Raw genomic sequence first — 288,358 nt, forward strand, 5'->3', positions numbered from 1 at the left:
AAGGAATTTAGTATGGTTTTTGTCAGCAATAATAGATGCAACAAAGTAACAAGAATTTATTAAGCATACAAGTCAAATCTTGGGCTCCTAACCAGCTACTTTTGTGACACTGAAAGAAAAAATAATACAAAACCGTTTCATTAGAACTCCCCTTCCAGGTCTCCCTGGACTACTCCTTCTCTCTCTGAACAGACTTACATGAGAGCACGTGGCTAACACAAATCTACTCCTAACACAAGCAATCACTTTTTAAAAAAAACATTATCCACCTATAAACCCAGGAAAGCTGTAAATTATGCCAGAATGTATTCTGCACCACAGCCTGATTGGAAAAAGAGTGTCATCCATGGTTATGACGCTCTTGACGTAGCACTCAAATGTGATTTACACGTTCCTCCAAACCTGACAGACATAATTTCATACCTCGTACATGCAGTCACCGTGTTGTTACCATAGCTATATTCTACGTGCTAGCTACTACGCAACATACCTGTTTTGTCTGTGTTCTCTAAAGTGATACAAAAACTGTAAAAACCTGAACTGATTCCACCCTTTCTGTATTTCTCTTACACGCTCTTTTACTTATTACATCACAATGATGCATTTTCATGCTTTTTCTTCCAATTTTTTTAACTTGCCATATATATTGCAAGTATTTGAGTTTCAATCTTTCAAATCCTAAGCCCAGGTTTACAAAGAAACAGCCTTTCACTCCACTGACCTTGTTCCGCATCTGTAAGTACATGTGCAATATTATTCATCGGTTCTAAATCAAGATATTCTCCTAAACATCACTTGGCTAATCCCTTATCTAGATATGCATCCTGAGCATACAAATGATGCAGAATCTGAATTTATAAATAATTGATGTAACAACACATTTGGGTTGTTGATCATCTTCAGCGTGAGAATAGCACTTCATGCCTAATGTCCAGCATTTTGCAGGACTATGACCTGATGAGTAACATAAATGATATGACTTGTATCAGCAATTAACTGTTGCCACCAAAAAAAGAAACAGGCATGCAGTTAACGAGCCCAAAGTAGATATGTGAGCTGAAGGAAGATGTGCAGAAACATCTTGAAAGAATGAGGCTCCGTACTTCATATAGTTATAAAGTGTCCCTTGTCAGAGGTAATGCTGTTTTAGTCCCAAGTCAAACTCTTACTCTTAGAAAAATGTTAGTCTGAAAAATACACTTAATTGTGCACATCAGACTGGGAAGTGACCATAGACTGCATTATTGCCCTTTTTAATTTCAACAGGTTATGTGATAGCGTTGTTTTAAACATTGTTTTGTAGGAGAGAATATTTTCATACTACATGTGGGTGAATTAATGAAATGTTCTCTGACAACTAGATAACGTGGGAGAAGATTAATTGAGTGCATTTTTCCTTTGCACCATACCAGTCCCTCGGAAACAGTAATATTATATTAATTCTGTGAGTACATTTAAACTCTATCATCATCACTTTATTTCAAACATGACATTTTCCCTTCAGATAATGAATAAAGACAAGGTATCTTGGTTACTTGTACTCCACTGAGCATCCCTCATGCTCTCCACCTCCTGATTCCCTTTTTAAGACTACTATCTTCATCAATTGAAATGAAATAGAATATTTGACTTTGGGAAAGGAAGTAATGAGGACAGATTCTTTTTCCTCTTATCTTTAACATCAATATTTTTAAGTGTTCTATCCATTTTGGAAAACTAGGGCTCCTACAGCAAAGTATTGGTACCTGAGAAGTATCACACAAACTGAGAGGAAGAGGCTGTATGCTGCTGAAATGTAGTTTATTAACTCACCAGCTTTCATAACACTGCATGATGTTGAGGGACTGCTGAACTAATCAATTACTGCATGTAACGGTCTCAGAGGAACAGCTGCACAAATAGATTGAACATTAGAGATCACAGGTGCTGGGATTTTAAGTCAATCATCTGTGCAAGCATAAACACTTAAGGCCAGCGTCTCACATAACACCCTCTCAGACAGCGTGGAAACAGGCTTATCACAGTCATTTTAGCCATTTCTTATACTAACAGCCTGTACTTTCTGAAAGTCTTATCTGCAGAGCCAGAGTGTAATGCTAACAAATCTCTCTAAAAATCAATTAGGTTAGATCCCAATACTGGAAGAATTATTTGGGTAAAAAAGCAACAGCTGTAAGAACAGGAAGTATTCTCATATTGAATGCCTTCTCATTGATTTCTATTTTTTTTTAAACTGTGAAAATGCCCTGTATAAGAAGGACTGTATTTCTATCATGAAACTAAAAAACAACATGACAGGTGAATACTCAATGGCAGTATATTTCTGCTATGTGTCATAGAAATGCAAATGACCTCTTTTACATTTATAGTCAGCAAACGTCTCATGTTAAATGATGAAACTAATTAAGAAATTATTTCTTTTTACTTAAATCAGAAAAGCAGGAAAAATCCAGCTCTCAGAAAAAGGAAGCTTTGAAAAGCCATTAGAAGCTATTGCACCTCGCTCGTCAGACTATCAGTTCAGAGGAATAAGTCAGCTAGGATAGCAAACCCTGAGTCTTTTATACTATATTCTGCAAGATAAATCGTACTATTTTGCAGTTAATTGCAAAGCAATTGGTACCCACCCAGTGTCAGATCTTCCATCACCCCACCGACTGCCACAGCACAGAGGAGATGGGAAACGTTGCCAAAAGGGATGGCAAAACCTTGCGTGTTTGCCTGACCTCACTGCAGACATCCAGACAAAGTGAAGGAACACAGTGTAAGGCCCTAAACAACTCATTCTAAAATCTATCTGAATTTGTGTGGTTTTTAACTGTGCCTATAGAAGTATTCAGTGAAATCTTGAGTGCCACAGCTTTTGGACACACCCTGGTATATCCCCTGTGAACTTAACAAGTAAATTGAATATTACAGATGTTCCAGAATTTTATGAACTCTTCACAAAGGCCTGAACCTCGTTTACATGGAATTTACAAAACACAGTTAAGATATTCAGGATATATCATATTATTTCATGAGACTACCGGTAATAGGGACTGACCTGGAGCCAAGTTCTGACACCACTGAAGTCAAAGACTGAAATCCTAATCACCTCAGTACAGGCATTATTTTAGACAGCTGTACACACAGGAGGCTTCTAGAAAAGCTGTGGCACATCCCAAGAAGAGGGAACAAAAACGTGATCATTCATAGTTCTGTGTGAAGGTCAGAGTGCAACCAACGTCCCTGGAGACACAAGGGGTATCTGTGAACATAGAGGGAAAAGTGCTGCAAGCCAGTCTTCAGGGTTTTCCTGACTGAACCTCATATAAGACTAAGCTTAGATTTAGGTTCCTTATGACTAATTAGTTAATAGATACCATCAATGAAGGAAATGGGACAAAGGTTGTAAAAGACAAATAAGCCACAAAAGTGCTGTGCTGAGAAAATGCAGAGTTTGAGGAAGAAAGCCAAGTATTGCTCTCTCATGCAGCTTCTTTTGGTTAAAGCTTTTCTAACTTGTCAGCATCATAATCCTGAATTTAAACTTAATTTTTACTAGGAATGACGATGATCCCCCCCCCCAATGTTTGTAGGTTGCTAGAGGGGAAAACAAAACAATTTCCTCTCCTTAGTCCTGAGGCTATACTCAAGCGTTCTTTTTTGCTGTGCTGGAGCAAGTGCTTGGGCAGCTACGCTGCAAGACAGATTCATGTGGAAAAAATGATTCCCCAAGTGTAATTTTTTTTTTTTTAATAATCAATCTCATGCCAGCACAAGGTAGGATGTACAACTGGACTGGAAAGCCTAACAGGAGATAGGAATGAAGTGGCAATTGCTTAACCAACACTGCAGTAAAAGTTATTTGTAATACTCACATGACTCATTAAAATAGGATGAGGTAAAGACTGAGCCAGATTATGTAAGTGGAATGCAATTATTAAAGGCAGCTTTACCTGGTCCATCTAATAGCATTCAGCTCACCACATGTAATCTAGAGCAACCTGAGGGCTGCCCTATATTTTATTGTTAATACTCTCAGATACCTTTTCAAATACCCATGAAAAGGAGCTCTGGGAAGCTCTTTTTCCCAAAATTCCTTCCCACCCCAAAACAGAGAAGATGTGGCACTGGAGAAGGGGTTTTTCATATCCTGTAAGAATCACTCTTGGGCAAAGGTGATTAGGATAGGACAGTAAAACCAGATCTCCAGATATTTTCTAAGTTTACTGCAAGAACAAAACTGCCAAACCACATGGGAGGATCAGGGCTTGTATGCTTCCAGAAACACTGTATGAAGTAAAACCACAGTAAATGATTCTCTGACAGTAAATTGTTGAAAATATTGAGTCATCATACCAGATGAGGAGCTGTATTTTTCCTTTAGTGCTGCTTGAGTTCGCAGTCTCACTGGATTGCTGTGGCAGGTCCATTTGTATTGCAAAATGAAAATTCTTCCAGTATCTGCAGGATTAGAAGCAACAAGATAAAAAAAAAAGTAAATGGCTGGGAGGAATCACTATGTACATAAAAGCAGAGAATGCTAGGAAATCCGGCAGATGTGGTTTGACTGATTTCTTTATACAACTTGCCTGTTTACTTAGTTTATGAAACCAGAAGAATCCCATCTAAAGTCTGAAAATATCTAGATTAAGATTTTTCTTACTAATAATCAGTAAATCTTAATTTCTCTTTGCTATGATCAGTGTAAGATTATACCAAGCCGACCAACCAACTTCATGCTCATATTCATGATCAAGTCATCAGCTGAGATAGGGTAGCTCTCCAAAGATTAATCTCACTTAACCTTAGACAATTATATCTGAGCTAATCATGTAGATGCCTTTTAGATTCAGTGAAGCAGGATTCACCTGCTCTGTTTTGAACTGCTATCCCAAGATAAGACAAAGTGCACTCCAGAAACACCTGTTTCTTTCCATTGACTTTAGCATGAACTTAGACAACTAGCTCAGGCGTAGACCTCTCTAATATACAGACCTAAATTTAGAGCAGTGAATCCCTCCCAGTGTGCACTCCTATCCCATGGCACAGTGGGAGTAATTTGATGAAATGAAAGAGAGTTAAATGACATTGCTTGGCATTTTACATATCAACCATATACATGAACAATTGTCACAGTTCAGCTGACCCACATTGACAACTTAACTTGCTGAGTTGTGGTAACTTGATTGTGAGAGTGAGCTGTTAATCATACAGTATCTTCCAGCTCCTTGGTTATGCAGGAGGACTAAGAGAAACAAAACCCTTTAGGGTTTTGTTTTTTAGCATCCTGACATTGTCGTGGATTTGGCAGGAGGAAATGTGGTACACTTGTCATAAAATAATCAACATTTCCCAGCACTATATTATCTCCTTCCCCCCCAAGTCACATCTGAGCAGCTCCAGCTATCCAAACTCTCAGCACTTCTTAATTTCTCTCTCATGGGTATGTGAGGAATCAAGAAGATCAGGTAGCAGACTGATGTTGATTATGGCTGAGCAGCCGAGGTTTGGATTCCCAGCCCTGAACAGGGTATCATATTTCCAGTCTGTTTTCATCTCTCTGCTTCTCTGTGGATTTTTTTCATATGGGATTTTGCAGCTGTCTTATTGTAACAGCTTTTAAAGTATTCCGTTCTTCATGTGGCACTCAAAGGGAATGACATTCCAACTGAACTTTTTTCCTCTCAGAAGGCGCACCAGCCACTGTGAGTTCCAAAATGCCAAAGTATTTTCTTTATATCAATTTGTTCTGTGATATACAATAAGAAATATTTCCCAGAGTCTTGCTTTACCTGGCACTCTAACAGCTGGTCTTACTCAGTGTTGTCTAAGACCACCCTTCAAAGTAGAGTGTTGAACTCAGAATAAAACTAACATGCAAAAAGCATGTGCTGCCCACTCTTAAAATCCATTCCAAAGCAGGTTTTTGTTCTTATGAATCCTCAACTCTCAATAATTTTTAATGCTTCCATAACTATCTTTCTACTGAATTCAATCCAAAACCTACGTAACTGAATAGATAAGGCTGTAGTATCTTGTTATATACACACACTGTCTATACATTTTTTTTTTATATGTCAGTCCTCTATGTGCCCAAAGTGATTTTTAATATGTCCTCAACTAAAAGTGCATAAATGGCCAGACTGGTTCTGAATACCAGTTGATGTAAATGAACAAGGCTTTTCATAGCGTTTTCTTTAATAACTTCTGCTGGACCAGAACTTCAGATGGCAGAGACTGAAGCAGGACTTGTATAAAATTATAAAATTGCACTTCAGTCATAGGAGCTGTGTGAATGTAAACCTGAAGGTTGCACAGCATTTTTTAAGTGCATCTAAAGAACCCTCAGGATTTCTTCACACTGAGGAAGGGGATCATAATTTACAAGGAATTATAAACCCAGCCAAAGTGGGCTTGCTTGTTTGGGATATTCACAGCAAGCCACTATTCCTAAAAATGCTTAACACTCCTGTAGCTTACCTGCTTTCAGGACATGCAGTTGGAGATGATGCATTTGCAAGTAGTTAAATGGGCAAAGCTATACTAGAGCTGTACCCCTGATGCAGATCTGGAATCACTGATACAGGTTTACTCATGCCAGCATGAAAGCAGCCTAGCCAGCAGGAGGTTCTTTTTACAGTGAATAAAGCCCTTAATAAGAGATCTTTGCAGGAGTTTATTTTGTCTATTCAGCCTGGTAGGAAGGGCCTAGGGCACTGAGGAGAAGGAGGGATAAGAGCAACCAAGGTGTTAACGTAGATGGGATAATAAGTCAACACACCTCAGCTGTGGCACTATGCTCTTTAGCAGCTCCAAGGCAGGCTAATTCCCTTCTGCTGCAGGGGAACTGCAGTTACACTAAGCAGTGATGTGAGGGAGACCATCATTCACAAAGCTTTATGTCTCCTCAGTAAAGCCACCCAAGAGGAGGACTAAGTGTGATGGGTGTCAAGAAAATCTTGATTTAGTGAAAACTCAAATTCATTTAACCTTGCCTCACATGGTAAGGAAAAAAAAAAATCCCTCTCTGTTTGTTGCATACAGCATCTGTTTAAAGAGCTCCAGGGTAAATTTCCCAGTGTAGCCATTAAGCAAAGTGCTCACTTGTGAGCATTGGATGGAAAGTTCAGCAACTTTCATCTGAAGCCTTCTTCCCTTGGGCATGTCCCACATCCCTTCTGAAAAGCAAGCAAAACGAGTTTCTTCTACCAACTCTTCGTGCATGTTCATCACTTTGTGCAGTTCTGCTGTCCTCCCACCACCCCTCCTGATGTCTCTTGGGCAAAGCTGTCCGTCACAGCAAAAACACAAAAGGGATGTGACAAAACCACAATTTCCCAGGTTTCTGAAGGTGGTCTTCTGCTGCAGGTCATACAAGAACGAACAAAGGGATGTAACTGCCAAATCCTTGGCTGCTGTAAATGTACAAGATTATAGATACATTTACTTCACCATTTTCACATAGATGCCACAAGCTGAATCTTCAGCTGATTCAGATTGAAGCAGAGGATTTTAAGGACTGAAAGTCAAAGATCAAAAAACCCCAAACATTTTGAGATATGTGAACAACTGAACAAGTTTATCTTGAAGCACATTTCTAATTTATAATATTTGTGGCTGTAAAACACTGAAAGGAATGTATTCTAAACTGGATTCAAGAGGTCTATAAGCTCATCCTTTTCTTGCTAAAACACCCAGAAACAGATTTTCAAATGTCATGTGTCAGAAAAAGCACAGTTAACAGGGCAAAGACATAACTCCTTTTGAAAATACAGCCACCAAATTCCAAAATCCTCCAGCCCAAGCTCAAAACTGTGTGTGCCACTTTAGCTTAATACTGAGAGGTCCAGTTCCACAACAGCTTTAGGAATATAGGAATTTCTGAAAATGCTGGTTCTGCTCCTCCAGGGGCTTCACAGAGATGAGCTTTTTTTTGTCTCAAAGTTAACTGTCAAGTTCAATTACAGGGAAGGAATTTCAGTGCTAATGATACTCCTATTCCATGACTCTTGGTTAAGATGTTAGCGAATTGTAATATGAGGCTACCAGGATATATAATAAAAATTATATTTTCTAAACCAATTTTAAAATATTGTGTTTCAAAGTTTGTCATAATTATGCATCACATGATTTGCAGTAGAAGGCAATTAATGATTCCTGAATTACAAACATTGCACTTCAGTTTACCTGAAGTTGGGTGATTAAATATCTGTGTTATACTTGAGTAACACCAAGTAGGGCTCATATTTATATCTGAGTAACAAGCAGAGATATGAAAATATATAGCCTTTGTACATATGTAATATCTTGATAGATTCCGTACTGGTGCTCCTATTTATGATGTTCTTCGTCCACATGTGAACAAAGTTGTGGTGAGTCCTTAGGAGAAATTCCTTGTGTCTTGGCCTTGATGCAGTTGCAGAAGAGGGGTGACAAGAAAAAAGTGCATTTGAGTGTGATTAAAGTCATCATCATTGGTGACACTTAGTGGAAAACGGGAGATTTTTGCAAGGATAGTGGAAGCATTTAAATTGGAATATTAGGTAAATACTGAGAACGAAACATAGCAGCCTGGCATAGATAATGATCAGTTTTAATAGTTCCCAAGAGACCATCTTGGACAAAATTGCTTTCTAGATTGAAGCCCCACTACCTTCATGTCTGGGGGCAAAGAAGGGCACCTGAGGCTGAGGACCTCATTATTCAGCAGGGCTTCATTTGAGATGAGAGAGATCAATACACAATACAATTACATTAAAAATAAACCAAACTAAATATCCAGAAACAATTATAAGCAGTGACATCCTGAATAAGCGTCTTGCAGAAAAGCTAATAAGTAAAACCATGACAAATAAAGCAACTTAACAGCTACATGTCTTCAACATCAAGGCACCTGGGGAACACCCCAGATTTGGAGGTTGCAAATAAGGGCAGTGGTAGATGTGGCTGGTGTAACCTTGTTTGACTCCCCATCCACATGACAAATAGCTTTAACTCCACAGAGCTGTACTAAAGCACTTTGGTACTTTCAAGGTTTATGTTAAGACAGATTGCCTTTTAAAAAAAACCAGTAGTTTTACAAATTTTCAGCTCAGTAAAAGGCTTATGTAGAGTTCCAATCAGTTTCTATAATTTACAAAACATGCCACAATAAACAGGCTTTCTATCCAGATTGTGCTGCAACTATGGAACAGCAATTCTTCATGCACCTTTTCTGTTCAATAGCTCATCATTTAATGACCTTGCAATAATGATGGAAAAGCTTCTAAAAATTCAGCATGTGATTAGAAGATTTTTTCTTGCAGAAGTTTTTCAAATACAATACTTTCAACATATTTGCACAAGTTACACAGGTAAAGAAGCTAACATACATTTCTACAACATGAACGTTTACCATCTATTGACTGACCTCTAGTGGAAATAAAGTGAATTTTGGAATTTTTTTTAATTGATATTGTATATTAAGAGGACTATGGGATTTTGCGGTGCTAAACATTTATTTAACTTGCATTATATGCTTGACTGCATAAAAATACAAAAAAGACCAGAGTATATATGACTTTTCTTCTCAAATTATGTCCAAATACGTTATTGGAATGGCAGGATGGAACCAGACCCAAGAATAACAACAGTGATTATTCACAATTACTATTATGCTGCATGTTCAAAAGCCAGCTCATAAGTTCTGTTCAAGCTAAGTAAATCTAAAATGGCAGCATGTGAAATATACCAATAACACAGACCTGGGCTAAAGATGCTCGGTAACGGCACAGACCCAGCTACTTACTCTGTGTTGGTCAAAAAATACTTGGTCATTATAAATAACCACAAACTCTGGCTCAACAACCTCATACATTTTCACCTTTATGCATCAGTTTCATCTACCCACAGATGCCACCTTCCCACTGGCTCCATTTTGACTCCATTCTTGGACAGGTGTTTGTTCCTCACAAGATCAGTGTTGAAGCATCCCCAAAACATAGCCTTACGTGTTTTCTTCACATTTTATTTTCTTCACTGTGTGTTCCCTAATTTGACCTCTCCTGTAAGAGTCACTGGTTGGTACTTAAAGAAATAAGGGGTGAATGTACACATGTACGTGAGACACAAATTTCATTCCCTTTTTTGTAGGATCTGGAAGTAATTGAAAACTTGCTCACTAGAGAGAATGCTGAGCATATTTCTTTGCTACTTCTTGGTCTCACCTATGCCTGCTTGCCTGATTACTAACGAAATTCCACCTCATCACTCCTGACTCTGTTGGATTCCAGATACATCCTTGCAATTAAGCCTTCAGTTCTGTAGCATATGGCTGTTGATAGTTTTGAACACGGAGAACACAGTAGCATCTGGAGGGCTTTGATTAAAAAATATATTGAATATAAAATAAGACAGACGGTTTCTTGTAAAGATGCCGCTTTCAGTCAAAACTCTGTTACTAGAGAAAATATTAATGTGTAATTTCTAAGGCTGCTACATCTGAAAATGTTGGGCTTGCTATCTATTCAGCTCAGACAGGCCTTTCTTGTTTCATTATTTGCCACCTTTTTGATGCCTGGAGAAGTAATCTTGCGCTGCTGTACGATGGGATTAGAGGAAAGCCAGGGAGTCTGCGTGCTGGAAACAGTTAGGACTAATAGGACAAGTCTGTAACATGTAAACATTCGACTTAGAGGAACTGTTTTGGCTTCATATTCATGGAGTCCTCCAGTATTATTAGCTAATGTCCTAGAATACCTAACACCTTCCAGTTCAGCTGTATTTCTTTCTCTGAGCTTACCTTTCTAGCTTGTACCCTCGACTATTTCCCATCTATACTCTCCCCATACCCCCATTAGACATCCCCCCACCCTAAACTGAGTCAGTGTCTCTTCTCCTCCTGCCACTTTTGCTTACCAGGGAAACCCTCTCTGATTCCCATTCATCCAAGTCAGCTTTGCCATCCTGACATCATTACTTGCATCCTCACTTCCACTAATATATTTACGCAGTTATACATTTCCTTGCTTAATGCAAAAGACACGACAAGTTCACCATGGGAAGGAACACTGAGCAAAAATAATGATTGATATTTTATTAGGCTTTACAAATACATTCATTAAGGGTATAAAATTAAGATAGCTCCTACTCTGAAGTTGGATGAAACACACTATAATTTTTGCTTAAGTTACCTCACGTATTTTTCTTCATTATTTTTTATTATATTTCTTTTGTAAGTGGAGTCTATAAAGTTCTTTTTGTTGATTCTTAAAGGAAACTTGTAGCTGATGGATTTTTGCACTGACAGTAACAGAGAAATATATAGCAGCTCATTCACTGAGGGTCTTGTAAATATCTTGTGCCACAGACATTGACAAATGCTGCTGTTTGGTATAAGAAGAATAAACTGTCTTTGGTTTGTTGGGTTTACTAAAGAGATTTTACTCTGTTCTTGGAACTGTGATCCCATTTCTGATAGTTCTTCCACTTCTTTATATTGGCCATCCTTCTCAATCACAATAGGGTGAAATGTAAAGAGTAGAACATCCCAATTTTAAGTAAAGATTTTAATGATGCAGTTAGAGGAAGGAAAGTACTGCTTTAACCCTGATTGGAGTTTTATACTATGTTTTATACAACACAATATCATACCATTTGTTGTTCACAGATTATATAACATTATGGGAAGGAATATTCATTTAATCAGACTTTTCTTGACTTTCTTAGATCTGATTCAGACTTTTCCTAAAATTAGACTTTTAACAACTTCCAATCTCAATTCTTTCTGCCCTTGTTGTAGTTATTGTTGCACACTCTGCCTACTGTCCCGATCTCTTAATAGTTTTTCCATTCTTTATAGTGGAATAAAGGTCAGATTTCAAGCTGCCGAGTACCTTGGATTCCTGATGACTTAAGTGAATGCTGAACATTCACCTTTCAGGTCTGGAAAAAAGGAGATTTTAATATTATTTCATCACCATCTATAGGATCAGTTTAGGGCTTAATAGTATAAAAGTGCTGAATATCTCACAGAGGAGGCTACAGACCTTCAGCTGAAGCTATTACATCAACACTTAGGAAAAATGCACCACCTCACAAAAGTCACCCTAATGAGTGCTGTGGAAAAAAAAAAAAAGCACTGGACACCAAGACGCAAGCTAATTCAGAGCTGTCGTCTCCACCTGGATGACCTTTTCCTTTGTCATTCAGCAATGATGTCATGCACAGTTTGGGAGACATGCAAAAACCCTCTGAGAACAGAGATGGGATGATCTCCAGCAAGAGAGCAGTTACCCCCTTTACTGCCAAGGTCTTGGATTTGGCCCTGACAGTCAGGGTGCCTCCTTTAGTCTTGAAATCATTATGATAGCAACAAAAACACTACCAAAACACAAGAAAAGAACGTCCTGGTACTGTTCCTGACAATTAAATGCTGGGAGGGATGGATGCAAATGACACTTACAGATAAAAACAAGGTTTTGTTTGGAAATGTTCATTTTCAAAGGAGCCGATCGCATCAGAAAGAGAGAAAATATAAATAAATGGCCTCAGGTGCATTTGCTTGAATCAGATTGGTCAGATCAGAAGTTCTTTCCCTGCAAATGCAAAAGCTGCAGTGCGGTCGTTCTGCCATGCTTAGAAGAATACCTATAAATACCTATTTAGGCAACTACACCTTTGGAGTTTTTCATGTAACGGTGTGAGTTCATCAAACTTGCAGCTCTAACAGCAGAATGGCAGTTTGGGATATGGAGTCATGTAGAGATTTTAAGTTTCCAAAAAGTAATAGAAGCCCTGAAAACCTTCCGGGAAAAGTGATTTCTCACAGTATGTGTAGAAATTAAATGACAAACCTAGGCAAGAACAATACACAGAATGGAAAATTTATACACGGTGATTTATTACAGCCTTTTTAGAGACATTTGCTTTTTTTTCCTGTAACTTCTCTAAAATATTTAACAATAAAATTAAAACATTTCTATAATTTAGAGCAATTCTCTCCTGCTTTGATTTGCTTCCAGATAATTCTTCATAGCTTTCTAAAAATACTTTGCAAGAATTTACACAACTATGATTTCCCTAGTAGAATGTGCATCATATGATCAGAAAGACTATGCCAAAATCATAGTCATTTAAGGACTTGGCAGCTAATCGTTCTATTTTTTTCCTCTTTTCTTAGACTATCAAAGGCCGGCTGTCTTTAGGAAGATCTGACCCTGTTAACACTTCATACCCTCACGTCTACTTTGTTTCTTGTAAAAAATGCTTATATTTTATTCATCTGCAATATGAGCTACTGTTGCACACAAAAATTAACAACTTCAGCATGCAGTTTAATACTGGTGTCAGCCTTGCCTTTCTCCAGCCTTTGACCTACTTCATACTCTAACCTCCCCAGCCTATATATGAAATCAGTGTATAGTTACTCTTGGGAAATTTCTTTTCCTCTTGGACCAGAATATTCTCATGGTTTTTCACTGGGTCATTAGTGTCTTAATCTGGGCTCACTCAAGATTTAAAACTTAGGTTTTCTTCAGACTCATGTATAACTTTTTTCACACCTCCATGGTATTGCTAAAGAATGTATGGACACTTTTGCTTTACTTCAGTGTTTGGGATTGAACATGGAAATAAGGAGAGGCAGCCCAATGCATGCTCCAGGAGGCCGTGCTGTTATACTGGTTTGGGTATAATGAATACAACATCAGATGCATAATCTCTCCCGTATGAACCCAGTTTCCTGCAGTTTGAAGTACGATCATGGAAACTACATACAGTGAAAACAAAAGAAAACAAAAATTCTTCCACTGAAATTAGGAGTTCTGATGTTAATGAAACAGGAGATCTGTGAGATTTTATTTTCTGTTAAAACCTTTTCTTGGCCTTTTTTTTTTTTTTTTTAAATTCGTAATCTGAACTTTATGTAGAAATCTTAATCATTCTTCACAGAAAACCTGGTCCCCAATCCTATTTGGCTGAAGACCCAAAGGATCACTTGCTGCAAGATTAGCTGTCTAGAGACCATCCTTTCTTCTACTTATATATCAGCCTTGAAAGCTGTTTAGCAGATTGTAGGCAATTTTAAGACTGAGATTAACTACTTTAAAAAAAAAAAATGTGTAACAGTCATTTTAGAACCATTTGGGTTTGATAATGGGAACTCTGTTATTTTTTACAGCCAGACAGTATCAGACCATGTTGGAGCTAAGTATAAAGAAGCTTTTGCAAGAAAACACGGATTTTTTTAACCTTTCAAATATAGTTTGCAAAATCGCTTTGCTAAAGAAACATTTACCTGAGGAATGTTTTAACTGGTCATATCATAAATATTGTGAGCAAATACAGTGTGTTGCTGTGTGTGTTTGCTCTGCTTTTGCTATTTGTATTTAGAACCAATCGACCCAAATTTAACTAGGGAGTGCACTGGGCACAACTTCAGATCTAACAAAGAAGTGAAATTCCATGAAAATGAGAATTTGCAAATATCAACACCAATAAAAGGTGTGCCTCTCCTCCTTCCCCCCCACACATGCACCCTTTGCACATGATTAAATTACAGACCTCATTGCCTCAGAATTTATTAGTAAGGTCAAAGAGAACTGAACCTTAAACTTATATGAAAAATATCAGGCATTAATGAGACTACACACAGAGGCTGTCTGGTGTGATGGGGTCCATTACAACCACTAAGGATTACTGGCTAGCTTGCCCTGCTTCAATTTTCTGCTGTTTGTGTCGCACCTTCCTCACATGCTGAAAGCTGGCTCCAATGGCATGCAGGTTGTTAAACCAGCCAAACCACTGGCCTGAGCCAGTCTGGCCAACTCTCTGACAGGCTTCTCCCCTGCAAACCTACGCCTTGCCTCCAACAGCTCAACAATTTTATTACATTAGCAGCGGATATTTCATTACCTTAGGTGTTCTCAGGAGACACGAAGATACAAAAGAGGGCCCTGTCTGTCTCTCATGCATATAGCCTGTTGGATGGGATATAGCCCTGTTCACCTGAGCCAGCTGTTGAAATTGTGGTCAACTCCTGAACTGCTTATTGCACAACTTTTGAACATAACCTGCTTTTTCATGCTACTGTCCTCTCTGTCCAGAGCCATCACCTCTCAGCCTCTGTTTGGTAAGCGGTGCCTTATCCTCCCTCTCATGTCTTCCACAAGCTCACAGTGAACATGGGAGCTGCCAGAGATGGTGCAGACAAGCTGGCTAGGTCTTTTCTGCTGGTCACCATCTGCTGAGCTGGGTGTTATTAAAGGTCCAGTACAACAGTACAACTCTAGATTTACACATATGTTCATCCATTCACATGCATAAAAACTACATATTTTTTTTCCAACAGCCACTTGAACAGAAGACGAGGATTCAAATCCTTATTTTTAAAAACCTGTTTTCTGAAGGTTTTCAAAAAATTCTGAAGAGAAGTATGGTGGAGTAGAACATATATAAAAACAGTTTTATGTTAGGTACCTCATTGGACTTTTACCTTTTAGAGAGAATATTTTTGCACTTTATGGCCAGACAAAAGAGAAATTTTTGGCACCTGGTTCTTCCCATGTCACATATGTATGTCTGGAATTGTTTCACTGTGCATTAGGGTTTCATTACATTTTAAGGGCTGCGATTATACATTTGGGTCTATCACAGGCTGAGCTACGCTGGAATCCCATGATTTCAGACAGTCTCTTCCTCAAGAAGAATCACTCACTCTCAGAGAGTGGAAAAACGTTATCATCTGGCTCGTGCTCACTTTGTTCATCCTCTGCATGCGTCCCAGCTGTTGATATAATTACAGGTTGTGTGATGGTAAGGTCTACAAAAGAAAAGAAAGAATAGAATTGTCTGTCTTTTCTCTTAAAATACTAACATAAGAAAGAGCATCAGTCAACTGCTGCACTATCTATCGCACATCTCAGGAAACACACCTAAAAGACAGTAATTAACAAAGCAACTGGGGAGCTAAAGAGCAGCTCTAAGCTGATTCATCAGCTGCAAGGTCTGAATATCTCCAAATCCATCCTGAATCAATACCAGACTTTTATTCTGTGTGACAATTAAGATCTATATTTTCAAACAGAACAGATTTCCAGTTCCTGTTAAAAACAAGTAGTGAAAAACGTGGACCTCTGTGGTCCTTTTATCCCAAGTGTTACCCTGCGTCTGTTACATGCTAGGAGTTTTCACCAGTGCAGATAATTTGTGGGTAAGGCCGGGAAAAAAATGTACACAGTCCTTTTGAATTAAGTCTATTTATATTAGCCTATAACATGAAGGGAAATTCTTAGACTAATCTATAAGCTCCTAGCAATCTGCTATTACATCAAGTATGATTAATTTGGTTATCTCTTCTTTATTAATTTATCCAACTACATTAATCAATTTCTTATTAATAGAAAGGGTAACCAGGATTCTTTTTTTCAGGAAAAAGGTCATCTAGACCAAAAACATAATTATGTTTACTAAGATACTCTTTTGTTCAACAAAATATTTGGCTAGTTTAATCAAAATGCAAATTATACCACTAATGAGAAAAAAAGACAGTACTTAATAGCTAAATGTTCCAGGATTGCACAGGCCCTGCTGCTAGCAATTTATTTTGGAGGATCTCGCTCTTAAAGTTCAGTCTCATAAATCATGGGTTACATTGCTATGTGCTTTTCACAAGGGCATCTCACGTCTGGGAGCAAGTCTTCCCAAAACTTCAGTGCTTGGCTTGCTGAATGCACAGCTCCCAAACTTTTCCTGAGCATTGACTAAACACTATTTCCCTTGGAATTTCTCTTTCTGGTGACAGCTATAGCATAAAAATACAATAGAAGTATTAAATATGAGAAGTCTCCATACCCAGAAGCTGCCAGCTTCTTTCCTGCAAGGGGATGAGGTTGATGTCTACCAGCCACAGAGCGTAGGTTGCGATTTGTCACCCACACTTTCCTGGATGACGTTGGCACTGGAACACCACCTTATAGCTCCACCTCATCTTCTCTCTACTCATGTTATTCTTTGCATGAGGCCTTGATTTTGTCTTCCAGTTTGTGTTTGATCTGCCCCGTGTAACCAGACTACGGCCTTGACAGCAGCTCAATTCTGTGTGTGCCACAGTGCGTTTCATCATGTGTTATGCATGTTCCTGTCCACCAGCACACCACAGTGGCAGCATCTGGGCTTTGCTTGGGTTCCTGCAGTTATCTCACAGCCTCTCCTGCAGAAATCAGTTCTACATGATTAATTTCAACATATTTGTCCTCTTTCTGTATACTTCTTACCAAAATAAATAAAAAGATCAGGGGGAAAATACATGTTTCCATGAAAATTAGACACCCTTCTCCGTTTTCTCTCCAAGCCCTTCAGGCTTTCAAATGCTTGAGCGGTGAGGTTATGCTTGACAGCAGAGCACTGCCTTTCTGGCTTCTGGGCTCTTTCATTTTAAAACTGAACTTTGGCATCTTAAAGCAGTACAGAAAAAATATTCACAATATATATGCATAGTTCAGAAGAGTGGGAACATGTTAGAAGACAACTTGCCTGCCAAATCTACAATAATAATTAGGCTAACTGCTAAGCCAGGCATCAAAGAGTAAAATTTCATTCCTCAAGACCCGTGTTCCTCTGCTTCAAGAGTCCTGTGGCACTTGAAGAGAGAGAGGATATGGTTTGCTTCTAGGCATGCACAAGTTACCTACAACATGACAAGCCGGAACAACAAAACTTCCAGACTGGTCTTCAGCTCTACTAGGAACGATGAACTTGTTATTGCTCTGGCTCATCTGTGAAGCCTGATCTGATGGACGTGCTCAAAGTACATCTGCTGGGTTGGGCCCTGCAAGGAAGAGGAGCAAAGTAGTCTGCTTTTAAGGGACGGCTTCACTGTCAACATCTCCTACATCTCTTTGCCTCTCCATTTACGTCTCTTCATCCTTGCCCTCTCCTTTTTCTCCCTCTTGATTTATCACCTCAGATATTAGCTCCAGCATACCTGTGCTGAGCCACACCTGTAATCCGTTTACTACATTCATTAGTCTCTTCTTTGGAAACAGTTCAACAGACTATTTAAGTATGCCTTTGGACAGAGAATGATCTCGAGCATGACTAAATGTTGAGGAAATTTTCCTTCAGTGGAGAACCTGTCTCCCTCCCACTGCGCCAGCACCTATTTAGGTATTTTGTTGAGCATACATGGGAAAAGGAACTGAACTCCAGCCCTTCCCCTCCACAGGCCCTCCAGTTACCAGTCTGTATTTGCTCCCCCTAAGCTGCTAGGAAGTCAGTGCACGCAAGGGGAACCATGCAAGGGGAGCTTAGTGAGCATTATCCCAAAAATACAAACACCCTAGTAGTTATTTCACCCTGACAGGAACTGGAGATATGAATCCACTCAGGCAAAAGTTCAGCAACCATCTTCCACGGTATGCAGCTGAGCAAAGCTTTACAATTAATTCAGCCTCCATTGAATTTCATTATGACGCTTTGAAATCAATAAAACTGGCCTGAGTTCTGAGAGAGAGGGAGACAGAAGCACTGTTTTATGCAAAGAAATTTTAGCTCATGTAAAGACTCTAGGTGTTATAGGAATATTTGCTTTATATTATTTATTGCTTTTGTATATTATTTATATAAATCATGTTTACTAGGGTAGTTACTGCAAGTAAAAATAAATTTCATTGTATTGGGTACTCTAAAAACAGCATAGTCAACATTTTTGTTCCTGGTGAGTCTATTTACATTTCAGTAATGTAATTTTAAACTACCTGAATTTCAGATTCCTTCATCGTTTGGTCTTCCAAGATTATTTGTAGCAAAAACTAGATTTTACTTGAAAAGAAGCACAACTGATTACAAAGTTTTTTCACTTGTTTGCGGCAGCACTAAAAGACTGAGGTTCACTTGGCTACTTTCTTTTGCCCCAGTGATATTTTGTAGTCATATAGAATACATCACCCCTAACAGGATGTAGACATCGCCGTCACACTTGTGTTCTACCCCACTGGGCCTGTAGGCACGAGTGGTTTAAAACTGATCACTTGGAAAAGATATCAGAAGATCCAAACTCTGAAACAATCTGATCAAATCTGTTTCAAATAACTGTGTCTGAAAGAAATGAGAAATTATTGTCTTTGGTGTTTCAAGTTCTTCTGACTTTCTTCTTAGTAAATGTTACTTAATTGTACTAAAGGGTGTAGAGAACAATTAATTTACATAGATATCAATTATTTTATGCTCCTGACAGCTGGTTTGTTCAATAATGAGATCTAGTGGGTCTCATATCAGTTCCAAGGGATTCATATGAACTCTCCTACTTACATCAATTAAACTTCGCCAAATCATACACAAAACCTAACTGTTTCATCACCGAAGAATCTTTGATCACACGGATTCCCCTCTGGTGTTTTTTTTAAATTTCTTTTAGTAGTTAATGCTTTAAATAAACCAACTAATTTATATTTCAGAGAACAAAGATGCTAGAAAAGAACCTGTTGATTCAATGTTAGAGGGTAATCGTGTAGCTTAAGTGTTTTTCCAATACTGAATGCAATAGAACATCAGTCCACAGCTGAGGTTCTGAGCTGCTGCAATGGTATCTCACACACACAGAGGAATTATTTTTTTCATTATATAATTATAACATTCCTGAAATTATTCATATCATTTGGGATATAGGCTGACATTCCCCATGGCCCTTCATGTAAAGACTGCATAGCGAGAGCTACAAAAAAAAGCATCCACAAGGAGCAGCACAGGGGGAGGGTATCTACAGTCATCATGTATTTGGGGGCATATATTCTCACTGACGAAATATCAAATGTTACCATAACTAGAAAAAAAATAGCAGCAGTGTTTACGCCTAAAACAGCAGTGCGGAGGACAATATCACTTACAAGAGACAAGAATGAACTAATACGGCCATCAAAACCAATGTCTGGACATAAACTTCTACACTGGTTTGTAGGAAAGGACATTTGGACGAAACCCAGTGGTAGTCTGCAAATATTTGAGCATACCTAGGGAATTAAGTTTTGACCTGTATTTAGATGTCCGTTTAAAATATATTTACAAATTTGTTTTTCAATTTGGGTGTAGTATAACATTCACCTTGGCAATTTAGCAGAACTGCTGGGTTTTTTTAAGGATGAAGACAGTTCTTCACACTCAGTACAGAATACATTCTCCTATCAGACATACCATTTTCTCCTCCTGATTTGCTCTTTTGTTGTAGCAAAAGACCCATCTCTATCTTAGCTATCATTTATAGCATTGTAAGGGACAGAAATTGGCCTCTTTTATAAGTATCCCATTACTAAAGCTTCTGGATTCAGATGTAAGAAGGTTTGTTTCTCTGGCAGGTTTAGCTAATTTCAGTTGAAAGCAATGGAAACTGAAAATCAGGTCCCAAAGAGGGAGTGACAGACTGGAGTTGTAGGAAATGCTGACTGTATATGAATCTGGAAATGACATTGGCATATTTGCCAAGTCTCCTTACTGAAATATCACCTTTGTTAATGATTATTTATGACAACTTTGTAGTATTGCTGAAACTCCTTTGCAACATAAGTCCAGGAAGGCTAATTTAGGCAGACATAGCAATTTGTGACATACGTACAATTCTAGAATATTATATATTCTGAATTTATTTTATTCTGCCATACATAAAACTTGAGTCATTTAAATTAACAAACAGAAGATTTTTCATTGATTTATATGATGAACGGGTGATTTCTTATGCTAAGAAGTTGTGCTTTTTTCTTTTTCTTACTTTTTTTTTTTTCCTAAGAAACAAAACTTTCTATTCTGCTTTGAAGTCTTTCTACAATATAAAGAGGATTTTTGAGAAATTTCACTCAGGGATTGTAAGGATCTAAGAAGGACTTCTGTCTGTTCTAGAAAGAGGAGCTACATGTATCAGTCCTTCACCCCTTTGTGGCTTGGTGTAGGACAGATCAATATTTATCTGGTCGTCTGGACTCAACTTTTTATCCCTTATTCCCAATGTTTTACTCACTGTGCCATCTTCATTATTGCTCCATCTTGATGACCCGAGAGGGAATTAAGCAGGGCTTAATCTCCACCAGGGATGAGAAGCAAAAGGAAGAAATCTGTCCCAGATGAAGTTAACGGCAAAATTCCTGCTACCTCCCAGTGACAGCCAAGACTTCCCTAGCAATATTTTGCCAAGCTCACCCTGAGTTGTCAAGTACATCTGTTTTGAGTTGGTCTAAACCAACATACAGGTTGGTCTAAACTCTCATAGTCCTGAGGAAAACAAAGAGCTATCATCTTGAGGCATAACGTTTGATCATAAATCATTACAGGCCTCAGTTCTCCTCTGATATAGTCAAATTCATTTCAGATATAAAGCCACAAGAGTGCTGCTTGATCCAAAATATTAGCTCTGCTGGGAAGCCCAGTGGAAAGGTTGGACTGCTTTGCACATGAGCTGATTGAACTGATATTGCATTTTGCCACTTAGACGAGCATAAGGGTCCAAGAGACAGGCATGTTGGCAAATCAAAGCAAACCTTCAGAAAGTGCACCAGGATTTCCAGCAAAATGGATTCCTGATTTTTTTTCCACCATAACAGGACAGTAATTGGTAGAGCTGAGTAAAGACTGAAGCATGAATTTTTAAAATGAATGATTTTCCTGTTTTTTTTAGAGTCTGGTAACAGCCGAAGTGCTATTATATCTCAAAATTGTGGACATATATAGAATTGTTGGCATGAAACAAACTTTGTCTGTCTTTGAAAAATTGCAGGTGATATTAGTGGTCTTTCCTGATTTCAGGTCACAGGAAGGGTAGGGCTATCTTTTATTTTAAATAAACACTGTTACCTAAAATGTGCCACCAGTTTCTCAAGTATTCCATACTTACTGCAGAAACAAGTCAGATTATTTTTTGGCAGTAATGTTCATTGAGCTTTATCTCCCTATAATCCAGCATGCAAATGGATTTCAACAGCTTTGATTTGTGCAAATCTGATTGTTTTATGTAACGTTTGGCAAACCTAATTTAAAACCACAGGTTGCTTGTAAGCCCTGTGTTGTTCGGATGGCACTGAGTAACCCAATGAGAACTGAACCCAAGTCTTGTCTTTTATTTAACACTGTATTCTGGGGCCTAAAAGAATATTATTGTAAAACTTGGAAAAAAAAAAAAAAGATCTGTAATTTAAAAACATTATTGCTGCAATGCTGCTACCATCTCTTGTAGAAGTTGCATCTATGAGTTGAACTTGTGCTTTTTCTGTGTGGCACCCTGGCCAAACTATATGACAGATTCTTGCTTATCCTGTTTAAACATTGCATTCTTGCTGCATTTAAGCCTTTTTAACTGGCTTGGGGATACTGATCTATTTATGTAGATTACTATCTATATAGCTACTCCTTTTTCCCTTCAACTTTTGCAATTTGGTAGCCTATTGAAGGCAGTTTTCTGTCAATAGCCAGTTCTGAATGGCTGTTCCTCCCAAGACTTAACAACTTATTTTCATATTGCTTTCACACTTTCTGATTCATTAAAATACAAACTCAGTCCCCAAAATAGAAATTTAAGCTTTCCAGAGAAAACGTGTGAAGAGCCTTAAAATCTGAATGTACTAAAAATACTATTCATAAGGCCACTGGCAAGACTCAGCTTCAGTTCCCAAATGCTTTCCTTAACCCAGAACTTTTGATTTGAGAAAGTTCTGTTCGCACAAAACAAAATCTCTACAGAACAGTGTATTTCACGACCAAAACTAGGCCATGCCACATTTCTGGAAACTACAGGATAAAATACGCACCTTTATTTATTCAGTGTTAGTTCTTTGAAGTTTATAGGAAAATGGGAAACAGCAATAGATACGGCCCATTCCTGCAACCTGCTGGGAGGTTTTAGACCTGACCTGAGCAGCGCATGATCACAGTGTCCATGCCTCAGGCTCACTCACAGCATCCTGAAAAGATTCCTCCACAGAAGTTGTGTTGCACAGACACACACTCCTCCCCACAGTAGCACAGCTGCAATCTGCTCCAACACACACTGAACAAGCAGTGGCCCAACTAAGGTGAAGCCTATGGCTTGTGTCCTTGCTCTTGCTTACTTTCCTAATAACAACAACAACAATAATAAAAATCTTGAACATTCCAAAACCATAAGTAAGTCATCAGTTATGAAGAATGTAATTTCTTGGGAAAAAAAATTTTTTAAACTTTCTTTTAACCAGCCTTGCAGAACTCAGCGTAAAGAAGAAAGCAGTTATTCCCTACATAGGCCCACTCTCAGGACCCATTTAGAGCAATCAAATTCCTTTTGTATGTGTGTGTGTGTGTGTATTGACAAACAGCAAGAGCTGACTTTTCAGTATGGACTTCAGAACAACAGTTTTGTCTGTTGTATTCTAAAGATGCACAAAAACTGCTAGCCATATTTTAGAATCTGTATTACTAATGTCAATAACAAATTGTTAAGAGCAATCTCTAGTACCTGATCCTGTCTCAACATGAAAGACAGTTTTGCAATTCAGTGAGAAAGAAAAAACTAGACCATCACGTAATAAACTCTTCTTATAACCCCTGCTTTTCTCCTGTGCATCCATAACATTTTCCTTCAGATACTTTACTGTAGCAGCTATTAGTCCATTTTACCATGTAAACCGTGCCTTCCACCCTGCATTAAGGCTCCTTTCCAAGCAGCTGATGCATAGTTGTCTTCCAGGGCTGGTACTGCCTCAGAGCTGTTGCTGACTTACTTTGACCTCTGGAGATGCTTCTCCGTGGTCTGAGCTGAACCACCACTCCTCAGGAGCTGGCATAACCAAATCTGACATAATAAGGCTGTGGGAGAGGGAGAAAGGTTTCATGTAGTAGCAAGGAATGTTGGTAATTAGATTTTGAGCCAGACCGAATGAGTGACAACCAGCGTGCTGCACCTCACGGTCACTGAGCACAAACCGCAGCGCAGTTTCCTAAAGCACCTCTGCTGATGGAGGTACCAGCTCCCAGATGCCTGCATGAATTGTAAGGAGCATCGTGGTGCATGACAAGCACTTCCACGCCACTTTTGCTATGGTACATTCATCACGGGATAGGAACTTCAACAAGCTCAACAGAGGGTCAAAGGCAAGTCACTATTATGCTGACCACAGAAGATTCACAGTTAGTTTATACCTGTGTCAACCACCAGAGACAGGGCCAGCAGGATCTGATCCTACTGGAGTGTTAGCACTTTGGCAGGTTTGTATTGGTGTCAGTGGGAGCATGCAGCATTCAGGTGCTGACTGTTTTAATAATGATGTCTCCGAGTCCTTTGAAAGTTTGCTTAGGGGAAAAATAAAAAGAAAAGAAAAGGAAGGTGACAATGTGATGTTTTGTTAGCCACCCACACAGAGGCTAAAGCTATATTTCAGCATGGAGAGAGAGAAAATAATGTGCTTTAACGAAAACCTTGCTATTTTATTCAGCCTACCATAAATAGATAATCTACAGGAGTTGTTTGTAATCTCACTCTGTTTTTAAATAAATCCAAGAACCCAAACTTCAATAGCATACCTCTTGATTTACATACCCTCAGAGGTATCCGATAACCTGCACTTCTGACCCAGCGGTCTCTTCAGGCAATGCTTGCTGGGCTCTCAGCCCTGCCCTGCCCTGTCCTCCTGGCTTAATTCACACCTATCTTCCAACATCAACCTGCCACCCCAGCAGTGGCAAAACAACTGCACTCTTTGTGCCTCTGTCTTTCGAATATTCACCTCTGTGTTCTTCTTTGAAGCCATGGTATTGCTTTTATGCTGCTTCTTCCTTGGCCCTCATCTGTTAGATCAATGCATTCATTAAGGAAAGCTTATTTTTACTGCTCAGATGATGAACAGACATCATAAAATTGTTATATTTGACAATTCTTATAACAGGTTTAATATGGTGGCTACGTTTCTGCCACAGAAAAGACCCAGAAGACTTTTCCTGATGTGCAGCTTTTCCAACAAGAGGAGGAATGTAATTAAAGTGTATTTTCTAGAAGTCTCTGCTTTGTTCAGAGATGAAGCCAGACTTCATTCCTTGCATTCCCTTAGTTTTATGGTAATTGTGAATAAAGTGGAGTAGGCTGCAAATATCTTTACAATTGTTTTTATTACTTGGATAGATAATTATCTGATTGTGCCAACAAATGCATGCTTAGCCTTCAACCACAGAAAGAATTGATATATATTTCTAGCCATAATTGTGTGCAGGTGAAAGAGCAAGAACAAAATTTTGATACCCAAACTGAGTTCCCTTTGAAAATCATGCACTTAACTCTTCTCGTCCTTAAGAAAAAAAAAAAAAGATTCAGGATGCTTTACAATGAAGTTTTAAGATGAAAACTTTTAGGATGAAATAAATATCTTTTCATTTTCTGCATGATTCAAGAAATTTCTGTTTGTGGCTGAGAACTCTGCAGTTAGTGAGGAGGGAAAAATTACCCCTTTCTAGTGAACAATGCTCAGGACTGCACCTTAGCCCCTTGAAAACAGCATAGCTTGCCATTGCCACAGTGTGAGAAATATTGCTGCTCTTCACCTTAGAAATGTCAGTCAAGTTCCTAGGAAGTGTGTAAAGAGTAAAGGACCCTGGAATGGCTGTTCTGCCTAAGCTTCTTCTGCAGCACTGATCTTCTGAGGTCTTGCCTGGGCTTTCTGTAGGTGGGATAATTTTTCTCTATGTCACGGTAATTGTTGAGGTATGTTGGAATAAGAATTCATCATACAGTTAAGTCCAGATGTCCTCATCTTAGTTTTCCACACTTTCCAATACTCATGTCTCAGCACTGCAGGGGAAGGGAAAAAAAGGTCAAAAAACTCACAGCCTCTGATGTATTAAACACCAGCGTACAGTTAAAGGACCTCGCCAGGTGCTTGTGGTTTACAAACTTAGAAATATCCCACATTGGCACCACAACAGGACAATTCTCAATACTTAAAAATAACATCGTGGCATCACAGCAGGACGATTCTCAATACTATTCATCACTGCCCCAGTGTATCACAGAATTATATCTCCCTATGTATCCCTGCTTTATCTGTGAAAAATTGCTCCTCTAGTTATAAGAGGCTTAGGCCTACAATTCTGTCATTTAAAAATATGTGACCCAGTTGTCTCTATCACTGCAGCAAAATGCACTGTATATCTTGAAATGAAAGTGGGCAGAGTTGTAGACTTTTTTTTTCTGTTTGAATAATCATCATATCCACATGCTCATCTATGCTTTGAATCATTAATAAAAGGCATCTTTGTAGAAAGTTTCTTATGAAATTTCTGTAGTACCTTATTTCTAAAGGGAGAAAACATCATCTCTGCACTGTCTTGACATATTCTGATTCTGGTAAGACAAGTGCAGCAACAGAAAATAAAACTTAGCTTAAAATAGTTCATTGACCGACTCAAACCTTATGAGATAAATGCTTCCATGTAATGCTATATGGATTTTCCTTCAAGTGGATATGATATTTGGGTGCACTAGATGCCCTATGAATAACCAAAACCATACTAAAATCTTATTTCTTGACTTGTTGCCCTCAAAAAAGATATTTGTAATGCAAAAATTTCATTAAACTCATAATACAGTCTCCTAGGCGGACAGAAGGACACAAAAAATTCCAGCCCATGATTTGTTTGTGACAGTCAAAGAGCATGGCTGGATAATGAATTATTCTGTGTGAATCAGCAAAGAAAGAGCTGGGGCTCACTGCAAGGCAGGGCTGCATAATTAACACCTCTCACCTCTGACAGTCACCACCTGGAGACCTGACACCCCCAAACTCATTTGCACACAATCCTCTCCCATGGCTCCTTGTAACAGACATAAAGCACACATTGCCCCACCACCTCCGGTAAAGTGCAGATTTTCTGTGTCATTTAGATATTCCTTCCTCCCCAAGGTCTGTGTTTCATATGTTTTGAAAAGAAGAGTTCCTGCTGCAGACAGGGCAGATTTATGACTAAAATTGGGCTGCTTTGCTCCCAAGCATGGAAAAAACCCACCTTTCAAAGCCCTGATCTACAGAGCAGCAAAGCCAGGTTCTAGAGAGGAGGAGAGAAATAAGCTTTATACATGGCAGCACCTTCTCCAGTTTATGAGTGTCTTACAGGATCTGTTTCCGTCTTTATATTTAACAGGGAAATTATCATATACCTGCTGTAATACTAGTAAACAGAAAGAAAATGTACGTGGGGCATATTTTAAGAATACCTCATTCAACCTAGTGGCTGAGGGGTCTTTTGGTTTCATTTTGTGAACTCAAGGCAAGAAATGGAGAGAGACAAAAAGACATAGACCGTAGTTCACTAAAGGTGGAAATCACATCATTAACTCTGGAGATATTTATAACCTGGCATATGATCAGTAGAGGGATAATTGGTGCCATTTGACTCCTGTGCTGGACAGTCTGGAAAAGTTAATCGTGGTTACCAGGTGTTACACACAGTGTCGTTTAAGTGGGTGTATATGCAAATGTATGTTAGTAACCATTATTTTAAAGCTCTTCAAACCACTAAAATGTAGGATACTGCTACAAAATATGTTTCATGCAAAGCAAAAATACCATAAGTATATTGTTCAAAGCGTATTGTGGGGTTTTTTTTAAGTTAATATAGCTTAATTAAGCAGTGGTTATGAAAGTAAATCATGAGCATTCCTGAAATACAATATCTTTGTTTAAATCCATTAGAGCACATAACCAAGGTAAAATCTGAGCATCACAGAGTAATTAACAAATTCTGGTGTTGCAACGAACGTCCAAACCGCACAATCATCCAAACAGAAGGTTTCTTGCCCATCCCTGTCTGCAGTCAGTTTAAACAGGATAAGATTACATTGGAAAACCACCAGAGATTGCGCAATCCAGGCTGTCCCACTTACGAAGAGTTTCACAATGTGCTATGGCTGCAAACTGGCATATGTACATCCTTCACATTGCTCCAGTCACACCGGTGAAATTATGGCAAGGATGAAATTAGGCTAATACATCTAATGCAAGAGAAAGTCCAAAGCATTGGAAGAAACGAAGAATGTCCATTTCAGGGACAGTATTGTTTTACTTATTAAATTATCTCTGTTAAAGCAACACTATTGGCATAACAAAAAGTTAAAGTTCAGGAGACTTGCAAGGACTTCTCCTAATTCCTAATCGTTGCTCTCAGCAATAATATATCAATTTTATCCTGCATGGGGAATCATTACCCTTTGACTCTGAATTTGCAGAACAGAACTTAAGAGCTGCAGTCTGTTTCCCACACGATAGAAGACTAAATATTTCCATGAAAATTGCCTAGTCTGAGTGATATGTTTTTGTCACTGCATTATAAAACTTTTAAAATATTGGGAACTTTTAATGTTCCACTGTGCTGAAAGCATCCCTTCTGGATTTACTGAGGCGTCCCAGAACCTTTCATAGTCTTCCAATCACACAATGCAGAATAGTCAGTCTTCCTGTGCACATCTAAAAATATTATTCACAGCTGTGTTTGGACACACATTTTAGGACTGCTGTAGACAGGGTTGAATGTAGCTGCCTGTGGCTGCTATGTGGGTGGGAGGCTGTGCAGTAACACTGCCACTTTCATCAGGAGACATGGGCAACCGTTGTGATAGATCTGACTCTCCCTCATCCCAGCACTTCTGTGTTCAGCCATAGAGACATTTATCACAAGAGGAAATTCTCCCCCTCTCTGTGTTCTTTCATTGTTTTTCCCCTAGCCTATATAAGATACATGAAAGGTGCTCTAGTTAACGCATCTTTAGTTCTCAAAATCCCAGCAATACCAAGTATGTCCCCATCTGACAGCCTCAGAAACACACCCCAGCTCCTGTGCTCAGGCTGTATGGTGCAGCACAATCTGCAACAGCTGCTTCCCCATGTCCCTGTAACCCTTGGCTGTTGGACCATCTTCAGAAATATTTGTGAAAGATAAAAATAATTGAATATAACTGTATAATGGCTAATAGCAGACTAATCTACTAATAGATTTCTGTACTTGCTCATTTTTGAAGATTGCATATGATCAATACCAAAACATTGGAGGATGTTCTATACACGCACTGGGAGATCCCTATGACAAAAACTGTGTAGCATTTTGTACCTCTTTATAAAGCAATTAATTCATAACCTCTGCTAGAATCCACGAGAACCATTGGACTCTGAGGTCAGACAGAGTAGCTAAGCGTGACCATATACTAGGCTAGCCATTTATGCATTTCATTACCTTGGGATATATGTCTTTTTACTACTAGAAATACTACAAGAAATAAACTGCATAACGAACCAGATCCACATGCACATACAGACTGCAAGCAGCAGAGCTATAGGACCCATCACACCAAACCAAGGTCAAATTTGTTCAGATTTCAGGCAGGTAGCTGAGAACAGGAACAAATCTCTGGATGAATATGCATACCAAAGATGCTACATGGCATCCTCTTAGAAACCCTGGCCTTGATCAGACATCCATGAGAGTTTAAAGTCCCTTCTTGGGTGCACTTTTTAAAAATCATTAGTGATTTACATACAGATATCAGCATTATCAGTGGAGAGATGATCATAGAATCATAGAATAGTTTGGGTTGGAAGGGACCTTTAAAGATTCTCTAGTCCAACCCCCCTGCAATAAGCAGCAACATCTTCAACTAGATCAGGCTGCTCAGAGCACTGTCCAACTTGACCTTGAATGTTTCCAGGAATGGGGCATCTACCACCTCTCTGGGCAACCTGTTCCAGTGTTTCACTGCCCTCATTGTAAAAAATTTCTTCCTTTCTGAAGGGTCTGAATCTACCCTCTTTTAGTAAGTCTGTCCTCATTTTCTTACAAGACCCCTTTAAGTACTGAAAGGCTGCACTGAGGTCTCCCTGCAGCCTTCTCTCTCCAGGCTGAACAACCCCAACTCTCTCAGCCTGTCCTCACAGGAGAGGTGTTCCATCCATCCCTCTGATCATTTTTGTGGTCTCCTCTGGACTCGCTTCAACAGGTCCATGTCTCTCCTGTGCTTCAGGTGGGGTCTCACCAGAGCAGAGTAGAAGGGCAGAATCACCATCCTCAACCTGCTGGCCACACTTCTTTTGATGCAGCCCAGGATACAGTTGGCTTTCTGGGCTGCGAGTGCACATTGTTGGCTCCTGTCCAGCTTTTCATACACCAGTACCTGCAAGTCCTTCTCTGCAGGGCTGCTCTCAATCCCTTCATCCCCCAGCCTGTATTGGTACTGGGGGCTGGCCCAACCCAGGTGCAACGCCTTGCACCTGGCCTTGTTGAACCTCACGTGGTTCCCATGAGGCAACTTCTCAAACTCGTCCATATCCTTCTGGATGGCATCCCTTCCTTCAGGTGTGTCAATCCCACCACTCAGCTTGGCATCATCTGCAAACTTGCTGAGGGTGCGCTCGATCCCACTGTCCATGTCACTGATGAAGATATTAAACAGTCCTGGTCCCAATATGGACCCCTGAGGGACACCACTCATCACTGATCTCCATCTGGATATTGAGCTGTTGACCACTATCCTCTGGATGTGACCATCCAACCAATTCCTTATCCACCAAATAGACCATCCATCAAATCCGTATCTCCAATTTAGATAGAAGGATGTTGTCGGAGACCATGTCAAAGGCCTTACAGAAGTCCAGATAGATGACATCTGTAGCATTTCCCTTGTCCTCTCCATCATAGAAGGCCACGAGGTTGGTCAGGCAGGACTTGCCCATGGTGAAGCCATGCTGGCTGCGTAGAATCACCTCCCTGTCCTCCATGTGCCTTAGCACAGCTTCTAGGAGGATCTGTTCCATGATATTCCCAGGCACGGAGGTGAGGTTGACAGGTCAGTAGTTCCCATGGTCTTCCTTTCTACCTTTTTTAAAAATGGGTGCAAAGTTTCCCTTTTTCCAATCATGAGGGACTTCTTCACCTGGCTGCCATAACTTTTCAAATATCATGCAGAGTCTTTTGGCAACTACATCAGCTACATGATCTTCGGTATCAGTAAAACAATGCACTATGCCAATAATGGCAGGACAGAGATGTGTCTAGTTTATATAAGTTCTTATTAAGACATAGAACCTCAAGGTACGAGTCATGGCACCTTATCAATTCCTATCCAGTCCTACCCAGGTTCACACATAAATGAATTACCTTGCTGATTATTTAGCATTTGGTCACAACAGGCATACATCCATGATAGTTATAACCAGTTGCTGGCAATGATCGGCAGAGGTTTTTTGGACATCTTTCGCTAGCACACTAAAAGCATTCTTCCTCAAGAGAGATCTTAGGCCATAGGAGCAAACATCATGGCTAAACAGGAAATAGCAGCTGTAACATCCAAAGATCCAACTATTGTATCACTTGTAACAATGGCTAAAAACAGAAAAAGCAGGTTATTAGAAAACAAAATATGGAGGCTATTTGACATAAGTTATGGCTGGCCAGGCAGCTAGATTGCTACCTCATCAAATTTCCTGCCTGTTTTGCTTCTTGGAAGGGAGTGAGAAAAAGCATTCTGAGGTCCTGGGAAAGATCTGGGTACTCTCCTGGCAGCTCTGCTGATGCATTTAAATCTTGATCTACAGAGAGGGCAAAAGAGCACCTGAAAATGAAAAGGTTAACCATACATTCACTGTATTAGTACTTTTTCTCTTCTTCTTTGTTAAATACCTCTGGAAAGCCACACAAGGGGATGTACGCCACAAAGATGTTTCCAGCTGCAGTGTGGTTGCTCCTGGATCCTCCTGCTACCCTCTGTCTCCCACAGCCTGTTTGCTCTTCAATACCTAGTGAATTGATTCACATGAGTGGTAAACCTCCCTTTTCCATTATGAGAAGCTGTGAAACATGAAGGGACCTGGAACTTGCCTGACAAAAACAAATCAATTAATAATTGTGCTTGCACTGGAAAGGAAGCAATTAATCAATTCCAGCATGCACATTCATTTACAATAGTTGATTATAAAAGCAAAGTGATCTGCTAGCCTTTGCTTTCTGACTTTCTGTTGGGATGTGCCTTCAGACTTACCTCTGTGTGTTTTAAAACAGTGCCGGCTCTGGTAATGAAAATAGCAAGTAAACAACAATTGAAAATAATGTCACAGGAACATTCTTTATGAAGGAAGCACATGGGTGAAGTTATCGTCTCTCCAGCCCTCGGCACGAGTCCATTGTGCCGGCATTCCTCCGCTCCCATCGCTTTCAGCCTCCCTTGAACTCAGCACATCTTGAGAAGCAGGACCTGAGAAAAAGCAGAGGCTCGGCTCCCTGTCGGAGAGCTGGGGGTCCCCAGCTGCCCACTGACAGCAGGAGGCAGGAGGGAGAGGACCCTGGCGTGCGTGAGACAATCAGCGTGAAGGGGATTGAAAGCCCAGGGCAGATGTACTTTTCCACAGCAAGGAATAACTTTGTAAAGAACGTATTTGTTGGTTCTGCATAAATGCAAACTAGTGACAATATTCAAACCCGGTTTATGAAATTTATGTCATTTTTGTGAGCCACTTCCATGAACCATCATTATCAAGCAAGCCCAAAAGGTTCAGTGTATTCAGTGACTGTCCAACTGACTTTAAATATCTACGATGTTCTGTGCCTTTCCTTGTTTTAATAAATTTATTAATTTCTTTCTGCAGCCTTTTAGACTTTAATTGCAGATTAAATTATTTCCAGACATTGTCTCATAATCCTAATTGTGCAGTAACATCACAATTAAGTTTATCTGTGACGGTCTTCCTTCTGACAGAAGGAAACTGTGTGGAGCTCAGACCTCACAGAATTCAACCTCAGCCCAGAAGCTCCTTGCCAGATCCACATCTGAGACGATGAAAGACGATATCTTCCAAAGCATCCAGCTAAGGCTGTGGTAGAACAGCAAGAAACAGTACAATATGAAGGCATTTTTGATTTAAAGACTAGGCACAATTCTAACAGCTCTTTACACTGATTTTATGCTCTTATAACCTCTCTCTTTCAATGGGTAAATGTCTTCAAAATACAGAACACATACTTGTAAAAGCAATGATTTTTAAAAGGGTAACATGACAGAGCCTAATCTTTCCTGTTTAATCAGCAGACAAAGCAAATGGGATATAACATGACTGTCTGCATCCTCTGTGGCTTGAGCTCAAAAAGAAAGCTGATATGGAACAATTTGGTTGGGGGGAGGCGGTGGTTGAACCAGGAAAAAATACTTTTTACACACAAAGCACAGTTCTGTTATCAGGATGATTAAAGCCATTTACTGTAAAATAACAGCCTTCCAGATCCTCTCAATATCCTGAACTCATTCTGCTGCTCTGTGGTAATTAGATGGGTTCAAATGTTGTAAAATATAAGCCTGTTTCTGGAAGAATGTTCTGCTAATCAAGATGTCTCAGAGTGTTTGGTACAAGTTTTCATCTCTATTCCTTCTAACATCTGTCACATAGGGGAGGCAACGGAGCTTTGCAAAAACTGAACTAATACTTCTGCAACTCTAATTTGCTAGAGCTTAAACCAAAGAATTGAAGAACAGAAAATTCTATAAGAAACAAGTAAAGCTGGAGTGGCTGCCAGGAACACAAGGAAAATGAGAGTTCTGTATGAATTCTGATTTCTGGGAGCCGAGCCATGCCTGCATGTGTGTGTCTGGGTTCAGATCCTCCGGCACAGGTTGAGAAGCGAGCACAGATCTCCTGCACCTCGAGGAGAGTTCTGACCCAGCTTCTTGTATAAAAAAGGAGAGATAGCAGAACTACCAGTAGCACCAGCTTTAGAACTCTCCATTTCTTTTGCTTTCCTTACAAGTCAGAGCTTGCAAAGGAAATTTTCTGGTTGCTAACCGGTTACATGGTTTTTATTTTAGTTTATCAATTGTCTTTTACCAGATTTTCCTATTCCTTTGATGCAACAACTCCATTTTATTAACTCTGTCATTCATTGCATTTCTCCGAATCTCTTTGCAAACGCAATTTGCTGCTTTCTGCAATGCGGTAAGGAGACAAGACCCCCCTCCATAGCCCCTGCTACCCAGCTCTTACCAGTTAGCTGCACTCTCACCACGGAGCACACGGCATGACGGCTCTTTCCTGCCGGGCCATGCCATCCCCCCCAGTTGTGTTTCAGAGTCACCTTCCCAGGTCATTGACTCCTGCTGAGGAGTTTTGGTCAGCAGCTCAGAATTACATTACAATCTTGGAACGCAGGAAAGTTGGTTTTCCTCCTTGGGTTTTGGCAATGATTTTTTATAACTCACATTCTGAAACCATTTTTAAACAAATACACATATACCAAATACTAAAACGCAAACTGAGGATTAGGGCACTGATATCAGAATCCAGAGGAAACTAACAGCCCTTGCTGTCTTTGCCCAGCCTCCCCTGGACCTCCCCCAACCCTGTCCAATGCCGAGGAACCCCATTTCAGCTCAGCTCAGGCTATCATTCCCTGCCCTCGTGACACCACAGCAGTAGTAGTCTCCAGCCCCAACTCTGGCCCATCCTCCTGGATGGACCTAGACCATATGCTGTGGGTAGCCTGACTTCAGGATGGACTCCTTAGACGTACCCTATAGCTGTGTCTCCAGCCCCGTCTCCTTTTGGTCCTGGCTGGGTTCCCTGGGTGGACACCAGCGCTGGTTCAGCACCTCACAGCATCAGGGACTGTCAAGGGACCCTGTTAGAGTGGCACCCAACTCTGCTCTGGCACCCAGACACCATGGCACTGCACCCCACTGGTGAGGGTCACCCTCCTCTCAGGCTGTCCTGACAGCACACAAGCTGCAAAGTGAGAAAAGGTAAAAAACCTGGAGGTGACTTGACATATACAGACGCATCACGGAACTAGTTCAACAGTGGAGAAGACTTAGGAAATGTAATGTGCCTTTTGAAGAGGGCAAGACTTCTTTAGCAGGGTTTTCAAGCAGAAACTTTGCCAGAGGAATTTTAATGGCATTTTAATACAGATGTGTGAATTTATGAATGTTACTCATTAAAAAACTGAGCCAAATTCTGCAAAGTACCAGTTTTGGTTCATCTATTGTAATTAACACGAACATGAAATCCTAGTTTGCTACAATTTCAGGAAGTTACCAGCCACGTTTTCAAGGCTGAAGGCTTGATATGCCTGTCACTCTGTGCCTCCCTTGTTCTTAAGTTATCCTGAAAAGCGGGTTAATTTGCCCTGTGTACAAAACGCCAAACTACACACAGAGCAGAGGTATTTTATTTGATTCATTTCTGTGCGGAGATTGGTGCTAGGTGGTAACCCACAAAGCTAGCACACCGCACCGAGAAACTGCAAGGCATTCATAGAGTTAAATGTGTTAATCACAGCTAATATACACACGCCTCAGCTAATAATTGGTTAATTTCTTTCTCCCTTCAATGTAACAGTACAGCTCACTCTTAATTTACCACGCATGCTCATAGATTAAGGGACTTTCTAGAGGGGGGGCGGTTCCTGGCCTATGGGCCTGATTTTTAGTATTATAACAAGGATAGTTCCCCTACCGGGCACTTTGTTTTAGTTGTTATCTACATGCCAGTTAGTTGTTCTCCTTGATTACACACTTTATCACCCCGTTCTCAGCATCTTCTAGGGTGAGATATTTGCTTTCATCAGTCTCTCAGCTCTCCTCAAGGATATAGTTATAAACAAAATACTTCCCTATCTCTCAGTTTCCATTTCTGGCCCTCAACTTCTGTTTTGCCAGGCTTGCGTGGTTCATTGTTATGTCTTTTGTGGACAGTTCCAAAAATTCCATTTTCTTAGGGGTATAACTTATACCTTTCCTTAAGTATTAGTTATCATTTGCATCAAAGATACAGTACAGGGGTAGATGGACCTTGGCAAGATACATCTGTTCTAGTCTTTGAGTAACTGAAGGAAAGTGAATTTCTGAAACAGATTCATTATTCATTCAGAGGCACATAGTTTTGAATGTAATGTCTGTTCAAGTGGAAAGCTGACTTTTTTTTTTCCCTTCGCTTTTTTTCAGAAGATTACTTACCTTGTCGTTTTCACTAGGACAGATATTTTGAACATTTCGGCATGGATTCTTGTGATGTTTGAATTGACACTATTGAATAACTTAGGTAAGGCTATTTAGTAATATATTAAAAACAGTAATCTTAATAATCAGGTGTCTGAGATGGAATGAAATGAGCCAGAAAAAAACATCATAGAGAGGTTGTACCAACTACATTTTTCAAAAGAAAAATAAAAGGCAGGAAGAGGAATAGAGAGCTACAGTACCATATCATGGTGTCAAAAATACAAATATTGGCAACAATTTCCCAGTACATACCACTGTGGTGGGCAAATGTAATTCGTGGAACTATTTTGGGAATGGTTCCTATTGATTTAGACAGGGAGGCTTTGCCAGACTGGTGGCAAAAGCAAGAATAATTTACACTCATATTTGCTTATTAACAGAAGTTCAGCTGATACACAATTTGGACTGAAGTTTCAGCACATACATGTATATGGATGGTATATTCAGAGAGGAAGTTCAAGCACAAGAAACAGTAGGAGGGCTAGAGACATAGTGAGACAGCTTACATCAATGCTTTTTAAATTTTTGCTGCCAAGAACCACACTTTCCAATTTTACTACTGCTCATATGGATAATTTCCTCTTTGAAAACCAAAATCAATTCAAAAGGAAGAGTAGCAGCTAATTTCAGGTACCATACAATAGATCTGCACCACGAACATCAATATATCAACGCCATTTGTAAGTGACAGCTGGAACACAGATGACCCTGTCAGATGCTTATACAGGAAGAGTCTGTCAGTGAAACAAAACTATCTGTATTTAAATGAAATTATTTCTTCTACGTCAACGATGTTTGCAAGAGATGAGCAGTGATCAGATCACTTTCTGTCTGCATAGGAATAGTGAAATTTTTCCACTTTTTTGTAGATGCTCTGGTGACACCAAATGTTTAATGGAAATGACATGATGTTACTTTGACTTTTTGTCAGACTGCTTTGGAACATTCAGAGGTCTTTTTATTTGATAAAAAGTTACCTATTTTGGTTTTGCTCTTTTATCTGGTACATCGTAGTGCTGGAAGAAGGGGCCTAACAACATTTCATTTGTTCTATCACATAACTCAGGTCGCTATTCTTACATTACTTTAATTCACCCATCTGTACAAAATGTTTGATTAAAATAGACATGGGTGGGTGTGTGGCACTTAAAACAGCAATTTAAAATGGGATTAAGGAAAATGATGTCCTTATGATTAATTGCAGTACTTTTTTATTTGATGTGAGGTACATGCTAATGACTGCTTTTAACATATTCATGTTCCTACATCTTTATTTATCTGTCCACAAGGCATTTTACTGAGTTACTGCTGTGAGTGGGGCTTTATATACACATGCTTTACAAAAACAGAGGAATAAGATTACAATAGGTTTCTTGAAGTGACAGATTCTGGCAGTGGCAGTCCAGCAAAAGCAAATTGAGTACATCAGCATTTAATTGTTCTGCGCTTTATATAACTGATATTAGCGCAAGACCTCTGTTCTGCAGGCAGTGGGAGTTTAAATCATCACAGGAGGGGGTTCAGTCTGTACTGTACAGGAACTATGTCTTCCAACACCTCTTTCCATCCTCTGATTGATGCACAAACTGGCTTAAGAGAGAAAGATTTTTCTGTGACAGGATAGCAAAGGGACTGTAAACTGCTTGCTGGCACAAAATGGCACAAGTTTTGGTCGCTCCCGTCAAGGCAAGGGCTGTTTGCAGGTCTGGTACAAGCTAGCAGGGATGCCAGGAGCGACTGTCACCAAAAGCAAAGAAAGTCTACCCTCCATCACTCACACACACACAAACAAGCCAAAACGTAATAAACAGTATCTATATTTCACCCTTAAGAATAACAAAAGTTACATGAATAGCATGTAGACAAATGAAGTCAACCCAAGTGGTTATTTTTCAGCCTATGGTACGCAGTCTGTTTGGAATCTTTGAAATACTTCTAAAGAGGCTATGGTAGATAACTAAGGAAAACAAGTTCCTTGTCCATAAGCCTACATCATTTGCATGGAGTCCACACATCCACATGAACACTTTTGGAAAAAGGTTTGAAAAACATTGATTTCAATAACACCACCAGTCAGGGTTTCTTTTCTTTGTAAAAAGAGAGATCTATCAGACAAGTAAGATACAAGAAATAAATGCCTATCAAAATCATAGCTTGTTGATTTTTACACAATTTATCTTCTTAAGTATGGGAAACTTAAAGCCAGTTTCTTAAAGCCATGAACATCTGGTCCCAACAAACTAGTCACAGAAACTGTACACAGAAGCATAAAATAGATTATATGCTGAAAAAGAGTTTTAGAGTCACTCTTTTTTTGCAAGGAAGATGCTTTTCTTTCTTTCCAAATGTGATAAAATACAACTGCAGTTCCTTCCTGAGACTCAGTTTTGACTTCTTTCTAATGAAATTTCACGGGAGATGCCGCCCCATGCAAAGTAAAACACATGCCACACAGGCCTCAGTGCTGGTTGGCAGCAAAATTTTGCCCACAAGATAGGAAAAGACAGTACCCATTCCCTTCTGAGGCACATGAGATGGCGCTGCAATGCCCTTCTCAGCTGCCACTCATCTTAAAGGAGATTAGACTTAAGCCACACACTTAAATGTCAAAGAACGAGCAGGACTACATCTCGGTGATGCTGACAGTTTGGTGCCTAACTGAGACACCAGCCCTGCTGAGATTCAGAGGCGTAGCTGTCTTGCAGTCACAGATGTATACTTTACTCATAACCCTGCAAAGAAGTGCAAAGGATGAGGGAAATGTACTGTGGTCATTATAGCCATGCAAGTGGAACTCAATGGGCAAGTGAGTGAAGGAGGAGATGTTTGCAGAACAGTTGCCTCTAAATTTCCTCCCTTTGTATATTTATTGTTTTTCTCATACAATTTGATTTTAGATTTATTTCATCTTCAGGATGCTATCCTGACAACCTTCCTGAAGCTGAAAAAAGCTTCCAAAAGAACTTCATTACACCCCCTGAGAGGTGTCCTGGGCTGCCCCACGTTGTGCAAATACTTTGTTGTGCACAGCGTACCAAGGCTTTAAGCTGTACCTCACCGGCACACAGCCAGACGTATGCTGGTTTGCTCCAGGGAAATAGGCAAGTCAGTAGAAAATTCAGACTGGCCTCATTATCTCAGAATATGCTCAGGCCTTCTCTTTTCTTTGCTCTAGCTTCTGCAGGCTTGGTAACAGGTAACGGGACACAGTGGATAGTTTCTGGATGGGAGGGAGACACTTCCCTGCACTAACAGCAGAGATGACAGTTAAGAGGTATTCCAGAGAGAAAAGCTGTGACTCCTGGATGGTAATGACTGCATTGAGAAAATGCTTGAGGAAGGATTTCAGGCTGATCAACATCACTTGAGTGGATTTTCCTGAACAGAAGGAGGGAAACAAGTAGTTTGAGGTGAGGGGAGGATGTGAGACATAATTGGTTTGGCAGGGTTTTAGATAGATAAGCAGAGGATTAACTAGTGTAGAGAGGGAAGGAGCAGGGAGAACTGCTGAAGAGATAGAAAATGTCAGCAAGTATTTGAGTAGGAAAAAGAAATGGTGGACAAGACTACAAATTGTAAAAGAAAGAAAAAGGGGGACTGTGAAATATGGGAGACATGATAAAAGCAGCAGCCTTCTCACTCCTTTCCTCTGCCCAGATATTTGTGTATTTGTGTTCTGCATCAGGAACAGGAGAATCTCATCTCATTCAACACCCACCAAAATCCTATTTGGCTTGTACACCTCACTACTACTTTTTTTTTTTTATCTCTTTTTTTTTTACTTTGTGTTCTGTTGAATCTCTGGTGATAGAGAGACACATCTCACTGCAGTATGTCCAATAAAGCTAAATCAAAAGAGCAGCTATCTTCTTTTTAGAGATTAATATTCTCTGGTGAGTAAGTCCAAATCCTGTTTGAGCTCAGTGCAGTTCAATATCATATGGCAGTAATGTAAAGTTTCTGTCATCATCTGCCCTTGTGAGCAACCTCAATGTCTTTCAGGGTCTCCTTTATTCTGCATCCACTGCTAGACAGAAATCATACTTTTTGCAAATTGTCTTACAAGCACCTCATGGATCAGTAGCACAAGGACTTGCATCCACAATTTTAAAAACAATATAAGTGCTTGACCATAATCAAACCTATGGTGCATACCTCCTCTTGTTCACTGATTTTTTATTTCGTGAGTCGGAAATGAATTTTCCACTCCTTAGTTTGCAAGAAGACTGCTTTGGTAGCAATTTGCTGATCCAATTCTCAGCTCTGGTGACCTCCACGTTGCAGTCATTTGCTAAATTCCTCCCTTTGCCAGCATTTTAAGCCATAGCCCTCTGCTCATCATTAAATCATTCTAAAAAATTTTATCAGCTAAAATTAATCTTTGGGAGGCAGAAGAAATAGCTGCACGACTCCATATGTTATCAGTCTTAATTTTATTCCCTCCCAGTCTCATAATCCTCCTTCCATTTGTTCCAGCAGTTCACTTATCAGCTCCCTGAGGGTACCTCAGACCAGCCACTTCTTATCTCTTCACCAGAAATGTGACATTGTTCAGGTTTGTACTTTAAGTAATGCTATCAGTCACTGTGTTTTCCTCTCCCTTTCTTTGTTAAGGCACAGTACTAACTCAGCCCACTCTTTTGCACTTGATATTCACTGAAATAAACAGTTAACAAATACAAGCTGTTTTCTGTGTTTTCTTAAAAAATAACCATAACAAGTATCTCTTGCTAGAGCGTGATAAATTTGAAACTATTTGTCTATGCAAGATAGTTAATTTAAGTATTTGTTTATGGTGAAAATGGCATTTTACCAGTACACTTGAGAGTAAAGGCTGACAGCTGGAGTGATGGCAGAGTAACCTCTTGTCCTATGGGATTTATTGGCAGGACTGCTGAAGAAAGTCAAGTTAGAAAACACTCCCACGCTAAATATCTACCCCAAGATGCTAAATCAGAACACTTACTCCTGAACATAATGCTTTCTGCCAGGATTAGACAAGAGGATTTCAGTATGCAGGGTCAGGTTTGTAAGGCATCATCAGTAAAGGACTACAGCACCATGACTTCAAGGACAAGACAGCAAACTAGGGAAAAATAAGGAATACCAGGATTATTCACCATAAAAAATGATGAGACAAGCATTTATATGATACATATGTTTTGATAAAACATTTATTCTGCAGCTTGCAAGGAAAAAGAAAGGCTATTTACTAAGAACAGCTGTGAATGGCGAGTAAGTTGCAAAGAGCTGACCAAAGCCATGCCTCAGAGAAGACATGAGTAGAGATATGGTCATCCAAGAGAAGAGTAGATCAAGAATCACCAGCGTATGATGGCTGACAGAAAAAAATGGTGAGGAATAGGAAGGCAGTTAGGAAATACACGGTCTTTATGGAGGCAGGAGAAGAGGAACTGAAAAGTACTGGCACAGTGAAGCTGCAGGGTTGGAAATTGGTTTTAGCAGCAGACCACCAGTTAGTCTCCAGTTATTAATGCAGTGCAACCAAATTGAACAGAACAGTGGGTGGTTTGTTTATTTGTTTTCCCCCATGAAATTTCTCTCAGAAAATCCTCAATAAAAAAACATTTAAAATCTTTCCAAACCTTCGCAAATGTCTTTCTTTGCAAGTCTTATGTGATTTGCTGACTAGTAGCCAATAAAATTAATTTCTAATTGCTACCAGTTTAATACTCAGCTATTTCATCTGCCGTTCCCTAGAAAATTAGTTTGTCCAATCAATGTACTTTAGCTATTTAAACTTGCCCTTTAAGCATATAACTCAATCCTTAATGGATTAAACCCTTTCTACCTGCGAGCCAATCAATGTTTGCAGAGCACGTGAAGAAAGATAACTACATTCTTTCAGAGATCCAGGTGAAACAAGTCATATGCCTCTGGAAGATAAGTCCTTGTTTAAGTGCAGTGCTCCTAGAGCAAAGAACAGAAAAGACCCAAAAATAAAGACCTAGTAAATATGTTTGCACAAGAGCATGTCACAGCATTTACTGAGAATAACACATATTATCCTGTCTTTTGATTCTTAGCTTTTTGTGTCAGGGACAGTACCTCCTCTCTGTGGTAGCAGCAATCAGCGCAGGCAAGGTACCTGCCATCAACATTGGCTTTGAGAGCACTAACATAAGAAAGTATTTACTCTTATTGAGAAGCCTGGAAAATACAGCCACAAAATAGTAACATCCAATTACTGGGAGAGCAGGGGAGAAATTGCCTGCCTGTAATACCTTACACCACACTTCAGAAATGATCGAATTTTTGATCCATTCTTGAATAACAGTCAAAAAAAACCAGTTGTCACCTCATATAAAGGCATCAGTTTGCCCTGGTAATCATCCTCTGGGCTGGTGAGCCCAGACCCCCATGGATGCTGGGTGCACCCTGCCTTTATCTCACTAGCCCAAAGCACAGGTGAAGGCAGCGGTGCACCCAATGATGAAATGAAGGCCAATGGCAAACTGGGTGAGGTACTAAAATTTAGAACTCCATGAGGTGCCTAAATTAGTCTAGGAACTCTTCCAGTTTTGAATCAGACCAGAAATTAGGATATAAAATATATGGCCTGTGTTTTCCAGCACATACCTGTGGGAGGCTAAAGGCAGCGTTTGACCCTGGATTTAGTATCTGAATGTCCTTCTCTGCAGTTCCCTGAATGACACCAGAGATCTGTGTTCTCCTGACAGCACCACGCACCTCCTCAGAGCATGCACTTTTTCTAACAGCTTGTGTTTTATGATCTGGGATGATTTCATTCCTACTGGGGAAAGGGAGAGCAGGTCTTTTCTGGCTGAGTGTATCCCTGTGTGCATCTCTCACAAGCTACTATTAGCTATTTCAGCTCATATAAGGCACCTCCTGATAAATTTGTGGCTTAGTTAATTTAGTAATTCTTAGTGCATGCCAGGAAATCTCTCCCACCAAATGAATTCTGTATTTCAGTCTAACATTTGCAGCACATTATATAGGCTATTTAAAAAAAAAACTTTAGGTCTGTTTTGTGAATTTATGGAATATTTTTTATTTTAATACCAATAGTAATAATCATTAAATGCAATTTTAATGTAAAGTTAAATTTTTAATGTAAAATAATTATTAAGTGTAAATATTTGAAATTATTATTTTTTAACTCTAAGAGAGTTTAGAATGATTCAAATACCCACAGCTCACCAATACAGTACAAGCAATCACCTAAGTTTTTATTTTAAATTTGGTCACTGGGATTATATCTGGCTGGACTAAGCCCTGGCTATAATTCTCACATGATCAAGTAAGGCATACATGTCACTGCAGTTTAGTGAGCTGCCTACACTTAAACCTGATTGAAGTTTAAGTAGATCAGGAAGATGGTCAGCCTGTGACATATTCTAAAATGCCAAATATGAAAAGGAGGAGGAGAAGCCCTCAGATTTTAATACTTTATTTTTAAATTGCTTGGCTAGTCAGTCCAAACCAAACAAGAAATATGTTCTAATTAATCAAAAAATGCTTTCAGATCTATTACCTGGTAACTCAGACAAAATTACATACTTATGTTTCTTCAGGATGGTTTAATGCTTTTAATCCTTGATTATATAACCGTGCTTTAATCCAAGATAAATTGCAAGAGAGCAAGAAACCCAAGGACCTCAAGAGTTTTGCTTTTCAGATCCAATTTGGCCTAAAGACACCCTATGCTCTTAGCCTAGGTCAGCAGAAGTCTTCAGGTCTCAGTAGAAGCCATGCCTGATTTGGTACTGTTTCAGGCTCAGTCCAGAAAAGATGTGGGTTTTTAACTTTTATGCTCTGAACACTTACAAAGTTTGATCAGTCTTTGGTGTGCATGTCCCTAGTGGTGTGCACACTTAAGAGTTCAACGTCATTTTGTTCTTTAGTGGGACGGTTTTTAATTCCTTATCTGTGTCCCTGGTGTCTACTCACTGCCTCTTCAGAGCCAAACAGCCTTTTTACTCTATTCACAAGCAATCAACAAAGCAGCTTTTGTCAGTAAATTATTATTTTTCCATACTGCAAATACGAAATATCCTGCTTGTACTTACTTTAACTCCTACAGCTGGCACAAAAGATACTGAACAACTACATAAGAAAACAAATCCATACTTCTAAAGAAAGACAGAGATTATAACTGGGGAATATTCTAGTTACTCAGTGCTTTTTTTTGAAAATTAGATACAGGTAATTGCTGTCATGTTACGAATATAAAGACAATGATAGAGATAATTTTTATTTCCTTGATCATTGTTATGCCAGAGGTGAACAATGACTTAGTCAAATTCACAAAAATAAAAAATTGCTGAGGGTATATTTCTATGTAGAATTGAGATTTAGGCTCAAGAAAAAAATGAAAGGTTAAAAGCCAAAGACTGTACATAGCAGACACCAGAAACGTTAGTTTTGGTCAGGGAGCTGGTAGTGTCCCAGATATGAGACACTCAAACTGGGCCTGAAAGAGAACCTCAGAAATAAAAGATTCCTTCCAATTCATTTGGCCTCAGCTGAGACTGGAGAAAAATGACAAGTGTCACATACAGCAGTGGTTTTTGTAGTTGTTCCTTTTCAGAATAAAATGGGGGCCAACACCCCACTGCTTTGTAATGAGACCTCCAATCAATCATCATTATGATGACAAATGTAAAGCACTATTCACCTGAGATGAACGTAAATTAGAGACTGCACTATAATAAATCCTGGCTAAAATATTAAACTCAATGAAATTACATTCATTAATTCAAGAAATAAATTACCCCATGACATGTGAAAAGCTCTCTACTGTTATGTGAGAGCAACTGAAATCTTTGGGGATGGTTAAGGGAGAACAATAGAATTTTTTCATGGAAAGAAACATGGAAAGTCTGCCAAGTGTTTTAGAGAATGTTCTCTTAGGATGCACTTGAAAATATGAATAAATACTTTTATATTCACACTTGACTGAATTATTTTAAATAAAAATAGATCCATTTTTGTGAAGTTCTATCTCCTCCTAAATCAGGGGGAGGTATTTGAGCATATTGACTCCCAGGGGATATTAATGGTGTTCCTAGTAAAGGCCACAATCCATTGCAAAGAGCACCTTTAGCATGGGTTCTCCAACACAACCTCTTCCCCTTTGAGTCCTCCTGCTTCCTGCTAGTTTTGACCCTGCAACCACTCAAGAAATATCACACTAGAGAGAAACTGGTAAGGAATTTCCCTCTCCAGTTTACTTACTCTCCAGTTCCCTACCTGCTGCCCTGGATATGTGTCAGCTGGGTATATAAGGAGATGATTTCAGCTGTAAGTTTTCTAAGGCTGAGTCCTTGCTTGGAGAAAAATGTCCACCCACTAGCCAGCTGCTGAGGCTACATACGGGGGGTGTCCAGCTTTGATTTTTGCTCCTGAAATATGTGCATTAAAACCTCCAGTTAAGGTCACAGCATCCAATTTAGCAATTCCTAACTGCTGCGTGCCCAACATTTACTGCATGGAGAGGAGCCTCTAAGCACCATTGCACTGTCCCTCTCAAAGCTCCACAACAAAACCTTCCTTTCCCTGTGATCCTGCACATCTCCAGAGCCCAGGAAGATCTGTCCACTAACAATACAGCTCCCAGGTGCCTCAGCACAGAGCTCTGTCCTGCGTGGCTCATGGAACAGGTCATTTACCAGAAACTGAGAGCTGTGGGTTCCTGTGGACTTTCATTTCCTATTTCATAATACCTCTAGTTATCCACACTGGAATGCGTGATGAATACATCCATACGAGCTTAGTGGAAAAAACATACTGGGCATTATCCATTTTATACTTTTCAAAGGCTCAGAAAGTTGGCCAAATCAAACCCAATTTCCACTGAAACTCTCCAAAGTCTTTCCCAATGAAAGCTATAATCCCTGCCAAATGTCAGTTCTCAACTTGTAGTTGCAGAGCTATTCAAATATTAATTTTTAAATGTTTTCATAAAGGGCAAAAAAAATTAATTTTTTTTCTTTTTGCATTTACAAGCATCTCATCAACATTTCTTGAATGATGAGAAAGGGCTGCCTTTCCCAAGCAACATTTTAGCCTCACAAGGGAAAGATTCTGCCTGAATGAGAAGAGGTAATTTTGAAAGCTGTCTAGGCTACCTGCATCATGTGATCAGTCCCTGTTTTTGCAAGATTGCTGCTGTGAGTTCATCATCTACAACATTAATGTTGATGCCTTGCCAGAATGAGGACACACTGCCATATCATACCCTGACTGGAGCATCTCCCTGGGTGGGGGAAGCAGCAGCACTGACACCCCAAGTGCTCACCCCACACCTGCCCTCACACCCACTCAGCTCAGAAGGTCTTATAAATTAAAGCAATAAACTGCCAAATCACATATAAAATTTAGCACTAAATCATTCAGGAAAGAGAGACCAGGAAGCACATCATGACTTATGCTCATTTATGTATTTGCATTTGCAGATTCCTTAAAGCCTACCAAGAGTTTGCTGCATATAAAAGTATACTAAACTGCACACAAAAAGTATGCACAAACCACAATATAAGTCATAATTTTCACTGGTATGTTGACAAAAACCTTTATTAAGGCAGCAAAATGGATCTTTCACTGCATCTTTTCATTAAAAGAAAATGATAAGTATTTTGTATGTTTATGTTCCGAATTATGAGTTTTCAGAAAGTTCAGGCTTTAGATTAAAAGAAAAAAAATAGAGATGACTCAGGCTTGCTTAGTAAATCTTTCTGACGATTTCAGAATAAATTTTCTTTAGTATTCTGGTTCCTCTCTAGCCTTCACCGACTGTTTGAGGGATCTTATATCATTAGCCCGTGGGAGAACAAGATCAACAGCTGATATTCTGAGGGAGGAAAGGCAAAATGATCAGGATTCATTTTGTAGCTTTTTTAAAAATGGCTTGTTATTATTTGCTATTTTTAGAGGATTCATTAGAATGTACAACAAAGGAACTTCCATTAACTTGTGCTCGATGGTTTAGTGGTTTTATGCACAAAATCAAATCCAATCCAATAGGAGGAGGGAAAGAGCTGTCCTAGCAAAGAACCTGGGGTCACCACTTCCTTGGTGACAAAGCTCCTGACTGACCTGCTGCACGGCTGGGAGCGGCTGTTTCTCCAGGGTGCTGATATCTCCAGGAGCCAAAGGCTCATGACAACTCTCGCCTCACCAGCCCACTCCTAAGGCTGCAGTGCCATGATTTGGAGGGCAGATAGTGAGTCATAGAAAGCAATCTGGAGAGGAGGAAAACACTGTGTAAGAAAGTTTAGCCAATTGTAATCCCAACCCCCTCAGTTTTTCCTGACTTTTTTCACACTATGAGTAGGCAATATTTTAGTGTTCACACTCCATTATCATCTTGCGACTGAGTTTGAAATGCCCTTGATAAAAGCTCTTGTATCTGTATTTTACATGGTTTCCACACTGACATGACATTTCCAACTCTGTCAATCCTAAAAGCCAGAGAAAATTACATCCTATCTCAATTAAAACTATAGCCAGAAAAGTCCAAAACAGCTAGCTATTTAGCTAGCTATGGGATCATGGACAACCTTAAAAAATACAATTTGTGTAGCTTGGGTTGGAGATGATTGGAGCTGGCATCAGACTTATTTAATGGGAGATTCTCTCTAAACATGCCACCACATTGTCATCACAGTTAGCCCATGGCCTCTAGAGGAGCTGGCAAATTTGGATTGATCATGGATGGACAATTCTCCTTACCTGAGCCTCCTACCCCCTGTAATACATATTTCCAGTGTATTAAAAATACTTCTAGTCTAGGAATTGCTGTACTAACTAGTGCTCAGTGCAGAGTCAATACTGTCAAGCATAATTATAAACAGTTTATCTGCATTGTCCTCTCCCAAAACCTCAGAGGATTCAACTGACTGTCATCCTCTCTATTGCAAGTTAGTGCTCTTCTCTACCATTTTCCCCACAGACCAAATCCAAGGGCTCACACTGTTCACAGAAAGGAGACGCTGGTTCTAGGACTGAATCACCATCTTGTAATAAAGATTCCTGTTTTGAAAAAAAATGCTTCTGCTGTTTACTGAAGCATCTGACAAAATTCAGTCCTGCATCAAGATTATTTTTGGCTACTGCAGAAAGTGTCTAAATAAATCCAGAATCAATTTTAATGCTAATTCATCTAAATTAATTGGATAGACATGCATATTAATTGTATTTTAATTTTTTTTTTCAGATATTTTTGGTGAATGGTGAAAGCAGCAGGGAAAACATCTGTTCCAGGTGAATGACATACATAAAAGCCATCAACAGGAATATGATACAAAGGCTGTCTGAGTCAATAACATTTCTCTACAAGTGGCGTCTAATGCATCTTGATAGCCTAAGCCCAGACACCATAAGAAAACCTTTGTTTCTGAATAGTTATGCTAATAAAGGTTAAATATACATAATTGGATATGGAAGCTAAACTGAGTGCACAGAAAACAAAATGGATCAAAGATAAGAAATTCTAATGAGGTACTTAACAAAATAAAGGCCAAGTTCTACTTTCAGCTCTGCTGGTGCACTTGTTTCAGTGTTATCACTCTGGATTTACAGCAGCATAGCTAAGATTTGAATCTGGTCTGATCTACGTATTGGTCGAGAATTAACTGATATCCCAGCAAAGCGTGTCTGTTGTACCTGTTATCTTTTACAAATCCTACCTTTTTTTCTCTAATTATTTCAGAATTGTCAAGAACTTCATGTAAATCATGAGAGAATTAAAAACAGAGTGAATGAGTATTTTCCAGAAGCAAATATAGTAAGTAAAAGGAAAAAGGGTGTAAGCGTATTATTTGAAAAGCAGCTATTTTTGAAAAATGCACCAGCTAGTGAGGATGACCAGATATTTAAATGACTTATTAAATTAAAAATTTTGTTATCTAAGCAAAGGTTCATTCAACCTACTCAAAAGCGATATGTGCTCACCATCATGCTTTAAAAAATTAAGGATGCCCAAACGTTTTACATACTCTTGCACACTTCAAGTAGAAGTGATAATTTAGAAGGGCTGCTTTATACTTGCAAGGCTTTCCTAGGAGTGCAATCTTGTTAAAAGGAGAGCGCGTCCACAGTGAACAGGTAAAGACTTATCAGCAAGCAAAGCACCTTCTTTAGACAGGCACCCTTTTATACCAATTTTATTTGCTTCACTTTTTATTCCAGCTTCCACTGCTTCTATTAGGTCAGATATTAAGCCAGCACAATAGATAGAGGAATATATGTGGAGTTAATTACAGGTGCTGGAGAACAGCCAAGAAGATATACTACTATTAAACCTTTACTCACATTCCGGAGGTCGTATGAACAACAGTAATGGGATTTCCAGCTTCAAGACTGCATGGAAATGAAAGTAGGGAGCCTCCCATGGGAATATAAGAATGTAAGCTAAAAATGGAAAGTCAGACAATAGGGAAGGAAGCTTTAGGACTTATTAATTCAAGGAACTGTGCCGTAATGAAGTGAACACACACCTTTTTTACTGATATGCAAAGAGTAGATTTTAAGATCCAGCCAGCGAGTATGCAGTGTTAAACTATAGGGGAAAATATGCTGCCAGCAGGTGAGCCCTCTCTCTCCAGTCTTCTGGTTTGAGAGAAACGCTTGTGTAGTAAGCAGCAAATATCAGGCGGATTTGTTCTGATCTTCCTTTCTAACTTCCTTCATGTGCAGCCAAGATCCAGAAGATCCTGGTTTGGATTCCCTGGAACGGAATTCCTCTTGGTTAAACCCCCCATTTCTGTACAGTCAAGCTGCTGACAGCAGGGGTGCTTGGCCATGCTTCCAAAAGCCTCCAGCGGGACAGACTGACAGATGCACAGACACGGGGAGGGTTAAGATTCCCAGATACGGTTCTGCACAAAGGGGAAAGAGGATAAATTGTGTGGCCTGGAGTGCCTCTGTGTTCATTTGGGTCAGGAGCACAATTTTGAAGCAAATCACCTGGTTGATCCCACTCCCTGCCTTCTGGTTTGTGTCCCAAGAATATCTCAGAGAGCACAATTAATTCCTTATGCGTTAAATTCAACAGGACGGTGTGCTCCAGGAGTGCACATACTGTGCTAACGGGCAGCAAGTCCACAGGATCAGACTAGAACTATTGAAAAGTGAATTCCCCCAAGCCATGTGCTGCAGCCATCAGGCTCCCCAGCACTAACTGTTTTACCTTACAGATCATCTCCTACTGCAGGGCATTTTTTTGGTTAATGTTAGCATAACCTTAGAGGAATAATTAGCTCTTCCAAACCAATTTGAGAAGGAATCAGGTGAGACCTGAAAAGATTTATTCTGCATTGTGTTGTCTATTCACAGACATTGTATATTCCTAATTCACCTTCTTTTGACTGTTTTTTCCACCCGCAACATCTCACCTACAACTATACCTCTCTCAAACATATCTCTTCTATACCTCTCAATATTTGTCATTGTCACAGTGAGTCCCATAACTGCTTTTAGAAGAGGTGGGTCTGTCAGTCTCAGTAGGTGTACAAACTCAATCTCAGGAAACATTTTCTACCATGTGACCCCATAAACATGCTGTTAAAGGCATGGGTGTGCTTCAGAATTCACTAACAAGGCTTCTAAGGATGAGATCACCTATCTACAGATTCACATGTCGTCGTCTTATACTTAGAAACTGTTTTGCCAACAAGTAGCCAGTGTATATCCAAACCAGATTACTCAAAGGCTTGCCAGCAGTCTTTGAAAACTCTCAGATTTGTTGAGATGACAACAATTCAAGTTCCTCACTGCAACTAATTGTGTATAAAAAAAGAGAAGGCACATCCACCATACAGACCAACATCTGATTCCATAATTATGCATGGAGGTGTTAGAAAAATATTTAAAAGTGCCACAAAACTATGAGTTGCTATCAAAGTTCCCATTTGAAGAGTAAGCTCGGATCCACATCACCTAATTTGAGCAGACTCACTCTGCAGAACGTTCTCTGATCCTTCAAAGCAAAAGAGGATATCATGAAGTGACGCACTCACTCACACGCCAGGTAGAATATGTCTTCCTCTGCTCAGCAAAATTCGGATTGTCGGGACGACAGGTTACACATTCCTTTTTCCAGGTGCTTTTGCTTATCACTGTTTTACAGTAAATTGTTACTCCTGCTCAGGGCATAACTGACACTCTGCTCATTTTGCTCATGCTTTAGCTTCTATACAATAATAATAATAGTGATGATGGAAAGATAAGGAAATCCTTTATTTCACTGTTTTCTCTTCTTGGGGTTCTATCAATAGGCTCTGGATGTTGGTGTTCTCTTTGTTGATGTTTTCCCTCAAGCCTCTTTCAGGAATCAGCACCTTTTGGAACGATCCTCGCTTTCATCTCTTGGTTACGGTTTCACGTGTTTTTTAGAATAAGTTTCTAGTCCTGGTGGCTGTAAAGGAAAGCTTTAGAATGTAATCCAAGAGTGACATCTCATTTTATGAGCCAGAAAACAAACAAACAAAAAAACCCCAAAATTTTAATATGTTGTAATTTAATTGGGGAGGGGAGGCAGGGAGTGAATTTTTGTGGTTGACAACTCTTTCATCGAACCCACATGCTGACACAGCTCCAATACAGTATTCGCAATCATTTTATGCAAAGTGAGACCTGTACATTGTACATGCAAACCACAGAGCTCTAATTGCACAAAACTCAAAAGCTGACCATGTATCTTTTCAACAACCCCCAAAACTTGACTGGAGGCATATGGAAACCTCATCCCTTTTCAGATACCACATACTGCAGAGCAGCAACGGATTTCTCATTTTCTCAACTGCTGCATAAATTCTGGATGAGCTAAATTCTCCTCTGCGAGAACTAACAGCAGCTGGCAAGTGTAGTGGCTTCTTAGGAGGTTCACAGCTCCACGTACAAAGTCTCAAAGTGACATAAGAGCACGGATGTGCTTTGGTTCAAATAATTAAGTATGCAGAATCTTTTAATGTGCATTACAGCTCAGTAACACCACTGACTTCAAGAAAGTTGCTGCTGCTTTCACGTATAAGATCTGAACCTAGCCTGTAACCTTAAAACCTCTGAATCTTTCTTCTGTCATTCAGCCAGAGGTACTTTAAATCTGTCTTGCTGACATCCCGTAGCCGCAACGTACATCCATGCCATATCGTGCTTTCCAATCAGACTCACGTATGTGTGGGATGCAACTATATCCTTAATGCAGGCCTCCAAGAGAAATGCACAGACTATTAAAAGCATTCCTTCCAATTTTAAACAGGATTCTGCCAAAATACTTAAATATAGCTGGTCAGCAGACTGCACAGTGGTTACTGTGATGAAGTGAGACACCAGCTTAAGCTCTGTCTGCACCACAAATTTAACCAAGCTGGTAGCTGGTTAGCGGTACAGTCTGTTGATCTGGGCTCATCTCTTAGTGTAATACATCCTAAGTCATATTTGCTCCCATCAACAGAGTATCCAAATGTGTCTGTGGCTCTAGGAAGGCATGTGAGTGGGTGTGTGCTATTCACAGATGTGATGCTATAGACCTTCAGGAATGCAACAGAAGAAATTGCTGAGGGTTGTTTATCCTCTAATTTAAGACACCTTCAGGAATGCAATAGAAGAAATTGCTGAGGGCTGTTTATCCTCTAATTTAAGGCCAGGCTTTTAAAGGTGAAAAAAATCAAAGACTGGCTCCCAGCGCTGCTTTGCAAATTGAGACCAGGTGAGTTTGTCTTCAAACACTTGGATAATTTACTCTCTGATTCATGTCCCTGGATACTATCCTCTCCTTTTTCTCGCAATGCTGACATACACACATTAACAAAAAAAAAAAATATCACTAAAACAGCACAAGAGCCAAATGATAATTAAAACTTCCCATCACATTGCACTGACATTATCAAGCTGTGGGTGGATTCACTGACACAGTAGTGGAAGTACGAAATCAGCGTTGGTTCCATTCTTTAGAGATGCAGTGCTGTTGGCGCCCATACAGAAACGCCTACAAGTCTTGAGAGAATATGATAGTTGACCTAAAATGTTTGTATACACTAGGTTATTCAAACAGTTTTCAAGATATTTCTGAGAGTGAGCCTTCTTTCAGTTTGATCTCTGGCTCCGTGCTTAAGAAACATCTTGCACTTAACTGAGAATTTGCTGGGAATCTAGATCATATCCCAGCACTGAATGCTTGGCCAAAGAGATCTAGGGTCTCTGCCAGCAGAAATATACACTGAAAGACAGCCTGCCTCAGTGCGTTTTACCAGTACTCCACCACATATTGGACTGATTTGAAACCACCAATTGCAGTTGTATTCCACCACAAAGAACAGTTAAATCAGGCGCATTTCACCGTGAACCACCTCAGAAGGATTTGAATTTATATGGAAATTTTGGTAATGCAATCTTTACAGGGAGGGAAGCAATAGCTCACAGACAGATTAAAGAAAAAAAATAGCCTTTACACAAGTGTGTGCAGATAGCCACTTACTCTCACTTGCCTTTATCTTTCTTTGGATGCGTGGCTCTAGATAGAAACACAGAAGTTTCGGGCTTTCTTTCCCATTAGGAAAGCAGGGATATATAAAATACGTGCCTTTTTTCCATTAGAAAAAGAACAACCAAAGATCTGCTACAGAAAAGAAATTTAAGTTAATTATTTGCAAGTATTTGAAGGGGAGAAAATAATGTGTGTCTTACAGCACAAAACAAGTCCTGGGCTAAAATTCAGGGGAAAAGAAAACAGCCCAGCAAACTGACTATTGGAAGAAAACTGCTTAACAAATGATACACCCAGGAAAATGGCACCAGTCACTTGGGACGGTAAGAACTGGTCCACACCAAGCGCAAGAAAAGGTACTTCAGGAGGGAACCTTTAATGTTAGGGACAGGACCCAAATCACAAATGTCGCAGACTAGCACTAAAAGGTCAATGTTCATCAGCAAAAACCATACAGACACACCCCCACTTTATACGAAATACATTTGCTCTGTTTTGGCAAAGGCTGGCATTTAGAGGTGCCTGAAGCCCAGTCCTCCCTCCTGAGCAAATGCCCCAAGCACTGGGCTGGGCCAGGCTCCCTCCCCTTTCCCTCCACCCTCCTGCCCACCAGCACTGCTTCAGGCAGCAGGTGGAAGCCCTGCAGCTCCTCTAGCTAGGTGCTCCGGGTGCCCGGGAGCTCTCTCCCAACAAACAGTAAAAATGGAAATGCACCTCCACATGCCAAGGAAGAAACTGAGCCGAGGGTCCCCATGCTATCTGGCTAGGATACCTAACACCTAAATTAGTTCATAAAAAATGGTGCCCTTCTCCTCTGCCAGCCCCATTTTCAAGGACAAACAGTGGGTTCTGTTCAGCTTTATCAGAAAACACCTTCAGCTGCCTCTGCACTGGGAGGTCCCCAGTCTCTGGCTGCCAAGGAGGGGACTTTCAGCAGTCTAAGATCTCCTTTTAAGCCCTGTTGAACACAAGAAACTTCCCCACATGCGTCAGCTTAACCAACAACTCTCTCCTCTATTCAGCAGCAGAATCAGCAGCAGAAATGCTTTGTTTGCCCATCTCACATTCTAACTCTGATCATGTATTGGCTGCAGAGGCTCAGGTCCTAAACTTTCTGAGTTAGGGGATGAGTTAGGTGAAAGCAGCCAACACTTTAACTGAATCCAGCCTTCAGTGTTCATGGTCACATATGAAGCCTGTATCATCAGACTTCAAATGTCAAAGCAGTAATTCCAGGGCTGGGTTTCTGTCCTGAGCAATAGGTCACCCTTCCTCTGAAGCGGCCTAGAAATAACTTTGACGTAAGATAATGGTCAACAGTCATTTTCCAAATCACATATTTTTCTTAATAGCATTAATGAGCTGAATTTTTCTAACACTATCTATTTCTTTCTGATGAGCAGCACATATACAAATTCTGTCCCATCCATGAATAAAAAGTGTTTGAATGTACACAGAGAGCATACATGGCATTCGTGCTACTCTTCTCAGGGCTGACTGCTGATGCTGGCTGATGGTTTATAACATGCAACTCAACTGCATGAGGAGGGATGGGTTAGGAACTACCAAGAACAGTAATACCTTCCAGTGCTTTGATCACCTCCAGGGGAGGCAGGAGAGCACCATTTCTAGATGTTGGGGCCCAGGGTTTTTTTTTAACTTGGATCAGGAGAGAATGTCTAAAGCAAATCTGATTGTCATCACCTGAGTGTGCTGAGTTCACATCCTCAAGCAGTCTCACAGGTTGTAAACCATGTTCCTTTCATGTGAAACCTCCTTAGAAGAGGAGCCTCAAGAGGGCACCTAGCATCCTCCAGCTGGTAGGGGCCACTCAGTGGGGCCAGGCTAGAGCTAGCCCAAAGTATATGCACCTAAAATCTGTAAAGCATGGATCCTATGAGTTCAGCTCCAAGTGTTTAGTTCCACAGGTTTGCTCCTGGTGGGGCACATTACTTTTTAACATAGATACAACTTCTATCAATTGAAGTTAGGGCACCAGATTCCATCCCCGAAATATCTGGTTGCAGAGGATTTTCACTCAGTCATATTCCAGGAAATTACCTTATTGCCCATAATTAGGCCCACGAGACAGAACTTCAGAGCTCATTCTCAGGTTTGCAGTGCATGAGGCACTCCTCTTCCATCTGTCATGCTACTGATGTCGTTAGAGGAGAACTTAAGCAGCATTCCCAGACAACACCTGGACTTAGAGCTTGGATGGATCACAATGCCTCACTCCAGTCTTTAGAGATTATTACTTATCACTAGAAAATGAGTTTCAGCACTCAAGCCCTACATCCATTGGTTTTATTTTGTCCTCTGATGATTCGCTGTGCAAACATGCCCACAACCTCCCCTCGGTCTGATAGTTGGTATCGCCCAGGCAGTATTTCTCCCCAAAACCCACCTCTCTGTAAACTCTTCACACACACCATACATTCAGTCCATTAAAATAAAAAACCAAACAAACATGGCAATACCAAGTCATGAAAACTATAAATAGCACAGCTTTCCCCATTCCTACCCTCCATAACGCAAAATGTAGTAAGAAAAACTGGGGCAGAACGGTCAGTCTTTTAGTAGATGTCCTGCAATCTGCATCCCATTCTCTACTGACATGGCCTTGAATTATTTCAGATTGTAACACTTCCCCAAAGGGCACCACGTTATACCATACTGACTTGTGAGCAGTAAGTACAACGAACAGCAGTATTAGAATAAGTACACAGATCTGATTTCCTCCTTGCTCTTTCATCCAGTGGACATTAGAGGCTCAGAAAGCTTTATGTTCTAGTTTAAATTCCCTTTGTATCACAACTTGGGTGCCTATCCTGGTAACTTACTGACGATTCTAATCTCTTCTTGTTGTTCCCATTGCTAAAATGTTTACCAAACTTTAAAACTAAGGCAGACTAATTTAGATTATAGTGGAGTGCCACCTAGTGCTAAGCAGGTTTGAATTCAAAAGGCGTGCTCTTATCTGTAAGAAGTTATTGACCAAAAATTTATTCTTCAGTTGTACTGGTGGTATAACACACCCTCTCTGAGAGGGTGCAAGGAAAGCATATGAAATAACAGAGGGGAAGATTATAAAAGAGCCTGAACTAATTACGTTCTTTGTAAAGCTGACATGGCTCTGCCATTCACAAAGCCCCACACTTATAGGTGAGTACATCATACTGTTACATGTGCTCTAGATTTTAGCACATAACAAGGTGTGTGCAAATGGAAGAAGAAAATGTGACAAAAATATGTTCAAACTACTCTAGAGATGCCCAAGAATGGAGGAGGGGAAAAGAAAAAAAAACCATGTGTATTTCAAACTCTGCTTTATAGGATTTAATTTTTTTCCCACCAAGAGAAAATCTAAATTCCCTGTTGAAGTGAACACATCACACAGGGCCAGGAACATCTTCTGTATTTCAGATGAAAGGCACCTACTGACCCCAGAAAACTTGAGCTGAAATCTTTATATGCCCCACAGCTTCCTGAAGAGATATGAGGTGAAAACTCTGCTTGTGGGCTCTGAAAATGGCTTTAGATATGAACAGAGATGAGAAACACAAGTTTTCACTCCCTAAATGCTTTAACTGATGTTCCAAGGGAGATTTAGGCTGAGAGAGGGTGGGGGCAGAAAGAAGTTCCCTGATAGCTCAAACAGAGATTAAGCGTTACCCAGTGTTAAGGTAGGGAAAGCATTTCCCTGGCTAGGATGATGTTCCCATGCTGTAGATGTTGCTCTGAGACCACAAAGGAAAAATTGAGAAGTGTCAATTTTTTAAAAAAAACCGAATTCTTAAACCTTCAACACACCCAACAACAGGTGTTTTGTAGAACAAGATTTCCCAGAAAATGATACCCAGACTGCAGAAACCTCAGTCCCTTTTCTTGGTGAGCACTACCCGTGGTTATGAACAACTGGCTCACACAGACTGTCGGGGTGGAGCACAGACATTCCCAGGAAAACACAGTCTGAGGTAAAGTCTATTTGCTGCTCAGTGGTGTCTTCTTCCTTGGGTGTGTTTGAGAGAAAGCTGAGATTAATTGACATTATGAAAATCACAGCCTATCTTTAGACTAGTAGAAAAGGGCAGAGCGGATCAAAAATAATTCAATGGATTATTCTGAACTATTCTGATTCTTGCCTCAGCAAAGCCATGAAACACCACATTCACTGCTGGTATTTGGAGCCTTTTATAATCTACAAGTATGGACAGCAGCACAAAAGTTATCAAATCCTTCTGTTCCCAGAACAAACAAAATTTCATAGCTGCTTAGTAAATGTTTCCAAATACGGCAAACAGACCCTTGCAGTGGGAGAAATTAGCATGATTCATTAGTTGCTTTTTCTTTTTTGGTTAAAACCAGTCAAGTTTAAGAGGGATGAAACACAAAGGTGCAGCAACTTGAACCCTTTGTCTGCCGTACAACTACTGTAGCAACTGCTACCAAAAGCAACCTGAACTACTGGGACAGGTGGCTCCAGCTAGCAAGTGTTGCATACTTGCACACAGTTTCATCCAGCACTCTGTGTGACACAGCTCATACCCTACAGGTAAATGAAATTGCCTGTTTTTCAAGGCTTAAAAAGCAGAACTCCCCTCACTGAAAACCTAAAATAATTAAGAGAAAACTGAACTTGACCTGTGGATGATTCCAATTATTAAAAAAAATAAAAAGGAAGGATGGCCTCCCACCCCCTTCTCAGCATTATCCCAGCATTATCCCAGCATCCCTCAGAAAGCCTATATGTTTCATTAACCTCAGCATCCCACCATCTCCGACATGCTGCAAGAAATGAAACCTCCACAGCTGGCTCAGCTCTCTGGTCCTGCAAACCTTGCTTGAGACAGAGAGAGATTAACTCCATCCTGGTTAGAGTAATTCTCAAAAAGGTCCCATTCCTCTTACAGGATGCCCAGATGGAGGCAAAGGGAAGTGCTGCTGTCCCTCACGTTTCCCATTTTGCCGAGAACGGTTTCTCATGCCGCCTGGAATGAACCTACTTCAGCCCAAGTACAACAGGGGCAACATGCCCTTTCATCATGTAAGTACCTGGCCCACATGCCAGTTTGCCATGGAGAAATTTGTACATCTTTTCAAGTAAATATCATCATCACCACAACACCTATTTTTACATGTTTTAAAACATTATTAAATAATATTTATCTTTATATAAATATTACAGATAGATACACATATTTCTGGCAGGGCAGCACACCTCAGTTTTACAGAAGTGAAATGCCCTCATTCTACATGCAGGGAAACGGAGACACAAGGGTGAAGCCCTTTGGTGAAAGCCTCCCCATTGAGTTGGGAGCAGGACTCTGATGTCTCCAGCCTCCATCCGAAGTGTCTCCACTCAGCCGCAGCCCTCCCCACTGGCGCTCCTGAGGCGCCATTTGCACAAGGTCAGATGCCTTATTTAAGCCGAGACTCCAGTTTAACACAAGGTCAGCCGCCTACCCAGGACTCTGGTTTAAAAGATCGCTCTCCATTGGGAAGCTGTTGTCCCAGCCAAGGACGTTTAAACCCAATCCAGCAATCAACAAGGAGTCCCGTCTTACAACACTGTGCAGACAAAACAAAAGGGCTGAGCCCGAACGGCCTGCGTGATACCCGCCGGTGGAATCCTCCTTCTTGGGTTATTGCATTTGAACTGCTCAGAGCAAAATACAATGCTCAGCTGTAAAATATTTTCTTTTTGGCAGCTCACAATCTTATTCCAAAGGCACATGTGAAATACATTCCTGGGTAATCTTGGAGTGAAGTGGGCCAGATGGTAGCAGTCAGATGTGACCCAATTCTCCTTTAGCTCTCATATTTTCAAAGATGTGTGCTTAAAAACTTCATGCCTCTCTCCCACAGCATATACATATTTCAGACTGGGTTTTGAGGCAGTCACAGGCGTGTAGAGAACTGTCACCTTTCAGTACCCTGTGTCCTGGGGATAAGTAGCTGTGTACATCTGTAACGGAACAAGTCATCCCATGGCAATTCTCATTCTGTTTCCCCAGACCAAGGGGATATCAGGCAGCCTCCTGGTTTAAGGAGGGCGAGGGAGTGGAAATACTTTCTTCAGACTTTACTGAAGGGAAACAGATAAAAGAGGGATGGGGCTGGAAACAGATTCCAGTTGTTATATCAGCTGGAGGGAAGGGAATGGCTTTCAAAATGGCTGTAAGGTATTTTAGCTTAAGGTTTAGGCTTGTTTTTCCCAGAAAGACTTTAAATGCTTGATTCTTTTTCAATTAAGCATGCATGCAGGCCTTCCCCTCCTTCTAGAGGGTTTATTTTTTGTTCTTTTCATGTATCTGGCACAAGCATCTGAGTCATATCCCTAGTGTTTTGACATTCACTGCAGTATTGTGGAGCTCAGGGTAAGCCCATATAGCTAATGCCGCAAAAGCCATCACCACAGGAGGGCCACCTCCGAGAGCAGGGGAACGAAAAGCCCCACCAGCCCAGAGGGTAACTGGAGCTGACTAGGGTCAAAGCACGGGTAGGACAGTCCCTGACCCCACTTTGTGCAGGACTCTTCACCCAGCATCAGCTCCAGCCTCTTCACCCAGCATCAGCTCCAGCTTCATCCAGAGCTGGTACAAACCATCACAGCTTCATGGAGGCACATGGACACACGGGTGTATCACTTGATTTAGAAAGTCCACTTCCTCCTTCAGTGAAAAAGCTGAAAGCAAGCAACTTGGCCATTAGAGGCATAATATACAAAGAAATTTTCAAACTAATACAAACATTTGGTTCCATATTATGGATTATCAGATCGAGCAGCTGAGTCTAATTTACAGGGCAGAGTTCAGCCTCCCGCATGGCGGCTGGGTGCAGCTGCTCACTGTGGAGTGCCTTGGACCCACACTGCACACACAGTAGAGACTGCAGCAGCAAGAAGTTCCATGCGAGGGTCTGACACCTGCATTTCACCAGTGTAATGGTTTTTCATTTTCTGCAAAGAAGAGATCAATACCTTTGATTTAATACATTGCTGAAGGCATTTTGTGGAATTCCACTTGTCCTTCACAATTTCTTGGTGAAGCTGTTTGCAACACAGAGATTGAGCTGGAGAGAAGCATTTGCTCACAAGCCAATGTGGCAACAAAACACTGTCAGTGCTAGGAAATCCTTCCCAGAAAATAAGCACGTTAAATCCGAGCCTTATAGGCCAGTTACACCAAAATGCAACTTGTTAATTAAAAACAAAACAAAAACCACCAACAAAAATTGATCTCTAAATGCTTTTGAGACACAAACTCCTATTGCCAGAGGCACACAGTCTACTCCGGTGAAAAAGAAACACACACCTTTTTGGCCACTGCCCAGACTAGAGTTCCTGATGATTGATACCATTCACCATGGGGTCAAAGTTTTGGTAGAGAGATTAAATAATTAGCTTCTACCTGCAGCAAAGAGAAATACCAGATGTTCTGCAAGTGAATGAGAAAATAAAAATAAGCAACATGAAACATATACGCAGAACAGGATATATTTTTGGGAAACACTTCCGAAGTTAAAAAGCAACTGTGCAGCACTGTTTAGTTTCAGTCTTAGCATAAGGCTACACCGAGCCAACTTAGATAATTGCAGCTACAACAAAGGTACTGTAAATTAATAAAATCATTCCAACAAAAAAGGGGGAAAATCTAAAAAAATTTATCTGAAATTTCTTTGTCGACATTTCTGCAAAGCTGTAGGGTTTCTCAAGATACCCACTAGCTTACACTAGCTCCAACATGAGAAATAAAAGTGTCTCATTGCATATCTTCCTCTCTTCATTGGGTATAGGAGTTTTAGAGTTCTAAGTTGGGAGGTATGAGCATCTTTCCATCCAGGCAGATTTTTTCACCTGCTGGCAATAAAGGCAGCAACACAGCTAGATATCAATTTAGCTTTAGTTTATACTGAGGCGGTAGTCAGAGGTGATTCTAGTGGCACTAGGAAAAAAAGAGCACTGGGAAAAATTGGTTAAAAATAAGCATCAGGTAAAATCCTTTAGGAAAGTCTGCTTCGTAACAAATTTTGACAAAGCATTGCACAACATACTTCCTGTTGCCTTTTCTCCACTAGAATATAAAAGACCCTCTCAAAAGGCCAAATTATTGTAGTTTAGAGAATGAGAATGGACACCTTTAAGAGTTGGCCGGGCAGGCTGCTGGGCCTCTTGTCTAGACTGTGCTCTTCCTAGAAAGGTTGGACTAGATGATCCCTGAGGTCCCTTCCAACCTGTGATTCTGTGAAATCCACCACCTAGCCTGCAATGCACTGTAGTGGTGAGCACACGCCTTTGCTAAGAAAAGCAGGATGACCCATCCATGCAAATCCCCTTTTGCAGCTTTCTCCCTCCTTCCAGTTTTCAAATTAGTCAAGAAAAGTATCTTTATTTCCTAGAATACGTTCACTACAGAACTAATTCTGCTACCTATACCAGTGCTCGGAGACCATTTGTCTGTTATGATTAAGAAAATTCCATGGTAGGATCCCCTTCTTTTGTTGTATCAGTCATATAAGACCACATCTTTCCTTCCTTAACCAACTTGCAGAGTCACCTTTCCACTTCAAAGCTTAAATTTGTACCTGTAAAATTTTTCATGTGAATATTTGTTAATGCTAGCTTAAAATTTGCCTGGTGTAAAATTTCCTTCCCATAAAGAAGCTTGTTGGGATACCCTGCAACAAAATGCAAGGTGGATGCAACACTCTCAGCAGTGTGACTATTCCAAGTGAATATTCATTAGACCTTGTTCAGGTATGTAACTTCAGTCAAGACAGGTTTTTTTTATTTTCAATTTTTAAAACCATGGCAGCAGGACCAAGTAAATTTTAGAGGCACCAAATAATTTAGAGCAAACAAAATATTCAGTGTCTTCATGATAAGAAAGGAAGGATTTTTTTTTTTTTCCAAACGAAAGTCAACAAAAAGTCGTAAGTTTCTATGCAGCATGACAAGTCAGGAGGCAAGAATTGCCATTATCCTCATATATGGTCATTGGTTAGTGCATGAGAGTCAACGAAAAACAAGTATCAGTGTTACTCAGCTGAAGCAAGTTGTCATGTCTACATACCTGTACAAAAAATGGTATGCCTTTACTGCACGTGGTTTTTATTTGCCATTACTATGTAGAACTGGCTTTTCCTCACTCCTATATTCAGTAACCATGCCACCTCACTACTGTAATGTTTTGTCAAACCATCAGCAGTAGCTTGATCAATTTTGGATCACAGGAGAAAACAATAGGGCATTTTATTGCTGTTTAAATGCAGCTCTGCCCTGAAAATGACTCTGAACTGGAACTTCTTGAGAACTACCAGGAATAAACCTGATGGAGGGCCTTTGAACAGCTGAAGGAACCAGGGAAAACAAACACATCAGGTTAAGGATTACAAGAGAGTTGCATTTTGGGCTGATCAAAACTTGCCCATTCCTTTGCACACATGATATTCATTCCCCTTGTTTCATTAAATACATATTTTCCAGAGGCACAGCATGACAGATGTGCAGCAGGAACATGTGCACAGAGCATAGTACCCCCAGGCCAAGCTCTCTACTCATACAACTTCATGCAGATGTACCTAGCCTAAACCTCGGGAGCCGATTCCCATGATTTACAGCAAGACAAGTCTCCAGAAACATTTTCAATTCAGCAAAAAAGCTGGACCGTCAAGTAAGCCGCTTATGGCAGCTCTCCCCATCTGCAGCCCTCCCCCTATGCACCAAAATCCTTTCTGCTCTTTGCTGTAGGGTTAGGACTCATTCCTACAGGGTGATTCTGGGGAGATAATGCATGCAGTGGGGAGATATTGTAGTTGGCAATAATTCAGGACCCAAAAGTGGGATACAGCCTAGTAGATGAGAATGCTGCATATAAAAACCTGTTCCCCTCCTCTCTGAGAAATTAATAGATTGTGATAGCCTGCGTGCTGCCGCTAAACTGGAAACACTCAGGGATAAAGCAATCTGAGGAAGCGAAACTGCTCCAGGAATACCACATGGGTTGGTAACGGTGATGTGCCAAAGCGCCGTGCTCGCCAAAACAGGGCAGCCTTGACGGTGCTCTGAAGCCGCTGCAGGCAGGAGAGCCCTGCACAGCTGCCTCCCGCCGACCCCTGAAGTATATGCATCTACGTGCATACACAGCCAACCCTATTCAGTCTGTAACTGCAATGTCAGCCCAGGGTGGCTGTGTCTTGGCAGTTGCGGTCTTAGCCAAAACTTTCAGAAGACAGGAGGCCTATGGGAGTTGCAGCCGTTCCCTTCTTTGATGTCTAGGGAGACAGTCATTCGTAAGAGAGAAAAAACATTTTGAACCGTTATGTAGGACTGAAAAAATAATTCTATTAGAGGAAGAGGCCTACTCAGGGAAGGATGTTTCAGAGGCACAACTCTAGGAAGGCCTCTGATAGAGTAATCTGGAAGATAATTATTTGTGGCGTTGTTGGTTTGGGTTTTTTTGTGGTGTTTGGTTTTTTTTTTCCCTAGAGAATTATTGAGTCTAATTCAAAATACTCCAATATAAGCAGAACTTAATGTGTACATACACACACAAAATATAACATAAGCAAATCCGCATGGTCCTGGCAAAAGGTGGAACAGACATCTGTCCTGAAAAATCCCTCCTAGGTATGCTTTTTTTTTAAAGTTTAAAATGCTTCACATCTGTTTCCCTCCCAGCTGGCAGAAAATCCACAGGATTGCATATGTCCTGATTTGTGAATCAATCTAAAAAAAAATGCATTGCAACTCTTGACACATAGAAACACAGCTTCTCAGGCTCAATCGACATTTAGTTTTCCATTTGCCAAACCTGGGGGGAAATGGGATCCTTTCAAGCGCCCTGTGTGTACTACAGCCATTTCACATTAAACATGCACGACAAATCTCTGTTTAGCATTAACAGTGCTGGGTACCTGTGTATGGACAAGACATTGACTGCTCTCTCCAGTGTTAATTCTGCATGGTCCAACCCTTTAAAGAAAAATTCTAACCAATGTAATGCTGAAAAGAAGGTTTTCCACTTAAATTCTGCCTATGGTAGAATCTGCAGTGTCACTAGAAAAGAGAGTGCCCTCCGCAGCAGGAGGACAGCTCATACCCACCCCTGGACCAGAAGAAATGTAGTGAGAGTGAGTTTGGCATACAGTTACCTCCTCTGCACACACAAGACTCCATAGCTCTGCTTGCTCCCTCTTCTTTTGCTGTCAAATTGAAAACCTTTTTTTCTGTCTGCCTTGCTAAAGCAAAAGCTTTAGCTGTTGGGGTTTTTTTTGTTTTATTTTTTGTTTTGTTTTGTTTTCTTGAGCTACGAGGCGAGGCTCCAGGCCCCTCTGATGTAGCAGTAACACCAAGTTTGTTCCAAGTTCCTTTTACCTAAGACATAAATAGTTAAGTTCCCAATTCTACTGCCAGTGTTTGCACAACACCAGACGCTCATTTATAGAATACAAAATACTAGGGATTTTGGTACTTACATAGTAGATAGCTTTTGAAGATGTTTTCGCTTGTCTGATGCAAACAACTTATGATTTTCATTCTCTGTGATTCTCCTCTGTGCAGTTACAGATGCATAGGAAGGTGTGAATGGACTTAACTGAGACTAAAAGGAAAAATTCTTGCCAGTACAGGGACTGATCTCCTGTTTGAGAGCTGTGGGAGGGGAAAAAAGGGGATGGACAGACAGAGAGACACTAACTGGAATGACAAGACTGTGTATTTAAAGGAAGCTGAAATAAATTCTGAAGCAGCGTTAAAAGCAAATGTCACCTCTTGCTTTTAGCCTGGGAGGGCAGGGATGTACACAGGACGAAGAGCGGGCTGCATGACAGGAAGGATTCAGAGCAAGGTCAACTTGCGAAACAAATGACGAATGACAGAAACATCGAATTGCTGAAACATCCCACAATAGGGAATACAGTATCTCAAGAGCTATCTGGAGTATATATTTGGCTCACCATACAAAAGCACATCCTAGAAAAAGCAAGTTAAAGGCACTTCATTAAAAAAAATAAAGCTGGGACAATGTAACTGCTTATAATTCAGACAGTCTTTAAGAATTTATAGGAAGTGTATTTTACAGCCGTCCCAAAGAACCAACAAAGCGTGGTGGTTATCGCAGAGCAAAGAAACGTGACATACACAGAGGTAGGCAACAGAGGCTGCTGCCAAGGCAGGGGACCTTCCTGACTACACAGGACATCACTTGTCTGGTGAGGGCTGGGAAGTGCCTGGAGATCCCCTCTGAAGGGGATACTGGGCTGCAATAACTCACCACCTTAAATCACAGGGACACATGTATCCCTGGAGGATGTAGACTCTTTCCAGATTTTGGTTTGTTAGTGGAACTTTTTGGAAGAAAATGAGTTTTCTAAAATTGCTTATTAAAAATGAAACCCAGCCAAAATCTTCATTAACGTGCTTCTCAAAACCACCCTACAACCACCCAGTATTTCTAACACAAGTGAAAGCTCTTGTAGGGTTTAGCATACAGGCAGAACCTAACAGAAAGTGATTTCATGGGGAGAGAGTTGGGGGGTTGGGTGGGGAAAAGAGCAAATTTTTTTAAATTATCCAGTGGTGATGTCCCCTTCTTTCCTTAAGATCATTTTAGCCATTTTGACACAGTGCCTGAAGTACAGTATCAGGAGGTTTTTCTTTTATTTTTTTTCTCCTTTTTCAATGGCAGCAAGAATCCATCCCCTGGAGTCTCTCAACTCCTCCCCCCCAGGGCTCCTGTAACATGCCCAGCCATGCCAGGAAACAGCCAAGCTTCCCAATTTGAAGTTTTTCTCTCTTTTTATAAAGAGGAATCAGAAGCCTATGCTTAGTTGAAGGTAACTGAGCAAGTTTAAGGTAATAAGGTTAGTAGATCTCTGAGGGGGCTTTTCATTTATCTGAAAACGTCTTGCATTTGTGAAATATCACTTAGGAAACTTTAACCTTTAGGGCACGTCAGGAGCTTCTGCTTAGCCCATCCCATCTGCGGGGACAGCCAGACCCGCACGCAGTAGGGTACCAGGATCCCAGCCTAGGAAACACAGCTCTGGTACAACCGCCGTCCCACCACTGTGCCTCCTCTCCCAGCCTTCTCACCTTGCCATCCTGCTGGGAACACCTTTTTTTCCCCTGTGCTCCTAAACCTTCTTAATTCACTGTGGCATGAAGTCATCCACATTTCTCTTTCAAACAACAACAACAAAAATGGCCTTGAGCAGCCATATCTGTTTGATGTTTGTATATGTGTATGCACGCACAGACGCCTCCACATACATTAAATGCATTAAAATGCGTACACTGCCCAGTCTTCTAAATTGTATAATCCTACCGTAAGCAGTTTTTCATTCTCAGTTGATTAAAGTATTAGTACATAAAACATCTGTCAGAACAAAGATTAAGCAATGGGCTCGGACTTGCTCAGAAGGAGAGCAAACAACCAGCACAAATATCGCGCAAATAAAATCCATCTCATGTAATATTAATCCTTTCATTGCCAGGAACCAACATTTTATTGGCATGACGCAGCGGAAAGGAGAATTAGTTCGTTTGGCTCTGGCCAAGCTCAAATTTCACGAGGACCTTCTACTTACTTTTATCCTGATTCAACTGAAATCCTGCACTGAATGGAAGGAAATACATGGGGGTGTAACACATCTTATGGGGCGAAGCACAAAGTAGAAAATACAACATACTGTTCAGTGTAGACTGCAATCAATATAACCATCAAAGTTTAATTTTTCCCTTATTTTCAGAGACAAAGCCAGAATCTATGCATTCCGGGGATGATTAAAAAAGTAAGAGGTTGGAACTTGACAGGCATCATATGCAAAAACCAGTACTTATTATTTATAATGAGAATTACAGTAAAATCAAACCAAAGAAATGCTTCGTTCATCATTACCCATCCCCACCTCCAGCCCCATCCCCACCTATCCGGGAACTTCTATGGAGGGGGAAAAAAAAAACAACTAAATTTTTTTGTCCTATCCTGAAAAGTGCTCTTTATGTGTAAAACCCAATTAATATCACTTTGCATGACATGCACCCAATATGGACACATAGTCCAAGAATCTATACGCTGGGTATTTCCTAACGTTCACGTGTTTTACTATGCAACCTAAACAAACATTTTAATGAAGAACTTTAAATTCAAGTTTTCATCACGTAAAATGGGATGTTGGTACAGTTTTATGGCTTCAGTGGATCTTCCACCCTGAACTTCAGCTCCACATGACAAATACCATCCCTGCAACTACTTAAGCTGGCAGCAGATGCTGCTGTCCCAAATAAGGGGGGGGTGGGGGGCATCTGGAGACCTATCCTGCCTCCACCATGAAGGAGGCTCACAGAAGACCAGCTTACAAGCTCTTCAGGAAGGCTCCTGCTTAGAGCATCCCAGGAGAAGAGGCAGTAGCAAAAGCCCTGTGCTGAACTTGGAGAGAAAGGGAGCAGAGCCTAGAAAAGCACACCACTGCACAGCTGCGCCCAGTGAAAAGCGTACATCGTGCTGTGGGCGTGCTGGAAACAGCACAGCATGACCAACCAGGACATCTGCTTGTCGCTCGAGTTGTAGCAGCATCATTCTCCTGACAATTTGGTGGAAGAGTCATTGAGGTTTCCAGTCGAATTCAGGGGGTGGCAGTGATGGTTTTTTTTGTTTGTTTTTCTTTTAAGCAAGGACAAACATAAGGTATTTGTCTGTTTTGCAGGTTTCTTTCTTCTCCACCCCACCCTCCCCTTTTGTGAAGGACAAAAACCAGCTGCAAGAAACGGAAATGATTCAAAGCCTTTTAAAAGCTGAGATTCTTTCACAAGGAATATATTAAGCATATTGTGACCTTCTGCATCTGCAATTGGACAGACACTACACCAGGAATGCGGAAGCATCATGGTATTTAAGACATTATATCCAAAATAGGCTTGTACTTTTGACACGACTTCCAGAAGAAAGCTTCTGGCAGAACCCTGGACGGTAGAGACCGCACTTTGCATCAGGACAAATACCTATTTGCAATCCCCTGCTGCCCAGCAATTAGCTACACTAGGATAATGCCAGTAGGCTACTGGTCAAAGATGGAAAAGGGGAATGTCATAAAACTTTCAAAAAGTAAACAAGATAAATATTTACGAGTGCAGCATTATGCATGACGCTGAATTCAATTACTTTTAGTCTGGGAGGTTATCAAAAAAAGCATGTTAAAAAAGACTCTTCCTAGATCATAGACCCAGACACTGCAACTGCAATACCAGCATCCACTTTATATACAGAAGGAGCCAGAACAGATATGAAGAAAGACACTGCAATACGTTATTTTGATGATTTTATTTTTTTTTTAATCTTCAAAATTTTCTGCCTTGAGACAGGAATGCATGATAGATAGAAATGGCTCAAACATCTTCACATGAAACACTCTTAATCATAATTCATTCACAATTATTTTTCTAAAACATCTACAGTTACATAATCCCACCCATTTCCATCCATTATCACAGATTCAATTATTTGTTAAACAGTAGTTGCCAGCAATTGAAAGCTGTAAGGCTTTTTGCATATTAGTAGAGTCTTCTGAACTACAAACACAAGAATATCACAACTATAACTCTCACTTTACATGGCAACCCCAGGTGGCAGATGTTCCAAAATGAAATGTGTTGCTTATGTGGAGTTCATAAAAATGACAGAGAGAGCTCTGTGCCTCGTTAGCTCCAAAATCCTTTCTCCTTTACTAAGATTATTTTCTAAACCTACAGCATATTCCTCATTTTGAACCAAGTACTCTGGTGAGTTGACCTTTATCTTCCATTGCTGCTATTTGGCAAATTTGCAAGTCAGGCATACTAGAGGCTCTCCAGTAAAACTCTATGTACAGAGCACAGTTTAAACAGATGGGTTGCTTGGAATCCATATCTCCCTCCACCTGAAGGGAACTACTTTGAGGTTTTCTGGAACTGTTGTAAACAAGAGGATATTTTTTTTAATATATATATGTGTGTGTGTATATATATTTATATATTCTATATATAAATGTTCTAAATGTCCTTTGGGAGTCCATTTGTTTTTATCTTTCCAAATGATGACTAAATACCTGATCTGTAGCATTTCTCCTGAGAAGACACTAGTAAGGGAATGACAGTTTTGATGCACTTTGGAATGGCACAATCACGTAAACGCTTGCACAATTAAGACTTATGAACTCATCCAAAGTTTCTAAACATGTTATTCTAACTAAGAACTAAAATACCAGCACAATGCAGCAAGTTAAAAAAGAAAATTCTATGTAATCAACATATAAACAAGTACATAGGAAATGGATATTTGTCAGTAAATCTGTATCTTTTTAAAGTAGGAAACGTATGCACTTAAGAAAAAAAATGTAGCTATCTGACAAACTTTGTAACAAAGTACTTTCCAAATGCATAACAAATGCCAAGATATCCCGTAACTGGCCAGGTATAGCCACATGAGAGCTGCATGGCTTAGAGCAACCCGGGGAAGGGTGGGGTGAAAAAGAAAAATCACAAAAATAATAGATTAGCAAATCTAGGAAAAGAAAAAAAAAATCACATCATCATCATCATCTAAATTACTGTATGCTTATATCACAACTGCTAAAGGAGCTGGAGCGGGGGGAACCATAAAGATTGCAGTTTAATAATTCTTAGAATTACCGCTAAAAATTCAGAAAAGAAAAATCAACTTAACATACTAATCCTAAGCACCAATTTAATAATTTAAGTTAACTGTATTTATATTTCTCCTACTAGGGATGAAGCAAGTTCTGCTTGAAGGCTTAAAGTTTAACTCTGGAGCCCATCCGACTTCTGTGTTCTTGCCACGCTTCCTCTGCTGTTTGCATCAAAAGTCACCGTGAAGACTCTCTTAAGGTTCAAACTCTAGGCAAGCAATTCTTTGAAGAGACAATTACATCCTACAGTTGAAATCAGCTTTCAGGTCATGAAAAGTGAAACACGCCAGTATTTGGTTAGTCTGTTATTAACTAGTCTGTGAAAACGGAATAGCCGACACCATTCCTCGACAGGATTTGCCTTAGAACTAGCAGCACCCAGGGCAGACCCACTGCAAGCACATCCAGACTCCGCTAGGAATTAGTAGTGTTAGAAAATTGCATATGTGTTAGATCAAGAAGGCATCGCCATACATGTGGCATCATTACATTGTTTTTCCTCTACCTTTCTCCTTAAGAACAAAGGAAAACAGCCCTACAAAGGTCTTTTTGGTTGGTTTTTTTTGTTTGTTTGTCTTCACACCTGGAAAAAGCAGCACAGTACTCCCCAGCTGGAACAGCTCAGCACTTCCCATCAGCTTAGTTCTTTCAGAAAGCACTTTCACATAGTTAAGGTGGTCTACTTCAGCTAATCCTCAGAGCTAACCTTTTTTCCAGTATATATGTCATGCCACATCCTGACAGCAATTTCAGAGCTGAAATGGATCTATGGTAATGTCCACTACTAACTGTGACCAGATCTTGACACAGACCATCAAGCCAGGCCCTTGGGATGGTTCCACACATTGAACTGAAGCTCAGACTAAAAATCTCACTGAAACTCAAAAGACGGAGTGGTCATGAATCTCAGCCACTTCTCCCTATTTGAACCCTCACCCTGTAATGAAAGCACGCACACCAAGGGAAAATAACAACTGCCTGAGCTGGGAGCGTTAAGACACTGGTGAGTTATCTTGCTGCTCTTCAGTGACCGTGGATTCGCTGTGCTCCTCACTTGTCTCATTGGAGGGCTCCTCGTAGCCCGGCTCGGCAGGATCCAGGCTGCTCCCCTCGCTTTGCTCCTCGCTTTGCTCTTCGCTAGCCTCTGCAGACTGCTCCAAGTTGCTCTCCAAAGAAGCTGGAGAGCTGCCAGTTACACTTTCATTTTGGTTCATTTCGTTAAAAGGCTGTGGGAGAGGTGCAGAAGACTGTACAGCATTTTCACTGGCAGGGATGGGCACTTTGGTTGCACCAATGTCTACGACAATGTCATTTTGTGGAAGAGTTACCTTCTCCACAAGCTTCCATTGAATAATACTCATGTCTTTCCCTCCAGTTGAAATCAAGTGACCATCGCTGTGGGTGAAGCTGACGTTTGTCACATGACTACTGTGAGCGCTGTATTTGTGACTCGGAGCCTAGCGAAAACAAGCAGAAAGATAAACCACATGCTTGACTAAAAGAGCACATGATAACAAAATCTAAAACTACTACTACTTTTGCTTGGCCTTTCAAAAGAGCTCTTTATTCACCTAAGAGTAAAGAATTGTATTAGGTTTCCTCCCACGATTCACCCTTTCTTCTTAAAGCTCGTGACTTGGGACAGATTTAGATCTTTATGCAAAAAGTAATGGACTTAACATCAAGGCCAGCCAACAGAAAGCATCAAGCCTCTGCTCCAGAACTTAAGGATAACTATTGCCACTTCACTTTAGGTATATTATTTTATGTATTATTTTATATTTTCTATTTTATATATAAACTTAATGGGGAAAACCATGCTTTTGTCTCTAGCACTGTTCTCAGACATAAATGAGCTATTTGGGTGCTAGGTTCCAAAATGATCATGCTAGAAGCAGGTGTCCAGCAAGGAAGCTTCATGCAACACAAATAACCACATAGACTAGACTGCTCTAGACTTACCTTTGGCTTGGAACAGGGATACTGAAAGAGATGGACCTTACAAAAATCATCAGCAACTGCTATCACTTTTCGGTTACGGGATCTGACAAGGGCATTTATGTCTGTCCCATCTGATCCTTCCGGCCAGACTCCTAGGAGAGATTACAGCAGATACTTAGTGATGGTAGTTTTTGAAACAAATTAAAAGACAATCCATTAAAAAAAAAAGGTTATGAAGCTGTGAGAAAAGGCAAGCTTAACAAAAGGTAAATAAGATGTTTAACTGGAAAATGGAATATGCATTGCATTAAATATCATTAATATTTTGCTAGTGTAATGCTTCTCTCCCTCCCCCTCCCCCCCCCAACCATCAGCCTTGGCCAGGATAACTTCTCAGACTTGGTATGTTTCCTGTTCAAAACCTCCGTTTTGTTTAAAGCTTATCTGAAGTTTGCTGCTAAAACTGGCAACTCTTAATTTAACACTTTCATTCACACACAAACATTTTAAGAGCAAGACTGATGCTAAAACATGGAACAAGCCCAGGCACCGTACATTATGCAGAGATTTCTTTTGGTTTTATTTTATACCTGGAGCAATTCTGAGTATTTGCATGATTCAAAGGAGACAACTGATTGATGATACTTTGCACAGAAACCCAGCCTGTGCGAGTTTCATAGATGTAAGTGCTGTCAAGTGCTTAAGTACAATTCAATATGCGTTTAAGTGAAAAGAAGGACACAGATATGTCTAGACAAAAGAATAACAACATACCCTGAATGAAAAGCACTGAACAAACTGGGGAGGGGGCCGGTCTAAGTTTTAACAAAATATAAAGACCCTAGAGATTCCCATAACTAAATTGATGATTCACATCTGCAAGAAAAACTGAATAAAAGGTAAGCAAAGGGTTATAAGATACTAATTTATGCTGAAGGTACCATATTTTTACAGCTCAGACTTGGGTTTCTCATTAGTTCAGGAGTTAGGAGGAACTTCCCCCCCTCAATTTTAAGGCCCCACTCCAAAAAACTGTGTGTCTGATTGACTGAGAGGGATTTCCATTATCAGATATGAAAATATCTTCTTCCTCCCTTACAATCACTAACTTAAAAAACACATGCTGTCTACTATTTTATACAGCACAACATGCCGACTTAGAATTGCCTTATCTTTGTCAAACTCCCACACTATCTCGTCTTGTTTTTAAGCAAAATGGCAAATAGCATTTAACTTTAAAGTTGGGTTTTTTCATTCTTCAGTGGGTGGAGTAAGAACTTTATTTTCTTCGAAGAATAACAAAGGCAGCTTGTTACAATGCCAATAAGCTACATTGTAGGTAATTTACTAAATAAAGACATGAAATGCTAAGGAAAGTATTTAGAAACATTTTAGTGCTCTCCCATCAATGAAATCATTCTGAAAGAGATATACTATGTAAGAATTTTCAAGTAGCTCAAAATGAACGAATTTTAACTGTTTCCTGCATTCCAGATATAAAAAACTGTCATCAGGTGGGACTTGTAAATGAACTTCAAATCAGTTTCCTGAAGTTTCAGCTACCACCCTAGGCGGACTGTGCCAAACAGCTATGCTATTTCCTCTTCTTTTTAACTTAAGATTAAAAAGACTAATATTCAAGATTGTGTCTCCTATTAAACATCTTTTGTGTTCACAAATTCCTTTAGCAGCTCTAGAAGTAAGACATCCCTTTGTCACAAGACAGCAGGATTTGCTTTCAATGCGTCAAGCAAACCTGGAAAAAACCAAGGTGTTAGTATGACCAAGTTATTCGTAACTGTAAAAAATAACAAAAATACGAAATAATAGGACTTGGTTATTAGGTATGACAGCAGCACTTCAATTTTAGTAAGTTCTACTAGCCAGCGATAAGCCTCTCAGGAATCTGCTCAGACTGAAGTGTGGGAAATGTGCAGTAAACGAGAGAGTGAGTTCAAGTGCTCGGGGTGCAGACTGACGACACTGCTGAGCCAGTACAGTGATATCAACTGCCAACAAGGAGCGATGCTGTTCTCATCCGAACCGTACATTTCCATCCTCTTTATTTTGCTGACAACAGTGCAATGCCTGAGCCTATGGACACACTATCCACAGAGGTAAATTAGTAAAACACAATCCCCAAAAGCCAAAATCCCATAACTTAACCCTCTTTCCTGAACATCAAAGTGAGCAGCCCCCAGCCCATTTGGATCCCTGAGCCAGCTAACCCTCGGGTCAAAGCCAGACTTCTCCGTTGGGCAGCAAGTATCTGCTAGTTTGGCTTAGCTGCACTGTCTGATTTAATGGGAAAATACTTGCCTTTGTCTGAGACCAAGCCATAATTTTAAGATTCTGCAAAGGGTGTCAGACTGCCAGACAATATAAAATTAAAGCATGATGAATCTTGGCTAGGAAGTTTAAATATATTCTGTTCTGCCCCAGAATAACATCACATAATCTGCTTTATCTACTTCACTCCCCAGTCCTCTGGCACACTGAAAATTTTGAGAGCAGTTGAGACTAATTAAACTTGATCCAGAGGGGTTGAAGTTTGTATTAATCCAAAAGGGAATGCAGACAGGATCAGCAAACTTATCCACTTTTTAAAAACAAAAAGTCAAAAGGCTTCTCAAAACAGTGGTTATGGGAGCTGCTCATATCCAGCCTGGCCCCAGTCACCAGTAGCTTTTATCTAACAGCTGTTAAAGAGACAAAGCCAATGGTCTAGATGTGAAACCAAACTCTTTCTGCACTCCCACACCTCATCTCCTTAGGTCAGGAGTAAAGGACTTTTCTGGGAAAGTGCTGAATTCAGAGAGCTGCTCCCCTTATTCTGTCTCCTCAACCACCAAACGTAGTGGTAAAAGTTCAGTAGCACAGAGCCACTGACTGCTACCTCCAGGTTTCTGGTAGATTTAAGTACTGCGAACTGGCTTCAGCTCCAAGGCTATTCCAGAAGGAATATTCACTCCTTACAGAGTGTTTTCATTGCTCCTGAAGAAAGATGTCATATTAGCATCAGAGTTTTGCTTTTCACTTTCGCTAGCGTTTCCTGAATCTTCTGATACTCTATTTTTAAAAAGGCACTTGTGTTACACTACAATTTTAGTTGCAGTAGCAAAGACAGTGAGGAAACGACTGCTGTGAACCAATTCCTTGCCAGCCTAGGCTTACATGCACAGAACATCAAGGAGGAAACAACCATCCACTCTCTACTTCACCCAGACAGACTGAATAAAAACAAACATGTACACAACCCAGTTCACAGTTCTCAGGTCAATGGGAGCCAATCTTTTCATCAAACTAACAATAAGCAACACTATTCAGCTCCAGAAACAGCATGCTCTCCTTTATTTCTGCTACCAACCTCAAGCTGCAAACAACTCAAAAATATTTATGCAGTTTATCAACCTGTCAGCTTCCTTCTCTGACCCCTTTACTTTCCCTGCTCTGCCTCAGATATTTGGTACCCAGAAAGGAAATCAAGCCTGGTTATAAAGCACCAAATGCCCTCCACCCAACCAATATGCCACATGAGAGTGCCAGTGTTAGCCCACAAATCAACCGCAATTCTTTAAGACTACTTGCTCATTAAGCGCTTGACAGTCCTAAAATATGCACGAGAGATGCCAGAAGCTGTAGAAAGCACTCAGACTTAACTAATTTTCTTCCACCCTGCATATAGAGCCTGATATTTGAAGTTGAACTCATAGTAGCTGTGAAGAAAAGATTTGTAGACCTAACCCTCAACTCACCTCTAAAGCATTTGCTGATTTACCTGCTTTTGATGTTTCTAACAACATGAAGAAGAGGGGCAAGTATCTGATCTCAGTGGTGGAAGCAAAACATTCAGCATCCTGCTCATACAACTTGGTTATAAAATACTACCAGGCTGAACCATACTTTTCAACCCCTCACAGAGGGGCTCTTCATTTAACGCCAACAGAGCTGCCTTCAGCAGCTTAAATTGTCTGACCACAGTCTCAAACTGCACTATTAAAATTGGATCTGTCAGCTTTGTTAATTTTTTTGCACATTTAAAAAATAATCTACTAGGTAAATAATCTATTTAATCTTTATAGGATTTTTACTCTTTAGAAGCAGTGTATATTATTCACTATGAACTACAGGTATCAAAGTGCTGTCACGATTTTATGTCATGAACTATACCTACACTCACATAGTCTCGTTCCTATCCCAAAACAAGGTAAGCAAAGGAGAGTGCACATGTGCGATACGAGAACTTTAAACTATCAGCTTTTTGCTTCAGTGCCTCCAAAATTGGTACCCTAAAATGACAGCAGAAAAATCAAATCCCAAACTTCAAGACTAAATAGAAATCAATTACATATTGTCTATAGAGCATTCGGCGCTTTGTGTCACAGACAAGTATTGTGGTCAGTCTCTTTGGTCTGTCATCTCAGCACCATCTTCAATAATCGTTAACAGTGTATTTCTAATGACAAACTGAAGCAAAAGAAAACACAAAAACACAGTGTGAATAGCTCAAAAGCAAGTTAAATGGTGCTTACCAAACACCTGGAAGCCTAGCACACAAGTGTATGTCGTCCAATCTATATCCTTACAGTCAGAACGATTCCTGATCAGCTTACAGCCACTTGGAATGTCCCCTGTCAAAAACCAAAGTGAATGATGAGTAATGCCATATAATTTTATATTTACATATGTGCTCTTGGAAGGTGCTAATACAGTAAATAAATGCATCTTGAAACTGATCTGGAATCACATTGTAGAAGCAAAGACAGACCAGTACCTCTATCAAATTCCAGATATCTGAAGCTTCACTTAGTATTTAAGAGTCACATTTACGTCTCATTTCCCTCTTCAGATCAGCACACCTTGAAAACATTTCCCTGCAGCTTAGGTCCCCTGCTACCTACTCTACAGAGTGCTTTAATAAAGTCCGTAATCCATTAATTTCTCCATCCTACCAGATTTATTGATGTCCTAAAATTCAATCAATCATTCAGGAAGATCTGCTTTTAGAACAGTGAGAAACTACTGCCAGAGGAGCCTTAGACTGCTTTTCAACTTCTAAAGGGAAAGAATGGCCATCTTTCAATACACCAGCCCAGTACTAACGGGTCACAGCTCTTTGCTTCCCTATACAGGCAATTATAAACACCAACATGCCCTTTTGGTAGATTGAGATATTGCACTATCTGGATCCGAAACCTAAGTCATGACAGGCAGAAAGAACATGTTAAGGTGACAGATACTTAAACTGATGTCTCTTCTTGCCTGTACAGGAAGAGAACTACAATCCTCCTGAATCTTGTTAAAGCCACAGGAAGACAAGAATACAAAAACCAATTTAAAAACAGACCGATGTGCCCTACCCAGGTTGACCTTTTCATGTAACCACTATATATTAAATTCATATTTTCACATATCAAAAAAAACCAAACCACCAAACACAAAAGCATTAATACCACTAACTCATTAAAGTAGTATTATTGTTTTGCTTAGTTTTCAACACCACCAGCCAAGATAAAGCTTAAAAAAAGAAACCCCAGAACAGAACAGTGGCACAGACCCGCTGATTTTATTCCCCCAAAATAACTGATACAGTTGATGCTAATTAGACAACTGTATATACTATTTTCAATCTACAGAACTTTGGGCCAACTTCAAAACATAGTGCCACTTGTTCTGTAAATTCTACGCTGTTAAACTGATTTATGACCTTGTAAAGAAGTAAGCTATATTTGGCATTGCCATTAGGTAATACACAGCTCTGAATAACATCAAGGTATCAGGTTACACAAGTTCAAATGGGTTCCTTTGTCAGTAAGGGTTTTCTACAGTCCTGATCTAACACAATCTTCTAAATATTCTGAGAGCTAAAAGATACTTCTGTTTCCAGTGTATTTAATTTCATACTTACAGTATAGTATTTCATAGTCTCCTGAGTTTGACATTATATACTTGTTGTCCGGGGACCAGTCAAGGTGTGTAATATAGCTGGAATGTCCCTGGAGAAGAATGCAGTAACACCAATGTGAAACATGTATTTTAATTCAAACAGAAGCCGAAGTTGCACCCACAGATGGGACAGCTAACAGCAAAAAAGCACCTCCTCCACATCTGCCACAATTCACTTGTGCTCCTTTAAAGGCTCTTTACCCCGCAGTGCCATGCTCGCTAACAGCTAAACAAACACAGGCTGGGCATCGTGCCTCTCCCACCGCATGGTGGATTCGTCACTTGTAAACGATGTCATCCCTGTTGGACCCCAGAATGATTTACTCCTAGAAGGTATGTTGCTAAAATACGGATGAACTCACACTTGTACTTGAATTAAGAAAGTATACACTGCTACTCATTAAGAAAGGCAAGTAACTTACACGTGATCATTTTTAGATCCCATCGGAAAAGTGACAGATAGGACTCTATTTTATTTCTCTGTCCATTCAAAATAATTTCCATTAAATGCACGCACATTCAAATAACCTTCGCACATCCTAAAAACTTACGATCCCTTGGTTAACAACCACCATGTAAAACTAAAAGATTAAGGACTACTGTTACAAGAACACCCTTTTTGAAGGTTTCTCCTGTGCTTCTTACACTGCCTGCATGTTAGGGCCAGCTTTGAAAGGAGTCTTCCCTACAGGCACAGGGTCTTCTACGTAAGAATCAAAACACTTCGGCCTAGTTGCTGAGTTATCACCACCAAGAGCACACTGAGGGCTAAACACCCATCTTTGTTTTTGAAGGAGAAGGTAGATGCAGCTCTCAGAATATTTTTCCTGTGCATGAACTTTTTTGTTGGTAATAATAACAATAATAAAATAATAAATATTAATAATAACAATAATAATAATAAAAGATATGGCAGGCTTCAGAGAAGCTGCAAATTTGTGTCAGGTAGGAATAAATTATTTCTTTGTAGAGGAAAGTGTAGGAAATTAATAGAAGTGACATACACTGAACTCTTCTCTTCTTCCACCCTTCCATTTCTTACTGCTCCTCTTCCCCTTGCAAGACCGTCCATTTTCTCCCCTTCCAAATCATTCTGCCAGGCAACAAAACGCCACTTTCTTGACTTGATGCCAATTCGCCTCCCTCTCTTGGTGTGCATTATGAAGATGGCATCTCTCGGCCCCCACTGAAAGGTCTCTTGGCCCAGCCTGCGCCTGTGTGCCACAGCCATGCTGGAGCACTGACCTGGCTGCCATGCCACCCACCACGCCAACTTCCTCTATAGAGAACTCAGAGATGCTCATTGCTTTGAGAATTACATGTAGAATTACACCCGTGTCTCTCTCACTCTCCCCAGGTTCTCTGTGAAAGACTGCAAAAACATTTAGGAGAAAAGCTAGCCTTTAAGATTTATTTACTTATGAACTAGTCTCTGCCTCATGCAGAAGAACTCTGTATTGACATAACTACTTTCTAGTCATAAGTGGGATATATGATACCGACATGCAAACTTGGTATTTTGAAAAAAAAAATAAAAATGCATAATTGGCTAGGATTTTTTCTCCCCCTCTCCCCCCCCCCCCCCCTTATTTTCCAAGTCTTCAAATTTGCAAGCAAACTCCAACATGGAAAAGAATTGGTCAGTCGTTTACTAAATCCTGCCAGACATTTGGCAGCTGTTAAAATTCCTGGGGGCGGCGGGGGAGGGAACAAAGCATTTGGCCAGGGGGCTCCATGCTGCAAAATCCCTTCAGGCAAGCGATCACCCGAACAATGAACTGGAACACAATGTTGACTTAATATTTTCAATAGGATGATCCCATTTTCTACTAAAATCTTTCTTTGGTAGCTGCCCACTCATAAAGCAACATTTTACTCTTTCCTTCTCTGTACCTTTATATACAATGAACGATCGCTGACTAGTAAAACTATCTGACTAAATGGCAACCCTCTCCTTCATGGCAATGTTTATCTGTTTCAGACTGAAGTGGTGCAAGGGCCAAAATGCCCACAGCCTATAGGACAGGTACACTGATTATTTCCGTTTAAGCCCAGTGTATCAAATACTTCAGCATGGATTTTACCCCACAGCTGTGTTGGTAAATGCACAGCACTTGCTCCTCCTTTGCTAACAGATATCTCTGATGTAAGACAGACAGAGACAGCGCCAGCTACCTTGGAGCTGCTGACACGCTGGAGGTTCATAACCCAGCCCATACCTTCACATTGCTGCCTGCGTAGTGGGAGCCCTCAAAAAACAGCTGCACAAGTCAAAACGGTTGTTTTAGCTCATCTGAAATCGATCACAACCAACACCATCCCCCACTGTGGAAACAGACCTACAGGTCAGAGACTTGCCTCTCCAGCAGCAGCAGAAAGCCTGGTCGTGACTGAAAGGGGATTTAAATGTAACAGTGGGCATACAGCCCTTATGCACAAGCTGATGCTGGTTCAGTAGATAAAATCCTTCTGAAAGCATTCAAACAATGTATTCAAGCTGGAAGAAACAACCAGAAGCTGACTACCAGGAGGACTGAGTCATAATACTCTGAGGTCACCCGCAGGGCTACTGAATGACAGAACAGCACCACAAGGATGAGATGTCAGCGCCCAAGCACCGGCCAGGAGAGCGCTCTGGACCATGAGCATGCCTGTGCGTCTCACTGTTTAGCATCAGGCTGGTACCCACCCGCCAGCGTGCTGGCAGGCAGCAGAGGGGAGGTGCAGGGCACATGAAACCCGATCGGCTGCCTTCTGCACAAGCCGACGGGTCAGGGAAGCTCAGCCCCGACAGAAACCGGGTTGCTAATTTTGGCTTCTAACACGCAGTCACTCCGACTGAAAAAAATGGTTAACAGAAATCTGCTTTGAAGCCTTAACACTTCTGCCCGAGTATAACAGTGTAAAAATTGGGATGGGAGAAATGAGCAAACCTCTTTCCTGCCAAGGCAGAGGGACAGACAGACGTACAGATGCTGGTTTAAACAACAATATGCTTTCTCCTGATATATAATACATATGACATACAGAAATAAATTATCTCATATACCTTCACTGAGTTCACAGAGACCTTGAAGTACATAGCAAGCTAAATATTATGTACGTTAAGATTAGCCATCTCTGAGTGATTTTATCTTGCATGGTTAAAAAATAAGTGATGGGCTGAAATGCTGTACTGAGGCACAGCCATCTGCTGCTGTCCCCATCAGCCCCCTGGGCCCCTGGTCTGACCTCCCGGTAGGCTCAGTCCTTTCACCACTGCCTGAGCTCCCCAGGAAGGCTGCCGATCTGGTTTCTTGTCTCACAACAATCATGCTACCGGCTAACCCCATCACCACCCTGCTTGGGGGCTGCAGGATGCCCTGGCTCACTCTACACCACATCAAGGAGTCTCCAACACACCCAACAGCCTTCCCTCCCAGCCACATCCCACGCCAGTGCCAAGCCCTCCCTGCCAGCCTGCACACCACAGGGATGGAGCAAACCCACCACTGCTGACCACCCTGGCAGCCCTGCGTCCCCAGCAGCAGCTGGACCCAGGCTGCTCTGGTCCCACATGCTCTAGCAACACAGGCTGTCCTCACAGCCAAATGACACCTCTCAAAGACAACATATATGGCACTAAAGGGCTGGCTAATGCCTGTTCGTTTCCCCTCTGACAATTTCCACTGCAAATCTTGCATCAAAGGCTGGGAGGGGGGTGGGGTGGTGTGAATCTTAGAAAGGAAAAAAAAAAAAACACACCCCCCACTCCCATTTAGCCTTATGGTCCCCTTACCTCCCATTTTTAAATTAAAGCAGCTCGAGAAGTTATTTTTAAAACTGAAGAAATGCAACTGGTGACAAACATGAGAAGTGTTTTGAGTAGGGGATGCATTCTCTAGGAAAAAAACCAACCCCACCAACAAACAAACAAACAAAAACCTGCTTCACATGTCAAATGTGAACCTATTCTTATACCATCATTTGCAAATCCCATTAAGGTTCTGATGTTCTTTATGTAAATATTCCCACTAACCTAAAGAGACAGCTGAACCTCATGCCAGGATGTTAGCTAACTAAACACTTAAGGGTGTCCCAGTGTTAAAAGACGTACTTTTTTTTCTTACATAAGTGTAAGGACTAATATAAACTTCACTACTTGTGCTACACTTACATCTATTTACCCTGTGCCAGAAATTTGTTAACCTATCACCCAATTCCAAATTTTGTAGTAACAACTACAACTGAAAATAGTCTATATTTGCAACCTCCAAAAGTACATATTCTAACAAAATTCCACCACCTAATGTTATGTTGATCCAAGGAATACTTTACCAACAGGTGGAAAATACCCCCAAAATGAGTGTAATATTTTCCCTGAGTTTCAGCATATAGATACAAGACATTTCTCCATCTTACTGCTAATTTCCCATTTCAAGAAATCAATAGTCTGAGAAATCAGTCATACTTGATGCAAAAGTGTTCACCTAACACTAATGGTTGCAGTACCCATCGGACTGAATTTTTAAAATTAATTGAATGCTGACCCCCCCCCCCCCCAAACCTATAACCAAAACTAAAAATGGAAAAGCACCAAGCCGGAAAGAGATCCACTGCTTAACATCTCAGCGTATGGATAACATCAAAATGCAAGAACTGCTGGTTATATTTGCTCCACAACTTACAGTGCATTTTCCATATCTGCTATACTTTCTTCCATTTTCTGTTACTACGTAGAGGTAAATAAAGTTGTCATGGGATCCAACGGCAAGTAAGGTGCCATCTACAACACAAAATATTTTATATATATTAACAGAGTGTTTGTTTTCCAAATTTCAGTGATTTCAGATTTATCAGTAAGACAACAGTCTCAATTATACTACTGCTCGCGAACTGTACTTAAGGAAACATAACTGTTTACATGATGTTGTTTTTCAGTCAGAATCTGTTTACTTTGTGGGTATGTTTTTTGGGCAAGTTCTTTCACTTCTGCTTTTTTTAAGTAAGTGTCCAATGGACAGGGTATAAATCCTCAGACTGCACTGGATTTCTGGAAATTGTCAACAACAGGCAGGCTTGAGTTTTCTGCATCACAAAAAATGCAGAACAGTATTTACTCTAAACTTAGCTTAGCTTTGGAAGGGGAGATTGCATATAAATCAGCACTAAATGTCTAGAGAAGTGGTGGAACGTTCAAACATTACAAGCCATTTTCTAATGTGTGTTGTCTCCATTTAAAAAAAAAAAAGTAAGTGGACAAGAGTTGCCTTGAATCATGATCAAATGCCTCTAGTGTCGATGAACACCAGTGCTTTAAAATAAACTGCTGTGCTTGGCAGATGTGGCGGCAGCAGCAGAGGAACATTTTGCCCACTGACATGGCACATTATCCAAAAGCAAACAAGAAACAGATTTATGAGAGTGTTGTCCTATCCAGTTTTAACAGAGAGGAGTTCAGCTTCTGATGATCTGTCATGTCACATCTGAAGAGAAGACTCGATACTGGCTTGGCCTCCACGTAAGCTCATAGCAAATACTTGACAAACACCTTTGAGTTTCAGACAGCCCTGAACTTAGTTTTATGGTTTTGTATTAATAAACTTGAAAATTAACTAAGAAGTATATTAAAATATCACTGAAATACTGAGCTTTTTACAGACTTTTCTGTTAACCTGTCAACTATTTAGTTGAGAACTTTTGATTTTTCTGGGAGCAAAGCTACCATTTATTATAACAGCACAGTTCAATGTGAAGGAAAGGCTGGGAAAGGTGACTGCAATGTTTGCAGTTACAAAACTCCCAAGATTTATCATACACAAACAAATCTGTAACCAAGTATTCAGTTATATATTAAGCATCTTTGATTTTTTTTCAAAGCTCTGCCTTTTCAGGTGACTGGGGAGTACTTTAATACCGTTTAACAGAACAAACATCTCATTCACTAGCAATTATTCCGAATGTACAAGACTGCCTACCTACTGAATAGCGCATCACTGAGAGCTGTTCATTGCCGTCAGTGTGTATTGAAACCAGATCCCTCGTTTCCGCATCCAAAACAAACCACCTAGAGAGAGAATTCCAATGAGTATCACTTCCACTAAAACAAAACAAAACAAGCAAGCAAAAGAGCAATAACTGCTGCCTGCCTTCATCTTCTTATGCTAGCCCCTCAAGGGCAGCACAGCTAACGTCTGTTTTTAATGGAATGCTTTTCTGGTTCATAAAGTGATAAAAGTTTAGTGAAGAATATATAAAAGATTCTAATTACAGCCCAATCTTTCCCCCTCCCTTGAACACTGTAGTAATCACCAAAATGTCTACTGGATGGATAAACATGCCGCCAGATAGCTAATATAACTGCACCTTATCATCTTGAAGCCTTAAGGCTACAGCTGAATTTTAATCTAGCACTTCTTCCCCATTTTGAAGAACAGCTTTGATATAAAAACTGATCTTTCAATTTGTATGAAGCAAAGTTAAAAAAAATAGAAGTAGGAGGAGGGAGTGGAAAACATTTCCATACTCATTTTAAACACAAAGTATATTCTAATTTGGTATTTTCCCCTCAGTCTTTTCCATTTCTACGAATAATTTTATCACGGTAAGAAGGAATAACCATTTACTGAAATTTGATGGGTCATAACCTAGCTTTTTTTTTTTTTTATTTCCTGCTTGGATGATTTATAACTAAGGTAATTAATCACATTTTTTCTACTTAACAATACTTTTTAACCTGCAGTATTAGTTATGAGGCATCTGTAAAAATCTCAGAGAAGCTTCCAAAAACTCAGTGGCCCCATACACTGAAATGGCCACTGACAGTAAGGCAGGCAAGATCAGCAGAACCGAGGCATTTTGCAACAGTTCTGATGCCTGTCTCACTCCTAAATACATGAACACTAGCAAAACAAAAGACAATGAAAATTTAATAAAAATATATATACACATACATGTTTATCATGAAAACATAAGATCTCAACATGGCTAAACACATGAAAGCTGTACTTAGAATTTAATTTCTCTGCTCCGAACCTCTGATCTCGCAACCTTGCATGTACGCTACAGCCAGGTTTCCATCCCTAATGGCAATCAGCGAGTTCACGCGCTGTGGAAATGAGTACAGCAATTCCACCCACCATCTCACACAGGCACCTAACAGTGAACTCAGTGGAACAAACACACCACAACAGCTAGGAGCCTCTCTTTCAAAACAAACTTATATGAACTAGAATAAACTCCAGGAACAACAGCCAGCGTACATCACTGCTTTCTATGGATGGAGATGAGACTCCAGTTCACAGTGATCCACTGTCCGGCAGCTAGGTATCTGGGAAGTGGCCTGGGCCAATGGCTTAAAACCAGCTTGTGGTTAGAGAATCACATGAAAGATATTAAACGACATACACATAAAGAAACCCCTCAGCCCCACATGCCACGAACTGCTGAATAATCTGTGTGCAAGACAGATGGAACCAGTGGAAATCAGCTAACATGTTTGGCACTGGACAGCAGTAGAAAGCATGCTCAGAGTTTCTCTGCTCAAAGTGGACTTCTGATTTCTTCCAATCTACAAACTGAAGCTCTGAAGGTTTTCTGCATTCATTAGGAGTTACAAGCTGAGCCCTCTGTGTTCCAAAATACATAACCAGGGTAGGGCAGGGAGGCTGCTGCTGCAGAGACATGCCTCTTAATGCAGGCCTTGAGACCAGCTCTTTAGGTTGGTCCTTTGAGGCTGTTACCTGAACCATGTAATCCTCCAGTTAATATTATGCAAAATGAAAAATACCCAAAGCCTAAAATGCAACCAGAAAAACATGCAAACCCCTCTATTTTACTGAAAGCACAGTGGTGGTATTGTGTGGTATCAAAAACAATGCAAAACTTCTGCTTCTCTTAAAGAGTGCATAGTGAACTTCATTTGGCATTAGGAGACAGCACTTTGTGACACTAATCCTCCAAAAATTTTTCTGAGCAAGAGATATTAGCAGCAATCTTAGCTGACGAAGGAAACAGTCAGTTCACTGTGACAAGTTTGATGTGAATTTAAGAAAGGAAGCATTGGTCATATTTAGTTCAGCTGTTTCTTGATGCTTCCACAAGCCGTAATCAGACATGCTCTCTTCAGTCTTCCAAACTCTCCCAATGCTGCGGCGAACATTTCTACTGCCAGCAAGAAAGCCTGTCTCCATGAAACATGTCTCCAGTCTAGCGGCTACAGCAGTTCATCGGCCCTTCTTGCAAACAGCTGGGGTCCACCTTGAGACTAACTTTGGGAGAGGATCTTCCTTCCAACACAAAGGTATGCAACAAGCAAATGGCAGCTGACCCTGAAAATCCTACTGGGCTGTGAAACGCAAAGCTTGGCTGCCAGGTGAACTTCTGATCTGTAGATCGCATGAAATAAATGGAATCCCAGCTGGAAGGTAGTAGCTCTTTTGGTTTTTCTGTTTTTTATTAATTTTCTCCCAATTGTTACCGAAGATAACACGCTTAACTTGTTTGTACGTAAACAAGATGGAACTTTTGCCATTTTCATTCATTTCTTGTCTTCCCATTCCTTTGCTTTAAAAAAAAACCAAACTAATAACCTGTCTAAAAATGTGTATGTTTTTGGAAACAAAACCCCTCAACTACTCCCTTTTGGAAAACAAATTCTGACCCATGACAGACATTTATTACTGATAATTCACATCTGTGAATGCAGAATTCTTCTGATGAAATCACTGGGGAAACAGTATTCCAAAGTAGTAATATATTTTTGCACTTACACTTGCAATTCCCACGTTTAGTTAATACTGACTGTTGAACCTGCAAGGCATTAATCAGACTGAACAAACCAACCAATCTTACAAGATTGCTTCCCTGGGATATTTAGGCTTCTTCATCTTAATACCACAACAGATGCTGAACTGGCATAAATCTCAATAGCTCTGTTGACTGATCTACCTCCTCGTGGCTCTGGCTTACGCTGGTCTTGTCCTCCAGACTTCAGTTTTCTTAATAATGTTAGTATTTTTGTAAGAACCTTACTAATCATCTTTTCTGCAGTGCACAACACTCAAGATATTCTACATGATCAGTCACAGAGAGATGTACTTCTCTGCAGATAATACCACTGTCAGCATGGCAAAAAGATCTGCATAGTGCCTTTTTTTTTTGTGTAGTGCCACTTTTCTGGTAGGATTTCTGATTGTCAGCCCTTCAGGTTTTTCAGTTGTGCACTTCCAGAATCCATAAAAAGTATTAGCTCTCTCCAAACCAGGCTTAATCCCAAACAATTGATGATCAGGCACACAGAAGATATTTAAAGAAATGGTTAACAAAACCTGCAACAGACAATCTACAGACAGACCAAGAAGGGAAATGATACGGAAATACTCATCATGGCAAGTGGTATGTGAAAAGCACACCAAAACCATGACACGTTGGCCTGATAAAAACTCACCACTGTGAAACAACGGACAAAATGGGAAGACAAGTAGAAAAATCAGTTTTCTTCAGATGTCACAATTTTAACCATCAAACCCAACTTTCTCAGTGCTCCATTCCCTACCCCTGTCTTACTGACCTCTGTGCTGGAAGCAGAGCAGCACTAGAACGACAATAGACAGACACATGCAAGGTTTATTGAACTTTAAACAAATTAGACTCGTTTAATACTGGATTTATGCATTTTGGGCTATGAATCAAGTAAGTTATTAAATAACTTGTTAAGGACCTGAGACTATTTTCTCTCACGCATTAATCAAGATACATCATGCAGCCCTCATTCCTTGGGAAATAACTCCCTTGACTGGATTATCTGGTGCAGAAAGCACAGCGTGATGCCGCTGGTCAGGCAGTAAATTTAGAACTGTTCTGTTTCTCTTAATTCACAACTTCACTTGTTTCTCATACATTTGTACACTTACCAGGCCTCATTTCAATTCAGTTTCATTGTATGTATCAAACCTATCGCTGAATCATGCAATTTCAGAATGCAATGAAATACAAATGGTGAAAATATAACTGCTCAGTGCCAAGAACAGGGTTAAAAACCAACCAAACAAAAAAAACTCCCCCAAGGCCGTCATCATAAATTTATCCAACATAATATGAACCAATTGCATCAAATAATTAAAAAATATGAATTTAAACTGGTAAGTGCTGAAGTGAAAAAGTAATGTTAAAACACTGGGAGAAAAAAGTCAGAAGTAAACACAAGACCGAATGCTTCAGCCGCTTCACATGCCTTCATTGTGCTTTGATGTGATTTCAAAAACATGTAATAGCTCTCAAGAAATGTAGCCTGACCTTCTTTTCAGTGTTTCAAGTACTATTACACCAGTATCTTCTGCTCTGTTTAATGAAGGTAGAAATACTTGTTCAATTTAATGCTATAATTAGAAAGAGATGGAAAAAATGGAAACATACAATGTGGAAACCAAATATAAAGGAGCTTAGCAATATTTTCTTAGGAAGGTAAACTAGGTTTTCTAGCCTGATGTTATACCTAATGAATTTAGTATAGGCTGCATCTTCATCTTGGAGAAGGAAACTGCTTAAAAAGTATTTAACATTTTGTTTTTCCAGGGAAGTTGAAGGGTGTTGCACATGCTCAGCAGTTTCTAAAATCCAAATTTTAAATGGTTTTTAGGAATGAGGTGAGGTATGAAGAAATTTCTAGGGGGTGAATTAAACGCAAAAAAAATTTCCGATTTTCTTACATGCACCATGCATTATTTCATCAAGTTGTCAACCGTGAGGTATAACAGAAAAACAGAATAAAAATGCTAATAGATTTAATATCTGCTCCTCTCACCTTTCTAATGCTATGAATATCCTGTTTTTTCTTTTAATTGGTACTTGCTAAAAATCCATTGCATGAGACTCCTTTCTTGGGAGATGATACCAAGCCAGAGTTTGACTATGAATTAAAACAAATTTTATCCACCACTGAAAGAAGCCCAAGTTAAAAGATACAGCTTGTGTTTTGATAGCTTTCAAATACGCAACGATTTCAGGAAGAATACGAACAGCTCGACAGTACTTCATTGCAGCAATGTGCCATGTTGAACTTTGTCTTACACAAAAATCAAAATCCCAGCCTGTACACTTGCAACCTTTTAAATTGACATGGAGAGGCAAGTGTTTGATTTGTGTAAGAGAAAGATCTGTACTGTACCTGTCTTATAAACTAATGTAACATACACACACAGTATTAAAATATACGATACTTGATAAAGCCAACAAGGAGTGCTCAGGGAAACCCCTGCAAAAAAAACCAGTTAAATAAAAAACAAACCAAGATCTGGGCTTTCATGAAAGAGTAGTTAAAAAAACCAAAACAGCCTAAGAACAGTCAAGTAATCCTTCTGTCTTCATCTAGCCCATTTAAGGAAGATCTGCCCGCTTCCCCCAAGCTTTTTAGGCTACTTAACCTCAAGCAAAAAGAATAAAAAGCAAATTAATTCTGATATATAAGACAAGCAGTATCAAATTGTCTACTTTAAACTTTCAGTCATCACGACTCAGTTGAAAGGTGTTTACCTGCCCGAGTGCGTTCCTATTGCGACCACCGCTCCACTGGGATGGAAGTCAGCACAGTGCCCTGGTTCCTGAACGGAGAGGCACAGACATGTCATTCACCCACCCACTTCCTTACAGTCAAACACCTCTCCTTATGCCAAAGCTACCCTAAAAGTCTGAAGTGAACTGACACAGGGAAGACCAATCAGTTAACAGCATGCTTATAATCCTCAGGTAGATTTTCTTTTAATGTATTGGTAACATGCACTAACATGATCTTCTCGAAAGCAAAAAGCCCAAATTTCTGTGTAAAAAGATACTTTTGCTTTGGTATTAGGACAGAACTAGCCAAAATATGAAATGAACAACAACAGTAAGGAAGGACATCTAAAGGCAAACCTGGCGCAGCTATAAAATATCCTCTTCAGACTGAATGGGAAAAAAACTGTAACAAGAACAAAGGACTAAGTTTTATTCAACTTGCATTGTCAGAATGGCATCAGACAATGGTAACCAGATTGCAGTCTATACAATGCCTGATGAGCCTGGTTAAGTTTATCAGAGCTTCTACAAAATTTTTGCTTCTCTTGCAATCGGATGGAACAAGGATGTTGCAGAAAACTAATGCCTTTTCTTATTTCCAGCTTTATATTTAACATTAAAGGGTTGACGTACATCTAGCAGCCTGGTCCATTCCAGTGTGTGGTCCACAGAGTTCCACATACAAACTTGCCTATCTTGGGCACATGTTAAAAATAAGTCCTTGAAAGGATGGGATGCCAGTCCCCAGAGCTCATCTGTATGTCCCTGGAAAGAAAACACATATGATTTAAGAATTAATAAAATAAAGACTCTCTTAAAATAACACACCAGCGGGGAAAGCCTTCACTTTTTTAGGTTATAGAAAAAAAAAAAAGTTGTGCTTACCTGTACCTCTACTAGGAAACCATCATTAAACGTTGCCCGCAAAACAAAGTTTCGTGAAGTACCCACTAGAAATTGATCTGCTTTTCCTTCCGCTACTGCTCTGATTGTTCCATACTGGTCAGGAACCTAGGAAAAGAAACATCTGTAAAACCACATCATGCATCTTGATACGTGCTTATTTTTGAAGGCCACAAATAGTGCACAACAGCAGTGCCAGAACTACAGTTCTCCCAGTAAAAAGGAATAATCTAAGCACGTATACACTAGATCAGGACTTGACCCCAAACCTACCTCATTTATTTGTTCAGTACAGGCATGCGAGACTATCTCACTCCAAAACAATCACAACTATGCCTTTTTAATAAATCTCCGTAGAAAAAAATTACAAATTAAATTACATGGATTTTTAAGTGTCAAAATACACTAAACAAATGCACTCCACAACCTTACAACTCATCTTACAAGAATAGGAATAATGCATAGCTACTGTTTACTTTTCAAAACGTATTGTGAAAAACAAGAAAAATCTTGCAGCACACAGTAAATGCTTCCCAAGTAGCCCTAAGTTAATGTTCATATGCCTTATGTTAGCAATGACCCTGAATTTTAGTGAGTTTATTGCATGCTTGAATTCTAATACACTTTTATTTTACAGTGTGCAGTTGTTTGGTTTTCTACACTATTTCTCTTTAGAAAATAACTTTAATATTATCTACACAAGATAGAAAATCAATGTAATTACAGCAAGTTGCCTGTCAGGTTTCTGGTAATATTTCTCAACATAAAAAATCAGCTTTAACATAACATCATTAACAAAACAAAAAGAAAGACACTGATATGAACAGAGCATGTTACTTAAGCCTAGGAGCTGTTTATGATAGTCAGTGCTTGCTTACTCTCAGCCACTTTCTAAAGGTCAGTATTAGATTCAAAGGAATAACAAACTCTACATGGAACTAAGCCTACACGTTAAGGGAAGAATGCTGCTATAAATGAACACTAGGTAGGTGGAACAAACCATTATTAGAAAAAGTGTTTAAGAAGAACACATTATTTCAAGAGGCCATCTTATTGTCAGAAAAAAAAAAATATTGAAAATCCATAATGTACAACTTTTTTCCCATTCATCCCCCATTTACCTAGCATTGCTATACAGCCAAATCACAAAGACACACATTCAGTAAACGCCTGTTTTAGGATAAAGTTAAAAGAAGTTCCTTAACATAGCTTATTAATCATTAATTTCTACAGAATGCCCATATGTATCCTACCAATTGTTCACCGTATGCCAAAAATTCTGTTAAAACACTGAAATCCCGGTAACGCTGTCTTTCTCCAGACAGGCAAAGTTAACAAAAACACAGGTGATACTAAAGAATATCCTCAAAAAAGGGATGAATAAAAGAAATTAAGAAAGGGCTTGGAGGAAAGAAAAACCTTAACTTCAACTTAAACAAAGGAGAACTGAAACCTCATGTAGGCTCATTTATAGGCTGAACATTTAAACGCTTTTTATTATAAAACATTGTCATCCACTTAAAAAGACAGCAACCGAAAGATACTCCTTCATCCTAACTACCGATGCTCCGAAGGGTGGGGATGGCTCCATCTTGGTAATCAATACATTGCTTAAGGCAATTTCCTTGTCATTCTTGCTTTCTTACCTCAATTTCCCTTTCAGGATTCAAATCATGATCCCACAGGATGATCTTTCGGTCCTTCCCACCTCCAGTTAGCAGCATCCCATTCCTCATTTGACAGAGCGTGAACACACTGCCATCATGAGCTTTAATTTGTCTGGTTATCTGATATACTCCTAAACGCACAAAAAGAAAATAATAAAGAACACTATCCCTTTCTTCACATGGGGTTTACAAGAAGCTGTGCCTCTTGGCAGAAGAATAAAGTAATAGTGTATAATAAATAATTAAATTTGGATTGTCAGGCTATTAGTATTGCATTAGTATTGCAAACACAAGGTGGTAGTGTTTTCTTACAGGATAAAAAGATAAAACAAAGGACCTGCCTTTCTGAACAGAAACTTTTTTGAGGTTGATTGTTCTACAACTTGTGAAGGCAATAACAACTATTTGCAAAATGCTTTCATTTCTCTGCTTTCCAAGGGAACACAGTTTTTCCAGATGCAAGAGAAACTGTCCTTCAGAGTCAATAAATATTTAGCATGTCATTATTAGAGAAGAATTAGAGCTATTTTATTAAAAGAAACCCAAAGACTTGTTGTCCTTATTACGGGAATAAAAAGCAAATTTTATTTTAAGCAAATAAATAGCAAAGTTTCCAGGATGCATGAACCTAATATCTAATGCTGGATGTTGCCTGACTTAAAAATAGTATAACCAGCATTTGGCATCTCTCAATATAGCAGTCTATCCAAAGGAAAGCACTAGGAATAGTGAGAGAGAGATGAGAAAATTTAAACAACAAAGGTAGCAAAGGAAGCCTTTTGCATCCTAATTTGATATTCAAGTCAAAAGCACTGCTGTAAGAAAGTATATTTTTTAAAAAGCAAGATTCTGGTGCTTTGATTGAAAACTGATTGAAACTTTAAAACACCCCCCACCACCCCACCACCCCCATATTCTCGAATAGCAATCACAGAAAGAGCCTAAACCACCACCCAAATAAATACCAGCTCAACTTTGCTGACTCTGCCTCTGGCTCAAGTCAGTTCAAGTCAACATGCTCTCACACTGTGAAAAAAGAGCTTTGAGATCACATCTTGTGACCAACCTAATGTGATAAACCAACAAAAAGATCCCGTATTTAATTAAGCCAATATAAATAAATGTTCTACTCGATATCTTTTAAGAGTATCCTGGGAAAGGTTATTTTTGCACAAGAACTTCAAAATTAAACATAGATAATTTGTTAAATTACTTTTCCATTGCAGTTAGCTTGAAAGACAAGAAAAGATTTACCTACAAAACCAGACTTACCATTAAAAGTCTAGTTTTTACATGAATGTTTTCCTGGCATACCAATTTAAACTGGAGTGTTTGAAATAGCTGCCAAATAAAATAAATTATCCTTGAATTTATAAGTTACCTTAGGGCTCAACTGTGCCAGGTCTGCATATGTTGGGTAACAAATAATTTTCCTTTCTTTTTTCACAAAAGCTTTGCCCTAAAGAGCAGGTTTTACCCAAATCTCAAATACGATGAGTTTATAAGTATATTTTACAGCCAAGACTTGAGTATCTGCTGTACCAGATACTGTTATTTGTGTAACTGGTACAAATATGCATTATATTTTTCTGTCACATACAAGTCCTATTAATGTCAGTTTCAACACTTGATTATATTCCTCTGAGACTGAGTGTGGTACAACATAACCCTTAAAAGGCAAAGGTAGCCTGCAGAATCCTCAAAGTGATCCCACAGCCTTTTTCAAATCTTCAGGATGAAAGGAAAGCTGATTAACTGCACATTTGTTTTAAATGCAAAATATTTAATATTTTAAAATATTTAAAGTAGTTTTCATTCGTTTCTGGCACAGCCCAAGTAATTACTGAGAAACTCTACATTGCTCTGAAGTCAGTGAATTCATGAGACTTGAAGGAGTTTAGTACCACCCGTTAATAACAGGAAATGTACACCTTCAGTCAGGTCTGTTTCCCTAATCCTTTTCTAATGCAATCCTTTGTGTTTGCCTTCTACAAACTATCTGTGATTAACTGTGAACGTATCCTACCTTTAGGTCCTTTTCCTGGAGTAGATTCTACAGTAGTTTTGCCCCATATAAGTATTATCCCACCTGAGTCTCCAGTTAGCACATCTCCATTTCCCAAAAAAGCCAAACACTGAACAAATTTGGGTTTTTCATATTTCTGAAACAAAACAAGCAAAAGAAAGGGATAATTGCTTGCACTCTTCACATAATTAGCATAACATATCCACACCCAAACATCCTGCATACATGTAAGCAGTATTTAATGTTTTATGTTTGCTTACTTTTCTGCTCAAACAGTACATGGTAACAACAGAGCAAATTTATAGAAAGCATGAGCAGATCATTCCACTGATTTAAAACTGACCTGATATCAAGACATTCTTACCCCAAATATCCCTTGCTTCCTTGATAAGGAATTGCCACTCCAGGTCCAGAAAAATATATGAGATTTGCCACATGTAATTATCGTATTTGCATCAGTTGGATGGAATTCTACAGAAAGGACAACTTCATTCGTAGTCTGAAATAATAACACAAGTAACAATTATTCAGATGGGAAATAACTACTAGAAACACATGTAAAATCCCAAGTTTCAAAACAGAGGTATGAGGAACTAGACAGCTCATTATATGCTTGAAAGAATCCGTAAGTGTTCTGTGCTAAATCAACTGTCTGAATGACTGCATGTATCATTTTGTATATATTGATTTTTTTTTACATTAATAAGAGATCTTTATAAATGATGTATAAAAGACACTTTTTTGGGCTGAAAACCTGCTTAGTTTCTACACAGAGTAGTTTGCTATTCTGGATAACAAAGCTGTGACAGAGGCAATTGAGACAATAGTAACATAGTAAGACTATATTCATCGCTGTCCTTCTGAAATTCTGTAAGAATTCCTTTAGGTTCTTCCTTCCTCTCCTTTCCTCCTCACAAAGAAGAAAAAAAGAAACCTGTATAACTCAAAACTCTGAAACAGAGTCCCACCTGTGTATTTTCACTGGCTCCATATACTGTTACTGAATTACTAACACCTCCATGAGTATTTCATCCTCTACCAATAGATTTTACAAACATAACAAACCGACTGGTCATTTATTTAACTTCTAATGCATATTCAAACCAAACTGCCTTTGAAGACAATCTCCTGGAGCCAATGACTCTGCAAAACACTTAAGTAAATGCATCAATGCATTTACTTCTATAGGATTTAAGCCCATACTTCAAAGGAGTACATGTAAAAGTGCTGCTGAATCAGCAGCTGTGGGAGTACCCTTTCCTACCTCACCATTTTTAGCTCACTTTAGTTGGGAAAAGAACCTTAAGTTTCATTTTTTGTTGATGGCCATATATGTTGAATTATGCTTCTCACACACAGTTTCCTCCACATGAGCGATCTGCTATATTCACAAATCTTATGGCAGCTAAGGATATTAGGGAAAATTTCTTCACTATAAGAGTGGTCAGGGATTGGAACAGGCTGCCCAGAGAGGTGGTGGAGTCACCATCCTGAAGGTATTTAAAAGACACGTAGATGCAGCACTTCAGGGCATGGTTTAGGAAGCATAGTAGTGCTGGGTTGACGGTTGGACTTAATGATCCTAGAGGTCTTTTCCAACCTTAATGATTCTATTGAACCTATTCTATTCTAATGAACCTATTATTCTATGACTGAAAAATATCAATGGAGTTCAGCTGAGAAAAGGCTTCTGTTTTGCACCCTAGCCAAAGCAAAGAAACTGCTCACACCACCTATTGTGGAAGGTACTTAAGATACTGCAAAATCAAGTCCTAAATGTGAATAAGTACTGAAGGGCAAGCTGTCCCTGTCAAATTGGTTTTAGCCAATTCTGAAACACCAGGGGAATCCCTGGAAAATGCTGACACAGAATTACATTAAAACTTACAGAATAGAATATAATTAGTATTGGCCAACATAATTTAAAGAAATTATGTCAAACCAACCTGATATCGTTATCTGGAATTGCAACTTTGCAATCATAGAGACATATATGCTTGTAGGGTATTCCACTTGCTGACTCATGATTGAAAAAAAATTAAAAAATACTCAGTTCTACATCCATGTAATATCTCCTTGCTTTATATTGTATAATACAAAGCAAGATGTCTCAAAATATGGACTTCAATAGCTAGTCATTATTGGATTAGATGTTTCCAGTGGAGTCAACTTTACACAAACATTGAGTGCAACACCTATGAATGCTTCTCATTGATCAGAAATTTAGAAGGTTACAAAAGAAAGAGGAAAGCAAACAAGATTGCAATGTACAAAAGTACTAATGGACTTCAATTGAGAAGAGACATACTGACAATCAATGCCTGCAACTCAAGTCAGATGAAAATGAAAATAAGGAATGTCTAAAAAATAGTTTCTTTTTTGTGTGTGTGTGTCTTTTTTTTAAAATAAACTACAGACTGAATCATCACTTCAGTTTCATAAAGTTCCCAGGATTTATTTTCTTTTAAAATTAGGAAAATTATTAGAGAACTGCTTTATTTGGATTGGCTCATAAGGATGAGCAAAATGTAATTATAAGCGCTCCAATATTCAAAACCCTTCCAATATACAAGTTAAGAATACATTTATTTTGTGCCCTAACGCAAGCCAGCAGTATTACATAGTTGCAGTTTCCAGGTAAGATCAAATGTGTCTCAAGCTTTTATTTATGGGTATAAAAAACACTTGTATTTCAGAATATTAATTTGTGCAATCATTACCTTTATTTCTGCTATTTTTGATTTCCTCTGCCAATCCCACACAGTGAGCATATGCTCATTAGAGTCATCAATTACACACAAATGAGCACCAGAATCCTAAAGGAAAAAGAAAACAAGCAGTGCTGACAAATTACTATCATACCCATTTAGAAACAGTGAAGGGCAGCAGTAATTTCAAAAACCACAAAGATACCAATATAAATTAAGCAAGTCCTTTTAAAGTAATTATAAGCTCAACATACCCGGCATTTTCCTTTTCAAGACAGTGCATAATCTCAGAAAAAATGACAACGCTTCAAATAATAGTCTGAGAAAGCTTTAAAAGTATCTTACCAAGTCTCTCCCTTTTAGTTTGTTTTTGTTGTTATTGTCTTTATTTTTGCTTTTCAGTTTGCAATACCAACCTAGTAGCAAAGAGGTTTCTCCCTCTGCAAATTTTTTCTGCAAATATTTTGTTTTTCCTTAGGTCTCAGAGTCAGACTCATAGCTCCACTTGTGGTATGTCGCCATCACATACACACAAATGTACATTATTAAATTTTGTAAGCACATCTCATTTTTCCTTCATGGAACATTAAGTACCAGCAGTTTCATCATGCAGTTGGTGAAACTACAGCAAAGGTAACAACTTCTGAATAAAGTGATGCTTACAGAGTGGAAAGATTGGCATCTACGGTATTAAATAACTGAAATGGCTTATTTTGAACAATTTTACAACAAAATGGTAAATATGGCTATATGGAATTAAAAGAGCAGACAGAAAATCTTAGAACAAAAACATACTTATTCACAGCAACAAATACTTGCAGAAACACGTTGTTTCAAGGACATGTGTAGAAGGATTTGGAGGAGGCCTTATTTATTTTAAAGTTGATTCTTGCAGTTCAACTGCATTCTCTAACAAATTATGAAAATAGAGGTGGCTGAAATTTTTATTCCCAAACACTATTATGAGCAATAATATGCAAACATACGTTGATTATTAAGTGGAAAGACACCCTGAAGACAGCACTGGCGATATACACTGGTCTTGCATGAGTTAATGGAATTATGTGGTATACGCAGTTCTAGATACTGCACGTTCACTGTTTCTGTCCAGTGAGGAATCATGAGACTGCAGTAAGGTATCAAAATCATTTTCTGCCACAAAACAGACAAATAAAAACTAAAATCTAGTCTTCAGAATAGTGGGTTTTTTGTTTGTTTTGTTTTTAAAATGATGGAACATATATTGACCTTGAAAAAAATGTATCTGAGTTTAAAAGTTTTATTGATTTGTTAGGGTGACAGGAATGACAGCATTCCTCTCACATTATACTATTTTATTTATGCTACCCCAATTTGTAAACAAAACAAAAATCTTTTATTTACTGAAAGACAAAACCTAGACATAACTACTTTAGCACCATTTCAACACGTAAACATTCTTTTCAACAGGTTGCCCAGTAAGACTCTTGAGTCTCCATCCTTGGAGATACTCAGAACCCAGCTGGACCACAGGCCAGAGCAGCCTGCTCTGGCTGAGCCAGCTGTGAGCAGGAGAGTGGATGAGGTGATCTCCAGCCATCCCCTCCCACCTCAGCTGTCCTGTGTTTCTCTTCCTCTATTACCAAAATACAGCAGACATTCTTTTTCTACTCTCCCTTTTTTTTTTTAAACACACATTAATTCTTCTTGCTGGAATGCAAGAATCACAGCTTGGGTTTTCAGGAGGTCTGGTATGTCTTAGTGTTTTGGCAAAAATACAAAGGTAGCTTGAAAATTAAAATACACACATATTTTACAAAAAATAAACTCACTGCCGATTTTTAAATGAGAACTTTATCAATGCCACGTAGTACATCTCCATCTGCTACTGATTTTTCTGATAAATTCTGTGGGGCCCAAAACAAGACTTCTATTTTTTTTTTCTATATAAAAGTAGAGACACAAATTGAACAAATTATTCCTCAGGGAAAAAACAGCACAAGATAATGTGGTGTTTTTTTATTTTTTTTAATTTCCTGTTGCTGGATAAAAACTTACTCCAGCTGTGCAAGCAGAGAAGTTACCCTTTCTATCAGAAGTCACTAAGATTTGTCTTCACAAACCTCACTAACAAACAGGTTTTTTAAAATCCAAACAAAAACCCAAGCCCCTCACAAACAAAACCAAACCACCAAACTCCACAGACTTCCATTTCTAGTTAAGGCTTTTCTTGCCCTCTGTTTATTCACTGTGCTAGTTTGTTACTACAATTTTACATGTGCAATTTCCTGTTTTTCCAGCTAGCTCACTGTCACCTGGTTTTATAAAGTATATATAAACTCTACTGACACACTTTTAGTACCAGAATGGATGAGCTAGATGACCATATACAAATATCCCCAGAGACTTCCTTCCCGTTTATAAAGGGTTGGATAAATTATTTAACACACCAAATAACTGCACCCATCTTACCGCTTTTGAAAAATCCAAACACCCCACTCCACGTTCAAAAGTCCCAAGGCCGATAACCTGCAGCGTCACCAGGCTCACCGAGTCCCATACTCTAACATGGGGCTGCAGAGGCTGCATGAAAAAGCAATGGGACAAACAGCGTCATCAACAGTGAAAGCAGCATATGCAGGTGTCAAGTTTTGTTAAGTGGATGCTACCTGAATTACGAACTCCAGATTGAAATGCAGGATGACCTGTGCTAACAATGCCACTGGACAGTATCTTGAAGCTCAAAAGGTGAGAGTCAAGACAATCTTGCTCCCTATGTCTGGGCTACAAACATGGCAGCGGTGCTGTCGAGGCAAGAAATTAAGTATGGTGGCATTTCGTAGTTGTGAAAATACATCTTTGCCCAATTGAACAAATAATGGAAGAGTCATCTTGCATTTCAGACCCCAATCTTACGCAACAACTGGAAATAATAATCAAACCTTGTTTTTTATATATAATAAATAATAATAATAAATAATAAACCTATTTTAATATATATAGAGTAGGAAGTAAGTAAATAAATACAAAATACCCCAACACCCTGGTGCACGGAGTCCCCTAACCATCACCAACCACTCAGTGAAAATCTCTGTGGTTATATTTCTAACAAGTACTATCCCAAACTAGCGTAGCTTCAGAAGTGTGAAACAATCACAAATAAAGTGGAAATTAAGTTGGCTTAAAGACAGCATTCACCATAGAAAGTGACAATAAATCAACCCACTGATGGAAAACCACGCCAACCAGGCCTAACGAGATTCAAAAAACGTTCAGTGGAAATCATAACAATATCTATACAAAAAACCCCACATCAATTTCTTTGAAAATCTAAGAAATTAAGTTGAACATCTGAATAAGGGTTATATTTAACGTGCTTCTACACCACATAGTATCTGTCTCCCCCCCCCTCCCCCCCCCTTCTTTTTTTTCATTCTGTCTGTAACTTCATTAAGACAATCCAATTGGTCAAATTCTGACAAGAGTTCACCAACAGCCAGGTACAAGAGCATTTAAACGCGCTTGCTCTCAAACGAGGAAGTTAGTAGGAAAGTGTGACACACCTTCCATGAGTTCTTAAAGTTGGTTTCCTCTTCTATGAAGCCTTAACAGTACAGACCCACAGAACTGGGGACACATTCTCCTCTGGGAGAAAACTTATTGAAAGAAATGTGACAGAAATTATGTGGCCTTATAAATCAATTACAAGCTTCATATTTGCTTGCAGAATTAAAAGAGTTTCCTATGCCACAGATAAAGGACTTTCTGAGTTTCTGCTCTTTTTGATATATGGCTGAGTGCTTAGTTGCTACTGTCTTTTGCTAGAGATATATATAGGCTGTTCCCTTATAAAATAAACTGCAAACAGAAGGCAATGATGAGATTTTAAAAAAACACCACTTTTTCCTGATTTTCAAAACAAGATACTACTGCTCAACAGCTCTATTACTTACCCTTCCATCTTTATCCACTCCAGCTAACTGTCCTGTTGCAATTCTAATTTTGTCTGGATGAACTGCAAGACTAAGACAGACAGAAATATGACTTGCTTTTGCTGTCAGAGGTCTCCAAAACTGAGAGGTTTTTTGTAAATTTTTTTTTTCCTTCTCAACAGAAGCCCATGAAGACAGTTATGATCCTAAATCCCACCTTTAATGAGACAGCTTGAATGCTTTTCATCAGACTATTTCATTACACACTGTACTAATGGGATGATCAGGCTCTTGCAGTGGGTGCTGGCACAAAACAGAGAGTGCCAAAAGAGCCAACTGTACATATGCTCTGACAAATCGAGGGTTTGCACTGTACCGGGAGTCCACCGTAACAAACTATACATTGTCTCATGGTGAACTTCCTAAATGCAATTATATGCCATATTTATAAATACTATAGGCATAAAATATGCTGGACCTACAGATAACATGAACCTCGGGAAAAAAACAGCTGAAAAGTTGACTGCAGGCTTTTTGCACCCAGGAGTCAGGGACTACTGCCACTTGAAATGAGTTACTAATGTAATTGTATTAATAAAATTCCCCAGTATGGTGCACTACCAGTATAAGTAAAAATCTGCTTTTGCTTATCACAGTTGGCTTTGGAGCTGATGTGAAAAACCAGAGCAATTTCAGAGTACACATCCTCTCAGTCCTAGTGATTTTTTGACCAATCTTCTTATTTGCTTTCTCTGTGAAGTTACAAAGGTGAAGAAAGCTGTTGAAACAGGAAAGAGGGAGCAGGGGGGAGCCTGAAGAGGTCAGTGTGATGGACACCAAAACAATTTACAATTCAGTCTAGTTTTTTTGAGTGAAAGTGAAGAACACAAGACTGACAGCATTCCTCCCACAGGAAGCAATTACAGTTACCAAAGCACAGCCAGGAGAAAAGAGGTTTAGATGGTGACCCTTCTCCATTCAGGTACAGCAGGGAGCTTATGTTCACTGTCACATTATGTGCACTACTCTTCAGACTAACATTCTCAGTGTCAGTAACTGCCTTTGCACCCACAAGGACGATGGCTTCATTTTCTCTGCTTCTCTGTTTTGTTTTGCAAACACCTTTCTGATTTCTCAGACAGTCTTAATACTTGGATGGGGCAGCTATTAAAAAATAAGAAAATTATTGCTCAGTTTTCCATTTGGTTTCTAATTCTCCTTTAAGACTATGCCTTTGCCGTACTGCCTGTAAATCACTGATTTAAAATTAGGCTTACAATAGTTTTTAATTTCTGGTACATCTATTCAGAATAATTTACACAAAGATCCTTTCTCTAATCCAGCACTCAGATTGTCTACATATCCTGTTGTTTTACATTTAAGCCAGAAACCCTAAGCTACCATGGACTGCTCCAGCAGTTCATTTGTGCAGCGTTTACTACAGTGGAATCTACTGGGACTGATGAAACAGAAAATAACTACAATTATGATGACATTAATGTGCTCATACATACAAGTAGGAAAGAACAAAAACATACATTTCTGCATTATTACACAAATACTTACATGCAAATGTTATATACTAACCATTTAACGCAATCTGTATGACCCAGGTAATGTCGCTGAGTTCTCTCCTCATAGTTAAATAGTACCACCACTGATGCTATGAAATATACGATTTCTCCGGTAGGAAGGAGGTAAACATTGGCTCGACAGTCTCTTCCACGATACCCATATCTATACATATATTTTTTTTTAAGTCAAGGTTTTCATAATCACTGATACCAGAAAAAAAAAAAAAAAACAAACAACAAACTTTTTTTTTCTTGAAGGATTCCTGAGAAGGTCTCATGTCAGCAAATGCTCCTTACATTTTATCTCTGGAACTATAGCACGATTTCAGTAACACAGTTTAAAACAAAACAAACCCCATACAATTGGACTTCACAAACCCAAATCCATTTAAAAGGGATGCTCGTTGATGTTAAAAATAAAATATAAGGCACACTGACATAAAACAAATACAGTGTTGTCATTTTATAAAAACCTCCCCATGAAGTTTCATTAGGTAACAGCAGGACTGACCGTACTGGCGTAACATTTTTTACAGCAACAGAACTGTGCATCTGCACCCTGAGCACCAGATTATTACTTCCATTTGGCCTTTTAAAACAAGCGTGTGAAAATTCCCAATGCCCTTCAGAAAAAGGAAAGCTTCTGCACAGCAGCTGCCAAGCTCAGGAAATATTTCTTTAGACTGTTTTGGAGTATTTTTAAAACAAACAAAATTCAAAAGGAACTGACACAGTGAAAAATATTCTATCTGAATTTACCCAAATATATAAAAGGGAAGATTTTTGACTCCTAATGACATTCAGAAGTTTTACACACTGTGAGCCAGCCTTGGTTAGCACTGATCAAACGTTATTACAACTTGCTATTTCTTTAAAACAGGTGCAATTTTCTTCACCTAGACTATTAATGTGGCCGTCTGCCAGTATTTCAGTTCCCAGGGTCGCTATGTACAAATAACATCAAAATTCAGACTAAAAATAAAAATATAAATTTCTTGTTATGTCCTGCATTTCGGAGATCTCTCCACTTCAGTGCCAACACAAGGAAACAGCAAGGAAAATATGGGAAATACATTAAGCAACTTTAGCTGAAGGATTCCAGCCTTGGGCCCTGGTTAATCAGGTAAATAAAAGGAAGTCAAAGAGCCACAAGGATAAAGCCAGATGGATGACGCTGGCCTTTTCTCACAAATGAAAGCAGGTGCAGTAATCCAAGTTTGGGAGTATTTAAACTGACACCTCCTAAGCTGACAGCCTGGCTTCTTCTGTTCTTGGGAAAGGGCTACCTTTCTACCAAAAATAGCACCACACCCCACACCCAAAAATCCCCCACCACACCACCATTCCTCTTTTGCAGTCCCATCAAACCACAGGACTGCTATTCCACAGGAACACTTGTGAAATTAAACACATGCTGTAACTAAATAATGGTTCAACAAGGGACACTGCATTCAGTTGTCAATTAAGTCTCTCACAAGTACGGAAAACAAAACAGATTTATATCTTGCTGTCTTCTGTTTATTACAGAACACCACAATGGCTCCTCTGAAGCAGATGATATTCACTGGCTTGTCTAGCAAATGATACAAGAGAAAGGCTGACACAACATGATGCTGAGGGCACTAAGAAAAGGGTGCCTCTGTTTCTCCTCCATCACTATTTACTTTCCCACTAAATTCTCCTCTTTCTTCTTCTTTTGAACAGTGATGGAACAAAAAGAAACTCCAGAATGGCCTTTTATAAAAGAAACAAACCAAACCAACCAGACCACTGAACTTTCAAAAACTATGGGCTACAAACCAATGAAAATATTTTTTCTATCCTGAAGCATGAAGAACACTTTTCTAAATACCTTCTCAGAGCAGGAAGGCAGATCTTGTTAATCTGCTGTATACAACAGGGAGTGTATTGACAAGGATTTATTAAGACTGACATCTTTGCACATTCATCCTAGAAAAGTATTAATGATTTACACAAACACGCCTTTCCACAGCAGAAGTCTACTATGCAAAGCTAAGGCTAAATATTTTGGCACCTACCACTGAGCTCTGGCATTCATGAGGCTGCAAAAAAAAAAAAAAAAAAGGTTCTCATTCCATTCTTTTCCTTTACCCCTCCTACATAACAAAGGTACCAAAGAGTGGCTGCATTTTCTAGGATTGTGTTTTTACCAGTATGTAAAGGAACAACCTGTTTTGAGGGAGAAACTTTTTGCTTTCTTCATTCTCTATCCCAGACTATCTTGAAAGAAAACGAGAGGCGCTGTGACTCTATGGCAGTTCTTTCCTTCTCCACACATTTGGAACAAAGCAGCAGATGTGTTAATATAATAATTGACTGTCTCTACAGAAAAAGGGGTGCCACAACTTTGATGCTTTATTTCCACTATATTTCAATGTTAATCTTTCAATGAGACTGATGTTTCAACGAGGGGAATTCAGAGATAGTTGTCCTTGTATTGTGAATGTTTCTCACAAATTACAAGGACTGATTTGTCACAACATTTGATATGCTTAACAGCTTTTTGTTTGGGTTTTGTTTTTTTTTTTAATTGGCTAAGAATAGCCACGGCCCTCATGAAAAGTGATCCACTGTACACCAGAGTTCAGCAGTATATTTACTGCTGACTTTGATTATTCTTAGAAAGAAGGGCACCAGTGCTAAAAATAATCTTATAAAATGGAGTCAGAAATACCCTCCAGAAACTGAGCTACTATACATTGGGAGAAAGAGCCTACAAAGTCATTGCCTGTCAACAGCAGCACTGTGACCTCTGTAGCTGCTAAAGAAGTCCATTTTTCTATTACTAGGAATGCCAGATATGCTTTAACCAGTTCTGCAATGCACCAGGGAAGACTGTACTACAAAGCAGGGATACCCCAACAAAATTATTACATTTAAATAAAATCACTCAGGAACCAGACACAGTCAAGAGCTCAGATTTCCCCACGAGCTACTTTATCTTGCCAAGCAGCTTAGGTTTTTCTTCAATTGACAGCAATCTGCGGGGCAGACAAAAGCCAAGCGTGTTCTGTGCAGCCTACAGTACTGCATACCAGTAGCTGAATATACCTGCAGGACACAGTTAATCTAAAAAGGACACCCCTCTCCCAAACCAACCAACCAACAAAAAAAAAAACCCAAACAAAAAACCCACCCCAAACCCCCTTCTGTTCTTGCCTTGACATTGCTCAGGGTTGATCAGCATCTTCCAAAACAGTAATATCCAAGGAAAGCCCAATTATAAACCATCACCCAGAAGGCAGGAGAACTAAAGGTGTTCAAAACAAAACTTACAGATTGAACAATTCAACACTCAATTGACCTTTTAGCTGCAAAACACTGACATTACCAAAATATTCTGTGTATCACTGTCCCCATTCCTTTTTAAAAAGGTGTACAGGCTTCAGTTTGCCATCGTATTTGGAAGTTATGGCTGGCTTGCAGATTTCTTCCCCTTGCTAAACCTGTGCATGAAGTACAAGATTTTCTGCTGCTACATCTTCCTGCCTCCAAAACTGAAGAGCAATTTTGTGCAACTTCAAAGAGACCAATAATAAGCCTCATAAATTTTAATGCCTTTTCCTCATTGTTTTCTTCACCATCGTATCCAAAAGATACTCTACACTCATAAACATGCTGGTCTGATTTAGGATGACATTTCCTTAAACAGATTCCAAGAACATATGGACAGTCTGTTTAGGCTAGATTTATTTTACTTTAATTAGCCCTCAGCAGGAAACTGGTTTAACCTGAACTTAAGGTCCTTGGACATTAAATAAGTGTGTCCACACTGGGATTTGCACCTACTTAACTGAGGGTGTGATTTCATGATCAGTTTTCATCAATCCAAACTGCTCACTGATGCTGGAAAAGTAGATCTGGTCTTCCTCCAGAATGCCAGTTCTAGCTCTTGGATGTTTGTAGGGCAAAGCAAATTAATGAGTTGATCCTGCTGAAAGTTAACTCCACAAAAAAAGATTACATTTCAGCCAGATCAGTGACTGACCCAATTCACTCCACAGTCATATGAGTGCCAGCATCAGTGCTGAAGAGCTGTGAGAGTAGGAAAGCTGGACACCACAGCTTTGCAAAGCATGAATAAGAGCTCTGACTTCCTTCTAGTCAGACTTCTAATCCAAAACTTTCCTCCTTTATGGTCTAAGCTTCCACAGTCTCACTGAAAAGTTCAGCAGCCACAGCTGCTCTTCATAACCACGTACCCAACATTTTCTGTTTCAAACATCTATGAGTTAATAAAGGCAGGATAAAATAATAGAGATACCTTCTTTCCTACAGCGAGTAACAAGGGGTGGCTTAAAATATATGTATGCCTTAGTCACTAACAGATATGCTGAGAGAGGTATGGGCAGTCTCTGTCTGTACATATCCTGACATATGACAGTGTGTCATCAACATTCCTAAAAATCTTCCTGCTTTCAGCAACATCAGAAGGATCAAATTTGAGATTATTACATCAACTCAAGTGCTGCCTAGACATGTCATTTTACTTAAGTACTAAGAAACTTACTTATACAATCACAGCTTACTGGAAGAGTCTACAGAGATGGGGGGGTGACAGAAAGACCCAACGTGTGCAAAAGCATTTCTCTTACACTGCATTCAACGTTTGATCTAATAAGCCCAGAGAATTGTCTTCAGCCACACAACTCCTCCATTCTTCAGATGAGAAATTTATTTAGTGTGTTTAATGAAACTAGTCTCCAAGAAATTAATCCCCGCAATTCTGAGCTGAAACACAGAAGCAGTGCAAAGGATGGCTGCTTCTGCAATCTTCACTCTGGAGGTAAGAATGACGAGAAATTAAAGATCTTCCATAGCTATAAAACCTCCCAAAGTCTGAAAACTAACGATGTTCCTGAATGCAAAGCCTCCATCAATATAGTGGGGGGGGGGATTGAGGGACATTTCTGAAACTCTAACTCTCCAAAGACGCTTTCTTTCACACTAAGAATGAACTGCAATTAGTTTCAACAGCGAAACAAAGTACAGCTTTTCTTTGTCTACATATTTTGCAGATTAAAGTCGTACTCTACAGTAGCTACAAACCATTTCAACTGTTATATTAAATTTAAATTTTTCCCCCACTTTTAAGTATTTTTTATCCTGAACAGAGAAGACACAAGACCAGATTCTAAAAAGGGGGAAAAAAAGGCAAGACAAGACAAAAAGGGAACAGCAAGTAGTTACTAATATCAAGGATACACCCACTCCAGTTTTAACTTTTCAGGAGGCAGCTCTGTCCTAATATCATCATAGTTTTCTACGTCAGAAGGAATGAACATTGTGATTGGTCGACCTCGCATGAACATCTTGATATATTCTCCCTCTGTTGAAACAAAAAAAGTGTATTAATCGTGCAGCAAGTTTACACAAGAAATAAGCACAAAAGGAACCAGTAATAAGCACAGAGATGCAAGTAACACTTGTGATAAAACAATTCTTTTTGAAATGCAAGCTTGGTAAAGGCCCAGATTTTATTTTTTATTAAAATGGAACGCTAAACCACACACGCACACGTGTGCACACACACAGAGTAAGCATTACTTGAATTTGTGATAGAACAGACTAAGCATGTAACATTTTAGACATGCAAATTAAATTACAAAGGCAAATTTCAAATTCAAATTAAAATCTGAAATTGAATAAATCAGTAGTCATAAATTCACAGGATAACGTATTTCAGGTTGAAGGGGACCTCAGGAAGTCTTCAAGTCCAACCTCTGGCTCAAAGCAGGCTCAGCCATGAGGTTGGACTACGTTGCTCAGGGTTTTGCCTAGTCCAGTCTTGAAAACCTCCAAGGACGGAGATGGCACAACCTCTCTTGGCATCTGGCTGTCTGCCAGCACCCCTAGGGCCTTTTCCCCAGAGCCATTTCCTGCAGCCCCTCTGTCCCCAGCTTGTATTCCTGCCAGGGGCTCTTCTTTCCCCCAGGTGCAGGACTTGGCATTTGTCCTTGCCTAATTTTGTGAGGTTCTGGCAGGCCCGTGCCTCCAACCTGCCCAGGTACCCCTGGATTGGCAGCTCTACCCTCCAGCATATGAACTGGATGCCCTGGTCTGCTGTCAGCTGCAAACTTGAGGGTGTCCTCTGTTGCCTGCTCCAAGCCATTGCTAAAGATGTTAAATAGGACAGGTCCAGGACAGACCCCTGCAGAGTCCACTTGTTACCTACTGGCCACCAGGTAGAGTATGACCCAATAACCACGACACTCTGAGGCCATCCATCCAGCTGGTTCTTTTACCCACCCAGCTGCCCACGTAATCCAAACCATAATGGCCAACCTAAGACACAACGATACTGCAGGAAAAAGCGTCAAAAGCTTTTCTGAGGAATATAATCTGAAATTATATATCATCACAAACTAATACGCTAACATGAATTATTAATTCATTGAAATAATTTTAAGTGCATGCTATTCATATTGCATCATATCCTGAAAAATGGAAAGAAACAACAGCTCCTAATGACTCCAGCTGTAACACTGTCTATAGGTGTGAAAAAATACATGCATTTCTCTGTTAGGGCATCTGAACACTTCACAAGTCTTTAGGAGTTCCTTTTCAAGGAACATGAGATTATTTTCCACCAGAGAAAACTAATTACAGGGTAGCTAGGCATCTTGGTCAAACGCACTAGCTAGTTATTGGAAGGCAAGTCATCTGGATTTAAGAAATACATGACTCCAACTAGTATATGAGGTGACCTACAGGAGTCTTCCCTCCACACTATGACAATAAGCATTTTCTAACTTCAGAAGAACAGAAAAGCCCTTTAAGACTTTTAAAAGCCTTTATCCCCAGCCGCACAGTAAAACCAGCACGGTAGTACTGTTTAATTATGGTTAAATCAGGCCTCAAATCCACAAGAATTAATGCCAGCCTCCAACACTGCTGACACAGGAGTTTCTTTTTGAAAAGCACTGATTTTTGAAAAGCCAAGTATTCCACTAATTTTGCATCAATGAAGTGGTAACTTTTTATCACTCTTCAACTTCTTTAGTAATGAATATCCATTGTTAATGTAACTAATATCACAAAACCAAAGTAACATAATTCTGCTGTGAATCTTGAACTGCAATATTTTTTATGAGTAGGGATTTCAAAATCACAGCAGACAGAGAGAATTCAAGAGTTTGAAACCAAAGTGTAAATATTTGGGTAGGACTGTAGTAGAATAGCAGCTGTGAATTAGCGATACAATATTAAGAAATCTCTAATCACATTTCATGCAACGAATACTGAGCTCTAAAATGAAGATCTTTAACCAATTACTTTTGTATTTCTGTCAAAAGACAAACATGAGACAGAATTCCCGTAAATGCCCAGGGAATGCTTGTAAGTATTTCCCCAATGAAGCATAAGATTATTACTCAGATTGCATCAATGTGCAATCTATGTTTTGCATTCCCTAAAACATCCCGAATTGAAATGATGAGAAACTCAGGCTTACTCCCACAGAATTATAGCTTAACAGCTCAAGTCAAACTTGGATATCTAAAAAGGCAAGAGAAAGCAGATAATTTCAGTGACAGCAGAAGCCACGTTAACTCCAAAATAGTCTCTTGGTTACAGAAACATTTTAGAAGATGCAAACAATGAGAAAAAAAAGTTGTGAGCGAGACCAACCTTAAGCCGGGGTCTCTAGCCTTCTCTGAATTTGAAATACCTCTACTATACAGACTGTAGAAACATATTCTGTCTTACTGCAGCCAAAAGAGAATGAGAGAGGAAAACCCCGTAACTATTTTCAAATAAAGATAAAAAGCAGTCTTGCACAAAGTCTGGAAATGAACTCTTCACACAGGATCTTTCTTCTATAGCTAGACAAGACAGAAGACTGACAATCACCAGCCTAATGAAAAGATGTGGTGCATAGTCTAGGTTATTTAAAAGAAGTATTTCTGATCACAGAGGATTTTATCAGAGTTGTGTGAAATTCTGTGGAATACCACCCCTGCTCTGAAAACACTGGCAAGGACTAGCTTTGAATACAGCAGTGATGATCCTAGCACACACCAATGACTTGGACAGCATTGACACATACAGGAAAAATCTATGATGACCAAATCATATAATATATTCAGTAATTCCTAGCCAGAGAAAGAACTACCCATGAGCTTGAGTGGTTTTAACATTACTTGTCACAGCATTGCTCAAACTTAACTAGGGCAATGAATCCATGTACCTGAACATAAGCTAGTTAGAAGTATTCTACTTACATGCATAACACTCACTTTGAAGGTTTCACAACATATATGGCTAAATTTGTCAAAAACTTTTGTTTTTCCTCTTAACACACTGTAGTTTGATTTCTTGATGCTTAACAGTTCTAATAATTTTAATTGTTTCATGAAACAGATCACAGTTTACCAAATTTACCATGTTCCCAGATTTAAAAGATATGGTTAGCGTGATTCCTTTTCCACTTTTGGGGTGCTCAAGTCAACCTTCTGGGACCAAGAATTCATTTTACTTGAATTCTGTTGTTACTTTTGACCGTGATAGTAGGTTCACTCTGCGCTGGAGGCAAGAGAAGGGAATTTTCCTACAACAGTCCTAACAGAAGTGAAAGCTAATAAAAAAAACCCCGCAGGCTCAAAAAATAATTCCTGAACAGCAACTGTAACAATTCAGCAATCTTAAATTAACACATGCATAAAGGTTTTTTCTTATTTAGGATATTAATACAATGAAAGTTGAGCCATTTAAGTCCCACATCAAAGGAACAAATACCAAGATGAAAAATAGCTGTCCCACTTCTAAGAACAAATACAGCTCCTTTCAATGAGAATCCCCTGAGTCCATCCACTGACAACAGCAGAAAACTTGCCTCAGAACAAATATCAAATAACAAAGAAAATCACTTCCCAGGAGCTAAATTAGAAGCAATAGTTATTTTACCAAATGTGCATTACTTAACTGTATTGCTGAGAAAAGCTAGAGATCAGTGTTGTCACTAGTTTGATACAAACATTTAATTACTCCGAACTAGTAACATGTCTTATTTTTCCACCAAAATATTTTTATAGTATGTATTTTACAGAGAGAAAATAACACTGTCCAAAACCAAGAATAGCATATTAATAATGACCTTGCTATTAAAATCTGGTGCTCACACTCTTATAAATTAAAGCACAGCATAGCTTAAGGGTATTTAGAAAAGACCATTCGTTTGGGCAAGTCCAATTCTTGATTTAACACTGAGCTTGGCAATTCTGGTTCCACAAGATCAGTTCAAAATGGCACCACAAATTAAGGATTGCATTTCTTATTGCTGCTTAGAACAGTGGAGACAGGCTGCAGCTGAAATTCATATGGATGGAGGCAGTTGGCACCTGTCTGCCTTTGCAGATGAAAGAGATGAAGGGTCCAAGAGGAATTCAGTCAAGTCTTTGGCCAGAAGAGGCTCTCCTGGAGCTCAGGGAAAAGATTATCTGCAGAGCATTCACATACAAATTAGCTCTCTCAACTTCCCCATTAAAGAAAGACTATTTTTTGCTTTTATTAGCTAGCTGCATGTTATTCAAGATTACCTTTGAAGATAAATATATAACACACTCGTTAGAGAGACATAGGCTAGGTATAATTTGATTAAGCCTCTCCCTACTGAAGAGGAAGGGTTTTTTTTAAAAAAAAAAAAAAAAAAAAAAGAGAGAGAGACAACCCACTGAAAGATTTCTGTCTGTAAATTTCCCTTCGTCAGAATAACCTGTAGGGCAGATATAATATTAATGTAAAAATCTTTTGAAATACTAGAGAGGATGGCAGCATATCAGCAAAACCATTCTCAAACAGCAACTAATTGCCCAAGGCCAAATTCTTCTATTTGCAAGTTAACCAAACGAGTGATTTAACTCTTTCATACCATACTGGCTCAAGTGGATGCTCAAGAGCATTAGACTATCTGCATTCTCAATATTTCCAGGCAGTATGTCAATATTCTCAATATTTCCAGCAGTATGTCAAGACTTTTTTTTTTTTCCCTTACTTGATCTTTTGGAAGAGAAGAGCCTTGGTCATCTCGTAACAGATATGTAATTAAGGGAGTATAAGGGAGATAAAGTCAGAAGTTTTTAAGGGGGGGGAGGGGCGAGAAGGAACCAACAAACAAAAATTCCTCAACAATTCCAGTATCCACCAGCCTCAAAACAGTAGGTATGAAAGTAAAAATTCTCTATCCCATATAAAAAGATGTTCAGACCCTACTACCCACTGTGCAGAAGGATTTGGAGGGAAGGGAGAGACAGGAGGGCATTCCTCAGAGGAGCTTGGCACATGCTAACTTAATCTACAACTGCATACATCCTACAAATGCTTTCAAACATGGATCAAACCAACCTAAAAGTACAGTTGAAGCTCTGTAGATAGCATGCCCAGGTGCTGTGGATTATCCACAGCACACAAAAATGAATAGCTCAGGCCCAGGGTTGCTTCGAAAGGCAGCATCAAGTGGATGCAGCGCTCAGGCTTCAGGGGCCAGCTCTTTGCCGGGAACAGCTGTAGCTGCTTTTGTCCAGCTTTGAGCTCAAATTCACAGCCCTCGCCAAACCCTGCTTGGCTCCACAATGATTCACCTCTGGAGCCTCAACAATCTCTTTCACAAGTGCCAGGGGACACAGGACCAGCACTCCCAATTTTTGCTCTCAGGATTGGCGCAGGCTTATTAGCCTCACATGGGAGCCCTCTGGGTGTGCTGGACCCAAGCAAACTCCACGCAGGTCTCATCTCTCTGTGGGATCCCCAGAGGTCCGGGGAAATTATCAACTCTGCCCCAAAGATGCAAGAACACTTGATCTGAATACACCGTGGCCCCAGTCAGCTGAAGGGACACAAAACATCACTCAGGAAGAGTGACACAAAGACAAAGCCCAGTGACTTGGCAAGGGCCCACCTAAAGGTGGATCTGAGCACCAATCAGCCACCAGGCTCAGCTCATGACAGGGGTTTGCAGGAGGAACATCACAACTGAGCCCAGCCAAGCCCAGACTAGACCAGCCTGACAGATGCACAGCATGGCCCCCAGTGCCCTCTCTCTGCATGCATCACTCAGGTTTTTACTCTGATCAGGGTACTGCAGTGCTCACTTTGGACAGCAGAGACTTGGCTGTCACTGCAATATACACAAACATGCTCTGCTGAGTTTAGAATACCATCCAAAAACCTCCTTCTAATAGTTGGGAAACTCTCAATTTCCAGGCGAGCATGGCCAGACTGTTTACTTTTTGTGCATGTGACAGCATGGCTGTTAACTTCAGCACAGGTCTGCCCATCTGTTGTCTGAAAGTGCATGGGGTGAGCATGAAAAGAGCAATCACACCCTTCCACCTTCATTTTGCAAAAATAAAAACATCCAGCTATTTAACTCTCTCTTTGCATGATACGGTTTCAGTCTGTCTCCACACCACCACAAAATTTACCTTTTGTGATCGTGGGTGGCTGTAACTGCATACAGTGTTACAGAGGAGAACCTACCAAGGTTTTCATGCATTAACGTTTTCCGTAAGGCTGAGTATCTCCATTAGAATTATTTCTGACACACCCTGGGATTACATCTGTGTTTTCATAAGTGAGTGGTTCAATCTTGTTATGATTAAGTAGCATGTTAGAGCCCTTTTCCTCACCATTTAATTGTGGCAGACAACCTGTTCACAGCTAAAACATTGCTAGCAACTCCTGTATGTGTGATCTTTCACTTTGAATTATTTAATTTTGTCTAATACTACTCCAGGCCTCAGGAATATCTAGGTCTTACAGTATTAAAATCTCAGCTTCCACTGTATCAGTTTGGTCTCTCAGCTTCATGTCATCAGTGACATTCCATCAGTGCTTCTACTTTCCTGTGTTAAGTTCATTAGTGTAAAAACTAAGCCAAATAGGTCCCAACAGGCTGGAGGCAGATATTAGCAACCAGAGTACCTACTGCAGGTTCTTTGAAAGTTTATAGCCTGCTAGAGAACAGAGGAATAAATATGTCGGTGAAACAAGGTGTTGCTACTGAGAGGGAACCCTGGAAGCCTGCCTGACCTGCAAGGAAACAAGTGCATCTTCATTGACAGTCACTATAAGCCAGCATCCTTACCTTACATGAAAGGGAACTGTTGGTAAAGCATGCAACACCAAGAATCCAGGACTAAAACTAAGGACAAAATTGTAGACAAACAGTAGACAGTGGCTGAAAACTTTCTGCAAAGCCTCCTTGTATCAAAAGGAGATTCCCACTAAGACAAACAAACTTTTAATCAGGCCTTATACAAGGAAAAAAAAAAAAAGGGGGGGGGGGGGGGGGAATGCAGCACAAAAGTAACAGTAAAATTCACCTTCAAACAATGCCTATTTGCTCACTCTTAAAAGAAAGTTTAAACCCCAGCAATTCAGGGAAAACAACCTGGAAGGTAAGGCCAATGGGAAGCACTGCAGGTGATACCAGACAGCAAATATATGACAATACAAACCACCTGAAATTAGTGCTTCCATGAAGTCAGCGTATAAAACCTCATGCAATGACACTTAAGCAACCTATTACTTTCTGTGAATCATATTCTTAGGGGAATATGGAAGGTTTTCAGGGGAAAATTATAGGAACTGAAAGGAGGAAAAAACCAAGATCAAAGAAGTCTTTGTAGATTAACTCAGAAGTATATACAGAGAAGAGCAAATCCGGAGACATGAAAGCTACTGTTTAGATCCTTCAGAAATTTGAAGACAGTGACATAACAAAACCAAAATCCTCCTAGTTTCCAAAAAACATGTCTCAAAATGAAATCATCAAGGAATACACAGTAGTTTTCTAGAAGCCTGAGATGCCCTCATCCTCAATTACTGATTTCTTCAACAGAGCTGGACAAAATGTTAGAAAAACGTATTTTATATCACACTATTCCTCATTATTTAGACAAACCCTGAGGTAGCCCTGCTAGTCTGTGCTGTAATTAACTGCTCTTCAGCTAGCAAGTGTATGCATAATGGGAAGTCTAATGAGCATACAGCAGATTTTAGATGTAGAATATACACACACTCACACAGACTAGATAATAGTGAATAAATAACAAAATTACTTGGTTTTCTACACGGTAATAAGTTCAGTTCTTAAGGAATCATTGCAACAATCTTATCTTGCAAATTATTAGGGACTATTTTTCACTAGCTCCCACCCCACCTAGTTTGAAAGAGCAACATGGACTGATGCATCAAAAACCTCAGCCCAGTTCTACTTGTGTTTAGCATCTGAATCTTACTCTTAAAGTGAATTACAAGCAAACGAAAAACCCCAAAATGCTCCAACTAGCTTGGCCGAGAGAACTCTCTAATAATATACAATAAACTACCACATCCAGAGTACATTTATTAATCTGTCTTCACCTTCTAGTTGCTTGACCAGTGAAGTTATGCTTTTTAATACTACAAATAGCTTCTTTCCCACAAGCTTTCTGCTTTCAGGCCTGTGTCCAAGAATTCTGTAGGACCACTAACCTGAGGGACAAAGGCTTAGACGCCTGTTTCTAATTTAAACCAGTGCTAACAGCACCAAGATGAATACAACCAAATTCAGCCATCATGCCCAGACCATTATATTTTAAGTTACAGTGGAACTAAAATGTGGCTGCAGGTCTGCCATCTCTCACCCTGAGCTATGTGTCAATGCTCGCTGAACCTGACAAGCAGACATGCACTGTCGCTACTGAGCGCTGGCGCAACCCAAACCAAACAGTCAAAAACAGCAGATGAAATGAGAGATTCCCTTTGGTTTGGAATGATTTTACAGCTTTGCCTTGTGACTTCTTATCAGATCTTTGGTTATTAGCTTTATATAACTTGATAAGTAAATCATAGTTAAAACCTTGTTTTTGCATGTATCAGGTGACATTAATAATGTAGGTATTAACTACAGTTACCGTTACTCTAGCTTTTTATTAAAAAAAAGGACTCGAAAAGGAGTATTGGACACACAAGCTCAGTAAGACTGTATCTAAATGCTTCCTGCTTAAATAATAAAATCCTGACTTCACCAAGAATCTATGATTAAAAACTCCCAAATACTAAATTGTTTTTCTGTGGTTTTGTGCACTGTGCCTGAATGACAGCAAGCAACCCAATAATAATGAGAAATACTGCATCTCCATTTGTCCTCACGTACGTGAGCACCTTCAATAAGCATCTGACAGAAAATCTATGTCTGATGAAAAAACTGATCTGAAGTAGTTATTGAATTTTGCACTCTCAGTAGATGGGACACACTGTCAGCAGGGTAAATTTTTCCACTGTGTGCTTCACGATTGCCCCGTTCTGTGAAGCTAGAACTATAGCAGAGTCTTCTGTCAGTTAAACTAACAGAAGAAAAAGTACTGGAAACTAATAAAGCACAGTCTAAAAAGAAACAAACTTAGGAATGCAGTGAATGTTTTTCATTAATTCTTTCACATATGGTTTTTATTGCCATCCAAAAATGTCTGAGTGTCTCCTTATTACTTTATAATAAGTGAACAAGTGATTCATATATGGAGCTGCTATCACTGAAAAGCAAATTCAAACATGGAATCTCAGTGAAAAAAAATTACTTTTTATCTTAAAATAATCCAAGTCTTTAAATTCTGGGTATAAAAATATGAATGCTTTATGATTAATACTTAGCAATGTCTCTGCTGAAGTGAAAAGCAAGACGGCTTTTACAGGCAATTATAAACACCTGCTGGTAAAGAATTTAAAAGAATAACTTTAGCTAGTGTCCTTTTAAGGCTGTAGAGTAAGCACCTGTTCATTTCACCCATAGCTTTATTGGATTTTCACAGAATTTTAATACCTCCTTAGTGCTGGATTTTATTGTAAAAAGGTTGTCCTGGTTTACAAGGATAAACAACAACAAAAAAAAAAATGTTCAAAAATAAGCTGGAAAACCTAAACCCAAAAATCTCTTTCACATATGCATGGAAGCATGTATAATACTTCCCTCACTGGATTGGCATCACCAAAGTGTTCCTGTCTCTATTAGCTCTGCTTCAGCATATACCCACAGGCGTAAAGCTCAAGACTAACCTTAATGTGGAGTAATGCAACTCAACCCAAGTGGGAGAAATACAGGCACTGAGGGAACAAAACTGAGTACTGAGATAGAAGGTACATTACAGACACTGGTAACACTCACGGCCCTCAGCATAGTGCTAAACAGAGGAAACTCAAGTGACTGCCTGCAAGGCAGCTGCAGGCTGCGGCTCCCCATGCTGCTGCTGCTGGCAGGAGGAGAGAATTGCCTAGGTCTTGCTGACATTTACACACAACACCTGCAACAGGCTCTCTGGGGGGCTCCATACCAAAGTAAATTCAGACATTGAACCTAATGCCTTTCACTACTGAAGCTCATCTAGCAAGTATTCTCACTCGCTCCTCAAGTCTTTCGCTTTTATAGCTAATACACAGTATCAACAGAAATCACAATGAACGTGCACAGGGGGTCACACACAGATAATATTGCAGTAACTTCTGCTGCTAGAAAAATAAGATTCCAAGAACTGAATGTGCAAAAACGTATTTCTCTACATTTTGTGCTACTGTTCTATACCAACATTTCAAAGCAGTTTCTTTAATAGCTGAATCAAAGAAAGCAAAGTGATTCAGGATGTTCAAAGCTACACAGAATTGTCATCTTCCATCCTATTTTCCCACGCAAACACCTTCTGCTATGATAATTTGCAATTTCACTGTTTTTCCAAACTCATTTTAAGTGTGTATAAAGACACTGAAGTATTTTTACGTCGTTTTGTTTCAAAGCTTGACAGTTTGCACACCAGCAGTCTTCCCAAGAGTCTCCTTCACACAATTTATAGGAAGCCCACTGACACAATCGTTAGCGCGGGACGTGCGTGCCGGGGGCATACGCAGCATTTCACATACAGCCTAGGGAAATGAGCAGCTCAAGGGAGCTGCTGTAACTTAATTAACACCATGCTAAAGACTGCTCACCTCTGAAGGCAAAGGCTGGCAAACCACAAGGGAGTGTTAAAGCAGCTATAACTTTTCATGCCTTTGGGTTGCTGAACAGGAAGATCCTGCACAAACAGCATGAACAAAGGCTCATGCTTCACCCCACCCAGTCCAAGACAACTCTGTCCAGCTGCACGGGATTTACCTTCAGAAGCCACATTATCTGTCTGCAAATCTTCAACTTCCTGACCAGCTGGGTCAAGGTGCCAACTGGAAATCGGTTTATTTATGTGGCAGCGATCAAGTACAAAGCAGGCTAAAGTCACCTACCCTGAACAGGACATTGCACTACAGAGAATTCACTGAGTATTGTTAAGCTTGTACTGGAAAGAATGTGGGGACCCTCTGCAACTACAGCAACTGACAGGTGGTTACTTCTGTGGCAGTAAACACAACACAAAACCTAACACAGCATTACACACAGACACACGCGCTAAAAGCTGTCAAAAACAGCACTCATTGGTCCATAACAACAACAACGAAAAAAGCTCTGGAGGTTGAATTCTGCTAATTGCAGACTTCATCCATGTTACAGGCAGAATGACGTTTTGCCACTATATGTGTTTTAAATGTTAGTAAATATATTTTCTATGACAAGACTTTCTATCCATCTTCCATATACGTGGGGCCACTGTCATCTGCATCATACATCTCATTCCAGTTGGGCTTTGAACACACTATGGCATGACACACGTGGAAGGTACCCATTCATCAGTCAGCGAACACTCACATCATCTGCAGAGTAAGACAACAGATAGCAGGGTGCACATCGAGGCCATGTAAATTATAGCTACCAGGATGAGAGAACTGAGGTACAGCCCATTCTTGACAGAACATGTAGAATTGTAGAAGCACATTGTAAGGAAAGAATTAGTATTGAAGGCATTTTAGCTGTATGCAACTTGGTTTTGTGAAAAGTTGTGTTTGGTAGAAAGGGTATTTTTAATACAGCAGTTTTAATCCATTCTTGCAAAGCTAAATTGCAGCTGGTCTGGACGCTACTGATTAGTTTTCTTTTTACAGTAACCATTGCTGCACACGTGTACTGTTCCATAGCCGGTGTTTAGCAACCTGACGTAAGGAAACATTTCTTTGTTCCTGATGCTTATGCACCCTCTTTCACCCTTCTCGTCTTTGAAGGATGCTTTCGGTAACCATCAGTTTAGAATGTTTTTAGAACTGTAATTTTTTCTATGAATTAGAAGATGATAAAGCAATTAGATTCAAGTTGATTTTGCTTTCATTACAACAATTCATATATTAACTTCCAAGAAATTTGAGTGTTGTTCTATTTTTGAAAGAAAATCCAGAGGAGACCAAAAGTAATCACGCTGTGTATAATGTAATCTTGCTTACAGCACAGAATCTGGAGACTACAGGTTTGTTAATTAGCAGTAAAAAAGCATGAGACGGAACCTCTGTACATAGATAAATGTGTACAGCGTGCACTTGGGTTACATGCTTTAGTTTTGAAACTGCATGCCTCAGTACAGTTTGCAGGACATCAAAGCAGAGTAGTTTTGTGACACAAGAAGTGGATTTCTTTTGTTGTCACATCCTACCACATTCAGATGGACGGCTCCTTTTCCTGTCTGGACAAGCCAGCAGCAGCAGGTAGCCACAGAACACAAAATTCATTGGTGCAAATACATATGCTTTAGAAGAGACTAATTTTTCATTTTAGGAGACCATATTAAAACCTTCAGTCTCTGTTCTTGTCTAATCAGTGTGTATATGTTGTAATATTGGCAAGACAGAAAGCTGAGATAAAACAAATCTTTTAGTTGGCAGTTCTTAATCTTCTGATATCTTAGGCAACAATGCAAGACTTCTGGAACCTTATTTGAACGCACATTCCTCTCTGAGGAAATGATGCCTGTAGTAATTTATTTTATACTACCCCCAAATAATTCCCAAATAGACTGCAATGTGCATATGCATATATATTTCTACAATAAGACAGTTGAAATATTTATTTAAATGCTCAAAATTTTTAAGAGATCATGCACTGATGCTCTTTGATGGTGAAAAGCCAAATAAAAGATTTGTGAAAGCACTAAATTAGAAAGCGACCAAAGGGCATAGCTTAATTCTTACCTTGGCTGTTTTTTTCACGAGTTGACATTTTTGCTGGTTATGGGACAGAAATAAAATATCTTAAAACTATTTCTAAAGTCTCACTCACACCTGCTTGGATGAAGACTGGCACATAGGTCAAAAGTTTAGATTTTTGTTTTCATAAACTCTATTTGCACACAGAGAAAATAATTTTAAAAGGTTTTTCCATTTCACAAAAGTAAAACGAATCCTCCCACCACCCACCAAAAGTTTCTGGCATTCCTACAGATCCAATCTGATGAAATATTTCTCCATAATTTTGAAGATCTTGATAAAGGTCTTGAGTAACATTTAGCCAGATGAATTCCTAGAGTAATTTTTAACACTATTTTAGCTCTATACTCCTGTTTCATAAGCATATGTCCCAATGTATTTATTTACAGGAAATACTATTCAGTCAAAAGCAAATCTTTTCAACTTCATCCAGTATTTAAAAATAAATGTTTTTATTTACCTTGGCTGATGATGACATCTTTGTGCCTGGGGAAAAATTCAAAATACTATAATTAGTAATATGTGAAACGCTTAATCAAGCCAATACCATCTAGTTGTTACACATTATTGCATTTGGGAAGCTCATCAGATTCTGTGTACAGTGCTGAATAACTATCTTGGTCATCGTAGTGCCTTTTTACCCCTATATTATTTTAAGCAATTCACTGTATCTTTCAAGTATCTTAAAGTCTTTGGCCCTATAGCAAGGGTTCCTAAGGATTACTGTGATAACAACAACATACAAAAGCTTTTAAAACTAAATTATGGAGGGCATATTCCTTGTGCATGGAAAATTCCATTTTAAGAGAACAAACTTGTAATAACCAAATGCTTTAAGCTGCCAAATACCCTCAGCCCTGCATGCAAAGCATTTAACACCTGTCAAAATAAGCTGTCAGCACACAACAACACAAATTTGTCTAGGAATTAACCCTGTTGGACGCATGGATTAAATGTAAGCAAGTTGCAGTTTCATTTAAACCAGATCCATGCAGCATTACTGGATATGCAACACAAAGACTTCAAGAGAGTGCAGTTGAGACAATCTTTCCTCGCCAGAACCAGGAATGAACTGCTCACAAAAATCTTCATCATGTTTTGTGAAGAGGGAAGAAATAATGATTTCCAGCATCAGAGCTACTTCTTACTGGAATAACACTCCTTGACAGGAGAATGTATTGCATAAAAAAACCTCTTGAATTCATTTGAAATTCAGCAGGAAGGTATGAGTGGCATCCAGTATTTTTAGCTGGATGGAGGTCAAATTTTTGTAACAGTGACAAAGGGTCAGGCATACGCAAAAGAAAAGTAATCTCTGGCTATTGGTAGAATCACCCTTCACCACACTGCCAGATGAAAAATTAAAACTGGATTCCCAGTCTTGCCTGAAAAACACTGAATGATGGGCTGCCATGGGAACCCTCTTACTACTTATGGCTTTATCAGACTGATTTACAGCTCAGTGCTGGCTTAAAGACTAAGCTTACTAAACAAAGTTCACATCCTGGGCTGGTAGCGCAAAGCATATGTAAAACATTTCTGTCCTGGGGCCCACATTAGGGGCTGAATTCTATTCCCTTGCACAAGACTCTGATAACTTCAGGCAGATTAAGCCAATGTTTCTTAATTGGGAATGATAAATGCAATATAACAATATCCCTTTGCACAATACCAACCAGCTCTTTTAGAAATTATTTCTAGATTCATCCATTAGAAAAGGATGTAAGAAATTAGTATTAATGTGTGCTCTTGAATGCAAATAGTGCCTTTATTAAAAATCTGAGCATAAGAACAAGGTACACAAACAATACAACACCCAGTCTCCAATCAGATGATGGTCTACAACTGATAATGTTTGAAGCTTTGTTTTTTTTGCCAAACACTAAGATACAACAACTTCAAGTTATCAACAGACAACTTTCTCTAACAATAATTGATCCTAATCTTTCCTTGCCCCCTCTTTTCTTAGATACCTGTTGTTTTTTTTTCTACATTAAAGACTGCAGAAGGGCAACATTTAATGTCTTTTGGAAAACAAGCAGAATCACTAGAAAATTAAATAAGATGCTCTATTTTGACCATACCTGAACCAATATACAAAATGTCAATAAAAGTAAATTTTTTTATTAATAGCAAATTTGAAGTGTATACCACATTGTGAAAGATACTTTAGTAGCATAACAAAAACCAAGAGAAGAAACTTGATAAGTAGAAATCAAGACTGAGGGTTTTTTCATTCCAAAATATTATCTAGCAGTACCCTGCTGTAATCTAAATTGCCAAAGGGCTTTAAAATTACAGCAGTGAAAACCAATTATGAAAGCAATACTTGCAAAATACGTAACCTGTAATCCCTCACACACAGCACTTCACTGCTCTGCACAACTCTTCAGGCTACACGTAGAGATTTTAGTAAATGTGCCGATATCCACACCCAAGATTAATTTAAGATGTTTTTATTCTTCCCATTCCTAGGAAAGAAGGAATGCACTTGCACTGCTCTTGACTCTTAAGTATATATTTGACAGTCTTATATACAAGCTAAGGACAGCACTGCACATACAATCATAAAAAGACTGGAAATTATTCTGAAAGGTCTGAAGAGTGTTACTGGTCATAGTGGGAAGGGTTTTCAGGTAATTCTGCCTTGGACCAGTTAATGGCTATTTGAATGAAGATTAATGAGCAGATGCATGAAATGTGCAGATGATGACATCAAGCTGGGAGAAGCTGCCAGCACGCTGGGGAGATCTTGGCAAATAGGAGAGGGGGTCAGTCAGAAAGCCAACACAACAATTTCAACAAATTGAGCGAGGAAAATTTCAAAGTCAAAAAAAAAAGAAACTAAGTGTGTGAATATGAAGTGGGAAGCCCAACTGGCAAAGAGTATTGAGGACAAGAAGTGGGTCACAATAGGGACCAACAATGTCGAGTTACAGCAAAAAGCAAAGTTTTGTCCCTGTGCTGACAGAAGTAAGAGAACTACTTTGTGCTATTCATTGCCAGCGGGGCCTCCACTGGAGACCACAAATTGAGAAAACCTGCTGCTGAAGAGAAGCGTGAGAAGAATAGTGGGCTACAGCGTATCACCTAACGAAGCTGAAAAGAACATCCTTGTCTATTAGCACACATACTATGTCAAATCCAGTAACGTAACTTCAAGGAAACACACTTGCATTTTCAAATCAGTTTTAATTAGGGAAAAAACTGGTTGGAAGCTTCACAACAGTGTCATTAAGCCATAAATCTTAACTCATAGTGCATAATTCTGCTAACCCAAATGGGCAACATCGAAATATATTTACACTCAAATCCTGCATTCACATTCTATAATAATTTAAGACACCACAGGCACCTGGAGTGCCACATTGGCAGGTTATGCAAGTAATTACTCCTGGTAAAAACAAAGATGCAAATGGTCTCAGTATATACGTAAATAAGTTCACTGAAATGATGCAATTTCATAATATTTTGACTCTAAAGTTCACTTGCTATTATGTACCAAACATACATACTTGTCAGCATTCTTTGCCACTTTTGATATTAATTTAGATGTTGATGCTACTCTCAGCAGCTTGTTACGATTGTCATCTGAACTCTCCCAAGCACTGTGAGACTTCTCAGCAGTCAAGGATTTCTTTATGCTAGAAGAAACAAAAATATATTTTAAAATGACAAGATAATAAGATAACAATAGCTGGAACTGGTATGCAACGGACAGATCAAGCAGCAGGAGACAAAAGCAGAGCTAGGTCTTCCTTCAAGCTGAAGCATGAAACAGGAAAAAAGATTAGTCAAAAAGTTCTAACTGGATGAATGAAAACAATTGAGCAAGACAGTTGCCAAATGTTTTGTCCATTCCTTTCCATTTCCAAATGTTCTTACAAAAAGACTTGAACAAAATACCTCTATACTTCATTACTATATTGCTAACCAATTACATAAGTGGAAAAAATGAGGCTACAGTATATTAGCTTTAAAGAATAAATTGTATTTAAAAAATCACTTATGAAGGTAACAAAGAAAAGCAGAAATTTTTCCCGATTAACTGTTCACCAGCTTTCACACACTGAGGCAGAACAGGTCTATCAGATTAGTTTCATATGCCTGTTTTGTAGATAACACATTCTAAACCACATTAATGGCTTTAATCTCTTTGAAACAAATGTGTGCAAACTTCTTGCATGAATAAGGCAAGTTATGTTTTGCCCAACACTACAGATTATTAAATCCACGAATTCTGATAAAATTTTTCAGCAATCATATTGTAGCCAATTTACACTAACCGGAACCTGCAAGTTTTGCAGTCACTACTTCATTAGTTTCACACAGATCTTAATAATGGAAAGTATGTTCAAAAGTGATCTAGCTCAAATTATTCTTCAACCAGATGATTTAGAGTCTGGATATGTCCTGCTAACAGTATTATATTTCATCCCGTCAGAAATGCTTTTTGCAGGAGTAAGTCCTGAACTCAGCCTTAGAAATGGCAAACTCCTTCCACAGCACCCCAAGAGGCTGAAAGGTCCTGTGACAAACAAGTTAATAAAATCAAGTTAAACCATTAGGAGACTAAAAAAAGGCATTTATTGTTTTCCCCACACTGCAAAAGATTAGTAAGCGAGACTTCAGACAAACATTTTTACAGTGAGATACCAGGCAGGAGAACAACAGCCGCAAGTTCAGCTTGAGACAACTTAGGAGTTTGTGCAAGACATGTAGACAGAACCTTTATGGAGGGTTAACATGCATCAGTCAAGTGAAAGTTTAAATATTTATTACAGCTGTGAATTCGAGCAATGCAAGACAACATAATCTTGTGAACTACAATAAAGTTCAGAAGTATAAATTTCATTTAAGAGCTTGTTTCAGTCTCCTAAATGCCAAACCGGAAAAGAAAATTTCATACCTTGCAAAAAAAAAAAAAAGGTGAAAATGAACCAAAGAAAAAAGAAAAAGAAGCCACACCAAGTCATCTGCATAGTTTTGAAAATCAGAAATAATCACCCAAATCTTAAATTCCATTTCCTTGACTTTAAAAAGCTATTAAAAAAAAAAGAAGTGCCATTTTTTTCTGTGCCTAATTCCCACTAAAATGAGTGGGAACTTAGAAGAAATCCTAAAAAACTTCTATGTGCACTCAAGTCAAGCAGTTCTATCATTTGGGTGTAAAAACAGAACTTCACTCACATAAAGAATCAGAACAGAAGTGAAGTGAACCATCCTGCAACCTAGCAGGAATTAAAAAGAGAAGTGCCGCAAAAAAAAATCCAAACTACAGTCACTTTATAGAATAATTTGAGAAGAAAAACTCCCGAAGAGTTGCAATGATACTAGTATTTAAAATATGCTGTTACAAGATGTAGTAAAAGACTATGTGCAAAACACACTCCACAATTCAGCTATGCCAGACAAAACCTATGAAGTGTATTTTAAGAAGGATCAAGTCAGAGTCATAGTTAAATATTTTAGAATAATGACTGATGAGAGGTAATCTACCTTATTAGGATTTCAATCACAGAGAACAAAAAACTTTGTAATTTAAAAAATTTACTAAAAAAAAATATTCATTTTTACATATATGCTCTGTTGCAATACATGTTGAATACATCTTCTCTAGCACAAAAAATATCAAACATTAACTTAATCATGAGATTGGAACTATTTCACATGACTTGTTGTCAAAAATGAACTCAGTATCATTATAATAATTTTCTAGTTCTGTACTGTGGTACTGTGAAAACCTTTTAGCTGGAGCAGAACTCTTGCTTTCTTGAGTTTGCCTGTGTGTTTGGAGAGTCTGTGAGGAGGGCTGGGGAGAAGGTGATGCTTGAGTTTGTGGACTTTGATCATTAGAATGAGATTCATCTTTTTTTTCTTTCTGTCCTGGAGGTTTTTCCTTCTTTTTTTCTGTACCGCTGTAAAATAAAGTATAACATGGGGGGGGAAAAGAAAAAAAGAACAAGCAAATAAATTAAAAAGGTGGGAGAAAATGTCCTCTGCAAAAAGACGGGAGCAGCATATAACAGCTTACTATATATAGTCACCGAAAGAACGCTTTAATTATTTACTCACTCTCTTCAGGTTAGTGTTTTGCTAAAATAAGATTTATTCACCAGCTCCAAAAATGAAAAAGGTGAGAGGCAAGGCAGATTATTTACTTACTTTTACTGGGCGTTGTACTAAGTTTACTATGATTTTAAAATTAATACAACTTTGATTTGAGTATGTCCTTCATTTGTGGGTGCTTCTACAGCATTCAAAGCTGACACAAGTTAATGCACCACAAGTCTGCCGTCCCTCAGAAAAAAAATCATCCTCTTGTACAGCTCACTGACTACCTTTCCGTGCTGCCAGCCAAGGCTCAGTGCAAGCAAAAGGCAGGAGTGTGACTTCCACTACCTCCAATTAGCTTAAGCCCGCCATGAAACTATACCTTTCTCTCCTACTTCCGGAGGTGCATGGTACCGCTTATCTTTGCGCTGTCACCGAAAGAGTGAAATGCTGTTGCTGGTCCCTTGGCTCTCCCTGGCTGCACCAGAGTTCAAAGGAAATCATCCCTGAAAACCAATTGCTGGTTTGATCCATAGTTGACTAACATCAGACTGTCTTCCCACTTTAATGCCTTCAGTAAATGAAAGCTAAGAATAAATCTTTATTTTCTTAGTGCTATATTTGTTAGGTTAACATTTGAAACAGCTTTAAATATATGTCATTAACAACCTTACGTTAAGAACCTAACCAAAGGTCTGCTATGGAAACATAAAAATTAATTAAAAGTTTTTTCATAAAGTATAGCATGCTTTACAATATACTGAATCACACAAACAATAGCAGGACCTGAAAGAGATGGTTATTCTGTAGTACACGGCCTTTTTTTTTTTTTTTTTTAAGATTTAAAAAAAAAAATCTTCTAAGATCAATTTCTCAGTGAACAAACAAAGCAAGATACAAACACCACTGAAAAGGAAAAAAAAATATTTTCTCTTAGATTCAAAGTAACCTGCAAAGTAAAAAAGAAACAGTATCTTTCTGAAGGGGAGAATCCAGATTTCTATTTGCTTACACCAATCCCCCCCCTTGTATAGTAATAAATATTTGTGTTTCCATTTACCTTTCCCCATAAAACAATGAAAAACAGTAAGACAACATTAAAAATAAATTAATAAAAATGGACCCCCGATTTTAATATAACATTCCTAGGAGCCTCTTTTTGTTTCATTTGTTATTTCAATTAACATATATCATCTACCACTGAGATAAATCCCTCGACGCTTAATCTGAGTTCAACTTTTCTAAATGCTTCCAAAGAAGAATTGAAGAACAGGTCAAAACATGAAAAATAATATAAAATCCAAAATACATTTATAAGGATCACTCAGGATTTCTTCTGTAAACCATATTAACTAGTTAAAAATGTCAATATAATCCATCAAAGTTACATTTTATTTTCAGAAAAACAGATGAAAACAAAACAGAAAGAGCTTTCACATTTCTTGAGGGCATATATGTGATCACAGAGAACAGAGCTTGAAGAACTGTGGGGTTTTGGTTAATAATTTGTAGCCAGAAGTCCTTAATTAACTGGAAGCATTAAAATTATTATTTTTTTAATCAGAAGACTTAGCTTGCATTGCTGGATGCAAAAGCCCACTACACAATCTTAATCTTTTTGCAGTCTGTGGCAAGAAATGCAGCATAGCAAAATAAATTCTAGGAATGTCATCACTAAAGAAAACAAGAGTCTATTCCTACTCCGACAGGTACACTCATAGACCTTTGCATTCATTCTCCCATAAATGCAAGATTTCTCACAACAAAGTCCGTCTACTAGGACAGACCTCTTCTTAACACAAAAAAAATTATCACCTTTCAGGAAGACATGCTTCCAATTTTCACTTTCCGTCTACTTGCAGATTTCAAAGTACAGTCTAATAATAATAAAAGAGATGAAGGACACGGGAGGAGGCAGAATACACAAACATAATGACTTCCATAACTCCAGCTCACAAGTTGACAAGGAATGGTCCTGCTTGGTTAGGACAATAACTCACCTGGCACCATGCTCTGTCTCTGATGGTGGCATAAAAGAGCTCATCAGTGAGGTCATTACTTGCGGTCCCTTTCCCATACTTTTTGTAATATCCTGTTTACAATGACACACCAGCAATCCTGAAATTCACCTCTGTGTTCCTCCAGCATGCTCAGATGAATGCTACTCACTGACAGCAGCATATTACCTATCAATTAGGTCTCATATTTTCTGTGTTCTTACCCAAACTCATTTAGCTCATCTGATCCATCTCTGAGAAACCACAGGTTCAAGTGTGGGAATCTCTTCAATGACTTCACCAAGCTTGTCAGCTGTGGACTATCCGTTTCACACCTCTGCCATTAGGTTCATGCCTTAACTTCTCTGTTGGACCACGAGAGTCACTGGACCACTCTGGTTTCCCTGAATTGCAGGGCAAGGTATACCTTGGGTTCCAAACCACCAGGTTGCAAGTGGCCTTCTTTTTCTGACTGCCATTTTAATGCAAAAGTAAATTATGTAGACATGTGGCAGTCTTGGTATCGAATATCTTTGTGCTGAATTTATCTGATTTGCTCTTTCCTGCTAAAATCTTCAGCTTAATTTTATTATGACTGCTATTACAGAGTACCTCTCCCACTAATACCTCTTGAACTAGGTCTTGTGCAACAACTGAAACCAAACCAAGAACAGCACCATTTTTTGTGGGTTTCTAAAGACTAGTTGTTCTGGGAAGCAGTCATTTAACGCGACCAAAAACCTTTTCCAAATCCCAGTTCAATGAGGCATTTTTTCAGTCTACATGTGAGTAGTTGAGATCTATTACTACTCATCATAATTTTGCAGATTCTCTAATTTCACTTAACACAATGTTTCATCCTTTGGACCACAATGTGGAGGGTGGTCATTCCGAAACATGAAGACTATTCTTACCAGCAGCCATTTTCAGAAGAATGTTAGTCCTAAGGAAAATGATCAAGCAGGTCTTTGCGACAGTCATCTGCAGTACAAAATACAAACCTGTTTCCAACTCTAGTCATAGTACAAGGGATGCAGCATTTGCTTTGTTCTAAAGTGTTTTGACACCTCTATCACAAGTCAGCTCCAGACTACAGGGCTGAAGTTTTCCCAACATGTACATGACTTCATCTCTGTCAATGGGACATCATCTGCCTGTTGTTTGTGGTACATCCCTGGGCTTTGGTTTTAGCGACAGCTGATATTTTAGCGTGCTTTTGTTGAAATGAGACATATTGCTGCTGGACAGCCACAGAACCATCAGATCATCTCCATGAACTCAGTGTTCAAGGTGGCAGACAAGGATTAAACAGTCCACGAAATGAAACAGAAGAAATTCTCAGAGACAGGAGGTCTACTACGGAGGCCAGAGCCCCAGAAACGTACAATCTTAAGACCGCACAAAATACAGACACTAAACTTCAACAACAGTAATAGTTTGGACACAAGCAGACCTTCTGTTATTTGTGACTAGATGTATGGCTACATATATTTAGAACATGAAAAGCTATAGGCAGGTTATGGGGGCTGTTTGGTAACTGAAGTGTAATTCTACATCAACAGATGACCTTGTCCACCTGCTGCACCGGTTCAGCCTCCAGCCTGAAGAAAAGCCTGGACAAGGTGGGGTGAAGCATCCCATGCCCAGCTGATACTCTCCTTTGGACTCCCTCCTTTTCAAACATGACAAGGATGTTAGAAATAGACACGTTTGCCCTAACTAAGGAAATGGGACTACTATCGACGTGCCCTTATGTCTCCTACTAAGAACACTATTTGGTACTGAACAGTTTTGCTGTTAAAAAACCACAAAGCCTGAGATTTGACATTTTCTTTCACCTTTCTTGAGTTAGTAATTTTACAAAAGGGCAAGTCTATTTTTTTCCAAATCCCAAACAAATTTCAAGGAAGAATGTAAAAGGAGAGTGAAAAGAACTGCTGAAGACTAAAGAGGGGACTTAAACCTTCCTAAAACAAGCCTTCACACATCTTCAGATGCACTGTAAGTGCCAAAACCTCCCCTGGACAGTTATTTGGGTGCCTGAGGAGAGCTGCATATTAATGCTTTCCTCTTTTGGCCTACCCAGGTCTCCTTTTAAAAACCTTAACTCAGATGAAGGGGATGCCAGCCACTCCACTCTGCTCTTCTTCTGTAGTCAAGTGTTGAGCAGCCAATGAATCAAGAAGGTGATTCAGTGCAAATGCAAGCTGAACACCACGGGAACTGGACTGGCTCTCATCAAAGTGCCAGGAGCCACAGGGGTAAGATTAATGGAAAAGTGCTAACTAAGAAATACCTTCCTGCAGGAATGTCTTTTGTCCCAGTGCCTGTCACTAGCAGATAGAGACATACAGTGATTGCTTTCTGATTTATTGTTGAAAGTAAACATAAGGATTCAATAAAAAGATACACAATGCTACACAATGGAGAAGAGCGAAGAGCAGGGCATTACCCTTGCTTTCCAAATTCCAAAGGCACTAAAACTTTTTCTGGTTTCTTCTCACATAGTTTGTATTTGCATATAGCATTTTTATTCCCTGAAGTATATAATTCCCTGTCTTCTTGTATAGCACAGTATTTACATCCACACTAGAAGATAAACCAGCCGCTGGAGTTACCAGAGTACTCTACAGAGGCCAAGAATGGATTCACATCGTTTACCACAGTTATACATTAGAGTATTCTTGTCCTGTGGCTGTATCTGGCAGCCTGTTCTTCCCAACAAACAGGGATAGGTGTAAAACCTATTGATTAAAGAAGCCATGTAACCACTATCTAAAAGACTCACAGAAGGAAGTAGTTTTACAAACACTTTGTTTACTGTATGCAGCTGAAACCATTACATGGAGGAAAAAAAGCTACTGTTTGGCACTTAGCTCATTTAACTTACAAATACTCAAGAACTGTTATTTCTACACATTTGAGATCTGACACAGATATTCTTCATAAAGAATAAGCAGCCATATTTTGGGTTAAGATCTTCTACACAAAAATGTAAACTTTTATCCTACACAATTCAGTATTGTTCCATAGCTATTTTGCTATTGCCTAGTATTTACACTCCAGACAATGGAGTCAGTTTTGTCCTTTAATTTCCTTGAAAAAGAAAATAAAGATGCAGATGAATACCAGAAGAAAAAAAATTTCCATTTCTATTGGAAATACATTTGCCTTTTCTGTCCCTTAGTGAGAATGCATCTTGGACACTATAGAAATACTCCCCGTTTAGAAATTCTTCTTAGAACCCTGCTGTAAGCAGCCCAACAACATGGTACATCTCCAAAGTTTATTTGTGCCTTACTAGACTTCAGGAAGCTCTGCTGAGGGTCATGCAGAGGCAAAAATCAGTGTCTTGCTCAGTTTGTGTTGGGGTTTTTGTGTTGTTTTTTTTTTTAATATAATTTCAATTTTAATAACAAGTTGGTACCTTTTTGCAGCAGATGAAAGTGTTTCTTTTCTGGCAACAGAAACAGAGGAACTGTGGCTTGTTTTCCTGCTTCCTGTACTCCCATTAGTTATACATGACATCGAGATAGCTTCTCGGAGGCTTGGCTGACCTAGAAAAACAATATTGAAGAACACAAGATTTTACAGCTGTATCCAGAGATCCACCAAAAAGACCAGAAGCTCTCAGATGTGGACCTGGTATCACACAGCAGCAGCCCCAGCATTCATGACAAACATCGAGCTTATATCCAGCAACATACATTCATGAAAGCCTTAGCCTAGGCAGCTGGAGATGGGAGACCTGGGGCACTAAAGGAAGAATATGCTCTGATAGGGGTCAGCTTTTCTACTGCCATGCTGCCAGCAAATACTTTAATTCAGCAACACACCACGTCTCTTTCCAGTTGTGATCCACAGGGAGAAATAGATTATGGCTAGCCTTGGGAACCTGGTAGCTCCAACAGCTGTAGGACAGCAGATCTGATTATTTCAACTCTGTTGTTCAAAACCATCACAGCTCAGATAATACCATAAGGTTTTTTTGCTTTCAATTTGCTTTTTTTCCTAATGTTCAAAGAAGTTGCAGACAGAAGTCCTCTCTATACTGAAAGAATTATTCAGTTATTCAAGGGTTGTGTTTCTAAAGATTCAAAAAATCAAGATTTTCAGCTACCCTTCCATCTTAAAAAGCTACTGACCTTTGAGCATACGCCCTATGGTATAGTTATTAAATTTCTGGTAATTTATTCTGTAGAACATCTGCCCCATCCAGTGAACATTACAGGCTCCCTCCAGGGATGAATCATGACTGCATATGTGAAGAAGACTGTTGTCTGTCAGATGCCCACTTCACTCATTGCAGAAGTTTGAAACTATGCAGTGAATGTGGGAGGGGATTGCAAGGATGACAGGGGGAGTGAAGGCTCTTCTATTTAAAGAGCTGAACACTAGCTTGGCGATCAGCTCCCAGACCTGCCGCTGCCACAGACCGTCAGTGAAACACACAGCATTTTACTCAAATCTGACATTTCACCCTCTCCCACTCATTGCGTCTCTCTCCTTTTCTGAGTGCCTGTCTGATTTCTAAGGTTTTACTCAGAAAAGAGTTCTACTCCCTCCTCCCCCCAAGTGCTAAACTTGTGCTTTTCCCCTCTGAAGCATTACATGCCCTGAAAAAATCCCTGGGCTAACCTCACATTAAGCATTTAAGTATCAGCAGTCACTTTTGACCCCATCTCTGTGCCACATTCCCATTTCACAAACAGCAAGTTGTTACTGCATCTCATGGGGTCGTGATGTCCAGCCACTCTGACTTGAGCAACAAGCATGAAGGACACAATTGACAGGAAAATAACATGTCTGTGTTCATGGCAGGCTTGGAATAGTGTGAGATAGATAAGGCATGAGGCAATACATTAAAGATAAAAGTGAGGAGTAAAAACGCACTCGGGGAGAATCGACTACTCTCTGCACTGGGGCTAACTCACAGAGATGCACCATTTGAACAGCATTTGGTCCGTTTGTCACATCACAGCTCTATCAGGCAGGCTGAGAGGCAAATTAATTCTTATTTTAAACAAGAACTTTACATATGAGAGATACCCATCAAGGGAATATTAGATTTCAGAACTATTTGGATGGAGGCAGAAATGGGCTGACCTGCGCTAACCATATACTGCTTCAAACACACCAAACAGCATGTGACCACATCTGAAATTCAGATCAGGAAAGCCAAAAGGAGCATGCAGAATAGCCCAGGCAGAAACGAGAATAAAGTAGATCTGAAGAAAGTAAAGACACACAGAAACACTGCAAAGATCATTATTGTTCTTCCTAAATTCTGCATAAATCAACTTAGAGTGATTCCTTCCAACCAGTACTTCTTAGAGGCTTTTATGTGCAACATTCACATTTGGAATACAGATTTTATTTTTAAAGTTAATACACTGTACAAAACCTCTAAAGCTCAAGAGATTTTTACCCCCCTGTGTTACTTAGATGCAAGAACAAAAGTGCATGAGCTTAAAAAGCACTTTTAGTATTACAAGCCTATAAATTAGCTTCTTTTATTTTCAGTGACAAAGTAAACCATCTTCTTTGTGGGGATGCATAATATCAAGGCCTATGATTCACTCTTGAACTGCATACGACCTTAACATCTCCATCTGCTCATCGTAATAGATCAACGGCTCTCCAACCAGCACTAGCATGGCTTTCCATAAATGTGGATCAGGAGACGTAATAGCAGTAATTCTCAGTACAGTGGGGAAAGCATTCAGTGGAAAGCATAAAGAACAGTGGTGCTACAGACAGGGTACAGGAACTTAAGACTGGGGGGGGGGGGAATTGCTCTGTTTTCTCAAGCAAGGAGCACATTACTATTTTGTTCACTGATGGTATCTAGAAGAATTCCCCCTGCTAAAAGTACAAAAAGCTTTAGTTCCTGCTTACGTCCAAGGACAAAACTGACGACAAATAAAACTGTTCATCGTGTATACTCATGACAGGAATATGCTCTGCTCCATGCAACGACGAATGCAAGAATAATAAAAAAAAGGACCCATATGGCCAATTTTCAGTTATTTCTCAGTAAAGTGGATGATGATGGTAGATCTGCAGAGTACTTACTAATTTCAACAAGTAGCATCCAAAATTAAGTTTGAGATTAAGATTGTTCAAAGTAAAAACAACCTTTGTGAAATGACTAACAATTACACATAACCCAGACCTCTTGAATCGTTCATTTCTTGAAAAAATGACCGAAATATCTGGACACGGAATGAAACATCAAGATCTAGGAAAAACTGCACTGACAGATTTTTTTCAAGTGTCAAAAATATATCAGGCTTTCTTACACTCCAGAACAAAACCTTGGTCAGGCACAGTTGAGTGCGCTACACTCAATGTGCAATAAAATGTAAACAACAACAACAACAAAAAAAACCACCCCAAACAAAAACCCCCAAACCCAACACCCTTAAAAATAAGCCCCTTCCAGGCTCTCTAATATATTCCATTTTAACTAGATATTCAAAAGTGGCCTTTAGAATACTTATTTTTAAAGGGAAAAAAATTAAAAATTCAATTAATCTGCAATTATACATTACAAAAAAAAAAAGCATTACAATTTTAAGCTATGTGAAGGAAGGACAAGTGTAAGCCCTGTGCACATCCCAGGCAGTGGAGCAGTGAAGCCTGCCTGCCCACGGGGTCAGACACACACAACCAGGATCCTCCCAGCCAGGTCAGAAGCCGTGGGAAGCCAACACACTGGTCCCAAACCATGCAGCTCTCTTCGTGACTTTTAATCAGAGTATTTTTACAGTCAAGAGATGTCAAAAAATGATCAGCACTATAACCGTCTTCATTGCAGAGACAGTCCTTCATAGCAGTCAAGCAACTTTGCTTCAGAGACCTGGGAAATAAAGCAGCACAGGAGAACACAAATTCCAGATCAATAGACTACATCAATTGAGCTCTCTCAGCACTCAGATTGCACAACTCTGCCAATATTGTGTCATACGTCACCTGCTAGCATAAACAGTCTGAAATTTCTCAGACTGAACAGCACTCAGCTTTATCTGTTAGTTTGGAACAAAAGCCAGACATAAACTGAACATAAAATGAAAGTCAGTATATGGTGACCAGGATTAACGCCAAATATGCAGGATCAAAGTGGTAAAAAGTGTCTTTTATGGTTAATGGATTCATCTCTGTTCTGATAATTTTCATAGAATAGTATCTGCTGAGTTCAAAAGAAGTATTTCATTAACATCTGTCAAGTATACAAGTGTGTGAATGAAAGATAAGTAGGATTAGAAAAAACAGACCGCAATAAACCAAGAATCTATTTCCAACTCTTTATCAGCCTTGATTAGCTAACTGGGGAAAAACTGAAGCCAAGCAGTAAGAGACAGTGGTAAGTTTTGAAAACGCATGTCCTGTAATAACATGATAGCTTTTATTTCCACACATACATATAAGGTACTGGAGCTGAGGAACAGTTAATAATTCACTACTTTTTCCCAAACCCAAGTGTTACAGGTGTTTTTTTAATTAAAATATACTTTATGTTGTTATCAATTGTGTTAACTGGAATAATTATTTGCTTAATATCTTTGTATTTGCTGATATCCTGAAAGGTAAACTGCCTTTTTTCCAAAGAAAAACCAGACCCTTCTTTTTCTTCTTCAGGTAATTTAAATTTAAAGTAAGTAGCTACAGCTACATTAAAATAACTTACCTGGACACTTCATTCAAGTGGATTTAAAAGAAAAAGCTCAAGAAATTACTTGTTACAAAAAAAAAAAAAAAGGATTTACTTCTACTGTTTTTCTTTCAGCTTGCCTCCCACCCCTTTTTTTTCCTCTACAATAAGGCACACAATATTCAAGTCCTTCAGCGAGCTTAGAATACTTCATTCTCAGCAAAACTTGACAAAGATTTCTATATTTCAAATATATTACATGCCATGGGGTTTTGTACAAATAAAACTGATGGCTTGAAGGGCAGGAAACCAAATTTAGTACTCTTACTAAAGAACCGTACAGTGTATCTTCAACCACACTATTAGTCACCAGAGAATCCACACAGGTGAGCCACAGAAAAACAGACTGAAATAGTTCTAAGCGTGGCAAAACAGAAGATTTTATCTGCACTTCCTTCCTAAAATAAAGACATCAAAAATAAACTAGAAGTTATGACAAATCCCAAACTTACTTCAAGATGTTATAATAAATTGTACCAAATTGTTTCAAAGACTGTCAAGTCCCTCAGCTCATGGAAGAAGCTGGCAAAAAAATAGCTTGGGAGCACTAAAACTCTTCAAAAAAACAGTGCTGTATTCTGAAGGGTAGGGGAAAATTTTCCTCAGCATTTTGTTTTACTCAACTACTTCACTTACTATGTAAGAGTCAAATTCTGATTGAGACTTCTTAAGTAGAAAACAGATGTGCTCTTCTACCACATGAACAAGTGTTACAGGTCAGGGCAAGATACTAGTTCTCAAATAATGATCAACATTAATCAGGAAAAAATAATTCAGTTCACTACCTATGGGTTATACTTCATCTTGTTTAATAATCCCATTTTAAGACAAAATTATGTTTTGACAAACTGTTATTCTTGCAACAATTATATGTAGCTAAAAAAAATCAGATGTTTTCTATGGTTTTTTTAACTGAAGCCCAATTTCACAAATCTGAACTGACAATTGGCAATTAAACATACGTTATTTGTCATTTCGTATTAAAAGGAAAGAACTATCTGACAGAGGCATGTCAATATGCAACAGTTTGAGAATGTATAGCTAATGCATACACCTCTTGAGATGCAAGTGAATCCCTCCCAACAGGTAGGTAAATTAACTACAATTAAATAAATTTAGAATAATTGAATATTTATTTAGAGATTCCCTATAAGATTTTTATAGCTAGTGACTTAACCTGTCAACACACACATTTCTAACTATAACTGATCTTCCCATAGACATAAAAGTAGCTTTTCAGGTGTTATGCTCTTAAGAGTCTAGGGGACCCATGCCCCTGCTCTGACACTTGGATTTTTGGGCAGGCATTTTAAAACATACTACTCAGGGAAACTGAAGACTTCTTTGGCATGGGACAGGCAATTACTTACCCAAACCACACAGACCTTTTCCTCCTCCCTCCCTACCATCTTATTATTTTGCTGTACTTTCCCAGAGGCACCATCTACTTCCTCAACCAATTGCCAAATGAGTTATACCCAAGCAGAGGAAAAAAAAAATTTAACTATGGTAGCGTGAAACAATTTGATATACTCTGGCAAACGGTGATGAAAGAGCTACCCAAGCAGGTTTTACTTTAAAAAGTTAGTGGCACCATTTAACTCTTCCAACATTGCAATTCTTAGTTTGAGAAGCATCATGGAGAACAGCAGAGTACCACTCAGCAGAATTTGCCCACACAGTTCTAAAAAAGCACACAAATGCACAAAACATGTCCAAAACTGTAAGAAGCATATGGAAAAAGAATAAGGACACTTACCACCACAACTGAAAAACACTCCTCTACAATGCTCCGAGTATCTTCTCCAATGAACAAGATTATTACGTTACAGAACTTAAAAAATTTTCAACTTTCTTCTTCAGTTCTTTTTCCTTAAACTTAGTTTAGCCAGTTAGTGACCCCTAGTTCATTAATGCCCTCTGGATCCAAATTATTTAAATAAAGGCAAATATATGAAGAACAGCAAGAATAGTAAGTATAACAGAAGAAAAAGAAAACATTAAAGAAGATGGAGGAGAAGATAGGAAAAAAAATGGGGAAGAAACGCAGAAAAAATAATTTTAAGGCAGAAAGAACAGATGGCACTAAGACCAATACCTGGAAAATCCATTAAGACCTCAAGAGCATCATCATGTGTTATGTGAGCATACAGCCTGCAGACTTCAATTGGACTATTCCCATGAGTAAAATGACACACATACAAGCTTGCCAGGTTAGTTTTAATATCGTAGACAGAAGCCTATATCCTACCTCTACCACAAGCATCTTTCTACCTACACTTCCACTTCCTGTTCCTTTAACATTTACTGAACAGACAACATAAACATGTAGCCAGTTGTTAGTACAATTCTGCACATTAAAATGTGTTAAGAATAAAACCACAAATGCAAGTCTATCTTTTGCTTTCATTAATGAAGCTTGCTGAACACCTGAAGTGAATTTTTGTTGATATAAACCCAAATTACTTAACATTATTGAAATGAAACCATTACTGAGATAAGGTAAAAATTACATCTGAAGTGCTTTGCAATTACATGGAATTTGATGCAGGACAGTACTTAGGATTTTTGCTATTGAAGATACACACTATTTCACATGCGAGAAGGGAGCAGGAAAGCAAGGAAAACTGCCCAGGTTCCTATTATAAAAATCCACTGCACAAAGGGAAGGAAAAAACCCTCCAATAAACTGCATTTCCAGTAGATAGCGGCTTTTGCAGGTCCCCAAGATCACTGCTTTAAGCAAAATAAATGCCCCCTAGTCTGCCAGCCCGCATTGTCACGGAAGACCCTCCCTGCAAACTGCCATCCACTGTTTCAATTTCACTTTGTAAATTGAATTTGCATATGAGTTATTTGATATCAATTCTTGTCCAAGCAATAGGAAATGTTCCTCCAAAGGTTTAACCTGTGACAAGCCTCTTCATTACTTCCGAATCCAGAAAAAGGACATGAACTCTGATTCTATATAGGCAGATATCAGATGTACTTTCTGGTAGATGGCCACTTCTTCAGGCAAGAGCTCATACCCCAGTGATATGATTAGTCTGAGATATTTTACTGGTGCCATTGTGTACCACAAACTTGTCTGCACACCCAGAGCCTGCGGGATGAATTCTCCTGTTACACACATTTTGACACCCTGGAAGATTTTAATAGGTTTACCAGGCACCCGCTGTGAGCCAATCTATCTTGCTGGCAGCCGCAAGTACCAGACTGCTTTATGCCTTCCTTTCCTTCAGTGTCCAGGTAATCTTCGTTTTTGGAACTTTTTGTGAATGTTAACAGCATCAATCATGCATCAGGGACATGTGGCAGCAAGAGCGCAGAGCTGCCAAAAGCAGAGAACTCAAAGAAATTCTTCCTACCAAACCATCTATTAAAAAAGGAGAGAAAGGAAGAAAGATAGAAAGAAAGGAAAACAAAAGCCCATAACGCTACAATCCCCCCCAAACCCTGTAGCTGCTGGGGACCTGTTCCCTAATCAAGCCCTTTCACATTTCTAATCCTCAACACTATCTTTGCACCTCATAATTTCACCTTTGTGTAGTTTTTCTTAGCTGTGTGCAGAGATAAAGAAGTACCATCATAGCCTTTTTATTTTGAGAAGATTTTCTCTATTTAGAATGACTTTGCATTGAGAAATACTAAAGAGGAAAACAAGCCACATGTGAGCACTCCCAGCCTGCTTTTCACTGTGCAATAACAGACAAGTGTTAATTCTGTTGCAATCCCTACTAGAGGTATTTCCCTCATACAGTATCTCCACTTCATGCTTTACTAGGAGGCACTAAGGTGGCTAAAAAAAAATCTCAGAGATCTCAGAGTTTATCTCGGTTCACAAATCACCTACCCCTGTATGAAGAGCAGCTTGCTTTGGAGGCAGAGCTAGACAGACAAAATCATAGGTAGTGACCTCCTGACCCCCTAGCCCATGGGTTAAAAATAAAAATCTACCATGTCCATGTGATTTTTTTTTCACTGAAGACTGGACTAAGTTCAAAATAAGAATGCAGCAGAAGCGTAGGAAAAAAATGAAGCAAAGACTACATGGATAATGCAAAAAATTTTAGCTTCAGCCATGGTTGATTCAATCTGTCAACCTAAAATAAAGGGATAAGAAAAGGAAGAACAGAATTAGCTCACAGATATGCAATACAGATAAACTAACACAAAGGGTGAAGAGATCTCTTTTTGCACTAAATTGGGCCATCAACTTCTGAATGAGAAAAATCAGTGAAAAAGCAATCGGGATTTGTCCCTTTCAGCATGATTCACAGCCTGTTCACAACACTTATTTTCAGCCTGTGAAAAATCTATTTTCAAAGACACAGCCGAGGTGGCAACAAGAAAAAAAAAAGAGAGGTTTTAGAAAACTCAGCAACAAGCAAAGCAGGAAAGACGCCTTCAAACTAGGTTAGATATTGCCTCTTACTCAGATTAAAGCTCTTTTGCTTGATGGAAAGATTCAAGTTAGCTCTTTTTGGTACTACGATTCTTGTAAATTCAGTTTATTTTAAAAGTATTTATCTTGCTGTGTTGCCATACTTCAGATTAAACATATCTCTCAATGTATTCAGAAGTACATACGCATCTATTCTCTTCACTCATTATTTATGTCAGCATGGATTTAAGGGCTGCTGTACAGACAAATACTTCTGTGAATCAAAGCCTCAGCATTTTTTTTTAAAGTAAAACCTACCTGTAATATTTACCATGAAACTGCAATTGTTGTAATGCAGAAGTCCAGATTCTTGACAGGATCATGAACACCAAAAATAGTTTTGGAGGAATACAATTACCTTTGCAGCAACCATGACTTGACTAGTAAGAGTCTGTTATGTACCCGTAAGATACTTCAAAGAAAAATTAGCAATGACTTCCTTGAGTATTATTTTTGTATGACAATCCAGATTCCTCTGCCAATCCTACTGTTCACAAAAATAATACATTTCTCTCTTAAAACATTTCAAGAATTCTCTATCTATTGAATTAATTTAAAATACAGAAATCAAAAGCAGAACCTAAGGTATTGCAAAAAGCTAGGTATGAAATTGTTTTGAAATATTTATTAAAATACTGAGGTTTAAGTTTAAATAACTATTAATCTCAAACTCGTGCTTCAAGTCTAATTTTAGACTTGTACAAATTCCAGTGACTGTTTGTGACCCTTTTATTTTGTGACACCTTTTTACCATCTATATGCAGCTGGTTTAATGATAAACAGTGAAGTTAATGTATTGCCTGGTGGTATTAGGCAACTGAACACAATGGGGACATATCCACCACAAATAAAATACAGTGCCAATTAGTCATAACTCACTTAAAATTCAATGTATTAGCTCATATATTTATATCTCTGTCCCTACCCCCCTCTTTCTTCACAGTTACATGCTGTTGTCATTAACTGGTAGAGATTTAATAGCACAAAGCTGAAGATACTTAGATAATCCACCTTCCACCCTCCCCCAAGTAGTAATTAATTTATTTTTCACTGAACAAATTCACCTGACGAACTCGGTATGGCCCCAGGACCCCCAGACTCCCAGTAAGGAGATGGTCCCAAGGCATTTTGCCAAACATAACAAGTGTGCCCTGCTTGTGCGTGGAGTTTGCTGGGTATTAGACAGCTCCAAGCCAAAGGTCTCCAGCCATGCATGTGCACAGCCCAGCTCATTTGCATTTATATGGGAAGAATAAGGTCCTGTGTTGCACACATTTTGGCCACAGTTTTCCACTTGGACATTTTCTTTTGTCATAATGGACAGCAGAGAGCAAAGATCGATTTAGTCTAAATACTTGCAAGAGCTCTACTTACACAGAATTAGAAAAGGAAGTCTCAATCTTGATGAGACCAGAGATGCATATCGAGTAGATAAAAGCTGCATTTATAAGCAGGGATGACAAAAGCCTACCATTTAGCAAGCAAGAGAGAATGGCAGGATTCAGAGCCCAAGCCAATTAAGCATCATCACTTCCTTCCATCTGGCAGAGAGACTGCAAAAACACTTAATTAAGGAGTATGATCTCTCTGCCACATTTAAAATAATTCAAACTTTCAGCATTTTCAGCTTTTGCATTTTCAGCCTGTATAATGCAACCATTCAAACAAACATAGGCTATGTTCAGTGTTATACTGGTATCAGTGTAATGGGTGTACTTCAAGGCTGAAATACAGGGATTGAGCCCAGAAAACTCTGCGCTGCATGGTTTGGTGGGGATACACACATTTATGGTGAATTAGAACTGTGAATTATCTGAAATATGACCTAAACTTCTATTTAATCGGAGGCTTAACATAAACCATAAACATACGTAGCCATAGTTCTCTCTGAATACACAATGTTAAGTTGTAGTAAAATTCAAGTAACTTGATTCAGATAGCTCTCCAGAATAGAAAATGTTCACAGAAAAAAAGGTATGTAAAAATTAGTGCAAACAGCATCTAGTATCTTTATTTTTAAACAATCCTGTATATTTAAAAGTTACTAGCCACTAGGCAAAAGACAGATTGCCGAGTGGCTTCTTACAAGAAACGTACTGATGAATTATCGCTGTAGATGAACAAAAATTAACTATATTCAGAAAACTTCTTTATTTGGTGGCAAAGTATTTTGGGTTTTTTTTGTTTAGTTTTGTTTCGCTTTTTAATTTAGGAGCAGGGGGAAATGTAGCCTCTAAAACACCCCTTCAGTTGAACAACTTCTAGGTCAAGTCAAAGCTGAGACTCAGAGCTGCTTGTAAGGCCCAGAACCCCCAGTGGCAGGTTAGAGACTGCAGTTGTAAAGCATTTCACCATTTAAATTAAAACAAGAACTGTTTGACAAGTAGTAAGGTAAATTTTCAGGGGTGTTAAGTACACAAAAATGTTAGCAAAGAGCAAAATTAAAAAACATTTCAGATATCTGTTAGCCATACACTATAAAGCCACTCTTAAAAAACTAACCCCTCCAGCTCAAAATATACCTGCCTTTCCAAATGAGACAGAAAAGGGGAAAAAAAAAAGGAGTGATCAATGGAGAACATTCTAAATTACAACATTCTGACTCTACAAAGAATTTACCAAATATGGGCTTACCTTTACTCGGTGCTGATTTTCTCACAGAAGCTACATGGTCTTCAGAGATAGCAAGACGCCTTAGCACATCAGCCAAGGCTGCTTTTAGCACAGTGATTTCATCTTCTTGTTGCTGTACTCTCAGCTCCAGGGCTGAAAGACGGTCCTGGACATCAGATGTGCTCGCAGCTGAAATGCTGTCATCTGTACAGCAGGAAAACAGAGTAGAAAGAGGCATTTAACTGTTTTGTTCTAACTGAAAAGCCATAGAAAGAAGCATATACAGCATGAGTATGACTGTCGCGCCATTCTGAAATACTGAAGGTGTTCAGACATGTTCAGGCAAAGAAGGAATGGATATTATGTTACAAATTAATGCTTCAAGACAGAAACATTACTAATCATTAGCTAAGACAGAAGGCTTAAGGAGTGTGGCCCTATTACAATCAGAAGAGGAAATGTGTTTTCTGTTAGAATGGTGTAGAAGGAAAAACATGCTTACCGGTAGAAAGAAAACTGAAATTAAGCTTATTTGAGTAGCCAACTGAATTAACTAAAAAGGTATAAAATTGTGGTCAAATTTTGCAATATCTTTTGGAACTGTTGAAGAATTTTAAATGTGATCCTGAGTTTTAAAGCAAGATAAAGTTAAAAAAAAAATCCAGCTGAACGTACAAGTATTGCTAGCCATGACCTAATTGCATCAAGTGGCAATCTCAATTTAAATGGTCGAGATCAGAGCTCTTAACTCCAATTCCTTCTAACTTTTTTCACATCACCACCCTGCATGTGCCAAAAAAATATATGACATTATAACATTTGGCCTGAAGCGAACAGAAAATAAATATGCTACAAGAAGGTTCCAAAAATCTGTTTGGCCACACAGAGATAGATTAGCATTGAAGGCATAATCCAGCCAAATCTATTCTTCAGTGGTAAAAAGGAAATTACAGCTTCTGCATACTCTTTGCCTTTGACAGTTCTTTGCATTATTTCTGCCAAGCCAAAATAACACATAACAGATTTTTGTATTTGGCTGTTCCAACAAATCACAGGCCAACCACTAAAAAAGACCCATAAAATAATATGTTGCGCAGTCACAAGGTACTGAATTCCTTATCCATCCTGATTTAGGCTTCCTAAAAACTCAGGAAGGAACTTCTAATACAGGTTTACAAAATTTACCTGTATTATACAAACACACATTATGAGTCCATATTCTATGAAGTATATAGAAATAGCAAATTTACACATAAGGGTAAATAGCTGGATATTATTACTGTGATCATATACAATCTAAACTTCAGTTCACTAATCTTATGAAGACATACCAAGGGGGGGGGGGGGGGGGGGGGAAGTTAATGTAAGCCATAGTCCTAATGCTCTATTTTTCACTTAAAAAAAAAAAAAAGCCTTAATCTTTGAAATACTTGCATAAGGGCACTTTAAAAATAAATCTAAGCAAAAGATGCACCTGACCAAACCCCTCCAATGAGTTAAATATTAAAGGAATTAAGGAATTTAATGCCAAGTTTCATTAATTTAAAACACAATAAATCACTACTGAAGGAACAATAATCACAATAGCACATACACAACGCTAAGAAAATTCCCACAAGGTATTAGTAAAACAAACTAATATTAGTAGTGAAATGTATTCACAATTATTATTAAACTGAAAGGAAGTGTTAAAATTACATTGATAAAACAACTCATACAAGCACACAGTTTTGCATAGTGGTTTAATTCACAATTTGGTTAAACCAAAAGCAGAAGTGTATCACTTCATGGTTAATCTGTATCCATTTAGGCTAATACATAAAAGAACTGCAGGGGAATTAATAAGGCAGTTAATGAGACTGAGATCTGCAGACAACAGATCAGAACAACTCTGAACAAAATGCCTTCAATATCACCAGCCATAATTCTACCTCCTATAAGCAGAAATGTTATTTTAATTACTCTAAAGCCCAGCACACCTGATGCTCTCTCAACAGTACTTTACAAATCCAGACCAGTGACAGCTACCCCAGGTTGGGAAGGACTGTGGAAGATTCTTTTATTAAAACCCCTGTTTTCAGGAACATAAACCTCCATCTGTTTTAAATAGCTAGCAGAAGTTCCTACAAGCACTTGCACCTGTGCAGCACATAAAAAAGAACTAAGGTAAATTTGCATAAATTAATTCAGGAAGAAAAAGTTCTTACATCAGGGAAGTAAATGGACTGAAAGAGGTACCATATAATTCACACTTTTGCTACCCTTACAATATTACCCTTTAAATATATGCAGTGGACCAGTCAAAACAAACACTGAGGAAAACAGTGACAATTATTTTCAAAATATTATGATCTTTATATCTCATCTTACACTGGTGTAGCAGTCCAAACACAGAAGAAAATAAAAAGGAAAGCTTAATTTTTTCCTTTTTTATCTGCCAAAGCCTTCAGTTAACGAACTATTAAAAGGTCATGTAATAGACAAATTACAGATAAATTCCCAGGCCACATAAATATTCAGATTACTATAAAATATTTGTAAAAGCATTAAGTAGCTATGTCAAATACTCATGTTAGAAGCTAGACATTATTGTGTTCCCTATGTGGAGTCCAAATAATAGTAATTACCAAAGCAGGAAAGGCTGCACTGTTGGTCAGTAATGAGCACAGACGCAAGCACAGAGTGCTGGCTGCCTGACATGGGCATATTTTTTCCCCACCAACTACTAACTTGGACGAGACTGCTTCTGCTGAACCCAGCACCCCAGAAAAGGGACACATTAGATGGCTCCTGCAGGTCCCAAAGCCACAGTTATGTCACTAACTTCAAAAGGGAACAGGAGAGCAAATCTTTCTGCCCTGTAAGGGTGAGCTGCAATGCTTTTACCTCCTCAACATGTCCAATGAGATGATAGAGGAGCTGGCTAACGTTCACCCCTGTGACCTGTGCTATGGAGGCTTAACCCCTAGACACGGCACAGAGAGGCAGAAGGACCCTCAAACTCAACCTCATAGCAACAGCTTGTCAGAGGTCACAGCTGTATAAATGGGGCATGAGTAGGAAACCAAGAAGGTTAAGCCATTTAGCCAACTCAAAAATAGGCAAAGCAATAGGCTACGTGCATACAACGGGAGAAAAGAGGTTTCAGACCACCAGTGGCTGCTTTGCATTGCTGAGAGGGCACATGAGACACAGTGACTGAAAGAAGTTGTTTATCAAGAAGACTGCTAGGAAGTCAAGAATATGTTGGTTGATCAAAGAACACAGTAGCACACTAGGAAGGCGTTGTATTTTTCTTTATCGCTCTACAGAAGCAGCATCTGTTTCAAGTGATGACAATCATATATTACCCTGGCAACTATTAGAGAATTAAAATGAATGATTCCCAACCCAAATACCTCACCATGACAGCAAATATTCAACTGAACTCCAACATGCCCTACTTGGCAGTGCCTTGAAAAGTAAGTCAACTAGGGATTAGCTTAAAAGAGGATGCCTTGAAAGTAAACTCAACTGCAATCCTGAGATCATCTCCACAAATCTGCACAATGCAAAACTCTACCTTTTTTTTTTTTCATAGCAGTTTTCAAAATCTCTCCCAGTTTTCTTCTTCCATTAAAATACATTCTTATAATCTAAATAACTCCTTCAAAAGAAGTTTAAACAAAAAGCTTCCTTCAAGGGCATGCCCTTCCCCCTTCAGAGGGGAAAGAGCTCTTATGCAAGTCCAAACTTATGAAAGAGAAGTTGCTTACGAAAGAGAAGTCTATCTCCTCCCTTCCTCTTCTCCCACTCCTAAACACCTGGCCTTTCCCTCATGCTGTCTCAGACATCTATCCAGGCCTTCCACGAGCCACTCTTAATTTACTAAACCAGAGGGAGATTTATTTATTTATTTAAATGAGGGGAAACAGCTTTGGAAACATAACAAGAAATTTGTAAGTGCAACTGACTATTGATTCATTCACTAAATTAATTTTAAAAGGCCTTTTTAGTTATCTGATTATTTTTATTATAACTAAATAGCATCATTCCTGATGTGTTGGTCATGTTTCCCAAGCTGTCCATCACCTATGGCTTCAAGAGAGTCAGAGGAAACAAGATCCATTGTGAAAAAAGCACCATCTGCAGTGCTCGCTGGTAGCAGTGAGGCATCCACACAGGCGCAGATCTAAGATCCTTCAATCTTAAAAACTGGTTTAAGATAAGAGTATCAGTACTCAAATTACAGCAAAAACATGCTAGGTCTAAACATACAGTACCGTAACTTTCAAAAGAATGTGTCTTGTTGTTTTGTTATAGTTGACTAGTTTGGTATTTAATTTTAGCCATTAAACATTAATTCTTCCCCTCCTTTTGGAGTAAGCAGGGATGTATGGGATGTTTGTATTCAGTACTCATGAGACACCCGAATGACCCTAAAAATCAGGGTTTCTTTTTCATAGCCAACAAACAGCATTAAACAGATGCATTACACTGCATGGGACTCCTCAGAGTCACATGCGTCAAACCACTCCCAGCAGACTGAACAAAGCAGCAGCTCAAAATGACCTAAAGTCTAAAGACTTTAGCCAGGAACTTGGAAAGGGGTTTCCAGTACATACTGATGGTACTTAACAAACCTCCCGACCCACGTATCACTCCTCTCCTCACATGTCACCAACCAGGCATGTAAGGATAACAGCATTTGAGAAGTATCACCCTTCATCACTGACTGCCTAGGAGGAATTTGAACCGGCTGCATTAAAAAGCAAAACAAACAAACAAAAGTATCTTACAATTGAACCACCTATTCTGGGGTCCCTCAACAATTCCAGAGCATCCATTCTCACTTCTCTGAGTTCCTTGCAGCCCCGACTAAACATAAGCAAGGGCTTCATTTTAGACATAAGCAACATTTCAGAAAAACAAATTCTACAAACGCCAGCACATGGAAATTTAAACCAAAGGGTGGAAAATCCTACATTTTATCCAATAAAGCCACACAAACCACAGATATTTTTAAGCCCCTTCCTGCCAAGGTACCAACAGAGTTTTCTGTTTTCCCCAGAGTGGTACAAGCCTTTTATTACAAAAATGCAACAGAGAACTTGTACTGGTATAAATATCTGGCTGACAATTTCAGGAGGTAATTGGCCCACACAAACCCTTTTTCACTAAGACTGTGATCTGTCCATGTGTGCAGGAAGGTACATATTGGCACAACTTACAATTTTGATTCTGACGAGCAGTGAATAATTTGACGCACATTTCCAGAGAGATAACTGACAAATTTGTTTTTTCTACCACGTTAAGTGAAAGGAAATTCTCTGCAGTTTTCTGCAGACTAGCTTATAAAAGATCAGGAATTCTCTTCCATATCTCTAATACATATTTCTCTTACAAAAAAAGAAAAAAAAAGGAAAAAAAAAGTAGAATTAGACTCTACACCTTTGCCCACAGTTATCTCCTCCACCTCCCGGAGTCAGCACACACACAAATCATCTCAGTTTTGTAAAGGATGCGAGTCATGGAAGGAACATGGGAATGGGAATTTAAACACACAAATGTGGAAAATTAAAAAAGCTCCCCCTTTCTTCCCCCTGGAAAATAATACTGTATTAACTTCTGATGTGTCCCTAGAAGCTAGGCATGGAAGTGGAATGGGAAGTTGTCCCCAGATTTTCCCTTCATTCAAACACAAGACTCGGGCCTTTAACACTCTGGATTACTCCACATATTTTTTACTTCCTTTCCTATTTTTCATTCTCTTTCCCTAATTTCCAAATTTTTCCATTCTGAATTAAAAGCAATGTACTGCTTGATCTCATGTTAGTTACTGGAGACAAAGGTAAAATCTCTTTCTGTACTTTCTTGTAGAACAATAATGCAGATGCTTTGAGATGGGTACAGATCGAGTTATTGAGTGCAGACAGTGGTCCCCAGTTCACAGCTCTCAAATATGTGGCACTGTTAGTACTTCCAACACAAGCTAAGCCTCATATTTTTCTCTGCTACAGACATTTCTTCAGGTTTTCAGGAAGAACGCATGTTGTCACACACCACTCATTTGCTCAGGGTTGATGCTGCACAAGGACCATCACGGTGTGAAAACTGTCTTCCTTGTGCAGCTCATTAGCTTGTTTAATGTTTCATAGCCCAATCTTATTTTAGTCCCCTACATGCTTGCTTGCACAGATCCTACTGCAGAATCACACCATAAAATGACAGTGCAGTGTCTAGTGCCTTGAACATCAAAAGTGATCATCCCAATGGCTGATCTTCATTTTTAATCATAAACCATGTAAAACGATTGCTTATTATTCACTATAGCAGTGCAATCCACCATGTTAAATGATAGATACAGCGCTTGGCCATAACAAAATCCAACAAATCAACAACAAAAAACCCAACCCTTACTCAAGTCTGAAAAATCTAGACTTGCCTAAAAACCTCAATCAAAACCCTGAAAGGAATATATTTATGCCGTTAAGAATTTATGCATGACCTGAATAAATGTAAACTGGCCCATCTGGAACAGATCTGTATGTATCTGTATAGATAATCATACACCCCAAAACTCAATTAAAAAAAAAAGGGGGGGGGAATAAACTATAAATTTAAATCATTAAAGCATTGCATTATATTTTAAATGAAGAACAAAGACACATAACTACACTGGACAAAGTTTCCTTAGGACTTTTCAACTAAGCACAGCATATATATACACAACACAACTGCAGTGTGCAGTGTGTGATCCATGAGAAGATTTTACCCTAGCACATGAATATTCTGCAGTGCAATAGTCGCTACTGATCTTTGCTCTTGGTAGACTGCTTTATGGTTTATCTGAAGCAAGTTAATGTCTGTGAGCCTACTACTGCACCATTACATTATAGAGAACATCACCCATGTTTTCAGGCAACCTCATTTTAATGGGCTGGTCTGACACATAAGATGATCTATCACTTCATCCTTAATAATTAGTAGTTCTACTTGTGTATGCTAAAACAGGTTTGTGCACATGGGTTTTCACATCATTTTTTTTTTTTACATGAAAAAAGGGAAAGATTAAAAGATGATACAAAAACATCCTGAAAAAATAACTTTGTAATAACTACAAATCACAGCTGTTATGACAAAAATATTTTTGTAACAATCCCCTGCATCTGCTGCTGTAAACACTCATGTTATTTTTAATACAGATAATCTATACATATATCAGTACGAGACTCACCGAGCATGACTCCACCCATGCCGTATTTGACCAACATGAGTGTTCAGCTTGCCTGAGTTTCCATACTTGTATTGTTTGTTTGGCACACAAGTTTTAAGAAAAGGATCAGATTTTATACTTGCTGATACTAGTTTTGATGGGTAGACCAAGAAAAACAAAACAAAGCCAACGCTTACACACGTCTCATATTTGACATTGGCATCCATATAATTACTTGAAGAGGCAGATAATTACACTGGCTTTCTCATATATCCTTCCCCAACTACACACTTCATATCAGGCTCCACCTCCATTAAGATGTATCTCAAGAGTAAGACCATTCAAGGGATTTTCACCACCCACTACTTAAAAAGCCTTGTGGCTTTTAAGTATCTTTCTTCCCCTAGCATTGGTTAGCTCTTGATACTCCCAATATTGTTCTGACACTTGGGGCTCTTCAATACTTGGCCTTCAAGCGGGACATAACCTCGCTTTCCAAAATGGTGTTTCTGCTGAACAGATGAGCGAGCTCTACACACCAGAGGCAGAATTCTTGGTGGCTACCAGCATCTGCTTGGGATGCCCCGCATAACTCAGGGTGACTGGAATTGCCACTGAGGAAGAGCTTCTTAATATCTGATGCCACCCTGTTTTCACATGACAGCAAGAAAAAGCAAGGGGCAGAGACCATCTTTTCCTGTTATCTAACACATATGCTCAGGAGTTCACACAGCAACTAAAAAGACTGCTGCAATGAACTGCTGTACCCTAAGTTACAGGTGCATTAAAAATAACACTGTAGCACACATGTATGAGTATTCCTTTGTCGAAAATATTTCATGTTGTGCTAGAAATGTTAGCATTATTAACATTTATGATCATTTCCATGATAAAACGCTAATTTAAAACTTACAAATTAATAACTTTGGCAAGCGTGAAACTACGTAGGCTAAAAATTTCAGCACTTGGCATTCCTTTCCCCTATCCTCCTCTATGCCCAAACTGACCGAGTTACAGTTTCCTGAAAAACCAACTTTTCTCATGCTGAAGAGGAACCAAATATCTGAGGTCTTCCTCTTCACCAAGGGCTCTGGCACCACTTACCACCCCGCACCATGAGCGGACGGCACCCGAGCCATCCCATGGAGAAACTCAACCATCTCCAGCTTTGCAGGACAGAGGTAAAGCCAGAAACATCCTGGGGCTCCACGGTGGCCAGAACAGGACACCAAGAGCAGGAAAGCATCCCCCCCGCACTCCCATGGCCACATGGAGGAAGAACCTGCATGTTCTGCCTAACCTGAAACACAGGACATCGGCAGGGAAAAGTGCTGAGCTCTCACAAGTACCTGGCACACATCGCAATCAGGTTTTTGACGTGCATAGGACTGTCCTACCTATGCACTTCAACAATCAAGTCTTCAAATTGGGCAATTAGTTAAATAGACAATTGGGTAATTAGCAGATGCTTTTGACCTTAATCTCTTTTTAATTTCACTCTATCTGTTAAATGTAAGCATCATCCTACACCACATAAAGGTTAATTAACGCTTGTGGGCTACTGAGGCACTACCATAAATGTTGTAAGCAAAGTCAATGTTGAAATTAATGCATTTCTTTTAAAAGGAAGAATAAAAGCCTTGACATAAAAATAACATAAGGAGCCATGCAAAGAAAATGAAGGCAACTCAAAACACTGAACAACTGCTTTTTAGGCAGAATCACCTTTTCCAAGGACTGACTTGGGGGAAGACCATGATCAAGTAATTAAAAGCTACATCTTAATACCTATATCCTTCAGAAGATTAAATATAGGCTTGAAGAACTACATTTAAGTCCCAATTCTGGATTTTATGTTCAGTCTTTGACTTCCCACTCAACACTTTTTTTAAAACCATATTTCATTACTGCATAAATCTACAAAAGACAACAGCATTAATTCTCACTGATCTGCTCAATGCAATAAATGATAATAACCACATTCAGGCTCGGACAAAAGTACCAGGACCCAAAACATCACAAAGTCCAGCAAACATCACAGAAAGTTTACTGAGAAACAAGGGATCATCTGAAACACTCTGGTTTTCCCAGAGTATTTTGCAAACTCATTTACAAAGACAGGTACCCAACCAGTTATCTGGTGGACAAGAAAGTTAGTGTGAAGGCTCATAAATGGAAAAAGGGTGGGTAGAGGGTGGAGAGGGAGGCAGCAGGGGCAAGAACAAGGAAAAAAAGAAAGAGCACTCACACTAATCTCAGATTCTCCACCTCCTTCTGCACCCCTCTGTCCCCCCCATAGCCACTTATTTTTTAACGGCTCTTGTCACAGTGATGGTGCTAATTTCTGCTCAGAGAAGTGTCTATATATTTAGGGTATCTTTTTTCAGAATTTAAGCCCCAATTCATACAGGTTACCTTTGATTGCCCAAACTATATTTCCAAAATATATTTCAAGTATTTTTTTCCCAGTAACGTGCAAATAAAATCCAAGTTCGCAAAACATTCAATCTTTAGGTTGCAACGACACAGAGAAAGTCCGACGCTCCCCATCATTGCAGTGTATCTCCTCTGTTGCAAAATATTTGAATTCAGTAGTACCAACATACTTTTAATATGAAACTTATGGAAACCTTCCAACATCTTAAATACTTATTGCTTATTCAGGCAACAAACTTATCTGAGTTTTTGCTTATGGTATGCTTTTAACAAGTACATTTTTGCCTGGGAGGAAAGCTGTTTCTATTCTTCAAGCTTGCTATATTCTCATCAATTCTAGGGTATAATTTCAGCAGCAAAACAGCACTGAAATCATTAAGTGAGATAACATCAGGCAAAGCAACGTACCCTCTTCTTTTATGGATGCAGTTTGTTTTGTACCATGCAGTGTTTATTTGCAAGATTTTACTAATCTCAAATCCTGAAACACAAATTAATAATTTTCATCTTTTGTTATCTAGCAATCAAGTTAGACATTATCTCTGTACATAAAAGTGTTGGAACATTTCTGAAATTTGTTGTACTGGCTGCTTATTGTGCTGCTCTTTTTCCTTCCCCCAGGACTCATAAATAACGTTCTAATTTGTAACATCAAGAATACCACTGTACAAACTAAAGTTCTTTGATCTCATTCTGTGCTATTCCAAGTCACTCTATCATAAATGCCACTTTGCAAAACCCCATCACGCCAGGAAAAATAGAGTCCTGGCCTATTTTATTAATTTCCTTTCACAAAGAAATATGGTTTTGTCCATAATGTCTGCTTATGAATCTGGGTTGTACAGGTTGTGCCGCTGCCAGCAGTTGCTTGTGTTTCACAGGCAATAGGATGTTATCTTGTAGATGTAGTATTACATTTATGCAACAAAAATAGTCTCCTATTGAAATGATGGACACGCACATATAAAAACATCAGTATTAATGTATTGCCACATTGAAGAGATTCACTTCTTGATACTGATATCAAACACAGCATAGCATGTGCCGTTTTCACTCATCTTCACCTTCCTTCATGCTTAAGGGCAAGCTGCTCAAGCCTGTCCTTTGCAGGATCACTTCAGGCCCAAAATTCATTCTTAAGGTGCAGGCACCCCTGTTCATCAGCACGCCCTCAAATTCACAGCGAACCTCTCGTGGGTGCTCCTGGCAGGGCAGGATGCCATGTTCTTCCCAAGGGAGAGAGCCCTGAGCCCCCTCCCAGAGAGGCTGGTGGCTCTCCACAGGCCACCGACCCACTGCAATTTGGCCTCGTGGTGCTGGCACCCCCTAAGCACTCAGAGCTCCCTCTCCCAAACCATTCCTCTCCCCCATGGGGGAAGCCTTCCCTTTCCACTCTGCTGAGAAGAGCGAGATCTGGCAGGGTTTTGTGCTCAGCAGAAATGCACTTACACCAGAGGAAGGGAGAGCCACCAGGGCTGGTGTACACTGTAGGGTATTTGACAGCCTCTTATCTCTCCAGGTCACAGGACACAGTGATTTCAGATAAAGGTAAAATCTGTTTGGAAAGAGACTTAGCAACTCACCACCTTATCTTAGTTTTCTGGCTTTTCAGGTGTAAGAATTCCTTCCACTTATTCACAGCCACTGCTTTACTATGACTCAACACCAGAGCCCGTTCAGTAAAATGCCAAGTTTCTCTCCAACAAGCTAAAGTTGCCTTGAGAAGTTATTGTCCTTCTTTGCATTTTCTACGTAAAAGCTAAGGATGATAATATGCTCCCTCCCTTGTTAAAAATAAACTCTATTAAGAGACAAGCTTTCTGGAGGAAGCATTAATTCCAGCATTAAGTTTTCTCCCCTGACCACCCACCACGGCTGAGGTGCTGCTACAGCAGGGCCACAGCGACCGGTTGTGCTTGCATGCCCATCACGCTCCATCCCAGCAGGCAGTGTCATCTGCAGAAGGCACCCCTTGCCCCAGCTCTCCGTTGAAAACATTACACCCGCTGTTGCTCACAGACTTAAAGATAACAGCTCCTCTGTATCTTTTAGGCAAGAATAGATACACAGTTTGCCTTCGGTACTTTAAAAAGTTCATTGTTTCTTGGGAGTGCGAGACTAAGTCTCTCTAATCACAAACTAGATCCAACACAATGCAGCAGCAGTCAGAATCACACTTTTGTTTACTTCCACCAAGATACTTCCCCAACTTCTGCAACTGCTTGCAGCCTTAGTACTAAAGGAACACTGCTACAACAGCTAATGCTTACTCCAACAGTGGGTTTGGGTTTTGTTTTTTTTTTTGCTCAGAAAAGAACTAAAACGTCTCTGTACAGACTAGTCACAGCACAGACGCTGCTAAGATGTCTGCTTAGCTTCAAGAATAAAGCACAAGCTGCATGACTCCCACACAGCCAACCTGTAAGGTAGTACCTGTGACTACTCATCACACATTAGTCACAATCTCCATTACAGTTACTACAGAGGAGCAGGTATTGCAAAGTAAATGGAATATTTGCACATTGCTTGTCACAGAAAATACTTCAGACCAGACAGCAAGCAGAAATATCTATACTGGTGTAAGTCAACAGCCACCCTCAAAAAGGGGAACCAAGCATAAATACTAATAAAAAACTGACTAGTTCTTTAGTTAAGCTCCTTTTGGTTTATTACGTTAGCAATTAAACAGTTCCAGCAAAGCTTTGAAGTTAACACCTATAAACAAGGTGTGCGTGGAAAGCATTGCTCACGCCTTTCCTGCTGCTGTGGCTGCCACTGCCTGACAGGAGGCTGACTGCCCAGCCATTGATCCTGCCATTCTGCAATATGCTGTAACTGAACAGCTGTAGAAATATTTAATATTGACATTTATTATTTTATAAAGAAAGACACTCTTTTGAACAATTCAGACCGCAGATCTACTATGATGTGTTGCCACATTTTCCTTAGTAAGGACACTACCAACAGTAAGTTTCTACAAATGCTCTACAAACAAATGAGGTAACTGTGAAATTAAACTAAATTAATGAAGAGGAAGAACTCTTGAACAGCATGACAGACTTCTATATGTGTGACTAAACATATACTTTTAAAATTGAAGGTTAGCTGCTCCCACAGAAATGAACACATAAAAATCAAGCCAGCTTCAATGATCATTTCAGTTGCTAATCCTGTCACTATTATGCCTAAAATGGAAAATTCCACTGGAAAGGGAGGAATTAGGTCTCATCTTTATTTAGGCTAAGCCATCAAGCAGGCTTCTGAATCAATTTACCTGCAAGCAAACACAAACACATGGAAATAGCTTCTCAGGAAAAATCAATCACTGAACAGAACACTTTGGATGACATAGGCAGGCCAAGAATTTCTAAAATTCACCTTGAACATATTTTATGTAGAAGTCCTAGACGAAATTGAAGTGTCATAATTGCTGCTGATAAATCATACAAAACCATCATGAATGTGTGCATGGAATTTGCCTGCATGGGAAAAGCATCGCCTTTCACACTTTTCATGGGGATACCTTTTCCTTCCTTCTCAAGGATCATTTAGGGCAACACATATAATTTTTCTGTGGAATGTTTGCCCAATTTTGTAAACATAAAAGGGACCATATTTCTATCAAAGTCACTTAAATACATCACATTTTGTATCATAAACAAACAGATTACTTATAATCTTTCAGATTTCTTTTCCCACTATTTGCTATAAAGTAACAGTTTGAAGTAAAGAAAACGTCTGTACAAATAGCAAGAGATATAGGACTGATCATGGATCTGCCTGGTACTGAAAATGATCAAGTACTACAAATACTTGATAGGGAAACAAGAATTAAATCTGGTTGCAACTAAGTAACAGCAGCATCATGAACCAGGAATAAGCTGCATTTTAGCCCATTTTCTTCCTTCTCCCCCAAAATCAAGGGATGAATTAAGAACTGACACCATCCAAAGTCTCCTCAGAAATGGGAATCTTCATGTGCTAAAGTCCACAAGTTAAAAAAAAAAAAAAGCAGGAATATTTTGCTGCAGACCTACACTAGCACTGGTGCCAGCGCACAGCCTCTCCCTTGCCGCTCAACCTGCCAGCACCATCAGCCATCGCTCCCTCGCAGACCTACCTCTAAGCTCTTCTCTTCAGTACACAGGGTATCACTTCCAGCTTTCTGTAACACATCAGGAACAGCAATGCTAGGTAAAGCCTGCTTGCAACCCACAGAAAGAAAGTCTATAGTTTCATACTAATACACGCCAGACTAATGAAGTGAAAAATATACTGGAAGAAGCTATATATTGTACGTCTCCAGTGTTTGCAATTCAGTTCTCTTCCCTTTTTAAAATCCTGGATATTTCTATAACTTTGATATCTGTGGGGAGAACAATCTAAAGCCAAAAAATAATAGTTATCCTGAAATCAGCTATAATCTTAAACCACAGAATTATCCAGTTTATTCCCTTAGTGCTTCTGCTTTAAGACTGATTAATTCCACATATATTTATTAAGCATTAGCTATATTAATTCACCTATTTATATGTATAAAAGAACCATCCAGAAGTATGTTATCTCTGCATAATACTTGCCAGACAAAGTAACAGGATCCTTCATGCATGAAAAGCACTCCCCCCACCACTGCCACAACAGAACACATCAATAAGAACAAAAAATGTTTTATATATTTTCAGCATCTTCTAACCTTTTCTATAATCAAATTTTACAAACGTTATTGTGTTTTTAGCATTAGCAGGAAAGAATTAAAACCCGAAGGACCAACTCAGTCAGCTTCTCATGGAAGGGAACACTCCTTTCGATACACTTCATAGGTATCAGAAATCTGACTGCAGGTATTCTCATGGTTTTAAATGCTTCTGAAGAGCACTAAAAGCAAACATTGGCAAAACGCAACAAATTCATGCATCTTTAGAGCACACGAAGAACAAATATGTGTCGTGAGAGAAGAGCAAAGGCAGAAGACATGGAACCCAAATTCTCTCTGTTTTATGATACATCAGAGCATCTTCTCACCGTGCAATAAACAACTGTGACTAATGACTGTCACATCTGTTCATTCCTTCTCCTTCCCTGCTCACAGGGTGGGTTCTGCATGTCCAGCAATTTTTCTGTGTTTGTTTCCAAGTTCTGCTCTCAGAGCAGCTCTACCTCACTGCAGAACAAGCAGGTTGAAGCAGCACTTCAGTTTTGCACGCTGAAAAATGGGAGGTTTCCAATGCTGCTGCCTTCCCAATTCATTTACTTACCTGTGTGAAGAAGGGGTGTGATGTAGGATTCCTAAAGATACTTTCTTAAGTTTCTTAATCTGGGCATTACTCAAAATCTGAGAGCAAAGACTCAGTGCTGAGAAAGCATGAGCAGTCTGAACCTTTTTATCTGATCTTTAATTACAAGTTTGCTGTGTCAACTGCAACTTTGATATTTTACCAATTTTGGTACTTTGGCAACTTCAAGTGTGGCTTGCAATTACTTCACCTTGCAAGTACTTTCTGTGACTGCTAAGCAACTGCTAACCGTTACCCTGCACACATCATTATCATCTTCTCAACTCCCTTTTGATGAGTAATACATATTCCTAGAACCGTTAGAAATGAGATAGACACCCAAACAGGCAAAGCAGAAGAAACATTACCAAACAAATGTAACCACGTTTTTGAAGGTTAACTATCAAGTTAAAGAAATTAGGCTTTTCCACTGAGTCAGGGCAAGCATTAACCTTCTAAACAGCATGAGATGAAAACCCTTATGGACCTTTATGATATTTATAATTTTACATCGTATCTACCTGGCACTGCTGTTACAGTGCAATACTGCATGTATTTAGTCACATGGCTAATAATGCAAATATTTACCAAAGTATGTACCAGATATAGGTGGGGTTCTTTTTGTTTCTGGGTAAAGAAATGTATTGAATTTTTTTTTAACGAGCTGTGCACATACAAGCATTTACAGCACATCACCATGTATGACCTGGCCGAGGGGTCCCCACGGCTCTGCAAAATGCCACCACACCAGCCCGTCCCTGTGCACAGCCAGGTCGCACCAGGCACATCCTTTCCTCGGTCACCTGGAAAGGGGATAGTATCTGAAGAGGAAGTGGCACTTTGACAATAAATGTAATGTAATGAAGTCTGGGAACAGCTAGACCATCCAGCTTACAGCTCACTTGATTTAAGCATAGACTCCGCTAACTCATGAAACAAGTAAATACTGCCTAGTCCAACTGTGCCTATAATTACTCAATATAATCACTCAATAAAAGCTTCATTTAACTCTGCCAAGTTAGTAGAAGGTGGTAAGTAAAACTATATTAACCTGTTAAGGAAGTATAACTAAAAAACCATACATTATTCTGCAAAATCTTCTAGACTTATGGCTGCGTAATAGGCAGCAAAGGTACTTTCATGACCTATAATGAGATGGGATTTCACCTCTAGACATAAGCCAGAGATCCTAGCTGAAGATGTCGAGCTGATGTGGAAAATTATGCCAGTCAAGAGTGGCGGCTGTCATAATTTCCTTCTATAATGTACGGTATAATAAGCCAAGAAGCATACAAAAGGAGAATAATATCCCATCTGCCCTTGCATTCAGAAAGGCCCATTTCCAGGCATTTAAGCCTTTCAATTACAACCGTGAACGTCCACGTCTACAAAAACACAACCCATTGCATTAATTTCTTAGTGATTACTGCTCCTGGCAGGGGCCAGCTTGCCCTTCTGTCGGGGGATCAATAGGAAACAAATAATTTTCCCAAAATACAGCCTAAAGCATTTGGACTACTGTAATCTGGGGAAGAAGGAGCCCCAGCTCTTGTAGAATAGCTGGGTGGAATATAATAATTTCTAGAAAATAAAACACACTGCCTCCTTCACCCAGGAAACTCACTGTGGTTCTTTAAGCATGCTACTGTCAAACAGGTTTTTTTCTGGAAAACAGGAAAGCAAGGTCAGAGAAATTACTAATACATTTCTAGCCCAGAACTCTGGTAATACTATTCTTAGATACCTTTTAATTCTTTAAACCTCCTCATTAGTATAATTTCCTATACCAAAAATGCTTAAATGAGCCCTGGGCCGTTCAGCAAGCCTGACCCTCATCCCCCAGTGCAAATGGCTGCTCATTGAATGCTGGATTCAGACCTGCAGCAGCGCTTGTGGTGTGTCAAAAGCCTTTCCTGGTCTTGCCAGTTGGAATTCCCATACTAGCCAAGCCAGGGTAGGTTTATAAGGCAGGCTGGTGGGAATTCGCCCCGCCTTTGTAAAAATGTATCAGCTGAAGGGAGGAGCGTTTCCCGAGTCTGATACTTTTGGGAGATGGAAATGGTAATGTGGATTGATTACTTAACAATTACTCAGAACAAATAATTTAAAGTGGTTTTAAAACTAGCTGTGACAGCACTGATTCTCACATAGTCAAATCCTGTGTCAAATACACTGAAACCTATGGCAAGTTAAATTTTTAATCAAACACTTGATATTATAACATTTTAGGTGAATCAATGAAGAGGATATAGACTTTTTCAGCCTTTTTTAAATTTTATTTTTTAGGAAGTATTAAAATAGTGATATGGAGTTTTACGTTTATCATTATTATTGGCAGTGCCTAGAGTAAGGCTAGCTCAAAAGTTTTCAACACAATTACAGCGAAAGTTGTCTCATTTAAAAAGGCTTCACTGCTCCAGCACAAATGTTGTAGTTGTGGCAGTCAAGGCTATAGAAGAAAACACTACTTAGGGAGATGTAATCCCCTGAAATAGGCTGATACTAGGTTTATTTAACTGGTCCCATACAGTACCCTACCATTTCAGGTAAAGTATTAAGCTTCAAGTAGGACTTTTATGTCAAATTTGTCTATTTTTACCTACGTAACAAGGACTAGAAAGAAAAAAAGCCCTTGTAACATCTAAATAGTTAAAGCAAAGATCCACATGTTAGGTACTAATTCAAAGTAAGTACTACTCCTCCAGAAGCACCCGAGCAGGGAAGCAAGGCAGCAGGAGCAGCACCATGCCCAGCCACCATCACCCCCTGCCAGCGACGTGGAGGGCAAAGCCTCTGCCAGCCAAGGTGACCTCCAAGGTACAGTGACACCCCCCTGGGTGAGCTGCACCAAGCCCAGGGAGGACTTGGTCTCACCCACACAGAAACCCTGCAGAGCCACCAGAACACCACCACCTTTACCATCAATACTTCCAGCAAGTAGCAAATCCCCCACCGTGAAAAAACATCTAAGCAAACTCTCTACTAGTCTTAACATTAACGATGAATGCATCCAAATTAATTTAGGAGTCTGAAATCAATAACGTTTACAACTTTGGGGACATCAATGCAGGTTTCTTCCTTTTATAAATACTGTTTACAATACCATGTGTATTAGAGGCAAATATTTAACCAAGAAGCTTGCAAAACTAAAGGTTTGTTTGCAGGTAAATATTTCGCTTGGTCCAACTAAAAATTTCTATCTTGATCTGTGCCACCTAAGTGAACTTCTAGCCCAGATCTAATTTGATGGCTAAGATCTTCCTGAAGGAACATGTTATGACATAAGCCCTTGCCTTAGCTTCAGTTATAAAAGGCTAAAGCAGAAAAAAAGAAGTTTTCCCTACTGACATCAAACAAGCTTTTTTAAAGATCTGATTAAGCTGCCCATCAGCACGGATATCCCATATGTTAAAAGGGAGCACCAGTTCTTCACTGCTCAATTAGGAATTTATTTTTAGCTTTGGCAAGAAATTAGTAATCGGACATACGTACGATGACACCTGTGCACAAAACAAAACACAATTAAAGATAAGGTAGAGAAGTTTCTATAGAAAAGCATATCACCATAGGATACTTATTAAAATAAAATAGTTATCCTCCGAAACCTCACCTGAAATGCCCTCCTGTTTGTACAAAACCTTAATCTCCTTCAAATAAAGCAAGAATGAGCATGTATGGTAAAAAAAAAAAATAAATTCTTTCTGCAGGTTAATCTCAGGATTTTTCTACTTGTTACCACTGCAAAGTTGCTAAAAGCCCTCAAGGCAAGGAGCTCTCAAGGAGGAGGTTAGAAATTTCATATGAACAAAGCACTTGTTGATTCTCCATCATACCAGTTTCTTATCGCTGTAAGTTTACTTGCCAGCCAACACACATTCCTCAGAAAACTTTATATAAAGGTACATTAGGTTTAATGATGTAAGTAGGAATCAAGTTTTAAATCAGCAGAATATTACACTGTTAAAAGTATCCAAAGCCACATTTTCTGTTAATTACAAATGTTGTCTGTAATTCTTATTCAGCAAAATCCTGTCTTGTATCAAGATTTTAGTCAAAATTATTTTCTAAGATGCAGAAAAAAATTGAAGCAAACACATGCATTGAGAAAAGAATATATTTCTTGCACTTTATTCTGCTGGATTTCTAGAGAAATCTCAAAGGTAAGTCCATCATGCCACACTCACTTCTGAAATTCAAGATATCCCTCAAGCTCAAGTCTGAGACACTTCTATATTTTTTACAGACAATCACATAAACGCTTGCTAAAAGCCATTAAAGTCAATAGAAATATCTTAACATAAACCTCTACTCATCAGTAACAAAGTTGCAAGTTATAGCCATTAAAAAATGCTGACCTTTTGAATTTGCTTCTGACGATAAACAGTTAAACGTTAGCCCTTTCTACCGTAAAAATCCTTGCAAGCCTGCAAAAGACTGTATGAAGCACTTGTAATTTTAAAATTTCCAATTCACCCTCGCTTTTCCCCCTGAGCACTGCAACATCTTGAATTCTAAAACGAATGCTTTGAATTCTGAAGCAGATAAAGGACAGTGCATTACTTAAAGTGAGCAATGTACACCATAGCAAGGTCATTCCTTTCTCCCACTAAATACACATTAAATACCTTAAGGTTTGTTTGTTTGTTTCAAACAAACTTTCATGTTGACCGCCATATTTTAGGCCAGAAGTGTAAGTTTTTCTGTGCAAGATGCTGCATTCGTATCAAAGCTGCCCGGCATGAATTAGCAAACAAAGAAGAGCTGCTCAGGGACGTTTCTTTCATTCGCAGTAACTCACTTCCCCGCCATATAGAAAAGCAATGTATTTCACCTCTGATCTGATTTGTTGCGGGGGGAGGTTGTTTGTTTGGTTGGTCTTTTTTTAAGACCTAACTCGTATACTTTTGGTTGATACTGCTAGTATGCTGCGATTTACACTCACAGAGAGACTGGTTTGACAGCAGCTGTTTAAAGAACGGAAATATGTGGTGAAATATTCCATTTTTACGATGACACTAGTGAAAATAAAGGGGGGACGGGACACGTAGTTCTGAGAGGCGAATACACGCCTCGCACCCCCAAAAAGCAGAGCAGGCGCACGAAGCCGCGGCAGCTGCAGCAGTGAGGCACCTACTCTGAATGAGCCTTTGCTGCCTCCTGCCTGAGAGGCCCGCAGGCTGCCCGCGCTCCCCGGCGGGGGCTCCCTCTTAACTTTTCCTTCGGAAAGCATAAACCCGAGGGGTGGAGATGAAAGAGGGGACGCACAGAAGCAGCTCTTTCCCCGAGGGCCGCGAAGGGTCTCCTGCACAAAACTCCTCCCCCGCTCCCAGCTGCGAGGCCGGGCCGGACCGGCCGGCGGGACCCAGGCTGCCGCAGGGGCGCCCACGCCGGGAGCCTTCTGTCCAGCAAGGATGAACTTTGTCATTATCCTCCTGCCGTTTTCTCTGCTATCCACATACATCAACATTTTATTGAAGGTTTTCTTTGTTTGTTTAATTTTCTCAAGGTTAGGATGCTGCCCGGCAGCGAGCCACCTCAGCCTCTGAGTAAGCGCACCTTGCCGGCTGCTAACGAGGGCGCGGAGTTAATGTAATCACACAGATGAATGTTTACCCCGGTATTTACTTCTAAGATTTCCCGTTTTCCCCTGCAGAGAAAGGAACTGGTGAAGGCGGGAGAGCGGGCGGCCACACTGCGAGCGCCCTGACAGGTCGCCGCGCCGCGGCTCCCCGCCCGGGGCAGGCGGCAGTACTTTACCCGTGCAGAAGCTGACGAGCGCCGAGGGGTCGCAGGCGGCGGCCAGGCAGGGCAAGCTGTCTTCCATTCCTCTCACCGCGGCGGCCAGCGACGCCCCGGCGGCCCCGCCGCCCTCCCGGCGCGGCTCAGGGGGAGCCCCCGCGCCCCGGCCCTGCCGGCATGCCGCGGGGCCCTGAGGAGAGCCTCCCGGGCCGGCTGGCCCGCCACGAAGCCCCGCCGGCGGCGGCCCGTCCCCGCCGCCTCTCCCCGCGGGCCCGGCGAGAGCGAGAGGCTCCGCGGGGTGGGAGAGGGACAAAACTCGGCGGCTGCCGCAGGGAGTGGCCAGCCCTGAGACGTCAGCCCGCCGCTCGCTGGGCGCCGGCGGCGCTGCGAAGCGGCCGCCCCCGAGCACCGCGGCGTGGGTGCCCTTTCTGGGGGAAAGCGGGGCTCCCCGACCTGCTCCCACGCAGGAAACCGGCGGCCGCTCACGGGCGGACGAGGTCCTGCAGCCCTCCCGCCTGAAGTGACGGTAGCGGGGCTGCGGCGCGGGCAAGGCGCCATCCCCCTCCGCGATCCCGCCGCGGGTGCCGCGAAGCACCGACGGCCCGTCTTAAAATGGTGACATGGACTGTGAAAAGCAGACGGCAACCGATCTGCCCTCGGTCTGAGCATACGGCAGAACCACAAATGACGACTGAAAAGGATTTTAAAACTCGGTCAGTTCAAACAAACCATTATGGTTCCAAAGCGTGTCTGTCTGTCAGTCAAAGCACAATGCAACGTGAAGGGTTCGGGGTGGGGTGGGGTGGGGTGGGGGAGGAAGAAGAGAGGAAGAGAAGAAGAGAGGGTGAAGAGAGGAAGGGGGTGGCTGTTTGTTAATATTATATTTGAATATTTTTCACATGACATCTTTCGAGATGAAAAAGCAATGACATCACTGGCAATATACTCGTATCCATTACATTAAAATGAAGCAAAATATCGTGGTTTAAAAGCAGTAGCTTTGCAAAGCTAGTGTCATATTCAGCAGAAGTGAACTCGTATTACAAACGCATTACAACCTCTTTAGCGTGATCGTGATTTTGTTCGTCTTGCAAGATGAAGCACAGCCAGATGAGAGCTAATGAATGCAACATGTGTTCATTCTTTTGGTAGCTGTGCCTGAAGCCAATTGGCAGAATGACTACAGCAAGATAAATACCAAAACAAAACTATTTGTGAATATGTAACTGCATATATTTTGCCTCATCTCTCCATCATACTTCAAATAGTTTATTGTTTTCAAGCTTTGCAAGCATATTAAATAACTTTGGATTCAAGTTTTGATTTCCAGACAACGGGGGGGGGGGGGGAAGAAAATACACGGGGGAAGTCCGTGTCTCCATTCAAAAAACTAGGAGGGGCAGCGCTTTCCACCCTTGCAAAGGAATGGTTGATAAGAAGGTTCATAACAACAGATATAGTTAAGAGAGCACACAAAGGGGTTTGTATGTTTTCACCAGAATTATCTCTACTTAATTGCAGCTGTACCTTCCTTTTCCAGCAGCTCCTGACACACACTGGAAGAATCAACCTCTGAGGTGATTTAAAAAAAGAGAAAGGCAGTCAGCTGAACACAGCTCTGCAGTATGAAGCCAGCCAGACAACTACTGTGATTAATAAAAGGACGGGACTAAGAAACTGAAGAGTGAAAGATGAGAGAGGGTAAAAGGCAAGGGCACACAACTAAGGAAAGGACCCTAACTAAAGCCAAGGGCCTTGTCACACAGCCACGGCACCAGGACTGACCAAGAACTCATGTTTCCTACCACTATGTTGCATCATGTCATTACATTAAACAATCTTCACCGCAAGATGAAAGACTGAGTCTTACCTTGGATGGGTTGAACACACTGAGTTATTTGAGGCACACAGACATACATTTTGGTATCCCTTAAAACCTAACATCCTTCCTAATACAACTATGAAGCTTTGAAAGAAATCGTGGGCAGAAATCCTCCATGAGGCCAAACAGATGTTGTACATGCTGGTAAAGACGGGCACAGAGAGCAGAAAAAGGCTTCATCGCCATTTTAAGTGGCCATTAGTGCTCCGACTGATGACAGATTACATACAACTGGCAGAAAACATCCAATGCAGTTCAAACTAATAAAATTTTTTAGAATGTCTCATTTTTAGAGTAAGTAAAACACTTTGTATAAAAAAGGACCTCCTACTGTACTAAAAGGATATGATATACTGATTATTTCCAGGTATCTATGACCCTGATTTTTAGTTCTAAGAAGAATGGATTTCCTCAGCAGAGGGAAAAAAAAAAGTTGCATTGGGGCAGTGTCTTAAACAGAGCTTAATGCCTGCCTGCAAGAGCATGTAGGGTGAGGCAAAAGGAACCAAAGCAAATGTTAGAGCACCTTCAGAAGGAGCCTCTGAACACTAACATTTGAAATAAGATTCCAGATGGCCCACTGTATACGGCTCACCCTGAAAATGGCAGAAGCGGTTTCCATCCACCCATCACCTCTTCCCTGCTGCGCTGAGAGCTGGGATCAAAATTCCTTGACTTGCCTTTAAATCTCTTATGAAAGCCTTAACTCCTCATTAGGATTTTTGAGTCTTCTAACTCTGGCCTATACCTGTCCTTCGAAGCAACCTATCTTCAACAGTGATATACCTCTAACCTTTTCAGGCTTGGACAACTTCTCAGGCTCCTCTTCCCTGCTGTTATTTAACCTGAATGGTGGGCAATGAGGAGAGACTCCTCTTAAGTATTTTAGGTAAGCACAAACAATGAAAAACTTACTTAAAGTATGGCACAGACCAAAACAAAACACGTGTGACACAGGCAAGTAGCCTTCGCCCAGAAAAAAAAAACCTCTCAGAAATGGTGCAAAGTACAATGTCACACCACGGGGAAAAAAAAATCCAACTCTCTTCAATCTAACATAATAAAGCAAGTTAAAGATCAGGAATAGAGCCACGCACATTATACAAGCACAGAATATTTTGTTTGTCCCCAATATACAGATATTTAGGAACATTACACGTGTGGTAAGAACAGTAGATGTCTCAAAGACTGCAGCAGCAGTAGTCAGTATGAACCTATGAAAGGAGTAATTTTAGACACTTAGGTTTTCATGCACCAAAAAGCACTCCAACCCACATTTTTAAAGGGCAGGAGCGAACGGTTTCTCCAGCTTTTGAAGAGAGCCGCAGGAAGACGTGAACTCTTTGGAGTCATCACTTCCACATGAAGAGGAGGAACCGGCATGTCCTCTGCCCTGTACCCCAATCACTGCCTTTCAGTGACCCAGATGCAGCCAAGGAAACTGGGGGTTTCCCCCTCCAAAGCCACTGCACCCCCAGCTGCACAAACTGCACAAACTGCAGAACAGACACCTTGTCCCCAGGATGCCTTTAGTAATTAAAAACCAAAGAGGAAGATTATCTATTGAGTTTCCTTGGCAAGCGATTCTGCTACCAAGAAAATACCTGCAGTTACATGGAATTTGGAAAAAGTCTAAGCCTGTTTTCACAGAACAAGAGTCTCTTCATCTCCTTCAAATTTAGGAGGTTGCAGATCCAAGAGCTGCTGCATGAGGCAATCGCCTTATCTTCCCTTCAAGCATTACTGGAAACTCGCCCTACTGACCTTTCCTTCAGAAAACCTGTAGCCATAACTGTACCTAAATATAAAGCAATAACTGTACGGAGACTAGTTTAATGACTCTCTTGCTGTTGTACTGCAAGAGTGAAGGACTAATTAATTCTGTTTCTTCATATGTATAAAACTAATCATGTTTCCACTGGCAAACAATCCTTCAATTACTTTGCTTTCTTCTTTCTGACAAGAAACTGCAGCAATATTTCAGTTGGCAATTAACCTCATGGCCAAACAGTATCACCTTTCAGCAGCTGCATGCATCTCTGTTCAGTATTACCTTTACCCCATGGAAACGAGAGAATAACAATGACTTCTTCAGTCACTACCCAGTTTCTAAAGACTTGAAACCTTTTATTCCTTTTTCCTTGGGGGGTGGTGGTGGGGAATTCCCTTCTGAAATCAACAGACTGTTTTTAAAACCAGATTTTATCTGCAATCACCTAACTAGCACAACAGATCAAAACCATTTCATCAGATGAGACAAAAACAATTAAGCATAGTTTTAAAATACACCCTTTGGTTAAGGATGCTCATTGCATCAGGCCCGTTTCCAGCAGGAGGTGTACAGAGGTTAGTAGGCTATGAAGGACAAGGGCAGCCTCGCAGGGTCCAGCGCTCCCATTAAGACCTGTGGGATGCAGCAGCCCCTGCTCGCTCCTCCTCTTCACTCCACGTGCTGGCCCTGTAATAAAACCTACTGACGTCCCATTCTCTGAAGCTTTAATACCAAGAGTGACAGAGGACAGGACCTTTGGCTATGATTAAGATCAGAGCTGGCATATGGCAGCGCTGCTGCTAAAATAACCATCCCTGCCCTTCTCCTGCATCCTTCCCATCCTCGCCCTGCTCCTGCACAACCACTCGCAGGGCTGTGCAGGGAAGCACCCTGGGGAGACTGAACAAGCTGAAAACTCATGCATCAACACCAAAACAGGAAAAGTCACCAGGCCAGTTGTATGGTGTACGGAACAGTAAACCACGCAGCAGCAGGGAGGTGGCAGCACCTGCTCGAAAGAGGCAGGAACCATGCCCGCCCATCAAGAGCACCTCTGCCTGTGATTACTTCAAGTGATTGTGAAACAGCTACACTTGTAAATCACCTTTCATTGCCAGAAAACTGAGTGAAACAAGAACTGACACAGAGGAGTGAAGTCCCCGAGTGAGCAGTGCCAGGGCAGCACCTGGCAGAAAGCACACAGCTGTGCCAGGGGCCCTTCCCTTATCACCCCTCCCAGACTCTAAATGGAGCTCCTTCGTCCTACAGGTGCTTTTCTCAAACAGAGCTAGCATGCAGAAAACATGAGAAACAATAGGTGTACATCAGATCTTAAAAGCTGTCCTGAGGCTGTCCTCCAGAACTAAGCTATACCCATGTCTGTGCAGTCAACCATCCCCGGAAAGGGATCTGAATGGGGAAATTTTTTTTTTGCCCAAAACCACATTGTCTAATTCAAAAAAGAAAACCCGTAACAACACAAACCCCTCCAAATGCACATACATATTTTAAGAATAACCACCTGAATGCCTTTTTGCCAGGTGGGTTTTCTGCAGCATCAGCTGCTTACTCTAGTTTGCAGCAGCAGCTGCACCAGCGTGACTGAGGTGGCAGCAGGCTGATGGGGAGAGTAGGAAGCGTAGCAATGTTTAAGGCTGGTATTTCACAGAGCATAACATCAAACCACAGCTGTAGCATGCCTTCCGCTGCCTGCCTGGAGCACTTGCACAGTAAACTGCTTGCAGCTGATTTCCTGCCTACCCATTAAATGTAATATGGAAACAGCCAGCGAACAAGATGAGAATGTATTAAATCTGAAACACAGCCACAAAAAGGTTCATCCTGCAAATTTTATTTTGAGCATATGTCCCAGACCACAGTCCAGACCATGTATACTACATGGTGGCCCACGAAAATGCGCAACCCTGCCCGAGAAAAAGAAGAGTCTGAACAGCAGCATCCTTGTTAGGTGCAGTCTGTATTTTTGTGGAGATAATCACAGTTTCATCTCTGGTCAAGAACCTATGCAGCTTCAAACACAGCAGTTTTGCATAAGTGATATTTTTAAAACTGCAAGTAAATCACACAAGGTTGTTAAATATGAAGCATTTCTATTTTCTGAAAGCGATCCGCAAAAGTTTGATTCTTAATAACGGCAACTAACTGGTAGTCTTAACTCATACCAAAGCTATAGTTATGGACTAGCTACAGCTAAGTAACTGCTGTCTAATCATTTAGCTCATGCCAACAGAAAGGAAAATGTTGCTTTTGCCACAAAGAAATGGGGAAACAGTGGGAGAGAGACCAACTGCAAACGTGTTTTCTAACAAAGCACTTTCAAAATAAAGTATCTACTTCTAGAAATATTACTGTGCTTAAAGAGTTGCGTATTCTTTCAAAAAAAAAAAAGATCAAATGTCATTCTTGCATATTGAAACATCTCCAAATGTTGGATGTTTCCACCAACATATTTCTGCGGTGTTGACTATTTTTACTACTTTTAAGAGTAGCAAAAAATAAATTAAGTGTAGAAAACCCTTAAGAATTTGAAAGAAGTCCACTGTTTATAACAGAGACCAGGGAGTTTCTAATTTACCATCCACTTTAAGACACTGCAGAAGTAGAAAGCCTCTACAAAAACACAACCAGGATGAAGGGACAACCCTTCACACAAAACTAGTTCTTACTGAGGATGTCCAGCATGGGACTTGTGGACGCAGCAAGGGCTTGCACAGCAGGTGACCCGCTCAGCAGCACATTGGGACGACACAATCCCTGCTGTGCACAGAAAGCTACTCTGTGTGCAGCAGATCCGGATGGGAAACACATCCCAGAGGGTGGCTCAGACATAACCATGCGTCTTGGTATGGCACATAAACGGTGGGGGGTGTGGGGTGTGTGTGTGGGAACCACAGACGCTAGTCTGTCTTAATCTAGATGGCTAAGAACACCTTTTAGTTTCCAGATTTAGACCAGGCTAAGAAGGCTTCCAGACTTCTGCATACACCAGAAGAACCCAGATCTTCCACCTGAGGGGTGGGGTGATCATCTCTACTTGTGACTACACAGCATAAACACAGTATCTCCAATTTAAATATTTATCTAGTACATGCAAATGCGATGTAGGTGTCAGACCTTAAACTATTACAACACTTCAGAGTCTGACCTTATCAAAAGATCATTTACAGCCACCCAGTTTTGACATATTATATAACAGCTGTACAGTCCATAAATTAATTACCGTTCTGATAGCACAGACTACTAAACAAACTAGTTTATAGGGAATCTGTAGAGACAGTTTTATATCCACGTCATTCCTTTAAATTTAGTTGACAGCAAATTTTGTACTCTCAGTAAAATGGGTCACAGTAATAAACATCATGGTTTGTTTACAAATATAGGATTGAATTGTTGTGAAATCCTCAGGCAGGCCTTATGACCTATGCTGTTGGAAGAACACAGAAGTTTGGTTTTTTTAAAAAGAGAAATATGGAAAATCCTATTTTCTTCTCTTGTTTTTCAGTAGTGTTCTCAGTATTATATTTCAGCTTCACTTTAAAACTTTGTGAATATAAAATGGGATGAACAAGCCACACTATTTCCATGAGTTGTTTCATAAAAAATTGTCATTAGAAGGAACCAGTTTGGTTCACACTAGAGGTCAAAAGAGACCTTTCAACTAAGTCAGCAAATGAAACCTGCCAGACCAGAAATCACACTTACTTGAAAGTGAATAACATTATTGACACTAAATTAGGTATTGATTTCCAATTTATTCTTCCTGAAGGAACTGTAAAAACTGACACAACTGATACTTTTGCCAGCCTCTCTGGAGAAAAAACAGAGGACAGTAAGAGACAACAAGCAACCCACCATTTTAATTGGTAACTCTTTCACAGGTCAAGACCAAGGTTAACTTCTGACTACAGAAAAGTGTGTTGATATTGCAAGAAAAACCATTCTATAGGTCAGGAAAAATAATTTCTTCCTCTGGATCATCAATCCTATTATGACAGCTAAAGGTCAAAGCAAAGAAGAAAAAGGCTAATTAGAAAGAGAGAGGGGAAGCTCTGGGGTGCAGGGGTAGAGGTCTAACTGAATTGACAGCTTAAACAGCTGTGGTGTAGACAAGCACACACCATGCTATGGGGAAAAACACCACACAATAAAAACTGAGAAGGTCCTTGATGGCTTTAAGAAATGCAGTTGTATCTTCTAAGAATCCACTTTACCAAAGCTTCAGAGACCTACTAAGGTCAGAAGCAGCAGCAATTTGATGGCATCATGTTACTTAAGAGGCATTTTCATACACTGCAAAACCACCGGCCCTAGGAAATGGGGATGGTTAGGGCAGTATATGATCATGCTCGCGATGTCCTTACTTCACCATGAGAAGCTACTGCACTCCAGATCTACCTAGTCATCTTCAAGTAATAAGAGCTGGAAAACAAGAGGACAATCCAAAACACACTTAAGTAGCAACTTTAACAGTAATTTAATCAAGCCTCAAATGAAGAGTTTACCAGTCTGTTCTTTGAGAAGGATGAAAGTCCATGATCTAAGTGAATAAAATACCAGAGATGATGGGACTACAATTAAAAGCAACTTCACTAACAGAAGAGACAACAGTACTGACTGCTCTAAAATGCAAGGGCTTAGGATAAGAAATAATCTACGTATATTTGCATATGAACTAAAAGAATAAAAACTATCCACACACACACCCCTTTTTTTTTTTTTAAATACAGACTATGACAGCATCTGTATTTTTCTTAATACAAGAGGGTATCACCAATCCATGAAGTCAATAGGCTTCATGTAACTAGCTGCTTATGTGCACATTTGCACAATCAAGACTGATACAAACACAATTCCACGACAGGATTTTTAGACAGAAACTTGACACGTACCTTTACACATAGCCTTTTTTTTTTAATCTAAGTTTTGGGGATTTTTTTTTCTCTGTGTGTTTCTCTTTTAACAAAGTTCTAACCTACAGACAACCTGAACATACAACTTTGATTTGAATTACATATTCCCTATGAAGTGGACTGTAAACACTTTTCCTCGTATTAGCTGGTATAATGTTTAAAGGACTCCACAAAGACAAATGGAGGATCACAGAATTGCAACTGCACATGGCTACACAGCTTTTAAATTATGGACATAATAAAGCACCATTATATTTACAGTCATTATATTAACATCATTATATTTACAGTCCTCCTTTCAGTACTTAAAGGAAAGATGGAGACAATCTTTTTAGCAAGGCCTGTTGTGACAGGATAAGGGGTAATAGTTTTAAACTAAAGGAGGGTAGATTTAGACTGGATAAGTTAGAAAGTTTTTACACTGAGGATGGTGAAGCGCTGGAACGGGTTGCCCAGAGATGTAGTTGAGGCCCCATCCCTAGAAACATTCACAGTCAGGCTGGACAGGGCTCTGGGCACCCTGATGTAGTTGCAGATGTCGCTGCTCGCTGCAGGGGGCTTGGACTAGATGACCTCTGACTGTTCCCTTCCAAACCATGTTTGTATGACAGTCTATGTTTTTCTTTTGTATTCCAAATTTTTAAAGTAAGTGAGACTCGATCTCAAGACAGTCTGGAGATATAAAGGATGTCCAAACCTTAGTAAAGTGCTCTCAATTAGTTACTAAAAATAAGATTTATTTTTTTTAAATCATGTATACCATAGGCCACATCTCACCACTGAAATACTCAGTCCAGATACAAGCCCCAAGCCTCCCACATTCTTCCTTTTTCTATCCCTAAGCCAAAAGAATTGCATTGTTTTTAAAGTTTTTGTCTTAACAAAGCTTCAGAAGACAGACTGTAACAGTGATTTATTTATCAACAAGTTTGTAATCAACACAGGAGCTTCAGGACACTGAGCAACTGACAAAATTATGTTTTCAGTGTAAGTTTTATTTAGTAGAAATGTTTTGCCTGCTACCTCCACAAACAGGAAGATTCATCTATTTTCTTTAAACAAGTGCAAGAAACTAACACAACAGAGCCTGCAGCAACATCTACTTGAAAGTAATAAACCTGTAATGCTGGACATCTTATTATATTTCTCCATTGGCTGTATTTACAACATGAATATGCTTTTGCTATTTCCAACATAAATTAAAATCCTTCTACAGGAAGGCATACACTACCAAATTATATTGCAGGACACCAGAATTAAAGGAATGGCATTAGGTAGCAATGAGAAGACAGGCTAAAATACCAAGGAAAAGAAAATTCCAGGCCCTTTTTCTGCAGTTTTCACTACATGTTGTACGTTTCTTTAGGCATGATTTGATGATGCATTCAGTTTGCGAGGTAAGAGATTTGAAGCAACCTTAGAGGCATCATCCAATCAAAAATACAGGTTCTCACTCTTCTGACAAATCGCTCAATATTCTGCCACCCCACACGAAAAAAAATATGTAAAATTATACTACAGCAACCAGGAATTAATGAAGTATTGCAAGTCACCTATGCAGTTTTCCTACACTTGAATAGTTAGGATATTTACATTTTAACATAAATACATTTGTATCTCAAAACTAATCCTTGAAATAACTGCTTTGCATTTTTGTCCTGTCACTACCTCCTTGTTAAAAAGTGTCTGTCACCCTGCAAGGTGGCTCACAAGGAGGCAGCCCCTCCCAGGCCCTTTAAAACAAGGTCAGGAGAGAGCAGTTGTGGATTGCAAATGACTAATACTTCATACCTTTCAAGATTTTCTTAGCAAAGGATTTAGACCTCAGTCTTTTTCTTTGCTAGTCTCTTGACAGAATTCAAATCACTCCTTTTGTTTCACCAAAGGAGAAGTATTTAATTTAATGATTAACTCATTTGATGGGTAATCAGGCAACCAATTTTATCTGCTTCACTGCTACCAAGTGGTCAGCATTACCTTCCATTAAGGCAAATTACAGGTTTTAAAGCATACCTGCAATCAGAGGAAATCAGTTTATTCTTGTAGCATCCTCAAAAGCTATGGAGGATATGTGCATTGGAGGGAGGTGGGGAGAAGAGGATTAAATTAAACAACAATTTGGAGGAAGCATCTTGTTTTCTGTCTCCACTGATGAAATCAGGTCTATGGCATTAAAACCTACATGAAAGAACATGACTTATTTGCACTGCCTCCTTCCTTTTCTCATTTAAAAATCAATTGCTATCCTTAGGCACAACAGACATTGGAAGGAACAAACTAGCAAAATAGTACACTGCATTTGCAATCCGATCCTCATTGCCCACCCCACAAGCCGTACAAAATGATCCAGGGGTAGACTGCATCCGACACCACTGAGCATGGACATCATGTGTCAATGTCAACATGTGATGAGCGTTTGGTCTACAGAAAACTTGGACACTTATTTTCTTTACAAATAAAAGCTTCCTGAATCTGTAGTAGCAGTAATTTTTAAAAGTCAGTTAGCAAAGTCCTCCACTCTACAAGAACATATTACTGATTTTCAAACCCAAAGCCACACCTTGGGCTGTCTGTATCACACACACATATACATGGTGTGGAGCACCTTGATGCAGGTGGGGAGAGTGCGGTGGCTTTCCAGCACAGGTCTACTCTCCTACAGACAAGGACGGAGCCAGGTACCGGCTGCAGGAATAGATTCGACCATCCCTGAAAACACGCCAGGAAATGCTTGCAGATAACTTGCTTTCAAGGTACCACTCTTCAGTAAAAGGATCAGGGTGGAAATAACCCTTACTTGGCACAAACCTCAAGTCAGGAGTTTGGTTCAGATCATTAGCAAATCAGCAGTTTAAACTAGATTCACTGTTGGAATATTTGATTTGGTAATAAATTTTTAGATCCTGCTGCACAATTTTGCAGGAAGGAGTTTGCCTGGCAGCTGCAGCACTGGGCAGAAGGAGGGCACAGCTCTGAACAGAGACCACCTCCTAAGTGGACAGGCTAAAAATCAGTGATAAACTCCGGCTGACTGAAAAGGGAACCAGGACTCACCTCAAGACTGTTATACCTTTTACTCTGCAACAATTTAACGTAACATGGCAATTCCAACAAGTTATTAAAACAAGGCATCCTCATAGATCCAAAAGTCTTTTGAAAAACAACATTTTAATAGTACTATACCTAAATAGGCTTTGGACAACCTGGACTATAGTTAACATTATACAATACTGCCATTCCTTCTTTTATAGAATCATGATCCCAGTGAAGGAGTATCAGAGATACTTTCATAAAAAGAATGGCTATTAATATTATGACTCTATCAGTTTAAAAAAATCACTTTTGCAAATTATTCAAGTACTTTGATTTCTTATACTTGTTTTGCTAGAAAAGCAAAATGTTTAACAAAATCATAAAGATGACAAAAAAAAATATGCTGACTTAATAGAATTCCATAGAAACAACTACTTTAGAAAAACCCCATGAAGTAGGACCAGCACAGGATTACTGACTTGCTTCTTCGCCAGATGAATTCCACTAATGTGCATTGAAAATGTTAGGTGAGTCTACGTACTAAAATTATTTTGTATTATATAGTAATATGTTATGGACAGTTTTGCCTCCTAGGAGGCTGTAACACCTGAACATTGGTCCACATCAGTTAATTCACTATTAAAATCTGAAACACTAGTTACTACTAGAGACATTTGCCTTAGAAAATGTCACTGATGTGTCATTTATGTTTTAGCTCTATCTTCAGTAGAAAAAGTAAGGTGTTGTAACTGAAGTTTGAAAACTAAATATCTTTGGAGATAATAATAGAAAAAGTCTTCTTTTCCCCCTATAGCTTGCTGCCCTAGTATTGTTGTAGACACCACCCCTCATGTTATGGAATAATAGAAACTAACTCCCCAAGCAGGGCATTCAATTTTTCAAATTATTTTTTTTTTCAAATATTCCATTGTTTTGGGTTTTTTGGTCATCTTATGTTTGTTAATTCAGGGATTTTTTTCCTTACTGCTCCATCCCCAAGATATCTGCTTTTCATGCTTTTTCCTTTTGAAATCTTGAGGGCTGCTAACTTCCCAGCTTTATTAAACAAACAGAGATCCTCCTCTTTGTACTTCACAGCTTCATCAAGAGTGTCTTTAAAGAAAATCAAACTTTTGAAACAGTCACAACAAAGTCATACCCATTAGCAGTAGAGCTGCTGCTGATGTTGAAAACCCAAAAACCCACATCAGGAGCTACAGAAAGCCTCCTCCTACCAGGAGGATTGCTGGAGTTCAATCCCTGAACTCAGCTCTTGGTAAAGCTCACTTCAGTTTGGCTTACTAGAACATTCACAACAAAAAAGAACTTTTAATTTTACTTTTATGGATCATAGACTGTCCCAATGCATGCTGATCGTATCTTCTACGAACAAAGCCAGGATTTAATTGCACTGGAGCATTAAGCAGAGAGCCTTTAAAACTCTTTTTTATTTAACCTTTCTAAATTGCAAGTAGCTGCCTCAGAAAGGACCAAAGCATGTGCCATTCTGCAAAATAACCTGTAATCGTATATATGGGCAGGTACCTTTACAAAGTACTTTCAAAACACATAACTGATACGGAAGAATTATGAGTTTGCCTTTCTAACCTGAAAAAGAACCACATACCTTGATCTAAGCACTGCTGACATGTCTGATTATTCCCAGCACAGTTAGGAGGGGCTGCATATAACAGCAAATCCACACATCTGAATTATCAGTGTAAAGTTCTTGAAGTTTCAGTTTAAGCCAGATAAGCCTGTGTATTTTTTGCTTCTATTCATTTTTAGATGCATGCCAAAATTTTGTGCCCACTACAGTTTTATAATTCCTTTGCAGATCATGAAAACAAAGCAGTAAAGCATATCAATGAAAACAAACTCATGACTTTTCCATATTAAGGGAACAGTCAAACTTCCAATCCACTGTACAAATCTAGCAAAGTAGTAATTTATTAGCCATACCCAACAACTCAGAGGTACACTGCAGTATTCCAGACGCATAAAGTAAAAACCCAAACACAAACCACATGAACACAGATCACCCCACAAACACTCCTAGACTCTCTTAGTGATAGGATGGATTTCTTTACTTCAGACAGTATTTTGTTTCCGAAACCCTGCACTAAATAAGGCCCTTCCTAAGGTGAGCACTTGGCTGCAGTGCTTTTCCAGCAAATACAAGGCAAGGGCTATTTCCAGCTCCATGACAGATGTGACACACACCAGCCCTTACAGCCTTCTCCAAAGCAATGATGATCTCCTGGAAGCACCACAGAAGGAGACACCACAAACTCCCAGCAGCGCTCACACCAAGGGTCTGTCTCTGTTTCCAAATTCCTCCAGGGACTGCCTTTAAATAATGCCACTAAAACTGCTCCTCTTTGTCAACATGCATGAAGGTTGTAACTCCACAGCTCTGGGAACAGAAAAGGTGTGAAATAGGCATGTTTGACATGAAGCACCAAGCAGGAAATAATTTATGGGGACACTGGCAATGAGGGGAGAACAGAGGGCCAACAAAATACCTTTATTTCCTTTAAATATTTCCTCTTAGCTTATTTTTGCTTTTCTTGACTACTTAAAGCATAAATTATTGATGATGAGAACTGTTCTGAAACACTATGCTAAAAGAGGTGCTTACATATTTTGAAAGGATTTTTTTCCTTCTTAATCTAGTAAATTACTCTTAGTATTTCTGGCTTAGAAACATATAGCTTTAGTCCAGGGTTTCTCATAACATACACAATTCCACCTCCCTCTAAGCATCAAAAGGACAGGCAGAGAAAAGAGATTTAACATTTACACTTCATTCTACTCCCCAAAGGACTTTGATAAAAATGAAACTTACACCTGGATTAGCAAACATTAACAAGATTTATTTTTAATGCCTATTTTTTCTTTTTTGCCCTTCTCCCTAGCTCAAATGCAGGGTTGAAACACCTGGCACTAACCCTTCTTTTGTCAAGTGGCAAATAACAGAACTCAACCCTCAGTAACATTTGCACTTCCCCAAATAAAGACAAAAGGCTCCCCTTCTTGACAAAGTGGGACTTGGCTATAATAGTTCCTAAATCTCCATGAAGTTATCTTAAAAATAACCTGCTTACGGGTTAAACAGGTTCCTTAGTAATAGGAACAAAAAGATCCCACCTGCATAAAGGACACAAAAAAAAAAAGGGGGGGGGGGGGCTTCAAGATATAGCAGACTTAAGAAGTTATCACTCAAGGTATCCCAGATGAATTGAGCTCTCACTGGGGTAAACCAGCTGCACAGCCCAAAACCAACACCGAGCAACACACCGTGCCAGCTCAGTAGCACCTTAAACCACCATAGCTCTGAAGTACCTTAACCCCAAATTTAGTTTAAAACAGCTTGCAAATCCAATTTGCATATGTACGTATGCATGCGTGTATCTGATCTACAAAATCAGGCACCTGTCTGGCCCCTCAGCACAGCTGACTTAGGGTGTATAAAGGACAAACCTAACACCAAGGCAGAGAATGCTTACTGTAAAATGCACCTGAGTTTTAAGAGGTGCTGCATCTGTTCAGTGACCATAACGGAGAGAAGTACTGTGTTAAGTAAGAAACCAAAATAATATTCATAAATGAGTCGTTTCTGGGTTTAAAAGGTTTTTGAGACCCTTTTTCTGGTATGAGTCACTGGTCAAGGCAAGATTACACTAACATCTCTATAGATCTCTCACCCTGCCCCTTCTGAATCAGGGCATCTTTCCCTGTATCTCATGGCATTAATATTAAAAACACACTCACCTGTTAAAATAGCAGCAACAATATGCCCAGGGCTCCTTGGCTACAAAAGGTCTACAGAGAAGAATCAAGCCTGGAATTGTCCCCCAGCTCTGACAATATTAGGCAGAAGTCTCAACAGTTGACAATACTAAATGTTTTTAACATCGAAAACAGTATGAACAATATTACTGCACACGATGCAAAGATAAATCATAGAGCATTAAAAGAAGTTGTTAGGCAGGATATGTCCCACTTCCTTTTCCTCATCAAAAACTAAACAACATAAGTCACGGCTAGTTATTTCAAATGTAATCAAACCCTGCCAGACATCGAGGCTTGCTAATGCTTTCTCTCTGCCTGCCTCTCTTCACCATTAACTCAGAAAAATAAAGCAAACAAGCAAAATCCCACACCTTCTGCACACCCAGACCTACAGACCTGCAAACAACAGACCTGATGATGTCTTCCCCTTCTGGAACTTAAGTAAAACTATGCAAAACAAACAAAAAAGGAGTGGGAAAAGCAAGAAAAAAAGGGGGGAAAAAAGCACACAGACAGAACAAAGCCACAAAACCCCAGCAAGCACAGGAGAGGGTCTGAGCAACTCCTCAATGAAGGTGGCATTCAGAAAAGGTACGCCAACAAATACAGCAGATCCAGATGTACAAGTAAACTTCAACCAATCAAAGCTTACACAGTTTCACAGCATGATTAACAATTGTCACCTGAGCTTTAGAGAGGATACACTAACAACTGCATAGACAGTATGTGCACCTTCAAGCAGATGCATTACTGGGCACATGGAATTAGAAAAAAACTCAAGTCAATTATTGGACCCATTAGACAGTTTCTATGAGTCTTTCCATTCCTAAACCTTCTCATATCCTAAAACTGCAATCAAAGGTAAAGGGACCATGTCTGGAAAAAGAATCGTACAACTTCTTGGTTTTAGACAGCCACATTTCTTGTATGGCAGTTAAAAACCTGCCAGAATTTCCCCTACAAACATGTTTCCAGCAATTTAATCTCTCCCATGCAGTCTTCAGTCCTAAAGTTATAGTCTCCTGCAGAAAAGTTTTTTCAAACACACAAAAAATAATTCAGCCACACATTTCTCTTGCATGATGAATCGATTTTCACATTAAGATGACAATGCTAGCACTGGAGTATCCTGCTTACAGCAGGCAATTAAGAGATTCAAAAGAAAAAGTGTTAGGCTTGCAAAAGATGGGCTGTTGCCACATTATGAAATACATGAAATAGATTAAGAGAAACATAATCTCTGAGAGGTAGCCAATACTTATACAAAGGCTAAAATTGCCTGGTAGGATAATCAATGGGGGAGGAGAAAACATAAAGGAAAAAAAAGTACTAACATACACAAATCTTCATCAGTAGATTCACCCATCCATCAAAACTGACTAGTGCAGAAAGACTGAGCAGTTGACTGTATCGGCAAGTTTAAGAGCTCGACTGGCTGTGTTTTACTGCCATGGAGGATCAGACTGACTGCAGAATGCAGAACCGGCTGCTGTGCAGCACATGGGCAACATCTATCCTCTACACACCAACAGCAATCTCAACCCAGGCACTGAGGTTTTCAAGATATTCAAGCTGGTTAAAAAAAAATACAGGAATGAGGAAGCACTGCATGCCAATGAAATGGTTAAGAAATAAAGAACAGTTGAAACATAACAAACTTCTGGCAATTATCACTTTGGTAAGCAACTTGGATTTGACAAGAGATTTACAACTGAACACAGATTGTGGTGCACAGATTAACCTTCAAACACTGTTGATGGAAAGTGTGAACTCCTGGGAAACCAACATATTTTTAAAAAAAACCAAACAAAAAACCCTATTAATGTTAGCAATGGCACGGACATGATAGCTGAGGGATTCCTTTTGTCATCATCAGTCACAGGTCAACAGGGATGCTGTCTCAGATGCTGTCCACCACGCTGTTGGACAGGAGAGATGACCGGCAGTTCAAGCAATCACAAGCCAGTCTGGCCATTTCCAATCACTTCCCAGGAACATCTCAAACAGTATGGAATTTGGGAACAGCAAAGCTCAAGAAATGAGTGAAATTTGTTAATGGGGCTGATGAAGCAGACAAGTTTCAGAGGGTATTTGCATGCCAACTGGAATGAAAGCCGTTTCCACTCGTTGGGTTTGTTTTCCGAGCTAAAGAACAAATTCTGTGAGGAAGACTCCAGACTACCTGGATGAGTAAAACCTGACCTGTAATGTTTTTTAAAAATAAATCGGAAACCTTTTTCCCACAGTGAAAAAAAAAGCTTAAGAAAGAAAAGTATGTTTCAGAGGCTACAGGGCAAAAACAGAAGAGCAAAACCAACTGTGAGAAATAATGGGGACATCACTCTTACTATGCATCACAGCTTTAAAAGAGGAAGTAAAGGCAGCTACCTACACCCTGAGGTTTAAGAGGATGTTTAGGAAAAAATAAGCAGGAACAAACACCAAAGCAAATACTTTGCTTTCTGTTTTAAGAAAGGTAACAAATGACACACTGAAAATGAGAACAGGATAATGGTTATTACCACATACACTGTGGAAACAAAATTAGACCATTTACAATAAAGAAATCAGGGGTTCTGGATAATCTCCATCCCACAACACTGAAATAATTGGCATACACAACAACGACAGATATGCCAAATACCTTTACAAGAGGGAGGGGGAAAGGAAGTAGTTTGGGAAAGAAGGATAAGCAATCCTGGTGCCAGAAGCACACAAGCATACCTCAACAATACAAGATCTGAGCAAAAGAAATCAAGTAAATGTAATTGAACAGTGAAATGAAGACAAGGCAAATTTGATTTTAACTGGGTAGTTTGTTCCTCAAAAAAGGATAATACAGTGAACTTAATCCAGAGTTAAAGCAAGAACTGATGTGATACCTCATGCAATAATGTTTAAGGTATAGACCTTTAACATTTGAAAGATTAACAAAGCACTGGCTTGAAGACAGAAAATAAAAAGGTAAAATATCCGAAGAGAAAACCCTGTGTTCCTTAGGTTTTGTGAGATCAGGGTTATTAAATAAGTTATATAGTGACCATACAAAAAGGCAGGTATCCACTAATGACTTCTGGGAGACCAAAGATTGGTGAATTTGCTGTTCCTGAAAGCATCTCAAAGAAATGAGACAGTCTTTTGGGCTAGCTGGAGCAACACAAATGCAACAAAATTCAAGCATACGAAGTGCAAAACAGTTATGCATAACAACTTCTGCTATGATCTGGGACCCATTAATGGGAGATGAAGGGGAGAAGAGAGCTGTCAGAGAATCAAACGATCACAGGATCCATTAGCCCTTTTAACAGCTGTTCGATACCGATGCTTTGAGTAGTTTAAACGCATGCGGGGGTGGAGGGGGGGAAGGTATTCTTAGTAGAAAACCAGGATTAACTAATTATATAAAGTGGTGGTAAACCACTATTTGTCATTTTACATATAGTTGTTGTTACCTAGTCTAAAGCAAAACAAAACCATATACCTTCCCCCAAACCCAATTTAACTGAAGCAGGTGCAGAGGAGACTACTCCAAAGATAAAGAATGGAGAAAATCTGTTTTAAAAGGGGAGCTAAAGCACTTGGGATGCTCTTGACTTGCAATTACGTGCTGAAAGCAACACAGTTCTGTAGGTGTGTCTTGTGTAAAGCAGGGTAGACCTCACAGGAGAAGGAAGGCATGTTTTGAGGGAAAGCTGAGGCTGGTCCCAGTGCAGAGGATGGGAGTGCCTGATGAACTGGATGGGGCAGATAAGGAGCGAGAACTGTTTCAAGACAGAATCTCAAGTATGTGAGGAACAAAGGCAACCCAAGCACTCCTGGTGAGGCTTCAGATGTTCAATCTGACCAACTTCCTAAGAGGCAGTTCCAAGAAGGTTCATTAATGCACCACATACTATATTATAGTATTTTAAATTCTGTACTGATAGCTTCTGCTGATTATCTGAGAGACAGAAAAAAGTTTCTCCAAGAACCCACTGTCTGGCTCAGGAGTGGAAGGGCTCCCACTGCCCTAAAGCAAGAGATATTACTCCAGCTGGAAAGATGAAGGGCAAGCTGTACTTCAACATGAAAACAAACTTCAGTGGGGTCTGCATGGCACCTCATTCATATTTTTACTGCTGTTTGAGTGAATCTTTCCTGGGTCAGACTTCTGTAGCTTAGATATGGTCTATTCCTCCACTCATCTAGACATTTACATTTAGTACATTCCTTGCTGTAACAGGGATGTAGGAAACATCTCCGACTTTTTTTTGCTGTCTCCCTAGGGCACATTACAGTTTATTCACTCTTTCAGTCTTTTTATTAAGGCTTTAAGTTTGTTAGAACACACGGGAAGATGGAGCAACAGGGCCCATCTAGATTTATACTTTTCTTTTTTCATGACTGTTTGGGGAAATTGTCCCCTTCAGCCCTCCATTCCCAAGTCAGCTGTACTTTAATAGTCCATTACAAGAGGAGAAACAAATCTTAATATTTACTTTCTGTGGAACTATCAGATAAACGCTGGGTCTATTTCTGTTCTATTCATATATTCTCCCACAATTTCCATTACAAGGTATGCACTAAGCACTTTGACAAGTTGTTCCCCACTGCTAAAAGTCTCTGTGCTAAAAGGAAAAGGAAATATTTATTCAGGTTTTGGTTTCAAACTGAAATAAGTTTTCTAGATTAAACTGGAATCCCCCCAAACTTACCTCTGTTGCAAAGCGGGCTCACAAGAGTCCAGCAGCTCAGACGCAAACTCTAGATGTTGCAAAGTGAATTTTAATCCCATTTTACTGGGAACATCTTTGGTTTGTTTAACTGTCCTGGACTACCCATGAAACCTACACTTCTAATTCTTTTGGTTAGAAATGCCTCATGGTAACTTTTGTTCTCTTTCCAAGTCTGCACAGCATCCAGCTAACAGGATTACCTCCACTGGGTATAACATACAAAATACAGTAGCATCTAAAATTAATTCTTAATCATTAAATTGTAAAGATCTTGTTTTCATATTCTTGGTAAGGCATAAGGCCTAAAAAGGATATCTGTATGATACTTCAGTAGAAATCATATGCATGCCCAAAAATGATTGTTTTTCAGCAAATTTATGTATTACTTTGCATGTATCTTACCTCCAATCTTACCCTCCACTTGAAAGCATGACCATATTCTTCTAGCAAACTAGACATCTTCCCTCCAACCCCATTTCTACTACTTCTGTTTTCCTTTTTTTTTTTTTTTTTAGACGATTTCAGCTTGCCATACCCAATAATACTTTAGAGTAGTTAGCTTTGAAAAATGTTCTCTTCTCCAACTTGGAAACATGTCTGCACCCTATTTAATAATGAACTTCAGCTCTCCATCCTTAGTTGTTTTGAATTTTTTTTTTTTTTTTATTGCAAAGGGGGCAGGTAGGAGTGGTGTTTGGTTTGGTTTTTAATAAATTATGTAATAGTAAGCTGTGAAAAATGGTCTATAGTTGTCCAAAAGCAGCAGGCTACTGTCAAGTACAAAGCAGTAAGATGAACTATGAAAGGAAGAAAGTGCATGACTGATTCTGATTTTAGCCCTCCTCAATGGTGACTTTACAGCCAATAAAAGAAAAAAAACTATAACTAAGAGGAAGAATAAAAGGCAAAAGTTACATTAAACCTTCTTTAGCTTTTTTTTTCCCCTCATTCTTTTCTATGTATAAATGGTGAGGTCCAAACCTCACTGAAAAGCCTGGTATATAAGAAAAGATATCACATGCACGTAAGGACCTGAAACTACAGTCCTACAGTTGTTATCCTGTTTTATATCAGTTTATATTCAAGTGTTGCTGTTTGCAGGTCATCAACCTGTATATCACATTTCTACTGTTCAAAACCTGATACAGTAAACAAGGAAACCAAAAAAGCACAAGTAGTTTAATAAAAAAAAAAAAAGGAAAAAAGATACTTTCCAACTGCAGAGGAATTACTTTTTCTCTCGCTTTTAGCAAAAGCACTAGAAATGTTTCACAAAACTTTCTTCACAGAGCAGCAGTGGCTATTTTGATGGCTTTGGTGAAAGAAAAGCATACAGACAGTATGCAACCTATTCAGAACTGTTCAGACTAATATTTCTCTCTTGCCACCTTTCTCTGCCTTGTAAGAATGTAGTTAGTCCCACTTAGAAGAACCCTGTCCTTCCCTTCCCCTCCCCATGGGAACACATGGTTATTTTGACTGCATGTTAACACATTTGGTCTGCTATAAATTGATTTTGAAAATATACTACAGCAAGTTAATTCTTTTGGGGGATTATATGCAGGCAAAAGCAAACACGACAACCACACACACACAAACACACACACAAAGTGAAAAAACTCTTCCCGAACAAAGCTGTTGGTTTCACATAGCAGTAAGAAGAGAAGGAAAATTCACTTGATACCCTGAAGGTGTTAATAGAAAACTGATTTATAAATTGTTTTGTTCAAATGCAAGGGGCTAAATGTGGGGTTTATTACCACCAGTGGTTAAGTATCAGCACCATCTGAAACTCACTCAAGCAAGCATTCCCATAATTTTTTCCACCAACATAATGAAGTATCCTTCAATTTATACCCATCTGGCACCCGTATGAATGGCAGATACATCTCATGCGTAAGAAACCATTTATATCCTTAGCCTTTTAATAATACAGGAAACTCCTGTTCAGAGAGGCGGTAGGTTGGAATTTCATCACCACACTTAATGTGGATCTAGGTTTGACTTTTGGAAAGAGGCTGAAGGACAACGTAGGGGTTGCAGGGAGAAGTGAAAGGAAGCATGGCACTGTGTGTCAGTCACAGCCTGGTGCCCCAAGCTGCCACCATCCTTACGGGAACTCCCTCGCAGCTATTACACCTGCGCACCACTGGAAGAAGTGGTTAATGCACAGTTCAGAGGAGGTTTCAAACTGGCACTGATATTTAACTGCTTGTGTTAAACTTATGCATAGCACACAACACACATGAAATGCCTAGCTATCACCAATGGATTTTCCACATAATGTTGTGATTAGCAGCCATATTAGCTCCAGGAGCTACTGCCACCCCACTGCGTTGCTCGCCCCAACATCATCTGTGCACAGGCGTATACCAGCTGATGGTACCCCTTACTTCTGCACTAGTCACCTGCCAGGGAGGTGACTGTCACATCAGGGGAAAGGCACAAGCTAGCAACTTGGTGAAAACAGGCCTGCTCACAGAAACGCTCTGGAGTTACCAGTATAAAGAAACTTGTTCGGAAAACTATGATACTGTTTACGAGCAGGGGGATCTTTTAGGCAACAAGCATTTTATCCTTCTGGGAACCTCAGATGTCCCATACTTCAGAGGTACAACTCACAGGTGTTCTTGGCTTGATCCAATTCTGAACTGTATTCATTGCCAGGCAGTAAAAGAGAGATCCTAGGGAAAGACCACCATGGATGGTGGAAAGACCCATTAAAATATGGGGTTGGGAGCCAAGACCTCCCTGCTGAATCTGGGCACTGCCTGCTGCTTCTACCTCTGGGGTAGCCAGCAGGACCTGCTGTCAATACATTCAGTCCTCTAGAAAACAGTCTCCGCTAGAGCCGAAGGTGGCTCAGACACATAGTTAAGGAAAATGAGTTTCAAAATGCACCGCCTCAAATCTAGAAGCCTCACTGAGGATGCTCTGTCTTCCAGCCTGGACCCTGGTGGATGCACATGTCCTTGGCTCGTGCTAGTAAAGGTAGCCACCCCCCAAAAAAAAAAACCAAAAAATTAAAACCAGAAACAAACCAGTCAGATGGAGCTCTCACGTGCCACCTAGGAAAGTAAAATAAAGCCAGGAAGCCTACTGTTACTGGACTTAGGAAACAGTATCAACAAAACAATCAACAGCCTGTTATTGAACTTGCTGAGCATCTACCCTCTCAGTTTCACTTGATTAGTGTCACCATTTTAACTAAATTATTCTCTGTAAAAAGGTTTTCTGGAGCCAAGCCCATAAACCAATGATCCATGAAAAACCATTAGGACTATTTCCTTTTCACAAATTATGTAAGCAACAAAGACCCTATCAGTCAGGGCTGGAAGAAACCCATCATACTTTTTCTTTCCTTTTTCTGCCCCCACTTTTGCATACATAACCCCTCAGTAAAAGAGCAGTTTTCTTGCTTGTATGTATTTGGCACATATCAGCCTTTGACTATGTTAAACAGAGTGCTTCCTCACGCATAAAGCATCTATTCTCTCCTCCTCGTGCTCATATGAGCTCTATCCAAACAACCTGAAGAGAGAGGATGTTTAATTAAAAAAAAAATAAAATAATATCATTCTTTGGAAGGCATAAGAAAGGAGGTTTTTAAAAACAGTCATCTGTTCCTGAAAAGCAGCCTAAAGCCTTGTGCTAGCTTTGCCTACCTTTCATGGAGCAGTGTAGCATTTCAGTATAGCACACTTCCCAAGCAGTTTTAATTTAGGGCTGCAGTGATAACACAGTCATCAGTCGAAAAAGTCCTTCCAGAAAATACTTCTGAGCAACAAAATATTAAGATATCCAAGATACACAGAATTCTAGCTTTATGTTTGATGGTAGGGTTTCCCTCTTCCCTGTGCACTGCTCAGGCAGAGCACCTGTGCTCCTTATGGCTGCTTCCTCAAAGGTAGAGGCAACCCTAATGCTCCTTCTCTTCAGTTTTACAAATATCGTTTAACTCAAGTAACCAGCCATCTTATTAACTGTTACTAAAGCCAGATGGGAAAAAAATATATAAACACACATATACATAATATATAAAAATAAATATATGCTTTTATATCTATATATTAATATATAATGCATATTTTATATGTGTGTATATATAATATATATACACGCACACACCTTTTATGTATATATAAATAAATACATGGTCTCACTTTAAAATATTCCCTTCCTATTCTTGCCACAAACTTGTGGTTTTTTGGAAGTTCAAGATTTTCCTTAAGTGGAAGGTGTTTCCATGGGATGCAGTAGTCAAGAGGGTAAAAGCATTTGTAAAAGGGAGGCATAAATCGTGATTAAAGCACAGAACCTATAGTTAAGTAACAAATAGTCTGTTCCCAGCTCTACTTTTTTTTTTATTGTGCAAGTAATGGACAAATGACATTTTCCAGAAGCCCTACAGCAGAGAGCTACCCATCTAGTACCTGAATTCATAAGAACTGGGCATTAGTCTGATCAAGCCTTCAAAAGCCTGAGCCCATAGATATATTTAAAAACAAAACAAAAAACACAGCCAAAAACCAGCCAAACACACACACACACACAAAAAAAACAACCAAACACAAAAACAACCCCAGCATATAAAAATGGCACTTGCTACCCCTTGACTCATGACCTACATGACTTTATAAGTCAGCTTATCACAGTCAGGGCCTTCCTCCTGCCGTTCTCACCTTCCAGCTAAAAATATGATAAAAAGATTCTCTTCATCCAAGTATTACATTCAACCCACAGTCAGGTTTTTAAGTTTAGTAAAGAATATTTCACATCTTAGAAGAGTAACGCAAGCAGACAAAGGTTCCTCAACAGGTATCTGCCACAACAGATCTTTCTGTTGGGCACTTCAGGCCACAATAAAATACAGCCCTTCAGAACTGTCTACTAAAACTTTAATGAAAGACCAGTTTTCTACTGACACAGCTACGCACTCAGGTTCTTGCTGAGTGAAGATCTCTAAAGGATTTTTAAAGTCTCATAAATGCAGACTTATATGATATTAACAAAAATATATATACTGGGAATTATTAACATATGTATATAAAGTATTTCTTTAGCATGAAGTCTTTTTGCATGCCAGAACAACAAGCCTTAATGTATCCTGCCACAGAGTATATTTGTTTTATGCACATTGCAAAATGACCCACCTCTTTTGACCACAATAAAAAGGTGACTGCTTAAATTATTAGATGCTTAGCATTTCCCTAGCAGCCCAAACAAACATCACCATGATTTTAATCTAAACACACATAGTGATATTACTTTATGGAAATTTTTACTTTCTAGACACGTTCACAGGACAGAATCCTCCAAATTTACGCACATATGCGTGTGCTCTCAAGCAGCCTGTACCCCCCACCAGAACAGGAGGACAAGATGCTCCTAAAAAACTGGTATCTTTGTCATGAGTTTTACATATCAAAATGTACGTGCTGAAGTAATGCCTCTTTCACTAGAAAAAATATAAAACAGTTGAGTAAATTCAATACCCTTAGATATCTGTTCACTAACCGCAACCCGGAATAAAGTCAGTTCTTCATCTCGGACCAGGCAGTGAAAAAAAAAAATCTTTACTTAAAGGCCAGGTATATTGTTCCAGCTAAGTGCAAGCCACAAGAAATTCAACTGACATTTACTTTGGCAACCTCACACAAATCAAGATCACCCATTCTGCCTTCAAAAAGGGATTTAGTTAATGGGACGTTGTTCATTTCTAAGTATGCCAATTCACACAAACTTGGTTTTCAATAGAAAAACTCATAGACGAAAGCTATTTCAATCTCCCTTGGAAGAAAAGAAGCTTTTTGTGAAAGTTGGCAATGTCCTTTGCCTTTTGTCCAATTAAGAGGACAAAGTCCATGCAGCAGAGATGGAACTAGCTATACAAGAAAAACCCTGAGAGCACAGAACAATCTGTGCTGCAACCTGTAACTGCAAGGACAAAACAACCTTTCTTTAACCAAAGCACAATGAAATGGGCAAAGCCACAAATAAAAAGTAAGCCTGTCTAAGCATTGTACAGAAAAAAGACAAGACAAAACAAAACCAAAAGTTCTCAATTCCCCCACTCCACAAATAAAACCAAAAAAAACTGTATAAAGAGCATACAGAAAACTGCTGCTAAAGAGAAAAAGCAACAAACATCAGCACTGCTCTCCCGTTCAGAGGGGAAGAGTGAGTTAGGACGAGCAAGGCAGCATCTTGCCTGGCCATGATGTGTCCTGGCATCCCGCAGCAGTAACCAACAGCTCCAGCACACACCGTGCACTTGCCACAGATGGCTCTCTGAAGTCTTTCCTGCTTTCCAAGCCATAAACGCTTTTGCTGCACTTCTCTGTTTCTTAGGAGCTACCCCACAACTGATCACAGCTCTGAGTCTCTGGATTAGAAACATTTCAAAGGCAGTTGTGTTAAATCTTCCTATCTTCTCCTATTTGAAAATCGGCACATGCAGAGTAAACTTTGATAATCTTCACACAAATGTATTTGGGTGTTTAATTCTCAGGGCAGGTTAAGAAATGGATGTTCTTTCCATGACTAGAGAATTTTCCTTGAGCTAATTGAAAACAGGCGTATTTTGAGTAACATACACTACTGCCAATAGTCTTGCAGGGAGGTAATGCAAGAATGATTTATGGGCTGTGAATATCATGTAAATCTGTCTTCAAGTAAAAGGATCATGTCTGCGTAGAGTAAATTTAAGTACTCAATTATCAACGCTTTTAATTTTACGTATTTCCTAATTAAGCAAAAAAACCACAGCATACCCTAGCCTTTCTCAGAGGTTGTCACACACCAAGTAAATGGGTATCACTATATCTAAAAACAGCCAGAAAACCAATGCTCAATTAAAACATTCTTAAATTAGATTATTTAATGTTTTTTTCCAAGTCTTTTACCATCCCATTTTCACATCACCTTAGCATTCACCACTTTCTGGCTCAAGGGGAAGGCAATAATAGTCAATCTCCTGGAAGCTAGAAGAGGTTTTTCATTTGTAGCAGCTGTTGTATACCTCCTCTTACTCCCTGCCTTTTCCAGCAAGCATTTTTTATTTCATTTTAATTTTGGGCCTGTGATTTCTGACTATTATAGAGACAGAAAAAAAATCAATTTATTCAAGGAAACTTTCAATAAACACCAAGCATCTGAACAACTACCCTGATTCCTGATGGAAGTACATTCCCCAAACTTCTGAGGCACATAGAGTTTTCTTTTGTTTACCATTTGGGAGACATCACTCCTGAGCATCTGGATCTTGTTCCAGGTATCTTCTATCTACCACATAACAGGCTTACTTCAAGTAAAGCTGAAGCTATTCTCTCTGCAGATACTCACTGTCTCCTAGACAGATGCACGCTCTGACCACACTGAGCGCAGTAGATCCCTGTTTGCATTGTAGCAGGCAAGTCAACATGTATCAATGACTGGGAATACATTCGGTGAGGAAACTGATTTTTTTTCCCTAATGGAAAAACACACTAAAGACTTGGGTAACCATATTAAAAATCTTTTTAAAAAAGAAGAAAAAAAGTTTCTGAATCTGGTGGTCATTGAGCTAGTCGTATAATGCTGCACATGTGAAAACCCTGGGTTTCTAAATTCCTTTTCCTAGTCCACGCATAGCGGAAACTACAGTTTAGTCCCTCAAGGTACAGAATATGCTTGTATCATCGACCAGCTCCTCCAAGGGACTTAAGGAAGGAGTAGTGTTGAGTAGCTCTAGAAGTCGTCAAGTCAGAAAAAGCAGGAACATTAGAAAAAGAAACATGACATTCTTGGCAAGTTAGAGAGAAAAAAAGTCTATTTTTGTAAATTACAAATTTTGCATGCCCATTGTAACTCAGTGACAGTGGACTGTGCCGATGAACGTCACATTAAATATGTCACCTGCTTTCAACGAGGGTCTTTGGCAGCTGTCCCATAGTTTGGCAGTAAATTGGGGCAGTAGGAAGATGAGGCATAGCTGAATGCAGCGACAAACTACAGAGGCTCCACACACTACTACTATAGCTTCTTCACAAGTCATTTTTTAAAGGACTGCTTGCTTTATTTATTTCTGCTGTAAACAAGGGTTTGACCCCTGGCATTGCATCTTGCTGGCGAGAAGTATTAACAACGCACTAAATGCTCTCCATGACCACAGCTCTTAATTTCAGGCCCCTATGTTCAGCAAATATTCAAAAAAGATGCTTAAAGCACTTATGGGCTTGACAAATTAGCATTTACATCTATGGGGCAAATTTCAGAAGCCTCAGTACAAAACTTTCTTATTTGATAATTAAAAGCCGCATGTGTATGCATGTGCATAAATATGGATCGCTCCAGGCAGAAATGCATGGATCTGCTTTTGAAATTCTGATCCTCCAGGACTCTATTTCAAAACTCTGTTTTTCCCCCAAAGCAATTATAACAGCTAATTTATAATTACATGCTTACTTTCAGTCTGATAATAGTGAGAAGATACGCTAATCAGAGACCCAGTCCTGTACTCACCAGAGCACAGGAACAGAGGCCCATATACATGGGTACAGCACAGGCAAAGGGACCAGCTCAGGAGCTCAGCACGTCAATAGTTATATATGCTTCAGAACTGTAATTGCTGTCCAAAAAACTATTAATTTTGAAGGGATTCTTACAAATCCATAATTACAGAAAAGCAAATCCTCGTCATAAAGCAGTGAAAACTATATTCACACGGTCCTAGAGGGAGCCCTTTCAGCAGCATGGCTCATTAGAAAGGTATCCTTGCATTAAACAGCAATACCAAAGACAAATGCTAATGCAATACCCCGGAGCCACACTGAAAGCTGTATTATGGCAGTGAAGATGTACCTACTTAGTCTGATCCAGTATCCCTGTGCAATGGAATGCAGTTGAAGCATAGTTATAGCTTTCTACATCGTTTTTCAGATATCAGTCACAGCTCATTATGAAATCCTATTCTACAAAGCCCACACCATCCGCACCATGCAACATTTCTGAATATTGAGCATCATCCCTACCACAATGATTGGGAAGAGAATCCATTTATCCTTCTGCCGTCCAGTTACCTTAACACAAAACTACCGCAAACCTCAACAGTACTTGCTGCTGCTTTTTCCTCTGAAACTCTGTATTTCTTTAGCACAGCTTCACTGCAGAAGGAAGAAAGAAAACTGCCTCATGTTTTGCTGGAAAAGGAATATAGCTATGAACAAAGGTTAAAACTGAAGACTTGAAACTGCTTAGCAGAGGTGTGGCTGCTGAAACCTGACATAGTTGCGTCACCAAGATTTTACTTTGGCAAACACAGCTTCCTGAATTCAAACAAATATTAGACAGAACTATCTTTTGTTCCAGCAATAAGCAATTATTGCACAGACGTGCTTTCAAGGTCACTAGCGGGAAGAGTAAACTACACCAGGACGTGTCAGTCATAAGTAACGTTTTAAAAAAAGTTAACATCAAGCAATACATATTTAAAGCCTTCCACACTTAGCAGGATGCAACGTGCTTACTTCCTTCCAACTGACCACAAATAAACATGAACAAAAAGATCCATTAAAAAGGCAATAAATATTTTAGAGGTTCATATTCTTCTCTATTACACCTCTTTTTTAACATTCCTTACAACAAAAATTATTTTTGCATTTCTTTGGCAAAGTAAAACAAAATTACATGTCTCGTTTTAATGATTTAATAAAGAAGAAAATGTTGCCTTCAAAACAATTTTAAGAACAGGAAAAACAATTCCATTATATTAGGAACTCTAATGCAAATGTATATTTGGAAAAGAAACATTTCCTTATTTATTAATAAATGCTATGTAACCTATATCAATATTCCTCCTAAAACCAGAATATCTAATTACAAGTATTGTTCTATTCATATTAATAAAAACACTTATATTTAACAAATGCCAAGTCAAAAGTTGCAACCATTCCTACAAACACCACTTAGTCTCTTCAGGAGTGCAATAAATGCATTCAGATTACTATTGACAAAAGCAAGCATTAAAAAACAACCTCAAAGAAAACACAGTTTTTAAAACAGACATTACAGGCAAAATTACTGAAAGAAAAAAACAGCACAAAGGCTTTAGAAGAGATATAAAGTACCCTTCTTAAGTATTTAAAACAACTTCTATTAAGAGTAAGGAGGAAGATGATCCCACATTTGCCTGGCAGGGAGCTTTTGTATCTTCTTGAAATCAGCCGATGATCTCTGAAGTTAAATACAAGAGATTGGACTAGACAGACTACTGTATGTTCTCATACTGAAGGTGGTCATGTGTGTGGAGAGTATCGCTATGGGCTTTCCTACACAATTTTTAAAAACAGCAGTTTCTTTTAATTCATCTGCGTGTTCCTCCTTCAGTTACTGTGAACTGAATATTGCCAACTGAATACGGAGTGATAATGAAGAAAATGTGATTGCGGGTTTGGGGTTTTTTGGGGGGTTTTTTTGCCTTTGACAAATGTACAAGTTGTCATGTCTAGTTCTTCAGTACATTTAACTATACTTCAGGATGCACAACTAACACTTCAGCTTTACTGTCCTTCAGATGATACAACGCTACCCAAACATTTCAAGAGGTTTTGATAAGACACTGTTTGCCAGCGGTTACTAGATTTAAAAATGCTTTCAAAGAACCTAACACAGGAGAATCATACTCGTAGATCTCACTGGGCACAGAGGGCTGAAGAAAACAACTGGAACTGGTAGATTCACTGCTTTCAATGAACATATTCTCTCTCCACACACGTACACCCACAAGCAATGATTAACTCCTGTAATTCAATCCAAACAGTAATAAAAGGGCTTTTTCCCCCTAAGCAGAAAAGTTCAAGCACCTTCCTTTCTCAAGCCTCAGGAACATGTTATTGAGATAACACTTTGACATGAGGCCTCCTCATGCCCAAGAAAGTACATTACATCCATAACACAGACTTTGAGGTGTGGGGTTTCTACTTGGACACATCTGCACAAGCAATTCACACCTAAAGGATCTAGACATACATACCTGGGGGTAAAAAAAAGAAAAATGTTACAAATCCAGGATAAAGGCAACAGGCATGTAAACTGCTTTGCAGATGTGCTCTGTAACACACAGTGAATGAGAGAATACTTGTTAAATACATTATAAAGTTTAAATCCCCTCTGAAAAAATATTTCATTCCATTTGATACTCTCTAATGGCAATTGGTTAGGGTTTAACCTCACCACCAAAGAAAAGGTTATTTCATAATCATAAACTATGAAGCTCCCTGTACCACAACAGCAGGCATGGCCAGCCCACGTCCTACAAATTCAGCTTATAATTTCTACATCATGTTTTGAACCTTCACAGAAGATCTCAGAATTTTCAAGGAGTGACAAGAAGATCCAACTTGCCCAACGTGACATCACTGACTTCTGTTTAGTAAGAGAAGAGTTGTATGTGACAACTTCAAGATTGATTCCATTGTACCAGTCTTTGCTGAGCCCTCAGATTTTTATTTGCATACCTGAGACAGAAATTCATGTGCTACAGGGCAGATCTCAACTCCTCACAAGTCTTTCCCTTGGTGACAGGAGTGGCTGCAAAGTAGCCGGATTTGGGCAGACGAAGGCAACATGGCTCTAGCAGTCACTGCTGCTTGGAAGCACTTGAACTGCTAAGACAGCTCAGTTTCCAGCCAGAGCAACTCCTGTTTATATTCACAGAACTAAGAGCCCATGACATCTCCATCAGTGCTACAGCCTTGTACCAACTTTCTAAAAGTGGGAGAGAAGACACTTGTATGTTCACAAGACAAGTTGCTCCTGGTGATTTTCCCACGCAAAAGTCAAGCAACATACAAATAAAAGCATTTAAGTTTTGGGTTTTGGGTTGTTTTTGTTTTTTGTTTGTTTGTTTGTTTCGGGTTTGGTTTTTTTGGTTGTTGTTTTTGTTTGTTTTTAAAGGAAGTAAACAAATACTCCTCCCATTTCAGGAGGACCTGATACACACTCAGGTCACAAGCTGCCCATGCAGTAGAGCTGTACTTCAGAAAAAAAAATTCTATCGGGTGAGACTAAACGTGAATCTAACCTGCACCATGTCTTTAAAAATGGACAGCATTTGCTTCTTCATGTTAATAACACATTCAGAGATGCTTTCTTCTGGAGGGGAAAAAACAAAACCTCTGAACACCTCTGAAATGTGCTTATGCCCAAAACCATTATAATTCTACAGTTTTCTAAAAACAGATTATTTACTGTAACACCTCCTACTTACTGCTCATATTTATGTCTAAATCATCTCAATTCTCAGGAGAGTTCTCAGCTTCAGTAGCCTGCGAAGGGGATATGTTTTTCAATATAAATACTAAATCTGTGAGAACAAGGATAAGGAAAAAGAGTGGGTGGGAGTTAACTTCCTTTTCCTTGGATTTAGTTTCACTGAGTGTTCATTGTTCACAGGAGATGTTCTACCTTTCCATTGTCTCATACGCTTCCCCCACCCCCCTTTTTTTTTTTTCTATTGATCCCTTGCAGATGACCACTAAGATAAAGCAATCTATTTTCTTCCATGTACTTAAAATTTGGTTGCCCAATTCTGAATTTAGAATTTACATCAAGATCCTCTTTTATCTGTAAACTCAGGTTTGTCGTGCCCCCTTCTCTCACAAATTAAGACAGTAATTAAGCCTCTGTAAATCCTCTTAGTCCAATGGGCTGTCCGTGTCTCCTCATTCGTGCTGCTTCATCAGCTTTCTCTGCATTTTTTCATAAACCTGCCTAGCTTAACCAAATTAAATCACTGACTGTTTGGAACAGGGCAACCCCGTCATCCTTAAATTCTACCAGAATTCTTTAGCATACCCAACTGGTCACAACAGGTTGCTGTGCTTCAATGCACCAGCTTAAGCATCTTTTTATTTAACATCCTAAAGCCTGACAGTAATTCATTCTTATTAACAAGGAAAAAAAACAAAACCCCCATAGAACTAGAGTACTTACCACAACAGTCCCACCTAATTTTTTCCTTTATCTATTGGTGAAGGAACTATTTCACTTCTTTCCTATTTTTGTAAGGTGACACATTACGAAGTAGACCATCTGCTTCACAGAGTTATTACCCTTCTGATTTCCTTCTCATATGTTTGCCTGATTTATGGCTTTCTGTATTGGTTTCACTCGGGTTGAATTCCCCTTTTCTGAAGGGCCTTTGTTGACTCAACCTTGGTGTACCACTCTGCCTTCCTGCTTCCCTTTTGTCTTTTTTTTTCCCCTCCAGTCATATGTATCCTTTCTGAGACCAGATGTTACTTAAACTTTTATGACCTAAATTTAAACTATTCAAGTTTCTTTGCTTCCCAAGCCAAATTTTTGATGGCACACTTCTGACTGAAGGGGTAGGAGGGCAGGAATTGAATCCTTCCTCCACAAGATTCACTGGGATTGTTTGGGCATGGCATTAGTTACCAGTTCAGGGTTACCACTTCAGCAGTACTCTTGCATGTTATATTTAGGAAAATATCTAGAAAAAAAACTTTCATAAGTAAAGAAGACAAACATCATGGCTTAGTTTCCTTTGTCTATCACAGAGATTTTCAGAACATTTTTGACTCTGAACTAATCTGCTTTCACTTTAAATAAGTAAAGGGGGGGAGATAGAAGAGAGAGATCTTTCTAAAATGTTAATTGGTGTTTGTTTGTTTGTTTTAAATCACAGTCCGCACACATCTAAGTTTCAATAATCACAACTGATGTAACAGAACTTGGCCAAACCCAGTCAGCTGCCTCTGTACTTACTGCATATAAAAGGCAGGCATTCAAAACTGCAGAAACCTGTTAAAGCACGTTGTGCAGCTTAGCTCATCTTTCCAGACCAGTATGTACTACCAAAATCCAGTAAATACTTTTTATTGCAGAACTGTATAAAATAGTTCTTTTACCAGAAAAAAAAGTCGTCCTCCTTCATGCTTAGGGTTGTAAGAAACACAGAGTAGTAAAACACAAAAAGGAAGAGTGTCTCTCAAAACCAAGAGATTTAAAATCCTACAGCTAACCAGAATGAAGTATGAGAAAATGTTCCATTTACCATAAGCAAAAAACCCCCACCTGGGTGAAAGTTTAGTTTTCTGCAACGTGCCTCCTCTACAGTATTATAATCATACTCTAAAACATTTTATTCAGCTTCCTAATTTTTCCTCTTCCAAGTTAAATGTAATCCTGCTGTTTCAAGCACACATATTATACAATTCAGTACCTCCCCAAAGTAACGTACAGTACAAACAAATGTAACCCTATACTGGAACATGTAGTTTCAGTGTATTTCCAACAGACCAGTCACTCAAGTCTGTTTTAGAAGAAACAGGAGAAGCACCGGACTGAGGAGTGATGTACCACACTAAACGAGGGCCAGCTGAAGGGATGGATGCCTCAAAAAGTAAACATCTGCTTGGAAACAGCGTATGCACACTTGTGTGTGTACGTGGCTATCTTAACAGAGACAAACTACATTTTCATTACTTTTTCTTCTTAACAATGCCATTATTTTTACTTTACACCTAAAAGAAAATCACAGTGAGAGAAACAGCAGAAAATAAACAAAAGTCTCAAACATTGGAGCTGACATTTCATTTATGGAAGTTATACTTTAGTTTCACACCTCCAAGCTAAGCTTTAAACGTTTAGGTCAATAACTACTTAGCCTACTGGAACACCCATTTATGCTCTTTTTTTAAATATCAACTATATTGAAGCAAAACACAAAACTCAGGGAAGCAGAGAACAAAAATATTATTCTACAACTAAAGCAAAACAGAAAAGATGAATGTGTAGTTATTTTTAAGCGCCTCTGTGGAAGTTGTACAAGATATTTCATGCTATGGTTCCTTTAGTCAACCTATGAGCAAGCACATGCAGTAACGCATAATCAGTATTTGATGAAGGATGCGTTTATTTCTGAATCTCCAAGAGTTGCAAGCAAGAGATTCTGGCTCTAGCACACACAATTAGAAAGACATGTTATTTCAGATCAGTCCTGTTACAGCAAGTTAAAATAAAAAAAGCTCACAGTGAGTCTTTCCATGAAATGGGTTTATTTTGCTCCACTGCCAATATAAAAAGATATTAGAAGCTGTACTTAGTATTGACCCAAACATCAACAAGTGCAGCAATTTTTTCAACTTGGAAAAATTACAGTAACGTCTTTTTTACAAGTTTTCTCTTCCTAAACAGCAAGCTACGGGTTAGAAATTCTTCAGTGTCAAGAGTAGTCTCCCCCATCCTGTACCCTATTCTTTAATTTTTTTTTTTTTTATCCTGCCCTGTAAACAGGCAATAAGACTACATCATTTCCAAAGTAAGCAATGCAATAAGCCTCCAAAACTGCCAAAACACCCATGTATAATTTCACTTGTAAAAAACCCAGTCAAACAAAAAAAAACCCACCAACCCTCACCCCCACTCTACCAAATTCCTTTTCACATTATACATCCAGTTCTCTTCCCTGAGGAACAAAAACTGAAGAAAGCACACGGACACCTAACAACCTTTTCAGAAAGCACTTATTTAATTAGACCAGGGCTCGTGACAAATCAGTCAAAATACTGTATTTTAGTTAAAGATAACTACCTCTTCTTTTCCATGTAAACAAACCACTAGCCTCTTTATTCAGTGAGAAACTGCAAACTTGTTTTGCCCCAAGACAGTTAAAGTCACCTTTTACTTGCACCATTCGATAATATTTACAGATTCTTTTTATTTACAGATTTCCTTTCCTTAGTGCAATTTAATCTGTACCTGAAGTGCAGACACTACTTAAGTTAGAACAACACATAAAAATGGATGAGTTATTTTATAACCTGAATGGTGAACACAGATTTCTCCACATTAACTATTTCTGTGTGAGTACAGGGGGAGTGGGTGTGGGGGGGTGGTCGTTCACAGAAGTTAAATTTGTCAATAGTCTTTAGAGCATCAGCCGAAGGAGGCATGTTCTTGCACAAGACATTATTTTAAGCTTGCTGAAAACTGATGCAACACATAAATGCACATCTTCCTTTATTATTTTTAGCATGGGGATCCACCTTCCTGCTGCCCCAAGCTACACCAAGGGAATACTTAAATAATCTTCCAGTAAGAAAGAATTCTGCATGCTTACTAGACAAGATAATTACCACTGCCCTTACAGTACATGCTAATTGTACTTGGCTACAGATGGTTAAACAAATACATCCAGAGACTCGCCATCTGACTTTCAAGCCACATACAGTGAAATTCACATCTTATAAATATTTAACTGGAAGTAAAAACGATAAGGCTTATCATAACTGTCACAGCTTCATGCAACTGAATCAATTAACAATAGAAAACCTTAAGACAATACAGATATGAGGAACTCCCGATTACTCACAAAAACCTAACTGGAACAGATTGCAAGGCAGTTTCCCAGCTCCTGGAGCAAATACCCATGTGATCTCACCAAATCCCGCCAACAAAGAGGAAAAAAAACTGTCGGTCCCTGCCAGCAAGTTGTTATAAGCACCTGCCTGCGGGGGGTAAATAAGAAAATGCAGCAGCAGAGCCAGGGGAGCAGAGGGATGGAGTACAGCAAGAGATGGCACAGGGAGAAAAGGCCAGTGCATCACCAAGGGAGATTTCCAGTTCTTCAGTTCTGATGCTACAAAGTATAATTTGCAGTTTGGATTTTATTTATATGGATGCACGCATAAATACACAGAGCAAACTTCAGTCAGGACTTTAAATCTGCTAGGGGAAACAAACATTCAGGAAAGTAGTGGGAACTTCTGCATTTTTCTTTTGCTTTGTGGTAAAAGTGGCTGAACTGTCTAATTAGATGAATCTTGGGGACTGATCATACAGAAGCCAGTGATGAGATTTCTTAAATTGCCTTTGATTTCAGCTCCGACCTTGTTTTTAATTCCATTTATTCTTTCATTTTAACTCTAGCTATGCTCCCATTTCTTCTGACAATTTCTGGGCATCCCTTCATGTAACAAAGAAAATAATATTTTTCCATTCTAGCTTTCTGCCCCCAGCAGAAATTTTCTCCTTCTTCTACCATGATGTTCACTGAATCTAAAATATAATGCAGTTATGGACTGAACAACCGCTCCAGATCTGCTGCACCCATACAACAGAAAACCCCAAAAGTTTCTGCATTACAGAATTGGCTTTAGACAATCTCGGGTGAGACCACTGCATAACAGGAAAGCAGCAAATCTCAGTTCCAAAACAACACACAAACTTTTCCTTTCTGTTTCAGCAGCTCATAACAAAAACAAGCTCAAAATTCATATTAGATTCATCACCAGCTTTCTTCCTGACAAGGTATTATAGTCTGATGTTTTCAGAGCTCAAGTGCTTTAGTTAGAATCCACGGCCTTATACCTGCCTAAACCACAGAATCCACTGAAATTATGCAAAGCTAAAACCAAAACAAAACAAACCCACCCCCGAAACCCCTAACCTCTTATCTACAAGAACACCAGCTACTAAAAAGACCCACCCCCTCAAAAAACAAACACACATCCCCCCTCAAATAAACCCGAACCCCAAACAGAAAGCTACGTGACAGCCTCAGAAAAAAAAAAACCAAAAGCCGTATGTAATCAGAAGCACGCATTTAAGGCTCAGTATCTTCTGGGATACTAGGGTGTTGTTGGAGGATCACAATAAAAGATTCTAGCAATTGTCTTTCTCAAAACTGCTACTAAGATTTCAAGCTATGGAACTGACAAAAAGGGTACAATGTTTGTACTGTGCTGTTTATTTCATCGGGGGAAAAAATATCAAAAAGATTAGTGAAAGAGCAGAACTTCAACATCATTATCTGATAACGTGTTCTACGTAGTATCACATACACAAGTTCCAGGTATATTTTCACCAATCTAAATCAGTTTTTGATTAAAGACCTCTATTTAGCATGAATGTGATGCTGTCAGTAAAAAAAAACTAAGCTCTCATGCTGACAGTGCCCTCTTAACTATACTTCTGTTTTAAAAAAATAGCGTGTGAAAACCCCACACGCAACCCAATAGTTTCTTCCTCTGGAATTTCTTACAAAGCTGTGGGATGAAAAATTGCAAGTTTTGGATCTCATCACCACCGTTGGTTCATCCAGTCAAACTGCTGTCCATACTCAACCCCACTAGTTCTATTCAACAAACTTACAGATCAGGGTCAGATTTTTATCACAACTTTTTTTGTGCTTATTTCTAACAGCACAAAAGGCAAATTAACCGAAAGCTCAATGCAAGTGTTCCTCAAACTGATGCAGCTGCAAAGTAATTACAAGATTACTACTGATTATTAGAATAGCAATTATATTCTCCAAAATTAACTTGATTTTTAAATTTCAATCATATTGAAAAACCAAGATATTTTAAACACCTTTATAACTGCAAATGAAGGGTTATACCCAGGGACACATGTACCCAATGATCAACAGAACTGCTCAGAAGTCAGTAGTCTTCTCCATACCAGTTAGGGACTTGTGTCAGAAACTTGACGATTACACATGACCTTGACTAAGTCACTACAAAGACCAAGATCTCCAGTGATTACATATAGTGAAAACAGAATAAACTATTTCTGCCTGCGGCACCATAAGGTAAATTCCCAACTGTACATGTGCTTTTCCCTCTCAAATCCCTGACCCATTTTCCCCAACACCAAAGTCCTCCCTTGCTGCAACAGCAGTTAAAAGTGAACTTGCAGCTCCTTTCCAGCAACTCACTGCCCAATTCCACATTCAACCACAACAAGATGAGCTTCAGGCAGGCAACATGTAGAGAGGGGGAGAAAAACCCACTCACTTTCCACTGTCAAAAATAAAAATAAATAATTTTAAAAAACAAAACACCATCACACATCTTCCAGTTTCTTCCTAGTAAGACTTCCTAGTTTACTAGGTAAACTAGGCTGCAGGTTGATAGCTCTCACTTCTTCCCTGTATTTGACAGCAGACTATTTTTAGGAAAGCGACTACTCCTCAAGGTATGGTGAACAGGCTTTTACTCAAAACTGAAGGCATTCTCTTTATTATAAGCACTTCTGTTGGCATCAATCTATACCTCCAGCACCTGCAGCAACAGATCATGATTTTATTCTGTGCTTCCAGCAAACTCAAGTGTTTAAGAATAAAAGGTTAATGCATCTCCACAGCCTCCTTTATATTTGACAAATCAATATCTCTAGTACCATGCACAGCTATATAAATTCATACCTGGAATGGAATTTTTTCCAAATTTGTTGCAAGAATTCTTAGGATTTTGGTTTTGTTTTGTTAAAAAAAGGGAAAGGGAAAGGGAAAGGGAAAGGGAAAGGGAAAGGGAAAGGGAAAGGGAAAGGGAAAGGGAAAGGGAAAGGGAAAGGGAAAGGGAAAGGGAAAGGGAAAGGGAAAGGGAAAGGGAAAGGGAAAGGGAAAGGGAAAGGGAAAGGGAAAGGGAAAGGGAAAGGGAAAGGGAAAGGGAAAGGGAAAGGGAAAGGGAAAGGGAAAGGGAAAGGGAAAGGGAAAGGGAAAGGGAAAGGGAAAGGGAAAGGGAAAGGGAAAGGGAAAGGGAAAGGGGCTCTTCGGAGAGAAGGTGTTTCAGAGTCTTACTATAAAATTCAAACAACTTGTATCAACACTTAGGACAAAAAAATTAATATGTAAATTTTCAATAACAATGTTTTGTTCCTTTCCAGAACACTAGTTCTGATGTCTGGCACCAAATCTTCTTTTGCAGGTGATGTTCTGACCATTAAATTTGATAATAAAAGTCAGTTGTGGCATAACAAAAATTAATGTTCATTCATCAAGATGCCTCATAGAGCAGATAGTGCTTCACCTGGTCAATGGGATGGACATACCCTCACCCTCTTTGTGGATGACATCAAACTGGGGGGCGGGACCAAAATGGCAGGGGTGGGACCAAAATGGCAGGGGCGGGACCAGAGAGATGCCACTCCCCAGCATCAGGAGAAATTGGAAGACCGGCTTGACAGAAGTATAACAATATTCAGCAAAGACAAACTCAGAGTCTTGCAGCAGTGCCAGGATAACCCTACACAGCAGTGCAGGCTGGGATGACCAGCAGAAAGGAGCTGGGGATGCAGGTGAACAAAATCTCCAGGGATCAGCAGGGCACCCTTGCAGCTACCAAGGCTCACCACGCACTGGTCCGTATGAGCAAAAGTACAGCCAACAGGTTGGCAGAAATGATTATTCCCTTCTGGGGGGCAGCTAGACATATGTTCAGTTTGGGGTTCCCTAACAGATAGTCCAACTGGAGAGAAAGCAGTGGAGGGCCATTAAGACAATAAGGAGGCTGCAGCACATCATGCATGAGCACAGACTGTGAGAACTGGGATCCAACTCTACCCTTCACTACCTTGGGGGGCAGGGGCTATTAAGAGGAGCATGTCAAACCCTTTCCAGAGGTGCACAGAGAAGGGGCATGCAGGAGGCAAGCATCACGGGTTGCAACAAGGGAAACTCCAACTCAGCTCTTAACCACCCTCACTGAGGACTTTTTTTTCCTTTTTATCCAAAGGTGTAGCCTTTCCATCCTTGGAGATATTCAAAATTCAACTGGAGCGAGACCCCAAGTAATATGATCCGTCTTTGAAGCCAGCACTGCTGGGGCTGGGGGTTGTTGGACTAGACTGCCTCCAGAGGTTCCAACCTACATTTTCCAGTGAGTCTATGATCTATTCTAGGAGGGCATGCACAGTATAGGATTACAAATGTAATATATCAGCAAGCCAAAATGTACCAACAGCCAAAATGCAAGAATAGATGATCTACTCTACAGCCTTTTGACATACCCTTGTCATCAGATGCTCCAAAATGCTCGTAGGAACTCACAGGAAAGGGGTAGGGGGGATGGGTGGCAAATCTAGAAATGCAAGCACATAGTTTTTCTGACATATCTGTACATAAAGACTTGTACCTTATATGCCTTTTTGTGGCTCACCCTCAATCAACAGTCACAGGTAGCACAGATGATGGTAGTATGGACTTGACTTGAAGGGGAACAAACAGCTGGGACACAAGATAAGTGTTATGGAATGGAAATTTTCTTTTTTAAGATGCTCTCCACTGTTTTATTCCCACTATATCCTACTCTAAAGTCACAATTCAATTATTCATTTGAACAAATCCTGATGTCACTAAATATGTACATATCACCCATTTTGTCTCAGCTAGAAGTACTTCATTGCAGATCATCCCCACAAAAACTTGGGGAAGAAACTTGTTTGTTTAAATAGAAACATCTGATAGATAGCCAAAGTCACAATTAGAAAAAATATGTAACAAACAGCCCAGGGAAAGAAGATTTTCTGTACCACAGCTGATACAACAAACTTTCCTCCAATATAAATGTCCTCCTGGTGTCTCACAGAGCCAGTATGGCTATGTTTGGGAATTGAGAGCACTGGACATGCTGGGCCAGAAATTCAGCTGATCTTAATCAACAGAACCCTGTGAAGTGGATCTGGCCCACTGTGCTTTTGTTGTGCATGTTGAAAAAACTTCTTCAGTGAAGTCTGTGGCGATAACTGATTTACATTGGTGGACAGTCCTCACAACAGAAAGTCTACCAACGAGAATAGAGTAAGAGATGCTTGAGTGAAAATCACTTTAGAAGTTAAAATACTGGAGAATTTATGCACTAAAAGATCTGTAATAAAAAAAATTGAGGTTGAGACATGTTGCAGAGAGGGTACTCAACCATTAGCAAGACTGTCAATTCTTACATTTGGAAAACATAGCCTCTATTTTAAGAGTTTCTGTGTGAGCAGTACAAAAAGATACCGAGCTGGGTGCAATTTATACAAGCACACATGTAAGAAAATGGGAAAAAAAAAAAAAAAAAAAAAAAAACACACAAAAAGAATGGAAGAGGAGAGGAAAATTCTTTCATTATTAGGAAGATTCCCTGTTTCACTGACCAAAACCCTAAGAGACATCTGATGAAAGGAGTACATTCAAATGTGTTGAACAGGTACTGCAGGAATGCTGTCAAAAACAAGGGAAAGATGTTAAATGCTGAACTCCTCACCATTCCTGCCGAGTTGCAAATTAACAGTTTTAGCCTGTGTTACGTTGATGCAAAGCAAAACCACCTACACCAGTAATGTAAGCAATGTGCAAATACACATTAATTCCAACAGGTTTTGCTAGCTCCCTGGTTGCAAAGAAATAAACAAAAAAATAACCCAACTAACATATGTCTGCAAGTTAGCTAACAGGCAAATAATATGCCCTGTATGTACAGATATAAGGTGAGGAAAAAAAAAAAACTCAGAACACAAAAACCCTTTGAGAGAGCAAGCGTGGCAGAGTTCAGTCAGTGACTGAAGATGCCAACACTTACCAGTTTCTAAATTCCTGTCTGCTGGATTGTCAAGTGTCATTTACAAAAATGCAGTCTGAGTGAATGAGTCACACTTCATGACTCAAGATACTGTGGCATCAAAAATTCAGGATTTAAATAGATTCATCTGGTTAAGTCATTCAGAAAAAATGAGAAAAATGGAATAACCATTTAGACATTTGAAGAAAGTATGTAATCACATCTGATATTGATATCACAGTTCATTAAACTAGGAAGGTTATACAGATTATAGGTTTACATGCATCTACTAAAAATATCAAGAAAACATAATTGTACGATTACGCTCTCTTGTCCCCCTGAGGTCTCCTTGTGTCAATCAAGATTTTCTTATTTGGACAACTAAAGTAACCAGATTAGACCAGCAAAAAAAGTTGGAGAAACCATTGTCTAATCCATCGAATCACAGAATCATTAAGTTTGGAAAAGACCTCTACAGTCATCAAGTCCAACCGTCAACCCAATACCACCATGCCTCCTAAACCATGCCCTGAAGTGCCACATCTACATGACTTTTAAATACCTCCAGGGATGGTGACTCCACCACCTCTCTGGGCAGCCTGTGCCAATGCCTGACCACTCTCTCAGTGAAGAAATTCTTCCTAATATCCAATCTAAACCTCCCCTGATGCAGCTTGAAGCCAGTTCTTCTCATCCTATCACTAGTAACTTGGGAGAAGAGACAAACACCCACCTCTCCACAACCTCCTTTCAGGTAGCTGGAGAGAGCAATAAGGTCAACCCTCAGCCTCCTCCAGATCAAACAAGCCCAGTTCCCACAGCCTCTATAAGACTTCCTCTCTAGACCATTCACCAGCTTTGTTGCCCTTCTCTGGACACGCTCCAGCAACTCAGTGTCCTTCTTGTACTGGGGTGGCCCAAAACTGAACACAATATTTGAGGTGCAGCCTCACCAGTGCCAAGTACAGGGGCACGATCACCTCCCTGCTCCTGCTGGCCACACTATTCCTGATACAAGCCAGGATGCCTTTGGCCTTCTTGGCCACCTGGGCACACTGCTGGCTTGTGTTCAGCCAGCTGTCAACACCACCCAGGGTCCTTCTCCACGCAGCTTTCCAGCCACTCTTCCCCAAGCAAGCCAGTGAGAGAAACAAAAACCTGAAATATTTCACAGTACATTTCTATATATCTAAGAATTTTAGCCTGAGAACACCTGCCTACAATTAATTTTTAAACAGTTACAACCATTCCTGTTCGCCATTTCATTCGGGTGCCTTAACTCTTTGCAGAATCAAGAACATATCTACCATTTTCCTCTAAAGAGGTCTCAAAACAAAAATTTCAAACACACCCATACAGAAAGGGAAAATTAATCAATAGGTGCCATCCAGACCGAATATTATCCATTTATAAATGTATCTGTGTCAAAAGCCATAGCATGTTTTCTGAGTAACCTAGAGGAACTTCTCTATGAAGAAATTAACTGTTTCACAAAATTTTGTCATTCAACAATACTCTAGATTTTTATGCAATGCATAACTTTATCTTTCAACACATTTTGGTTATCGCAGTCACCTGTGGCAACCCAGACTACACAGAAATGAGACAACATATGATTTGCATAGCTTAAAACTTACTACATATTAAGAGAATCCATACTTATATAACAAACTTTGTTCTGTAGGAGAGGAGCACATGGATCTCATATTTGTAATAATATTTGATATTCCTTCAATTTTTATTTCTTAAAATAAATAAAAGTAACCTCTGCCATCTCCCTTTAGGAATGCATTGACAATGCTTTGTGATAGCTCCTAATGCATCCTCTCCTCCACACATCTTCAGTTTTACATAGATTAATATAGTATATTACTAAAATGTTTAGGTGCTTTCTTAGAGATATGTCTTTTGTCTTCTCCTAGCCCACTCTTCACCTGAAGGAACACCATTTGTTTGTGTGGAAGGGTACGCTGGGGGAGGCAACTGCACCTCCTGTTACAGCATCACCTTTCTTTTTTTCCAAATTTTAATTTCTCATCGCTCCAGCAAATTACTTCCACATGAGCCTGTGCTCTTCATGCCCGATTTCTGCTCAAAGGCAATTTCTGTAGAAAGGCTGAATGTAACTGGTTCAGCCATCTTTTAAGCTTTCTACACACCCACCCCACAGCATCTTCCTCATGCTCTGCACAGAAAATTGGTGCTGACATAACTGAACGATCTACACACCTCTGCTCCAAAACACAGTTTCTGTCCTAAGGTACTCCAAGATCTTAGGTGCACAACCCCCACCACCAGCCCCCCATCCCTTGCAAGGGCACACACTGGCAGATTTTGTCAGCTTGCAAGTTTTGCTCAAGGGCTTACGACTCTCAAGCAAAATCCTGTCACCTCTTAGAACGAGTCAAGTCAAACAAATGCTTCTGAACAGCTGAATCCTTCAGACACCGTAGGAAACACAAGGAAAAGGAGTCCCCAGAGAAGAGGGAGCTGCTGGTGGGTGTGGTGACAGTGTCTTCCTGAAACCCTGATGAAGAGGAACGATCACAGAGCTTAAAAAAATGCCAGATGGTGCTTTGGTGCTGCTATATATGCTACTTTAAAAATTTAAAAATGCATGCAAAGAACACTGCACTGTATACGTTAACCACTTTACATGTCACAGCAAGTTTTCCAGGTTAGTTGCTCACCAAGTAAGTCAACTTTCATTTTAGAATTAATTGAAGAGTAAACAGGATTTAATTTGCAAAGCAGCATTTCCGAGGGAGTTCTTAGAACAGCAACCTTGCAAATAAGTCTAATCTTGCAAAAGCTCGTTCATTCCTTGGTTTCTCAAAACTGCATGGAAATATCCTCCTCCCTATATGCAAGGGCTTGTGAACATATTTAAACTTACACACAGGATGAGATAACAAGCCAGTCAACAGGAATATCTAGCTACACAGAACTGTTTTCATCCAAGATGCTGAAGGGCCACGGCAAAAGTTTCATAGAAAAGTGACAAAACCCTTTAAAATATAGAATTTTAACAAAAAAAAAGTTTAAGCCACAGATAAAGATGACCACAAAATACTTGAGCCCAAAAAGGCACATCACGTTTTGCCTCTTCTGAACATTTTAAAAGACTGCTGCATAAAAACAGTACAGTGACAAGCATGAGAAAATGCTTACCGTTAGCAGTCCTAGTCCTCCATACTGCTAAATTTTGCTTTCCTTCTAATCCTGGCCTCTTTCCTAGTGGTATTTCAGAAATAGCACTGTACTGTAGGTTCTGTACTCCAGAAACTATTTTACTCAAGTTGCACTCTTCCACAAAGATGATACAAGATATGATGGTCTTGAGAAATCAAGATGATTTCTCTCTTAAATCGCACATACTTGTAACATTGGTTGAAACTGACCTGATTTTAAAAAAATGCTCACTTTCACATTTACATTTATTGTAAAAAGGACACCACAAAACTCTTTTCTTATATCACACAAAGAAAACCCACATTTTACAGACATAAACAGCTAATACCTCACCAAAGCATATGAGGAACCTCTTTGCTTAATGACCAGTTGAAAGTCATGGAGCAAGGTTACAAAGACTTAAAAGCCACAAGGATCTGAAAGCCCTATTTTATACTTCACATGATTCCTGAATAATCAATAAACATTATTTTTAGCCCCAAGAAATAATAAAAGAAGGATAAAGTTCTCAGCCATGAAAATGAGTTTTCCAGATATTCTCATTTTGTAATTGCCATGGCCAAGACTAAATCCTATACCTTCCTCTGCTATGAAGTAAATACAGTACATAGCCTTCCTTAAACTCCAGAAATTTGACTGTGGCAGCGGAAATAAAATAAGGGAGGATGAAGAGGAAAAAGCAACCTAGAACAGGCACTTTTGATGCCAAGCCCATCATCTGTGTTATTAAGAGGTCACGCATGGACCCCATGTGACACTCTGAGTGAAATTAAAAATAAAGGGTCTATTGACGTGGGTACAGTTACTGTTTTCTACAATACGGACTCAAAAAATACTGTTAAAACTGTGTGAGGAAGTAGTAAATTAAAAAATCCAAGGAAAACACAAACAGAAACGCATAGTAAGAACTGCAATCATCATCCTGAATTACCTTGGAATATCCTACTGCCTTATCATAAAGAATAAGCAAACAAGGAGTAATAAGGACCTGAAATGTGGTTGAGGCATTCCCCATGGGGATCAAGTGATCAAGTTGCCCAGGGCATGAGGGTAAGAGCACTGGAGGATTTCTACAAAGCACTCCTGAAGCAAGGGAGTCCCAAGTGACCTCAGATACAGGAACAATCAAGACTTCCTTAACTATAACCTAAAATTGCATTTTTCTCACCTTACCAGGAAAGTGCAGCTGCAATTATTGAGACTGATATTTAACCATGTTTTACAACATGGACGAAGCTATGCCTATTTCTAAGGTTCCTTTTGTAACAAAAGTGTCTTTGAAATGATCTGATAAATACAAAATGCCTTTTTTTTTAAAAAGAAAAAAAAGGGAAACATTAGAGAGAATAAGCTGGCAAGCTCTCAGAGTATGTTTCTTTCAAAAGCAGTTGCAGGGTACACTAGTGTCGCAGTCAGAGGCAAGGGTGCAGAACAATTTCCATTATAATATTGTTTTCACAGTTTTGTAACTTTCTCAAATATTTGCCTTTTTATTTGAAAGGTTTCACATTCACTCTGGGAATGCTCTCGATAAGCGTCTCAATATGCTTCTTAAAAATACATGGCAAAAAAATGATCATACTGTAAAATGTGATCACTTAGGGATGTAAAGGTCTATACAACCAATCTAAACCTGACACACCCCTGGTAGCTCAGTTATGCAACCAAAATTTTGGAGGGTGGGAGGAGAGAAGGAATAGGTGAAAAGTTTAGATTTATACACCTAGCAAACCAAATTCATTCCTTTATTTTCTTCTGTTTGTAATACACCTATGGATTGGCTTGTTTACAAAAAAAAATTCTGAAGAAATTAAATCCTAACCAACAAATTATAAATCAGCAGCCTTCCATCTGGAATTATTCAAAGGCACATATGGTCATATTTTTAACGTAGGAAAATTCTGTAATCTGATACTTATTCAACTTTCTTGTGATTGCTGCTCCACAACATACTGGCCTTAGAATATGGGGTTTGCAAATTGGTCTCGTAAAAGAAATATTAACTTAAAAGTTATTAATTCACTAATTTGAGCCTATTTCCATAAAACATGCTAAGAGACTGAATTAGATTGACGACTTTTTTTTCCTTTTAGCACACAGCCACAGCAAAACCAAATTAAAATACAATTTCTCATCTGTTTTAACAAGGACAGCTAGACAAATAATGATAATCAAGTGAGATAATTATTTCATTAGCTGCATTCAAGATTGGGGTTGGTTTGGTTCAAAAAACAGTAACACATTTGTTCATATATGTTTTTTGAAATTACACGATGATGTAGCCTAATGCTACATAACCACCTTTTTCAGAAGGCTTTGTAAAGGAAAATCCATTCCCAAGATGGGAGCACCTGGTCACTCTTTTCACACACCTTTTTTTGAGGATGGTGTGACAAGGAGAAGGAAGGGAAGAAGTGGAGGAAAAGGAGAGGGAGAAGTCAGGTGCTAGGTTTTGTTCGACACCACCTGACTGGCTCCCCAACTGCTCTACCACCATACCACATCATTCTTCCTCCCTCGCAGCATCAGCCCTACAGCCACACCCTCAAGGAGGCATTTTCCCCTTTGGGGGTGAGAAGTGAACCAACTCCACCATGTCAGCAGACAGGAGCTCCGCAGCAGAGAGAGACGGGTCTTTGCAAAGCGGGACCAGACCACAGGCCAGCCGTACCGGGTGGCACACAACAGCTCAGCGCCACCTTCTAATTTCTTTCCCCCAACTCAAAAGCTCTTCAAAAGGACAGAGGCACAATGTTATCTCTACACTTTCCAAACCAAGGTTTCAGACCACCGTCTGCCCACGCACTTCTAAAATCCACATCCTCTGTCCTCCAGAGATAAGATGACAAACTTACCCTCCCGGTAGCCTCCTATACAGCCATTAACAGCAATCCAGAGAAGTCAAAGGCAATGCTGACACAACACCAGCACCGCCCTCCTGCACCCGGGCTCCTTGTGGAGGGTAAAGCTGAGACTACAAGGCTCAAAATCTTAAAACTCCTCAGAAAGGCTGGAGGGCTTCTCCAGCATGACTGAAAGGATAGAAGACTTACCCCTGCTGCCCCTAGACATGCAAGAAAGCCGTTACCACAAGGTAAACTGTCTAGCCTGCCAACCCAAATCATTAATTAGCCAGTTTTCTGCAGAAATGTACCCATTATCATGCTGGGCACACGGCTAATCCTAAATATTTTATACAAGACATCATTTGGGTTTCAAGCACTTACCTTTCGTTTTTGTCACTGCTCTGCCCTGAAACGGAGCCACTACTCAGTCTTCACCTGAAGAAAGTTTATAAGGGCTAACTAGTTTAAAAAAAAAAAAAAAATCCTTTGTTTTCCAGGGCAGAAGAGCCACGCCCGGGAGCCCTCTCCTTGAACAGCACTGGGCAGCCCCTTGTTCTCTGCCACCAGAGCCGCCTCTCACCAACCCTCCTGAGGTTCTCCAACACAGCCTCACATGTGATGCGGTTTGAGTCACGAGTTTCAGAGAAGACCTCCAACCTGAATCCAGCATGGCACAGTACCATGCAGATGAGCTTACGCACACGAAGCAAAGCACAGTTCCAAAGACAGCAGCGTATCACTCGCGGGCCAAGGAGGGAATGCAGTGAGAACACAACCAGAACTCGAGTCCATCTGGTTTGCCCTCACCAACACTCTTAGTAATGTTTTCATACAAACAGGAACACAACCTACTGAAGGACTATAAATACTGCCTCAAAGCTAAAACTGAGCTTTTTCTGGCAGGTAGAAAGTAGCTGAACTGCTCAATTCACAGCCCCTCTCTAAGGCTTACTCAAAAGGGAGCAGCAAGAGAAATGCAAAATGACTAGAAGAACATGTATGGCAATAAAAAGATCAAAATATGTAGCAGAAGAGCTGCACTACCTCTGATCATTATAACTATTCTATATGGTGCCTACAGGTCACTCCCTAGATCAACAAAAGCAGCAGCACTAGAGAGCACTTAAGTACAACTGTGTGTTCAATTACAAAGCCAAAGATTAGTTGCCTACTAATTATGTTGACACATGTGGGTTCAGAAAAATATTCTCAGTGATAAAGCAGATACAATATGCACTATGCATGTGAAACAGAATAGGCACAGCAAGAAATCATTAACTTCAGCACCACAAAACACAAAAATCAGCTGTAAAAGCAGCAGAGAATCTTCAGCGATCTGATGTTGCACAACCTTCTAGGCTTCGTGTTGTATGTGTGTAATGGCTGCAATAAAAGTCTTTGGAAAAACGAGTCACATCAAACAAAATAATCAAATCATAACAATCAAAGAAGTCGAACGCACCTTATTGTATAAAAAAATGCTTATCCAACATAAATTCTTTTAAAATAAGATTACATGTCATATGTTAAAAAAGCATATTTCTGTTTTGCAAAACCAAGTTGTGTCATATTTCCTTAGTTAAAAGTCACCTTAAAATGCATTAACCACTTTTAAAGAAGAAGAAAAAAGTCTAAACATGAAAACAACCCCACAAATGTAAGAACTTTCAGGAGTATAGCTTACTAACATAAACAAAATATTTCCTTAATTCACTGAACTGCAAGTAAACTGTCCCTAAAAACAAGTAGAAATGTACCTACTTTCAAGTGTTATGATAGTATAGAAAATGGTCTTCCTGATGCTTTTACTACATAAACACACATGCAAAATTAAAAGAAGGGAAGAGGGGAAAGAAGGAAGCCATATGGCAGCCATCATTTTATTAAATAAGGATGGTTCTTGTTAGAGGAGAACTGAAAAAAAGATCCTTGTTGGATGAAACAGCCAGCACAGTGCAGCAGCAGCCTCTTGCTCTAAGCTCCCTGGAAATGGCCCAGCAGCACGTCAAGTTCTTGGAGCATCAACATGATTCAGTTTTCCATTTTGAGAATATTGATGGTTAATGTAGCAAAAAAGTTAAATTCCTAAAACCTGCTTCCAGGAGACAGAAAATTGCTTTTGTAATGCTGAAACCATTCAAAGTCAGCATCCAAGGAGGGCACAAGTTAGTAAAACAGTGACATGACATGACAGAACATAGCTGATGTCTTCCTGCTACACTCTTCATGGTCATGTTGTGCACCACCAGATTTGGACAAACAGAAACATTTGCAAAGCAGGGCTGTGGCAGCCCTGCTGCCTGCATGCAACAGCAGCCCCCAGATTTGAGGGACGACCTGGTTCTGACACCACCACGAGGTTGAGGACATGCTGTTGGGGAGCCCAAGCCAGGGCAGCAACAGGAGTGTAGCCAGCAGCTGGGGCTGGGGCTAAGCCTCCCCATTTCACAATTTATTTGTTTTTAATGTTTAAAAAAAAAGAATGAAATAGAAAGTGCATGTCACCTCCAGTTCCCTTCATTCTCCTTAGTGAATTCTCCCTGTGCTGTCAAGTGTGCTGGAAGGATGATCATCAGCTTTCCTTGCCTCCTCTTCAAGAATTAGAGTATAGCCTTGCAGCTAACAGCAAGAATAGTCAGGACCCACCTCAACAATTTTTCAGCAAAAACTTGAAGTTAAATGGCAGTCAGTAAAAAAAACCCAGCAGAAAGTTATATTCCCCAAGGGAAAAAAGTTTTAAAAAAACCCACCACACACCAAAACATCCATACAGATACTTTGGGGAGGTGGGGAGAAGAGTTCTACAAAATTCTACGGTGTTGGAAAATCTAGGTATTTATAGCGAGGAGCACATGTTATGGCAGCCTAAGACAACAGGCAGAAATAGGAGTTGCTCTGCAGAGGACCACTCCAGCCAGCTGCAGCTTGTCAGCATCCCAGTGACACTTCCCAGAGAGTAGCCCAGGGTGCCTCCCACAGCCTCTGATTAGAGGCCTTTCTTTCACGGGCAGACATTTGCCTTTCCCTTCCCTACTACAACGCTGCTTGTTCACAGCCAGCCAAAGCAATGTTTAATATCTAATGATTAAAACTACTCCTATTTCATGCAAGCACACAGAAATCCCTGCTTACACACAGCCCATCTCCAGCTTCCCTAGACATCACTTAGGACCACATGTGCACAGGGATTAGCAAACAGCCGCAGGGATGGCTTTCATCTTGAGCAACACCTCGAGGGCTTTCCTCCAGATGGGTTACCCCAAACCCCAGTGGGAACCCGGCTCTGCTTCCCAGCACAACAGTGCCCACAGGTAGCACGTGGCTCAAGGACACTGACCAGCCACTCCACATGGAGCTTAGAGGAAAACATTAGATAGAACATGTGCTGCACAGAAGAGGGGACATTAACACATACATATCAAAGCTGATGAAACAGATTATGATAATCACTATGAAATAGTTATTTCTACACCCCTATTCCGTAATAGAGAATGATGTAGATCAAAAGCAGAAGCCACTACCGGAGGCTGTTCAGCCAGTACTGCAACTCAAGGGTCTCTAACAACCCAGGGTAATTAAGCTGATGAAGAAGAGTTAAGAGTGAACAGGCAGCTCTTAGATGACATCAACCCTACCCATTTTTCTTCTAAAATACATATACAAAGATCATATGATAGTACAGAAGAGTTGTTTGCCAAAACGTAGCTTCTTGTTCATCTTAGGCAAGTCAATTCTTTCTAGTAAAGTTTTCCATCTTCTTTTACCTGCCAATTAGTTTAACTTTGACGGTATTTGAGTTTTAATCCGTACACTGTATGCAAAAGACTTGTAAATAGCAACACAGCAAAGAGGGGTAAAAAGCTACTTCAGAGTTAGATTAGACTTTTGCAAAACCAAAATACATACTGCAATGCATAAGATAAAGACCCAATAATATTGAAAAGAAACTAAAATATGTATTAATCATACATGCAAAATGTACCTGAAAATAGGGCTATATAATATAATAGAAATGTTTCAACTGAAGAATGCATGTATACTTTAATGAAGTTATAGGAGCACTATGTAATGATTTTATGTAGTTTTCATAGAAGTCAAAAAGACCTGTTGTAGATGCTGCTGAAAATGTAACACATTACCAGGTCTGGAACAAACTGTAATGGCATTCTTTGAAATGTTCAGTTATGAACTAAAAAAGGCCAGACTTTAGTGCCTTTAAATAAAACCGGGGGGGGAGGTGATGATGGTGGTAGTGGTACATATACACACACACACACACCCCAGAGTCTGGAAACTCCCCAGTTCGTTCTGGAAACAGAAGTAAGGACTATTCATATTAAATCTGTTTAACTTCAACTAAAGGCTGAAAGGTAGATAAAAGTGACCCTAATCAAACACAAATCTGCACGTACGGATAAATACAATACATGCTGCAAATACTCTATGCATGCTTTATTGTCAATTCCCTTTCACTTTCTCCCAGTTCCCTTCCTCATTTTATCTATAGCTTTGAAAAAACTCCTTCTGTGGTCTATAAAAAGCAAACAACAAATGTTGCCATTAATTCACAGAAACAGCAGCCAAGTTAGAGCCCTTTGCTGGTAAAGCTGCTATAGCTGTAGGAACAGGAAACAAATTTCTACTGCAAATAATTACATAAATGCAGATAATTAAAAGCATGTTAGCAATAACCCCTACACATATCTGTATTATTTAGCTAGGTGATAGCTGAACCGATATCCATAGAGCACACAAACAGTAGTCCTCATTTTCATATTTCTGAAGGTTTCCAATCACCGTGTTTAGATACTGGGAGGGGGGGAGAGGGGGAGGACAATCAAAAAAGTCAAGTCCCACCTAGGTTTCAAATCTCACCTGCACAGACATCACCTCCCCTCTTTACCTTTCCCGAATTTGTAAGGCTTAGGTGAAGCAAGCTGCATCCAGCTCTGCCAGTGCAGGGGCCAACAGGGACTCCCTGCACGGAGACAAGGAAAGTCAGAGAACTGGAGCAGGACAAGGACAGGAACGGGGCCTCCTTCAGGGGAGGGAAACAAAAGGTAAAATTTCTGTTCTGTCAAAAACAACAGGAAATTTCTTGACTTCAGCAGAGCCAGAACTTCAAATGCTAAGTTTACAACCCATAAATATCTGAGTTAAAAGGACAGACATTTAACTCTTTGATGGCCCACACTTTCAGTACCATTTAAAATAGTTAGACCTGACAAGTAAATGGGACAAATCAGACCAAATATAGGGGTATCAAAGGTCCAAGCCCCCTGTGAAAGCAACAGGAAAAAATGCTGAGCAATCCCTGTGTGGAGGGAAGCTTTGCATTTGCACTTCACTTAGAGAGGCTCTCTTGCTCAATGCAGTAAGCAACTTCCTCCCCCGCACAAAACAACTCCTTGCTAGTCCCAGGTGAGATCCTGGGGTTCAGAGTACACACATACAGCAGTGCTCATCCAGCAGCTCAGAGCCTCCCCTCTTCCCCCACAGGTCCAGCTGTATTTGGGAACAAGTCACATATTAAGCTGTAAGGCTTTGCACAGGTACAGAGAAAGAGACGCTGCTTGGTGCTTGCACAGCTGGCACGCTTGATGTGCATGTGTTCTGAAATACCTTAATAAAGTAGTAAACAGCTTACACTCTTAATTGTTGAGAAGGATGACCGCTTCAACATTTGACTACTAAAAATCAAATTAAGTACTCTCCCAACCCCTTACATTCCTCTAAGAGCAGAGTGCAATACACACGAACAAACACTTTTTTGTAGCAGAACCCCAAGCTTGGCTCAAACATACAAAACAAATGATCAAAAATCTCTTCAAAACTCAGGTGACTTGGTATAAAAAACCCTGTCTCTCATCCTGGAAAATAGGATGCCAGATTTAAGTCCCACCCAATACCATAAAACTCACTAACAAATTATCCTAATGAAAGAGCAACTTAAGGTTCCTCCAAGCAAACCCTAATGTCTGCTTTTGCTAACACGCACCAGGATATTTAACCCACAAGAAACCATTCTGCAGTACACCAAGCTCAGAGATTGATAACAACTGCCAATCCAATGCCCACAGCTTGAATACCTTCACCCCAAAGTTACCTTGGTAATACATCTACACAGAACAGACCCTGCATGTACCTTTCATTCTTCCAGCCAGCATCCTCGACGCGCCTAAAAACTTTGCAACTGCCTTTTGCGGGTTCCACTGCAGAAGAAGGATCACAGCATCCTTTATGAGTTTGAGCCAGCCTCCACCCTGCCTCTCCTAAGGGTTGGAAGGCAGGTTCCCACCAAGGCACAAAGCAACACAGCCACCTGGACCACAGCTCTGAGCTCCCACTTTAAGAAAGGCTCAGCTGTTTTACTGCAAAAGGGCACACAAATCAGGTAAGTGGAAACTAGCATGTTAATACCGTAGAACGCATTGCTGGCCTGACACAGAAAAAGAAACAAAAAAGCCAAGTAGGGTTAGGATTTAGTTTGGAAAGATTTTTTTAAAACAGAACTTTTAGTAGGATGTTTACTGATGTACCAAAGCACGGGATCCCATTTCTTTACTTAAACAGCAACAGAGTGAAAAGTAGAACCATACGTCAAGTTATCCTCAAAAAAATTGTCCACAACACATGCCAAACAATTGCAAGACACACAGTGACAAAGGTGTTTTGCCTACAAGCCCAGAAGGGCATGCAACAGCATAACAAGAGCTAACACCTCTTACACATAGGATTCTTGCAACTATTAAATCTAAATGTATTAAACTGTCATGCTCAAAAGACCAGAACAGGAGGGGTTCTTCCCCTCCTGTGCCATACACTGTACGTATCTAACAGGTCTAAAGAAGTAATTGATGCAGATTACCTAGAATATTAAACTCCCTTAACCTGCATCAGCATTTTCCAACTTCCTCTCTCCGTTGCTAGCACATATAATCATTAAGATTTTTATTACACTGATGTCTTTAAGCAACTCACTGGATGCATTCACACTCTCACCAACTGCAAATAGGTGCTTTCCCTATAGTGCATCTTAAAACAAAAGCTTGCATCCACCACAGAATTTAAATAACTAACAACTATTAACATCTACAAGTTTGGTATCTAAAAATGAAAAATTGAAGTCTATTTTAGAATTAAATTTGTCATTAACCAGTAACTTCTAGTATATATTTTCCACATTAATAAAGTTGGATTGTTTTTCAGTTCTTGGCTGCAGTTGTTCTAAACATTAGTTTAAAAATTTGCAGATTGCAAGCTTAGATCTATTTTCTTTGCATCTTGATCATTTCTGTGTTCCTCTGTGGTACTGTAGCCCTGGAGAAGGCACATTGCTGACACTCCTTGGCTTACGATACACAGAGCATCCCGATCACCCAGCCATACCCATACCACGTGGTGAGCATGTTCACCTCCAGAACTGAAGAGGAGACCTCCAGTGCCCTCACTGGCACTCAAACAGTAACGGATATGGATGTGCTCCCATTTAATGCTTGTACCTGACCACTCAGGTTAGCGGTGTTAGCAAATAGCACAGGAATAGCACCATACTGGAGCATCACCTCTAACGAAACACTAGTAAGCCAGATTAAGTGCTCAGAAAAAAACAGGTTTTTTCCAAGAATCTGAATTGTTCACAGTTTTCCATTACCATGCTGAATTCTAAGTTTCTCTATGTTTGACAGGAAAACAAACAACTTATTAAAAAAAAGCTATGCTGAAAATATTTAATTAAAATATATTTTTTCCCCTCAAATCACCCACCTCTTTCTCTATGGAGCCGCTAAACACTCTGTAGCTATAGCTTTCATTAACTTACAATACCAACAACACACGAATGTTCATAGGGTTGGGTGAAGTTTTTTTCCCCATTTTAAAATCCAACAGAACCGAAACAAGAAGTACAAATTAAGGCTAAATACTTCCCCCAGGGTGGAAGATTAAATTTTTTTTTAAAAAAAGAAACTCAGGACAACCCAGCTCCATTAGCTTCCCCAAAGTGAGTAACACAGGTTTAGTTGTAAAATTAGAGAATGTTATGCTGTTATCCAGAACCTGAAGTCACGCGGAATCCTATAGTACCTATATTACCCTGCCTTATAGGATTTGTGCTTATCACCACTGGGCACACTGCACCTTCAGCCTACCACATATTTTACTATGAATCCTGCAACACCATGGTTTCTTTGTGCAGTTCCTATCCCCTGTAACCCGTTCTGTCCTCAGCCACAGCTGCTACAACAGATTTCTGGTACAAGGTGAGAAACAAAAGGAAGACAGTGAGGATGCTGCAGAAAAGGCATATAACCTCCGGGAAGGTTTTCCTGGAAGACAAATGCACGTCCCAAATTCAGAACAAGATTTCAGGTATTTCTTAGCTTTATGCTAAGTAGCTTGGACAAGCTACAGTAGTTTCTGCAGATCAAGCCAACTTAAAAGAAGTTAAAACAATTTAAAATAAAAGTGTTAACATAGAAAGGGCATCTCCCATCTAACACAGTTTTAACTCAAAAAAAATATTTTTTTTTAAATCACATTTACATCAGGAGTATCACCATCAAGTCTACACTGGCTAAATAAATGGCCTTGTTGCTCCAGTTCTTTAGTGTAAATAATAAAGAAATCAAGCTCCTAAGCATTTCACCATATCTACCTCCAAAGGCAACTTATATATTCACATTAATTATACATTCAATCCTCTCATAAGGATTCAGCCCATGAACTGCTACCTTATCCATGCTAACCAATCCTTCACCCCTCTATGCACCTTTCAAAAAATACTGTTGTCACAGGTAACTGAAAATATAACATGAAATCCAAAACTGGAGAACAGCACTGCCAACAAGTCATTTATTTCATTTCCACAGGAAAATGCCATGTTAAGCATTTAGAAAATAGACATGCAGAAATCCTCCCCATCACCCCAACCCCAATGCTTGCAAGTCTAAAACTCAAAGCAGTGCTTATTACAGCTATTGCAAACCCATCAATAGGGACTCTCAGTTCTTCTATGCTTATCCTATGCGAAAAAAAGGCAAAAAGTTTGGACCGCTTGCTGTTGTCCCCCTTGCCTCATGACTTTAATGGATACATCTAGAGTTCAGAAAGCAAGCATTTCAGCCACCCAAACCACTGATTTCCTGCTACATCTCTCTGATGGCATTTGCACAGCACGTGTTGGAAAAGGAGGCGATAGCAGTTCAATACAGAATTTCATAGCTAAACAAAGTTGTAGTTTTCTCCTTGTTAGAGATCTTGTTTAAAAAAAGCTATGTGATACTATGCAGACATGAGTATTGTCATATCTCTGAATCTTGCAGCTGAAAGAGTTTAATTTACAGTTCCTACCACTGAAGGCTACTCCTTTCCATACCTCTCTGAAAACACTGGGAAGCACATTTTTAAGATTGCTCTCCTGAAACTCCACGCAAAAAGGCTGCATCCAAAAAAAAAAAAACCCCAAACCTTAACAGCTGTAATGCATGTTAACACATCTGAAGTGGAATTCTCTCGCAGAGAATCCCAGACGTACGTGTGCAGCAGTCATCTCAGAACTGCTCTGACTCGACACACGATTTCGCCACAGACAGCTACATCAAACTAGAGATGTACGAGAAAATCTCTGACAGCAACACTTTCCCTTCCATTGCACACGGTCAGGTTTCCAGTATCTACTGCTCCTGGAAAGGTATTAGGTCAACCATACCCTACCTAAATGATTAAGTCTACAATTCCAAGCCACTCCAAAATTTGTCTATTAGTTATAAAAGTCAGAGCTACTGCAAGACGTATAACAAAAGTCTAAAAAACATGGTTAGTTTTGGGAGGTGACGTCCATCCTCAAAAAATGAGCCTGCAAGAGAAACCTTCGGCTTTATTCTGCCATTTTTAAGCAGAACTTGCCAATGATATTCAGTGGTCTAATTAACTAAAGATCCATATAATGCACACAACAGGAAACCTCTTCAGAAAATGGCAACATCTGCTTGTGACCATGAACAAGGGGGAAGGAAACAAACTGCAGCCCACCCTGCTGTTGTTTTGTACAGCAATGGGCACAAAGCTTGTTAGAACCATGATGTAAAAGCAACACTCTTCTTTTGTTCTCGAAGGAGTAAAAAAAAGTACCATACACTAAACCATAAGCAAACTAATAGTTCTACCATTCATTTTATGTATATTTGGGATTGTTAAATCAGTTATGCTTGTGAGTGCTTGCTTACCTCAGCAGCTGACTGAAATTACACACTTTAAAACAATTTCTATTACCGTTATGTCATAATTTCATTAAAACCCATAAAAAGTGGCAAAATCATTACCTCTTGTGTTTGGACAGCAAATATAAATTTCTCTTGTTAATAGGCATTTTCTTGCTTTTGTGTCCTCAACTCAGAATAAAGAAATCCAACTCTTTTGTCTTTAAAATTATGAAGTTCTCATGAAAAAGCATTTTCATTTACTTTAACTAAACCACATTTCTAGGCCTAACTAATTTACAGCGTCCCTTTAGGGAGCCAAATACGGGGCTTAGAAGCATTTGTGACTTTAATTTATCCACTAGGTTTCGAACTCCCAATTTTCCCAGAGGATTACAAAAGCCTGCCAATTTAGCTTGATGCATTAAAACTGTTTACACAAATCCAAAATATATTCAAACATAAAACAGTTTTGTTTCAGCCCCCCCCCCCTTTTTTTTTTTAAAGCCCAAAGAAACTGGCAGAAGCAGGAACCAACTCCAGGCTAGAGCACTGCACTCACAGCTACAAGCTGAGTTTCAGCAAAACAAGAGAATCGGGCAAGAGACAACAGTGACTATTTTCTTTTAATTTAATACAACATCTGAAATCCCTTTCCAAAATATATCTTAACTGTTTATAGAGCACATCTATGTTGCTCTCCTTCTCGCCCCTTCCATTGCACTTTTATGTGTAAGAGCAATACACTTGTACAAGTATGTGTATGCACATGTGCAAAAGTAATACACGTGTACAAGCAGCTCCAGAAAGCTAATGTATATAGGAACAAACAGTAAGCCAACCTCTACAATACAACAGATTTGCACTCTAGAGTATCCTGCCTAAAAGCTGTGGGACCATTCAATCCATGTCATTAGACAGGACAAAAAGGCAGTGTAGACCATCACCAAAGAAAGAAACTGGATTCTCCAATGCTTACAAAAGAAAAAAAAATATCATCCTTTGCATGACAGAACAGCACTGTCATGCAAAGTAGAGCAGTACAGAACTAAAAAGTCAGGAGAGTAGTCGGGAACCCAGCAGTTAAAGAACATCAAGACACAGCTATATTTAGTAAACAAGTTAGGCTGAAACTATTGAGGATGAGCAGAAGAGGCAACCCACTGAGAAGCAAAACAATAAAAAAAAAAAACCTAGTTCATCCAACCCAGTCAGAAGTCTTAGGGCAGGAAGCTCAGGAATAATATTGTAATATTCACTGATGTTATGTAGCATGAATACTTACAGCATGGAGCAAAAAGAAAAAAACAATATTAAATAAAAGGAAGAAGTAAAAGGCACCAGGAAGGGAAAAAAAAAAAATTTAAAAAGAGCAAAACCAGAGGAGAAAAACATTTTGTATTTTCCAAGATTTAGCAATAAACTCAGGCTTTTAATGTCTCTTCACATCCCACCCCTCCAGCAGCACCACCCATTTACTGCCACAGACTGTCGGAATTATCAGCTCAGATTGCAAGCTTTCCCATGAACACAACCTTCTCAAATATTCGTGCCCATATATGTGTTTCCTCGAGATGACTCAAAACTCTCAGAAGAGCTTGCACATCACCATGTGGTGTTTCCACGTATCATCCTTCAGCACCTGACGAAAGAAAACCCCAGAAAAACAAAATTCTGCATCCATTTCAACAAGCAGATGAAAGATAAAAGGCTAACAATTCCTCTTTAAGCTGTTGGTACCTTGTGCTCACTTGTTTACACAGAGGAAAAGCCAGGCAAGCAGTGACTCCACCTGAGCTCGTAAGTAACAGTAGAAAGATTTCTTGAAAAGGAAGTTAGTGAAGCTTACAAAAAAGCTGTTTATCAGGTGATTCTCATCTCCTAAACAGAAGAATGTCCCCACTAGAAACACTTAACACCAGCAAGAGCAGAGACTTGCACTGTCATCGTACATGCCATGTGCTATAAAATTAATTACCCTCTAACACCCTTCCTATTACATTACGTGTGAGTAAAACGGGAGCAACATTCTTGGCCTTAAAATCGCGTTCATTAAGGATTAGATTTAGCAAGCACCTAAAGAGAGAAGGGGAAACTAAACCTCAGTAATTGATAGAAACCACACCAAGAAGGGAAACAGCTACTCTGAAGAGCAAGGAGTGACATACAGATCTCCCTGTGCATTACTGACAGCACAATCAGCAACATAATGCTGCTTACAAAAGAAAACGATGCTTCAGAGGATTTGTAAAAGCACTGTTCCTGACCAACTTCTTCCCTCTGACATATCTCATGATATAAAGCACAGAAAAAAAAAAAATCCTTTCAGAGTTGGTTCTTCAGACAAGAGAAAATTCTGTCAGATAACTACTTCCCACACCAAAAATATTCAGTCAAAGAGTATGAAAACAAATCGTGAGGCCAAAAATTCTTCTCAGCACCCCAGGCATTAAAAGCCTTTCTAAAGGAGAGAGAGAAGAGAGTCTTTCTAATAGAGACTCCTGTGTTTGGGATTCTGTTTCTTTTTTTTTGTTTTTAAAAGAGACTGTTACTCACAACCAGGCCAAATATTGCCAATTGCTCTGTGCAAAAAAAGGATTGTTTTTTAAACACAAGATCCTTTGCTTCTCAGCTGGCTACAGAGCGAAGGGTTCCTCCTCGCTGCCCATTAACTAAAGCCCCTTGTAGCAAAAGATGGGCCACCACTGAGTTTCTAAAGCAAACAGCCCGTCTTCCTTGCTACTTCAGTTTAATCACCCCTGGCACAACCAAGGCCATCCTTCTCAGGCAGGGCAGACTAACATCCTGCCAAAGTTTTTATTTTCAAGACAACTAGCACACTGACAATAGCACAGAGCAATCCCATGAACAGAGCCCCATGAGTTAAGCTGAGCTCGCTGTCACTATGAGCGATCGCACTGCAGCACCACGGCCACTTTCGCAGTCTAGACAGGCAAACGTAAAACTTGATATTCTAGCCCAAATAAATGACAAATACCCCAACTTGCTGTAGTCATTCCACATGCTCATTTTTCTAGGTACTGAACCCAGCCAGAGATGAATCATGATGCACACACACTCCCCAGACTCAGAGCACCAGCGACCACAAGATCCTCCCTGCTTGAGCTCTCCAGACCCCTCTAGCATACGTGCCCGCACATCATGTGGGGCTATAAAGACAGCTTACTGGGTTTTAGCAAAGCCAAGGGTTCGGCAGACACTGTTGGCTCTTCAAATGTAGAGAAGCAGCACATACTCGTAACATTGCCTCAGTAGCTAGCCGATGCAGACCTGACATACTCATGAAACAGGAATGTTTTCCAACGACTTTTATACGATACCCCGCTTAAGAAATTAAGAAAAAAAAAATAGGAACTGACCTACATGCCATCCCTCCAGTAAGTAGTTAGTACACATACTGCAGTTAGTAGCAGTACATACAGCAACAGAATATTATGTAGATCCTACATAAAATTAAGTGAATCTTCCTTATTACTTCTCCATCTCTCCCTCCAATAACATCAACAGCAGAGCAAACTGGTCTCTACTTAGTCATTATACCTTTACTTTGCCTTCTGTTTTACTTTAAAAAAAAAAATCATAAGCTCAACTACTCTTTTTTTTAAAAAAAAGAAATCCTAAATTATTCTGTTTGCCTGAGACTTCAAGAGAAGATTGATTTTAATTTCACTGTGAAAATATTTTCAATCACAAAGAATTTTTGAGTAAAGACTACTTCGAAGCTTCAGGGCATCCTTCACAGCTGCCCAAAAACCACAGCTTGAATACAGAAGTTGAGACTTCTTCATTTATTTTTATGAGTTACTATTCTGCCACAGACCTCATCACTGGAGAGAGTCCTACTGAAATGTTTTATACCATGTTATCATCACAGGCTGGTGACAAACTTGGAAACGGCCATAGTAATTTTTTATAACGTGATCTGATGAATGCTTCCATATCTGTGTTTACATTGAGTTATTGTTACAGAGCTCAATTAGCAGAAGCCTTCTCAGAAGGGAAAGCAATCTAACAGCTAAAAGCCAGGGAAGACTGTCCGCCAAAGAACACCCCGCCCCAGCCCCAGGTCACGGCTCACTCTTCATAAGCCTAAACCTAGAATATCTCATATCTTAGCCAATTAACTCTACAGAAAGTAAGAGAAATGAACAGCTTAAAAGGTGCCACAGAGAAATGACGGAGTAACAAATGCTTCATGTAAAGACAGCACACCAAGACACCTTTCAGCTGAACGTGGGCATCAGGCTCCCCAGGGAAGTGGTCACGGCACCAAGCCTGTCAGAGTTCAGGGAGCATCTGGATGACGCTCTTAGTCATATGATTTAGTTTTAGGCAGTCCTGCAAGGAGTAGGGAGTTGGACTCAATGATCCTTATGGGTCCCTTCCAACTTGAGATATTCTATGAGCTTATCAGCTGCACCAGAAAGTTAAGTTTTGGGCCCAAGAATGGCATCACCCTCCAGGCTGCAGCAGGTTCACAACGCAGCAGAGCCAACCCCAGAGCTGCCGACCACACAGTGCCACCATGTCCCACCCACCCTCGGCTGAGGGCTCCTACTGCTCCCCTCCCACCACCTGTCCTCTAGCAGGCCAATTTAGGGAGAAACCCACCAAAACACCTGGGGCGAGCAGAAAGGCTGTAAATTAATATAATCCATGACGACACATAAAAATAAAAATTATTGTTGGCAAAACTGTCGGCCTTCTACAGTCCTACAGCTCTCTGATGGTCATCTCCAAACCAGTTCACTATGGGCTCACAGGCACCGGTGTGAGGGTGGATGAGATGCAGGGCAGTAGTTCGCAGCACAAGAGCTTTTTTTTTCGGGGGGCGGGGGGGGGGGGGTAACAACTCTCTTGCTCAATACTTTTGGTAGAATTAACAGTGCTTTGTTTTCCCTGAAGATGCCATCTTCGGATTGCTTTGATCAGGAACCTAAGACGGGAGAGAACTTGGCAGAGCCAGACGCCCATGCTGTGCTCCTGTCTCAGCAAGGGCACAAGGCAGGAGTCGAAGTGCTCAGTGCAAGTTCCCAGACTTCTTGCTCCCATTCAAAAGCACATTCTTTCACTTCAAGGGATGCATCTGAAAAAGCAGATGGCCAAAACCCATTGAGCCCTCTGACGACCGTCGTGTTAGACATGCTCAAATGTAAGGTATGACTGTCCTACTTGAGACAATAAATGGGATTCAATAACCACTTTGCCACTGGTGATATTCAAAAGGTACTGAAGTCCCAATAAATGCAAAAATAACTCAGTGTTTTATCAAAAGAGTAAATCAATACCTATTTCAGCTGTGCAAGTTAACTCATAATAGATATTTTTTCTTACTTTATACAGTACTTGCATGCTCTTAAGGGGAGTGCTACATAAGCATTTACTAAACTAATAACCAAAACAATTTTCTAAATTACATATGAAATGGTTTCTTTCATCTGTTTATTCTCATAAAAATTTCAACGTGGAAGCCAAAGGAAAACAGCTGCGTAAAGTATTTTCAACTGCAAGAGACATGTAAGACAGTATTTCTGCCTGTGCTGGAGGGCACAATCTGTAATAACATTTTGCCTTCCAGATAATGACAGGAGGCATTAAAAGGACAACTTGCTCTCTAATAAGCTCGCTCAACTGGTTGAGCACGCACGTACATAGATAGCACAGTTTTGCCAACAATAATTTTAATTAATTTTTACATTTCGTTCTAAATTACATTAAGGCCTTCCTAAAAGACATTCAGCAGACAGCTAATTAAATTCAAGACATTAGATTTTAATTAGAGGTGTTTTAAAAAAAAAAATCTCAGAACAATTCACACATTGTGAACACCACACACTTGTTAGCAGCTAGAGCAACCAACATGTGATTACAAATATAGAAGAGGACCGAGCAGCATGATTCAAACATGAAAACAAGTCGCATAAAGTTTCATCCTTCAAAGGTAAAGATTCTAGGAATGCCCTCTCCTCAGCCCAAGTCCAGAAAACCACCATGCATCGGTGCTCGCCAAAGCTAAATCAAAGGCCAACTAACAACGAATATCATAACATACAGTTTACAAGGCTGAGCTGAGCTTAATCCCCATTAAATTCTAATAAAAATCACAGTGCCTTCCTGACCAAACAGTGAAATAAATTATAAGTCCAGATGGAGCCTCCCTTAACAAGGCAAGTGGGATGCTCTGAGCAGCCGACTGCCACTCCAGCGCAAGGTGCTGGTCCACCCAACCAGCCCGCGCCACTGCTCCGCGAGCAACCTCCGCGCAGGAGAATGACGCTTTATTACTTCAGAATAATTGGGGTTTTTCCACTTACAACCCATAACAGTTATTTCTAAATATCAACCTCAGCAGGACCAGTACTCCACGAGTTAAAAGCAATATCGGTGCCCTTTGAAATGGTGATCAGTTCCACTACTGGGGTAAAGAGGCTCATAAATATTAACCACGACACATTTGCATGTGTTACCCATAGGCACAATCTTCCCTCTAAAAAACGGGAACAGAACCCGTACAATTCCTCCATGTGTCGCTTTCTGATCGTCACATACAAAATGACCGTGGAAGTTCCTTGAGCAAAGAGAGAGTATCAGGCAAGGAGCCAAACTGCCGAAGTGCACTGTTAATTACGGCACACCAGTTTGCTTTGGACAGGTGCCCAAAACGCTGGAGTTGACATTTCAAAAGCCTGACAGGTTAGGATCACACTCAGAAGTATTTAAATGAGTCAGTTTTTCCAGAAAATTGAGAACTATTCACTATTATTACAGATTTCACTGGAGTGCTGTAAAAATAAATTAATCTAATTTTTAGAGGTACAGAATTATTCTTTGACAAAAGATGGAGTGGGTTCGAACGCGAAACGCCTGCAATAGATGCGGCGGCGCTGAGAGCGAACAGAAGGCATAGGAAGAGAGCGGCAGGTAGGCACCACTCGTACCGTCACCGCGAAGCGAACGGTCACACCTACGTGACCCTTGTAATTTGCCGAAAATACATAGGAACGCGCGTGCTTTAAAATCCTTACATTTAGGCACGTTTTCAGTTCACACTTTTAATCGTGACAACTTCACGCTACGTGCGATCTGCCCTCCAAATCATTCAGACAGTGGGCTGGTGAAGTTTGTTGGTTTTTTTTTTCTTAAAGAAACTGATGACAATTTGCCGCAGCCTCAACAAAACCGAAGAGAACGCAGCCTGGCGGTTTTCTGGGAATAGTTGGATAAACAAGTAGTAGATGCTTTCGATCCCAGCACAGCTCCAGGCAGAGGGACCTGAGGCTCAGGGAGCCGGGAGGAGCCCGCGGGCGCAGGGAGGGATGCGCGGCCGCGGGGAAGGCGCAGGTCCCCCGCCGCCACCGCTGACACTTCCACGGACACGGCCCCCGCCGCTCCCAACTTTTCAGGCGTGGGAGCGAGCACGGCGGCCGGGCCGGGGGGAGAGCTGCGCCCGCCCCGCCGGGGCTCCCGCCGCGAGACCCGGGGACCCTCCCGCCCCGGAGCAAGAGGGAGGGTCGAAAAAGAAAATCATATTAAAAACCACTTTTAAAGAAAAAAAAACCAAAACCCAACCCAAACCCAAGCAACTAACTGTGGGGAAGCGCAAGCCCACGGCGAGGGAAGAACAAAGGAGGCAAGTGCAGCCGGAGCTCTCGCAACAGATGGTTTGAAGCTGACCAGATTTCGCGCTGGCATCCCCTCCCCTCCCGCCGCTGCCTCCCTCCCCTCCCGCCGCGCTCGGGCGGTGTCTGCACGCACCGGCCCGCCCGGCACCGCCTCGCCCCCGGCCGCCGCCGCGCAGGGCAGCCCCCCCACAACCCGCCTCCGCCGGGCCGGTCCCCGCCGCCCGCGCAGCCCGGCTCAGCCCAGCCCGGCCGAGCTGAGCCCAGCCGAGCCCAGCCCGGCACCCCGCCGGCCGCAGGTGCGCGCCCCCGGCGCCGCGGCAGGGCGGGCTGGCTGCCGGCACGCTTCTGCCCCGTCCCGCCATCTCCCTCACGCTTCCCGCCGCTCACCCAAACTCCCGGCGAAACCGTCCATTTTGTGCAGGGGGAGGCTGGTGCTGCAACCTGAGGCGAAGCCGCTGTCGCCGGCCGGGACAGGTTCATTCACCCGCGGAGCGGCGGCGGCAGGCGGCGGCGCCGCAGCCCGGCGCTCATGAGCCGCCTGAGGCAGCGGCTCCCGCGGCTCCCCGCGCTCGGCGGCGGCAGGAGGCGGCTCCGGCGGCTCCTCCTCCTCCTCCTCCTGCTGCTGCTGCTGCTGCTGCTGCTGCTGCTGCGGGGCCGGCGGCGGCGCTGCCCGGCTCCGTCCTGCGCCGCGACCCCAGCACGGCAGCTAGTGCCGAGCTCCTCCCGCCGCCGCCGGCAGCGCCGCCCCAGCGCCCCGTGCTGTCGTGCTTCCGACTCCGCCCGCCCTGGCAGCCGCCGCTTCCCCTGCGGGCCGGCCCCGGCCGGGCAGCCCCGGGCCGCCTCCGGCTGCGGCGCCCCCGCCCCGGGAGCCTCGGCGGCTGCTGCTCCGCCGGGAGCGCGGGCCGCGAAGGGCCTCCCGGGAGGAGGGGGAGGGGGTGGGCTGCTCGCCGCAGCCTTCGGCCGGGGGCGCCGGCGCCAGGCCCCCGTTTTTGGCAGCGCGCCTTCTCCGGGATAAGCCATTTAGGAGTAACATCTCCATTTACGTTCAGAAGTTTATGCTGTCGGGCGGTTTGTGGGAGGGTTAATTGGGCGACTGAATATAACGATCCCAGCAATCGAAACAGATTTTCTTAGATGAATCTAAAAACTTTCGTTCAGACTAGTTTGGGGAAGTTCTGCCTCACTGGATGGTAAGCCAGAGGAACTGTCACTTCTGTAACCTTAACATTTCTTATGGCTGCATGTAGGCAATCTCTCCCTCCCCTTCCAGCCAGCCACCCTCCCGGCTCTCTCCTGTAACTTCCAGCCATGTGCCTTGATGATGAGGGAAAACAGGAATTAGAACCAGAAATTCAGGTCAGCCATGCTGTGTACCATCTAATCTCTTAGCCAAGAGTGTTCCGTATGTTAAGCAACATCATCAAGTTGTGTGAGGCATTGCTTTCTCCTTGGTCAGGAAAAGCTACGTACCCATTGCAACATCCTGTTTTGCTCTAAGTATTTTCCTGTAACACGCTCAAGTGCTAGTGCTGTGGTCGTACAGAGAAATGGATAACTGCCCCATGAGCACGTCCCTGGCATTTGCAGCCGTCTCCTTTAATGACATGTGTCTGTGGATGCTTGTTGAACAGGACTGGAACAGAACTAAAAATAGATTTTATTTGATATTGCATTATTTAAATATATTATTTCAGTTATCTGAAAGAAAACAAAATTATTCCTCATATAGCTTCAGCAGCTACAACTACAAATGTGGTGCTGGAGAGCAGCACAGACCTGGTAGCAGCGTCCGTTTCCCCAGCACCTTCCATCCACTGAGGCAAAAGCGTTGTTACCTTGCCGGTCTGCAATACAAAATAAACCCGAGAGGTTTATGCTTGTTCATATTAGAGGAAAACGCCTTGAAATTTTTCATCAAAACCTAATCTCAACCGGATTTTCCAGCAAATTTTACTGAACAGCTGCCACAGCAATGAATTTGAGTGTGGCTGCCTGCAAACTACATAAATGACCCATGTTCATACATCCTGTACTCTTGTCAAAAGAAATGCCTTTCAATTGATCTGCTATAAATGAGACACCATTAGCCACTAAGTTCTGGTCTTAATTGCTAGCAGGTATATGGGGTCTGTTGCTATAGAATGGCTCTATATAGACTGCTTCCGTGGCCTTTTACCTATGGCAAAAGAGTGCTGCAGTCAGCCCAGTCCAGTAAATTAAATTAAATTCCCTTTAAAATGCTTCATTTTACAAACAAAAGCAAGAACAACAAGGTGCTCCAGTCCAGTCCCGTCTCCTCCCCCCATTTATTACTTGCCTCAGGCCAGATTTTCAGATACTTAAAGCATTGGGAGTACGGAGAGAGAGAGAGATCTCTTCCACTAGCCAGGAAAAGTGCCCTGGGAATTTAGAGCCTGCGGACAATTTCCTTCAGAAAAGGGCCCCTTCCCCCATAGGCAGAGCCTTATGTAAATTCTTCAGGTGGGACCCGTGTGCCTCAGTATGCTGTTTTGTTAAACAAACAAAAAGCACGCCCAGCTGCCTCCTTGAGCTGTTAGCAGGACCATCCTCCAGACACACCAGTGAGTGAGTTATTGCAGACATCCTTAGGGCTGTAAGTAAAGAAGCGTTGCCTCTATTTTACAGACCAGAAACTGAAGCACAAAGGTGAAAATGACAGTATGGATCCTTACCTAGATGCTTAATGACTACTGAAACTGGTTAGGAGCATGAATGAACACCGTTAATTATCTGGGTCCTGCAGAGCTTGTAGAAAAGCACATAAAAAGTTTAAAAGCTGTAAAGAAAGCTGGTTCTCCATAATGTTATCTTAAACCCAAGGTGAGTTTGTTACCTGAGTACTATTGAAAACCCAAACTTTGGTACCAACTTTTTAAAAATAATGCCCTATCACTACAGAGTTAAGGAACCAAACAAAACTAAGGAAATTAAAAAGCAAGGGAGTTTACCTCTGTGTGCTTTAATTAGGAATTTCTGATGAGCGAATGCTCCAGAGGAGTTAATGAAATATGGCAAACCCCAGCCTTTCTATTCTTATGTTGCTTTCTTCAGTCTAAGCCAAGTTCTGAATGCTACCTGAATTAGGGTGGGGCTCGTTTGGGGTGCTAATTTATTTATTGGTTGTGTTTATGGTGTAGATAACAGATGTAACTGCGGTACAGACAACACCCAGAGTTTTGGCCCAAAAAAAAAAAAAATCAGCCATAAATACATATATGTGTGTTTATAATCTTTAACAATTTTGTTTGGCTGTTGAGCGGAATAACTTACGATTAAAGCAAAAATAATTTCTCTTTTATGTAGGTTTCAGACGGGTACTGGCAAATTACTCGGTATAGCCTGATAAACAACATGACTGTTCCAGGTGCAAACCCTAAGGACAAGGTGATTTCTTACCTCTGGTATAGTGCCTAATGCTTAAGTTGGAGGAGGGAGTAGTTGTATAGTGCTTTAAGGGGTTTAACCTCTGTTTCTTAGTTGACAATGATTCAAAAACATGAACTAAAGAGTTGTTACAAAGTATTAACAAGCTCAGTAATTGTCTCCTTTTCCTTTATATTTTGATGCTAAAGACAGATTACATTATTCAGGGTTGGAGTAAATTTAGAATATCTCACCTCAACTTTCAAATCAGCTAACCATCCAGTGCTTTATTGCACATATAGATGGTAAACAGAGAAAGACAACTGCGATACCACAGGGCAGGAATTTTACATCAGTTTGACAGATTCACAGTTTAGGAAATATAAATTCTTGTTTGCAGCCTTCCCTCCTCCTGCGGTGCAGCATATCCCTCTGCAAGTCCCACTGGTGCAGGAGGCGGCTGGATGGGTGCTGGCGTAGGGCAAAGCCTGCACTATGCTTCTCAGAGTAGCTGGTGAGCAACGAGCCGGTGCCTCAGCTGCTGTAAGTCAGCTTGGCATTACCGACCTCACCGGACGATGCTGACATACCCCAGCTGAGGGCCTGGACATACATGTGGAGTTTCCCTCTTACTAGAGGGAAGTTATGGAAAATATGAACCACAGAAAGAGGTCACCCTGAAATACACAGTGGAGGCTATGCACATTCCAAAGATTTCTACCCAGCCCTTGAAGGAAATAGGCTATTTTTCCCCTATTGTTTCGTTTCTCTGGCACATTTTCCTTGGACTAGAGGCTCTTGAGCAGCACTTCTTGTAAGAATACCTTTGTTTGGGGTTTTTAAATTATCATAGTTTGGCAACATTCAGCCTAGGAATTGTTTATAACTTTTTGGTGGCTTGAATGTAAATTATATTTAAGCATTTTTCCACAGAGGAAACATAAAAATGATTAACAACTGAAAATGAAATTGCTAAGATTCTTGTACGTGAAGTTGGGAGTCTAAACCTTTGAGCCACTTCATCTTACCCAGCAGAAAGAGAATTCTGCTTTCCACAATACTCGTCTCTTGTTACTTATAGGGCTATCTAGTTTCCTGGACTAAAGTGGAAACATCTGAAGGAAATCTTCTCCCTCCTGCAGTTTTTCTGGTGCACCTCTTCAGGGCAAGTGGCGAGAGCCTGAATGCATGGCAAGGAGCAGCCAGGGAGCCCAGCTCTGCAGGTCTGGTCCTGCCTCTCCTCTGCTCCCACCTGCAGACCTGGGAAGGGGATGGAAGGGGTGCTGCTATTTGTAACCAGCTGTTCCCCCAGCTGGTGTTGTAATCAGTGTCAGATCACTCCCAGGGCTGTGGTGGTGCTTGTTTGAGATGTTGTCCCTTTGCAGGTATGTGGGGGGCTTTATGGTGCCTTGTTTTGAAGAGGAACAACTTTATTGGTTTGCCATAAGGCATGGGATAGTGTTAATTCTCCCACATGAGGCTCAAGTTATAAGAAGTTCCCAGGGGTTATTGATGTAAGGGAAAAAATTTGATGCCTGACCTAGAGTTAGATTAAATTACTCCTTCCTGATTTATAGAGGGTACTCCTCTTGCCTCCAACACAGTGTCTCTGAGGTTTCTCTTTCTGGGCTAGAGTTTTTCCTCCCCACAGAAGCAGCCTAATGTTCGGTGCCTCTAAATTACCCAACGGCATGAATCAGCACCTGTAATGCTGAATGGGGCTAGAAGGCACGAAGAGTCTTGCCAGGGACTTGAGGAGAACTAGAGAGCTTTGATTAAAGCTTTTAATTATGTATTTCACTCAAAGATGACATAGGGTTTTCAAAATGGGGCTGAATTTGTTAACTGCTGCGTCTATCCTCATTAATTTTGTTAAAGACACCTAGCTGCTACTGTATAATGCGTGTTAGAAGCCAGTCGTCTTGACGTTGCTGTGTACCAGTTTTTGTATGTTATTCCTAGAGGTCTGCATACCTGAACATCTCCTGGTCTTCCTCAATTGTTGCATAAAATAGGAACAGAAATTGCCTTCCAAAACAAAAATATCAAAGTTTGCCGGAAGGTTTCAAGTGGCTAAACTCTGGTTAGGTGGACTTTTTTGTAGTAGGATGGATCACAGTCTTACTTCTGGAATGCTGCTACTTCACTGTTGATTAGCATGAAAAAAAAAATCTCATAAACAGTCAGGGTTGACTTTTGCAGCTGTATATAGCTGATCTTTAATTAACTTCTGCTTGTTTAGTTTTCCAGTTTATTGCAAGTAGATTTTGATCACAGTTTGCAAAGTTATTCCCAAATATTCAGAAATGTCTTTGTTTAATACGATATGTGTAATTTACTGACACACAGGAAAAACACATGTATTTTTTAACATGACTAATTATTTGTAAGGGCCTCCATAATGGAGACTCAATAGAGATGGTTTTATTTTGCGAAAGTGCTAAGCACCCACTTACAGAAAAACCAAGCTTAAGGTTGCTGCTTTTTATCGATTATCCCAAAATTGCAATTCCAAGCCATTAATGAAACTTTGGCAAGAATTGCACAATTTCCTGGGGTCCTCATTAAATGCACATTTTGGTTCAAGCGCAGAACCTACAAAACCCTGTTAGCTTAAGCTAAATTTCATGTCATAGAATTAACTTATCTAGAAAATGGCAGTCTCCTAGAAATGTGACTACCAAGTAAGAGAAAAATAGCAGAGCTCTAGAGCTAATTCATTCACCAGCCCTGGTGGGGAATAAGCAGATTCAGTGTGATTCTAAGCATTTGAAAATTGGCAGAATTCAGAGATAGTTGAAACTCTGTATGCACAGTATTTTTTTTTCTCAGGAGGGGAAAGGCTTAGCATTTTAACTAAAGAGCAGGTTAAAAATTTTATGCTGAAACTTTGTTGTTATCGAGCTCATATTAAATGAGGAAATCTGAAAAACATTTCACAAAGCTGGAAAAATAGAATCTTATCTTCCTTCATCTCTCCCCAATGGATAAGTGGTCTGGTTTGTCATACCAAAGAGCACACTCAGTTGTTTTCTCAAATTAGTGAGCTCCTCATGAAACTCATACCTTGGTCCAAGCCCTATAAAAGTCTAATGTCTTACATAAGTGCTAAGTTAAGGATTTAGCTGAAGCATAAACTGGCGCATTGGCTTTGTATCAGCCATGTACATTAGGGTGCAGTTTATTCTCTGCCTCAGGAAAAAATGTGCTTCAGTGTGTACTCAGGAACACTATCATGAGTTTTGGAGCAATCCCTTTTCCGTTCTCTCTACTTAGAAAAACTAGGAAAAGGTAAAGCTAGCAGGTTAGCAATGTTAAGTAGGGGTGCTAACTAGTAAGCGTAAAAACTGCTGGAAAAGGAGCTGATTTTCAGAGTGACAAGTTTACGGAGATCCCCCTTGGGGACAGAATAAATTAGCATTACATGTGGAATTATTTTTTTCCCCCTGACTGTTAAAACATCTCCTGTAGCTTTGCATTTTATACAGATCATTATCCAGAATAAGAAGCTGATCCACACAATAGCCTGTGTGCATGTGTTATGTATCTGTAAATAAATACACTCATATAGATCCTTCTTCATCAGTGCTGTTCACCCCTCCGTGCTATTCTGTTTAAGCTATTACTCTGCTTGGACCATTTGTCACTGGAAGGAAGTGCATGCAGAGAAGTGATACATTACTGTATAGTTTCTTGCTGTGAAGTGTTGATTTTAAAACAGGCTGGCAGTCTGCAGCTGACCCCATAATAAAAATGAACAGACTTAGTTTAGGAGGTTTTGTTTTTCTTTTGTCCTGTTGTTATCCCCAGGTTAAGGAATCTTTTATTGTCTTTCAGCTATGCCATACTCAGCAATAAATCTCTCTCTTATGTTTGGCCTTTTCCCCTCTGGGAGTTTGGGATTCTTTCCCATTTCCATTTCTACATTTTTAAGCTGTGACAGCCATCCTATTGCCTGGTTATTAGTGAGCAGGGCAGGTGTGCAATGTTTTCTTTTAGAAAGGATAATGTTAGCACCCAAATTCAGTGAGCAGCACACTGATCGTCCTCCGTTTTACAGACTGAGAACACCAACAAGGATGTTAATTAAGACCATAGGCTGGAGTGTGAAGACCAAATACAGGTCAGCATAAGCCAAACTAAAATAGAGTGGAAAGAAACTCTATTCACATTAAAAAATATTAATCCTGCAATAATATCTAGACATGGATAACTTGGATTAAGGGCAAGCCTGCTGTCGTATACCAACAGTGCACAACTGAGCTTTTAGGCATTGATATCTTCCATGTCTGCAGTATCAGACATTTACTTAACTACTCCATGAGAAAATGTAGATCTAGGAAGGAGGTTTCTGCATTCGCAGGATGGGTCATACAGAAATGGTGTATCCCTTGCAAAGTCTAATGAGATATCTGATTGTGTCTTCACTGAATTAATATTATCAGGACCATAACTATCAATCAAGAAAATAAAAATTTTAATCTTGGTTTCTTAATGCTCATCAAAACTTACATCTCAGCTTAGTACCTTCTGCTTTCAGAGGGCCTTCAAATTCCTTTAGACAGATAGTGCAATGGGGGTGATAGTTGATCTTTCTTTGGACCAAATCTGTAAAGACTCCAAGATGAAGCTTCAAACCTGTCCTGCACCATGATTCCTGGATGTGGGTCCCTAACAGATGTAGCCAGAGGAGTCAGATTTTCTGTAGTCAAAGGCAGTAGATTATTAACTTATTCATAATAAGGCTGTCTTAGGCATGCAGCATGTAGCTGGGGTAAAGGAACTCATTTTCAAATAGATTTACCTGTGCCTGAAGAATTAGTTAATAAAGCACTTTTGTTTTAATTTCCATTACCTACCCTACATTTACAAATTATAGTTCCTGATTAATGACATCAGGAGTTGAACTTTGGCTTTTAAAGCACCAGACCCATGCTGTGTGGTAGACACATTTACATTCCATTTATGCAAGTCGTCCAATTAAAATTTACTCATACAAATTATATAATACACCAGAATGAATACATTATTTCCCTTATTAAACTGCTTTCTTTGCTTTTCAGTAGAAGTGACCAATCTTTCCCTTTGCCCCACATGGGAATTTATGTAAAAAAAAAAATCCCTGAAATAGGCAGCAAAAGTAAAGGAAAATTTTCCAGATTAAATTAGTAAATTACTGTTCTTAAATAAAGGATTGGGAAAACGACAGCTTTGCCTTTAATCTTACTTTATGTCTGCATTTAAAAATTGAAAAAACATGGTCTGATTCTACAAAATACCAACTCCCCCTCACGTCAAGAGATAAACGTCACAGGACTGAGCCATCTCTGTCACAGCATGGTCCATATTTCAGAGAAAGCAAGTCATTCAGGAATAGCATCATGAGCTACTTTCCTTTTAAAGATAATAAGCAATATTTACCAGGCACTTTCCAAACAAAGACACATAAAAAATTACTTCCAACAGAGTGGTTCGGGTGTGCAGCTAGTGTTAGCCTTTCCTCAGGCTGGTTTACTTGCTGGTACTTATGACAAAAGCCGATCTGAGTCCAGCATCTTCAATAACAGCAGCTACTGTCAGCAACTCTGCAAATGAAAGAGCTGTGCTTGCTGGTTTCTGGAACCACGGAGTGAATGAATCAGTGTGAATGATACCTCCCCACACGGCCCATGAAATTTTGCCAAACTGTAGGTAGGGCTAATGCAGTAGGTAGAGGGAAAAATCATGGTAGAGTATCTGATATTTTCCATGCTTCCACATGACAACAGCAGATGGCAGCAAGAGAGACAGTGTGCATCCACTGGGGTTTGCCTTCTTCACTTTGGTGGGTAGGCTTTGAATCATTTTTTGGTTAACATCTCTTCTAGTTGGTCACGAAACTATAAGAAAGTTTCCTCTTTTTTAGGCATGTGATCTCAATATCTGTGACCTTCATCCTGGAAAGCTATTTCTTGGCTCAAGTCTCTCTGGCCTGGCACTGAAGTATCCTTTGTCCTTTTACGTGATTTATAATGCTTGAGAAATCATGCTGAAAGCAAAGGTGAGTGCCCAGAGCAACTTGATCTTTTTATTTTGTTTTAAATATAATATTGGTGAACAGGAACACTTCTCCTTCTAAAACATGCTTCTCAGGCAAAATCCTTCATGTGTCAGGGCCACAATAACCAGGGTTTACTGCTGGATGCAGAGAATGTATTATACTGGAGATAAGATAGGAGAAAATTTCTGCCTGACCATCATGTGATAAATAAATAGAGTCACAGGCAATGCTTTTCAAAAGAGAAAGAAAAATGTCATTCAAAAACTAATATTGCTGAAGTTGTGAGACAGATATTAAAGATGAAAGTTTCATTTAATAGCCAGGTACTCATGAATTCATCCTTTAAACAGCAGCCAGTGGAGGTGAGATTTCCACAGGTAGTTCAAAGGCATTGACATTAGACTCTGCAGCTCCATCTCTGCAGATGTATAATATGTTTTAAGGAAATAAAGCCTGAACTGTGAGAAGGGCAAGTTTCCTTTAGAGCTTCATAACTGAGGAAAGCAAGTGCATTGGGACAGTACGGAGTCAAATTTAGTGAAAATGTCTCAAATTAACCATTCCTGTGACATTATGAATATCCTCCCTTTTTTTTTTTTTTCTTTTGAGCAGCTTCCCTGATCCCATTGCTTTGATGGACATTGTTATGTGAATTTTTTTCTTACTCTTCCTGCACATCATATGCTGGCTACACAGATGTCTCATGCTTTGTAGATTCCTCTACCACATTTTGGATCAGGCAACCCAGTCATCTTCAGAACCATATATTTCTAAATGTTCTTTCTCTTTACTCTGCTAATTTTTTCACCATGTTTTTGTCTACTGTGGAAGATAAGAGGGTTTTTTTTTGTTCAGACAGCCCTGCCAGGTTGACTGCTTGCACAGTCCCAGTTCACAACTGATAGTGATTTTCTGAAGGTTCTTTATTTCAGATTAAACAAGAAAATGTCTTATGGTCTCCTAGTGATCCTACAGTGCTCTTCCTTTTCCTATGTAAGCCTTTTAAAGTTTTCCTTCTCTTCCTGTATCTCTGCATGCTTTGGTTGAAGTATGCATGATAATGAATGACATTTTCTTTCTGAATAAAAGATGCACCAGACAGACTATACTGGCTATACATACTATTTTTCTCTGCCAAATCAAAGGGTTTAGAGATGTCTCCAGCATTTCTTCATATGGAAAACCACTGTAAGCTGTTTTATATTTTGCTGTTCCAGCTGTTACAATTTATGGAGATCAAAATCTGATTTAAATGTTCTTTCTACAAAGACTTTCAAACCAGAATCTTGCTGGGAGAGGACAGGTGGTGGCATAGGAAAGGAGGAATTTATCTATTTCTCTTCTTTTTCTTACTTCAATATGATTGCTGCTGTATTTTGTGCTTAAGGTAATGTCCTGAAGCCCAAGAGATCCACACTGAATGTTTTCTTGTCATGTCCCTCCCTGCCTTCCAGCATCCTTCAGAGCTGGGAGTACCAGAGGGGTTACCTGTACTGACCATATACCTGGATAAGACCTTTTCCACCCATTCTGCCGTGGCACACCACGCCAGTAGAGTGGATGAAATGATGGAGTCTGCCCAGGTCTTTTACCAGCATGGACAAAGGGGGTGAGCAAACAGTCCTCTGGTTTATGAGGAGACTGTAAAGATAACATCTAAGTGGAAAAGGCAAAAATGCACCATTAGGCACTAGTAGACCTTAGTTAGTAGTCCAAATGAAAGTATCACTACTTAGGCCATCAGGGTTTCAGGTAAATTAAACAGTAAAAGTTTGGTTGTGATGACAGGTGTTTGGAAGGGCTTTTACATTATCCTAGCTGGTTCCACATCAATAGAAAAGAGTGACTGATTTTGAGGACTGCAAATGTAGATTAAGCTAATAAACATGAAAAAATGAAAAAACCACAAAACCAAACCAAACCAAAAAAACAAACAAACAAAAAAACCCCCAAGACTGCAGCAACTGGGAAAAAAAAATCGAGAACTTATTAATTATGCCTGATAATGGGAGGAATGGAGCAGCCTTTCTTTAACAGACCTGCAGTCAAGTTAGTCATCTTTTTCTTGTTTTTTGTGCCTTATGCGTTTAGGTTTGTAAGAGGAATACCGCTGAAAACATGCTGTGTACTTCAGGCATTTAAAGTACCTTTAAAGTACATTTAGTACTTCATCAAGTAGTACTTTTTACAGTCCGTGAAGTACATTTAAATCATCTTTGTATGTAGCCAAAACAATGGCTTGAAGGCACATCAAAGGCTACTGTCTTTCCCCAAGGTCCAGAGAGGAGTTGGTGCGCAGGTACCGGTTTCTCACTCTGCTCATCTGTCCATTGCATGAACAATTGCACCAAGCAAGATAAAAATACTACCCTACTCCAGCAGCAGTGCTTTATACCCATTCCCACTCAACTAGCTCTCACTTAAACACATGCAGGATAGTGAAAAGCCTGACTCAAGAATATGCATCTCACAAATGGAGGAAAACTACTTGATGCATAAAGGGACTTTTGCTAAAAACTGGCATTTGTTATCAAAACTAATTTCCTTTCAATAAAGCAGCTTTTTAAAAAAAATACAAACTGCTATCTGTAAATGTTACTGAAACCACATTATAGCTGGAATGTGAGAGAATGGAATAAGCACAGTTTGAAGGTAATATGAATGTACAATATGAAAAAAAATGCTTTTCGTGTCCTTGGAATTCACTGCTTTTTATTTTTTCTCAACATTCTTCCTGTGTTCAGTTCCTGCGTTGTCTATACTGGTTACCTAAAAAAAATTTGGTCTGGATTTCATCTGAAAAAATCAAGGCGGGCCATATACGCCTTTTAAGAGAAAATTCATGTTTCCTTTTCAGTATTCCTACTGCTTGCTATATGATTGCAAGTACAGTTTATCCTCTAAGTTCATTTCAGCAGAAGAATGTGAATCACCACTGGAATGCATGTGGCAAGCAGAGAAACTCTATCAGCAATGAAGCCCCTCATCAAAAAGAGTGCCTAGTAGTTTTAAGACTGCATTATGGCTTGGATTGATTTTGTAGTGACTTTGGTTTCTTGCCATTATTCCAGAAAATACAAAGATCAAAGAAAGAAAGTCACATTGATTGGCTCAGGTCTGGTCAAAAACTAGATTTGTGTCTTCTAATGTAACTAACATTTTACAGATGGCTTGGTTCATGTTAAAGCTAGGGGTGTATGTAGATTGAATTATCAGAGGATTAGAACCAGCTGCATTTAGTTTGAAAATATTTTTGTGCATATTCTGTCCAGCAAAATGAACAGAGCAGACTCTTGCTGTATGAATTCTAGCAAATGCCTAAAAAAACCCCACAGAGACTAATTGAGGGTCTGCCCCTGTTTACTGCTGGTTACTTTGTCTTCAAATAAACCACATTGTACGTGAGAGCACTCGTGAGTTCAGGTCCATAAATCTCATCTTTGACTGTGAATTAAGGGTAAAAAGGATCAGATCTGAAGAATTTACTTGAACAGAACTAGAATCCAGCCCAGTATTAGTAGAAGATCCACAAGATGCTGAGAGTGACTTTCCATTTTCCTGCCTTGCATTTTGTGCACCTTCATAAAGGGATTTGGAACAATGTGATTCTAATTTTGTAATGTTTTGCACTGACTCTGCACATCTCTAAATGACTAGACCAGATGCAAAATGATGAAGAGTCAGCACCAGCGAAGAGTGGATTGATCTGCTAGCAGAAGTGTCCTTAATTATTTACTTCTTCAGATTCTGAGTATCAAAATCCTCTCATGATGTCTCAGGACACACAGAAATATCAAACAGGGTATTAAAACAGACCATCAAGATTTTCACTCTTAAGCTAGGCTTACCACAATTGATTAAATTTATTTAGAACTCTCTGAAGTCACTAATAAAAAAGTACTGAAATTATAAAAATGTTCCAAATATACTTTTTCTTATTATTAATGTTTAAAATACCAGCATTCACACTTGCAGCAATGTTATTACCATTAACTAGATAAAACAGAACTAGATTTCCTAGCATTTATTCTATTCTATGTTCTTAGGTTCATTACCCATTATGAAAACTAAGGATAAATTCTCACTTGGTATCCATGAAGTCATCTCTTATTGATGTCCACTTATACTGGAATGATTCCATATGCTTATCTACTGCAAAATTCAGAATTCTTTTGCTAAATTAATTTCTCTTTGCATATATGTCTTAGATTTAAAATACGTCATTAGTGATGCTTAGTAACAGCGGTTAATTTTTAAGGGGCATTTCTTGCCAAATTTATTGCATGGGATAATCTCATCAGAAGAAGTTCAGGCTTACTAGGAAAAAGCATTTTATATTTTTATTAAGTTCAGGGGATATTTCTTTGCAGAACTTTTTTTCCTGAAGCAGATCACTTATGGTAAAATCAGCATGCTCCTGCGATGCATGTTTTTCCCATAAACTTTAAGTCCCTTTACAGCATATGCTGATGCTTCTGAGAAATAAGACTTTGTCTTGAATACAGAGCCAAATCAATTATTAACTTCTCATACATAAGGTTTATGATACGGGCCAGGCCCCTAAAGCTGAGTGCTCTTTTGCATCAGGTATTATAGGTATATGATTTTACTAAAAATGTGGCTTTAATCTTTTGCAGGTGTATTTGTATAGCAAAAGAAAAGCGAAGTCTTAACTCTGTCTTCATCTTGTCTTGGCAGTCTTTGCGGATTGCATTGGATCTGTACAGCTTCACCCAGCTAGGTGTCTCTCCCTGTTTTTTTGCTAATTACCTCTTTAATTCCCAGCAGTAGTGAGCACAAACTGACTTGCTGCAGCAAACTCTAGTGAAAAGCATTATTCAACTCCTAGGAGATTATCTTCTGGAAGTCCTATTTTATTTTTTCTTTTGAATATTATTTTAAAAGGAAAATGTGGCTCTTAAAATTTCTCGGCCGTACCAGAGAAGGCTGGAAAGCATTCAGGCCCCAAGTTCACTAACAGCCTCGATACTTGTGCAAAGAATTATTTCAGTTTTCACTTGCTAGCAATTTTTACTATTTTGAATCAGGTGTCTAATCAACTTTTACCAGGCTTCTACTTGCAGAATGAAGTAAGGCTTTAACAAATATGTGTATTATTCTTCCCTTTCGGTCTGTTCGGTTTGCATTCAACTTTGGTTTTTGAACTTTATTCACACAAGGGGATATGGAAATTGCTTTTAACTGATACCTGAAATATTCTTGTAATCTGATTTTGTATTTTCAGGACTGCAGAAAAACCTTCTCATTTCATCACCAATTTTACAATATTGATATTTTATGTCAAGAATAATGGTATGATACATATTTAATAATGTATTGGCTATTGTGTTTTAATGCAATGTATATTCTGTGATATACGTTGTATTTTAATACAGTAAATTGCAATAAAAATCTATAATTAGGCTTTGTAATCTTTTATGAAATATTGATGCCTGTCTCAAAAAAATGGTGTGTAAATCATTAGATATCCACAGAGCTGCAAAAAATTTTCAGAAGCAGAAAATGCTGTACAGTATTTCTGTGCAAAAATAGCCATAGCTCAATTACTGTTGTTGGGGTGGTGCGGCCCTCATATTTTCAAAAAATACATCTATCAAGGGGATACATCTAATCTTAGATTTGCTTGCACAGCACTTAGCAAGAGAGTACTGCATGAAAGTTAGTCACCAGCAAGGAAATGCAGCTTGATTCACCAATGTGATATTAAGATACTTCAAACTTTCTGTTCCAGCCTTGAAAAAGTGAATAATCTTCCTGATTTTTTTTCTCTAGCTCCGCACCATTGACTGCTACTGATGAGTCACATAAGTAGGTCTACACTAACAGCTACTGCAAATTACAACATTACAGAGAGGAAAACTACCTGTAAAATTTTATCTTAGTCTCCTAATGTAGGTATAAAGTAGGAATGAAAAAAAATTAAACAAGTAAAGACATATTAAAGAAAAAAGTCTGGGCCAGCTCTTCTGCCATTTACTTGCCAAGACTGGAAGACTGATTTCATGTTGTTTGGTGCGCACTAGCCACTTGGGACAACATCACCTAATAATATCCATGAACCTCCTGCAACCTGGCTGACAAGGATCTCCCTCCCAATGGACTCACACCAGAAAAAAATAATTGTGCGAGAGGTGTCAGTGAACGTAGGTTCATTTTTTAAATGCAAACCACATTTCTACCACCTCAGTTTCAAGACTAGCCAACATCTTCAATGTAAATACCAGACAGTAACAAAGAGATAAGTCTGATGTTGATTAACTAGAGGTTTTATTATAAAATAAGGCATGAGATTTAATGTTTCTGAGTAGCCATGCAGTGTCGAGTTCAAGAAATTGCTTCACTGATTGTTTCACTAAGAGGGAAAACAAAGTATAGAGAAGGCCAAGTTGCATGTTTTGATGGCTTACATTGTTAAATGTATTATTAAGTGATATATAGTATATTATGTGATGCAGTCCAGATTTATAAAATGAATCCTGAAACGCACTGGAAACTGGTAATACTTGATACTTTGAACATCTGGTTATCTAGAGAGTTGCTGAATGATGCCCATGGGAACTTACCTCTAGGTATTCCTTTCTTCTTTTGCAATTCTCGACCCCTGTAAGTGAAATTTTCTGGAGCTTTCAGTGATTACAGGTATTTTCCTAAGTTTATATTTCTGAGGGCTGCCTGTGGATTTACTGATTAACTATGCCTGTAGGATACCCTATGGCCTTACTTGGGTACAAAGGCATTAGAGATAAAATCATCAGATGTAAACCGGTAAGAGTCGAGTCAAAGAGAAGAGCAGGTAGAAAGCAACAAGTATCAGAGAAAGTGTCAAAGTGGTGGTCTGAAGGAGGAGCGCTCATTTCTGTGGCAGCAAGGCTTCACCTGCTTTATGGGCAATGCTGTGCTGCAGATGAAGCAGCTCTGGAGAGAGCGTGAAAGCCGACCTGGGAAGGTCTGAAGTCTGAAGTGAGGTGGGAGGCATCAGCAGAGCAACACCAAACTCTGCTGGCTGGGGCTGCAGCTCTGAATTCTCCATTGACTTTGTGGTTCTGCAGAGATACATACTGGAATAAATTAACAGGAGTGCAGGTTTATTTTAAAAAACTGCCTGGAAATAAGGACAGCGCAGAATCTGTAAGTGCGTTGCACAAAGAATGAATGTTTTTTTAATCTAGGCCCTGCTCTTGTAAGGTCAAAACTGAGAACCTGTAATATAAATATGCTAGTGAAACTGCTCCGTATGGTTTGATCCCAGTTCCCTGCGATCACTGACAACTTCTTTTGTGTTAACTTAAATGGTCTTTGGATAGGAGCTGGTAATAATTAGAGTACAAAATGTCTGGCACTCTCAGGAAAACAGGTGGATGAATCCATAACTAAGCAAAAAATTAACTTATGCGTATTTATTGTGGACAGCTGCAGGCAAAATCCCAATGTTTTAACCCTACACAGCCTTTGTTATGTGCCTGCATTCCTTTGCACTAGCCACCTGTTATTTATCAGTTGCACCACACCAGTATTGCCATATGAGGAAGAATTGGCCGTGATTGATACGGACACGATTCCCAGCGTATGGCCTTGCCCAAGGGACTCCCAGGGAAGTCAGGGACATCCAGTGTGGGAAAAGGACTACAGGCTGGCTGCTGAGTTAGGATCTTATTTGGAATAAATACACATGGCTCTTCATCACCTCTTTGAAAAGGACAAATTTGCATAGTGAGAGAAAGAAAAGAAAAGAATTCAAATCTGGTACAACACCCTCCCCCCATGAATGTGCTTTTCCAACCTTTCTTGGACCAATTAAAACTATGAGTTGACTGATTAATGAAATGTGGCTTAATATTACTTACCAGTAATCATTTCAGAGATAAAGAGGTTCTGCGATAAATTACATAAAAAAGAAGCAAGGGCTCGGTCTAGCAGGCACTAGGCACACAAGAATAATTTTCATTTAAAAATCCTGCCTCAGCAATACCATGTTGTTGATTCACTTCATGATCTGCTCTATGCTGCTGCTCTGGAAAGGACTAGGACTGCTTCCAATAAAAAAGAGAGACAAACCTTCATTGACTCCAACAGGAGTAGGCTCAAAATTTAAAACACTCCTGTTGTTTCACCCACACTTACTGATATATGTCTGAATGATGATATAGGGTACAGAACTTGAAACAGGCATTCTAGAAAATTTGGGAAATATTCTTGGATATTTTCAGTATCTCCTTTATATGTTGTTAATTTACCACTTGCTCCCACTAAATCCACTGACATCAGCCACAGTCTTTTGTTGTTAGCTTCAGAAAGTTTTGCCCTATAATTTCACTTGAAAAATATAATTAAGGATGAAATCCTGATTTCTTTGAAGTCAACGACAAAACTTCAATTTTATTTAAGTGTTAATGCTGGTAATTGCAGAGATAACCTTTCACCAGGAATTCAATTCAATTTATATAATTATATTTTTGTGTATGTAATGACTAATGTTTTCCCATTATTGTTTAAAAGATATCTCAAAGTCTGTACAGTCATGTTTGCTTGCCTACAGAAGACAGAAATACTTAAGAAAAACTTCCTAGGAGTTTGTCTCAATGAAATTATTTTTTACTTTCACTGTTTAAAATCAGCTGTTGTCTTTTCTGTTTTGTTTGGGGTTGGTTTTTTTTTTTAACCTCTTCCTGAATCTGCCAGGGTAATGCTGGTAAACAAAGATGGAGTTTCACATTTCAGGCACTGAGTGTTGTGAACGTGCAAGAAGAAATATCAGGAAAAGATTCAAACATCCACCTCCTAATCTGTGTTAGGTTAATTTATTTCTCTAGGTGTTTACCTGTACTGGAAAATCATGGCGAGTTAGCCTATGCCCTTCCACTGTCTGCATAAATGACTTGGTCTTCAAACTTCCAAACTCCTACTTCCCATTACAGCTCTACCCGTAGTTGGTGGAATATGTAGTACAGGATTGAAACGATACCATGGGAACCTTAAAGTTTCTTATTCTTCCTTCTTTCCTTTGAAGTGGTCATGACTGAACTCACAAATAAGTACCAGGTATAAATTTCCAGTGCCTGCTTGTGTTTATTAATATCCACAGTAATTCTTGTAGTCTTTTTGGTGGTATTATTTTGGGAGGAAGATTGCTCCTCTTTCTCTGTTGGCTGTGAAGTAAATTTTTCCTACCTGCTTTTGAAAGAGTACTATATTCCTCACCAAGCACTTTCAGTCAAAATCTAAGATATATTTTTAAACCCTATAGAGTTTGAGACATAGAGACAATTTTTTATTGGGAATAGTGTTGAACTAGGTCAAGAAGTTGCATAAAGAAGACACATGCTTGACTCTACTGAAAGCTATTGCTGGACTAATTCTGCATTGAATAAGAAGTTTTGAAGTTTTACTAGTTTCTGGAAAAACTCTGTCCCATTTCATATTCTAGAGCTTTATATTCCTACTAGTTCGCATTATCTGGTCCTTCCTTTTCACTGCCCCAAGGATGGTTCCTACAGTGTGGGGTTGTTGTAACACTCTAAAATATCAGTGATGAAAAGGCACCAGCTGGTTCTGTTGTCTTTTTTTTTTTTTTTAAAGACAAGAACAGACTGGCAGAATATCTACTAATGGTTAACCTCGTGTCTTTCACCCTTCCAGTATATCTTCAGTGCATTGCCCCACGAATGTTATGCAAGGGAATTCAAACACACAGCAAAAATATGTCTTTCTAACATGAGAGTTGAAACATTGGTCTCTCTTTATTGTACAGTAGCTTTCTCATTTTGAAAATAAAATGGAATTAACACACCTGTGCATCTGCTGCCAGACAATGTCAGCACAGGTACATGGTATTGTACTGAACCCTCTTCAGTACCTGTTATGAACACTCCAGATGCCTTGTTTTCATCTAGGACATAGGGTAAGATAACAGTTTACAGTAGGGGGCATTTCTCTGCAAACTGCCTCTTTTCCCCAGCCCATCACTGTCATGGAAGACAAGTCTTGGATTTACATATTCATAGGAAAGCTACCACCTTTACTTTGAAAAATGGAATAAGGTACCTCACATCCATTATGCATTAGGGGTGTCTGGGCAGAAAGCTAGTGTGGATAATTGGTGCTCCATAAATTCACATGCTCTGTTATTGCACCATATCCTCCCTTTGTGGTGAAGCTGTAAGTACGAAATCTCCATAAGCATTTTTCATGACAAAATCCTCTGTCTAGATATAATAACAGCTTTTTGTTTGGCCATATCTTATATATTTAACATTTCCCTAAAGTTCCCATTCCCAAGATTTCCTTTTAAATATAGATGTCTTCTAAATTCTCCTAAATATAGCTGTTATCCTTAATCTGATATTAAGGCAGGTCTATCTATGATGAAAAAAGTTCTATACCATTACAGGGAGACAAACAGATAATGTCACCTGGCATACAAAAAATGTTACCTGGCAGAAAAAGCTGGGAAGATAATGGTTAGATAAAAATCTCTCATCCTTTTTTTGCCATTGTAATGCCTTAATCATATCAATGGATTCCCTGCAACAGCCACTCTGACAGCAGCCTGATTTTTATTCCTAATCCACTGCAGAAAGTGTGGCTGAACAATAGATTCCTTGGGCTTGCTCTGAATGGGGAAATAGATGGGAACTCCATCAGATCTGCTGCACCAGTTAATATTAAGTAGCATTAAAAATCACTGGAACCTGGATCCACCTCTGGTGCGTGCGAATCTAGGCATATTTCAGCAGCACATAGCATCAAACCAAAGCTATGTGTTTATTTGTACTTGCAATGTAGTTCTCATTTTCCCCATAGACTGTGAAAGTTTGGTTTGTTCTAATTATCGATGACGAGCGTATTTTGCACAAACTATTTCTGTGCTAGCAAAATAACTACAGTTATTATTTAAACAATGTGATCTGGGGTTTGGTCTGGACGCACCAGCCACACCATTTACTTCTGTGTCATGATTCATTAGGTACATTTCTTGGAATTATTTTTTATTTCAATGGTCTTTCAAATTGTCCCCTTATTACAGTTTTAAAGTCTAATATTGGGATTTGATTAACTTCCTAGAAAGTAACCTTCAGTGCTGCTCACTTCCATGCTGGCATCCTTTGGAGAATTCAGTGTTCTCTCCTGCAAGCCCTTGGAGAACGGTATAATGTGTTTAGCACGACAGAGCATTTTCCTTTTCCTGTGCTCTGCTTGTCAACAGTACATTACCTTTGAGTTTCCATGTCTCCAAACTGTTCCTCAAGCAGATTGCACATGTAATTTAGGGCTCTCCCCTCTTTAGAGTTTTCCACTTGTTATGCAGAGGAGGTAACAAATAGTTCCCTCAGCATGAAATACCTCTCTTGCCAGTCGTGGTCTTTAATGGTGTTACTCGTAGCCTGAAAGGGCTGTTAGTTTTCCTGAGAGGCAATGGAGATAATTATTTATGTTCAGCTCAGACGCTCTTCCTTTTCCATGCAGTCATCCCATGTTTTTAGATCGCTGCAGGTGCAGGAGGTGGACTTCTGCATAGGCAGACCCCCAGTGAAAGAGGGACACCTGAGTACCAGCTCCTGGTGGTACCTTTTTAGCAGTGCTAGCCTGACACCCAGCTCCTGACCCAGGAAACCGTTTTGTCTCAGCCTACCCCTTAGTCTCTGCAAATCTGTGATTACAAACCCCCACATAGTCTCTTCATTAATTTCTACAACATTTGCTCTTTCAAGATAAGCAGTCTTGAAAAGACATGTTTTTAGCAGGGTGTTTTCAGAAAGAGGATCCAAAAAGGATGTGAATATAAATTAAGCAAATTTGATTACTGTTTGGAAAGTACATTTCGGTACAGTTTGTGGCTGTTCTTATCCAGCAGTGCTGTGCACAGATGGATGGAAATCATATGTACTTACAGAGGGAGAGAAGGATTTGGCTCTCTCCAGTGTCTTCAACTGACTCTTAGGTACATTAGCTAAGAGTATGTTATATTCCTATCCAATTTTAAAATATTATTTCAAAAGCCCACTGTGGACCGTAACTGCCACTTCGTCACCATTTCATGGGTGGTTGAGTTGTGGCACAGGCAGGAAGTCCATCTTTCCATTGCTGCCTGCGGAGACAGAGGTGGTGGTGGCAGTGGGGGGTCCCCACGGTGCCCTGGGGCTCCCCGCTGTTGGAGGGCCCGCAGAGCCAGGGACTCTCCCATGCTTCCCCTGATGCCCACACATTGCTCATCCTCAGGGAACAGGCAAGCTCTGGCAAGGCTGTCCCAGGTCTCCACTGGTGCTGTCTCCATCATGCCCATTGCTGCCAGAGCCCTCAGGCTCTAGGGCCAAAATGTGTGCCTGTGGAACTTGGTGTCAACAAGCAGCTGAGATGAGAAGGACACTTCCCACCCCTCCAACCCAAAGCTTTTACAGTCAGATTTTGCTCATATTCCAAAGCAGGTTTTTGCCCAGGTTTTATTTTCCCCCTGTACCTCATGCCTGTCAGGGCTGAAACATCAGCCAAGACCCCACACAGTCACAGGGATCTCAGGGCTGAACCTTCAGGACATGGGTCCTGCAGCCTCTCGACCCCACCAGGTCGCAGACTTCAGCCCCCTCACAAGAGATATGTGAACAGAATAAATGGTCCTTATTCCTTCTCTCCGCAGTGCGCACACGCTCCAGAGCAGCCAGACTGTGGCCTTCTGGTTTTCATTATGACTAAACATTGGAAATGTGGTGTGCATTTTCCAGAAGGGGCATGTTATGTATTTAATTTATGAAAGTAAAGAAGAGAGGAAGAGTCTTCTAGATCCCTTTTGGTTCAGCGTTTTTTATGAATGCAAGAACTGGGGTAGTATTGTGCCATGTCTTCCAATGATTATTAGCCAGATGTCCGTGTATATGCTGTTAAAAAAAATAGAATTGGAAAAAAGATGTGTGGTACTGTTTTATTTGTAATGTGGTTGTGTACAGGAGTATTATTAACATTTCTTGATAAGAAGGACGTATACCTAGAGGAAAAAAGCTGCACTATGTGGATGCTATTTCAGTTCTGAAGCCTAGATATTTTTAGCACCTTCGTTTTTGGAATAACTTCTACCGTAGCTGTACAAAACACAGAGATATACAATACGTGCAGAGAATGCAGGAAAAGACTTATTTTACTTCAACTATGCATATGTACTGGGCTGCATAGTACAGCGTGTGTATTGGGAGCTGGCTTAGAGCTGAGACTTGGCAGTACGCAGGTGTCCACGGGACAGATAAATGAGCAGTTTGCACTGACGGGCCCTGGTCTGCGCCTACAGAATTTTAACAAGACTTCACCAGTCAAAAAAAAACCTCAGGAGAAACATAGGATGTAATAAACCTGATTCTTTCCTACTTTGTAAAGATGTAAATCAGGAGTAAGGTTTTTTTGATCCAGTGAAGTCAAGACCTAAATTGAAGAAATGGGCTATCCTTGTCTGATAAGTAAAAACTCCCATCCACTTTGTGCAAGCTTTTCGCAGAGCAAAGCTCAGCACGTGGGTTTCTGCTGGGAGGTAACGCCTGAGCAAGCACAAGACATGCCAGCAGAAAATTAATAAATAAAAATCCACCTTTAATTACCAATGGAAAAGAGAACATCTCCCTTCCTTCAGCTAGAGCTGCTGTGGCCCAGTATTTGATCCTTTTTTTAAGGGACACGGGCAGCATCCTGAGCTACATGGCAGAGTTACTTCCCAGGAAAAGGTTTCTTTCCTAAGAAGTGCCAGAACTTCAGCATGTGAACAGCATGCCCTCTCAACTCAACAGGGACTGAAGCAGATGCACCAGCCCTGTGCATCCAAAAGTTGAAAGGCAGATGACAAAAATCACTAGATTGATCTAAAAATTATGAGATAGAAAAATACTCACTGTGCAATTCTTTTCATTTGCATTGGACTGTTAGAAGATTTCAATTTTATTTCAACTCTTCTTTGCAATCCCAGGGTTGAATTAATTTTTAAATGAAACCTACAGGACTCTAGAAACCAGAGTTAAAAAAAACCCCAACAAACCTTCAAATGGTAAGAGTTAGAAATATTACACTCAAAATATTACATGAGTAGCTGGGAAGGACTGGTTATTACAATTAGAATGAAGAAAGAGGACATCAAATTAATTCCAGAACTTGATACTGCTGACATGATGAGGATGAGGGAAGGTAAAAGACAATATAACTTACTAATACAATGCATATGCTTGTAGTGAATCTATTGTAATGATGGGAGGATGCCAAAGACTTTAAAAAGCATTCGCATGCACACAAAAGGCCTTCTGTGAGAGGAGACCTAAGCATCTCCCTGCAAATTCTGGAACTAATCATGAAGACTGTATTTCTTTCTTCCCTAATCTCATGGTGAAGCACATTGGGTGTTAGCTTGGGAAGGGAAGCCTTGCTGCCACCATGAAACAGTCTTGGGCTTCTCTTAGTACTTTACCTCACTGTTCCCCTCTCACTGAAGGAGCCATAGATACAGACAATATTTTCTCTTCCTCACTCTTCTTCCTATGGCTTTGTTCTTAAGATTTTACATGCACATTCAGAGATGTTGAAGGTACATTTTGTAACTAGGGGTGAAAGCTCTGTTGAGGACAGAGGCCAAGCAACAGCAGGGCAGATATTGGTGGAAGCCTGAAATCTCTGTTATGTTTTGGAGGATAGGAGGCAGGGCCATTTGTGGTGCCCAGGTGGACTTACCTCTGGTCCATGCTCCCATGAAGCCTATCTGCTTGTCATTTTAATGGTGAAAGCAATTAAATACGTTCATGTTGGGGCACTGATGTTCTTCAAAGCAAAGGGACCATACACGTATAGAGCTGGGGGTTTCCTCCATGGCAGCAGACACCTCTGCAGTGTACAGCTACACCAGACCCTGAACCACGCTGCAGTGAGCTGATATCACCAAGTGTCGCTTACTAGGTATCATAAGAGTACATGGGAGCAGGAAATGCTGGCTTCAAGGAGCAGGATTACCATGTATTCACTCCTTCAGGAATGCTTCTCAGCTAGCAGGGCTTTGCTGAAGGCAACTTCGGTACCTTAGGAGGATACTGCCCTGGGCAGCCGGCAGACCCTGCAAGGGGCCACTGCAGCTGCTGTTTTCCCATTTATGAGCAGACTGTGGACGGCTCTGCAGGATCCCAGATCTCTTCAGGCGAGCGGAGCTTTAGCGAGAGCAGAAAAGATACATATTTTCACAGCAGGGAGGAAAAGAGAAAGATGAGGAGTGTGGCACTAAACAAGGAAGAAAATCTGATGGGGAAAAAGAAAAGTTGGCAGCAGGGAAAGCCAAGTCCAAATACTAGCCTGTGGGTTGCACGAATTATCTGTGCAATTAGGATAATAGCTTCCAGGGCAGTTACTGTGGAAGAAGTCCCATAAGACTCCAAGAGAAATCGTTTTTAAAAAAATCCAACTACAGAAAAGAAAAACAAAATGATACACAGATGAGAGATCCCATTTTCTATTCTTCAGCAAACAATGCTCTAGAATATGTGATGATTTTTTATGTCTTCAATATTTTTCTTTCCCCTTCTGATTGAGAGGTTTTTTTTAACTGTTTGGGTTTCCCCCCCACCCCCCTTTTTGGTTCTGTGTACATAAATCATCATGGCTGACACCTTCTTGTTGACCTCATCTGCACTAAGAAGTCTCGTGCAAAGTAGTTCATGATATGGTGGCAACATCTGAACCATATTTCACATGAATGCTCATATATCATTGTTTGTAACACTGTAAGTGCACGATTGCTGGAGACAAATACAAATTACCCTGCTGGAAGGAGAGCTGGTGAGATTTATGTCGTATTGTTGCCTGTTCTTCCAATAGGAAGTTCTCTTTACTGGTACAAGTATGACCCCTCCGTTGAGCAATATACTACATGGCCAGACATATGGAGTCTAGCCTTTCTGTCTTCATGGTGCAATACCAAAATATGCTACAATACCTGACATAACTCCAACTGAACCAGCTCCAGAACTGGGAACAATTTAGCTGCATCAGCACAGTGGTATGCCCAGGCTAATTAAAATAGGGCAGAGGCTGCACTGATACAGCTATATTGTTCCTGAAACCAAGATGTTATCTCAGCAATGAGCTGCACTGTGAAATATAGATATGCTCTTTAAGACTGATGAGACATATAGGGATATATCCTTCAAGATTCAGAGATGAGCATCCATGTAATAGTTTTCATCTTACATACCTGTTTTAAATATTGGCACAATTCTAATGATTTTCATCCCTCTTCCCAGGTTTTCCCCTGCATTCCAACAGCTGCTGAAGAAAAACAAAAACCCGCAACCAAAAATGACTCAAGGAGAGAATTCAGAGAAGTCCTCAGCCAGTTCTTGTAAAATTCTTGAACAGAAATTGTCTAAGTGTTCCCACTAATATCAGCCATATTCACTTGTTTATTACTGTTGAAAATTTGGCCATTTTCTCAAAGATGACCATTTGTTCTAATACATGCACTGAATTACTTGGTCATTTCACTCCTAATCTTTTAAAGATCTCTTCTCACTGTTCTTTTGCTTCCCTTTTCAAGTTTTTACAATGCTTTGTAAAAGGCATTTCTGATGCATATTTTTATCATAAACTTCCATTTTTTTTTCCACTTGCTATTTTTAAAATGTCAAGATTGCTTTCTACATTCTCTGTACTACTGACACTCCTTGAGTCTTCCAGCTATGCAGAATTTTACCCAGTTCTTTTCCCTTTCATGGTCATGGCTTGCTGGCCATTTTCTGCCTTCCACCAAGCGAAGAGTAAGCTCACGTTCTTCCATGTGCTAGATGTAAATGGTCAAACCTCCCAGCCAATTTCTTGTTGGCCAGTTCTTTCTACATTGAACTGGAGCAAGTGATGCTTTCTGAATATGTTTTCTGAAGGCCCACTCAGTTTCTGCATTGGTCTCAGGTAGTGCTGGAGCTTTCCTGTGGATCCAGACTCGGCAGACTCAGCAGGACCGCCAACAACTGGCTTCAGGGAAGAAAACATGGTAGGCCAAAAGCACTGTTACTGGCTGCTGTATGACTGCATAGAGAAGTCACTTGGGAAATTTAAAGTGAATTAAAATAACTGTAGAACTTTCTTATTTGTTGCATCTGTTGATTAAAAAAAGAGGACAAGTGATAACCAAAGATTGTATAGCCACACTCTGTCCTCCCACAGACAGTGGCTAATAGCAGATCCTGGGGAGGAGCTTGAGAACTTCCATGGAGTATCTCCCAACTCCGGAAAAGTTTGGCTTGGAGTCTTCCTGTCCTAGAGGCAATGTTTTTGTTTTTTACAGCCCCAAATGTTTACTTACATATCTTAATCCAGCCACTTTGTGAAATCATGTCATCCTTTAGGAACTGCAGTGCTCTGTGACAAAGAGTTCCACAGCTCAGCCAGGCACTGTATCAAAGATTTATGTAGACAAGGGCTGAAACTTTGCCAGTCGATTCAGTTTTATGTGAGGCTTCCATCCTAAGCTCTATTGTTTTATCAAAATGCAGATAGACAAATAGAGAAACACCATCATCTTCGTTGTAGGGATCTGTGAGTTAAACCAGTAAGAAGCACACGCAAATGTAGATGTCTGTTCATGAAGCCTCAAACATTTGCTAATTAATTGATGATAATTTACAAAGAGCTGAAGAAACCTTCTTGGGATAGCATTTCATGCCTTCACAAAGCATGGAAAGAGAAGAGGAGTTACTGAAAACATCAGGTCCCTTCCAACTCAGGACATTCTATGATCTGCATGATGTGCAGGGCAGTATAGACCAAAGCCTCAGCTACCGCAGAACCTCTTCAGTTGGGGAATGGTTTGGTTCAAACATTAAATAAGACACCAGAGAGTGCTTATCCAAAATAGCTGATATTTATAACAAATCTATTTGGGATCAAAAGCTGTAAGTCTCAGGGGAAAGTTGTCATTAAGGACTGTCAGGAGGAGGTACACAGGAAAAATTCAAAAGCAAAACCAACCCTCTCCAATCCACTCCAGATTTGTTTATCTGTACCAAAAGTCCTTTCCCTTTTTTTGAGCTCAGTAAATAAATAATCAATAAATCCTGTTTCCAGATTTGCTTTTTGCAACACACTAACAGCAAAGATTTACCAGTGTTAAGATTTGCACATTTCAAAGAAATGAGCTTGTTTCTAGAACCTGACCTAATCATGCTCATTTTCTTTTGAAGCTTAATCATCTCCTAGAGCCAGTAAACAGAAATGATGCCTTCTGTGCTGCCCCACACAAATCTATCTGGGCAGCTCCACAGGCATTGCACCAAGTACGAAATCAGAGAGATACTGAGTAAATTTAACAATAAAACACAGTGGAAAAACAGACATCTGAGAATGGCTAAACAAGTAGAAAGTGTATTTAATAAGGTGTGGTTGAATTTATTCATCTTCACCTGTCTCCCTGTTATATCTTTATAGGCAAAAATTGTGCAAATGGGGACTATCACAACAGCGTGGAATGAAGGAAGGGAAATACATTTCTGACTCAGTTGGAGAATGTATCTTATAATCATTAGCCTATTTAAGGGGAGTAGCCATACGATTTTCTAATTGAGAAAACCCCTCAGATTTGCAGCTGTATCCTGGCAGCAGACCAGGTCTCCTGGGCCATGCCTTGCTTGCATGTGGATTTGCATACTTTCAAATTTAAAAGTAGCGTAGGGAATTGCATCTGCCTTGCGTCTGTAACTTTCTTGATAAAAATTTAGATAGTGACATACTGTGCATGAGGAGGCAGGGGCAGAAAGGCATCCTTTGCCGTGTGAGTCACAACATTGAACTCTCTTAGCACATCCTGGACGTCACCTGCACCCATAGGAGCAGGAAGAGCCAGCCAAGTGCTGGAGACCTGCTCTCACAGCATGTCAGCTGAGGTGCCATGCACTGTGGTCAGTGTGCAGTATTGCTCTTCAGATGGTCTCACCAATACAAATCTCCTAAGATAAGCCCTCAGGAAGTAACATGAAACAGTATTCCCAGGGAAAACCATGCATATGTGTAGCTTCATGAGAAGGAATTCCCTGTTGCTTGACCTGCCTCATCTCCACCATCAGTCCAGGCAGAGAGCTGTCTTTCTACCTGGATTATAGCTGAAATTGTAATTGTTCCCTTATTTTTTCTTGGATGGTCTTTTCTATTGGCTTTTTTGAATTACTCATGTCCTTATCATTTACTTCTTTGTACATGAAATAAAATCAGGCATTTTCATCTCTTCTCATAAGGAAGGCCCACAGGTCTGTAAAAAATTTCTTTGCCATAGTCTGAATATTTTTCTTTTGTGTCCTTCGATTAGATTAAATACACTGCATTAAAAACAATAACACACCAGGACAAGACAGTGACATCTCCTGTCATGCATAATAACCCTTGTGGTCATTTCCAAGAAATACTTCTTCCTTCCCTTTATTTCTTCTTTTTTTTTTTTTACTTTTTGCTTTGTCTCTTCTTAATGTTTTTTCAAAACTTAATTGGATTTATTTTTTGAGCTTTTTTTGGTCTCACACCAAATGACATTCTTCCAATACAAATCTTCATTTAGAGAGAAAAAAAAAAAGGCTGCCCAAGAACTGCTTTGCAGCTATATTTGACCCACTTGGTACAATAGCTACTGACAAAAGTAACTTGTGCTGTGTAGCTCAGTTATCACACCAGCACTGCAGTGTTTAAATTGCTCTGCAGATGACAGGTAAAAATAAGTGAGCTAGACATAAAAGCAGAGGGTGAGTGAAAGAGCAGGCAAGAGAAAGATGCCCTCAAATAGATTATATGAGTCAAGTTAAGCAAGTGCTTTTATTGCTGCTGATTAATTCTGTCAGCTGTTATGTTAATGTGCTGCATGGCATGAGCGGGCACCAAGCGAAAGTACAAGGAGGCTGAGACTATTCTCTAAATAAGGATGTGGCCCAGACTGCTTGAAATGGTGTGTGTGTGTCTGTGCCTGGCAGAGTGATGATGGATGATAACAGGATGAGAATGAAATCTCTATTGCTGTGCTTTTGCAGCACAGATACATCTCTCTCCAGACTCAAGGAATTAGAGGCAGGTTTTGTATTGCCAACCCCAAGCCTTCAGAAATCTTGAGACAGTCTGACATAATGTATTTTTTAAAATAATAACTATGGATTCTGGTTTTGGTTGCCTTTTATTTTCTGGACTGACATAATTTCATTTTCAAACCTCTTACTTCTGTAAGGGCTAGAACTGTACTTAATATGACAGAAAGCCAAAGCCTTGCTGTGTGCTGAGAGCTGGGATCTTGGGAAAATTACAGATTGCATGAGCTTCTGATAACATTATGCAACCTAATCTGTCTGTATGGTCAGACCTCACGATGGGAAGTACAGTGAGAAAGATGTGTGCAAGCTGTGACAGGCTTAATTCGTGAAGATTCAGCATTCAGGAAAAAAGCACCTGAAAGACTTTGGGAGGTGGCTGCAACACGAGCCTGGCATTTAAACCAAGAAGGTGTTTAAGAGAAGGTGAGGTCTATTAAAGGCACAGGTAGAGCAGCGCACAGTCTGCTGGAGGCGGCTGCCAGCTCCCAGATGAGAAAAATGCATGCAGACTGTGGTGTCACAGCTTGCCGGAGTGGCCTCTTCCCTGGTGTGCTGGGTAAGCAATGGCTTTGTTCGCTGTGAGCTGCGTCTCTCACTGGGGAACCGGGCTGGGATTGGGCTGAGTCCTTCTGGCACTGCGGCATCTGCCCCAGGCTGTCATCCACTGCCATTGTCACATTCATCTCCCACTCCTCTTGTCAAAAACAAGGCATGGGCATTGCTGCAATGATGGGAGCTCTTCCACTGCTACAAACAGTTGGGTTTATCCTTAAGGAAGCACTCTTTCCCATTACAGAGTTGACAGCAATAAGCCAGCACAGCCTACTTGGCCTTCCTGTGATATGTGATCCCCCCACAGCTGTCTAGAAAAATTGCCCCCTTCAGATATGTGATGGGGACTTAAAGTGCTGCTTGCTTGGCCCTGAAGGAGTCGAACCTCAGGAGAATGATGGCGTGGCCAAGAGGGGACAATCACTCAGGGCTAGGGCAAGGTGAGGGGTGGGTTTTCCTGGGAGCAGGAGGAGGGTGGTGCTCTGACTCTGGTTTGGGAGGCTGCGCGCAGGGTGCTGTGAGCGGAGGGCACTCGGGAAAGCCCCTGCCGCTTTTTACCTGTGCTGGACCACTGTGCATGACAGTCCCACAGGAGCCCCAGAGGAAGACCTGGGGTTAACAGCATGTCCTGTGGCTTTCCCTTGGGCTCCTGGGCCAGGAGACCCCCTTGTCACACCAGCATCATCCATCCCCTGTCCCCATGGCTGCCCCACTCCTGCTGCAGCCTCAGGGGTGCTCACTGCCACAGCAAGGCCACACTCCTAGCAGCCCACGGCCGGGGACACGCGTGTGGCTGTAGCCCAGCTGGGACTCTGCCCTGAGCAGCAGGCTGGGCTGGGGACCTCCCTCCCAGCCGCTAACCCTCTCACCTATGGTGTTCATCCTAATGTGCATAGCTAATACAATAATAATCTTTAATAAATCACTAAAGCCAGGAAGTTGATGTCTTCGTATACCAAAACTTTCACCATCAGTTTCCTCTTATGTAGTTCCTGCGATCACTGCATCAGCAGACATCATGGCTACATGATACAAATAACGTTTGTGGTGTAAACTCGATCTGCCAGAACAAAATCCTGTGAGAGGGTAACTTGTTTAATGATCTTCTAAACCTTCCTGAACAACAAAAGTCCTATCGGGGGGGTGGGGGGGTGGGGGGGTGTGAGGAGTGGCTGGGGAAAGAAAGGGCTGAAAATGGTTTCAGATGGTGCCTTGAAGAAGAGTTCGTGTTCCTCAAAGCTTGTTTGTGTCTTCCAAATACACCAACTAATCTAATAAAAGAAATTGTCTTTCCCTAGAAGCCTTGTCTTGCCTTGCGTATAGCTATAGTGATAACCATCTGCTATTGAGAGATACTATTGTGATGAATAATGTAGCGTCATTGGAGAGTGTCGGCTCTCAGAGCACTTTGTTGCTGCAAGAGAATTTTCTCTTGCATTTGGTAGTAGTTTGCGTGGGCTCATGGATTTGCAAGGGAAACTCAATGCTGGCTAAGGCCTTGCTACCATTTCAATTGCTGTTTGCTTAATAAAAGATGCCCCGTGTCCGGCATGCTACTTTTCAACGCAGAGCAAATACATCTGGTCAAGTGGTGCAGGATGGAAATCTTGACGGTCTCAGCTGTAATCAGTACAACTGTGTGCTGCTGTAATGAGCAACAGACAATGCAGACGTCAAGTCACCAGAATCTGTTTTCATCAACACTGGCACTATTCAATAGGCAATTTTTTTTTTCTTTCCCTGTGGTTGTTAGGAATTTGTCTTTTTTTGTTTGTTTCCTAAAATATGGGTATGGTTGTAGATCAAATAAGATTGACACTATTTTATATATTGATTGCAATAAATTCTCCTGCAGGAAAAAAAAAAAAGAATCAATATGCAGCAGGAAAGGCAGACGTTGCAAAAAGCTCCCTTCTTTCTGAATTTGTCTGAGATAATAAACATTGCTGCTCAGTGTACAAATAAAAATGTGTCTTTGTAGTTTTGGTAGTTTTGGTGTCTGACATTGGCACATAAGTTTATTCTTTGTGAATTTGTGAAAGGATATTAGGATAGTTTTATTTTCTCTCTTTCCTTTTTGGTAAAGAGGGACTGGATTTGAGTGGCAGGAAATGAAAAGCAGGCTGGGGGGAGAAGGACAGAGACTGAGCAGCTGAGAAAATGTCCAGAAGAGTGCATGCTGACAAAAATGGGAAGTAACCCTATGCGCTGGCTGACACTTGAAGAATTAATTTAGCAGCTTTCAGCGCAGCTAAAAGTGGTGTTAATTTTTCTGAGGGGAGCTGTAGTTGTTCAACAGGCTGTCGGGGGAGGACTCTGAATTACTGGAGCATGAGCATGAGCATGTAGCACTCACGGGAGACAGCACGAAGAGCAGAAATCAAGAATTACAGGGTGAGAGATTGCATTGGATAAGGAAGATACTGGGTGTTATCAGGAGACTGAGTGAATGAATTACTCAGAGGGTGGTCTTCTCCTCCATCTTATCTCCTCTGTCTGTGTTTGACATTTCTCTAAATTCAGCTTCACAAACTTTCAGTTTTTCTGTGCCCATTGAAGGGGCAGTGAGTAGCCGTGGAAGGAGCACGTCTACACAGAAGCTGGGGAAAGATAAGCTGCCACTGGTTCCTCCGTACTGTCCAGTCCCTCAGCCCTCTCATCCCTTCCAGAGGAGGGGTAGCCATGAACCCTGTCACCAATACCAAGGCCCTGGCACTGCCAAGCCCTACATCAGTGGCAAGTGATCTTTCTGGCCACTTGACTTCACTTGGTTTTGGCAGAAGATAGTCAGAAATACCTGAAAGTGAAAGGAAATTGGAACACATTTTGCTTGCAACACCAAAAATCATGTCACCGTTGATCATTTTTGTAACTAAAAATAGGCTCTGAATATGTGATAGCATCAAAACTCTTTTTAATAGATACCATGCTCTCTCTGGGTACCTGACCCCTTTCTTCTGGCAGACTATTCCAGTTTTTCCTATGTCCCTTTTGTAGCCCCATTTTTAAGGCATGAGGCTCAGCTAACCTCAGATCTCACACGTGTAGCCTTGAAATCTGATCTGCTGAAAGAAAACATACCCTAACTCTGGAAATTCATTTCAGAATATGGCCTGCCAGTGAAAGAATAACAGAAGCAGAAGGGAAAATGCATGTTTTAAACCAACAGCTTGTATATTTTATTCCTGGTGCAAAAAGAAAAATTGGTACATGAGTGAGCACGCACCAGAATGTTATTAAATCTAAAGCCAGGGTACTGACCTCCTCCAGAGCCGGGGCTTGCACAGAGCTCTTTTCTGGGTGTTTCTGTCTGTTTGTGATAGAAGGAGGTGGTATCTTGTCAGAAAGTCATGCCAGGCAACATACGCACAGCTATTTACCCAGCTATCTATTTGTGTAAATCCTCTGAAATATAAAATTTGAATTTCTAATGAAACAGCCACAAAAGCATCCTGAAAATATTTAGGACCACACTCAGCAAAAAAAGAACCTTTTTCTTTACACAGCTGCAGAAACAGCAAGCGTAGTGCTGCTGTGCAGTTTCATTAGCTTGTAAATGGGTACAATGGCTCTGACACTTTGTCTTCTCAGGTGAAGACTCTTTCAAGTTGATCTAAATGAGATTTGTTATCTCATGCAAAGGAAAATAAGGTTTTGGAATCACTAACGAAAATTGTGAGAGAGAACGCTATCTCCACTAAATGCAATGGATTTTGGAAAGGCTTCATTTCAGGTGCACTGTTATGTAACAAAGTACAGTTTGGCTCACCAGCTGTCAAAAAAAAGGCTTCCAGTTTCTGCCGTAAGTAATACAAATATTAATAGAGATAAACAAAATAAACAGAGTTGTTAAAAATTAATGCTAATGTAAACAAGAGCAGAATCTGGCACAAAAAGAGAGATACAGTAATTTCCCTCTGCAGACAGAGGTAAAAGAGCAGCATCATAAAAAAAAAATAATCAGTCTTTAGAACTCTTTCACTATTCATCATTAAGGGCTATTTAGTGATGTAAAGCTTCTACAATATGTACAGAAGGAAGCTGACCCTAGACAGCTACAAATCTGGGGAAGACGTCCACTGAAGCTTATGTATACAAATCACAGAGGCTCTGTTTGCGGGAATGGCCATTAGCAGAATGATCCCATAAACCTGAAACTAATATTATTTCACTGGAAAATTGTGGTTTGTTTTGCACAGCACTGCAGAGCAGCACCATGCAAGTTCCTCTCAGGCAAAGTTTTCTCTGACATCTACAGTAGTTTAGCTGAGTAAAAACTGAAGTCTAAACCATATAAAGCAAAGAGAGAAAGTCCAGTAAGCAGATCCAATTTCTCATTCTGTGTGATGACTCTTGTCTTGCTTGATCCCTTACCCGTAAATCTGTGAAGCCCTGTGTGAATTTTCGAATAGGAGTTTTCAGGGAAAATCCCGAGTGCTGCAAGAGTCAGTAGGTGGCATGTTTTCCTCTGAGTCAGCCCTCGACCACACCTCCAGAAGGTTTGGAGGATTGCTGATAGCCCCATCTTTCAACCAGCGCTGGCCCAAAGCCTGACCACCTCTGACCATGGGCACCAGGACCTGAGTCGCTGCCGGTGCTGGTGGTGCACAGAAGGGCGCTCTTCTCCGTGTCTGTGTCCCTGGGGCCAGCAAGGGGGTGAGGCTCTGGCCTACTGCCGGATTAAGACATTTTCCTGTGTGAACAGTGGTGGCAATGCTGGTACCCTGGCAAAAGCTCTGATTCACCCGCTGTGGTTTTGTTTGTGGAAAGTTTCAGATCAAGCTGTAAATTACAGTTCAGTGATCACTGTAGTTGTCCGTAATGCCTTCAACTGCCCCTTTCAAGAGAGCAAGGCTGTGCCTTCTTCACCCACTCCAGATTATGATGATGATGATGATGATGATGATGTGCTGAACTGGCTTTTAAATAAACAATTGACAAGCAAGAATTTCTGTCTATTATTTTGCTGCATCCTTCAAGTTTCCTTGGCATTAGCAGAGGTGAAGAGATAAATGTGAGATTCAGTTACCACTGTGCTTGTGTATCTTGAAATAAATCCTCTCCTTTTACATCTCTGCTTGCATATGGTTCAGAAATAGAATTAGAGAAATAATCTAGACTTACAGATTGATCCCAAGCAAGAATCTAAATATTTCACATTTGTGATTGCAATTTTGATGTTCTGCAGTTATAATGCTTTGGAGAATAGATCTTTACCAAGATTTAAACAATGAATAAGATGTGCTTGGAAAAAATAGAACAAGCAGAAAAGAATCTGCTTTTTGCATGTGTGGCACAAATACATAGTTTGGCAAGGAGCTTGTGGGCTACTTTATTTTGACAAAAATGATAGCAATAAGTTAGAAATATGGTCTGGGCCATATTTCAAATGGTAAGACCTGAGGTGGAGTAAACTGACTGCTTGAATCCAGGATTTTACTTAACATGTTAACATTTGAAAAATGGTATATATAATTTATTTCTGATGGACCCAACTTTGTCTTCTTATTTATACCTGTGGTTTCTTTAACCTTCCTCTATTACATAAGATATAAGTAAGACATGGTTTGTAGAGACGGAAAAATAAACAAAAGGTATTCAGAAGACGTTCAATGCACACAGAGTTTATTTGTTTCGTCTTGTAACAGCACCAAGTCTAATAAAATGTATTGCTTCTGCTTACAAACCTTGCTTCAACTGCTGCATAATTGCTGCTTTCTAAATACCACATTCTGTGCTCTGTTAACGTCATGGCCATTTGTGGCTGTAATCATTAAAAATGGAGCTAAGCTATCTCAAAAGTAGGAAACATGCATATAGTTGTCAGATCACACACAGTTTTTTTCAGGCTGGTCTTGGCATATGCATGTGTTTTTGAAGTACTTAATGCCAGATGTGCAGATAAATCTGAATTTTGTCAAGGTGCCATGACAGAATCAGTAAGGCGAGATGCTGAAATCAACACCACCCAGGAAGAGACAGAGTTCCCCATCTTGCAGACACTTGTACCAAGGCACGGTGAGTTCTCCACCCTGCACATCTCTGCACGGGTGCACAAGTCACCTCCTGGAGTCCTGGTGTCCTGGAGGAGAAAAATTAATTCCTCATTAGTCTACAAGTGCTATAGCATTGTTAAGATCATGGGTTTTGGTGCCCTGATGGTTAAAAGTAAGTTGGCCTCAGATCTACCTATTTATGTTTCATTATTAGCCTGGATTAGAAGCAGGTTTCATGCAAAGCTGAGCCACAGGGGACATTCCACCTTGCTTAGCCTCTTAGATCAGCCTGGTGTTATCCACCTTCTGCAGATGTTATCCTGTGTGTTAATCCCCCCTCCACCCTTACTGCAGTTCAGCTTCACCCTTGCTGCAGTGGTGCTGTCAGCTCGGTCACCACTCACCTAAGGTTTCTCTCTGCCTTCTGTCCCTCCTGGGACAGAAACCAAGGCTCAGACCCAGACTTACATAGTGTCAATGTGATCCTCCTCCCTGAGGATGCCTGTAGCAGGTACAGGCTTGTAGGCTGGATGCAGAGCGCAGTGGTGGGACGAGGGCAGTGTATGCTGGGCTTCACTGGGAAGGGAATCCCCAGGGAAAAGGAGCGTGATGGAAACCCAGAGAGTCACTGGTGCTGCAGCATGGTGGGAGGTTTCTGGAGATGTCAGCAGCTGGGCAATAGCTCTCTAGTGTGGAGGGATTGCGGAGGGGCAGTCGTGGCAGAAAGTGAGCAAGGAACACAAGCTCCGAAGAAGATTTTTTAATAAAAGGAGAAGCTAAGGAAAACTGTAAGATGGCTGAGACAAAGGCCTGCAAAAAAGATGAAGTGGTATATTCAAGAGCTGGAGCAGGGAAACGATCAGCCATACAATGTTTTGATCAATATACTCCCTGAGGTAGAAACTGGTGGAGGAGGAGGTTGTGTTGGCTCATTAGCTGTTTCCCTTGAAGCGGTGAAGGGGTAAAGTACATGGCTGACCATAAGGGGCCAGAAGAAAGTCCTGATGTGAAACAGTTGTGGAGAGACCTCAACCAATGAGGGAAGACTCTCCTCATAAGAGTCAGCACTTCATTACTCTCTAGGCAGGAAGGTCCTCTGTTGAGTCCCTGAAGACCATTAGGGCAACCCACAGAAAATCTGTAGATTAAAACCAAAACATTTGACCTAAGTTGTGTGCTCAGACTTTTCCTTTCTTTTGGTAGGGAAATTCAGGACAAATCAACCCCAGGGGTTATATTTTCAGAGAGGAAAATGTACACATCCGTGCTGTATAATTACTAAGTGAAACAGACGACACAGCTCTTTGACTGAATGAAACACTTGGGTTTTGAATGAGACACAGTTACAGTACTGCTAAGCTGGTTCAACAGTACACCAGTCTGAAAATTTGCTTAATGTCGTGGGGGGGGCTGTGAACTGGAACTGCAGAACTGTGGAAGGTGATGACTGCTAATGCCCACCTTTCCTCTTCTTGTAGGCTCAATAGAAAAGCCTTTGAACAGTGGCTCAAGGTTTTATTTTCTTAGATGTTTGGAGCACAGTGTGTGCTGCTATTTTTCTCTCTTTCCAGAGAGGAAATCCACTTGATACTGGCCATAACTGCGGCTACAAATCTACTTCATAAACCTGCTGTCACTAGACAGGGCTTTTTTAAAAAGTAGCAGTAATCAATTTTCAGAGTGTTTAAGCTTGAGAGATTTTTGCGGTCAATGTGATCTTATGGGAGCTGATGTTTCCTGGATGTTATTATTGGAATGCTGCAGCTGCGTTTTTAACTGTTAGTGGGCTGGAAGCACTTTATCTTCCTCTTCCTTCCCACGTAGCTTTCACATGCGACTTGATAACCAAGGCATTGCAGAACCCTTTGCTTAAAGATCCATCAGAGCTCTTGAACTTTGTGCTTAAGTGCTTCATTGGATTAAGATAATGTCTAATAACACCTTGGAGAGTCATCTCTTATCTGCCCAAAGTTTCTTAGATTATGAACAGCAGTTCAAGAAAGTGAAGATTTCCACTCAGCATCTGCCTTTTAACAAGATTTTGGAAGGTTGCTATGCACCACCATATTCATGCATCCTGAAAATATCACAGGCTGGGGGGCCAGGCCATAGGCAACTGTACCATAAATGCACTAGTCATTAGTCATTCTATGTTATCAGTTTATTTTTCTTTTTCCTAAAAGGTGTAGTCGTCCAGTTGGGGAGCGAAGGTAGTACGCTGACAGTTATGCAAAGACAAGTCACCTATAGGACAGGCAGCATCTTGTCAAAGTGAACAGGTCTTGGATCTCTCTGAGTTTACAGCTCACCAAACCGAAAGTGCTGGTGTTTCTCTGTGTAAAAATGAATACAACTTTCTGTCCATTGTTGGTACCTTGGATGGAACCTTGGGAAGAAGGAAGGAGGCTCCATTTGTAACACATTTCTCTAAGGGAATGTGCTTGGTCTTGCTTTTCGTAGAATCATAGAATTTTGATAAGTTTCAAGTCATTGCAGATCTACAGAAACTGGATGATTCCTTACCAAACCAGGAGACATTCTTATTTAATTGCATCTTGAACTCTTCCTTAGAAACCTGAAGCAGAAATAGAAAAGTGATATGAGAAGTCATAGAAAGGCTTTTAATTTAAAACAAAGCCAAGCACTCTCTTGTACCAGCCTCTCCACCTTTAGCAACTCTAGTGTCATAGAATTATTTCTCCCATTTTTGGGTTAGCAAAAAAGACAACCTTGTTTGAAGGGCTATTTATTTAGGGCTTGTCAACAAATCATATATTTAGAAAGTGAACTTGAATTTAATTAAAGGCGTGAATTCCAAAAGGAATTAATTAAATTCAATTCAACCGCCCTGTGGACACTGTTAAACACACCACTGTGGCTGCCAGTGCTTATTCCTTTTGGAAGAGTGAAAGCATCTATATGGGAGTTTAATTTAGATTAACCAATCACCTTTAAAGACTAAAAAGGATTGACTTTCTTGCATGTCCTCCTCATTTGTACAAGCACACAGACTCCTCAGAGGTTAGCCTGAACTTAAATAACATTTCTCTTGTACTGACTGTTGGCTAATTGGGCTGATACTCTGCTTCTCTCTGAAGTTGGTGAGATTTTTTCCCTCTCAATAAGACCACTGTAGAAAGAGGGAGGAAGGGAGAGATTCAAACCTGGTTTAATCGGGGTGCAGAGCGCACCCGCTGGCAGGTAATGCTGGTCAGTGTGGTGCCCCTCCAGGCACCCTCACGAGCTGCCTCAAAGAAAGAGGGCAGAGTGGGCATCTCCTCCTTGAGACCTTACAGATGAAGTAGTAGATGAGGACATGACTCCGCATACAGCTCTTTTACCTTTTTATGAAGAACCTTCCCCCAGTATCATGGCTTAGCCGTTTCACCCTTTTTTTCTTTTTTTTTTTTTAGAAGGCCCCCCTTTTGAAGGCTTTTTAGCCTTCCTGTAATAGGCATTTTGTTTGTCCCTTCAGATAATGCTTGTTCTAACCACATATAGAGGGGAAATAAGGGTAACTGTAATGGTTCAGGAGTAGAAAGGGAATAGGAGTTACTCCTAGGGAAGGATTTACTGCAGAAGCATGCTTCGGGGGGGAATTTGACAGGAGCAAGGAAGAAAGGGAGAAGATTTTAACCCTTGTATACAGAAGGGCTAATTCAAGCAGATTTATTTTCTCCTTCCTTGTTGTGTACTACCTTCACTTGAGGAAGACTCCTGCCCAGCCCCTTCCAACATGGAGAAAGCCTGTTCCGCAGTTATGTATAAACATGGCAAAATGTGAGCATTGCTGGGATTTTTTCGTACACACAAAGCATAATGTTGAAAGCGATTCTACCTGCCTGTGGTAGAATTCAGGGTGGGGAGGAGTGTGCAGATTCTGTGAGCAGCCCAGGAAGCACGGAGGTTAAGCGTTAAGGGCCACTTCAGCCTTCCAAAACCGAGTTTCAGTAATCTGTGAGACATCACAGAAGAATGAAAGGGAGTTTCAAAATAGCCTTACTTTAAATAAAAACATACTTTGGCAATGCTACATGAAATGAAAACTGACGTGCTTGACCATCATATTGACATGTTCATCAAACCACTCGACAGACTGCAAATATCCATGCAGATTCAGTGCCAAAAGCCAGAGCAGCCAACCAGATGTGGAGCAGACTGCGGCTGAGCCTGTCTGCTCCCCCAACAGGGATGGACAGAGGCTGCTCATTGGGGCTGCGTTCCATCAGGACCACCCTGGACATCCCCAGCAGCAGAGAAACCAGCTTCCCTTCTCCTTGTGAGACGTTTCAGGGGGGAGGTTTTGGGGGACTTGGCTGGTGGAAGGACCACTAGGGAGAGTGTTGAAGTGGGAGCACAAGAAATTTCAAGATGGGGAGTGGCACTACAAAATATCAGTTCTCTGCAAGTGTTTAGTATCATACAAAAGCGTGAGGCTGAGCGTGTGTTTGCTGGATGCAAGTGTTCCAGCACATTCCTTGATCAGATGTCTATACCTCAGGGAACTGGGCTCCTACTGAGATTTTGCATGATACCAGTTCAAAATAGACTTCTATAAGAGCCACTTCAGACTTGTTTTAACTGATGAGTATTTTTGCCAATAAACTTGCTTGCTAAGATACTGCCAGGAAGCAATAGCTAGTCCAGTCCTGAGCAGCCTAAAAATCTGCTACGTATATATTTATACAATGTCTGCGTACAGGTGCCAAGACATAGCTCAGGGCTCACAAGTTCCACCAGCACAGGAATAATAGACATGATTCCTGTAAACACACTGTAAGCAAACATGCTTAAAAATATTCAGAGAAACATTACAAAGGCCCCATTCTTCACAATGTTTTCTGAATGTAGCAGATGTTGGGGACTAAGCACCGTGATGCAGATCACCAGGTATCCAAGACCCACAATAAATGTGCTATTAATCACTGGCTGCACTTTTTCAGCTCTGAGTAATGATGAAATGCTACAAGAAATACTTCAATCACCCAGTTACGGTAAAATGGAGGCTAATGTCAAAACAAAGGGACTGTTGAGAAGTAATAATTTCTTGAGAACATAGTGATATAACCTGCTTAATTCTTGGGCAGCTAATGGTGTGTAACAATGTCGTCTAGCTCTGCAACCCATGCACGCCCCACGCCAGAGCTCTGGGGAAGCTGCAGCGTCAGCCAAGCAGTCCAACCCTTCTACCTATCCCCTTTCTTAAAACCCACGAATCCATCAATCCAGTTTGTACAAGAGTTGAATTGTGGTAGGTCAGCGACTTTCTTTTTAAGTCGGGTTTGAAAAGTAAAGGAAATGCGAACAGGCCAAGGAGAAAGGAAGAAAAGAACTCAAAGTGCTGATTCTGAGGAAAAAAGCAACCATTCTGAGTAACATTTTTGTGATTGTTAAGAGAAGTGTAAATAGTCTTCTGTAAATATTAGTAAGCACTGATATGAGACTCCGGTGCTGAAACACACAGCCATATGAACATACCGTGTTTAATGAATCAGAAATATCTATCTTACCACACACTTAAGGACGGGGAAGTTTGACCCAAACAGTAAAAACTAAGTTGGAGAACTGCTATTTGTGAATACTTACTCCCGAGCCACTGAAGAGCAGCACAGGGGACTGTGACACATGGTTTTATAGCTAGAGAAACAGAGTGAGATTCAAGTTTGACTTCAGAAAGCTGTACCGCCCTCACCAGCTCCCTGTGCGATGCTGAGTGAGATGTGCTCTCCTTATGTCTCACTGTCTCACCCTTCTTGTCTGCTTGCACTGAAAACCCTTCTGTGCGGTCTGTATCTTTCCGTGCAGTTTATATTAATCTCTTCCTTAACTTTATTTAGCTGATGCTTGGAATCATTTGGTTTTGATTACTCTTAAAGTTGCATAATAACAGAAAATATCCCAATGGAAACAAAAGGAGAGAACCTTTTGGACAACAGCTGCTGTTCTGCTTCAACCCTTTTCTAAGTACAGAAGTACTTTGCCCCGTCTCAGACCAAAAGCAACCTTGCGCACACTAGCTGCACAATCCCATCATAAAATGGGATTTACTCGTCCTGTAGGCAGCAAGCCGAATCAAGAACCAGCACAGGGACAGCAATGCTAATAATAATTTAATTGTAAACATAACGTCATTCTGCGATGGGCTTCTACACCGACAGCCTGGGATGGAGCCGACGTGGAGTGCAGGGAGCTCCCACACCCACTGCATGTCCCTCCCCACCATGGGCGACACATTGCTGCTTCTCCCGGACAGAAGAGAAAGTGTGGGCTCCCTAGAGGACATGGGTTTTACAGCTCCCACACTCCCAGAGCCACATCGTCACCCCCAGGAAATGCTGTTCTGGGTAGTTTAACCCCACCAGACTTTGAAGTCTGATTCTCAGTAATTCATGGAAGAATAAAAGGTTGCCCCAGCTCTGCAGACAGTGTGTGGCTGAGGTCCAGACAAAGGGAGCAAAAATCACTCTTTCACAAAGCTGCAGGCTTTATTCTTGACCATGAAATCACAGGCTCAGCCCAGCTATGAAGAAACCCAATGTAATGGATGTATTTTCTTACACTGTATTGTAAAGGGACAGCCAAGGGTGCAGATTTAATGGTGAAAAGAAGTGACATCCTGCTGCACTCTGCTCTCTGCCAAAGAGCTTCCGTACACTATCACTGTTTGAAGGGTTACAGAAAAACTTTTTAACAAGGAAATGCTGCTCACTCACACACAGTTTGTCTGCATGTGGAGGTGCGGGCTGACTTTTTAAAGTTAAAATGGGTTGCTCACCTCCTGATTTGCAGCGGGAGTTAGATGCCAGATAACACACTTTTTCTCTCTGCATCTAAAGTGTCTTATCTACATCCTTTCTGTTTTAAAAAATCTGACCCTGGCCTCTAGTGTGCTATTTAGACTTACTTTCCAAATGACAAAAATAGCACACAACAGCTATTTCTGCCTTTTGCAATGCAATTCTAGTATTAACTTGAATCCTCAGGCACGCCTTCCTTTCTCTCCTTCCCTGCTCCTTCCCCCCACACAGGATCCACACCGTTAACTCTGTGTTCTGCAACTGCATTTTTCTTCCTCTCAGATTATTCTTATCTATCGTACCAAAAAAAATCCCTTTAACTGCTCTCCAGTCTTTCAGTCTCATCTCAGTGGGCATATTTGCATAAATGTTACTGCAGTTGTGCAGGATTCTTTACAAGGGAATTGGATTGCAGAGGCCAGGTGATTAGTTTCAAAATTTATAAAAGATTTCACATTTCCTTGCAAATATGCCAACTATCTCATTCACAAAGCAGCACAAAGCTATATTTTCAATATAGCAAACAGTTAAGCCAAGGCAAATCAGTCTTCAGAATTCTTTTTCCCCCATTGTATTGCAGGCATGCTGTATTAAAATAGATTAAAAATGAAAATACAGAGGTATGTACATTTGCACATACCAAATATGTATATTTGCAAGGTTCTTTCAAGTGACTATAATACCATTTTTTCAAAAAATTGCAACTAAAATGTAAAATGTCAAGTATTGATCATAAAAAGTATATTAACTTTATAACAAGCTTGTCAGGAAAAATAATACAAAATAGAGACAACCCAGACCTAAAAAAAATTTAAGAAATACACCATTTCTATGTTGCCAGATGAAAAATTTACTTTCCTCTTCTTCGGTTTTATATCCTACTGGTCCACCATAAATTATAAGTGGTAAAAGGTAGTGTCTGCAATGCCCATAATTCATTGTATCATCATATAATGTCAATAGGGAATATTCAAACACCTTCTTTGGTTGTCTTTTTCTGAGCACAGCATAATAAAGACCAAGAGGTGAGCTGTTTTCATTGCAGATTAAAGTCAAGCTTGGAGGTAAAGGAGGTCAGAACGTCCCTTCTTTTTTCCTGTTGAAACTTCTCTGGGGAAACCTCTTTCAAAAAAAAACTCAAGTAAAAGGAAAATGGAATTCTTTATGGCACTTTTAAAAACAGAATGTTTTGTTATGAAATGACAATATTTAAACTTACATCCATTTTTAAAATGCAGAACCAAAATTAAACATCTGTTTTGACTTAATGCCATTGAATTTTGGCATTTGGAAATTTAAAGATTTTGACTTTTGGATTCCCATGCTTTTTAGAAAAACACATCCCTCCTTTTCCTCCCTCCCCCCCAACTTCAAATCTGGAAAATATTTAAAGCAGCATGTAAATATTCTCTTTTCTCCTGCTTCCCTTCCACCCCCATTTCCTGCTGTTTTCTAATCATTTCCAGTTGTCAAGAAGATGTGCTGATAAAACAGAATGGAAAGAAAAATCATTATATACAATAAACCCAAAAGAACATACAGGTGTTTGGGCTTACGTGTCTGTGAGAAAGATCTTCTCTAACCTTCATATGTCCTCTGGAGATACAGTCTTTGAAATAAAATGCTTCAGGCCATGTGTTTGTGTCTTGTGTGTGTTGGTCCAAACGCATCACTGGGCTGATCACAGCTAGAGCTGCACCGAGGAAGCATTACTGCTGTCTGAGGGGACCGTGTGGTATGGTAACTACATCTGTGAAATAGGAACCATCGCTTTAAGTAGGAATAGCGATAATTCTCTTCCTTTGTAAAGTACTTTGAGATTCATGGAGGAAACAGAGCCCTAGAGCATGATTATATGACGTTTGCTTTGCAATTACTGATGCTTACAGTACAGAGAGTTTTAGCACTCATAATGTGCAAAGAAAGAATGAGTGAAAAAGCATGTTTTTTTCTAAGAAGGGCTCTTTCTGAAGAAGTCCTGTCACTGTTCCCCATACGCCCCTTGTTAGCCTGTTGCCTGGCATCTAAGGTGACTCCATTTGAAACTATGTGTTGGTCTGGGATGGCCCAAAGTCACCAGTAACCAGCAGTGGTCACCTGGAAAGTAACTGAGGCTTGAAATGTTCTACCTCCTCTCTCCTGACTTAAGTATGTTCACCCAAGTATTTTTTGCTTTCCGAAAAGGAAAGCATTGCTGGGTGTTGTAATGGACACACATGCCTGTGCAGGTACAAAGGCACACCATTGAATTACCCAGGCTGAGTGCATGAGGGTAGAAGCCAGGGCTGCTCTTCATGTCATGTCTACTTCTGAAACAGTCTGACAGGGCTGGTAAAAATAAGAGTTTGGTCAAAATGCATGACAGAAGCACATCTTGTTCCATAAATTACTGATTTTTCTTAGTCCTCTGGCTATCTTCTTGCTCTCTCTAAACCAGGAAACCTCTTGCCAGTTGCCTGTGCTGGTATCAGAGCTCAGAAGAGATGCTTTGTGCTGGATCTGGATGGACACTGACTCCCTGCCTCCCATTCTGCAGTCTTCTAGAGAAGACTCTTTTGACTAACACTGAATTTGAGAAGACTGGTAGGTCAATGGGTGTCACTGTGCTGCCTGGAGTACTTGAAAGAAGTTGCTGCCATGTGTCTTTTGGCCAAAGAAACTGCCAATGACTTCTTCCAGGAGAGAGCACGCTCTTGTTAGCAGCAAAACACTAAATGTAAATGTGTTGCATTAAACTTTTCCTACTGAGCAAAGAGCTTGAAAAGTTAGTCTCTTACTTAGCTTCCTGGCCATTACCATGTGGGTCTTCATACTATGTATAAGTGATTTTAGAACCACAGAATCCCATGTGCCCACCTCAGAGGAGCATTTTAGTTGGTAATACTCCCGGGGTGTTTGTTGGTCTTGAAATATACTTGAGTATACTCACATTTTGCTTCAAATTAAAAAAATATTCTTCTGTGTTGCATATTCTATTAGTATTGAACTTTTCTTGACTAAGATGGCAGGACTAGGGGAGGATGAGCAGAGATAGTGCAGACTGTAGTTTTCCTTCCTCCAGTGGGATGGTTGTTTTTCTTTCGGTGTAGCTGGGATAATCCCGACTTCAGCTCCAGCTTGTGCTAGCAACCAACAGGTACAGAAGGACAATCTGGTGCCTAGTGACTGGTGGACTGCAGAGAGGCATTAATCATGTTTTTTTTTCTTTTTCATGGGTTGACAGGGCTGATAGCGAGGAAAATATGTGACATGGTTTACTGTGATAGCCTAAGCTCCTTCCCAGTAGGTTCTGTTTGTTTGCTTTACCATTATATAGACTTCATGGTTCGTTTGCACTGGAGTGGTGTTTAGAAGTTAATTGGTTTTTATTCAAAGTAACTTTATTGTGCTGTGACAGCCATTCATAAGCTGTCTAAGATGGATTGGTGTATTAATGGATGCCCTGTTCCAGGGAAGTTTGTGTTTTACAGTTCAGTTCAATGAGTCAAGATTCAATCCACTATTACATGAATATTCATACCAGTATGGGCTGCAAATGCACACAAAGGAAAACATCCACCCTAATGGCAGTTGAGCACATAATACTGTGGAAATGGCTGGTTTCCTCTGCAAGTTAGTGGAAGGTAGTAGTGACTTTTATTGGCTGTAATTTTCGTTTGGAAGTGAAAATGCTTCCTGATGCTGGTTGACACCAGCATCTAAAGCAAAAGTGTCAATCTAATGCTCTTTAATATTTCTGAAATATATTTTTTCCCCAAAATAGCAAATAAATTCATACCATCTTTTGCCCTCTGTCCACTGGAGTCTATGGCATTCCAGAGAGAGAGACTGAGGGCGGGATTTTGTGCAGTCATCATCTACCTTAAAATGTCACTTACTGTGCCTGGTGACTGTCAGTAAAGGCTGCTGTTGAACTAGCTTTATATTTAATAAGACTTGCTACAGTAGACAAGGGCAAATTATTCCAGAAAGAGTGGTTAAAACATGCTCCTGGGGGTTCATGGTTGCATGGTGTAATCCAGCCCTTGGCAAATCTGTTGTCCTACCAGTATTTTTCCAGTTGGCAGTTCTCATATAGATTTGTTCCAGGTCTGAACAAAGGTGAACAAAGACTGGAAATATCATACTGCATGTATATCTTTAAATCTGAAAAGGTAATTCTGCTGGATTAATAGCCTGATGTAGAAAAAGGTAGAGTGTTTTTCTGTAATGTTCTAGCTGATGGTGAAACAAATGTAAGTAGAACTACTCTGTGGAGATTAAAGGTCATTTAAAGCCCATTATAACTGACAGAAATTGCAAAAAATGGCTTTCTAATTTTAGATTGCAAAATATGGAATTACATATTTAGGACCTCCAAAATCTTGCTGCAGCCAGATACACGCCATTTGTGCAAATGCAGACAGATGCATGGTATATGGGCCAGAGTATATGTACTCAGTGAACTACAATTGTGTATGCCAATCTTCACGGCATCTGAGTGTCTGCTTTGCAAAAGTCAGAAGTAGGAACAGAGGATGTGGAGAGCCTGTACTTTCTATTCATAAGGCTTTTTAAGGTTGAGTGCTTGGAAGTCTTGAAAAGCTGAAGCTTGGAATCTCAGGTATGCCTTTTTGTGCCGCTGGTGGGTTGGAAAATACTAGGTCCCAGGCTGTGTGAGCAGCTGGGGTTTTTTTATATGTCCTCATTACAGATTAAGCTGTGTGTGTATTAAAACTTCGTGAACTGACTTGTTTCTAATCAAATATTCAACTTACTTTTTGAAAAATAAAAATAAAACCCCATGGTACAATTTTAAATAGTTTGTAAAGCTTGTAGTAAATAGCTGCTGAACCACTACTGCAATGAAGATATAAAAAATTGAGTTATCATTAAAATAAAGTCAAAGTAGTAAACAAGTTTAAATGATCCTGTTATAAGCCTTTGTTTCAATACACCAACTTTTAAGACATAAAGTATCAATCTAGCATACATTTTTTAAGTTTGCTTTACTCTCATTATTCTCTTTCTGTCAGTGACTGAATGGAACTGCTCCTCGTGGCAAAATTAGGCAGTCCTACAGTGGCTTGTAGGAGCCTGTAGGATCAGAGTCTTAAATTTGAGGCGTTATATTTTGTTTCAGTGACAGCTGAGTGAATAAATTGTAACAACTTAGTTAATTTGGTTGGCTTGTAAGCAAGAACCTAGATATTTCACAGTTCTTAGTTACTAATAGTTATTACAAGATTTGGAGGAGGTGGATGGTCTATAAAGAAGCGTGAAGATTTGCAGCTGGTGGTAAGATCTTGGGGTGGAAACAGCAGTAACCGCAACCATGCTAGAAATGCGTTTAGAAATTTTCAGGTGTTTATTAACATTTCATTAATGCCTGGTACTGGGGTGTATCTGTTGTACTACCAATATTGATCCTGAATCTACATTTCCATGACCACTGGTTAACTGCGTGCCTTTAATAAGCGTACCAGGCACTTCAGTACTGATTTGGTTCAAACTGTGTGAGCTGACTAGTTTTTCCCTGTGGTGTGATGCACTTGTTCCTGATCAGCAAATGGCATAGTATATTTTGCACTGATTGAAAAGGCAAAGTTTTTGATCCCTTAATCTGTGTAGTACTTTTCACATCCATTTTGAATTTACTGTATGCAGTAATTACTTAAATTTATGATCAAAACCCAATCACTCTCAGACAAAATAAAAAGGGAGAAGAAGACACCAAAACTAACTTTCTCCACCATTTTCCACTACTCACAAGTGAAAAGTGCTCAGTAATGAAGACTGCAGCAGATAATAAAAAAAAACTGAATATGATAGATTTTCTCAGGAATTAAAAAAATCCTCAGAGAGTATTAGTGAGATTTCACAAGTGAACATTAACTTAAAATATGTGTTCACTAACTCTTTAAATGCCCTGCAAACTCATTACTGGTGCTTTCTAGAATATACAGTGTACCAGAGAATCAAACCACTTCTGGAAGCAATTTGTGGGGTTTCATGAATGTCAGTGATGATCTTTGCTGTTCCTGTGTTCATCTAAAAAATTTTACATCAGCAATATTTGAAGAGAAGCAACACAGGAAATTAATAAAACCCCATGAAAACCTTTTCAGGGTATATTACTTAAGCTGTGAATCAGACGAGGAACTTGTCTAAACAGATTAATTTCAACGGTACATAGCTTGTACGAAGTCATTATAATGTACACATACCTTACCACAGCCAAAGTACTTTTGTTCTTTGAAAGGCTCTCTTAGAGGTAAAAATCTGTAGAGACAAGTTGGTGAGCAGCCCCTTAGTGCCCGGCACATTGCAAACACTGCTGCCTGCTGCTACCGACCTTCGAGTGCCACACGTGTCCATGCTGGCCAGCAAAAGACATAGCCTATTCTCAAAACATCCTGTCTGAAAGGAGAAAGTGCTTGCTTGCTGCTTCTTTTGATGGAGATTTGGATGATTCAAACTCCAGACATTTGAAGAAAATAAAAATGTTTGAATGCCTTATGAGTGAGTCACAACGCAATTTTGGATCCCTCTGTTGGCATGACAAAGTATCCATTGTAGGGAAAGGATTTCCTGATCTTGAAAATGCTACTGAATCATTGGCTTATAAGAGAAAACTTTTTGCAAAATCTCTGCCATTAAAAAATATCTTTTTAAGCTTTCCATTGGAGACACGGCTTGTTTTTCTGTCAAGCACTCTCAGGAGCATGTACTCTGCATTTTCACTGTTTTAAGTTCCTGTTGTCAGACTGCTTTGAAAGGAGAAAGAAGCAACAACTAACTTTGCATGGAGGGCAGGCAGAAAGATTTGCAGTTTGCTACTTGGAGACCATTACTCTAACCCTCTTGAGTTTCTGACTTAAAACAGCCTGCATTTCTTTTCAAATAGGTCTTATTTTTATTGCCTAACTTAAAAAAAAAAAAGGAAAAAATGTATAATGCTTACCTATTAACAAATGAAATGTGGAAGTAGTAAAAGAAAACAAAAGCAGTAAATGAAAACAACAATAACCAAGTAAGCAGAACAAAAATTCATGAAAAGTTGTTCATACGTTTTAGGATAAATGGAAAAATGTCAGGGATCTTGATCTCCCTTCTCCTAAAATTGCCCAGAGGCTGCACAATGTGTCATGCATTTATTTTGTGCTCTATTTTTACACTTAAGAACATCTGTGTATGTATGCACACATGCATTTTAATTCTAACATTCAGAAGTTTGGTATGTTCAGAACATTCACATTGGAGAGCTTTAAAAATTTCATTCTTGTTGCCCGTTGTTCATTCTCAGATAGGGTATGAGAAAAACAAGAAAATAATTCTACCGTGCTGGGAAACGCTTTGCCAACATTTTTATTTAGTAACAGGCTGGCCAGTCCTCTCCTGAGATACCTGAGATAGGTTTCCTGTTTGTTTTGTCCACCATAAGAATTACTGGTGTCTACTCAAATGAAAACTGCAGTATACCCCACCCCCTAGTTTTCTGCTTTAAAAGGCAGTCAGTGTGCAATGTTTGCATAACATTTTAAACATTAGCTGAACTTTATTTCTGTGAAGTGATTAGTTGAAACACATCCTGTTATCTGGTTTTTCTTGATGCTTTAATGCTACTTAATAACACATTTGCATTTTTAAAAAATTCTAACACCTGCCTTTATACATTTAACATAAAATAATTACTTGATTTACTTGTGACACAGGAAATCAGTCTCATGGGGTCAAGACTTGTACTTCAGGGAAATCTGAGTTGCAAGCGTGTTTGTAGTTGTCAATAGAAATTTGCTACCTCATTGCAAAAGCTAACATTTCTTCTTGAGTAAGAAAATACTGAGCAGTATGTGAACCTTAAAAGGTCATTACAGAGAGTCACGTTTACTACCTATATACATGCTGTATCTAAGTGTTTGCTAGTTAGGCCTGATTTCCAGATTCCAGACAATGGGAAAAATAGCTTTGAGAGATCCATGGCTTACTACGTCTTTTTGGTTCAGTGAGTATCTACACAGACTACCTTTTCAAATACATAGGAAACAGTGAACAAGTCAAGGTACATTTAACTCACAATTTTAGTTGTAAAAAAGTGTGCCACAAACTCAGAAATCTTAATAAGGACAATGTTGTCATTTCATTGCAAAATTAATTGGTGAGGCAGAAAGAAAGGGAGAAATGTTTATTCCTTACACAAATTCAGTACATATTACATTCATCCATGAAAGAGTTCAAGCATGATGTTACCTTTCTTTCCTACATCAAAGGAAGAATATTAAAGGCAAAGTCATGACATGTAAGGTTTTTTAAAATAATTGAAAACATGATATAAAAGTATTTCATCTTTTCCTTCCCAAATAATTATAAATCTGAGTGCCTTAAGGGTGTGGAGGAGCCACAGCAACTCTTCAGAACGGGAAAAGAAATGTGATTTTTATCTAGGCTCAGTGATATCCTAAACCTAAAGCAACCTTGTATTTACTTAATCATGTTCCAGCAGTACTGGTAGGCACGGACTGGCTCATTGGTGCTGCTGGACAGACTGTCGGCACTGAGCATGTGCCAGTCTTAGGAAAGTTGGTTGAGGACTGTCTTAATCTGGGTCTTCTTTGGCTGCAAAGGGATGATCTCACTCACACGTCAAGGTGAGAGCAAACAAACTGATGTCAGCATCAAATAAGCCAGCCCTAGGAAGAACAGGTACGTGGTATGCCAGGCATACCTTGTGGACCCTATACAGAGTCTCCTTCCTTAGCAAGGGGCAGAAGTCACCAAACAAAAGGATACTGACAGAGCCAGAAAGCCTTCAGAAGGTGATATGTCCACTCCCAGCAGATGCTGGGAGACGTGCCCCAGTGGGTAGGTTTTCTGTGTAGTCCACCACCTTCGGCAATCATGCCACTTCTAACTGACCTGAGAAAGACCCGCTTAAATTCCTCACATTTCCCAATGCTTCTCACACTCTGGTATTTTATGATAAACCATTGAAATCAGTAGGGAAGCTTGATCACAGACGGTTTGTTGTAACCGTGTGTGGATGGATGCTAGGGAAACGGGGTCACACACTAAGCACAGATCTGAGTGCAGATTCCAGCCGTGCAGCTATGAGGTTATCCTTAGCTGTGGAGGGACACTGGTGTAAAATATGATGCAGTGTAGGTTTTCTGCATTTTAAAGATGAAATGCCAAATTTGAAAGATATCCTGTTTGAACAGCTTAACAAGCGGCAGCAAGGGAGCCCGCGGGTTTGCGGCCGGTGCCCCGCAGGGCGCCATGGCGGAGCCCCATGGCCGGCGGTACCTCTCACTTTGCTGAGCAACCCTCCACACACACTGAGGCTGCACCAGCGGTGTTCTGTTCAACGCACATCGTTCAGGTACAGCATTACTGAACAACGTGCACAGAGCTTTGTGCCTGTAGAAGTCAGAACAACAGAATTAACTATGGGGAAGCGCTACGCACAGCTTGTGTTCCCTGGCGGTATTTATGTTGGCAACACTGTTTGGAAGCCAGCATGTTTTAGCCAGTGTTTGTCCTTCCATGCATAAAAGAAGTAGACGCTAGATTTGTTTTCAATGAAGGTGGAATATTATATTTCATGCTCTGTTTTTTAAACAGCGTTTTCCTTGTTTATTTTTTTCTTTCCCATTTGTTTTAGCCATTTCCCTTTACTGCATTTTTCCTGAACTTTTCTTTCCTATATTCTTTTCCACTGCATACTTTCACTAAAGCTTCATTTACTTTTGGGTATTTTAGTTTGCTCTCCTTACCTTGCTCATAGTATTATGCTATTGCCAAACCTTATAATTTTTGGACAAAGTTAGCTATATATATATTTTTTCCACATAAAGACTATCTTCCTCTAGTTTATTTTTGATTCAGTTGTATATAATTAGATAACTGTGGGCTTCAGTAGAGGAATATTGGAAATAAAAGTGAAATTGACAATTGACAAATTTTTGACATTTAGTTTTCTTTCTGTTACAGATGTTTGTTATTTTAACCACAAAACCATGGTCATCGTTTCTTTTTAAGTTGACTGATAATTACTGAAGGAGCAGTAAAAAGATAACTGGAGCTGTTGTCAGTCAGTATTTTAAATTCATAACTGCAGTGAAGACACTTCCCCCATTTTTTAGATTTTTATTCTTCTACTGATGAACAGAAGGTAACTGAGATACAAAGGCCCTTTCTCCATTCAGAGTACTTGAAATACATGATTTTATGGTGCTGTGTTGACAAACCTGAACCTGACATTCACCTTTTTTCTAGTGCTCCAACCACCTTCCTTTCTAGACAGCAATATTATCCTGATATGTTCCGACTGGTTCCTGAGAGATGTATGAGCATCTTCCATCCTTTAAAAATTCCGTTTCCTTCCTGTAGCAATCTCACATTCCTGAGCTGAATAGCAGATATTACAGTATTCCAGTGATTATAAAATAGAAATGCTCCTAATGAACATGCTGCAATGAATGCTTGTATTTCCATAGTAATTCTCACAAGATAATAGGCTTCTGGGCCTTAGAATTGCTGCTGTGATGCAAGTTCTATTCCATATCCCTTGGGGTTTCATTAATAAGACATTCAGTGCTGCATATTATATAAGCCGTTCAAAGACTTTTTTTTTCTCAAGAGAGAAAATAGTACTTTCAGTGTGTCACTGTTTAAAGAAGCATAAGTTGTAATATGATGTTACGGAAAACAAACATACATGAGATGTTGTTGAACCATACTATCCCTGTCTTTCTGTAAAATGGTGAAAAAACCCAAAACAGCATAAGGAAGGTATAAAATTTTGAATTCTGCAAGAGTCCTGTTCACCACTGAGCTGTGTCACAGGGGTAAGTTTTCAAGGGTTCTGAGTGGGCTTTCACCTCCCAGCCAGTGCTGCTGGGTACAGCACTGTATCCCTGCGAGGCATGCATATTGTTCCTTGCTCCATCTTTTGTTTCCTACATCAAGTTGGGTTGGTCCCAAGTGATGCTTGTTGGTTCGATAATCTTTCTTTATAAATATTTTCTTTCTCTTTGCTGTTATTCAGCAGTGTTATGACAGGAAACACTGATCAGTTTTGCCTGAACACCCCATTCCTTGTGCATTAGAAAGTTTATTAGCACTGGTGAGTTAAGAATGATTGTTTAAGTACTGACACAATCACTGCCATTTATTTTTGGAAAATAATCACTAAGAAGGCTGTAAGGAAAATGTTTGCTGATGCTGCATATAGCTCCTACAAAACCTGACCTTGTAGGTCCTACAAAACCTGACCTTTCCTTACGTTTTATAGCAACCTTGTGAAGTCAGCTTGTGTTATCTGGTGGCAAATTCCAAACTCAAGAAATCATACATAAAAGGTGAATAAATTTGGGTTGTTGCCCTAATTTCTGTCAGGGGTCTGCACAGTATTTCTCACGAAGTGGACACTTTATAGAAGAATGAAGTGCATGCTTTTTTCCAACAGCTCCAGCAAGCTACCACTGGCATGAAGACTGAGTGGGCAGCCCTAGGGTCTGCACTGTCCGTCCTGATGGTGATATAAAACAAAAGAAAAGATTGCAGAGAGAGAGAGAGGAAGGTTAAATGAAGCCACATGGAAGTATTTAAAGTAAATTATTGAGCAATGTAGGGTGAGCTAAAGTCCTGCTTAATGCCTCAGAGTGAACCACTTCTAATTCCTAAGTATTTCATCTTTTTCTTGACCTTGAGAGACCACTGAATGCTCTTAAGCATGATTTCCAAGCCTTTATTAACCAAGGGAAAAGAAACTGTGTTCCTTGGACTGTATCCTCTGCTGTGATGATGCATCGAGTTTACAATGAGCATTTTGACAGTCTAAACAGATGCATTAGTCATTCTGCATTAACTCAGTTTCTACGGGAGTGCAAACATGTGCTATCTGTTCTTATGGTATGGGAAAATATGCCTACGCACTGTCCACAAAATGCAAGAAGAATCACGGACTTCATTTTCCAAGGCACTCTTCCAAAGCACTGAATGAATTTGATGTGGAAAAATCACTGCAAGATTTGCAAAGATGTGGTCCAGGTGAGTCACCTGAATCTTCTGATTATTAAATCCATAATGTGATGAGGATTTCTCCTCTGAATGTTTCTCTCCAGATTATAGGGCGATCTTTTGTTTAGTCGAATCCCTTTATTAAACCTGAGAAAAGGGATTTGTGAAACTCATTCCTACAGCCACCTGTGAGAATCAGATGCCATGGCACAGAACATGAAGTGCAGCTGCCCTAAAGTGTTAGTTCAGACCCTGGGCTGCTGTAGAGGACTCATGACCATCTCATCTCCATTTCACTGTGTGCAGAATTGAGAGGTTTTACAACCATTTGACTTGCCTGGGGAATCTATCACCATAACTTCAAAGGATATGACTGAGGTGGGATTTAACTATACCCAGTAAGGCTGGATTTTGCCTTGGTCTCATTCATGTTTATGTGACCATGAGTTTGACCTTGTAGCAGTTCATGGGAAAGACACTGGGGCAGTTTTAAATCTATCAGGGTAGAGTCTAAGTAGCTGCAAAGTCACCCATTAATTAAAGATACTTCTGCTTATGATCCCAGGTAGCCAACATAGCTGCAATGCTGCTAACCTCAGTTTTGCTGCACAGCTGTAACGTTATGTGTTATCATCTGGAGCACCACATCAGGTGTATCTTCACTGAAGTGATAAAAATATTGCGCTATAGAATGTACCTTTATGAATGTGTATTTTAAATTTGCTGCATGGCAGCATGTTGGTGAGGGAGCGAGGGAGTCATTTACCTGCTGCTTAACTCCAGAGATCAGTGCAAAGGCACGTATATCTGGAACAGTCTGAGTTGCAGGACTGAGCTAATACCAAAATGGCTAATGTTTACAAAAAACAAAGCTGTTTTATTTTTTATTCTCTGCCCAAAATGAAACCTAAAGCCATGTTACATGCTTCAGCTCATTGTACTCTAGTTAAACAAAGCTGTGAAACATATTTTCCAGATCTGAGAACATAAAGGGAGCTGTAAAACATACTAGAGGATGATTATATATAAAATTGGTGTGTTTTCTCATGCAGAATATGGCTGTTCCTCTTTATCAGACATGCTGCTGAAGACCTCATTAACATTGGTTTAATTTGAAAAGCAAAAGCCCAAAACTCAAGAACTTCTTATGCAGACCTCTTCCAAAACTCAGGAAAGTAAGGCTGAGATTTAAATCATCCATGAGTTTAGGCAGACTGGGCTGCACAATTTTGGTTTGTGTTTGACTTCTTTAGGGACCATGTTGTAGTTTGGAGCTTTGACCTGCTCAGGATTTTGCACTGTAATATATTCACAGATATACAGAGCCAGCTTTAATAATGCATTTTCTATCTGCCTATTATAGCTAAATGATCCAAAATCCTGTTGATATCAGTGAACTGTGTGAAATATTTTGCCACTTTGTGGTAATCCGCGGCAAAACTATGACTGGCTTCGTTAGTCTTTACACTTACACTGCACTTCCACAGTATTTCCCACAGGCAGCAGCCCAGCCCTTCACCTGGTGCCAGTGGACGTGGTTCTTTTTGTGACATCCATTCAGGCTTGGGCCTGGTGGGCAGATCTCTTAAGTTTTCTAATACACTATTCTGTGCATGTTTAATAATAATAAACTATAAACAAGCACAGTAATACCTTTTCATTTATTCTCTATCAGGGGGAAAAAAAGTATATCTAAGTGTATTATCCAGCATAATGTAGGATTTTCATAGCTTTCACCATTTTCTTGTGGTGACTGATCTGTATTTGTGCTCTTATCAGCTAAGGCTGAATCCAGCGACACTGTGAATGGGCAAGACAAGACTCATGACATTTTCCTCTCTGTCACGTATCAGTGAAGGCACATTGACACAAGCAGTGATGACGGGAGACAGGGGAAAGGTGTAAATACAGGTCACTTGGTCTCCCTTCACGATCTTCAGAAAATCCACACAAGGTAAAGTAAAATCTAGGCATGACTCCTGGAAGGGCTTTAGGGCTTTGCCAAATCATTTTTATCTTCCAATCACTTACTGTTCTACGAAGGAAATACAACAGCACTTCCATCCAGCTAAACTTTTGTAAGTACCAAAGTCTTCATATTCTTTCAGGTTTGTTGCTGGTAAGTGCTGTAGAAATAGAAAGCGATAATAATTAGAACTGGTCAAAAATAATATCAGTTCTGTAGCTCAATTCAGTATTTTGTTTTGTTTGCATTGGCTCCCAAACTGCCACTGAAAAAATTAAACTTTCCAGAATATTTGATTCAGACTTTATCTGAGTGTTCCCTCGTAGATAAGACTAAAATATTTGGTTTTAACTCAGTCATGTAGAAGGCTGAAATTAATATTTTGATAACACATTTGACACAGAAAAAATGTGGAAAAATTAATACATCCCTGTGAAATGTTTCCTGTAATCCTCTCAGCCACATGGATAAACAGCTCATTTAACAATTTTGACGGCTCCTCACTGTCACGACAGAAATAAAAAAATTAAACAAAAATGTATCACCCACAAACTAAGTTGTTTTTTTTTTTAAAAAAGAAAGCCTACTATTTGAAGGACTCGATGTCTTTGACCCACCAATTTCTCTGATGAACAAAATGGATCTCAGCCATCTGTTTCCAGTTATCTGGCATGAGTACGTATTTCTTGTAGTTTAATCTTTGATTAAGCTGAGAAGGGAAATGAATAATTTAATTGCATTGCATTTCTATTTGGAAGATTTATTCACAGGATTAGAAGTTGTCTACCCTCCCAGGTCACAAGTGTAGCTGAATCCTGTGTCCCTAGTCTACTCCTCTGTGGATGTTTACCTGCATCATGAAGAATGCACATAATCTGATAGCACTGATGGCACTACATCAGAAAAAGGATCAGGGCTGGAAAAGCTTAGAGAGCAAAATGTACTCAGAGCTGCATGGGATACTCAAAGACAACTTGCTTGCTTGTAGTTGCTGTAGCTGAGCATGGTCACTTCTCTTTTTCAAGCTCACTAAATTTTTCGCTAAATTGAAGAAGAAAATTTCTTTTTTTTTTCCCTTGCAACATCTCTAAAGCTGCTGGAAGGGTGCGGAGTTTCTCAGATAACCAAGTACACATGAGAAATTCTGGGCATGCCAAAATCCCTTGACTAAAGGAAATGATTTGAGATTTATCTACAGATAACACTGATAATTTAAAATATAGTTGGATTTACTCACTATTGCTGCAAGGTAATTGAAAATGGTCTCTAGAC

At 40.0% G+C, this 288,358-nt stretch overlaps 1 protein-coding gene across 6 annotated transcripts; it reads right to left on the reverse strand.

The window, feature by feature from the left end:
• Positions 1-68,804: 68,804 nt before the first annotated feature.
• EML4 (EMAP like 4) lies at positions 68,805-231,009 on the reverse strand. 6 transcript variants are annotated; one of them, XM_064446131.1, is made up of 24 exons: positions 230,655-231,009; positions 143,314-143,496; positions 131,949-132,078; positions 126,215-126,388; positions 123,986-124,114; positions 120,931-120,956; positions 120,456-120,488; positions 107,586-107,709; positions 102,373-102,522; positions 100,807-100,876; positions 99,326-99,436; positions 96,887-96,982; positions 94,531-94,665; positions 94,167-94,302; positions 92,120-92,271; positions 90,456-90,581; positions 90,204-90,335; positions 89,550-89,617; positions 83,996-84,084; positions 82,706-82,803; positions 78,001-78,088; positions 76,625-76,723; positions 72,114-72,244; positions 68,805-71,608 (listed from the first exon to the last, which is right to left on the reverse strand). In XM_064446131.1, the coding sequence occupies exons 1-24, from the start codon at positions 230,677-230,679 to the stop codon at positions 71,144-71,146; spliced, it is 2,970 nt and encodes a 989-aa protein (XP_064302201.1). In that variant the 5' UTR covers positions 230,680-231,009; the 3' UTR covers positions 68,805-71,143. The 6 variants fall into 6 exon arrangements, with proteins under 6 accessions (XP_064302201.1, XP_064302202.1, XP_064302199.1 ...); XM_064446132.1 differs by lacking the exon at positions 230,655-231,009 and adding an exon at positions 193,074-193,113; XM_064446129.1 differs by lacking the exon at positions 230,655-231,009 and adding an exon at positions 163,954-164,256.
• Between the last annotated feature and the right edge of the window lie 57,349 nt (positions 231,010-288,358).

This window comes from Phalacrocorax carbo, chromosome 3, assembly GCF_963921805.1.
Source record: "Phalacrocorax carbo chromosome 3, bPhaCar2.1, whole genome shotgun sequence".
Taxonomy (NCBI): Eukaryota; Metazoa; Chordata; class Aves; order Suliformes; family Phalacrocoracidae; genus Phalacrocorax; species Phalacrocorax carbo.

Bases quoted from the DNA above. Each gene is read 5' to 3' on its own strand.
- EML4 (XM_064446129.1), bottom strand. From the start codon at position 164,020: ATGGAAGACAGCTTGCCCTGCCTGGCCGCCGCCTGCGACCCCTCGGCG. The intron at 120,957-123,985 runs GTATGTATGTTT...ATTTTTCCCCAG, and splicing joins GTGGCAAAGAATGCTGACAA to GCACAAAGATGTCATCATCA. The intron at 94,303-94,530 runs GTAAGAATGTCT...GTTTTGTTTCAG, and splicing joins GGAAGCAAGGGATATTTGGG to AAATATGAAAAACCCAAATT.